The 269,030-nt window shown below is 37.8% G+C and overlaps 1 protein-coding gene across 1 annotated transcript; it reads right to left on the bottom strand.

Annotated features, from left to right (window-relative positions):
• Window positions 1-26,165: 26,165 nt before the first annotated feature.
• ATP11B (ATPase phospholipid transporting 11B (putative)) lies at window positions 26,166-152,997 on the bottom strand. The gene is given in 32 exon segments (XM_032630197.1): window positions 26,166-29,756; window positions 33,917-34,050; window positions 47,945-48,110; window positions 49,393-49,496; window positions 50,033-50,098; window positions 62,524-62,662; window positions 63,846-63,973; window positions 65,519-65,578; window positions 66,773-66,918; window positions 69,529-69,631; window positions 71,437-71,590; window positions 79,331-79,534; window positions 81,022-81,203; window positions 84,027-84,130; window positions 84,204-84,277; window positions 85,603-85,671; window positions 86,151-86,326; window positions 87,359-87,601; window positions 96,430-96,627; window positions 97,722-97,872; window positions 99,815-99,896; window positions 102,348-102,369; window positions 102,371-102,413; window positions 104,552-104,599; window positions 113,343-113,446; window positions 114,075-114,167; window positions 114,169-114,204; window positions 114,389-114,496; window positions 121,932-122,012; window positions 123,660-123,749; window positions 129,465-129,581; window positions 152,700-152,997. Coding segments are annotated over 32 exon segments (3,534 nt in total). The 5' UTR covers window positions 152,727-152,997; the 3' UTR covers window positions 26,166-29,674.
• Between the last annotated feature and the right edge of the window lie 116,033 nt (window positions 152,998-269,030).

The raw sequence follows: 269,030 nt of genomic DNA, 5'->3' as shown, positions 1-269,030 counted from the left end.
GTCTGATGTTTAAGTCTTTGATCCATTTCGAGTTTATTATTATTATTATTTTGCCCACATGGCATGTGGGTTCTTAGTTCCCTGACCAGGGATCAAACACCTGCCACCTGCAGTGGAAGCACGGAGTCTTTTTTTTTTTTTTTTAAATATTTATTTAGGCTGTTCTGGGTCTTAGCTGTGGCACATGGGATCTTCGTTGCGCCATGTGGGATGTTTAGTTGCAGCATGTGGGATCTTTTAGTTGCAGCATGCGGACTTCATAGTTGTGGCATGTGGACTCTTAGTTGCAGCATGCATTTGGGATCTAGCTCCCTGACCAGGGGAAAAACCCAGGCCCCCTGCATTGGGAGCATGAAGTCTTACCCACTGGACCACCAGGGAAGTCCCAGAAGTGCGGAGTCTTAACCATTCGACTGCCAGGGAAGTCCCTCAAATTTGTTTGTTTTTGAGTGATGTGAGATGGGGGACTAATTTCATTGCTCTACATGTGTTTCTCGTTTTCTCAGCACCATTTGTTGAAAAGACTATCCTTTCCACATTTGGTGTTCTTGTCTCCTTTGTGGAATACTACTTGACCATATATGCTGAGGTTTAATTCTGGGCTCTCTATTCTGTTCCATTGGTTGATGTGTTTTTTTGTGCCAGTATATATATAGCATACTGCTTTTATTACTATGGCTTTGTAATATAGTTTGAAACCTGGAAGCATGATACCTCTGGCTTTTTTCTTTTTTCATTATTGCTTGGCTATTTAGGGTCTTTTGTGTTCTTACATAAATTCTAGGATGATTTCTTCTATTTCTGTAAAGAATATCATTGATATTTTGATGGGGATTGCATTAAATCTGTAGATGTATTTGGGTGTTATGGCCATTTTAACAATATTCTTCCAATCCATGAACATGGGATGTCTTTCTATTTGTTTCTTTTTGCAAAGTTTTGTAGTTTTTCATTGTACAGATCTTCCTTGGTTAACTTTATTCCTAAGTGTTTTATTTTTTTCGATGTTATTGTAAATGAGACAGTTTTCTTTCTTTTTTAGATGTTTCATCATAAGTGTAAAGGAATCCAACTGATTTTTGTATGTTAATTTTATATTGTCACTTTACTGAAATTGTTAATATCAACAATTTTTTGACTCTTTGGGATTTTCTATATGTAAATTCATATCATCAGCAAATGATGACAATTTTACTTCTTCCTTTCTGATTTGGATGCCTTTCATTACTTTTTTTTTTTTCGGTATGCAGTCCTCTCACTGTTGTGGCCTCTCCCGTTGCGGAGTACAGGCTCCAGACGCGCAGGCTTAGTGGCCATGGCTCACAGGCCTAGCTGCTCCATGGCATGTGGGATCCTCCTGGACTGGGGCACGAACCCATGTCCCCTGCATCAGCAGGCGGGACTCCCAACCACTGCACCACCAGGGAAGCCCCATTACTTTGTTTTGCTTAATTGCTCTAGTTAGTATAGTAATTCCATTATGATATTAAATAGAAGTGGTGAGAATGGGCATCCTTGTCTTGTTCCTGATCTTAGAGGAAACGCTTTCAATTTTTCTCCATTGGGTATAATAATATTAGCTGTGCGTTTGTCATATATGGCCTTAATTAAGTTCCTTCTATACCCAATCTGTTAAGGGCTTTTTTTCTTTTCAATCAGAATTATTGATCTTTTGTTATCCTTATCTGGTTTTGCTATCAAGGTTATGCTGATTTTGTAGAATGAGTTTGGAAGTGTTTCTATTCCTTGATATTTTCGAATTTTGAGGAAGATTGGTGTTAATTCTTCTTTAAATGTTTGGTAGCAATCTCCAGAAGCCATTTGGTCCTGGAGTTTTCTGTGTTAGGAGTTTGTTGATTACTGATTCGATCTCTTTACTTATTATTGGTCTGTTCAGATTTTCTGTTTCTTCCTGCTTCAGTCTTGGTAGGTTTGTGTTTCTAGAAATATATCTATTTTGTCTAGGTTATGTAATTTGTAGCACATAATTGTTCATAATAGTGTCTTGTGATCCTCTGTATCTCTGCAATATCAGCTGTCACATCTCCTTTCATTTCTAATTTTATTTGTCTTTTTTTTCTTAGTCTAGCTAAAGTTTCGTTAATTTTTGTTATCTTTTCAGAGAACCAGCCCTTAGTTTTGCTTATTCTTTCTATTGTATTTCTGGTCTCTATTTTGTTTTCTTTCACTCTAATCTGTATTATTTCCTTCTGCTAACTTTGGGCTTGATTTGTTCTTTTTCTGGTACGTTTAAGTTAGGTTATTTATTTGATATCTCTAATTTCTTTTTTTTAACATAAATTTATTATTTTATTTTAGTTTTAAAATTTTTGGCTGTGTTGGGTCTTCGTTGCTGTGTGCAGGCTTTCTCTAGTTGTGGCAAGTTGGGGCTACTTTTCATTGTGGTGTGCAGGCTTCTCATTGCAGTGGCTTCTCTTGTTGCAGTGCATGGGCTCTAGGCACATGGGTTTCAGTAGGTGTGGCGTGTGGGCTCAGTAGTTGTGGCTCACGGGCTCTAGAGCACAGGTCAGTAGTTGTGGCACACGGGCTTAGTTGCTCTGCAGCATGTGGGATCTTCCTGGACCAGGGCTTGAAACCATGTGCCCTGCGTTGGCAGGTGGGTTCTTAACCACTGTGCCACCAGGGAAGCCCTCTAATTTCTTAATATGTATTTATTGCTATAAACTTTCCTCTCTGTTTTTGCTGTATCCCACCATATTTGATAGGTTGTATTTTCCATTTTCATTTGTTTTGAGTTTTCTGTTTTTTGTTTTTTTTGGCTGCTCCACATGTTTTGTGGGATCTTAGTTCCCCCACCAGGGATTGAACCTGCACCCTTGGCAGTGAAAGTGCGAAGTCCTAACCACTGGACCACCAGGGAATTCCCAGAGATAATTTTATATTTCCCCTTTGATTTCTTCTTTGACCCATTGTGCTGTTTAGTTTCCACATATTTGTAGGTCTTCTTTCTTTCTTTTTGTTGATTTTTAGTTTCATACCCTTTTGGTCAGAAAAGGTAGCTGGTATGATTTCAATTTTCTTAAATTTGCTAAGATTTGTGTTCTATTATATGATCTATTCTGGAGAATGTTCCACATGCACCTGAAAAGAATGTGTATTCTGTTGCTGCTGCATAGAGTGTTATGTATATGACTGTTAAGTCAATTTATTCTAATGTGTGGTTCAATTCCAACATTTTCTTATTGATTTTCTGCCTGGACAATTTATTCATTGCTGACAGTGGGATATTGACCTTCCCTACTATTATTGTCTTGTTGTCTACTTCTCCCTTAAAGTGTTAGTATTTGCTTAATATGTTTGGTTACTTGGGTGTTGAGAGCATATATATTTATGATTGCTATATATTCTTGACGTATGGACTCTTTTACCGTTATATAATAACCTTCTTTGACTTTTGATACCACATTTGGCTTGAAGTCTATTTTGTTTCATATAAGTATAGTTTCACCATCTTTTGGTTTCCATTTGCTTAGAATATATTTTTCCATCCTTTTACCTTAAGGCTATGAGTGTCTTTAGAGCTGAAATAAGTCTCCTGTAAGCAGTATACAGTTGAGTCTTTTTTTTCAATCCATACAGTCTGTGCCTCATGATTGGTGAATTCAATCCATTTACACTTAGGGAGATTATTGATATGTAAGTATGTACTACTGCCATTTTATCTTTTGCCTTCTGGTTATTTTGTCTCTTCATTGTTTCTTTTTCCTTCTGTTTCTACTTTTGTAAGTTGGCAATTTTCCATGGTGATTTGCTCACTCTTTTATATGTTTGTGTCTCTGCTCTAGCTTTTTGCTTTGTGGTTACCATGAGGTTTACATAAAACATCTCATAGATACAATAGTCCTTTTCCTGCTGATAGCACTTTATTTCCATTTGTCTAAATATGTTCCATCCTTTTACTCTTCCCCTTTTGTATTTTTGATTTCACAAATTATCTTTTTATGCTGTGATTTTTGTTACCGAGTTTTAGTAGCTATAGTTATTTTAAATGTTCTTCCTCTTTTAACCTTTATGCTTTTAACCTTTAATATACTATTCTAAAAAATTTACAGTTTTCCAATTCTGACTATCACCTTAATCACTTTTGTGTACTTTTGTCTTTTCATTTTACCTTGAAGAGCTCTGATCAACGTTTCTTTTAAGGCAGGTATAGTGGTGGTAAACTCCCTCAGGTTTTGTTTGTCTGGGAAAGCTCTTATTTCTCCTTTCTATCTGAAGGATAACTTTGCTGGATAGGGTATTTTTTTTTTATTGAAGTATAGTTGATTTACAATGTTGTGATAGTTTCTGCTATACAGCAAGGTGAATCAGTTATACATATATCCACTCTTTTTTAGATTCTTTTCCCATATAGGTTATTACAGAGAATTAAGTAGAGTTCCCTGTGCTATACAGTAGGTCCTTATTAGCTATCTGTTTTATGTATAGTAGTGTGTATGTGTCAATCTGGGTAGGGTATTCTTGACTGACAATTTTTATCTTTCAATACTTTGAATATGTCATCCCACTCTCTCCTGGTGTGTAGAATTCCTGTTGAGAAATCTGCTGATTGCATAATAGGGGTTCCTTTGTAGGTTGCTGTCCTTTTCACTGGATGCTTTTAAAATTCTTTATCACTGACTTTTGACAGTTTTAATGTGTCTTGGAGAAGGTCTTTTTCATTGAGATAAAGTGTTCTGTTAGCTTCGTGGACCTGTATATCCAGTTCCTTCCCCAGGTTAGGAAGGTCTCAGCTATTATTTCCTTAAATATGCTCTCAGCTCCTTTCTCTCTCTCTTTTCCTTATGGTATACCCATAAATCTTATGTTGGCTCTTCTAATGGAGTCTGAAAATTCTCATGGGGTTTCTTCACTTTTAAAAAATCTTAGTTCTCTCTCCTTTTCCACCTGAAACTTCTATATTGCTATCCTTGAGCTCACTTATTCTTTCTTCCATCTGACCTGCTCTATTTCCAATGCTTTTTAATGCATTCTTCATCTCATTTATTGAGTTCTTGAGCCCCAGAATTTGTTTTGTTCTTTTTTAGAATTTCAGTCCCTTTGGTAGATCATTGTATTACCTTTCTGAGTTATCTTGTAGCTTGTTGAATTTCTTCATAACAACTATTTTGAATTCTTTATCAGTTAGATCACAATATTCCACATCTTTGGGTTCAGTTCCTGTAAAACTGTCATTTTCTTTTTGTGCTACTGTAATACCATGATTTTTTCAATAGTATTTGATGAAAAGTGCCTTTGCCACTGCATCTGAAGTAGAGAACACCTTTCTTATCAAAACGTTGTCTACTTTGATTCTAACAGTTCAACAGGTTGGTAATTAGGAAACTTCCTTTTGTTTTTTTTTTCAGAATGTGGCACTATAGCACAAGTTTTTGATTTCTCTTCCCAAAGCTGACTCACCACTAAGGAGGTTGGGAATGTGCACATTAAAAAAAAAAAAAAAAAAAAAAAAAAAAAAACGCTGGCAGAAATAAAAGGGTGGAAAATGGCAATGGCAGAGCTGGGGGAGGTATATGCTTGGCACCTGGGGCTTTGGGGTGCCTACAGCCTGGTACGGGGAATCCTTGAATGTGTGTGGGGAGTGTCTCAGGTTTGTGGGCAGTCCTCTTGCCAGAATCCTGGGCAGACAGCAGGAAATGCATCCTTTCAGTTCTCTTTGCTGTCTTTTTATTTTATTATTTTAATTTTATTGGAGTATAGTTGGTTTACAATGTTGTTACTTTCAGGTGTATAGCAAAGTGATTCAGTTACACATATGTTCGTTCTTTTTCAGATTCTTTTCTCATATGGGTTATCACAGAATATTGACTAGAGTTCCCTGTGCTATATGGTAGGTCCTCATTGTTATCTATCTTATATATAGTAGTGTGTGTATATTCATCCCAAGCTCCTGATTTATCCCTCCCCCCGCCATCTCCCCTTTGGTAACCATAAGTTTGTTTTTGAAATCTGTGAGTCTGTTTCTATTTTGTAAATAAGTTCATTTATATCATTTTAAAATTAGATTCTACATGAGTGATATCATATGATATTTGTCTTTGTCTGACTTACTTCACTTAGTATGATAATCTCTAGGTCCATCCATGTTGCTGCAAATGGCATTATTATTATTATTTTTTTATGGCTGAGTAATATCCCATTGTATATATGTATCACATCTTCTTTATCCATTCCTCTGTAGCTGGGCATTTAGGTTCTCTTTGCCTTCTTCTTTTTCCTTTCTGTCCTCTCAGTCACTGCAACCTCTCCTCAGAGAGAGCAATGGGTCCTTCCAGCTCCAGCATGCATGGCCAGCGAGACCCCCACTCACTACTTTTACCCTCCATCTCCATTGCCCAAATGGCATGCTGGCCCACTGCTGCTCCTGCTGCCACCAATGTACTGGGTCCTCAGCTTCCTCTGAGGTTCCAGTCCACCCACATTCCGGTGCAAGGTGGATGGATCTCTCAGGTAGCCTGGTGTGCTGTGTAGAGGTACTTTTTCTGGATTATGGATGTCCAGTTAGATGTAAATCAAAGGGGAGAGGAGATGCTGCCATGAGGCTGACATCACCCCTCCTGATTTGCTAAAACTTCATTGAGGATTTTACATCTATGTTCATGAGAGATATTGGTCTGTAGTTTTCTTTTTTCTATAATGTGTATAATGTCTTTATCTGGCATTGGTATTAGGGTAATGCTGGGCTCAAAGAATGTGTTAGGACGTATTTCCCCTGCTTCTATTTTCTAAAGTAGATTGCAGAGAATTGGTGTAATTTCCTCCTTAAATGTTTGGTAGAATTTACAGGTGAAACCGTCTGACCTTGCTGCTGTTTTAGAAGCTTATTAATGTTTGATTCACTTTCTTTAGTAGATATGGGCCTATTCAGATTGTTTATCTCTTCTTATGTGAGTATTGGGCAATTGTGTCTTTTTTTTTCTTTTAACATCTTCATTGGAGTATAATTGCTTTAAAATGTTGTGTTAGTTTCTGCTGTATAACAAAGTGAATCAGCGATATGTATACATATATCCCCATATCCTCTCCCTCTGCGTCTCCCTCCCTTTACCACCCTTCCAGGTGGTCACAAAGCACCAAGCTGATCTCCCTGCGCTATGAAGCTCCTTCCCACTAGCTATCTATTTTACATTTGGTAGTGTATATATGTCAATGCTACACTCTCACTTCATCCCAGCTTCCCCCCCTCACCCGTGACCTCAAATCCGTTCTCTATGTCTGCGTCTTTATTCCTGTCCTGCCCCTAGGTTCATCAGAACCATTTTTTTTTTGAAGATTCCATATATATGTGTTAGCATACAGTATTTGTTTTCCTCTTTCTGACTTACTTCACTCTGTATGACAGACACTAGGTCTATCCACCTCATTACAAATAACTCAATTTGGTTTCTTTTTCTGGCTGAGTAATATTCCATTGTATATACGTGTCACATCTTCTATATCCATTCACCTGTCAGTGGACGCTTAGGTTGCTTCCATGTCATGGCTATTGTAAATAGAGCTGCAATGAACATTGTCTCTTTTTGAATTATGGTTTTAACAGGGTATATGCCCAGTAGTGGGATTGCAGGGTCATATGGTAGTTCTATTTTTAGTTTTTAACCTCCATACTGTTCTCCATAGTGGCTGTATCAATTTACATTTCCACTAACAGTGAAAGACGGTTCCCTTTTCTCCATAACCTCTCCAGCATTTATTGTTTGTAGATGTTTTGATGATGGCCATTCTGACCAGTGTGAGGTGATTGATACTTCACTGTAGTTTTGAATTGCATTTCTCTAATGATTAGTGGTGTTGAGCACCCTTTCATGTGTTTGTTGGCAATCTGTATATCTTCTTTGGAGAAACGTCTATTTAGGTCTTCTGCCCATTTTCGGATTGGGTTGTTTGGTTTTTTTGATATTGAGCCGCATGAGCTGCTTGTATATTTTGGTGACAAATCCTTTGTCAGTTGCTTCATTTACAAATATTTTCTCCCATTCTGAGGGTTGTCTTTTCATCTTATTTATAGTTTCCTTTGCTGTGCAAAAGCTTTTAAGTGTCATTAGGTCCCATTTGTTTATTTTTATTTCCATTTCTCTAGGAGGTGGGTCAAAAAGGATCTTGCTGTGATTTATGTTGTAGAGTGTTCTGCCTATGCTTTCCTCTAAGAGTTTTATAGTGTCTGGCCTTACATTTAGGTCTTTAATCCATTTTGAATTTATTTTTGTGTATGGTGTTAGGGAGTGTTCTAATTTCGTACTTTTACATGTAGCTGTCTAGTGTCCCCAGCACCACTTATTGAAGAGGCTGTTTTTTCTCCATTGTATATTCTTGTCTCCTTTATCAACAATAAGGTGACCATATGTGTGTGGGTTTATCTCTGTGCTTTCTATCCTGTTCCATTGATCTCTATTTTTGTTTTTGTGCCAGGACCATACTGTCTTGATTACTGTAGCTTTGTAGTAGAGTCTGAAGTCAGGTTGCGTAATTCCTCCAGCTCCGTTTTTGTTTCTCAAGATTGCCTTGGCTATTCGGGGTCTTTTGTGTTTCCATACAAATTGTGCAAGTTTTTGTTCTAGTTCTGTGAAAAACGCCATTGGTAGTTTGATAGGGATTGCATTGAATCTGTAGATTGCTTTGGGTAGTAGAGTCATTTTCACAATGTTGATTCTTCCAATCCAAGAACATGGTATATCTCTCCATCTGTTTCTATCATCTTTAATTTCTTTCATCAGTGTCTTATAGTTTTCTGCATACAGGTCTTTTGACTCCTTAGGAAGGTTTATTGCTAGGTATTTTATCCTTTTTGTTGCAATGGTGAATGACATTGTTTCCTTAATTTCTCTTTCAGATTTTTCGTTGTTAGTGTATAGGAATGCAAGAGATTTCTGTGCATTAATTTTGTATCCTGCTACTTTACCAAATTCATTGATTAGCTCTAGTAGTTTTCTGGTAGCATCTTTAGGATTCTCTATGTATAGTATCATGTCATCTGCAAACAGTGACAGTTTTACTTCTTTTCCAATTTGGATTCCTTTCATTTCTTTTTTGTCTCTGATTGCTGTGGCTAAAACATCCAAAACTATGTTGAATAATAGTGGTGAGAGTGGGCAAACTTGTCCTGTTCCTGATCTTAGTGGAAATGATTTCATTTTTTTCACCACTGAGAACGATGTTGGCTGTGGGTTTGTCATATATGGCCTTTATTATGTTGAGGTAGGTTCCTTCTGTGTCTACTTTCTGGAGAGTTTTTATCATAAATGGGTATTGAATTTTGTCGAAAGCTTTTTCTGCATCGATTGAAATTATCATATAGTTTTTATCTTTCAATTTGTTAATATGGAGTATCATGTTGATTGATTTGTGTATATTGAACAATCCTTGCATCCCTGGGATAAATCCCACTTGATCATGGTGTATGATCCTGTTAATTTGCTGTTGGATTCTGTTTGGTAGTATTTTGTTGAGTATTTTTGCATCTATGTTCATCAGTGATATTGGCCTTTAGTTTTCTTTTTTTGTGACATCTTTGGTTTTGGTATCAGGGTGATGGTGGCCTCGTAGAACAAGTTTGGGAGTGTTCCTCTGCTACATTTTGGAAGAGTTTGGGAATGATAGATGTTAGCTCTTCTCTAAATGTTTGGTAGAATTCGCCTGTGAATCCATCTGGTCCTGGGCTTTTGTTTGTTGGAAGATTTTTAATCACAGTTTCAAATTCAGTGCTTGTGATTGGTCTGTTCATATTTTCTATTTCTTCCTGGTTCAGTCTTGGAAGATTGTGCTTTTCTAAGAATTTGTTTCTTCCAGGTTGTCCATTTTACTGGCATATAGTTGCTTGTAGTAATCTCTCATGGTCCTTTGTATTTCTGCAGTGTCAGTTGTTATTTCTCCTTTTACATTTCTAATTCTGTTGATTTGAGTGTTCTACCTTTTTTTCCTGATGAGTTTGGCTAATTGTTTATCAATTTTGTTTATCTTCTCAAAGAATCAGGTTTTAGTTTTTTGATCTTTGCTATCGTTTTCTTCATTTCTTTTTCATTTATTTCTGATCTGATCTTTATTTCTTTCCTTCTGTTTTTTTTTTTTTTTTTTTTTTTGTGGTACACAGGCCTCTCACTGCTGTGGCCTCTCCCGTTGCGGAGCACAGGCTCCGGACGCACAGGCTCAGTGGCATGTGGGAGCTTCCCAGACCGGGGCACGAACCCGTGTTCCCTGCATCGGCAGGCGTACTCTCAACCACTGCGCTGCCAGGGAAGCCCTCCTTCTGCTAACTTTTTGTTGTTCTTCTTTCTCTAATTGCTTTAGCTGTAAATTTAGGTTGCTTACTTGAGATTTTTCTTGTTTACTGAGGTAGGATTGGAGGTAGGATTGTATTGCTATAAACTTCCCTCTTAGAACTGCTTTTGCTGCATTCCATCGAATTTGGGTCATTGTGTTTTCATTGTCAACTTTTTCTAGGTATTTTTTTATTTCCTCTTTGGTTTCTTTAGTGTGATCTCTTGGTTATTTAGTAGTGTACTGTTTAGCCTCCATGTGTTTGTATATTTTACAGTTTTTTTTCCTGTAATGGATATCTAGTCTCATAGCGTTTTGGTCTGAAAAGATACTTGATACGATTTCAATTTTCTTAAATTTACTGAGGCTTGATTTGTGACACGAGATATTATCTATTTTGGAGAATGTTCCATGAGCACTTGAGAAGAAAGTGTATTCTGTTGTTTTTGGATGGAAATGTCCTATAAATATCCATTAAGTCCATCTTGTCTAATGTGTCATTTAAAGCTTGTGTTTCCTTATTTATTTTCATTTTGGATGATCTGTCCATTGGTGAAAGTGGGGTGTTAAAGTCCCTTACTCTAACTGTGTTACTGTCGATTTCCCCTTTAATGGCTGTTAGCATTTGTCTTATGTATTGAGGTGCTCCTATGTTGGGTGCATAAATATTTACAGTTGTTATATTTTGATCATTATGTAGTATCCTTCTTTGTCTCTTGTAATAGTCTTTATTTTAAAGTCTATTATTTCTAATATGAGAATTGCTACTCCAGCTTTCTTTTGATTTCCATTTGCATGGAATATATTTTTCTATCCCCTCATTTTCAGTCCGTATGTGTCCCTAGGTCTGAAGTGGGTCTCTTGTAGACAGCATATATACAGGTCTCGTTTCTGTATCCATTCAGCCAGTCTATGTCTTTTGGTTGGAACATTTAATCCATTTACATTTAAGGTAATTATCAGTATGTATGTTCCTATTGCCACTTTCTTAATTGTTTTGGGTTTGTTATTGTAGGTCTTTTCCTTCTCTTGTGCTTCCTGCCTAGAGAAGTCCCTTTAGCATTTGTTGTAAAGCTGGTTTGGTGGTGCTGAATTCTCGTAACTTTTGCTTGTCTGTAAAGGTTTTAATTTCTCCATTGAATCTGAATTAGATCCTTGCTGGGTAGAATAATATTGGTTGCAAGTGTTTTCCTTTCATCTCTTTAAATATGTACTGCTACTCCCTTCTGGCTTGCAGAGTGTTTGCTGGAAGATTAGCTGTTAACCTTATGGGGATTCCCTTGTATGTTATTTGTTGCTTTTTCCTGCTGCTTTTAATAGTTTTTCTTTGTATTTAATTTTTGATAGCTTGATGAATATGTGTCTTGGTGTGTTTCTCTTTGGGTTCATCCTGTATGGGACTCTCTGTGCTTCCTGGACTTGATTGACTATTTTCTTTCCATATTAGGGAAGTTTTCAATTATAATCTCTTCAAATATTTTCTCAGACACTTTTTTTCTTCTTCTTCTGGGACCCCCATAATTTGAATGTTGGTGTGTTTAATAATGTCCCAGAGGTCTCTGAGACTGTCTTCAATTCTTTTCATTCTTTTTTCTTTATTCAGTTCTGTGGTAGTCATTTCCACTATTTTATCTTCCAGGTCACTTATCCGTTCTTCTATTGATTCCTTCTAGAGAATTTTAAATTTCATTTATTGTGTTGTTCATCATTGGTTTTTTTTTTGCTCTTTAGTTCTTCTAGGTCCTTGTTAAACGTTTCTTGTATTTTCTCCACTCTATTTCCAAGATTTTGGATCATATTTACTATCATTACTCTGAATTCTTTTTCAGGTAGACTGCCTATTTCTTCTTCATTTGTTTGGTCTGGTGTGATTTTACCTTGCTCCTTCATCTGCTGCATATTTCTTTCTTCTCATTTTGTTTAACTTACTGTTTGGGGTCTCCTTTTCACAGGCTGCTGGTTCATAGTTCCCTTGTTTTTGCTGTCTGCCCCCAGTGGATGTGGTTGGTTCAGTGGCTTGTGTAGGCTTCCTGGTGGAGGGGACTGGTGCCTGTGTTCTGGTGGGTGGGGCTGGATCTTGTCTTTCTGGTGGGCAGGGCAGGTCTGTGAACTTAGTATGATTTTAGGCAGCCTCTCTGATAATGGGTGGGGTTGTGTTCCTGTCTTTCTAATTGTTTGGCATGGGGTATCCAGCACTGGAGCTCGCTGGCCATTGGGTGGAGCTGGGTCTTACTGCTGAGATGGAGATCTCTGGGAGAGCTCTCAACGATTGATATTACGTGGGGCTGGGAGGTCTCTGGTGGTCCAATGTCCTGAACTCGGCTTTCCCACCTCAGAGGCTCAGGCCTGACACCAGTCTGGAGCACTAAGACCCTGTCAGCCACATGGCCAGGTACGTGGGGATTTTCTTGCCTTTTGGGAAGTCTGAGGTCTTCTGCCAGCATTCAGTAGGTGTTCTGTAGGAGTTGTTTCACATGTAGATGTACTTTTGATGTATCTGTGGGGAGGAAGGTGATCTCCATGTCTTACTCCTCTGCCATCTTGTAGGTTCCCTGACAATTGTGTATTTAAAGGAATTGGTCTGTTTATTCTAGGTAATCACATTTGTGGCCACAGAGTTGTTCAGAATCCTCCTTTATTATCCTTTTAATGTCTTTGGGATCTGTAGTGATGTCTCCTCTTTCAGTTCTGATATTAGTATTTGTTTCCCTTCCTTTTCTCCTCAGCCTGGCTAGAGATTTATCAATTTTATTGCTTCAAAGAACCAGATTTTGGTTTCACTCATTTTCTCTATTGATATCCTGTTTTCAATTTAATTTCTGCTGTAGTTCTTACTATGTCTTTTCTTCTGCTGACTTTGGATATAATTTGCCCTTCTCTTTCTGGTTTCCTAAAGTGGATATTTAATTATTAATTTTGTATCTTTTCTAATATATACATTTAATGTTATAAATTTCCTTCTAAACACTGCTTTTGCTGCATCCCACAAATTTTGGTAAGTTGTGTTTTCATTTAGTTCAAAATATTTAAAAAATTTCTCTTTGAGATTTCTTCTTTGATTGACCCTTGTGTTTTTTAGAAGTATTGTTTAATCTCCATGTATTTTAGAATTTTCCAGTTACTTCTTGTTACTTATTTCTAGTTTAATTGTACTGTGGTCTGAGAGCAGATATTGCATAATTTCTATTCTTTTAAAGGTGTGTTTTATGTCCCAGATGTGGTCTATCTTGGTGAATGTTTAATGTGAGCTTGAGAAGAATTTGTATTCTGTTGTTGGATAAAGCAGTCTGTCTATAGATGTCCATTTTATCCAGTTGATTGATGACGTTGTTTTAGTCCAACTATATCCTGATTTTTGGCTTGGATCTGTCCACTTCTGATCAGGGTTGTTGAAATCTCCAAGTCTGACAGTGAATTTATGTATTTCTATTAGTTTTTGCTTCACATAGTTTGATGCTGTTTTGAGGCACACACACATTAAATTTGTTATATCTTCTTTTATATCTTCATAAAGTCGTTGTATCTTCCCTTTGTCATTATCTAGTGCCCTTATTACTGATAATGTTCCTTGCTTTGAAATCTGCTCTTCTTGAAAATTATATAGCTGCTCTTGCTTTCTTTCGATTAGCATTAGTGTGGTGTATTTCTCCCTATCCATTTATTTATTTTTTTTAAAGATTTTTCAGTGTGGATCAGGACCATTTTTAAAATCTTTATTGAATTTGTTACAATATTGCTTTTATGTTTTGTTTTTTTGGCCCCAAGGCATATGGGATCTTAGCTCCATGACCAGGGATCAAACCTGCACCCCCTGCATTGGAAGGCAAAGTCTTAACCGCTGGACCACTGGGAAGTCCCTCCATCCATTTATATTTAATCTATATGTCTTTATATTTAAAATGGGTTTCTTGTAGATAACATAGTTTGTTTGGTCATGTTTTTAGATCCACTCTAATAATCTCTATTTTTAAATAGGTACATTTAAATAACATTCTGATTAAATAACATTACTGATACATTTCTATTACTATCTATCAATCATATGCATTACTGTTTCTATTTGTTGCCCTTGTTCTATTTTTGTCTTTTTCTGGCTTTTGTAGTTTTAATAGCATTTTCTATGATTCCATTTCTCTCCTTTCTTAGCATATTAGTTATACTTTATTTCCCACCTTGTTTTTAGTGGGTGCCCTAGAATTCGTATATACAATTATAGCTAATCCAATTCTGTCAAATAACACATCACAGGTAGTGTACCTTATAGTAATAAAATAATCCTAAATCCTTCTTCCCATTCTTTGTATCACTGCTGTTATTCATTTCACATATATAAGCATATTACGTTAGCATACATATTCATAACACAAATATCTAAGCATACATAATCGAATACATTGTTGGCATTTGGAAGAAACTGTTATCTGTTTGTTAGATCAACTAAAAATAAAAGCTTTTACCTTCAGTTATTTCTTCTTCATTGCTCTTCCTTATTTTATATAGATCTGCGTTTTTGACCTATATTACATTCATTCTCTTTAAAGAACTTTTTAAACATTTCTTGTATGGTGAGTGTACTGGCAACAAATTCCATCAGTTTTTGTTTGAGAAAGTGTTTATTTCTTTAGTTTTGAAAGAACAGTTTTGCAGAGTACAGATATCTACGTTGGTGATATTTTTTTCTCAAAAATTTAAATAGTTCACTCCATTTTTTTCTTGCTCACATGGCTTCTGAGAAGTTAGATGTGATACTTATCTTTGTTCCTCTGTAGATAAAATGTTTCTTACCTCTGGCTTCCTTCAGATTAGCTTGATCTCTGAGTTTCCTGGATCTGTGGTTTGGTGTCTGACATTAACTTGGGGGAAATCTGTTGTTGTTTGAAATATTTCATCTTTTCCTTTATTTCTTTTATTGATATTACCATTGTACATATGTTATACCGTTTGTAATTGTAGCAAAGTACTTGCATAATATATTGGGTTTTGTTGTTTTTTTCCCAGTCTTTGTATTTGCCTGCCTTTCCAATATGGGGCAGCAGTTTGCCGTCTGTCCTCCAGTCTGTTATGAATTCAAGAAGTTTTAAAATACCTGTTCAACTTCTTACTTGCTGCTAGGATGGAGTGGTGACTTCCAGCTCTTTAAATGCAGAACCAGAAACAAAGTCTTGATGTGCACTTGGAACATTCACCAAGATATCTCAAATGCTGGGTTTTAATATATTCCCGAGGTCTGAAATCATTCAGGGTATGTTTTCTGACTATAACAGAATTATAAATAATTAAAAATAGTGTATCCCCCCAAATACTTGGAAATTAAATAGAAACTTACTTAAAATTTTTAATTAAAATCATTAAACACTTAGAAAACTTAGATTAAAGCTTAATTCTTATAAAGATTAATCACTTATAAAACTAATATGGAGGTTAAAAGACAAAAGTAGTAAAAATAACTATAATAGTTAAGTGATACACAATATAAAAATATGAAAAGTGTGACATCAAAACCCTGAAACGTAAGTGGGAGAGAGTGAAAACATAGAGCTTTAGAATGTGTTCATACTTACTTAAGTTGTTATCAACTTCAAGGACTGTTTTGTTATATGTAAACCTCATGGTAACCACAAAGGAAAACCTATAATAGATGCACAAAAGATAGAGAAAGGAATCTAAGCATACCACAAAAGAAAATCATCAAATCACACAGGAAGAGAGCAAAAGAAGAAAGGGCCAGAGAAACTATAATACAGCCAGAAAACAAGGCACAAATGGCCATGAGTATATACCTATCAATAATTAAAGTAAATGGACTACATTTCCCAAAGATAGACTAGGTGAATGGATAAAAAACCAACCAACCAACCCAAGATCAATCTAGCTGTCTACAGGTAACTCACTTCAGATGTAAGGACACACACTGACCGAAAGTGAAGGGACTGAAAAAGACAATCCATGTAAATAGAAACCAAATGTAAGTTGCAGTGGCTACATTTATATCAGACAAAATAGGCTTTAAAACAAAGACTGTAATAAATGACAAGGGCATTACGTAATGATAAAGGGGTCAATCCAACAAAAGGATATAATATTTGTAAACATTTAGGAGCCCAACACAGAAGCACTTAAATATATAAAGCAAATATTAACAGACTTTAAGGGAGAAATAGATAGCAATACAGTAATAGGGGACTTTAATACTCCACTGTCAATAGATCATCCAGATGGAAAATCAATTAAGAAAACATTGGCTTTAAATGATATGCTAAACCAGATGGACTTAACAGAATATAGAGAAAATTTCATCCTAAAGCAACAAAATACACATTCTTCTCAACTGCACAGGAACATTCTCCAGGACAGATTTTAGGCCACAAATCAAGTATTAATAAATTTAAGAAGATTGAAATCATATCAAGCTTCCTTTTTTGAGCACATGGTATGAAACTACAAATCAATTACAAAACAAAGAAACAAACAAAAAACTGGAAAATTCACAAATATGTAGATTAAACAACATGGTACTGGGCAACCAAAGGGTCAAAGAAGAAATCAAGAGAAATAAAAAATACCTTGAGACAAATGGAAATACAACATACGAAAACTTATGGGAATACAATTCTTAGAGGGAAGATAAGTGCCTAGAAAGAAACAAGAAACAAGAAAAATCTCAAATAACCTAACTTTACACCTTAAGGAACTAGAAAAAGAAGAATAAACAGCCCTAATTAGTAAAAGGAAGGAAATAACAAAGATCAGACTGGAAATAGATTAAAAAGACAATAGAAAAAGATCAATAAAACTAATAGCTGGATCTTTGAAAAGTAAACAAAATTGACAAACCTTTATCTAGACCCATCAAGAAAAAGAGAGGATTCAAAAAAATGAAAGATGTTACAAGTGATACCACAAATTCAAAGGATCATGAAACCATTATGAACGATTATATGCTAACAAATTGAATAGCCTAGAAGAAATGGATAAATTCCTAGAAACATACAGAAAATCTGAGTAGATCAATTACTAGTAGGGAGAGTGAATCAGTAATCCAAAACCTCCCAACAAACAAAAACTCCAGGACTAGATGGCTTCACTGGTGAATTCTACCAAAATTTAAAGAATTAATACCAAACTTTCTCAGACTCTTCTAAAAAAAGAGAAAAAGAAGGAATCCTTCCAATGTCATTTTACGAGGTCAGCATTACCCTGGTTCCAAAATCAGACAGGGACACCGCAAGAAGAAAAGTTACAGGACAATATCCCTGATGAACACAGATACAAAAACCCTCAACAAAATATTAGCAAACTGAATTCAAGAGTACATTAAAGGGATCAGACACCATGATCAAGTAGGATTTATTCCAGGGATCCAAGGATGGTTCAACATCTGCAAATCAATAAATGTAATATACTACCTTGTCATATGATTTTTATCCTTTATTTTGTCAGTCTCAATAGATGGAGAAAAAGCTTTTGACAAAATTCAACCCTCATTTATGATAAAAATTCTCAACAAAGTGGGTATAGAGAAGATTCACATCAACATAATAAAGGCCATTTGACAAGCCCACAGATAACATGCTCAATGCTAAAAAGCTAAAAGCTTTTCCTTTAACATCAGGAACAAGACAAGAATGTCCCCTTTTGCCACTTTTATTCAACATAGTATTGGAAGTCCTAAGCAGAGCAATTACTTAGGCAAGAAAGAGAAATAAAAGGCATCCAAATCAGAAATAAGTAAAACTATTTACAGATGACATGATATTATATATAGAAAACCCTAAAAACTCCACCAAAAACTATTAAAACTAATAAATTCGGTAAAGTTGCAGGATACAAAATCAATATACAGAAATCTGTGGTGTTTCGATACACAAATAACCAATTGTCAAAAAGGAAAATTAAGAAAACAATCCCATGTACAATTGCATCAAAAAGAATAAGATACTGGGGAATAAGTTTAACCAAGGTAGCAAAAGACCTGTACACTGAAAACTATATGACACTGAAGAAACTGAAGAAGACAAAGGCAGGCAAAGACAAATAAATGGAAAACTAGTCCATGCTCATGGCTTAGAAGATTATTGCTAAAATGTCCATACTCTCCAAAGCAAATTACAGATCCAGTGCAATCCTCATCAAAATTCCAATGGCATTTTTCACAGAAATAGAACAATCGTAACATTTGTATAGAAGCACAGGAGACCATGAACAGCCAAAGCCACCTTGAGAAAAAAGAACAAAGCTGGAGGTATCATGCTTCCTGACTTCCAAATATATCACAGAACTCTAATAGAACAGTATGGTATTGGCATAAAAACATATATAGATCAATGGAACAGAATAGAGAAACCAGAAAGAAACCCATACACGTATGGTCAATTAATTTACAACAAAGGGGCCAAAAACCTACAATAGGTAAAGGAGTCTCTTAATAAATGGTGTTGGGAAAACCGGACCACTATCTTCCACCATACACACACACACACACACACACACACACACACACACACACACACACACGCTCAAAATGGGGGGCTTCCCTGGTGGTGCAGTGGTTGAGGGTCCGCCTGCTGATGCAGGGGATGTGGGTTTGTGCCTCGGTCCGGGAAGATCCCACGTTCTGCGGAGCGGCTGGGCCCGTGAGCCATGGCCGCTGTGCCTGCACATCCGGAGCCTGTGCTCCACAACGGGAGAGGCCACAACAGTGAGAGGCCCTCGTATCGCACACACACACACAAAAGCTCAAAATGGGTTAAAGATTTAAATGTAAGACCTGAAACCATAAAAGTCCTAGAAAAAAATAGGTGGTAAACTCCTTGACATCAGTGTTGGCATTGATTTTTTCCATTCAATATCAAAAGTAAAGGCAACAAAGTCAAAAATAAAAAAGTGGGACTATATCAAACTTAAAAACTTCTGCACAGCAAAGGAAGCCATCAACAAAATGAAAAGGCAACCTACTGAATGGGAGAAAATACTTGCAAATCATATATCTGACAAAGGGTTAATATCCAAAATGTACAAGGAACTCATACAATTCAATAGCAAGAAAATAAACTATCCAATTAAGAAATGGGCAGAGGATCTGAATAGACATTTTCCCAAAGAAGCCATACAAATGGTACATGAAAAGGTGCTCAACATCACTCATCAGGGAAATGCAAATCAAAACCGCAATGTCACATCGCACCTGTTAGAAAGGCTACTATCAAAAAAAGAAATAAGTATTGGTGAGGATGTGGAGAAAAGGAACCCTTCTACACTGTTGGCAGGAATGTAAATTAGTGTAGCTACTATGGAAAACGGTATAGAAATTATACCTATGACCCAGTGATTCTACTTCTGGGGATTTATCCAAAAAGAAAAAACATTAACTCGAAAAGATATGTGCACACCCATGTTCACTGAAGCATTATTTATAATACCTAAGATACGGAAACAACCTAAGTGTCCAACAATGAAGAAATGGATAAAGAAAATGTACATACATACATGAAGGAATATTCAGCCATAAAAAAGAAGGAAATCCTGCCATTTGGGACAACATGGATGGACTTTGAGGGCATTATGCTAAGTGAAATAAATCTGATAGAGAAAGACAAATACCGTATGAGCCAACTTATATGCAGAATCTAAAAAACAAAAACAAGAAAACTGAGCTCATGAATTAGAGAACAGATTGGTGGCTGCTAGAGGTGGGGGCTTAGGGTTGGGTGAAATGGGTGAAGGGGGTCAAAGGTACAAACTTCCAGTTACAGAATAAGTAAGTCATGAGGATGTAATGTACAGTATGGTGACTACAGTTAATACTGTACTGCAAATTTGAAAGTGCTGAGAGATCTTAAAAGTTCTCATCACAAGAAAAAATTTTGTAACTACGGTGAGGGATGTTAACTAGGCCTATTAACCATTTCACAGTATATACAAATATCATTATGTTGTATACCTGAAAGTAATGTTATCTGTCAATTATACCTCGATTAAAAAAAAAAAGTGTGGAAAGAGAGGAGAAATTATTTCAGACATATGGAGATAAAAGTCTTATGAACTAAATTTAAATATTTAAATAAAATGGATAAACTCCTAGAAACATATATATAGGAATAACTTGAATAGATTAATAACTGTAAAAAGTATATTAGAGATAGTAGTCAAGGACCTGTCCTCTGAAAAAACTTCACTTCCAAATGTTTTTATTCTATGAAACTCTACCAAACTTTCAAAATAGCTAATTCTATTTTATGCAAGTTGTTCCAGAAACCAGAAAACGGGGAAGTGGGAGGTCTTCCCAGCTCATTCCTTGAGATTAGTGTAATACTGACTCAAAAACCAGAAACAAAAAACCCAAACCAAGAGAATAAAAAGGAAAATTATAGGCCCATTTTGTTTATGTATGCTGATTCAAAATCCTACATAAAGCAATAGTTAAATGAATCCAACAGAGCACTAAAAATAACATATCATGAACAAGCAGGATTTCTGCCAGTAATGCAAGGATTGTTCAGTATCAGAAAAATCCATCAATATACTTCTCTATATTAATAAAATAATGGAGTAAAACATTTCATGATAACTTTAGTTGAACCAGAACAATCATTTTGCAAAGTTCAACACCTATCTATAATTGTTAGTAAACTAGGAATAGAAGGAAATATTCTTAATGAGGGAAAAGCTATGTATACTCAAACCCTACAATATATATCACACTAAATGGGTAAACCTTAGATGCATTCCCTTTAAGATAAGAAACAAGATTAGGATATCCTTATCACCACAAATGTTTAACACAGTATTGGAAATCCTGACTAACACTATTAAGAAAAAAGTGAAGGGACTGGAAGGGAAAAAAAGTATATATCCCCCAAATATTTAGAAGTCAAAAAACCTCTAAATAATCCAGGGGTCAAAAAAGAAATCATAAAGGAAATAAAATATTCTGATTTGAATAACAATGAAAAAATAAAATCTGTGGGAATCACCTAAAGCAGTACATGGAGGGAAATGTGTAGTTTTAATGTCTTTATTAAAAAGGGTTAAAAATCAATTTATCTAAGCTTCAAAAAAGCCATAAAAGAAGAGCAAATTAAAACCAAAATAGAGGGACTTCCCTGGTGGTCCAGCAGTTAAGAATCCTTGCTCCCAATACAGGGAGCATGGGTTCGATCCCTGGTTAGATCCCGCATGCTGCAACTAAAGATCCCACACGCTGCAAAAAGCCTGTGTGCTGCAACTAAGGCCCAGTGCAGCCAAATAAATAAATGAATAAATGTTAGAAAACAAAATCAAAATAGAAAGGAATAATACAGATGAGAGCATAGGGCAATAAAAATAAATGGGTAAAATTAACAAAGCCGAAAGTTGATTCTTTGAAAAAATTAATAGACTTGATTAAACCCCTAGCAAGATTGGTCAGTTAAAAAGTCTAGAAAAAAAGCTACAAATAAGCAAAAACAACACATATCCTATAGTCACTATAAGGATAATCAAAGAATATTCTGGACTTTATGTCAAAAATATTGGAAATTACATGAAACGGACAAATTCCTTAAAAGATACAACTTACCAAATTTCATAAAAGAAACAGAAAATGTGAATAATCCTGTGTCTGTTTCAGAAGTTGAATTTGTGATCCACAATATTCCCCCCCCTGCAAAAAAAAACACCCCCCAAACCCCTCTAACTAGGTCCAGATGACATGAATTCTTCAAAACATTAAAACAAAAAATAATAACCTCATAAACTCTTCCAAAAAAGGGGAGGAGGGAACACTTCCCAAATTGTTTTGTGAGGCCAGCATAACCCTAATACCAAAACCTGACAGAGATGGTATAAGAAAATGAAATCACAGATCTATATCCTTCATAAGCATGGATACAAAAGCCTCTAACACAATATTAGCATATCAAACAACAATATATAAATGGATAACACATCATACCCCAGTGAAATTTATTTCAGGGATATAAAGTTGGTTTAACATTTGAAAATCAACCAAAATAGTTCACCATAGTACCAAGCTAAAACATACAAAACCATATGCTCATCTTGAAAAGTGGAGGAAAAACATTTTCAAAACTCAACACCTCATGGTTCTCACCATGTCTATTTAACATTGTACAGGAAGCTCTAGCCAGTACAATAATGCAATAACAAGAGACAAAAGGCATGAAAATGGAAAAAACTGAATTCTCAGATGACAACTGTTTACATCAAAATCAAAAGCATTCTACACAAAAGTTAAAAAAAAATAGAAAAATTGAATTTAGCAAGGTTGTTAAGTTACAAAGTAAAAAGCACAAAAATTAATTGCATTTATGTATAACAGTAATGAGTAACTGGAAGATAAATTAAGAAACAATTCTATTTACCACAGCACCATAAACCTTAAAAATTTTAAGAGTTTAACAAAGATCTGCCAGATGTCTATACTGAAGACTACAAAACCTTCTTGAGAAAAGACCTAAGATAAATGGAGAGATATATCATGTTCATGGATTAGAAGAGTCAATATTAAGATGTCAGTGCTTTTAAAATTGATATATAAATTCAGAGCAATCCAAATCAAAATCATATCAGGATTTTTTTTTAAATAAATTGATCAGCTGATTCCAAAATTTATATGGAAATGCAAAGAACCTGGGATAGACAAAACAATCTTGACAACAGAGTTGAAGGGCTTAAACTACCTTATCTCAAAGCTAGGCATAAAGCTATAGTAATTAAGACAGTGTGCTACCGGTGTAAGGATAAATGAACAGAATTGGAGAGTCCAGAAATAGACCCACATTTATACATTTAACTTTATTTTATAAATTTTTTGGCCGCACTGCGTGGCTTGTGGGATCTTAGTTCCCCAGCCAGGGATCAAACCCATGCTCCCTGCAGTGGGAGCGCGGAGCCCTGATCACTGGACTGCCAGGGAATTCCCCAGTCAGCTAATTTTATGAATTAATGAATTCACCAAATGAATTCAATGGAGATAGAGAACATTTTCAACAAGTGGAGCTAAACCAAATAGATACTCTTATGGGGGTTGGGAGGAAGGAAGATCCTCAATCCTTGCCTCACATCTTACACATAAATGAATTTGAGATGGATCATGGACTTAAATGTAAGAGGCTGCTTTCAGAAGAAAACATAGGAAATTATCTTCATTAACTTGGGGTTGACAAGAATATTTTAGATAAGACACAAAAAAACACATAACCATAAAGGAAAAAAAATGGACTTCATCAAAATAAAACACTCCTGCTCCCCAAAGTCACCAGTAAGAAAATATACAGGCAGAGCACAGGCTGGGGGAAAATGCTAGTAATACATACATCTGACAAAGAACTTACTAACATCCTCATGAAAAGGATTCCAACCATTCTGTAATGAGACAAGCAACCTAATGGAAAATAAAATGGCCAGAGCCTTCAATACACATTTCAGAAAAAAAAGATAAATTGTCAGTAAGCATATAAAAAGGAGTTAAACATCATTTGTTATGCAAATTAAAATCATGAGATATAATAAAACTGGAACTCTCATTATTGTACACAAATGCACATAAAATGGCACCTACAGTCACTTGGGAAAACTTTTGGCAGTTTCTCATAAAATTAAACATAAACTTATGACCCAGAAATTCTACTCATTATTTAATAAGAGAAATGAAAACACGTCCACGAAGAATGTTCATAATAACTTTATTTGTAATCACCCCAAACTGTAAATAACTCAAATGTCCATAAACCAGAGAAAGGATAAATTGTGGGATGTTCATGAAAAGGAACACTACAGAGTAGGAAAAAACCCTCCAAACTATGGATATATGCAACAACATGTATGAACCTCACAGACATTGTAAACAAAGTCAGATGCAAAAGTGAACATGTATAATTCCATTTATATGAAATTCAAGAACAGGTGAAACTGATCTATGACAATAGATAACAGAAAAAAATGGTTGCCAAGGGCAGAAAGGGAGAGAAATACATTTCCTGGACACCTTCTGAGATGATAGAAAAGTTCTCTATCTGGACTTGGATTAGGATCACACAGATGTATACAATGTCAAAAGAAATAGAACGTAATCCTGAAATCTATGCACTTCACTGTCTACAGATTTTACTTGAATACAGACCGTTTTACCTTAAAATTAGTATTAAAAATATGACATCAGGGCTTCTCTCGTGGTGCAGTGATTAAGAATCCGCCTGCCAGGGCTGGGGACACGGGTTCAATCCCTGGTCCAGGAAGATCCCACATGCCGCAGAGCAACTAAGCCCATGAGCCACAACTACTGAGCCCGTGCTCTAGAGCCCGCGAGCCACAACTACTGAGTCTGCATGCCACAACTACTGAACCCGCATGCCTAGAGCCCGTGCTCCGCAATGAGAAGCCACTGCAATGAAAAGCCTGTGTACCGCAACGAAGAGTAGCCCCTGCTCGCTGCAACTGGAGAAAGCCTGCATGCAGCAATGAAGACCTAACACAGCCACACACACACAAAACAATCTGACATCAGATTTTTATCAGATCTGCCACTTCCAGAAACAGCTGTTCACAGAGATACGTGAACTCACCTCAATTTACAACAGCTTTGTTCTTTGAGTCAAGTTACTCTTCAAAATAAAACTTGAATTGCTTTCGAATTCACTAAATTTTCTAGTGAAATGCTGCTCATAAAATTTTACTTTCTTGCCCTAAATTTCCTATTCATTAAGAACATGATCCAGGGACTTCCCTGGTGGCGCAGTGGTTAAGAATCTGCCTGCCAACGCAGGGACACGGGTTTCAGCCCTGGTCCGGGAAGATCCCACATGCTGCAGAGCAACTAAGCCCATGAGCCACAACTACTGAGCCTGCACTCTAGAGCCTGCGAGCCACAACTCTGAGCCCGCGTGCCACAACTACTGAAGCCTGTGTGCCTAGAGCCTGTGCTCCACAACAAAGAGAAGCCACCGCAATTAGAAGCCCGAGCACCGCAACGAAGAGTAGTCCCTGCTCGCCACAACTAGAGAAAGCCTGTGTGCAGCAACGAAGACCCAACACAGCCAAAGATAAATTTATATATAAAAAAGGAACATGATTCATTATGTTGTACAATAAAAGTTAAAGACCGAAGTACCCTAAAGATAGTCCAAACCCTCAACTCCTTTTATAATAAAAACAGATGCCGAGATAAACTGACTTGTCCAGGATCATGTTCTTGTTTCATTTCAGAAATAAAAATACATATATTATATACATTGTCACCCTTTGCAAATACTAACACGCAAAAACAACAGCTTACCTTTTTAATAAACGTAGATGAAATAATTACGTGGCAACTGAAGAAGCATTAGAAACAATGACTGATCATTAGGAGGTTAGAATATTTTAGAAATAAATGTTATATATATTTTTTAAATGTTATATTTTAAAGCACATTTTTATTTTTAAAAACTTTAATTTTTTTGGCCATGCCATGCAACATGTGGGATCTTAGTTCCCCGATCAGGGATTGAACCCTGAATTGGAAGCATGGAGTCTTAACCACTGGACCACCAAGGAAGTCCCAGAAAGCACATATTTTCTATTAAACTAAGGCATTTCCAAATTTACACTGGCTGGTTTTTCATGAATGATACATTTTCTAGTTGAAGTGTGTTGGCCTTTACAGTTGGTGCATTTGAATCAGACAGCTTTTCAGGAACTGTACCGATAAGCTATAAAACTTGGGTAACAAAAGAACTTCTGGATTTTTGAAAATTGCAGTTAGTGAAAGGCATAATGGAATTTCTGTACTCTAGTGGAGGGAAAATGTAGTAAAAATTTAGCTAAAAAAACCCCAAAAAACTTGGCAGTGCTGGTTGTGATGAGCAGAGAGAGGCTTAAAATGCATTCAAATAATGGAAAAAGACTTTTACTTACATAGGAAATTTTTTATTTGATAAATATAATTTCATAAACTTTAAAAAATTACTGAGAGCTGTACAATAGGTATACTACATTTACTGACAATGCAGATAATTTAGATATTAGACAGCCACAGTGTCTGAGGTCCAAAATTTTAAACTGAGTGTTGTGACAGTATTTCCAACCACTAATTATTCATAAAAATCTAAGTCACCATTGTTACAAACATATCATTAGTTATGATCTATTTTTTTGCAGGAATATCATTCAGGTTATCTCACATAAACAGCACTTTAATAATGTTCTATTTTTATGAAAATAGATGACTCATCAGGATAGAAATAAAAATGTCTCTAAAGGGGGACCAAAATTAATAAAACACGTTTTACATAACTCTTTGGTGTGTTAGTCTTATTAATGCCTGCTTGTATCATACTCCAAGTTGATATTTACAGGAAAAACACAAACATGGATGATTTTCCCTTTCTCCCCAGTCCCCAATAACTTTTCAGAGCAGCATATGTTAAAAAGTTTTGGTATTAATTATAAATTTTTTAGTGGCCGTGACTCCTGCCTATCAGATAGGAGTCTGAAGCTTACCACAGGAGCCCAATTTCACAATCTTAACGCAGTAGAAACGACCCTGGTCTGAGCAAGGTATTCCCTAACTGGATGATTTGCCTCTGTTTAACCTCCTACTCAGGACAGTGCCAGAGTTTGGATCAGGTCTGGGAAGCCTTTGGACCTCAGAGAGATTAAGACCCAAGGAGGAGGCTAGTTAAGAGAAATTCAAACTAAATTCTCACCTTCTTTTCTTCTCAACCCCACAGAAAGGCTGGGTAGCTATAGTTCTCCTGGCCCACATTCTACTCCTTCTGGGGTGAGCCTAATGCTTGCTAAAGCTAAGGCAGGGTGCTGAGTCACATAAAGCAGCTGATAGGCAATTCTGGAAACTGACTTGGTACTTGCTGCTATCTTCAGGGCTACAGGCTTCAGGCTAGGCAAAAGCAAACAAGTGAGGCAAATAGATTTGAGACCACTAACTAGCAGTAACACATGTAGCATCGTACCCTGGTTTTGGCAGATAAAAAAGTTAATTATCAACATCATACTTTCCAAAGAATTTTAAAGAAATATGCAAGGGAGAAAATTTCTGATTACTCATTATGCAGTAATAGTTTTACAATATGAATATTTAGCACTAGAAAACTACTGCAAGTTTGTAGACAAGAGTTACTTTCTTAAATAACCAGAAGAAAACCCCTTTCTTACAAGATAATCTTCCTTTAAATGGAGCAGGTTTTTAACAACAGACTAGGAGAAGCGTGTCAGCGGATGCTATTAACTTTTTTCAGATATAAAATTCCTACATAACTTCAAATACTGAACGCAGAAAATTGCATCAATCACACCTTGAGCACCATATAGGCTAGCTGACCTCATGCCTTGCTGTAGTTGGTCAGAGACTGCTTGATAGCTTTGCAGTCCTTCCCTAGTGTTAGTAGTCAGTTAAACTGATGGCAAATAAACACTGTAAGGTAGATGTAATGCAGGGCTACTGAACGTCATTTTGTTATATGAACATTTTATAAGACATTCTAAGAAAAAGCAAATTCTGTATTATTCTCCACTAATACTCTACTGAATATTTTCTGCAATATTTCCTCTTCTGGAACACGAGCTGGTAAGGGTACACACCGTACATTTTATTATCCCTTTACTGTATTTGCAGGATAACAGTATCTTCCTAAACTCAATCTAAGTTAAAGAAGGGCTATTTATGAAAATTAATATTTAGGCTGAAATTCATAACCTAATATCCTTGCATTATTGAAAGAGACAAATGTTATATTAGCAAGAAAACAGTTTACCAGTGAACAAAGGTAAAGTCTTAATTCTACCATTCTTCCCCTACCAGCCCAATTCCAGAAGTCTTATATTCATGAAATGGGAAAGGGGTGGAGGTTGTGCAATAAACCTACAGAAAGGAATTATCATATTCTCCAGGGAAAATTTTGGCAACACCTTACTTAACCATTTCCATACAATTTTGAATGTATATGTACACAATAATATGCTTAGAGATGAGTAACAGTTCTTTAATAATCATTTCCAAGTTTTAAAACATTACTTTTTATCAAAACAAATGACAACACTGGATCTACATGATAAGCTCAGGATGAAAATCAAGTACTGAACTGCAGTGAGTTAACAGCAGTAATACATACCTGATTAATTATTTTTATCATTTAAATTTACTGCAGCCATTACCCCATATAATTTAGCATTTTAGACTTTGCTTCATTTACATTCTATAGCCACACCTTATAATGGGACACTGGGCAGATTTCACTTCACTGTAGTAGTCTGCTGTTAGATAACGTATACTAACCTAAAAATAACAGGATTCTCATCTGAAATTCTTTATTCTAAAAGCTAGCTTACTGAAAAGCAAGAGCAATTCTGAGCTAGTTACAGACAGAGGCTCTTCTCATTTTGATTTAATTATCCTAATATTTTGATTTGTATAATTAAAAGTATTTGCAATATTTAAATAGTTTTCAAACTGGTTTTTTATTGATTATAGTTGAATTTACAACAGTGTCGTAAAATACTATACACAGAGCCTTCAGATAGACAAAAAAAGCGAATTTAAATATATTAACCAGATTAAAGCATGCGAAAGATCCAATGATAAACACATTAAATAATAATATGCTAATGGTGTCTAATTTACCCACTATAGGTTCTTTACATTGTCACAAAAATAGTAAACATCAATTTGAAATTTGGTGAATGGACTTGATTCCTGATTTATAGGTAAGATATACCCTTTGCATGTATATGGTTAACTTAACTGGTTGTGTTACAGTACATTTAGAGAAGTTTTGGTACTGGTATATATTTACTACCCATACTGCAGTAATAATGGTTGGAAATGCATTCTCCTAATTTGCTCTGTGAACTTAGAAAGCACTAATGAATGAACAAACATGGGTCACTGAGGGACCAAATTCCTTACTATTCACATTAACTTTTCCCATGAAAAGTTTCAAATATAACTCTAATAAAAAAATAGAGTTTTCAAGGCAAACTTTTCAGCATAATTTATAGAGGCAGATTTAAACAGAAGACTCAATAACCAAGCCATACTAAAAAATACAATTAACTAGGAATTAGCTCCCTTTTCTACCTTGATGTTAAAATATTTAGTGGCCTTAGCAAAAGGCTGAAATGCCACTGGGAGTCCCGTAAGCACACGGGGACAACCCAGATAAAGAGATGAAAATGTCTCTTTATTCATAAATTTTAACATGTTCAGATTTAAATTAAGAGGGCGGCTGACAGGGGTGCATGGTAATGCTTTTTGTTTGTTTGCCATTATAACTCTGAGTGGGCATGAACTACTCCAGAGATTTCAGAAAGTAATTCCGCAGAGGTAGTGTGGCCATTACCAGGATGATCACACTGAATTTTAGGAAAGGAGTTGAAATGGCTCCCACAAAGTACTACTGCCCCTTTAACAAGTAGACGAGTCCATTGTGGAGAGAGTCAAGATGCTCCTGTCGTTGGTATAGAAAGGATCCGATGCACTCCATGATCTAAAGTAACAATAAGAGAAAAGTTTGGCTCACCAGGACCTATGTTTCAATTGAGAAAAAATTTTACTCTAAAACTTAGGACCAAAATGCGATTTGAGTATTAAAATAAGCACTGATTGATGCATTTTTAAATGCTAAAGATAAGTTCTTCTTACTAGCACTGAAGGACCAAACATTATACAAAAACTTGGGAAAAATAATGCTCTAGTCATCATATAAAAATATTAGCCAAAATTCATTAGCATTAAAACAATTTCTACAGGTAGCAAAGCATGAGACACTCTTAAAATCTTAATTCAATAAGAAACAAGTTTGTTATTAAGAGGTATGCACATTTGGTTTTACTGAAAAGCAACTAGGCTGTATTTTGACATCACGAAAGCAAACAAACAAAAATCCCACTTACCAAAAGCTTTGGAATGAAACAGTAGTATGTTCATATTATATTATTATTTCTTTTCAGGTATAAATTCTATTCTAAAGGTTTTAGCATTAATTAGCTTGAACAAAGTAAATGTTTTAATTCAATAGGTATCAAAGACACCTTGAACGAAGTAAATGTTTTGACTCAATAGGTATCAAAGACAGCTAGAAGTCACTAGGGTTTTCACTTAACTAAGAACAAATGATCCTCTACTGGTCTGGAAAAAGTTAACTACTGTCTGTCTGAATGATAAGGCCATAAGCAATTCATTATGTAATACTTTATTTGCAGCTGTACCAATTTCAGCTAAAATAACTTAAGACTAAAAATAGCCTGCCATGCTTAAAATGGCCTAACCTATTTCAAGGACAGTATTAGGATTACCAAGTTAAAGGTGGCCTTTCTTAGAAGACTAAAAGCACTTAATAAATACGTTTTATGTAACTTTTTCCAGGGTTCCCACTTTCCTTAAATAGAGAAGTTAGAGAAAGAGATTAGCACTTAAAATGGCCCAAATTCACTTTTATAAAAAATCTGCTGTTTCCTAGAGACTAAAGTTTGTATGTAGTTCAATTATAAACCGATTAAGTGAGCACAGTCACAATGAAGATTGGAACCTAGAAACTTTACAAAGTTGGCAAAGAGGAAGACAAAACAAGCAACAACAATACCAGTGGTTTACAGGTTCTCTAATTTTACTAGTTTCCAGAAAACTTAAACAGTATCTACCTTCGTTTAAGAAGGGCTTGCTCACTACGGTCTCTAGCACCTAGAACTGTGCTATAGTAGGTACTCAGTATTTGTAAAATACATGAATGGAGTAAGACTATGAACATTTCTTAGAGTAAGTATTTATGCAAGAAAAAGTATGCTCAGACACAGATGACAAAACATAACTATAAACAATACTCCCAAACTGCCAATATTTTAGTTTTTCCTCTTTTCCAACCATTGCTTACATAGAAGAATCTTATTAGGTAAGGTTTCCTTCATTTTTGATCTTTTCAAAGCACACATGTGCATTCATATTGTTAAATATCATATTTGACAGACCATTAAACACCTGAACTACATATTAACTATTAATTCCTTTCTACTTAAAAGACAGTTTTGATTAGGATAAAGTAACTGTTGGTAAATTACATACAGAAAAGCATTTATTGCTGAAGTACAGCCCTTTAGAGTACAACATGGCATATCCTTTATATAGCACCATGATGCTATCTTTGAAACAGAGCTTGCAATATGGCATATTCCTTTGACAACATCAATTAGTAAAATATAAATAGAATTTTTGTGCCTGGATGGTAAAACTTTATTAGTAAAGAAATCTGTCATATGAAAGCACTAATTGTATTTCTCAGGAGATGACCATTACCTCTTATGTTTAATTAATGTTAATGGAACAAATATCCAAAGGATTCTACATCTTGTAAATAGAGGTATCAGTCTTGCCCTACCTTTTAAATTAGACATGAGAGAAATGTAGAATAGACGCTATTCCAAAAGCAAAATAGAATGCCAAATATATTTCACTAAAACAATTACAAGTAAAAAACGAATGACTTTTCAAAGTTTAAATATAATGTTAATGGACCCATGGCAATATTCATATAGCCCTTAGAAAAGCACCAAGTGGTTCTGAATATTGTATAGTTTTATCCACTAAAAAAAAAAAATACAACAAATCTCAAAAGACTTTTTAGATTATTCATTTGAAGAAAACAGGGAGATAATGACAGTAGTAACCGACAGCATAACCTGAGATGCTGGACAAAATTGGAAAGGTATTTATAGTCTGTCAAATAAGATATTCATTACTGTTAAACATTTTATTAGAAAAAAAAACTCTTAAAAAAGAAAAAAGTGAGATACAATTTTAAGGGGAAAGAAGTACAGATGAGAAGAGACACCTTCAACAGAACATGCAGAAATAAATCCCATAATTCCTTGGGCAGGTTCAAAAGGGATAATGCAGCATAAAAATGGTTATGTGAAGAATAATGGGGTGCATCACCTAAATAGTTGATATCCAGAAAATGGGAATATATATAAAGCAGAAAAATATTCTGGGATCATTTAAAATTAATTCTAGTCTTTTTTTAGTAGTTAGTGAAGATGTATATTGTCATTAAAGAGAATTTCGTGTTGAAAAAGTTCTAAAAATTCTATACAAGTTCTACAGTAGTCTCTTAGTCTAATTCCCACCTTAGTTCTGTGCAGTAAAGCTGTCTTATATTATACATTAGCTCTTTCTGGAACTTCCTTTGGGACACTTGTTGGCCTGGGTACATGACAGAACTACTTTCTTATAATGCATTTCATAATACAGTTGTGTAAGTCATAACATACAAGTCCCAATAAATTTAGGTGCTCATAGTAATTCTTACATGTGGAATAAAACGCCTACAAAATAGTATCACAGCATTATGGAAATATTTTTGATCACATTATAATCAACAAATGGGGTCTGAAACCACAGACATTATGTTATTAACATAAGAATGCTCTTTATAAATGCAACTGTACCATAAAGAAATGGCCACAACTAAAGGCAAAGTGGGAACTAACAAGTTCACCAGTAAAAGTTACCTGAATTCTATGATACAAGAATGATGTCATACTCATTATTTTTAAAACATAAAGTCAACCAAATATTAAAAATTCTTATCAACAGATAAGAGTAGTGCCTCCTCTGCCCTTTATTCCCTGCTCCTGGGGTCTTTCCAACCTTTTCCCAGGCGTGGCACATGTAGAAAGTGATACTATTCATGTGGCACGCTGTGGACAATGGAAATGACCATCCATTCTTGCCCATCCGTAACCCTTCATGAACACAAGTGCACTGCTGCTCTGACTTTGAGACTTCGATATCATTCACCTAAAGAATACCAAAGTGTGAAAAAAATTATTTCTATTCCTTAATATTCCCTAAATAATAACATGTCTCTTGGGGAAATGTATAAAGAATTGAATCAATTTCACTTTTAAATAATTTAAGTGGTATATACCAAAAAATGGTATTTTTGTTATGATCCAAAAGAGCAAATCTAATTCAAGGAACACATTTGGGAGGAGACAAAAACACTAAAATTCTTCTAAACCATAATTTAAAGAGCCTGTTCTAACCTATAGACTTTTAATTAGACCATAAATACCGAGTAAAAACTTAAAAATCATAACTTATTTTAAAACCTCATTATACACATAAAAAGGTGTAGGAGAGCAGAATTTCAGCCTTTTATGTTTATAAATACCTCAAAGTCTCAAATGAGTGACTAGACAATATACATGAAGAATAAGAAAGGCAAAATCTTTTGACTTTACTATTATGTGTAGATTATTTTGTAAATACAAAAAGCAAACATACAAGCAAAATACAGGAAATAAAACAATTTAGGTATAATCAAAAAAAGAAAGTTATAAAAATAAAACGAGTACCAGATACACACTCCTATTCACCACATTTGAGAAAGACTGTAAAGCAAGATTTTTTGTTCATTAGATGAAAAGTCTCTTCAAAGGTGCTTTCCGTTCCTTTGTTAGTGAAAGAACCCTCTACACCCTAAAGCCACAAAGTGAAATACCATCAAAGAGTGCTAATAAAGAGCACACTTCCTGCTTCAGTTGGTAAAACCAGGGGCTGACTTATTAGGTATCTAGAGATGCAGGTTCATCCTGTTCCAGTTTATAGGATACTCATCTGCAGCAAAGGCTACTTAGAGAAATTTCACACCTGCTGACATGGGATGGACTACATCTTCCTATTACTCGTTCCAGCATTCTTCCAACAGATGCGCACGCTGTTTCTCCTTCTGAGAAACAGCACATGGAGTCCAAGCACTTGATACTTGAATTTGTTTCAGTAAGCTGAAGGAGTTGAAGGAGAAAAATATTAGTTATTTATAGATTTGAAATTCCAAAAAGCATTAAAAAAACTGCAACAAGCACTTTAAAACCAAAAGTAATATATACATGTTTTCTATAATATGGAAATGTATAGAAGGCTTTAATTAAGAGTAATCATACAAAAATATTTAAAAGGCACTGTGTCCTAAATTAGAGGCTGAGTAAAATCATTATATAAAACAAGTACCTGGATACTATATAAATCTGCAAAGATTTTGCATTTTAATATCTTAATATATTATGATTAAAATGATTTATTTACATCAACCACTCAGAGACTTAATGAATTCTCATTCTTCTTTGAGCTTTTGTTTAGGTGAAATGCTCCTGCAACTTCAATTAAAAATATCTAGTAACTGAGAAAAGTAGAGTTTAAATTATTTTGAAGACTGGGAAATAACCAGGCAGGACCAAATCCCAATTAACAACAACAATAGTAGCAAACACCTTATGTAGTGCCAGGTTCTAAACACCACATAGATATATATATATACACATCATAAATAATTCTTGAAAAAAGCATCATCTGCCTTAAATTGCTAAGCAACTATTAAGTGCTAACCATGCCCATAATAAGTTCATCTTGCTTTTTAAAAATTAACTGATGATACATTATTAAAATAAAGAAGTAACTAAGTAGTACTATTTAGATTTAAAACTGAATTAATTTCTGTAAGCTTGCAAGGTTTATATTGATTGAGGGATAAAAAAACCTGGCAAGAAAAACTTAAAGCCACAGTACTAATAATTTCAATCCTGTTAAAATAAGGGGTAAAAAATGGTATGACCACATAGCCCAATGACTCCCAACCCTGGTTTTGACACAGTCAAGGGTACACCTAAATTTCTCAAGGGTTATCATTTTGAACTTATTTTTCACTCATTTTCCTTTACATATATAACATATTGCATAACAAATCTTTCAAAAGCGTAGAGGAAGGAAAACAACAAAAATAGATTCATTAGAGTGCTGCAATTCACAAAGGCTGGGAATCACCAAGTGTCGAGTGTAGGCATGGCAACAGGGGACACTTGTGGAGACACTCACAATGGACAGAGGACACAAACATGATGAAACGTAAATAACCTGGCATTCCGAACCTAAGCAACTGGTGAGGTCCTGCAAAATCCCTGCTCAGAATAATGCTGCCAAATACCAAGCAGTGCGAGACAACTTGGTTCCTGTTAGGCAATGAACTGATTGCATCAATGTCCTAGGATCTGCTAAGCACTGAGAAATAGCCAAATTTTACTTATTCCTTTATTATAATACCCTTGGGTTTAGGACTGTTTACGATACTATTTCTTAAACTGTGTATTATGAGATATTTACAGACATTGCACACAAGAAAGTTCTGTGGCCAATTAAGTTTGAGAAACACTAGTTCAAGGAATGTCTAAACAGACTTTGTGAGTAAAGGACTGTCAGTAAGTCAGGTTGTACGGTCAGTCTCCAGGGAGAGAGCTAGACATGGTGCAATTCTCAAATTTGTTTTTTTCAGTAAACTCCCCTTCCTCCCCTCCCCAAATGGAACATTAATCAACACCAGGAGGAACATTAATATTCAGTGGAAGATTTTAGGAAATGCTGGTTTAGGTAACAGGATTTCACCAGTTTCCCAGTTTCCTCCTTGGGTCACTGGGCTCCAGCTTCCTCCACCCCAAAGCCAACCTCTGTAGGAAGCAGGACTTTAGAGCTCCCACATGCTCAAGGATAAAGTACTACACCTCAAAGAGGCCTGTAGGGCCCTTTATAACCTGATATCAGGCTGCCTTTGCTGCTCTACTTCTAAATGCTCCTGTTCAGTCTCTACACAGCCAACCAGGCACTGCTCCCTGCCTGTGGGTATGTGTCAGGGCCTGTCACCAACTGGGGGGCAGACTGCTGACCCCTAACACCAAGTTCAGTTTAAATACCATCATCTCTATGAAACCTCCTCCACCTCTCCAACTATCAGTACTACCTCTTTCTCTCTAGATTCTATTCCAATTCTTGTTTGAATCATTTAAACGACAGAAGCACTGAACTTCAACTTATACTTCACTGAGCAAGGCACTGTGCTGGTTCCTAAAGGGGACAGCAACCCTGCCTTCAATCTGTTGAGTAAAGGATAAAGAAAAGGGTGAGAGATAAGCCAGGAACAAGTAATAATGGCAGTTATATTAATGGAATGCTTACTATGTATGTGCCAGTTAGTATGTAAGATGCTTCTCATGGATTACCTCATTTATAACCACCTTTTTGGACAGGCACCAGACTCATACACATTTTACAGATGAGGAAACAGAGAAGTTAAAAATATGTTCATGCTCACCCAGCTGGGGCTTGAGTCTTGGTTTGATTCCAGGGCCTAAACCTCTTTACCATGCTGTTATACTGCCTTCTTATAATTATGGTATGAAGCAGAGTACAATATTGAAAAAGAGGAAGGAAAGCTCAAACCCAGCTGTTGTTGTTGGTATTACTGGGAGAGCATGAGAGATTTGATGAAAAAGATGGCATATGAAGACTGGATGGGATTTCAATAGCTGGAGATGGGAGAGTAACAGCATTCCAGGCTATAAGCAGAGAGAATGAGTAACTGCGTGGGCAGAAAAGTATGATGTGCATTTAGTGCATGTTTAGCCTAAGTGTAGAGAGAGTAGTTGTTACTCCTACCCCCTTGCAAAAAGACCAGTGTGACTCAAAGTGTGATCTATGGATCACTGTTGGTCTGAGAACACTGTTACTAGCTCATGAGAGACAAGTGCGTCTGGCCCATGAGAGTAAGAGATTAGACAATTTTATGGCAATTTGACAGAATACTTTTGTAACTGTTGAATCTAATTTAAAAAATGGGGCTTATTTTATATATCTTTCAAATTTCATTTCCTAGTAATTCATTTTTATTGATGAACTGGAAATGAACAACAACAAAACAAACAAGAAAACAAACTGGTCATTCACAACATTTATCTGGGGAGCACTGAACTAGACCAGAAACTTGAAAGAGCAAGGGGTTTGGTTCTTCTTAGCTTAACAACATGTGCTTTACTACTGCTGGTGCTCAACCAACTGACAGGGATTCACTAAAGATAACATCCATAAGGTCAGCAGCATTTGAGTGTCCACATACATGCAGAACACTGCTTAGGTTTGGATCTGCTTTGCATTCATCACCTTTTACTTTAAAACCTAAGGACAAGTATTAAACTAAGGGCAACTCAACACAGAGAGTAAACATCTTAATATGTCAAAAATATACGGGCTTCCCTTGTGGCGTAGTGGTTGGGAGTCCGCCTGCCGATGCAGGGGACACGGGTTTGTGCCCCGGTCCGGGAGGATCCCACATGCTGCGGAGCGGCTAGGCCCGTGAGCCATGGCCGCTGAGCCTGCGCTCCGCAGCGGGAGAGGCTGCGGCGCTGAGAGGCCCACGTACCGCAAAAAAAAAAAAAAAAAAAAAAAAAAAAAGAAATGACTTTTTCAGATCACCTTCTGAACTAAGCAAAATATATTTCCTTTTTATTCCCTAAGGAGAAAGAAAAAACCCAACTGTTTTGAAAATGCTGGTTAACTGTGTTACTGTAAAGCTATCTATAGAAAACACTATAGTGTTCTCTAGCAAACCTCCAAGCTCCATCACTTTTCCATATATACATATTTGATCTCATATCATAGCTTCCAGTATAACCGGGGGTGGAGCATTTAGACCTCATTTCATTCAAAGTAAGGAGAGGGAGTCATTACCTTTTTAAAAAAGAGACTATTAATAAATACTAGAAAAGAAAACAAGTAACAGGAGTGAGACCCTACCTGGTGGCACTAAACAGTAACTTTTAACTTAACAGAAATTTTGATTTATTGGTAAGACTCACTCTCCACCACATTTACTTCCCAGAAACAACCACGTAACTTAGAGCTAAAAGGGCTGCCAAGCAAAACAACTATGGAGATCCAACATGGGTATGTATGGCTAATAAAAATTTTCATCTTTATAGAACTTCCCTTTTGAAATAAATTCTGGCTCACTGCTCTTATTTCCATTATTTTCACATCAATGATGGTAAACATTTAGAAGTTTCTCCTGTTACTTCTACAAAAATCTTCCTTAAATTTTCTAAGTGTTGGAAAACTGTCATACGTTTCTAAGTTTTTTAGTCACGCCTATGACATTTTAACCCTATCAAATCAAATAAAGTTCTTTAACTTTAGATAAAAATTATTTAACTATTGACCATATTTGTTCTTTTGCCTGTAAAATTGTTTTATATACTTCATAATCAAAGAACACTTTGCTTAGCCTTAAAGGAGATATTTGGAAAGAAGCCTTAAACTATAATTATGGAGGGAAGAAAAGGCATTTAAGGAAATGATTTTCTTTTAAATGTGAGATCAAAAGTCATCAAATATTACCAATTTCCATATTTGGCTAAGAATAATAAAACCCCTACAACAAGTTAATAGCTTCAAGTTCTTATTCAGAATTGGAAGAGGTACCTGTTTAATGATGGTATTTAAATAACTGCTTCGCTTACTCAAGGCCTCTTTCTCCAAAACATGCTGTAAGCTCACATTTACTTCTCTGGACTCCCTTCCCTTTCTTTCTCACCAAGTAAAATAAACAATTTTGAAAGCCAATTTTAAGTATAAATAAAATACCTCTATACTGACTTTTAGGGATCTCCAGAATGAAGGAGATTTCCACATGTGTTGCCTTAATTTAAGTGTGAAAATAAGCATACAATATGAATTCTATTTATTAGGTAAGCTTCTTTTTTTTTTTTTTTTTTTTGCGGTACGCGGGCCTCTCACTGTTGTGGCCTCTCCCGTCGTGGAGCACAGGCTCCGGACGCGCTGGCTCAGCGGCCATGGCTCACGAGCCCAGCCGCTCCACAGCATGTGGGATCTTCCCGGACCGGGGCATGAACCCATGTCCCCTGCATCGGCAGGCGGACTCTCAACCACTGCGCCACCAGGGAAGCCCAGGGAAGCTTATTTTAATAAACTTGGCTTATTCCTTGTTTCAAAAAGACTGAGGCCCCTTTATTTTAATGATGTGATTGCCAAATAACAGTATCTGACTAGGAATTTGTAGTTTAGGTGAACAAGAGTATGAATTATCTGTGAAAAATAAAATCTCCAATTTTAATTTAATGGAGAGGGTAAATCAGAATAGCAACAATTAACTAATCAGCACAGCTGATGTTAAGAAATCAGTTTTCTAAGTATTAATCATTCACAGCATATCTCATTACCATTTGGTAGAAATAATATCAATACTAATATTTTTCTTCATTTTGACCTCCAAATGAAAAAGCTATTCAATAAGTCAGAACAGATTTGAAAATAACATTAGTTTTGTAAACTGTCACACTTATCAGATATGCATCTAGGTCCTGCCTTATTATTATTAGTCTTTTAAATGTTCGATTGTATTTGTTTACAAAATTTTACTCATTCAGAAAAGTGTAGCTTTTAGTGGCCAATAACTAAATACAGGCCATTAAGGTTTTCTGTTCCTTTTGTAGTTCACTGCTTTGTTAAGTGAAGCAATAGCTGTATGTATCTTTGTCACACAAGAAGAGGAAGGTGACTTGTAGTTGGTTGATACTGCTTAAAATGTTTTTTGTTGTTGGTGGTGGCAGGTTTCAGGTCTGGGGCTTAAGCGTCCTGGTTCACAATGAGAAAGGTCAGTAGCCGTAGCATCCTGCTGATATCTCTATGGTAGCTAGGTGCAAGCTGGAAAGAGGGCATCCAGAGTAGGGCCAGGAATCCAGAGACAAAAATGTGACAGAACAATGAAGGCCTAAGAGGCAGGGTGACACAGAGGGAGATGACTAGGAGAGTCTAGCCCATGGCAACATTTAGGGCTCAGCATAGTTCTGCCAGATTTGGCAAGGCTGACCAAATTTTGATTAGAGAAACAACTGCCATTTCAAGGCAGAAAATATAGGAGAGAGATATTATTTAATACTTACTTTTTAAAAAGTGATTTTTATCTCAAAATATATGCCCAAGACAGAAATATATGAGATGAGAAATACTCAAGATATATTTCATTCAACTAATTAAAATTCAGTGATAAGCAGAAAAAAACTGCAGATCAGGGTAAGCACCTCCAGCAATTTTACTAAAATCATATCCATGGTTTGAGGGCTTTTCTACTTTCTTGTTTATAGGAAGAGAGACCATACATCACAGGATGATAAAAGAATTCACTTATCATTCCTTTGTAAAAGTAACCATAACAAGGCCCCTATTATTTAATAGGGGTATTCTAAGAACCCAATTCTCAACTGTTCTATACATTTTAATAGACATATTAAAGTAAAGCAGCATCATATCCATGTCTTTTGAAATATCCACTTGAGCTTGAATCTTTGGGGAACTTTTATCGCAGAGGACATAATTTCACAGTATTAGCACAGTCAGTTCCCAAATGGATTATGTGCTCTGGGAATTAACCAGGACATCTTATAAATCCCAGCTAGCTTCCCCTCTTTAATCAATGAGTTATTCAGCTGAGTTTTCCTTGTAGCCAATGAGGGCATGTTCTAAAAACTAAAAATCTTTCTATATTTATCAAAGCAAAATACAAGATAAATATATTATGAAGGTAATCATATGGAATATCCCAAAACAAAATAAAAATTCAGAATTGTTTTGAATTTCTTTTCAACTAATAATAATAATGACTGGGAGTTGATTAATCTTCAACATTTTCCATTTTCGGCAATTCACTAAAGGAATCTAATTTTAAAAATATGTCTTCCAGAATAATTCACATTTTTTCAAATTACTGTACCTGTTCCACTGTCTGATTTATAATCTTCAAGTAGCTTTGTTTTAAAGTTTCACCATTGATGAGGGTTATCTCAGATGAGACAACAGCACCTTCTTGACCAGTAATTAGAATGTACAAAGTGGCAAACAGCCCAAGTAAAAATATAATTACTAGTGGTAAGAATTTTTATCTTCCATGGTTACTACCAATTAAAATATTTTGCATATCCCAATTAGGTCTAGAAGTGGTTGTTAGGGTTTAATTCTCAAGAGGGAGTGAATCAAGTCCTCAATTAATTCATACTTTTTTATTACAAAAATGTAATTATGAAAGTTTATGAAAAGTAAGAACTGAGAGTTTGGTGAATACCAGTCAACAGAAAATTATTCAGTACCAAGTCTAAGCACTCACTCATTTGACCATTCAACCCAAGAGGCAGACTTAGGTAAGTAATTCAGTGTCTAATTATGTTAACATGTATAAAATGACACATAACTACAAGTGGGAAAAGTGATTTGGGAAATAACAGAAATAGCATGACATATTTTCAAAAGAAGTGAAAAGGAATAAATTCTTGAGTATAAGACAATAGGTTAGAATTTGAAGTAAAGTAAGATTTAACACTATAAATCCAAAGGAAGATTAATGAAATACTCAGATACGGACATATAAAAAATGTAAAGATCAAAAAAAAAAAAAAGGTAAACAAAAACAATATATGAGAAACGGTGAAGGAATTAGTAAAGTAAAAACTGAAATGTCAGGCCAGTTCTCCCATAGCATGCCCCAAGCTTGAGAACTTAGCGGATATGTCCCCAGGAAGGTCCAGCGCAGTACTACCTAGTGCACGTAAGAACTGTCCTGCTGGCTGCAAGCCTCAGCTAGCAGGTGCCTACTGTCCTCCCCTCTGTGCTTGCTTTCAGCAAATTCATATGCTGAGCTGACTGAACCCTTATCTTCTTCCATCTGGAAGGACAGAAAAGCAACAAGTCTCATATTACAGAACAATACTCTCACTGTATATTAAGTTTAGTATCAAAATAGCAAGTTGGGGTCCACAATCTGTGAGGCACAAATGAAAGTTCACACAACACCACATTCATTTACTGTCACAAAAGAGAGCAAATAGTAGCTTCTTAAGGAGCATACAACAGAGCATACAAAAAAAAGCCATGATTTTCTGGTGCACAAAGTTAAATTAAAACCAGGTTTCCATCAATAAAATTAAATTTCTTCTATTAAACTAATTCCTTGCCACCAAGAGTTAGGGTTCTTATTGCAAAGGTATGTCCCATTTCGCATCTCTGATGCTCCCTCTCAGACTTCTCTACTTTAACTGGACTTCAGCAGAGTGGAAGGGTCAATCATAAGGCCTTTCAAATGTTAGACATATGAGTAAGGGGGAGCTTGACTTGATGTAGTAAACAAAATTAATTTAATCCTTAATTTGAAATATATTTTTAAAGTGAGTGTTAACTTATATAAATTTCTACTCTTTTGCTTTTCCTATTTATTTATTTATTTTTTGGCTGTGTCTTGTGGGATCTTAGTTCCCCAACCAGGGATTGAACCCAGGCCCTCGGCAGTGAAAGCGCAAAGTCCTAACCACTGGCCCACCAGGGAATTCCCTCTATATTTTAAGTATTAGAAACCTTCTAAGGAGTATGTGCCCAGAGCCAAGCTAATTTTAACCTTTCTTAAATTATAAAAAAATGTCCTCAATAAATAAAAAACAATTTTTCCCCTCATTTCTATGTGTTTTCTCAGTCTTAGGACTAATCAATAATTATTTCTATAAAAAATGCTATAGTAAATTTCTTACATACATAAAAAATAAAGTAGTAGAATTCCTTGGTTTCAAGAGTATAGTAAGTTTATGTAAAGGTAGATTATTATTATAGTTTTGCCTATAACATAAAGGAGTATAAAATACTCAAAATGAGTTTTCTTTTATTCAAAAGAAAATTATTAATAGTTTGTGTTAATGGTCCTTAAGAAGTACTAACCTGATTAAAGATTTGAAAGCTCTTAAAGATATTCGATATATGCACAATCTTCCTCTCTGTCACAACAGTAAACAATTAAGCTACCATGGATCACACCCAGGACTATCGTTCAACATAGTTCAAAAACAAGATGTATTCAAAATCCACAGCATGCATCAACAGACAGATGTTTGTGGACACTTGTTCTTCATGAAGCTATGAGCAAATGCCCATCCAGTGATCATTCACCACTCATGTAAGCAATTGTTATTTCTGCCTGGCCTTTGGTTGAGCACAGTATTTCTTTTTGTTTTTCTCTGATGCTGATAATAAGCATATAGACCACAGTAGGTAAAATAGTCATTCGATAGGTGAAGAACCTAGAGGCTCAGAAAGGTGAACTAATTTCATTAGGATGTACAGGGTGCAGGGCCAAGGGCATGCTGTGCTAGCATTCAGGCCCACCATCTCCCCAACAGGGCTCTTCTCCCTTTGTTACACCACCTGATTGGACAGTGCTTACAGGAAACACTACCTGACTCATGTACCCTGCTCTCATTGTGTTCCTTCATAGATGAATGTTAAGCTTACTACTTTATTACACTATTAAGGAGAGTGGGATCTCTTTAATTTATGATCTCCGTGTATCATTCTTTTTTAGTCTATCATTGCTCAAAAAATGTTGCTTGATTTGAGCCACCATGATATGAGAAAATATGATTTAATAAAAACATTAAGATTATTCACAATGTAAAATTTAATCCTCACAGAAGTGCTTGCTGGAGTGTTTTTTGTTTTTGTTTTTTTTAAACATCTTTATTGGGGTATAATTGCTTTACAATGGTGTGTTAGTTTCTGCTTTATAACAAAGTGAATCAGCTATACATATACATATGTTCCTATATGTCTTCCCTCTTGCGTCTCCCTCCCTCCCACTCTCCCCATCCCACCCCTAATGAGCTCTCCTATTGCCTTGGAGCTAAATAATTAGATGTTTGAAAATGTGATAAATACACACTGTTTTCAGAAGGCACATATAGATAAAATGTGATGCACATATTTGGCTCAACCAAAGGTGAAGGCAAATCTTCCAAGTTTGTTTTGATTTTAGTTCTTGTTTTATACATGAAATTTAGTTGACTACCACTTAACCACCCATTTGTATACTCATTTACAATTATTATACCTTTGTAATTCAAAGTAGAATATTTCAAAAATCCTGATGCTAATAGGAATAATAAAATCGAAAGGTTTGGTAAAATTTTCAAACAGCTCAAAATTATGAACTCATAGGATTACATAAGAAGTTATTTAAGCAGTGCTCTGTCAAAGTCATTTGTTTGATCAAGTGAACATAGATGGATTAGAAACCTTGAGAATAAAAAAGAATTAAAAAAAAAGTATGACTAAAAATCCAGGGTGAGAAGTTGAAGGGTGCCAAAACAAAACAATCAGTTATACTACTTTTCCTTTTCAAACCAGACTGGAGTTAAAATTAATATATAGCTTTGGCATCTTAATATGAAAAGTTCTAGGATTTAAACTTTCATTCTCTTCCATCAGGACATCTTCGGATTACTGATTATTTTTTGTGGAAACTGACAGAATGGATCTGTCTGTGGAGATAAAGGTGTACATATGAGATACAAAATGTATTGTTAAAATCTTACCTATTGTTTAAGCAAAAAAAAAAGGAAAAAAAATTAGGACACACTTTTGCATTATTTTAAAATAATTTGTAGTCAATAAACCTGCTTGAAATCTAGAGTGATTTTTTTTCAGGGCTGAATTATTTATACCAATAAAATAATTAAAAAGTAAAAGAAAAAAGTATTTGTTCAATTTATAGATGCACTAAACAGCAGCAAGGATATGAAATGTTTCAGCAGCCATTACAGTGTACAAAGACAAATATACACAAGTATTTGCAACACAGATTAAGGCAAGATAAAAAATGGGCAATTCTCACTTCCAAGTAACTGAAACTTAAAACCTTCAATTTCTGTAGCTTAAATTACTCAACATGCAGGAGCATTCTTACGTACCAGTACGACAAGCAGAAGCATTAGAATTGTGCTAGAAAAGGTAGTTAAGGTATAAAATATATAATAAGGTACAGATCTCTGTCCTGTTATACTGAATTTTTGTCTCAAAGAAATGGATATATTTTTTAGGTTTTAACATGCATATTGATAAAGGTCAAATTAGAGACAGAGCTGTGCTAACAAAAATGCCCCACTCTTAATTCATGCCTCTGCCCATCTTTTGAATATTTTTAAATTGACCTTTAGCATGCAGAAGAGTTAATGAGGCTCTACTCCTCCTACTCTACCTAAGTTTGCTCAGCTGATTCCTTGCCCTCGACAATGGCTGCAGTGCGATGAACTCGTCACTGAAAGCGACTGTGTTGGAGTACATCTATAAGTGGACAGAAAAGGGATGGGACATACAACAAGTCAGTGAGCTGTATTTATCACCTAAGAGACAGACACAGGACAAGCTTTGTAAAGACATTTGTCCCTACAAGAGTAGGATATATCATACATGGTACACATACATAACTGACATTTGTAGGGCCATTGGCTTTGCTATCAAAAGAATTTATTCTTAATACCACATTGTTATTCTGCAGAAAAAGCTCAAAATAAATGCTGACAACTCTTCTTTTGATATGATTTTTCTTGCTACTTTTGGTAAGCAATGAAGTAAGTAGTTGACAACTTTCTAACAACTTTCTTAACATTTGAAATCAGAGGTGAAAGTACAAGGCTGAAATAATAAAGATTACTGACTATAGCGAAAGAATAATGTCACACACGGGATATGAATGACCATATACTGTCTCGACAAAAACAAAAAAAATCCCCAGTAGGCTAGAAAATCCCTGAGTAGAAGTCGAGATTTCCTCTTTAGATTATTTTTATTTCCATGTTTATTTTTTATTGACGTATAGTTGATTTACAATGTTGGGCCAATCTCTGCTGTACAGCAAAGTGACTCAATTTTAAAAATATATATCACATTCTTTTTCTCTTTAGATTAGATCACAGTTGAACATCCAGTCAAATCATTTAAAAGGAATTTAGTAGGGTAGAAAGGGAGATTATACTGGCTTTCATACATAGAAAAATGATTGATTTTTTAAATCAACTCCATTTTTAATCAATTTAGCCTATGGTAAAATAACTAAAATATATATAAAGTACTTTTAACTTTTTCTTGTCTAAGGGTCCGCCTTAAAGTATCAAATATTTCCTGTGTAATCCTTTAAAAAGAGGTCTACAAAAATGGTAATAAGGACTAATATTCTCACCTTTTATTATCATTAAGAAATCTCTATGAAAAGATATAATGCTCTGCCTAAAGAAAATTTCTAAGGATAAATGTAAATAAATCATTATTTACTTTTATAAAGAATAAGTTTTTAAGTGATGTCATTAATATATTTTGGTGAAATATAACTTTATATAGCCAAGAGGGCAAGACAAATATGTTCTCCATAAAGGTCTAGAAAAAATATAATAGACAATGTATTAAAAGTAGTATTCTATTATCATGAATATCTCTGAAGATTAGAAAAAAGATAGGCAAACCTTTCTGACATATTTAAGTAATATATTGCAAGGTGGAAAAGTCTGCCCATACTGATATAAATATATGCATAGGCAGACACAGTAATCAGATTATGCAAAGTTTTTCAGCCCCATCTGAAGATCAGTATCAGAGCGACATCCTCATCGTTCTTATAATTATGTTCTTACTGAGGACTTACTACATACAGACCCAGGGTTAGGCACTTTATATTAATGATCTCTAACCATCAAGTAAGGTAGTTATTATTCTGATTCTACAGAGGAAGAAACTGAGGCTTAGGGAAGTGACTTGATTAAAGACATACATTTTATAAGTGGTTAAAACAGTATCTGAATTAAGTTTGTCAGGCTTTAGAGGCCTATGCTGCTTCAGTGGTGTTAAAATGTATATTGGCTAGGACTGAGTGACCAAAGCAAACAAGTGCTAAAGAAGTGTTAATATGATCAACTGAAATTAAAACCAATACACTGTTTAAGAAGCCTAACTCAAATCACTAAATACTTAAGAAGCACTTATTCTATTTGTAGCATGAACACACAACTAAATTTCCAAAATTTGCTTGGCATATAGCAAACATGCAAAAAACAAAAAAACAAAACAACCCCTCCCCACAAAACCGTCAACCTAGGCAGAACTAAATGATTAATAAACTCTGTGTTTACAAGGGCATAAAAGTTGATTAGAATGTACTCTTGAGGACATATGTTCAATGTCATGATACGGTTAATAAGACAAACCAATATTTCTAGCTTATGTACAAGTCAAATACACAAAAAAGTCAAATATACTAAATAGCTATCATTTCTTGAGGATATACTCTGTGTTTGAACATTATTTCATTTAATCCTTATTACAAATGTAATGAGATAGACATTTGTCATAATTTTACCCATGAAGAAATGGAGACTTAAAGTTACAGAGCTACTCAGTGGTAGAATGTGGGTTTTGAACCCACAACTATCAGGCCCTAAACACCATATTCTTAAACACTATGTAACATACTATTAATATCTGCTGTAGTTTAATATTATTAGTAAGTGTTTAGTGAGAGAATATATTTTATAAAAATCCATTCTGTAGAAGTTATTTAGGTTAAAGAACTTATTTCATACTTTTGTTGAAAACAATATGACCTGAAGAAGCACTACTGAAATTCTAATGGTTCTGAAGAAATGGATATATATCCCAATTATATATATTTGATAGAAGGCTGTGATAATAGTAGTTAAGACATATTTATACTATTATTTGGATATAACTTGATAGTTTTATACTTAAAGCCTAGTTCTATTAATAACACAATGTAATTTTTAAAAATTATAATTTTTCAGGAGTCATAAAATTCATAGCAACAATAACAACTTTAAAAATATCACATGTAACAATATTTATATTGCAAAATACTTGATACAGGAATAGATAATTTCCTATTTTCTAATATAAGCAAATTATAATGACAGCTATTCATCAAGACTCCTAATTAAAAAGGTATTATATATAAAAAGTGGTTACCTGTGCCTTTTCAATATTTGTAGGATGAAACTGTCGGTCAAATACTTTCTTCACAATATCAAGAAATAGGCATGTAACAACCATGAGAATTATGGCAAACCAAGCGGAACCACTTGACAGGAGCTGAATAAATACAAAGTACGTATTCTGGGAGCTCAAAAATGGCCTGCAAAGAAAGAAAGTGGGCTTATAATAAAAGAAGAAACCGACAAGACAGATTCTTAAATCAAGACATTAAGTAAACCCACTATACATGAAGGTTACAATTTTAAGAATACTCCAGGAAAATATTCAAAATGTGGAATCAGTGTAATTTAATTAATCAACTAACTAATAAAACATGGTAGATTTTAATTGTTAAAAATAAAATCCAATTTAATTCATTTGAATGACAACCATGGTTTTTATAATTAGGAAAGTGGCAAGTAATTGACTTATCCTATCTTAGTGTTAGGATAATTCAAAAGAATTATGTAGTGAATAATACAGACTTAAGAGACCAAAAAAGCAAGAAAAAGTATGTAATAAAATATTTTCTACTAAGCAACTACAAGCTTGATTACCCAAATTTTAGGTTGAAAAGCTCTACTTAGAGGATCTTCTCTACACATGGATTTTAAAATAAATGTACTCACAAATATTAGTTCTACATAGTAGTAGGTATTGTCAAGATACTCTTTTTGGGTTTGTGTATATATCACTTCAAAAGAATGAGGGGAAATACCGGAAGAAATGCAGAAATAAAGAGGATTAAAAACAAACAAACGATATTCATTAGAGTATCTTTTTATAATCCTAAATGAAAGTTAATGTTTAGCCAATACAAGTTTTTTCCCTGCCTTTTGTAATTTTGCCTGATACAGGGATCACAGGCACAGTAGGCAATGTAATATACATTCTCCAATTGAGGGATTTCAGCTGTCCATCACTTACCAAAGAATCTTAGGAAAAGCATTAATTTTTAATCTATCAGAATAGCTGAATATCTGATTTTACCAATGAATATGCAGCACACTACTTTTGAGAGAGAAGTTAACTCATTCATGAAAATTTAATGATTCTACGTGACTTTTAAAATTATATACATTAATAATAATTTAGAGGTAATATGATTAGTGTAAAGAACATTAATTTTCAAGTAAATCCTAGCTTTGCTACTTTTAACCATTGTGATCTTGGAGCTCAGTTTCCAAATAGAAAAAAATGGGGTAACAAGATGATTGTGATGAATCAATGTAATATCTTAGGTAAAACACTAGAATATAGTAGGTATTCAGTAATTGTTAGTTTCTTTTTTCTTCCATATCAGTAAGATCAACTGAAAAAACTAAATTTCTTATCAGGATAGGGTCTCAAAACTATTCTGAGTAGAATTTGTTCATAGTAAAATCTATCATAATAACTGTTTATTAGAGTTGAATCAATATAACTAAAATATAGTCACTCACCAGAGAATCCCTCCATAAAACAAAGAAAATACAAAATAGAATAAAATAGATCCCCAGGTAACAAGATGATTGATCCAGGTCCAAAAATGAGTTTCCAAAGCCATCTAAAAAAATAAATTAAAAAATCCTTAATGTAAATTAATAAATCTTTAACTTTTCAGCTAAAACTCAAGAATAAAATGTATTAATTATAAGTGACTAAGGTTGCTATGGCAAAGTCCCTCAGAAGATAAATATTAATGAAAAGATCCTAGTATGAAATTCAACAATTTCAAGTTTATAGTATTTTTCTTCTGTGAGGAAGCAGTATTAAAATTTCATGAGTACTTTGTTCAGAACTCCATGGCCTAAACCAGCTTGTGTTGTCTTGCGTTACATAGAGAGAAGCAGAATTTCGGAGATGAGTATTGAGGGGTTAACCTTTATCTGACAATAAAAATCAGCTGAGGCTTTACAAAATAATGAATTTTAAAAATGATTCATAATGAATCTTTTGACAAAAATTAAAATGAATTATTAAACTAGGCATCCATGAAATTATTCATGACTGAAAAAGGAAAATCAACAAAGAAATGAGGAAAATTAACTAAGAATTATGCAGACACAAAATGTATCCATGCTTCTTATTTCTGTACCATACCTTTACTGTGACTGTAATAACCATGACTGTGAAGACCAAGGTACCAAATGTCCAATTTCCAAACATCTAAAACAGAATGAATAAACCAGTATTGCATTATGGGTTAAAATGATGCTAAATCAGAAGTGATGCAAAGAGTAACTAGTGTACATTCTTTACTAAAAATCATTTGCATCATTTATGCCAGTTACATTTGAAATCTGTGACTAGATTAGTAAAGTTAAAGGAGAATGAGAAGAAACACCATAAAGTATTATCATGTTTATTATTATGTAAAATGATTCTTTGGATAACATTATCAGACTGGAAACTCAAAGATGGGTTTGGAATTATGTGGCACAGTTTTTAGTGATAATGATACAGCTGTTAGTGACTGCTTTACTCCTATCACAAAGTAAAAATCAAATAAAACCCTGTTCAATCACAATTATTTTCTGAAACCATTCCAACCAGATGTCACAGCAGATCACCTGCCACTGTATTTCTGGACACACTATAGAAAGAGCAGGTAAAAAGAAACTTATACACAAAACCAACACCTGAAAGGAATGATAATGGCCAGTGGACCTATTCAAGGGATTTCACGTAAAAATGCAGTTAATGCCAGTTAGATAGTTTTGCCCTGGGCTTTATAGCCAAAACTTACTAAGGCCTATTAAAAATGCAGAATCCCCAAAGAATGTCAGGATTTAATTTCCACAAATAAAAGCACAACCAGAAATTTATGTTAATTTAGTTTACAAAGTAGTCATAATCTTTACCATTGGTCTAAAAAATTATTTAAAAGATTGGTTGTTTAAAAAAAAAAGAAAAAGAAAGAAAAAAATATACGGGTTCCAATGGCAATAAAACTCATCTAAGTAATTAAAGATAAACCACAACCTCAGTGCTTATAAAATTATTGTTTATTTAAAAATACTTAGTATATTTCCTGGTATAAATAAAATACTCAACAAAATTTTTAAAAATTTGTATGGAAACACAAAAGACCCTGAATAGCCAAAACAATCTTGAGAAAGGATAATGGAGCTGGAGGAATCACACTCCCTGACTCCAGACTACACTATAAAGCTAATGCAATCAAAACAGTATGGCACCAGCACAAAAACAAACATATAGATCAATGCAACAGGATAGAAAGTCCAGAAATAAACCCATGCACCTATGGTCAATTAATCTATGACAAAGGAGGCAATAATATACAATGGAGAAAAGACAGTCTCTTCAATAAGTGGTGCTGGGAAAATTGGACAGCTACACATAAAAGAATAAAATTAGAACATTCTCTAACACCATATACAAAAATAAACTCAAAATGGATTAAAGACCTAAATGTAAAACTTCTAGAGGAAAACACAGGCAGATCACTCTTTGACATAAAATGCAGGAATATTTTTTTGGATCTGTCTCCTAGAGCAATGGAAATAAAATCAAAAATAAACATATGGGACCTAACTAAGCTTAAAAGCTTTTGCACAGCAAAGGAAACTATCCACAAAATGACAAGATAACTTATGGACTGGGAGAAAATATTTGCAAATGATGCTACTGACATGGTATTAATTTCCAAAGTATACAGTTCATGCAGCTTAATTATCAAAAAACACAAACGACCCAATCAAAAAATGGGCAGAAGACATAAAAAGACATTTCTCTAAAGAAAACATACAGATGGCCAACAGGCATACGAAAAGATGCTCAATATAACTAATTATAGGAGAAATGCAAATCGAAACTACAATGAGGTATCCCCTCACACTGGTCAGAATGGCCATTATTAAAAAGTCTACAAATAGTAAATGCTGGAGAGGGTGTGGCAAAAAAGGAACCCTCTTACACTGTTGGTGGGAATGTAAATTAGTGCAGCCATTTAGGAGAATAGTGTGGAGGTTCCTTAAAAAGCTAAAAAGAGTTACCATATGATCCTGCAATCCCAATCCTCGGCATATATCTGGAGAAAACTCTAATTTGAAAAGATACACAGACCCCAGTGTTCACAGCAGCACTATTTACAATAGCCAATACATGGAAGCAACCTAAATGTCCATTGACAGGTGAATGGACAAAGAAGATGTGGTACATATACACAATGGAGTATCAGTCAGCCATAAAAAAGAATGAAATCATGCCATTTGCAGCAACATGGATGGACCCAGAGTTTAACATATTAAGTGAAGTCAGAGAAAGACAAATAAGATATTGCTTAAATGTGGAATCTTAAAAATGATACAAATGAACTTATTTACAAAAGAGAAATAGATTCACAGACATAGAAAACAAACTTATGGTTACCAAAGGGGATAGCGGGGGGCGGTGGGGGGTGGGAGAAGATAAATTAGAAGTTTGGGATTAAAATATACACACTACTAAACATAAAATAGGTAAACAACAAAGACCTAATAGCACAGGGAACTATACTCACTATCTTGTAATAACATATAATGGAAGAGAATCTGAAAAAGAATATTTATATATATATATAACTGAATCACTATGCTGTACACTTGAAACTAACAACACTGTGAATTCACTATACTTCAGTTAAAAAAATAAATAGCTTAAAAGGCAAAAAAAACCCCAATAAATAATGGTTATTATAATCAACAATGAAACATTAATATTCCTTCATTTGAGAGTATTTTGGGGAGTTTGTCAAGAGGAAAATAATGGAAAAGTCATATTGACTTTTCCTACTTTTATCATCTCTAGAAATGACCTGGAAATACTGAAAAATCATTGGATCTCACTTAGCTCTTAAGAGAGCCAGCTCCTCTTTCAGGGATACGGAGATAGGTAATTGATGTAGTCAGGGAACCTGGGTCTGGGAGTGGTAACAACCACACATGTCTATCCCTCAGTATATGGTTTTACTGGGCCCAGACTGGGGCTAGTTACATGGTATCTTTCTTAGAAGCAGAGGAAGATTTAGGGCTCCTTCTAGCATTCAAGGCCCTAGATGGAGCTGTAGAAAACACATTCACATTCTCTCTCCTTTTTGGATAAAATTAGCACAAGTTATGTATTTCAATTGCAACAGTCAGTTAAGACTCTTTTCATTCTGTTTTCCCCTTGAATTAGTTTAGGTGGTGATGAAGTGAGTGGCAGAGGGGATTTTGGGGATCTGGCTAAAGAGAAGTTGAGCTGGGCTTATTACATTGGCTTGGGTTAAGTGGGACCTATTTATGTCACTCATAATCACTTTCACATATACTTGTGTTTGTACTTACAGTTCTTTCCGTTAAAGAGGGCCTGCCAAAACGAGTAAGGCTTAGATTACTCTACTAAACCTGGATCTGCCCCTGCTCAGAATAGACAGACCTCTTACACTATGTGTAAGCTCCTGACCTCAAGGAGCTTACACATAGTGGAGGAGGCAAAAAATAAATAAACCTAAATATATATACTTTGAGGTAAAGAGCCCATGCTCTGCAACAAGAGAAGCCACCACAGAGAAGCCCGCACACTGTAACAAAGAGTAGCCCCCGCTCGCTGCATCTAGAGAAAGCCCGTGAGCAGCAACGAAGACCCGATGCAGCCAAAAATAAATAAACAAATAAATAAAAGAAAATAAATGTAGAGTAAGGGGTCGGGAAGTGATGGAAGGTGAGGGAGATGGGATTTTACTGGAGTGGGCGAGAAAGGCCTACTCAAGCCAGTGACATTTCAGGAGACCTGAATGAATAAGGGAGACAGTCAAATGACCACGTGAGAGAAGAGCATCCAGGCAGAGAAAGAGCAAGTGCATAAGTCCTAAGGCAGGAACTAACTGGTCTGAAAGAGCAAGAAAACCACTGTGGCTGGAGTAGAGTGAATAAAAGGGAGGGTGGAAGGAAATACAGTCCAAGAGGTAGTCCAAGATCTTTTCATTTTTAAAAGATCACTTGGGCTACTGTGTGGAGAATAGATAGTAGGAAGGGGAAGAACAGAAGCAGGAGGAGGAAGAAGGCAGTTACTATGGTCTCTGAAGAGAGGGTGATGATCTGATTGGTGTGGAGGAGGAGAGAAGTAGAAACAGCCGGGATATGTGTGACATCAGAACCAATGCGATTTCATATGCGTTGTGAGAGAAGAAGTGAAATGAAGGATGATTCCTAGATTTCTGCCTGAGCAGATGGGTAAAAGGTAGTTCCATTTATTAATAAATATAAGAAGAACTGGAAGGGAAATGGGTTTGCAGAAGACATAAAAAAATTGTTTAGCAATATTAACTTTGGGATTCTTATGAGACTTACAGGTAGAGAATGTAGTTAGTTATTTGAATCTAATAAGCAACTGGCAGAGATGTAAAATTGGGAGTTCAGCATATAAGCAATGTTTCAAACATGAGAAGGATGAATTCACCCTGTGTACAGATAAAGAAAAGATGGCACAGCACTGAGTCCTAGGCCACTGCTCCACGTAGAACAGTTAGAACAGCGGTTCTCAAGTTGGGGGCATTTTGCCTCACGGTGGACAGCTGGCTGGATCTGAAGACATTTTTGGTTGTCATAACTGGGGGACGGGGTTAGGGGTGTATGCCTGTGTGCTACTGGTATCTAGTGGGTAGGCATGCTGCTAAACATCCTACAATTCATAGGGTGAACCTCCACAGCAAAAAATTATCTGGCTCAAAATGCCATTGGTGCAGAGGTTGAGAAGCCCTGATTCTGAGGGTAGGAGGTGAAGACTGAAAAGAAACAGTTGGTAAGGAAGCCAAAGTAACTTACAGAGGCTGAGAGAAGATAATGCGGCAGGTAGGAAGGCTTCAAAAATTATACCCAATGGTTGAGTTCAAAAGGGCTGAGGCACGCCCATAGATTTAGCAATGAAGTGGTGGCTGGTGACCATAAAGAACATGGTTTTGATAGGAGTGCTGGGGGTGAAAGCCCCACAGGAGAACATTCAAGGGAGAAGAGGAGGCCAGAAAGCAGAAATAGTAAAAAAATATAACTTCTTCAAATTTTGTAACAGGTGTAACTACACATTGATCTATAAAAGAATTATCTTTTAATAGAGTTAATCAGTTGTTCAGTTCTGCAGTACAAACTATCTCTTTATTATTAGGTTTAAACATTGACCAATTGTTGGGTGATACCATAAGAAGCAAGGTATATTTTTCTGTTCTCTGTATATGATGTAATTTTCTATTAATTGCTTGGAATATTATTAGTGCTTTAAATATTTGTCTCATGAATAAATGAACATACAGGGAAATTCTGTAATGAACTAGATAATCAAAGATATTTTAATCATACAAACTTTAATTAAAAGAAATCTGTATCTACTGGCAGGAATTAAATTGCATATGTGTTCTTGAATGACCTGATTGGTAATTATGGTGGTTAAATCATTTGAATGAAAGTAAAGGATACTGAATTCTCAATGGAATACAAATATAAAATAGTATATTTCTATCTTAACACAGAGCTCTTATCATTTGATGGCTAGGTTTCAACAGCTGATGACATGTATAGTGTGAAAGAGAAACTAATTAAAGATAGGAAGTTAAGGGGAGAAATCATTAACATTAAAAAAAATAGTAGTAAAAACTACAAAAAGGTTTATTTTTCTCTTTCTCTCAAAATTACAACCTGAAATTTCAACTCTTCCATTCTGTGTTGCTGATTGTTTTCCCCCAACTAGTCTGGCAAACAGTCCAGACCTAGAAGGCTTGAATAAGAGGTGAAGAATTACTTTTTCATCCTTATTCGTTCCTTTGTCATTTGATTTTTAATGTGGTGGAATAGTGAATATATAGTTTAGAACGGTGCCGAGGGTCTGACAATTCCAGCTTCTCTACTGGAGAAGTCTAACTGGAATTAGAATACTCTTAATAGTTTTTCCCTTTTTCTCCAATCCCATATTTTTTTGAATTTCAATTATTTTAGTCTTCCAAACTGGGTATAATTCCATACAGAGAGAAAAAAAGAAATTAATGGTTGACATTTTTCTTTGAGTTTCTGTATACTTCAGCAAAACAAAACCAAAACAAATTTTAAAAACCCTTATTTGGGTGGGATCTCATTTTAAACAGTAGTTATCTAGATTGTAATTTTCATATCAGACCACTGAGAATGAGTGGAATAGGTATTAGTGTTTAAGTTCCTGAGTTAACAAAGGATTCTTTTTTTCTTTATTCTCTTTTTCTTCTGAAGTCTTCGGTTGAAACCACTAGACAAGCAGAATGTCATGGAATGTTGAGATGGGAACTCAGCTACCTCTGAAACTGTTCTCCCAATATTTTTCTCCCTACATCATCTTAGTTTTCCACTCTTACCACATGACTAAAATTCCCTCTGTTCTGTTTCCTTTACTATAAATTTTTTTTTAATTCTTCTAATATACACTTACCCAAGCCACGATGCCTTTGCCATTGCATTCTATGGAAGTTTGCTTTAACTGGAGGTGAACTCCTGTAATCTAAATTGTTCCTCTCATACTTTCCTTATCTATAATCTTAAGTAACATCTTCCCTTGTCTATGACTTTATAAATATTCTTCCCTGAGAAAAGTTTCTTCGTGAGATCACAGAAAGACAACATAAGCTATTTCCAAAAATATCCTGGACAACAGCAACACTATTAGAACAAGCAATGTCCCAATATGAGAACACTTACTCTGTAGAGATAAACAAAGGAGATAAATTTTTCTTTTTTAAAAAACATAGTCATTTGCTTTTAGTACTTCTGTAATTTACAGTAACCTTAATAAACATTCTTCATTGGTGTTCACTTCCCAATTATTTAGCTTCTAAAAAAAAATGATTTCATAGGTGGTCAAATTCATAGAAGCAGAAAGAACAGTAAATTCCAGGAGCTGGTAAGAAGGGAAACGGGTAGTTCTTTAATAGGCACAGAGTTTCAGCTTTGCAAGATGAAAAAGTTCTGGAGACCTGTTGCATACCAATGTGAATTTACTTAACAGTACTGAACTGTACTCTTAAAAATGTTAACATGGGCTTCCCTGGTGGCGCAGTGGTTGAGACTCCACCTGCCGATGCAGGGTACACGGGTTCGTGCCCCGGTCCGGGAAGATCCCACATGCCGCAGAGCGGCTGGGCCCGTGAGCCACGGCTGCTGGGCCTGTGCATCTGGAGCCTGTGCTCCACAACGGGAGAGACCACAACAGTGAGAGGCCGGCATATCGCAAAAAAAAAAAAAAAAAAAAGTTAAGACGGTAAAAAATATCAAATTATAAAATTTTAAATATATGCAGCTTATTGCATACCAACTATACCTCAATTACGCTGTTTTTTAAAAACCAGTATCATGGAAGTCAGTTTTTTCTATTATTCTTGGAGGAGTTAACATTTTTTAAAAGTTACATTAAGATCTCTAACAAAATACATTATAACAATTTTACCTTTTGTCAAAATTCAATTAATAAAAAAGAAATGATTGTTCTGTTCTCTTCTACAAAGCCTGTTAAAAAACACCAACTCAGGGGCTTCCCTGGTGGCGCAGTGGTTGAGAGTCCGCCTGCCGATGCAGGGGACACGGGTTCGTGCCCCGGTCCGGGAAGATCCCACATGCCGCGGAGCGGCTGGGCCCTTGAGCCATGGCCGCTGAGCCTGAGCGTCCGGAGCCTGTGCTCCGCAATGGGAGAGGCCACAGCAGTGAGAGGCCCGCGTACCACAAAACAAAACAAAACAAAAAAAAACACCAACTCAAACAAAGTTGATCTTGTTGGATTACAGAAATAATATGAAGTTTTATGCTAAGCTCATTTTCAGCTCTGGAAAAAAAAAAAAAAAAAATGAAGGGACTTCCCTGGTGGCGCAGTGGTTAAGAATCCGCCTGCCAATGCAGGGGATATGGGTTCGAGCCCTGGTCCGGGAAGATCCCACATGCTGCAGAGTAACTAAGCCCGTGTGCCACAATTACTGAGCCTGTGCTCTAGAGCCTGCGAGCCACAACTGAGCCTGTGTGCCACAACTACTGAAGCCTGCGCACCTGGAGCCTGCGCTCCACAACGACAAGCCACCGCAATGAGAAGCCCGCGCACCGCAACGAAGAGTACCCCCGCTCACCACAACTAGAGAAAGCCCAAGCACAGCAACAACGACCCAACACAGCCATAAATAAATAAATAAATAATTAATTTATTAAAAAAAAAAAAAAAAAAAAAATTACCCAAACAAATATTCACCAAATTTCAAATCTGACTTTTTGACAAATGTTTGTGAAAAGATGATACTGAGGTATTGGAAGACAAGCCCCAGTTTTTAACTAATACTTATATTCCAAATACTTTGAGTATTTTAAGCCTGCATAAGGCTAGACAAATTTTATTTGAGTTTAACTCTTCTAATATTTAGAAGAAAAATAATTAAAAATTAGTTAGGGGCTTCCCTGGTGGCGCAGTGGTTGAGAGTCCGCCTGCTGATGCAGGGGACACGGGTTCATGCCCTGGTCCGGGAGGATCCCACATGCTGCGGAGCGGCTGGGCCCGTGAGCCATGGCTGCTGAGTCTGCGCATCCGGGGCCTGTGCTCCACAACGGGAGAGGCCACAACAGTGAGAGGCCCGCGTACCGCAAAAAAAAAAAAAAAAAAATAGTTCAGTCCTCTTAATATATTTTTTGTTCTCTGGCAATCAAGGAGTGGCAGTAAAGGAATATCTTTTTTATGGTGCTTGGAAGGTAAAGATTTGTCCATAGGAAAGCAGTTTATAGACACACACACACGAACAGGTACTCAGATGTGTCATATACATTCTTCTAGTCTTTCCAAATCTCAGAGAAAACTTATCAGGATTCTTATATTTTGCTAAGAGAAAAGACCTATTAAAAAGATCTGAGGGGAATATATGAAGAATAAATAGTTCTTTCCTAAGTAGAAGAGAAGTTAAGAATGAATGAATGGATACTTCAAAAATATTTGTTGAGGGAGTTCCCTGGTGGTCTAGTAGTTAGGATTCGGCACTTTCACTGCTGTGGCCCAGGTTCAATCCCTGGTCAGGGAACTGAGATCCTGCAAGCCACATGGCGTGGCCAAAAAAAAAAAATTGTTGAAAATTAATTAATACCTGGAATATTCATGATACTGCTAGGCCCATCACAAAAGATGGGGGTAGAATCTTAACTTCCCCTGAACTGTCTTGCCCTTCGTGGATCCCAAACTACTGCAACTCCTTCTACTCCTCCTTTCTCAGGATCATTTGTTTGCACTGACTTCATCTTCACCTCTAGCCACTTCTCTTCCCAGTACTTCCCCCTAATATTTTCTACTCTAGGTCCTCCATTGTTTGCAGATTTCTTGGGCATACAAGAATAATTACTGGAAAACAGAAAGCATTCAACCCATGTCGAAAAAGACTTTCAGTATAGGGAGGTGTAAGAGGGAGCTAGAGTGAAAGGACAGGGACCTGTGGGCTCAATCTTGAAGAATAGACAGTCATAAGACCGACTTTGGGAAAAAGAGGCAAGAGCATTCTAGAGAGAAAACATAGTAATGGCCTGGAACTAGAAATGAGCACTGCATGTTCTGAGAGAGCCAGAAGGACAGTTTAACTCACACCATTAAAGAGGAGAGTTTCTGGGAGAAGTAGATTAGAGGGGGACTGGGTAGGACAGGTCTTCAATATAATGATTTGATAGTAATAATAACAAGTAATACTGCTAAGATTTACTGAGTACTTCTATATGCTAACCACTATGCCTAATGCCCTACATGTAATATGTTGTTTATTCCTCACAGCAAACCTATAAGGTAGTAATCATGTTCCTAATTTTGCAGTGAGGTAACTGAGCCTTACAGAAGTTAAAGAACTAATCCCAAATCACTCAAATAGGAACTTCAGGTGCCAGGATGTAAATCCAATTTGACTGATTGCAATGTATGCTTCTTTTCCACTGTTTCTACAGGGAGTGGTAGATTAATTTCTAGTGGTATATATGAGTGGTAGAACCGGTAGGCTAAAAGGGGAAGTTAATGATGTACAATTTGAGTTAAAAAAAACAATAACAGGTGGTAAAAAGAAGAAAAACTTTTGTACTAAAGGGCCAACAACAATTTACACTTCATTAAGATTCTTTTCTTTTGTATAAAGCATGCTCAAGATTTAATTTAAAAAAATTATTTATTTATTTGTTTGTTTGGCTGTGCTGGGTCTTAGTTGTGGCATGCAGGATCTTTGCTGCTGCGTGCGGGATCTTGAGTTGTGGCATGTGACCTCTTAGTTGTGGCACGTGGGATCTAGTTCCCTAACCAGGGATCGAACCCGGGCCCCATGCATTGGGAGCACGGAGTCTCAGCCACTGGACCACCAGGGAAGTCCCTAAAGATTTAATTTTAAAAGTCACTAAAAACTAGAAACAAACCTAAATTATAAGTATTCTTAAATAATTTATGCCATGTAATGAATATTATGTAGCTGTGAAAAAATATTTTTGAAGCATTTTTAATAACATGAAAAATCACTTAGACTATAGTAAGGGGATAATTATAATAAGCCTATCATTGAGAAATAAGAGGATAAGTTATGACGTTAATGAAAAATAGTAAAAAATTTTTAAAAATGGAAGAAAATATGTAAAAATGACAGAAATAATTACACCTGGGTAGAAGAAGAACAGGCGGTTTATTTTCTTTGTATATTTTTCCTATAGAGTATTTCAAATTTACCATAACGGGCACGTTATGGTACGCGGGCCTCTCACTGTCGTGGCCTCTCCCGTTGCGGAGCACAGGCTCCAGACGCGCAGGCTCAGCAGCCATGGCTCACGGGCCTAGCCGCTCCGCAGCATGTGGGATCTTCCTGGACCGGGGCACGAACCCATGTCCCCTGCATCGGCAGGCGGACTCTCAACCACTGCGCCACCAGGGAAGCCCCCACATGTTACTTTTAAAATCAGAAAAAAAGTAGTAACTAGTAAGAGAGATCTCTTTAACTTCCTTTTCATCCAATGACATCTTCCTTCTTTCTTAACTCTTTTCCCCTCTTCACTCTGTCCAGTTTTAGCCCAGTATTTCAGGTGGAAATGGGCATGCTCACTCATATATCTATATGTTTGATGGTCTTTCCACAAGTGGCAATACTGCACAGAAGGGTACCAGGCTAATACTTGTTTCTCAAAGGAATTTAAGATCTTGGCTAAGCACATAGGCTTTGAAGTTATACAGATCTGAGCTTGAATTATACTCTTGTAATTTATTCACTATGTGACCCGAGGCAAGTTTCTTAACCTGAGGTTAATTTTCTAATATGAAAAAATATTTTCCTCATACAGGGTTATTACAATTTAGTAAGCTAATACATGGAATATACCTGGCAGAGAGAAAAAAATTCAATAAAAGGTAGTTATTACTTGGGGGGAGTGCTGTAACCTTCATGTTACACAAACTAGATTCATATATTTGTCCAAACCAGGCTAAATACGTCCTCAAAAGTAGAGTGGCAATAATACGTTCCATTTCTACATCCTAAAGGGATCTGCATGGTTAAAGCCTCTCTAAAATTGAAACCCATTTCCTTCACTGCACTTGAATATTTTGTTATTTTACTTGTTTATTTTGTTTCCCTCACAAGACTCTTAAGCTCCATAACTGAGTGTGTTAGTTCCTCTCATAAATCCAGACACTGGTATAGTAGTACATGGTAATGGTTGGTCCTCAATAAATGTTTGTTGAACAGATAAAACTTCATATTCTCCCAACTGCAAACCTTGTATCTCTGTTTCTGCAAATATACTGAATATTCTGGAATACTTAAGTATTGCCAGTGGAAAAGAGAAACTAAAGGTGACAAGCATTTCCAGTCCACCATAGTACCACAGCTGTCATTTACTTTCCTCTGACCCATCTAGCTAAGCTTAGAAAGAGAGGCCTAGTTTTGCAGTCTCTCAACACAAGCACTCCGATCAGGACACAGAAACAACGTACTGTGTGGTACTCCTTTCCAATTTCACATTTCAGAAAAATGGCCACTCTAAGCAGTAACTTGACACCCTTGGAATTGCTGGAGTGCACTGAAAAGTACAGTAGCACTTCCTAAGCATACCACCGTGACCCCCCCAAAAAGAAAAAAAAATCCTCCAATTAAAAGCAAAAACCTAAACATTAAGTCCTTATTTCTCATCTAAAAAAGTTGAATCATAATATCTCTCCAATAGGATTATTGTGAGGATTAATGGAAATGGGGCATGAAAAGCACTGAACACAATAGTTAAGTACTAAATAAACAGTAGCCATTGTTAAAACACAATCTTGAAGTGAACATCATGCAGGGGCATGAACATATCCTCTTGTGTGAATTAAGTTTTGAACAGCAAAACTGCTTAGGTAACTTGAGTTTCATATTAAAATTACACTGCATTGCCTTTCTGTTTTAATTCTCATTTGTATGAAATTTTATTAAGTAAAAAAAAGTTAAAAACCTTTTAATAATTGCATTTTAATTTAATTCCTGCAATTTTATAACTTAAATGGAATTTTACTTTATTTTGTATGACAGAAAGTTATCAAAAGCCGAACTAAATTATTAAAAATGTTCTTTAAAAAACTATGTATTTTACCTGGCCATTTCCAAGCAGAGATGTATCTTTCCCTATTAGAAAATAGGATCCAAAAAAGAAAATAAAGGCATGACTGAAACCCAAGATGGTCCAATAAAGAAATGTTTTCATGCTTAGTTGACAGTTTTTACTAATGTCTCTGCAAATTTAAGAAAAAGGAAGAAAAAAAGAAATGTATTAGGACTTATTATACCTACTAAATAATTATTACAGTTTGATAATTAAAAAACAAGATGGATTTTTAATTTAAAATTGCTTAAAAATTTTAGCAGAAAGAATAGAACCTAATTTACAAACCACTGCTTATAATATACATCTGTGTAACAGCTTATAATTCTCATAACATATTCAAATACATTTTCTCATTTAATAACGAAATATGATATAGGCATAATAGTTCAGTTTAATTGTGAAAAGTTGATTTTTCTTTGTTATATTCTTTTTTTTTTTTGGCTGCGCCTCATGGCTTGTGGGATCTTACTTCTCCGACCAGGGATCGAACCTGGGCCCCAGAGCAGTGAAAGCCTGGAATCCTAACCACTGGACCACCAGGGAATTCCCTCTTTATTATATTCTGTTGTAAACATTCAGTCATTCTGCCATGATTGTTTCTTTTTAGTGGAGTCATCTGAGTTAGGTTCAGCACTGAGGCTCCTAAATGAGTTCCTGTCTATCAATAGCTATTATGAGAAGAACCATCTGTGCCAATCTTGGGTCAAGTCCAGTCCTAGTTAACCTGGGAAATCAAGGTAAGTTACTGCCATTTCTGGATAACCGAATATCTCTGTAAGTGTAGAGGTCAAGTTAATGTGGGAACCGTAAGCTGGTCCTGAGCTGACTCCACATATCTAAGATTACTTGGTTCTCAGAAAGGAGTAACCCAGGGGAGCTGGGAAGATTTAACGTCCTCAACTCTGCATTTTGCATCAATTACTACTCATAAATTTGGCAGTGCTAGAACATGAACTAATTTCTTAGGAACTCCAGAGACAACTAATTACTGAATAACTTCTTTTGTGTCCATGAAACAGAGTATTACTGGTTTACAACAATAAGTGTAAATTATACAACTGCTCAATGCATTCCTAGGATGAAACTATTCATTCCTAAAAACATTGGAAAAAATCATTCAAATCTTCTCTTTAATGTTCAACAATTATAAACCATATGACAACTGAAGTACTTCCTCAGTAAAGCATTAAGCACCAAGACAGTGCCTGATATATCTGCTTATTTTTAAGATACTTTCAAAAATTGATAACTATGTAATGTACTATTTGCAGTAAGAAATGTATGGACATTTAATACTGGAAAACACTTACCGATAGAGAGTGGGCTTGTTCTGTAACACATGAGGGTCTATATGCTGTTCCAACAGACTATATATCAGAATAGGCAGGGATGTAAAACAAATATTGTATAAAGTCAGGTACACGCTGTCATACAATGTCTAGAAAGAGAAATTTGTAGGAATTTTGAGACCCTAAACTATGTATTACTATTATACTTATGCATGTAATTACAAAGAAGCATATTAAAAATAAATATAAAAATTATATTACATATTTTCTAATTTACACAAAATCCATTTTAATAATTCCAACTTGTTTCTTATATAGACATAATGTTCCTAGATTTACAATCTTTGTGGAATCTGGAACATTTTGTTATGTCAAGTGATTCTGCTATTATAGTGAATTGGATCTATATTCCAAGATACTCAAATTTGGTCACTGTGATGTAATTTTAGATAATTCTCCTACATGTATCCTGGGCTTGTTATTATTCCCTTGATATGCTACACATATAGTTTTGCTTTCATGACTTTGTCTTCCCATCTAAGTCCTACACTTCCTTTAATCCATGATCCATGAAACTTAAAAACACTGGCTCAAATTCCTGATGATAGCTGCTTCTTCTAAAGTCATATGTGCTACTGTTGGTAATTAGTTGGTACTAATTGCTGAGCACTTTGCCTATTCTTCGAATATTGCTTTTCTTAATATTGATACTGTCTCTCGAATTATACTATAAACTCCCCCAAAACCTAATCAAAATAAGTTAAGTCTCCTTGTCACATGCTCTTACAGCATTCTTTATTTCATCCAAGTAAGCAAACATTGTTACTGGCAATCAATGTCCAAGCAGGTATCTGAAATTTAGAGTTATAGGTTGTAAACAGAGGAGAAAACAGTGATTAAGCGTAGAAACAACTCATTAGAAAAACATAAGAATAATACACTTGTCATTTCAATAAACTAGAATAAATGTCTTGATCAATTAGAGATGTGGAGTGTGGTATGTGAAAAGGGTGCTCAGGTAGTCAGAAGCGGTAGGTCCAAGTATGGTTTAGCTATGTGATCTTGGGCAAGTTACTTAATCTCTACGGATTTCAATTTCCTTTTCTATGTGATATGTATACAACAAAAGACCCACCATGTGCTTATTATAGCTACTGCTAACCTATTACAGAGTTTTCCCTCTGAGCCTATAGCTTCAGAACCCTTTTCAATACAGCACTCCTGGAACCTCTATTAATTATTTACCTTCTGAGATGAAACCTGTATGTCATCCCTGGACTCAATCACTAATGTTTCTTCCAAATCTAAAAAAATTCTATGACTCAAAAAATAAATAATGAGGTAAACTTCCAATAATTATCTGGCCTGGCTTGATGTGGATTTTGCAGAAACACTACACGTAAGTTGAAAAAAGTTCACAAAATTCTCTCATAAGCTATTAAGAGTTACTATCTATTTTTTTAAAAAAGCATCCAGAGTTAAAATATATTTTGGTATTAACACTTGCTTCAAACTGAAAATCAGAATAAAGAAATATTATGGATGTTATGCTAATTAAATACACCATTAGAAAAGTTTTGTCTAGTTATCTGTAGGACTAGGAAAAATGGAAAAAGTCCGTCCAACTATCTACCAAAAACTGAACACACACACTTTACTTTAAAAGGATAAAACAAAAGATTCTATTTACTTACCTGTTGAGAAAACAAACAGTAGAACTGATATAAAAACTGGGGTGTGATAAAGCACACATTCTGAAAAACAAGATTAAATGGAAATAATTGAAATATTTAGGTCTAAAAGAGAAACAATTTCTAAAAATGGCTATTAAGAGTCCAAAAATATAGTATCAGTTGATATGGTAAGTAGATCTGCCCATAAGAACTTGTCCGTATAAAATGGGGAAATAGGATTCCCATTTAATTAAAAAATGTCTAAAAGTAGTCTAGGCAGCATTACAAATGTCAGAAAGAAAACACCTTTGACTCCTATCATTGCCAAGCAATACCGTAATTTTGAATTTATAACCTACCAACTATTATTCAATACTTCTCATTTATAGTACAATAAGAAAAGTTTACTTAAACTTTAGAGCTAAAATTGCTTTAAAATGCAAAAACATTTAAAATACAACAAATGGAACGATCAAAACATCTTTCCATTTCAATAGCCTTATGTCACAGCAAAAGTTATAATAATAAGCTAGGAAAAAACTGCCACCATCATCTGTTAGCATTATGCAATCTACCTGTGTTCTTTCACTGTGTTGCAGCTATTAATTAATTATAGAAATATACGCAAGATAGGACATTCTGATGTATTAGATGTCTTGGTACTCAGAGGCTCTTAATATGGATTCCACAGAACCCCATCTTTGCCCATAAGAGTCAAGAGATTAGGACAGTGTTTCAACGTAACTGGTTTCCTTGTAATCCTATATATTTTATTTTATGCATCTAAAATCCCTATAATTTGTAATCTCAAAAAAGATTAAGAACCTCTGCTTGAAATCATCATATTGGAGTTAAAATTAAAATTTATTACTGGTTCAGGACAACATAACAATAAAGAAATCAAACTAATTGTGTTCTAATTTGCATAGAATAAAATATTAAGTGTGAATTTTGATGTATTCTGACAAATTCACACAGCCGTGTAACCACGACCATAATCAAGTTGAACTTTTCTGTCATGCAAAGTTCTCTCATATTCCTTTCTAGTCAATTCTATCACCTGCACCCTTGGCCTCAGGCAACCACTGATTTGCTTTCTGTGAGTACACATTAGATTTATTATAATAAAATAATAAAAGGATATTCCATAAACTGTTAGTTTTACTTACAGAGAAAAAAATTTTAAGAATAATTTGTATGGTAATAGCATTCCTTAAATTGAAACCTCAAATACTCTGTTAGAAACTGATTCTAAAATATATCCATGAAACTTACCTTATAAAAAAAATACTGTACAAGGGTAGCTATTCTAATATAATAAAAATGACCATGAACAAAAAGCAATTTGGAGAGAAATTTAAATCTAGCTATTGCATAGTCACTGTTCCTTGCAGCTTGTCTTCCTTCTTTACCCATGATTCCTGTAATAAGGGGACAAAAAGGTAAGTTCATTGATAACTGATAAGTGTAATGTTTATGATATATCTGCAAATACCTTAATTAACTGTAGCAGTTGAACCTGGACTTAGGATCACTATATCCTAAAATATAGTAGACAATAGATTCCCAAAAGGTTGCTCCACTTAAATCAAATATGTAATTAACACAAAGCTGTAACTTATACCAGGCATGTAATACCAATTTTCAAAGAATCAGAATATAATAAAATTAATATAAAAATAATATTAAAAGTTCAGGATCTAAGAACATTAAAAAAAAATTCTAATGAAGAGAATGCTATAAAATAGCTTTGACTTCACTATTTCCAATTAACATGAAAAATATGCAAATTGAGTAATTCAAACCAAGCAAATATGATCATGTTTAATGGTCTTAAAACTTTCATGCGTAAGTCAAACACAGTGTGCTTTTTAAAAGGAAAATGTACACTATTATTTGAAATCAGTACATAATTTTATCTGATAAGTATGAGAACTTCTTTTTAGGTTACTATAATTCTTTAGGTTTCAAAAGTTATTGCCAAATTTGTTTATTCAATATGGAAGCAGCTTTGAAAAAATTATTTTTCAAAATTAAAATTTTTTACTCTTGTCATAAAAGTGTTCCAAAATGTATAGGTAAAGACAATCACCTATATTCACAACTCCTAGAGAAAACCACTATTTTTGGTCTATATACTTTTAGAATTTTTCCTTATGTGTATTTCATGTATGTGTATTTAACATATATAAAAATGAGTGCATAAAGATGGGATTATTTGTTTTGTAATCAGCTTTTGTCACTTACTACATTATGGACATTGTTTATAACATATGTGTTTGTTAACATATTCATTTATTTTCTTAAAAGAAATTCCTGGATGCAAAATTGCTAGGTCAATAGGCACACACTTAAAATTGTTATACATAATAATGCAGGTGTACCAATTTACATTCCCACTAACATCGTATAAGGGCATCTGTTAATCTATACCTTTGTCAATTCCAGGTTCTATCAATCTTTGTAATTTCTGCCAATCTGATAAGCAATTTTAATTTATATTCTTTTAATTATTAGGGAGACAACATTTTTTTCGTGCATTTAGTATTCTGTTTAGATTTCTCCTTTTGTGACAACTGATGGCTCACACCTTTCAACACTATAAGGAAAACTAGAATGTTTTCCTTATTCTCCTTAATTTGTTAAGACCTCACATATTAGGAAGATTAAGACTGTCATCTATTTTGCAAATATTCCTTACCAGTTTGTCTTTAAAATTTGTTTATGGGAAGTATTTACTTCTGCCACACATATTGATCTTTTTCCTTTTTAGTTCCTTGTTTTGTTTGGTTTTGTACCTAAAAGATCCTTCCATACCTCAAATAACAGGATTATTCATTAAAGTTTCCTATTATTTTTTATGGCCTTCAAAAATTATTTAAATCCTTAATCCATCTGGAATTTGTTTTGCTATAAGCAATGGAAAGGAACCCACTTTTTTTCCAAATAATTAACTAGTTATATCAGCATATTTTAATCAAATAATTTGCTTCCCTACTTATCTGAAACATCTCCTTTGTTATATACTAAATTTCCAGATGTTTGAACTGATTCTGTTCACTGGTCTGGCTGTTATCATATTAGAATCAAACTGTTATAAATACTGTAGTTTTTATGCTCTAACATATGGTATAGGAAGTTATCATCAAATTACTATGAAGATTTCTGGGAAACAACAGTATACACACTAGAAAGAAAATGAAATTTTCAAAATGAAGAGTTAATAATCCCAAAGAGGAAGGAGTTGATTTGAGAGATACACTGGAAATATTAGACCCAATAACTACTCATCACATAGGCAATTCCAGAGCGAGGAGTATCCTCTTTTCTAACTCTAAAATTTTATCCTTCAACAAAAAACCCATACTCTTCTCTTTTCCTTCCTCAATAAAATTATTGAGGAAGTTAGGTCAGAATATGGTTTAAATAGGAAATGACTGATAATTTAAACATAATAAAGTGATTTTAGTATTCTGAATCTAATAAAAATTTTAGGCAAAAATAGAAAAGAAATCAGAATGAAGGTTATTAAATTAGAAAGTTATTTGAAATTTTACAATTATACTGTAGTTTGGTGTAATTTCCTGTCTCTAAAATTATCTTTAAAATAAGTTGCAGAATCTTTGATGAATAAAGTAAATAATAATAACTTTCTGAAATGAGAATTTAAAACCATGAGGGTAACTATGTAAATTACAAATTTAGAGTTTCAAAATGATAAAATAAGTGTAGAAGTACTTTAAAAGGTACAAAATGGCAAGTAAAAGTAAAGTTACTTTATTGGGAAGGGGAACTGGCAAAGATAAAATTCACTAATGTGGTATTTATTTCCTTGAAAATTTGGAAGTAAAATATCCTAAATATTGGGCTTAGTTATAATAGCTTTCTGATGGAAATACACTGTGATATATTACCCTGCTGCATTTAGTTTTCATTCATATATTTGATATTGTGCTTTAGTCTACAAAAGGAAAATTCAAAATCACCAATTGATTAAACCAACTTTAAAAGTTCAAGAAAAAATCAGTCACCTATGCCAACATGTGCTTCTTGTATCATGCTTACATCATTAGCACCATCGCCAACAGCCAATGTTATAGGCTTCTCAGGTGAGATTTTTATCAGTCTTATTACCTGAAAGACATACAACTAATTAGTTTTGATAAAATTTAAATCTTCATGTATTTATATAAAGTCATTTATCTGAAACGATCTGTTGTAAGAAGAGTAGAGCAATGAAAAAAATGTTTATATTAGACGATAATAGGCACCGAGGTTCACTTTTTGAGGGATGTCTCCATTAAGATGTTAGGAATGTTTTTCAGAAATGACACAGCAAAACAGAGTACTATCTTTGGATTTTATGATGGTATGTTAGAATCTTTTAAACACAGTTTAAATTTGTAAAAAGCTTAATAATAATTGTGTAAAAAATAATTACAATTAATTGAACTTTGTCAGGCAACTTTTTTTCCTTCTCAAGAAATTATTCTTTTCATTTGATACAGGGGAAGGATAATTATTTTCTCTTGTAATAAAATTTAAAAAATTTTATAAAGCAGTCAAAATTAAATTCAATAAAATCAAAAGAAAGGTTTCTTCAGAATACTTGAATATACTTTTATAAAGAATCTAGGAGGACTTCCCTGGTGGCACAGTGGTTAAGAATCCGCCTTCCAATGCAGGGGATGCAGGTTCGATCCTGGTCAAGAACTAGATCCCACATGCGTGCTGCAACTAAGAGTTAGCATGCAACAGCTAAGGAGACTGCTGGCTGCAATCAAGGGGCCCACCCTCCGCAACCAAGAAAAAAAAAGAATCTAGGCATTAGCTCTGTCTGGTCTCAGGTTTTAGTCTCCATAGACTGGGGGAAATACATGGGTTATAATAATAATAAAATAGGTACTGTAAAAAAAAATCCACGAAGCCAAAAATACTGGATGTAAAATTTTTTAGATCTATATGTAAAAAAATGTGTTCAGATGTGCATTTCAAAGGGTATCCTTGTGAAGATTACAGTTGTAAAAAATATTTGTATAGGCTATCACTTGAATCATAGCTGAACTTTAAATAATTCCTGTATATAGCTTCATATCAGAATTAATTGGCTTTTCAACTTTTTACTAAAGTTCTATTTATCACTTAACAGCTAGCTTTAACAAAGAGAATTATCACTTCGTAAGAATGCAAGAATAAGCACAGATCAACAGAACCACCTGGAGGTGCAGATGAACTGAAGTCTTATAGGCTCCCTCATCAGTTAAGTAACTAACTTGTGAGACTTCAGTTTTCACAGTTCAAATTTATGTCTCAGGAAAATCACAAACTGCTACCTACCACGTGGTCATTTCTAGGTCACAATGATCTATTTCTAGGTCATTATGAATAGTTGAAACTTCAATATTCACTGTGAAATTTCCAAAGGCCTAATGTACGTGGTTAAAATTCATATTATGAGAAGTGACTGACCCCTAGTAAGATACATATACTGAATATCACCAAATGGAACTAGATGAGGCATTAACGTTAAAGAATACTTTTTTTTTTTAAATTAATTTTACTTTTGGCTGCTTTGGGTCTTTGTTGCATGCAGGCTTTCTCTAGTTGCGGCGAGTGGGGGCTACTCTTCCTCGTGGTGTGCGGGCTTCTCATTGCGGTGGCTTCTCTTGTTGCGGAGTATGGGCTCTAAGCATGCGGGCTTCATTAGTTGTGGCACATGGGCTCAGTAGTTGTGGCTCGCGGGCTCTAGAGTGCAGCCTCAGTAGTTGTGGTGCACGGGCTTAGTTGCTCCACGGCATGTGGGATCTTCCTGGACCAGGGCTCGAACCCGTGTTCCCTGCATTGGCAGGCGGATTCTTAACCACTGTGCCACCAGGGAAGTCCCAAGAATACTTTTAAATCTAAATATATTTATGGGACTTGTTATGACATAAACATACCTTTGCTTTCTGCAGTGGTGCCATACGACAGCACATTACAGCTGAACAATTTTTACAAACTTCCATAAATAGTTTTTCATGTTCCCTGAGTGCAAGAGACAGACTGGTCCCATCCACCACCAGACCATGCTGAATCACATGGTCCTCTGCAATTCTAAAAAAGAAAATAATTATATTCTCTGTAAGACACTTTAAAGCCATATTATTCAGACTCATCTAGTAAACAAAAGCTTCTTACTGAAAGATGGATCATTTACTCACAGACTTCACTGTTACAAAACTGGCATGTCAGGGAACAAACTGAGTTCTATCACTTGAAAGTTAAGATTAAGCAGAACTGAGAGTGACTGATATGATGAGTAAAACAGACGATATTCATTTTTACAATGAATTGGTATATACACGCAGTAACCATGTTTTCTAAATTCCTAATATTTTCTAAAATGTGAACTGAGGATATTCTCCCAAACTGTATGGAAAGTCTTACAAAAATAAAAAAAGTTACTAGTTACACATTTAGCAAATCCTAATTTTAAAAAATTAAATGACATCAAGAATGTTAGGGAAAATTTACAAGCTAGATTCACTGTAGGAAGGAAAGGAATGAAGGAATCATAACTGTCTCTTGATATTTAACCCTACAATGGACTGTAATGCCAGGTTTTTCAACGGTGGAACATGGATAACACCCCTCTTGTGGGCATACACTATACCGAGGACTACTCCAAAGCATGACCTAATTACTGGCAACTGGGCAAACTACTTGTGACAAGAAAGAGGTAAGAAGAAGAAGAAAAACAAAAAGAAAGATAAGAAGCTTGCATCAGTATGTAAATCAACTGTATTACTGGGCACACTTTTTGTTCAACTGCTTTACCCCGCTCCTCCTTTGGTAATAAGAGTTTCTCCCTGAAAGAAGCAGTGTATGTATATACAGATTTACATTCTGGAGCAAGCTTCTTATGCTGCTGAAGGCCAGCACTCAAAGTAGCATTGCACTAAATCCACCAAAAGGAAAATACTACAGTTCACCACTGGGTTCACAGTATAGCAAGACTGTTACTGAGAAACATCCATACATTTTCAATTTTTTTTCAGCTTTATTGAGATATTATTAACATATAACATATGTAAGTTTAAGGTGTGCAACATGATGGTTTGATACACATATATACTGCAAAAATGACTACCACAACAAGGTTAGTTAATACCTCCAACCTTTCACATATTTGTGTGTGTGTGGTGATAACATTTAAGATCTACTTTCTTTACAACTTTCAAATATATAATATAGTACTGTTAATTAGTCACCATGCTGTACATTAGATCCCCAGAACTTATTCATCTTATATATAAACTTATATATGTTTGTACCCTGTGACTATCATCTCCCCATTTCCCCCACACCCCAGCTCTTGGCAACCACCCTTCTACCACTAGTTTTTTAAATTCCACATATAAGTATTTGTTTCTCTCTGACTTATTTTACTCAGCATAAAGCCTCAAAGTCCATCCATGTTATCACAAAAAGCAAGATTTCCTTCTTTTTTATGGTTGAATAATATATTCCTTTGTGTATGTGGATACACACACACATCACATTTTCTTTATCCATACATACATCAATGGACATTTAGGTTCTTTCCATTCTTGGCTACTGTGAATAATGCTGCAATGAACATGGGAGTGTGGATATCTCTGAGATAGTGATTTCATTTCCTTTGGATAAATACCCAGGAGTGGAATTGCTGGATCATATGGTAGTTCTATTTAAAATTTTTTCCATACTGTTTTCCATAGTGGTTGTACCCTCAAATTTTAAATGACAAGTGAGAAGACTATTAAATGAGCAACAAGCTATAAAAACTAAATAAATACTGTAATTTTTTGTCTTGTAATCCTTAATTCTTTTCTGTAAGTTAAAATGATGTCTTTCATAGTATGCCTAACAACTACTGTGTTGCACTACAACTAATAAGTGGTAAACAACATTCACAACATAAAATTTTAAAAATGTATATTTCTTTTACTAATTCTCCAATATCCAAAATCAGCACCTAAACTATTCTTCCTCCCTGTTGGCTGAACTTATTTAGCAGCTCTGCTGCCTCCAATGCATTCAGCGTGAGCACTACCTGAGCACATGGCCTCATAAGAAGTAGCAGCCAAGAGTAGGATAGATCAGATCAGTTTTCCTTGGCAACCTTCCCACGGCATACTAACTTAGGTTTTCCTCTGGACAGGTGTCATAAATCAGCATACTATCTCACAATCCATGGAGTGACATTTATGCAGTATGGAAAACCAGCTCACAGTTCTGGTACACAGTAAGGTAGCATCTGCTTATTTCTGTAGTCTCATGTCTCAATACTTCCCACATTGTCTCCCATCTATTCCATTCTCTGGCCATATTTAACTACTATCAATTCCTTGAATGAATCTCTCAGCTCTGGGAATTTGCATACATTGCCCGCTTTGCTTCCTTTTTTTTTTTTTTTTTTTTTTTTTTTGGCGGTATGCGGGCCTCTCACTGCTGTGGCCTCTCCGGTTGCGGAGCACAGGCTCCGGACGCGCAGGCTCACAGGCCCAGCCGCTCTGCGGCATGTGGGATCTTCCCGGACCGGGGCATGAACCCATGTCCTCTGCACCGGCAGGCGGACTCTCAACCACTGCGCCACCAGGGAAGCCCCCGCTTTGCTTCTTGGTGTTACTCTCTGACCAGTTTACATTTCATCGCTGGAAACAACAGTCGTGAGTTCTAATGTAGAGCAAGAGCTTAGCCTAGGCTAAGCTCAGGCTAAGCTTCCCTCTTCTGTCTACCCACAGCTCTCTGTTCTTGCCTCAGTTACAATTCAGTTGTGATAAGTCTATGACAATATATTTATTTCTGTTTTTCCTACACATTGTAAGTATTCTGGGAATAAATACACCTTATGTGACTCTGTTCCAAATGCCTAGATAAGAGACAATCATTATTTGTTTGTGAAGGACTGGATATATACACTAAAGCTTTCAAAGGTATGGAATTCTTTTGCTATACCCAAGATTTTTAGAATAGATACTTCCTGAAAGTCTGTAAATCAAAATCCTATTGACTTACACGGTTAACTCAGAAAATGCACTCCAGGAACTCCCTGGCAGTCCAGTGGTTAAGACTCTGTGCTCCCACTGCTGAGGGCCCAGGTTCAACCTCTGGTCGGGGAGCTAACATCCCACAAGCCTCATGGCATGGTGCGGCGAGCCGCTTCTGACCAGCAGAATGACGAATCACCACACGCTAGATTCTTCTCGCATCACACTTTATTGGAGTACAGCTTGGTTTCGGGCGGATGGAAGGAAGACCCCGTACGCTCGAGCCTGTCTGCTTATATAAGGGCTTAAGGACTCGTGTAAGTCCCTGATTCGTCCGTATGGTTATCGCATTTCGCAAGCCGGACTTTGGATAGGCCACTGCTTCAAAACCTGATTAGCATATTAGGTGCATACGCCCTAGCGGCATACTTAGTGCATGCGTAATGGCTATCCGGCCGCGCCCTACATCTCCCCCTTTTTTCTTTTCGACCATTGCAGCGGACATTGACCTGTACCAGTGCTCATACCGGGGTATGTACACGGTGTACCGGTAGTTTCCGCTTGCATTCGCAGACACCCTCCTGCGTGCAATGCTCGCAATCGAACTGCAGGGTGCAAGGGCTGTCTTCACGTGGCATGGGCTCCTCATGGAGGTGCAATGGTAACGAGACCTCTCCGTGCAGAGGCAGCCCCTAGGGCCGATCCCCTATAGAGGTGCAATGGCGGCAAGGCCCCTCTGTGCAAGGGCGATCATATGTTTTTTAGGGTGGAGAGCCAGGCTGCGGGGGACTCGCCTTCACTGATGGCCACAAGCGCCTGAGTGAGCATTATCCTATCTCGCCGGGTTCGAATGCGAATACGACAGACCAACCAGAGACACAACACTATCCCAAACAAACAGCAGGCTGCGAACAGTCCCACACCCACCCATTCCTTAAAAAAGGAAAATGCTCTAGCTAGCCATGCGGTAAATTCTCCAAGAGTCACTGGATCCACTCTGGTTGCATTCAGCTGCAGGATATTCAACTTCTGCTTAAATATCCCCTGGCAGCCTCTGCAAGATCCTTAAGTATTTTATAATCCACCATCTCATAATATCTTTGACGCGTGGCTGGGTCTTCAAACACCGGAAAAGCTGTGGGTACCTGAGACCAGACTTCTCTGGGTATGAATGTACACTTTGGCGGTTCCCGAACCGCAGCGCCAGGGGGGGCGCTAGCAATAAAAGCGGAAGTCTGAGTACATGTTAAAGCTTTTGATTTAGCAGAAGCACAAAATGGCGGACGAGCACCCGCAGAGGCACAAAATGGCGGACGAGCACATGGGGAACTGCCATATCGTCCTCTTTCATATTCGGCAGTTGCTTCTTCCAGATCCGCCTCCTCCTTGGGATTCAACTCATCTTGAGACAAATAAAGCGCTTTAAATTCATCTAAAAGTGGATACAATCCTGGCGTTGCATCCGATTTTTCTATTTGTTTTTCTCTCTTTTTCCTAGGATTCTTAGGCCTATCTACCGTAGTCCCTATATTTTCACTTTCTGACGCACTATCTTGATGTATGCTAAGAGCTTTACGGCCCATCTGTACAATATCTTCGCATTTCCCTTCTCTTAAGCACGAATGTATCATTCTCCATAACGGAAACGTGCCTCGAGAGAGCTCCCCCATTTTGTGACGATCAGCCAAGTCCTTCCCCAGTTTTTCCCAAGATGGAACAGTCAGGCTTCCAGACACCGCAAACCATGGGGCGGCACCATCAATATCCTGCAACAGTTTACTAATAGTTTTATGTGAAATCTTAAGTCCTCGATCGTTCAGAAGGGCTTGGATGGGCTCATGGAATCCAACGGTTGGTTCCGCGGATGAACTATTCCCCATAGTTCACTCTCATATATGAACAACTTGCTAAAGCGGGAAGATCTCTGACCTATCTAATGGCCAGGGGAGACACACTCGGTCGGGCTGATGGCACCGTAGCCACACGCAGACAAAAAGTGCGACAGCTACGAAGAGAACGAAAGCGAAAATAAAAATCTCGGGCTCTATTGCAGCAAAAACATACCTAAACTGGACTACTTAACGGCGGTTCACTCCGTGTGTCGAGTTCTGAATCGGTCCTCCATGCGGGGCGCGCAGGTTCCCGGGTTTCGGCACCACTTGCGGCGAGCCGCTTCTGACCAGCAGAATGACGAATCACCACACGCTAGATTCTTCTCGCATCACACTTTATTGGAGTACAGCTTGGTTTCGGGCGGATGGAAGGAAGACCCCGCACGCTCGAGCCTGTCTGCTTATATAAGGGCTTAAGGACTCGTGTAAGTCCCTGATTCGTCCGTATGGTTATCGCATTTCGCAAGCCGGACTTTGGATAGGCCACTGCTTCAAAACCTGATTAGCATATTAGGTGCATACGCCCTAGCGGCATACTTAGTGCATGCGTAGTGCATGCGTAATGGCTATCCGGCCGCGCCCTACAGCATGGCCAAAGGAAAAAAAGAAAAGAAAATGTACTCCACCAAAAAGATGGTATCTCTAAAACGTAAGTTTCACACAGCAAGCCTAAAATTCATTTTAAGGTATAACCTTCACTTTATAATACAGCTTTTGTACAAAAAGGTAAATGAACAATACCCATGATCTTAACAGACTCACTAAAAGTACATATACAGAAGACTTAAAAAAATTCTAAAATACAAGTAATAATTATCTTTAGATGGCTGTATTATGTTATTAACCATATCTTCTTTACCATTTTCAGTATTTTTTAAATGAACATTTACTATTTTTAAAATCAGGAGTAATATTTAAGAAGTAAATGATTCTGAGAAAATAGTTTGTATGTTTTAGGGAGTTCTTGACATTATGATACTTAAATGTTTAAGCAATCACAATAGTGTTGGCACTGCTCCAAAACTGTAGTATAATTACCTAAATTAATCACCTTTTTGAGCTCAAGCAAAGACCCTTCTGCGAGCAGTACTGTCTCTTTAAAACATTCCTTAAGTAAGTTTTTCTCTGATGAAATCCAGAGTTTAGTATCACATCAATCTCTGCATAACAAATGTAAATCAAGCACTGAATGTACATTGACAACTGTGGCACTGTCTTTTCGTATTTGTTTTTCTGCATTAATATTACAAGACTGCAAAGACAGGTACCTGTAGAATATCTTAGATGGCTACATACAAGCAACCCTGATGCTTACACTGAAGCACTCCTAATTTATTGTACAAACAACTGACTGTGTTAAATGGGGGCTCCTAAATAAAGTTGATTTACCTAAAAAGCAGATTTAGAGAAAAAGAGAACGCATTAAGAGCATAAATACCTATGAAATTATCTTTGAACAGTAAAATGCAGATTAATTTCCCTGTTTGGTCATGTGAACCTCATCAGTGGTTGGCAAATGTTTTCTGTAAAGCGTTAGAAGTAAACATTTTGATTTTAAGTTTTGTGGGCCATGAGGCTAAATTGAGGATATTATGTAGGTACTTATGCTACAAAAGAGGAAACAAATTTTGCCAAAAAAATTTTAAGTAAAAAATGTAATAATTAAGGGACTCGCTCACCTTCTGAGAGGGTCCACACTGTCTGTGGAGTGTTTCTCCCTAAATAAATCCACTTCTTATCTATCACTTTGTCTCTCACTGAATTCTTTCTGTGATGAGACATCAAGAACCCGAGCTTCATTAAGTCCGGAGGCCAGTCTTCTGAGTTCTGCGGGAACTAAGGCCCGCACCCAGGTGGAGGATGGAATGATGATGTTGACCCACATGACTTCAATCAACTAAAGCTTGGACTCTATCAATCGTGGCCCCAATTCTATGCTGAATTCTCCTCTGCTCAAGCCCCTTCATGAATATGCATGTACCCTTAACTTAAAACTTCCCCAAGTTTGCTGTTTGGGGGAGACACTATTTTAGGAAAGATCCCCAGTGTTCTCCTTACTTGCTGCAAGTAATAAATCTTTTCTTTTCCCGAAAAAAAAAAAAATTAAGTACAATTTTTAAAATAATAGAAGTCTACTAACGAGGAGAACAGAAACCTTTTTATTTTGCAGGGGGAAGAACTCCAATTAATTTTGATTAATTGGGGTTCAAAGTTCATGTTTCCTATCATCAAAATCAATTGCACATGTCCATCTGTTAATGCTGATCTGTAATGAGACTTTACATTTTATTGCAAAAGAACCATCTGTAATGAGATTTTGTATTTCATTTTTGATTATGTCTTTTCAAACAGGCAGTATATTAAAGCATATTATCACTGAATAATAAACGCAATGCTTTGCCACCTAATTTGATAATAATCAACACTCCACTATGCTTTAAGAGTGTGATATTAAAAATCCATTTTTCTTTTCATGTTTGGACATGATGGTTAAATACTGATAATAAAAATATACTAAAATGTCATATGGCAAAATGTGTGGCACGGAAAACATTAACAAGTTATAATTGTGTCACTGTGATTTGTAGTGTATCAAGCAGCAGTGAGAAATGAGAAAGGTGCTTTATAAGGTCTCTGTCTCAATTACTCAACTGTGCTGTTACAGCGCAAAAGCCTTCACTGATGATGTGTAAATGAACAAATGTGGCTCTGTTCCAATAAAACTTTATTTACAGACACCAAACTTTTAATTTCATGTAATTTTCACACCATGAAATATTACTCTTCTTTGACTTCTTTTTCATCCATTAAAAAATGTAAAAATTATTTTGAGCTCATGGGCTGTAAAAAAGGCAGTGGGCCATATTTGGGCCCATGGGCCATAGCTTGCTGGCCCCTGAACTCCATGATACAGATAATTATATTCTTACCTTCTGGCAAGCTGCCTCAACTTTTCAGCACATTCACTGTCTGACGTCTGGTTTATAAGTTCAAGGATGTTCATGGTTCTGTGAAAATGTCCACATGACAAACTCACACTAACAGCTGTTTCATGTTTATCTCCAGTAAGTACCCATACTTTGATACCAGCCATTCTCAATGCTTCAATAGTTTCTCGAACTTTATCTTGTAGTCTGAAAATAAAACAAAATTAGTAGTAGAGAACATTTTTTTGACTGTATTTAAAGTATGAACCACAAAGTAAAGTAAGGTAATTCCGAACTCCTTAACCTAGGGATGTTATAGTATAGTAATATAATTGAATTTTTTTTCCATTAGGGAAAAAATAGGAATAACCAAATTAGTGACCACCTGGCTAATATAAAATCTACAACTGTGTGCTAACACATGTTTGTCACAATGGGAATTCCAGAGTTGTGAGGCATTTTAGGTGACAGATACTAAATGATCGCTTGGGTCAATACTGCCTTAATGAGAACATTTGTGCATTCTCACAATTGTAAAGTTTCCTTCCCTTCATTTTGGTTACTGATAATACTACTATAAATGTATTTGGTCTTTTGAAGCTCACAGGGTATTGATATGTTGGAGCACTATGTAAACTTAAATGTAAAATCTACAACTTCATACTTTAAGAGTGTATCTTCAAAGCTGATTTTTATAGAACCAACTAACTATATAGTCTTCATAAACTCATTTTCTTAGAAAGTCTTAAATTTCCAATTAGAAGATTTTCTCCTTTTTCGGCAAGAAAATCTCTTACCTCATTAGTTCAAAATTCAGACTGTGGACAATAATGGTCTACATATAACCTCAGGGAGTCTCATAAATCTCATGAGGACAACTGAAAAGTAAATGAAACCCTAGATTTTAAAAAATGCAAGCACCTTTAGATCTAGGAGGTAGAGAAAAACCTAACAATAGGCTTAATTTGTAGAATTCAATTTAATTCAACTGGGAAACACACATGGAGAGAGATGCTGGGAACAAAGGCAAAGAATAAGTAGACCTCAAGGAATTCACAGGCTAACAGAGGAGAAAGTCTTCAACAAATAATATACTGCCTACAAAACTACTACAACAGAACTACCTATAAAACATGGAGGCTTTCCAAACAAGAGAATTTTTAATACATTAGGGGTTAGGAAAGGTCTTCCTGGAGTGGGGGTGATATATGAACTATGGTTTATGAATAGGTATTCACAGATGGATAAGGGAAGAATGATCCAGGCAGAAAGCACAGCCTTGCCAACGAAAAAAGGCACAAAATAGAACACTTTTAACTATAGTTGTCGTTCAGAGAACTAGACAGTTTGGTACTGTTGAAATGTAAAGTGGAAGGGGGCAGTGGTAAGAGGTGAGGCTGGAGAATTAAGCAGGAGCTTAAAATCTTTGTATGGAACACTGAGGAATAGTCTAAAAACTCCAGACTACAGGCAAAACTATACATGGCTGGATTCTTTCAACTATTTCAGATAGCTGGCTAGAACAAAAATTATATATATGGACTGGGAAAAATTAAGGCTTTAATTCTCTATTTTGATTTTAAATATATTAAGTATAAAATGTTAAAAAATAGAATTTGTCATAAATTAGAAACACTTGGCTAGAAAAATTCTTATGAGAGAAAAATGATATTGCCTATTTGTCTGATACTTACTTGTCTTCTACTGCTGTAGCTCCCAGTAATATCAGGTCTTTCTCTATGAACTGGAAGACATCTGCCAATTTCTCTTCCCGTTGCTGCAAGGCAGTCCTGGCTTCAAATAAATGTCTATCTATTTCCTCATACTCTTTAGGTGTAAACTCTCTATAGGCCATACACAGAGTTCTTAGTCCTTTCTAAAATAGGAAAATTAAAGACAAAAATTGAACAAAGATAACTAATGGGGAATTAAGAAGTCATTGAAATAAACTGAGGACCCCATTACCAAAATTCAACTATAAATAATTTAAAAAGTACTATCATCTAGTGATAGGAAATAAACTGTCACAAAACCCTAGTTATCTGAGTTATGGGACACATATTATCATAGCTCTTGCAATTTTTGATGAGTTCTTAAACAGTTGGTCAAAAAAATTAAGGTCATTGAATTGTAGAACATTATAGAGCCTAGACAGGATCATAAAGACGATCTACCTGTGATTTTAAATATGTTTTACCAGGAAAGCCAAAAAGTTCTATAATGGTACCTTTAGGATTGTCAAGAGAGAGGCAGCCCCAGGTTCTTCTCTCCTGTTTTAACCACTACAACTCCACTTTTATCTATTTATTTTTTTTAGACAATTTTTTTTAAAGTCTTTATCGAATTTGTTACAATACGGCTTCTGTTTTATGTGTTTTTTTGGCCGCAAGGCATGTGGGATCTTCCCTAGCAGGGATTGAACCTGCATTGGAAGGTGAAGTCTTAACCACTGGACTGGCAGGGAAGTCCCCACTTTTATCTACTTTAAAAGAACTTTTTAAGCAAAGGGGACTATAATTTCCTGAGGGTTCATGATATGACAAATTCACATTTCAAATAAAGAAGCCTGTAAAGTGGTCATTATCAACCAACCAATACTTTCTAGAGCCACTGAATGAATGATTTTAAATTGTATCATTATACCTTCACTGGTGAATTGGAATTTCACAAAACTTAGGAATATATATTTGATTATCTGATTCTACCAGGTGTAAACTTTTCTTATGGTGTTAATATTTGAAAGTTGGTATCTAAATCTGAAAGCTTACAAAAGTTCTTTTTCTTGCAACACATTTTCCTCAGAAAAACCCAAAATAAATGTTCTAATAGTAGGACTCAGAAAGGGAAGGTTTTAAAATACTATATGACACTACTTAGCAGATTTCTAAATGTTGTCATTCCTTGATTTACAAATGACCTACACCTATAAACACCTGCTTCTCTTAAATAACAGTTAAGAGACTATGAGAGTTACTAAATTAATTAATTCCACAACAAACATTTATTGAGTGCCAACTACGTGCCAGCATTTTTCTGGATTAAAATGACAGAAAAGTAGAATAGGACTTCCCTGATGGTGCAGTGGTTAAGAATCTGCCTGTCAATGCAGAGGACATGGGTTCGATCCCTGATCCAGGAAGATCCCACATCTTCCTAGGATGTTGCTTGCCATGGAGCAACTAAGCCCGTGTACCACAACTACTGATCTCACATTCCGCAACTACTGAGACCACATGTTGCAACTACTGAAGCCTGCATGCCTAGAGCCGGTGCTCTGCAACAAGAGAAGCCACTGCAACGAGAAGCCCATGCACCGCAATGAAGAGTAGCGTCCCCCGCTCGCCACAACTAGAGAAAGCCCACAGGCAGCAACGAGGACCCACCGCAGTCCCCGCCCCCCCCCCCCAAAAAAGTAGAGCAATGCCTTTGTTCTTATGGATATTACAGCGTGGTAGATGAACTATACCATAAACAAATAGAAAGTAATGGGAGAAAAGAAACCATAAGTAAGTAAAGGAGGCAGGTGGGCAGCATTTATAGAAATGCAGAAATGAGAGATCATGAGGTTCTAAGACTGAGACGGAGCTGCTTAATAAGTTTCCTCTTCACATGAATTGTGGCACTTTGTTTTTGTAAGATTTTCCTATTCTTTTATTAAGAGGGACATAATTCACGTACCATAATTCACTTTAAGAAGTACAATTCAGTGGTCTTTAGTGTACTCACAAAGTCGTGCAACTGTTATTACTATCTAATTCCAGAACATTTGTATCACCCCCAAAAGGAATTCCATATTCATTAGCAGACACTTCCCTTTCCCCCCTTTCTCCAGCTCCTGGCAACCACTAATATGCTTTCTGGCTCTATGAATCTGTCTTTTCTGGGTATTTCATATAAATGGAACACGTGGCCTTTTGTGACTGGCTTCTTTCACTTAGCAATCTTTTCAAAGTTCATCCAGGATGTAGCATATATCAGTATTTCATTCCTTTTAATGGCCAAATAACATTTTGTTATATGGATATGACACATATCATATATGGATATGACACATCAGTTGATGGACATTTGGGTGTTTCCATTTTTTTGGCTATTAGGAATAAAGCTGCTAAGTACAAGTTTCTGTGTAGATGTATGTTTTCAATTCTCTTGGATGTATACCTAGGAGTGAAATTACCAAGTATATAGTAACTCTATATTACTCTATGTTCTATGAGGAATTGTGAAACTATTTTTGGAAGTGGCCATATCATTTATATTCCCATCGGCAATGTATCAGGGTTCCAGTTTCTACACATACTTGGGATTTCTGTACGTCTCTTTTTTTTTTGGTGGGGGGGTCATGCTGCACAGCATGCAGGATCTTAATCCCCCGACCAGGGATGGAACCCATGCCCCCTGCAATGGAAGCACGGAGTCTTAACCACTGGACTGCCAGGGAAGTCCCTCCCTTTTTAATATAGCAATCTGAGTGGTCCTTGTAGCCATAAGTACTCTGGCTGTACTAGGTGCAAAGACATATTTTAGCAGGTTAAAAAAGGTCAAATTTTAACCAACGAATGAGGAGCCAACATATAATGTAACAGAACTGCATAGTTTCTATAATTTTTGATAAAATACTAATGCAAAAATGAAACCCCAAATCTTTCATATATATATATATTTTAGCGGTTTTTAAATTAGAGAAATTTGCACTTACCAAAGCAAATTCATCTACATGAATTCTTGTTTTTTCTATTTCTCCACCTATACATTCCGGGAGAACTGATGATTCGGCTCCTTTAACAAATAGAAGTTTCTCACCTAAAAAGAAAAATGAGTTATCAAGTTCTTAGTATTACATAACTAAAAATTCATGAACATTTAAATTGGTTACCTGAAGGTGCCTGAACAATTACACTCATTCTTCTACGATCTGAATCAAATTCCAGAATATGAAGCAGTTTGTACCTAAGGAAGAAAAAATAAGAAAGACAAAATCTGTACTTTTTTGAGTAATATTAAGTGAATATTTGGAAAGAATCCCTATAAAAGATAAAATGGTTAATTCAGAACAAGAAATTAATCTCAGTTACATTTTTCAAGATGACGGATTATGAGTCATTAATAACATAAGACAGAAAAAGAAGGAACTGACATTTATTAAGTACTTACCAAATGCCACATACTTTACATACCTTATACCATTTAATACCCATGAGAACCAAAGGAGGTAGGTCTTATCTCATTTTACAGGTGAGGACTATTAAACTCAGAAAGATACACTCATTTGCCTTAAGTCAAATAAGCATGTGAATGGCACAGCAAAGAATGGGATACATATCTGCCCAGCTTCATGTTTTTCCTCACTAAAAAAGGTGACTGATTCTCAACTCTTTTTTCTGTCTAAACACACCTGAGAAATACGAACACTCACATTAGTAACAGAGGCTCATTACAGCAGTGATTCTGAACCTACAACAGGGCATGTGTGTGCAGTCGGGGGACACAAAGGCCTCTCTAGGGAGCTGTAAAAGAATTTGTGTGGATGGGTCAGGTGTGGATTGAAAAGTCTTCTAGATGAATTTATACAATGATGTACATATGGAATGTTTTGGCACATCTCAAAGAAAAACACTGAGTAGAATGGTTTATAAGTTGATAAAATGAGCTAGACAGGCTCCCAGATAAAAGTAGCCAAAGACTGGGCACTATTTAGTTCAGAAAAGCATAGTCTGGAAAAGCACAAGTGGAGCTGAGATATGATCAGAAATGATAAAACCACAAAAGATATGAATGTGATAAGAATGGACTAATTTATCAAACAGAGGAAATACTGGAAATAATACGACAGTTCCTTAATGTTTGAAAGATAAAAATCATAGGAAAGATAAGGAAGTTTTTATTTAGTGAGTAGAAATTTACAAAACTCATTATCCTAAGAATGTGTAAAAATAAACACATAAGTAAATTCAAGAACCATTAAGCTAAAATACAGATGAAAGTTTCAGAGTATTATACTGTTACTACCATGATGAGATACAATGTAATACTGACATCATTCTAGAGCAGGTGTCAGTAAACTTTTCCTGTAAGGGTCCAGACAGTAAATACTTTAGGCTTTGAAGACCATATATGATCTCTGCTGCATATTTTTTTGCTTTGGAAAACACTTTAAAAATGTAATTTAGTTTGCAGGCTGTAGGCCAGATCTGGTTTCTGGGTCATAGTTTACCAATTCCTGTTCTATAGTAAACACTTAATATATAGAAAATTACAATATAGAAAAAGATTACCGTTCCAGTTTTCCAAGTGTTTTAACTTCCATAGTTTCTCCAGAATGGCCAATAAATACAATGCCGAATCTAGGGAATAAAAGGAGAAAGAAATATAAGATTTAAAGGATGATATTTTATAATTCACAATATAACTAACTTGAATAAAATCATTTATAAGTTTAAGATGTATTTTAAAGTTATTTCCTTTGAGTATGATTATTTTTAAGAACTTGAAGGATGAGAGTAGATCCAAAACAATACATACACAAGTATTTCTCACAAATTATATTGTTCATATTTCACAGTAACCAGACTTTTAAGAGATCTCTTCAAAATGTGACTTAATGTAAGCCTGACAACAAAATTAATGACATTTCAAATTCTCATTTAAAATACTTTTATGTATAAATATACATAAAATACCTTTATGTGTAAAAAAAAGTGTAAAAATAAAATACCTTTATGTTTCTGAATTTTGTCTGAGAATTTAAAATTATGTTCTTGTATTTTCACATTTTCATTTAAAAGGTATTTTTCTGAAGATTTGAAAATTAAACTTAAACTACCTTGCAGCAGCTTCCACGAGAGCCTTTTCATCTGGTGAAGATGCATAGTACTCCAACTGGGAGGGTGCAAGGTTGGCTTGCCAGGGACCATCACCAATTCCATCAGTCTGAACACTGCTAATCTGCACAGTGTGACAGAGACTGACTGCTTTAAAGAAGAGATCATGTTCTTTAATCTGTAGAAACATAATTAATATTCATAATAAAATATACCAATACCAAATAACATGTAGGAACATGTAGGAAACCAGAAACAAAATTCTAAAAAATGCCAATAAATACAGCTCATAATTTGATAAACTAAGATGTAGAACAAGAGTGCTACAATTCTGAATTGCATAAATAATAGTTGGTTGCTTCTGAATCCCAAGAGTAAAATGTCACATTTGCTTATGACCCTTCAACATCTGAGTATATTTTTAGGAGGCATAAACAAATTGCAAGTAAAGGTGAAAACTCTTTTGTGGAAGAACTGAGATCTCAAAAACTCTATTAAGCTCTATTCCTTAGCAAAGTCTTCTTTATTTCAAGGCAGAAAGGGCTTTCTTTAACTTAGTCCCGTTTAAATACCCAGAGAACTAAAGTAGATGCATATATATATATACATATATATATGCGTATATATATATATATTTTTTTTTCTTTTTTTTTTGTTGCAGTACGCGGACCTCTCACTGTTGTGGCCTCTCCCGTTGTGGAGCATAGGCTCCAGACGCGCAGGCTCAGCGGCCACGGCTCACGGGCCCAGCCGCTCCGCGGCATGTGGGATCTTCCCAGACCGGGGCACAAACCCACATCCCCTGCATCAGCAGGCGGACTCGCAACCACTGCGCCATCAGGGAAGCCCTATATATATTTTTTTAGTGGAACATTTTATTTATTTATTTATTTTTAATAGATCTTTATTGGAGTATAATTGCTTCACAATACTGTGTTACTTTCTGTTGCACAACAAAGCGAATCAGCCATATGTATACACATGTCCCCATATCCCCTTCCTCTTGAGCCTCCCTCCCTAAAGTAGATGCATATTAAGTGACAAACTGGCTTATGACTATAAATTTTCAGTGCTGAATCAAAGGATAAACATTTCAAATGTATATTCCTCGCCCCACTAACACTTAAACTTTTTCTCCTACAACCCACCAACTAACAAAGAATTACTATTTCAAATGAAACTCCTATTTATTAACTTAAAAATTGCTTACTAGTTCAGTTTCATTTTCAGGACTGGTTCTAAAAGAGGAACTGGTTGCAAGATGGGATAAGTTGTTAAGATGGGATAAACTACTAAGATAAGATAAGTTTCCATCTGAAGAGTCTGGTGTTGGTCCTTCAGATACAAGTCTACCATTGATTTCTTGGTATTTTATACCATTAATTGAACATTCCCGAAACTGCATCTCGTTTTCGGTCAGTGTACCAGTTTTGTCTGTAAACACATACTCGACCTAGAAATAGAAAACAAAAGAAAACAAACCTTTATGTTCAGGGCATTATGTTAAACAAAAAAACTTTGTACTCTGGCTGCTGAAGTTGTTTACCTATTAACGTTGATATACTCATGTTAAGAGTCTTATTTATAATCTGAGCACAAGCAAATAATTAAAGATGCCACAGAAACAAAACAGGGTAATACAAAATATTTAAAATCTATATACTCTTTGAAGTCTGTGGCATCTTTAGGTTCATGTTCATCTATAGAGCTGACTGATAATTTCTGCTGAACAAGCAGGAGAAATACGAACTGCAGTTATTCTCTCTGGGTAAACTGAGGAAAAGTCAATACTGATATTTGGGGATACCCCCCAAAAACAGCCGGGCTGCCAGGCTTTTCTAGGGAAAACTTTTGGACTTGTAAAGAAAACCAAAGATTAGCATTCATTTGAGGATATCCCCTTACATGAAAAGGCAAAGAGAGTCTAAAACAAATGACAGGCAGTTCCACGATAACACTGTCTTGAAAACACAAGAACTTATTACAATGAGACTGATATATAAGGGAACAATTTGAGCATAATATGAACTTTGCGTTTGATTATGAACAGTTTCATCTGTGAGAAACACTAGGTGAACACAGAAAACTGCATCCAGCATACATGAAATATACAAACCTCAAACAGCTAGCAGCTACTTCAGGTCACCATGTATGTTATGAGCCATAACCATTCACATCTGGTATCATACTTTCCTTCTGTTTTCAGATAACCTTCCTTCCAATACTTCACAATAACACACAAATTGCAATACTTCTGATGGCCACTTTCACAAGCAAACTTCAGGTCATTTTCAAGATAAAGTGCCATATTTATTGTAGTATTAATGTATTTCTTAATAATTTAGCAAGTCCTGTTGTCATTAGGTTCTTATCTTTTTTTTTGTTTTTTGCGGTAAGCAGGGCTCTCACCGCTGTGGCCTCTCCCGTTATGGAACACAGGCTCCAGACGCGCAGGCTCAGCGGCCATGGCTCACGGGCCCAACCGCTCTGCAGCATGTGGGATCCTCCCAGACCGGGGCATGAACCTGCGCCCCTGCATTGGCAGGCGGACCCCTAACCACTGCGCCACCAGGGAAGCCCTTATTTTTTTATTTTAAATGTGTTACTGATAAAGTTTTTGTTGTATCCCAATTCCATTTTCCCATAAGCCCTGTGTGGGTTTTTTTTGTTTTTTTTCTTGCGGTACGCGGGCCTCTCACCGTTGTGGCCTCTCCCGTTGCAGAGCACAGGCTTACGGACGGGCAGGCTCAGCAGCCATGGCTCACGGGCCCAGCCACTCTGCGGCATGTGGGATCTTCCCGGACCGGGGCACGAACCCATGTCCCCTGCATCAGCAGGCAGACTCCCAACCACTGCACCACCAGGGAAGCCCAGCCCTGTGGTTTTTACTAAGTAATTTTGCATAGCACAGTGATTTTAGGAATGCATATGTCACATTACAGCAGAACTGATGTACTGAGAAAGGAACTAGGAAAAAACTGAGAAAATGCAACTAGCAGAAGGCTTTAAAGAAACTGTCATTAATATCCTCAAAGAGGTGAAAGAACAGATTATATTCAAGAAACAAGAATAAGATGTAATTAAAAGACAACCATTCTGGGAATTCCCTGGCTGTGCAGTGGTTAGGACTCTGCGTTTCCACTGTGGGGACATGGGTTGGATCCCTGGTAGGGGAACTGAGATCCCGCAAGCTGTGTGGCCAAAAAAAAAAAAAAGAAAAAAAAGACCATTCAGATATACTAGGATATTAGAAATTAAAAACATTACAATAAAAGAAATCAAAAGATAGGTGGAACCAGAGGACAGACGGCAGAAGCAAGAAGAACTACAGTCCTGCAGCCTGTGGAAAAAAACCACATTCACAGAAAGACAGACAAGATGAAAAGGCAGAGGGCTATATACAAGATGAAGGAATAAGATAAAATCCCAGAAAAACAACTAAGTGAAGTGGAGATAGGCAACCTTCCAAAAAAAATTTCAGAATAATGATAGTGAAGATGATCCAGGACCTTAGAAAAAGAATGGAGGCAAAGATCGAGAAGATGCAAGAAATGTTTAACAAAGACCTAGAAGAATTAAAGAACAAACAAACAGAGATGAACAATACAATAACTGACAATGAAAACTACACCAGAAGGATTCAACAGCAGAATAACTGAGGCAGAAGAATGGATAAGTGACCTGAAGACAGAATGGTGGAATTCACTGCTGCGGAACAGAACTAAAGAAAAAAGAATGAAAAGAAATGAAGACAGCCTAAGAGATCTCTGGGACAACATTAAACGCAACAACATTCGCATCATAGGGGTCCCAGAAGGAAAAGAGAGAGAGAAAGGACCAGATAAAATATTTGAAGAGATTATAGTTGAAAACTTCCCTAACATTGGAAAGGAAATAGCCACCCGAGTCCAGGAAGCGCAGCAAGTCCCATACAGGATAAACCCAAGGAGAAACATGCCGAGACACATAGTAATCAAATTGGCAAAAATTAAGGACAAAGAAAAATTATTGAAAGCAGCTAGGGAAAAATGACAAATAACATACAAGGGAACTCCCATAAGGTTAACAGCTGATTTCTCAGCAGAAACTCTACAAGCCAGTAGGGAGTGGCATGATCTGCTTCAAATGATGAAAGGGAAGAACCTACAGCCAAGATTACTCTACCCAGCAAGGATCTCATTCAGATTCGATGGAGAAATCAAAAGCTTTACAAATAAGCAAAAGCTAAGACAATTCAGCACCACCAAACCAGCTCTACAACAAATGCTAAAGGAACTTCTCTAAGTGGGAAACAAAAGAGAAGAAAAGGACCTACAAAACCAAACCCAAAACAATGCAGAAAATGGTCAGAGGAACATACATATCGATAATTACCTTAAACGTGAATGGATTCAATGCTCCAACCAAAAGACACAGGCTTGCTGAATGGATACAAAACAAGACCCATATACATGCCTGTCTACAAGAGACGCACTTCAGACCTAGGGACATATACAGACTGAAAGTGAGGGGATGTAAAAAGATATTCCATGCAAATGGAAACCAAAAGAAAGCTGGTATAGCAATACTCATATCAGATGAAATAGACTTTAAAATAATGTTACAAGAGACAAGGAAGGACACTACGTAATGATCAAGGTATCGATCCAAGAAGAAGATATAACATTATAAATATATATGCACCCAACATAGGAGCACCTCAATATATATGGCAACTTGTAACAGCTATAAAAGAGAAAATCGACAGCAACACAATAATAGTGGGGGACTTTAACACCTCACTTACACCAATGGGCAGATGATCCAAAATGAAAATAAATAAGGAAGCAGAAGCTTTAAATGACACAAAAGACCAGATAGCATTAATTGATATTTATAGGACATTCCATCCAAAAACAGCAGATTACACTTTCTTCTCAAGTGCGCACGAACATTCTCCAGGATAGATCATACCTTGGGTCACAAATCAAGCCTCAGTAAATTTAAGAAAATTGAAATCATATCAAGCATCTTTTCTGACCACAACACTATGAGATTAGAAATGAATTACAGGAGAAAAAAACCTAAAAAACACAAACACATGGAGGCTAAACAATACGTTACTAAATAACCAAGAGATCACTGAAGAAATCAAAGAGGAAATCAAAAAATACCTACAGACAAATGACAATGAAAACACGACGATCCAAAACCTTTGGGATGCAGCAAAAGCAGTTCTAAGAAGAAAGTTTATAGCTATACAAGCCAACCTCAAGAAACAAGAAAAATCTCAAGTAAACAATCTAACCTTACACCCAAAGGAACTAGAGAAAGAAGAACAAACAAAACCCAGAGTTAGCAGAAGGAAAGAAATCATAAAAATCAGAGCAGAAATAAATGAAATAGAAACAAAGAAAACAACAGCAAAGATCCAATAAAACTAAAAGCTGGTTCTTTGAGAAGATAAACAAAATTGATAAACCATTAGCCAGACTCATCAAGAAAAAGAGGGAGAGGACTCAAATCAATAAAATTAGAAATGAAAAAGGAGAAGTTACAACAGACACCGCAGAAATACAAAGCATCCTAAGAGACTACTACAAGCAACTCTATGCCAATAAAATGGAGAACCTGGAAGAAATGGACTAATTCTTAGAAAGGTATAACCTTCCAAGACTGAACCAGGAAGAAATAGAAAATATGAACAGACCAATCACAAGTAATGAAATTGAAACTGTGATTAAAAATCTTCCAACATAGGCTTCCCTGATGGCACAGTGGTTGAGAGTCCACCTGCCGATGCAGGGGATAAGGGTTCGTGCCCCGGTCCGGGAAGATCCCATGCCACAGAGCAGCTGGGACTGTGAGCTATGGCTGCTGAGCCTGCGCTCTGCAATGGGAGAGGCCACAACAGTGAGAGGCCCACGTACCGGAAAAAAAAAAAAAAAAAATCTTCCAACAAACCAAAGTCCAGGACCAGATGGCTTCACAGGTGAATTCTATCAAACGTTTAGAGAAGAGTTAACATCCATCCTTCTCATACTTTTCCAAAAAACTGCAGAGGAAGGAGCACTCCCAAACTCATTCTACGAGGCCACCATCACCCTGATACAAAAAACCAGACAAAGATACCACAAAAAAAGAAAATTACAGACCAATATCACTGATGAATATAGATGCAAAAATCCTCAACAAAATACCAGCAAACAGAATCCAACAACACATTAAAAGGATCATACACCACGATCACGTGGGATTTATCCCAGGGATGCAAGGATCCTTCAATATATGCAAATCAATCAATGGGATACACCATATTAACAAATTGAAGAACAAAAACCATATGATCATTTCAGTAGATGCAGAAAAAGCTTTTGACAAAATTCAACACCCATTTATGATAAAAACTCTCCCGAAAGTGGGCATAGAGGGAACCTACCTCAACATAATAAAGGCCATATATGACAAACCCACAGCAAACATCATTCTCAATGGTGAAAAACCGAAAGCATTTCCTCTAAGATCAAGAACAAGACAAGGATGTCCACTCTCACCACTATTATGCAACATAGTTTTGGAAGTCCTAACCATGGCAATCAGAGAAGAAAAAGAAATAAAAGGAATACAAATTGGAAAAGAAGAAGTAAAACTGTCACTGTCTGCAGATGACATGATACTATAAATACAGAATCCTAAAAATGCCACCAGAAAAATACTAGAGCTCATCAATAAATTTGGTAAAGTTGCAGGATAGAAATTAATGCACAGAAATCTCTTGCATTCGTATACACTAATGATGAAAAATCTGAAAGAGAAATTATGGAAACACCCCCATTTACCACTGCAACAAAAAGAATAAAATACCTAGGAGTAAACCTACCTAGGGAGACAAAAGACCTGTATACAGAAAACTATAAGACACTGATGAAAGAAATTAAAGATGATACCAACAGATGGAGAGATATAGCATGTTCTTGGACTGGAAGAATCAATAGTGAAAATGACTATACTACCCAAAGCAATCTACAGATTCAATGCAATCCCTATCAAATTACCAATGGCACTTTTTACAGAACTAGAACAAATCATCTTAAAATTTGTATGGAGACACAAAAGACCCCGAATAGCCAAAGCAGTCTTGAGGGGAAAAAACGGAGCTGGAGGAATCAGACTCCCTGACCTCAGACTATACTACAAAGCTACAGTAATCAAGACAATACGTACTGGCACAAAAACAGAAATACAGATCAATGGAACACGACAGAAAGCCCAGAGATAAACCCACGCAACTATGGTCAACTAATCTATGACAAAGGAGGCAAAGATATACGATGGAGAAAAGACAGTCTCTTCAGTAAGGGGTGCTGGGAAAACTGGACAGCTACATGTAAAAGAATGAAATTAGAACATTTCCTAACACCATACACAAAAATAAACTCAAAATGGATTCGAGACGTAAATGTAAGACCCGACACTATAAAACTCTTAGAGAAAAACATAGGAAGAACACTCTTGGACATAAATCACAGCAAGATCTTTTTTGATCCACCTCCTAGAGTAATGGAAATAAAAACAAAAATAAACAAATGGGACCTAATGAAACTTCAAAGCTTCTGCACAGCAAAGGAAACTATAAATACGAAAAGACAACCCTCAGAATGGGAGAAAATATTTGCAAACAAATCAACAGACAAAGGATTAATCCCCAAAATATATAAACAGCTCATGCAGCTCAATATTAAAGAAACAAACAACCCAATCCAAAAATGGGCAGAAGACTTAAATAGACATTTCTCCAAAGAAGACATGCAGATGGCCAAGCAGCACATGAAAAGCTGCTCAACATCACTAATTATTAGAGAAATGCAAATCAAAACTTCAATGAGGTATCACTTCACACCAGTTAGAATGGGCATCATCAGAAAATCTACAAACAACAAATGCTGGAGAGGGTGTGGAGAAAATGGAACCCTCTTGCACTGTTGGTGGGAATGTAAATTGATACAGCCACTATGGAGAACAGTATGGAGGTTCCTTAAAAAAGTAAAAATAGATTTACCATATGATCCAGCAATCCCACTACTGGGTATATACCCAGAGAAAACCATAATTCAAAAAGACACATGCACCCCAATGTTCACTGCAGCACTATTTACAATAGCCAAGTCATGGAAGCAACCTAAATGCCCATCGACAGATGAATGGATAAAGAAGATGTGGTACATATATACAATGGAATATTACTGAGCCATAAGAAGGAACGAAATTGAGTCATTTGTTGAGACGTGGACAGATCTAGAGAGTGTCATACAGAGTGAAGTAAGTCAGAAAGAGAAAAACAAAGATCATATATAAATGCATGTACGTGAAACCTAGAAAAATGGTACAGATGAGCCAGTTTGCAGGGCAGAAGTTGAGACACAGATGTAGAGAACAGACATATGGACACCAAGTGAGGAAAACCGCCATGGGGGATGGTGGGGATGGTGTTGTGCTGAATTGGGCGATTGGGATTGACATGTATACACTGATGTGTATAAAACTGATGACTAATAAGAACCTGCAGTATAAAAAACAATGCAAAAAAAAAAGATAGGTGGAAAGATAAAGTTCATGAATTCTCCCAGAAAGATTATAAAAACAGAGAAATTAAAATTGAAAGTCAAAGAAATCAGAGTCAAGATAAATGATCTGACATCCAAAATAATAAATTTCAAAAGAAAATCCCATAAAACATAAAAAGACACTTTACCAAAGAAATAATATAAGAAAAATTCCTAAAACTGAAGGACTTGTGTTTCCAGGCAAAAAGGGCTCACAGAGTTTATTGCCCAATGAAAGAAAAAAAAAAGACTCACACCAAGGTATATCATCAGAAAATTTCAGATTCATTGAATAAAGGGAAGATCCTAAAACACTAAACACTTCCAGAGATAAAACAACAGATCACACATAAAGAACTGAGAATCAGAATGGCATTGGATTTCTCAAAAAAACACTGGAAGCTAGAAATAAATGAAGAAATGCTTTTGAAATTTTGAGGAAAAATAATTTCCATCCTGGGATGTGTTACCCAGATAAATTATTTTTTTTTAAGATTTGTTTATTATTTATTTATTTTATCAATATTTTATTTTATGTTTTGGTTGTGTTGGGTCTTATCTGCAGCACATGGGATCCTCGTTGAGGCACGTGGGATCTTTCATTACGGTGTGCGGGCTCCTCGTTGGAGTGCACGGGCTCCTCGCTGGAGTGTGCGAGCTCAGTAGTTGCTGCACGTGGGATCTTAGTTGCCCTGCGGCATGTGGGATCTTAGTTCCCTGACCAGGGATCAAAGCCACGTCCCCTGCACTGCAAGGCAGATCCCTTACCACTGGACCGCCAGTGAAGTCCCTACCCAGCTAAATTACTAATCAAGTGTAAGAAGGGAATAAAGATATTTTCAGACGTGCGAAGTTTCAAAGTATTTCCCTGTTATGCATCCTTTTTCAAGAAGTTATTAGGAGATGTGTTCCACCAAAATAAGAGAATAATCAACAGGTGGGAAGACATGGGATCCAGAAGACAGGAAATCCAAAACGGGTGGGAGACAAAGGAAGTTCTAGGGTGATGGAAAAGCAAGTCCACGGTGACAGCAGAGAAGCAGGCCTAGAAAGAAGTCCAAATTGAAGCAGAAAAATAAAAGGCTTCAAAACAGAAAGTGAGTGAGATAACAAGAGAAAGGAAATCCTAGATCACCTGGTGTGTTTGAACACGTGGAGAGATGGTTCATATACTTGTCAGAGATTTGTTTGTGGTAAATGAAAATTAAGCAAATAAAAAACAGAGCAATTAACTCCAGCAAAACCAAAATACATAAGAAAGAAAAATGTAAGTATAGTATTACAGAGCAAAGAGAACAAGGAATTAGTAAATAATACCAAAACAGTCCTAATAATGTAAATGAATATTTATTAAATACCAAATTGTGATTTAACAATACTGGGGTGTCATGGGGAGGCAAAGTTGGTATATGTCTGGGTATGCGTGTGGAAGGAGTAGTGTAGTATTATATGTTTAGATTCCATAGTAAATAATGTCTCAAATTTAAAAATCAAGAAAGAATACTATATAGAAATACAGTGCTAAGTAATGAAAAAAACAGCTTAAGATTTCAAAATGGGAAACAAGAAATTAGGTGTGGAGCAAAGAAAGTGGGGCTGTTTTTTGGTATAAGCCTTGTAATATTTAGTTTTATTAGTCTTTGTACACTTATTATTTTGATAAAAATAACAAATTAGAAAAAAAACGGATCATTTTTACCTGTCCAAGTTCTTCATTCAGATCAGAAGTATTGACTTGAGCTTTCTGATCTGATTCTTCATGATAGAGATCAAGATCCCAGCCAATAAAAAATGATCCAAGAAATTTCTGCATTTCAACTGTCACATATAATGAAATTGGAATGATGAAATTGTAGAGTACCAAAAAAGCAAGGAAGTCTGAAATAAATTTCAGAATCTAGGGGAAAAAAATGATTGCTTGATAAGACAAAAATATGAAGGAAATTATCGGATAGTTTCATATCTCAACAGACCATCAACTATATTCTGAAGCAGATAAGTCTCATGAAATGAAATTCATTTACTGAATTGTCTTTTTAACAGATTTCCTTTGGTTATTTTATTGCTCATTAGAATCTTGAACAAATTAAAAGAAGAAAGGTTAGAACCAAATCACTTAATTTGTTACTTTTTAGAAGCTACCAGAAAAGCCTGGTGTGACTGAAATTACTTACGACAAAATTATAATTAGAACCTCTGTAGCATACTTATCATTCTATTTCTACACATCAAAATCACAGATAACTAAAAACTGACGGTAATTTTAGAAATGTAAAATAATTGCTAGGCTAGAACTGCTAGAAATTAAAACTCTCAATTACAGATTACACAGGAATAGCCTACTTCAATGGCATAGCAGTTCCACATTTTAAAATGTGTTCTGTAAAAGATAAAATACCTAATTGTAAATGATACTGAAAATATGTTCCTGTGATTATCTGCTTTTTGGTCTCTTGACATTCAAACTTATCTTCCAATATTTGCACTCTAATCTAAAGTGAAATTTGGAGAACAATTTACCAAAACTGCACGTTAACTTCTCCTGGTAGTCCATATTTACTCAGTTTAAAACTTTTTATGACATAATTCGTATTTACCTCATACCACCAATATATTGACAGTAAGACTCCTTGAATTATTGATAGAACTGAAAATTCTATTTACATACAGTAAGTAGAATAAAATTTTCCATTTGTATTACTGAAGTGGAATGCCAATACAGATGACTTAAATGTCTGTGATCTCTTTTAATTATTCAAGTCATGCCACAGGGAATATAACTGCTTATGCTGTAAAATGTAAAAAGCATACCAGTACAAACATGCTGGCTACTCTTCACGTGCAATAACCTTTTGTCACCCTTCAACAGTGATAGTTTTAGGGATGACAGTGGTCACTCCTATCAGAAGTCACTACCAAAGCATTAAAAGAAATAAAATTTCCAAAGAATAAAATTTTCTTTGTAACATAGTCAAGAACACCATGAAGTACCTTACTACTATTTCTTTGATGTTCTGTTTTTTGGTTATACCAAGGTTCATCCCATTTTTCTTCAGCTTGCCATGTATATTTCAAGATAGTACTGATGATGGCTTCAGAAATAAGGATTATTAGATAAATTATCAAAAATGTATTCATTGACCTGAAATGAAGAAAGAGAATATAAAATGTATCAATTATATGTTATTATACTCATTTGTTTGGAAATTAACATTGGTATTAAATAAGATACTAAATATCAGTATATAAGATATAACAGTAGCTATTTAAAGGACACAGTCTTTGTTTTTAAGAAATGACCATTCAATTCAATCCATTTACTAGAAATAAAAGAACAGATACATAAGATTACAAGCATATTTACTATAGTTAACTACTGTTCAAAATGCTTACAGTGGGCTTCTCTTGTGCAGTGGTTAAGAATCCACCTGCCAACACAGGGACATGGGTTTGAGCCCTGGTCCGGGAAGATCCCACATGCTGCGGAGCAACTAAGCCCATGTGTGCCACAACTACTGAGCCTGCACTCTAGAGCCCGCGAGCCACAACTACTGAGCCCGTGTGCCACAATTACTGAAGCCTGTGCGCCTAGAACCCATGCTCCGCAACAAGAGAAGCCACTACAATGAGAAGCCTTCGCACAGCAATAAAGAGTAGCCCCCGCTCGCCACAACTAGAGAAAGCCTGCACACAGCAACGAAGACCCAATGCAGCCAAAAATAAATAAATAAATAATTTTTAAAAAAAAAAAAAGAAGAGCACATTTCTGCATTAGCGTGTCCCAGGAAGAAGAGAGACATGAGAGGCAACGTTGAGTCATCCCAGCTCCTCCCGGCAGAGCTCAGCTGACCCTCAGCCAATCCACTCATCTGTGACAATGAATGGAAGTGAATGAGTTGTAGGACAGTTTATGATGCAGCAACTTGGTGGCAGTAGCTCACTGGTACACCCTCTATGTTGGTACTTCCCCTCAGCCAATAAACCTGCCTAAGTCTCCCATTAGGCAGGGAGACTCCCCAAAGTCTTTTCTTTGGGGGGGAAAAAAACTGAAATCTTGCCATCTGTGACAACATGGATGAATCTAAAGGTTATTATGCTAAGTCAGACAGAAAAAGACAAATACCGTATGATCTCACTTATATGTGGAATCTAGAAAAACAAAACAGGGACTTCCCTGGTGGTCCAGTGGTTAAGACTCTGCTTTCCAATGCAGGGGGTGTGGGTTCGATCTCTGGTCAGGGAGCTAAGAACACACACACAGTCCCTGGTTGGGACGCTAAGATCCCACATGCCTTAAAAAATCCAAAAACATAAAACAGAAGCAACATTGTAACGAATTCAATAAAGACTTTCAAAAATGGTCCGCATCAAAAAAATAAATAAATAAAAATTAAAAAAATTAAAAAACAAAACAAAATGAAAACAGACTCATAGATACAAATAGGTGGTTGCTTGCTGGTATTGGGGGGATGGGTAAAATAGGTGAAAGGGATTAAGAGGTATAAACCTTGGGTTATAAAATAAGTAAGCCATGAGAATATAATATACAGCATAAGGAATATGGTCAATATTATTGCAATAACTTTGTATGGGGCCAGACAATTACTAGACTTACTGTGGTCAACATTTCATAATGTATGCAAATGTCAAATCACTATGTACTACACCTGAAACTAACAAAATATTTTACGTCAACTATATTTCAATAAATTAAAATTAAATAAATAAAAATGAGAAACCATCCCTATCTTCAAGGATACCATCGTTTGTTGACTTGAAATATATTTTTATATACATATTTTATACATATAGAATAATATACATAGCAATAGTCATACTGGGACTTCCATGGTGGCTCAGTGGTTAAGACTCTGCACTCCCAATGCAGGGGGCGTGGGTTTGATCCCTGGTCAGGGAACTAGATCCCACATGCATGCCACAACTAAGAGTTCACATGTTGCAACTAAGGAGCCCTCAAGCGACAACTAAGGACCTGCCTGCTTCAACTAAGACCCAGTGCAAGAAAATAAATTAATTTTAAAAAGTCCTATTTATGTGTAAATAAATGAAAATAGTTTTCTTACTTTTCTACTGCAGATCGTTTCTGTGATTTGCTCTTGTAATTTAATGCCATCTTAGTTTCCATTCCAGTATACACAGCAACACCTGCAAAACAAAACAGTCTTAAGATAATCCTCTACCATGTTTCACAAAAGAAAGGTACTCACTAGCATGAAAGAAAATCTAAGAAACTGTATCATCTGAGAGTTGTCAGAATTTGGCTTTCCTTTAAGTCTTTCTGGAGTTTTTTTTAAAAGGCTTTCCAAGTACAATTTTGGGAAATTCCAGTCATTCAACCGGTTGAATGAGGAAGGCATGTGGGTTCTGTTCCTGAATTATAACTGGGATATCTGAATGAAAGAGGTATTATTTGAGTTGGAATTGATGGAGGAAAGAATTCGGAAAGATAAAGAAGGCCGGGAAGGCCATTATAGACAGAGCAAACAGTGTTAAGAAAGACAGAGATAGAAAAGTGCTTTCTGTTAGGCTGTAACAATGGACTGGCGTCAGTTTGAAAGACCTTGAATGCCAGAATCTGGAGTCTAGACATAATCTCATAAGCACTGGAAAGATAATATGGAATGTCAGAGTAAATGAAATAAACACAAGGAAAGTGCTATTTTAAAAATATGTGCCTACGTGAATGACTGAGATGAGAATGACAGTAATAAGGGGACTAAAACTGGGGTAAGACCAGTCTTATTAAAAAACTTTGGAGTTAGAGCTTGGTTTGAAGGCTAGCTCTGCCACTTATTAGTTCTGTGACCTTGAGTAAGTTATCTAATCTTTCTGAGTCTCAATTTCCCCATCTTTAAATGGGAAAAATACCTAATAAAACTGGTATGAGAGTTGTGTGACAGATTAGCAAAATGCCTAGAAACAGAAAGACGATCAATAACTGGAATTTTCACTATTGGAATTATCCTTCCAAGGCAGGGATTACAACTCAAATGATAAAGGGCACCAAAATTATAGAAATGTGAGAAATGAGACAAAATGGTACAACACAGAGAGGTGGTGCTGAGGAAAACAATAGCAGACCCATTTAAAGGCATTCAAATACACGTTTCCTAAATTTTAAGAGTGTGAAAGGTGTTACTGCTAGAGAGGTGTTAAAATACAGCATTACACGAGAGGGCCTAAAAGCCCTGGAGGTTTTCTCTGGCTTCTGCCATTAAAACTTTACTATGGTCCCCTTTTTAAAATTGTGGTAAAATACACATAACATACAGTTTGCCTTTTTAATACAATTCAGTGGCACTTAGTTACATTCACAATGCTGTGCAACCATCCTATCCAAGTTGAGAATATTTCATCACCCGCCCCCCCCCGCCAAAAAAACCCTGTACCCATTAAACAATCATTCCCAATTCCCCTCCACTCCCCAGATGCTGGGAACCACTAATCTACTTTCTGTCTCTATGAATCTGCCTGTTTTGGGTATTTTAAGTATAAATGAAATCATACAATATGTGGCCTTTTGTGTTTGACTTCGTTCACTCAGCATAATGTTTTCAAAGTTTATGTACGTTGTAGCATGTATCAGTACTTCATTTCTTATGGATGAATAATATTCCATTACTTGGATATCCTATACTTGTTTATCCATTCATTAGTTGGTAGACATTTGGGCAGTTTCTACCCTTTGGCTATTGTGAACAGTGCTGCTATGAACATTCTCATACAAGCCTTTGTTTGAGCACCTGTCTTCTTCAATTCTTTAGGGTATATAGCTAGAAGCAGAATTGCTGAGTGATACAGTAACTCTATGTTTAACTTATTGAGGAATTGCCAAACTATTTTCCACAGCAGCTGCAACATTCTACACTCCCACCAGCAGTGTATGAGGGTTCCAGTTTCTCCACATTTTTGCCATACTAGTTATATTCCTTTTTAAAAAATATATGGAATTCTTTATCAGAGAGCCAAATACTGAGAGATAAGATACAGTACAGTTAACAGGAAAGAAGAGACTGAGGAAGAAGAGCTCAAAAGCTGTAAATATTCAGTGAATAAAACAAGCTGGCCAGAATATGACGGGCCATTCCTGAAAGGCGAGTAGCCAGTTGACAGCTACAGGTTATCACTGACTTCACAATTTACCTAGAGTTGACTCAGAGCATAATGAATTAGTTTAGCTCGACAATGCAAGAGCACTGTTTATTCATCCTTTTGATCCAGTCAGTGTATGTTCCAACAGTATCTGTTATATAGTCACAGATCAGTAAGAATTCACTGAATGAATAAACGGATGAACAAATGAGTCAGCAGTTTTAACAATCCAATCTAAGAATAATCATAATGGAATTTTATACAAGTGGTTTACTGCACCAAGGTGTCAGAGTATATAGTTCTCAACACCATTAGTTCTATATTACTCAAAAATAGGAATTAACAAAAAATATAACACAAAATTATATTAATACAATCTTTGAAAGAAAATTATCATAGACAATACATTATCTAACCAAAAGACCACAAATACTGGGCTTTTAAAAATACTTCATATAAAGCATCAAAACGAATCTATAATTTAAAATTTCAATATATACAAACCAAAAATTTCTTTTGTGTTTTTTTAATCTGGCTCCGCGAAGCAAGAGACTCTCTGGCCCCAGAGGTCTAGGGAAAAAATAACCAAAATCATTGAATATATTAAAATTTCAATTAAATTTTAAAATGGCATCTTTAGCAGACAGAAGGTACTTCAGCTATACTTATAACAATGCTTTCATATAAAACCAAAATCTCTGCTACTGTAAAGCTGTCGAGGTCAATCATGCTGCTAGTTACCATAACAACAAATATCTGCCTTAGCATTTCAGTCATTTTAAGATCAATGGCTCAGAAATAAGACTATGCCTGTAGATAAAATCACAAAGCCACTTGTTTCCGAAGTTTAAACATAAAACTCAACAAAACCAAAAATTAAGCAATGATTTTAAAATGTTTTACAGAAGATAAAATTTTGAGCAAAATCAATTAACATTTTTCAAAGGGAAAATACAGAATTAAAATGCAGTGTAAACAGGTTGTGTGAAGAATGCAAAATAAACATAAATTGTAGTATGATTTGTATATAACTGCATGAGTTCTGCACAATTAAAATTATACTAGGTTATAGAAGATAACATAGTAAGTGAGTTAGTACTTTTTCTAGGCAAGATCAACACTACAACTTGACTACTTGCATTGCATACTTCTTGGAGCACAGGTCTTCTTGCTGTTTGAATTTCTCTCCATAAAGGAGATATAAAACGAGAAGAAATAACTAGAAAGGAAAATTGTATTTTCTTAGTGATAGCAAATGATAAGACTCTGGTATGGATAAGTAAAAAAGCCTTGATTTTGTTGATATTCCTTATCATAAGGCTTTTCTGAAATATACATACACAGTTATCCAAATCAAACAGAATCTGAACCAATTCTAAAGAGGTCTGCAAACCTAAACACTAAAAATAATAATCCAATGAACACAGTGGAGCGGGGGCCAGGTGTTTGGGCTATGGTTAACAAGTATGGTTTTATTATATAGTCGTATCTGGAGCACCCTGAATGGATATTCCAAAATCAATTATTCAGGAGCCATATTATAGCTCTTTTCTACTTGGTTTTGGTTCCAGCAATGAATAGAAAAACTTTGAGCTCATGTTGGCATATAAAATTGGGATATAATGATAGAAAGCTTCAAATTAAAAGATAATTCATCAGTTCACTCTGGTTGCTTTAGCAAAGAACATGGCTCTCTTTTTTTTTTAAAACCATTCTACCTGCTAAGGTAACATAATTGATCTTTTCCTTTACCAGCCACAATATCTTAATGCAATCCATACCACGTATCCACACATGCATCCCAATATGTCACTGTAGAAATCAAAATAAAACCCAGTCACTGTTATTCAGCAGGGGTCCTACACTTAAAAAGACCTTGTTACAGTTTATTGAACGTGCTCCTGTGTTGACTTTTATTAAAAGTGTGAATCCATGCTGATGCATATTTTTGGTAGCTTGTCTTGAGGATTTCATTTTTAAAAATTCTCAACTCTTTATGTCAGTGACTTATTTCATGCAGTCAGTATAAACTGAACGTCTCCAGAAAAGAGGTGGAGTGCTAAGTTAACTAGAAGTTCAAGGGCTGATTCCAAGGTTTTTTCTAAATTCAGCTTTGTGGTCATGAGTAACAATGTAATCTCACCCTATCAGAAAATCTTTGAAATGACCCAAAGCCTTTCATGTAGGTACCAGAAATTAACCTGAATATTGAGGGAAAACAAATCAAAACAACCAACCAACCAAATAACCAATCAGAAGAGTATATAAGAAGTTACTGGCCAATAAATACGCTAGTTTGTAAGGAATGATCTTGAAGTGAAGAAGACCATAATATTTTTATTTGTTAAACATTACATAAGACATTTTTTGTATTAGAGACTTATGTGGTGGTACGTTTAGATGTGTAAGGATCTGGATAGGGACCACTATGATTCCTTTATGTTACTACCCAATATATCAGACAAACAAATACGAGTACACAAATAATCTTACTAAATGTTTTTGATGTCATTTCCTGGCATTTGCTTCATCCTCATCTCATCTGCTGCTGCTAGAAATTACTAGAAGATGAAATGCTAAATGTTTTTAAATTAAACCTTTCCCATGATATGCTGCTTACTTATCTAATCTCCCTTTAACTTGATTTTAGTCCCTCCCCCAAACAATTCTCACTTAAAAGCGATTGGATAATACAAATTTATTCTTACCTTACAATTTCTTCCATTTGTTGAGTTATTATCATTCGTCCCATGAATCTATCAAAGAATTCACTATGTTACAAAAAAACTAATGAATGATACATTACTTATGACATCAATGAGTGGAAAATTTTAAGACAGTTCTGGCACTATTCTTAGATATGAAACAAAACCAACCTTTTGCATATATGAATGGTCCAATATTCATGTTAGAAATTACAAAGGTAAATCAGTCATTAAGCTTTAAAAAATTAATATTCTTAGAGTCCCAGGGAGCGATCAGTGGTGCTGTTTGCCTTATCATCCTCTTCTGCTTCACCCTTTTCCCGTTCCTGAACTGTTTTGTGGAGGAGCAGTGTAAAGCTTTCCCTCACTATGCAGTGTGCTCCTTGCCATCTGCTGCATAATCTTCCTGGGCTTCGCAGATGATGTACTGAATCTGCACCGGTGCTATAAGCTGCTGCTGCTGCCCACAGCTGCCTCACACTACTTCTCCTCATGGTCTATTTCACCAACTTTGGCAACACGACCTTTTTGGTACCCAAGCCTTCTGCCCAATTCTTGGCCTGCATCTAGACTTGGGGATCCTGTACTATGTCTACATGGGGCTGCTGGCAGCGTTCTGTACATGACCCACGTCAACTTGCTACTTAAAGTCTTTGGGCCCATGCATTAGAGAAACCTCACTCTGTTCCTGCTGCTGCTACATGTCATGGGCAGTGCTGTCACCTTCTCCAATGGGTACCAGCTTGTCCAACTCTTCTGTGATGTCTGAATCCCCTAATCCACTGCCCTTTGCTTCACAGCCTCCAGGGTTCCTGACTCAGGCTGACCTCTTCTGGATCAAGACTGCCTCTGGGCTCAGGCCTCTCCCACCCTTCATTCTCCTTCAGATTTTGTACTCAACATTTCCTTTCCCCTGTGATTATTGACATCCTGGGCTTTTCTTGCCCTCTAATGACTACTGATTGGACTTTGCCTATGGCTTTCTTCAACTTGCCACTCTCCCCTCTCCGTCCCATCTCTGCGCCCTTCTAAGGTGGGATACTGTAGCTTTTATGCAGTTACCCACAACTCTGACACTCAAGGAATATGTTGGGCCTGGGGATAGAGGACACAGGCTCCTGGCTGGGGATAAGGACACAGGCTCAAAGATGACTTGACATTTGACTATAAATTAAGTATTCTGATGATTAAGAGCAGACTGGGGGCACCAGGTGTTCCAAATAGTGACAAGAAAGTATTGTCTTTAAAATATATATATATATATATATATATTCTTGCCATCTCTACTCCAGCTATAAGCAAACTAATGAATGAAAAAATTTTTTCAAAATGGCAATGCAAATGTAATATATTATTATGATTATCAGTTTGGTCATGATGAGACTTTATAATTGCTACACAGAGATGCATATATTATTTAGCCAACAATGAATGCTCATACATTTTTATCAGTTTACTAAATAAAGACTCCGGTAACCAGAATCATTCATTCATTCACTCATTCACATACTTATTCATGCACTCATTTATCCAACAAATATTCACTGAGCAACTACTATGTGTGAATTACGTGCGGAGGGTAGAGTAGTAAGTAAAAAAACTATTAGTGATCTCCAGAGCTTCTTTAACTTTTGGTTTCCTGAAATTTAGAGTAAGTGGCCTGTTGTTATAATGAATTTTCATAGCCTGGCCTTTTAGTTCCAATTTCCACTACCAAAACGGCTCCATAGCACAAAGTCAACTCAAGTGAAAAATTACCTTCTATAATAGTGAGAGGTAAATTCTGAGTTGAAGCAAATTCTGGGCAGAGCCTCATGTTACTCATTTAACTACGCAAAGAAGTATTAAGCATGACTTTCCAAATGTCCCCTGTTATCCCTCCTGTTTCCAGGTTACAGATGCTTTACCCCTTGTAGACTTTGGATTCATTGTTTCTTGCTAATCTCTTACTTCTTCTTCCTTCAGCCTCCTGTATCAGGGAGAAGCACTGCTTTTTTTTTTTTTTTTTTTTTTTTGGCGGTATGCAGGCCTCTCACTGTTGTGGCCTCTCCCGTTGCAGAGCACAGGCTCCGGACACGCAGGCTCAGCGGCCATGGCTCACGGGCCTAGCCACTCCACAGCATGTGGGATCTTCCCAGACCGGGGCACGAACCTGTGTCCCCTGCATCGGCAGGCGGACTCTCAACCACTGCGCCACCAGGGAAGCCCTGCTTTTTTTTTTTTTTTTTTTTTTTTTTTTGCTGTGCCGCATGGCATGCGGGATCTTAGTTCCCCAACCAGGGATCGAACCCATGCCCCCTGCAGTGAAAGCATGGAGTCTTAACCACTGGACCGCCAGGGAAGTCCTGCTTTTTAATTATCTCCACTTAACGGAATTTTATGTAGCTCTGGTTTGAGCCTCAAACTTTGGATTTAGATTCAAAGAGCCAATTCAGCTGGTGACTCCTAGGCCCTGTTCAGAGATAATGTGTGGTCAGTCTTTCGATTTTCCTGAGCCAAATGGCAACAAGAGACCTGTTCTCCTTCATTTTATCTGTCCCGTTATCCTTGATTCTAAAGCACTTATTGTATTTGTTCATGCCAGTACCATGCTGGATTAACTCATTCTGCACTTTCCATAGCCCTCTCTCCAAACCCACACTATGATTTGTTTCAAAATGGAAAAGAGCTTTATTATTCTTTACTGATTATAAAGACTGAATACACTCAAATACACATACTTTATAAAATGATTCAGACGATGTAAAAAGACGACAAAAAGGGAACAATCATCAGTAACCCCACTACTCAAATAAAACATTATTATTTTGAGGTATGTTTTCCAGGCCTTTTTTCCATGTACATATAAATATGTATGTATCTTAAAAACAAAAATGGGATCATATCATAAATACTGTTGGTAATATTTTCTCCCCACTTAACATGTCCTGTGAAAAATACAGATCCAGGGCTTCCCTGGTGGCGCAGTGGTTGAGAGTCCGCCTGCCGATGCAGGGGACACGGGTTCGTGCCCCGGTCTGGGAGGATCCCACGTGCCGCGGAGCGGCTGGGCCCGTGAGCCATGGCTACTGAGCCTGCGCTCCGCAACGGGAGAGGCCACAACAGTGAGAGGCCCGTGTACTGCAAAAAAAAAAAAAACACAAAAAAACAGATCCACATCATTACTTTTAATGGCCACACACAGCATTGTATTTTGGGGTCACTGCATAATTTATTTAAGTAATTCACTACTGACAGAAGCTTAGGTTTTTTCCCAACTTATGGATAGTCTAAACAATACAGCCCCAAACAAGCCAGTGTACATATCTTTTCACATTTGCATTAAGATATATTTCTTTTTTGCAGTATGTGGGCCTCTCACTGTTGTGGCCTCTCCCGCTGCGGAGCACAGGATCTGGACACGCAGGCTCAGCGGCCATGGCTCACAGGCCTAGCTGCTCTGCGGCATGTGGGATCTTCCCAGACTGGGGCACGAACCCGTGTCCCCTGCATCAGCAGGCGGACTCTCAACCATTGTGCAACCAGGGAAGCCCAAGATATATTTCTAAAAGCAGAATATCATTATTTTGTTAGGAAAAATTCCTAGAAGTAGAACTGATGAGTTGGAGTCTACAAAAAATAAAGAGAATAGAAAGAATTAAAAAAAAAGAACAAAAAGAGCAAAGGAGCCAAGGAAAGAGACTATGGAGAATACTGTGAAATAGGCACCTGCTAGAGGCTGTACCTAAACAGAAGACTCTCCTAGTTTTTATTTCTTCCAGTGGTTGGGCAGAGATAATTTCTTAACCGTACTCTAGCCCCTCCTCAATAAGCTGTTAGAGTTTTCTAAAAGGAAATAATGTGGACTTCCCTGGTGGCGCAGTCGTTAAGAATCCACTTGCCAGTGCAGGGGACAAGGGTTTGAGCCCTGGTCCGGGAAGATTCCACATGCGGCAGAGCAACTAAGCCCGTACACCACAACTACCCGTGCACCACAACTACTGAGCCTACGCTCTAGAGCCTGTGGGCCACAACTACTGAGCCTGCGCTCTAGAGCCCGCCAGCCACAACTACTGAAGCCCGTGCACCTAGAGCCCGTGCTCTGCAACAAGAGAAGCCACCGCAATGAGAAGCCCGTACACCACAACGAAGGATAGCCCTCGCTCGCCGCAACTAGAGAAAAGCCCGTGTGCAACAACAAAGACCCAATACAGCCAAAATTAAGTAAGTAAATAAATAAATTTATTTAAAGAAAAATAAAAAGGGAAATAATGTAACCACTGTTAACTAATAGGTAACTGGAAGGAACTGACAATATTCAAAGGAGAAAAATTAATAAACACAGAAAAATGTTCAGCCTTTCTTTTCTTTCCTTCCTTTTTTTTCTTGGCCGTGCTGCATGGCTTGCAGGATCTTAGTTCCCCAACCAGCGACTGAACTCAGACCCCGGGAGTGAAAGCGCCGAGTCCTAACTGCTGGACTGCCAGGGAACTCCCTGCTCAGCCTTTTTAGTGAAACAATAAATTAAAACTAGTTTTAAAACTATAAAACTATTATCTACAAAATCAGCGAAAATTTTAAAACTATAATACTTAATACTAGGGACTTCCCTGGTGGCACAGTGGTTAAGAATCTGCCTGCCAATGCAGGGGACACAGGTTTGAGCCCTGGTCCTGGAAGATCCCACATGCTACAGAGCAACTAAGCCTGTGCGCCACAACTACTGAGCCTGTGTGCCACAACTACTGAAGCCTGTGCATCTAGGGCCTGTGCTTTGCAACAAGAGAAGCCATCGTAATGAGAAGCCCACACACTGCAACGAAGAGCAGCCCGCACTCACTGCAACTAGAGAAAGCCCGTGCACAGCAACAAAGCCCCAACGCAGCCAAAAATAAATAAATAAATTTTAAAAAACACGAAAAACAAAACTTAATACTTGTAACATTTTGAAACAATAATAAGCCTCATAAACTTATACTTAGCTCATAGCAATAAAAATTAATCCAATGTTTTTGGAAAGTAACGTGTCAGTAGGTTTAATAAAGGCCAAACTCGATTAGGGTTTTAATCTAATAATTCCACTTTTGCAGCTCTGTCTGTTCTTAGGGAATAATCTAGTATTAGATTATTAACTCTAGGAGTCAGGAGCTATCACTGTTTCCTTACTGCTGCATTCCCAGTATCTAGCACTATGCCTCAGTTATTAGAGGCACTCAATATATGATGAATAAATGGGCAATAAAAATGTTCTCAAATCCTTTGATTAAGTAATACTGTGGAACTCTTATCATTCATTTACTCATTCAACAGATATTTATTGAGTGTCTATTCTGTTCTAGGTATTTCAATTCAATAGTTAAGTGAATTGTAACACACACAAATCTTAGTTGCATATATCACAGAATTCAATAAAAGGAAAAACTTAAGTGCATAAAATTAAGTCCATAAAGATATTTATTCTTTTCAACTGTCAACAAACATGTAGTAAGGCCTCCTATATGCCAGATCTGTTCTAGGTACTTGGGATACATCAGTGAACAAAACACACAAAGATGTCTGTCCTTGAGTTTACAATTTAGTTGGAGAAGGAGATAATAAGCAACAAACATAATAAATAAGTACATTACATAGTATACTAGAAGGTATTATGTGCTATTAAAAAAAAGCAGGAGAGGGTAAGAAGGATTAAGTCACAGTATTAAATAGTCAAAGTAGGCCTCACTGAAGAGGTGATTTTAAGCGAAGACTAGAAGGTGGTAAAGGAGTTAGATAAAGAACAGCTAGTGAAAAGGTAGAAGTGGATATGGCATTTTCAAGGGAAAATAAGGAGGCCAGTGTAGCTGGAAGGTGAGGCAACAGGGAGAAGGGTCAAAAATTAGATCAGAGATCAGCTGGGGATGGAGGCAATCAGTAAGATCATTATAAAGATATGAGTGAGACAGAAAAGCCATTGTAAAGTTTGGGCAGAGGAATGCCATGATCTGACTTACATTTAAAAAGGATGACTCTGGCTGCTTTTGTGAGAACAGACTGACTGCAAGGGAAAGAAGAGTAAAAGCAGAAAAACCAGTAAGGAAGCCTTTGATAGCAGTAATCCAAGCAGAAGATAATGCTGGTTTGGATCAATTTAGTAGCAGAGAAGGGGGTGAAAGATGGTCTGGTTTTGGATGTGTTTTGAAGGTAAACCAATAAGATATTCTGATGGATTGGGATGAGATGTGGCAGAGGAGGTGAGAAGAGGTGAGCAGAGAGGGGATGAAGGAGTCATAGCTGACTCCAAGGTTTCTGGCCAGAACAACTGAAAAGATGGACTGTCATCAGCTGAAATGGGAAAGGCCGTTAGCATAAAAACTTCTGGAGGAAAGATCAGGAATTCAGTTTTCAACGTGATTAATTTGATATTTTTTACTAAATATCCAAGTGGAATTGTGGAACAGGAAGTTGGATATAAGAATCTGAAGACTAGGGAAGAAATCTGGGATTAAGATATAAATTTGGAGTCATCAGCATATAGATGGTTTTGAAAGCCATCAGCCAGGATGAGATCACAAAGAGTGAGTTCAGATAGTGAAAGGTATAGGTAGAGGAGGGAAGAGGACTGAGGATAGTCCTGGGGCACTCTAACATCAAGAAGTCATAAAGAGGAGAAATCAGCCAAAGAGATTGAGAAGGAGGGACTACTGAAGTAAGAGGAAAATCAAGAGAGGGAGATGTCTTGAAAGCCAAGTGAACAAGTTGTATCAAAGAGGAGGGAATGATGAACTATCTAACTACTGGATTCTGAGTTGGTGAACTTATATGTAATAAGGTGTCATGCAATATTTCTAATAGCAAAACAATGGAAGAGTTAAGTATGGGAAGACTGGGGAACCGTTAGGTTCTAGTACGTTTACTTAAGACTATTATGCAGCCATTAAAAAAGATCATTACGAATACTGTGTAGTAAGATAGAAAATACTTTAAAAAAACCACAAAGGCAATCCATATTCTTTCAAGAAATATTAGAAAATATCGAGAACAAAAAAGGTGATTAAAAAGCAGCTGAAATCGTACCACCAAGAAATAAGTACTAACATTCTGACATGTAATTCCTCTAGGTTTTTCTTTCTCTCTATACCTATTTATTTTTTCTATCTAACTACTTAACTACCTATCAAATACACATACATACATATTTCTTTTTATATAATTGGGATCATATAAGACTACAGCTCTATAACATTTTATTCAACATTGTATTTCAGTATGTTGCTATGTCATTAAATTCTTTGAAAGCATCATTTTTATTACCTACCTAATTCATCTTACATCTATACCATAAAGCCATTTAAGCATTCCTCCTACCTGGACATTAAAAATTTTAAACATCAATATTTCCCTTATAAATAGCATATAGTATAGTACAGTAAACTGAAAAAATACAGTTAGAGATATATAAAAAAATATCTTTACAGCTGTGAGTTCCTCAAGGATGGAAACTGTGCTTATTAATCTTATTTATCACTTATCATAATGAGCACAAAGGTGCTCAACAATAATTTGTTGAATGAATGAATAAAAACAGCAATAAGAATTTTAAAGTAGTGGCATAATTAATTATGAGTTATTTTTCTATTACAAAAGTCTTCTGTAGTAATTACATTTGTATTTTAAAAAACCCATATACTTTCAGTAAGGAAGAGGAAAAGAGAAAATAAAGAGGAATACCTTATATTCAACAGTGAATTATTTCTTATTTTAAAAAAATATTTTTAAACTTTCTCCCCATTTTCCAAATAACGTAAAACCACCCACCAAAGCATTAGTTACATTTGATCTCATATTAATCTTATGCTTTCTTAATGCTGCATCATTTTCTAGTTTTTAATACTAATCGTTTAATAATTCACCCTTGTCTGAGACTTGGAAATAACAGCAATAGAGAACTCTTAAAGTACTAAATTCTTCACAGTTAAATCTATCTTATAATTTAAATGCTCTTAAAGCATAGAACTCCAAATTTTTACAGTTAATTGGAAAACTCCATATTGTATCCATATTTGACTTTGATGAAAATGCAAGATTTTTATAATATCACATAGAGAAAACTCCATTATAAATATATGGATCCAGAATAAAGATATGTAAGACATCTGAAAAATCCAATGACTAGTGATAAGATTTTAAAACATTTCAACCAACAAATGGAGATGGAGAATATGACAAGAAGCTGAGGGTAATTTTTGCAATGTGGCTATAATTTATATTCTATCACCAGTTATTGAGTAAAAATAAGTAGTTTCTCATGGAAGTCTTTAATAATAAAAAGTTGTTTCCATTCCATAGATCACAATAATTAGCACAGCACTCACTGAAAGATGACTTACACTGTATTAATATTTAGTAAATTGTAATGTTAAAAGGAGTTAGCTCCTATTGAACATAAAGACATGGCCCTTGCCTTCATGGAGCACATATATACACACGCACGCACACACGCACACCATTAGATTATTTTCTTCTAAGGAAATAATCTTATTTCTGTTGTAACTACTATTATAGTTATAAAGTTTATTGCTATTGTTATAAAGCCAATTCATACCAAAGTAGAAGGTAACAGGAAAGAACATGTGAATAAAAGCATGGCTTTTGAATTAATACTTTGGCTTAGAATTCTGGCAAATTCTGCTTTTAGCTTTTTTCCCCTTTAACTGATCTCCCACCTTGCTCCCCCCAATAATGTCAATTAGCTAACTATCTCGGTGCACATTTATCATTGTAAAAATGAAATCTGTAAACAGAACTTAAAATGAGCATGGTGATTATCACACCATACCTGTACAAGTCTGCTTCTGGTTTCTGACATTCTATCACAGCTATAAGAGTGTCCAAATTGGCAACTGTCTGTAATACTGCTGTTTCTGGAACTGCCACATGGGTCTGAAAAAAAGAAAAATTAAATCGCAGTTTCGAGATCTACATGGGACTTTAGATAACATTTATTTCAAACCTCTTTTACATATGAAATCACAGCATTCTGTAGCTGAGATCACTTAGCTAGATGGCAGAAGAGAAAGAAGAATGTAAAATAACAAGTAGTAAAAGGAGCTACTGTGATTACCTGTCTACAGAGGACATTTGCATACCAGGAAATTAAGTCTGTGTTAACAATCATTACTGCTCTGAGTTTATTATAAAAAATTTAATAGGGGGAAAAAAGTGTATCAAATAAAATCCTTGATTGTATTAATACTTTGAAAATTGAGAAAAATGTAAATGTGTCCCGTATCTAAAAAAGCACCAATGTATTAGAAGATTATTTTTTTCCTAAAAACACTTTTTCGCTTTTCTTAAACTTGACTAAATTATGTGAGGCTCCCCTTGAGTAAATGTATAATAACATTATTTCTTTAAAAAAAACCTTAACTTTTAAAAAGTTTCAGTAATTTAAAAACATTTCTCCTTTATCAGGTCAAACTTTATTACCCTTAACCAAAGGAAAATATTACTATAATCCAAAGACATTTTGTTCACCAAGAGCGACACTCAAACATAAGCATGTACAAACCTTCAGGTTAGTTTCTCCATCCAAGCTAGCAGTTGTAACGTGACAAGAACCATCAAGTCGATCTGAGGACAGAAGCACCAAATCTGCAGGGAAAAATTTCATCTTTGGCTACTCGAACAATATCACCCACCTATGAAGAATTTTGGGGAAAAGTGGATATACAGATTTTAAAGGCAAAGACTTAATTTTAGTGAGTTCTGAACAAGTGGTCTATCATAATATTTTAATGTAGGAAAGCAGACTTTTAACTAAAACAATCAGAGAATTTGTGATTTCAAAATATTATTGATTTCTATTATTTACTAAGTGCATACCCGAATGTTTTTTGATCTAGTCTTCACAAGGCCACCACTTCGAACAACATAAACAGGAGCTCCATTTACTTCATTATCTGAGTTATGTCTTAACCAATCTTCATATCCCTGTGAACATCAAAAGAATAAAAAATGCCCCTCTTAGTATTAGAAGATACTTTTTATCAAATGAGGAAAAGAAACATAAAAATTTCCCCCAAACATTTCATTCATTAGAATTATGTTAGGCTACCTGACACAGGTATTTGACATTCATCACTACTAGAAACACTCTTTTCTCTTGGTTTGCATCACATACATGTTCCTGGTTTTCATACTATCTCTCTAATTACTCCTCCTCAGTTTCCTTACAGGAGGCTCCTTCTATGTCACCTTAATGGGCCTTTTTTTCACCGTTCACTTTCTCATTACCATATTTCTTCTATCCCTGTGTCTTCAAAAAGTTCTGAAATTTAGGGACTTCCCTGGTGGTGCAAGTGGTTAGAATCTGCCTGCCAATGCAGGGGACACGGGTTCAGTGCCCTGGTCTGGGAAGATCCCACATGCCACGGAGCAACTAAGCCATGTGCCACAACTACTGAGCCTGCGCTCTAGAGCCTGTGAGCCACAACTACTGAGCCCACGAGCCACAACTGCTGAAGCCTGTGCACCTAGAGCCTGTGCTCTGCAACAAGAGAAGTCACCTCAATGAGAAACCCATGCACTGCAACGAAGAGTAGCCCCCGCTCGCCGCAACTAGAGAAAGCCTGCGCACAGCACGAAGACCCAATGCAGCTAAAAATAAATAAATAAATAAATATAAAAAAGAGGAAACATAAGCATTTCACAAAGAATCCTTTGATTAAATGTTAAAGAGTGGTAATTTTTAAAAAATATTTATTTTTTATTTGCTTGCACTGAGTCTTAGTTGTGGCAGGAAGGCTCCTTAGTTGTGGCTCACTAGCTCCTTAGTTGCGGCATGCATGTGGGATCTAGTTTCCTGACCAGGGATCAAACCCAGGGCCCCTGCATTGGGAGCGTGAAGCCTTATCCACTGGAGAAGACTTATGCTATTTTAGAGAAAATTCAAGCACTCAGAGGTATAGCACAAGTATAGATAGTAGAATGATATCTAAGAAGTAACACTAAGTGATAAAAGTAAGGTACAGAATGTATTGTAGTCTATGCTATCATTTGTGAAAAATATATGCTTACTAATGTGAACACTTTGTATAGATGCCTGGACTAATGTACAAATAATGGCTCCCTCAGAGGAGGAGAACTAGGAGACTAAGGGATAGGAGCATAAGAGACTTTTACTATATGTTATTTAATTAATTTATTTATTTGGTTTACTGTAGGGCGCGGCCGGATAGCCATTACGCATGCACTAAGTATGCCGCTAGGGCGTATGCACCTAATATGCTAATCAGGTTTTGAAGCAGTGGCCTATCCAAAGTCCGGCTTGCGAAATGCGATAACCATACGGACGAATCAGGGACTTACACGAGTCCTTAAGCCCTTATATAAGCAGACAGGCTCGAGCGTGCGGGGTCTTCCTTCCATCCGCCCGAAACCAAGCTGTACTCCAATAAAGTGTGATGCGAGAAGAATCTAGCGTGTGGTGATTCGTCATTCTGCTGGTCAGAAGCGGCTCGCCGCAAGTGGTGCCGAAACCCGGGAACCTGCGCGCCCCGCATGGAGGACCGATTCAGAACTCGACACACGGAGTGAACCGCCGTTAAGTAGTCCAGTTTAGGTATGTTTTTGCTGCAATAGAGCCCGAGATTTTTATTTTCGCTTTCGTTCTCTTCGTAGCTGTCGCACTTTTTGTCTGCGTGTGGCTACGGTGCCATCAGCCCGACCGAGTGTGTCTCCCCTGGCCATTAGATAGGTCAGAGATCTTCCCGCTTTAGCAAGTTGTTCATATATGAGAGTGAACTATGGGGAATAGTTCATCCGCGGAACCAACCGTTGGATTCCATGAGCCCATCCAAGCCCTTCTGAACGATCGAGGACTTAAGATTTCACATAAAACTATTAGTAAACTGTTGCAGGATATTGATGGTGCCGCCCCATGGTTTGCGGTGTCTGGAAGCCTGACTGTTCCATCTTGGGAAAAACTGGGGAAGGACTTGGCTGATCGTCACAAAATGGGGGAGCTCTCTCGAGGCACGTTTCCGTATGGAGAATGATACATTCGTGCTTAAGAGAAGGGAAATGCGAAGATATTGTACAGATGGGCCGTAAAGCTCTTAGCATACATCAAGATAGTGCGTCAGAAAGTGAAAATATAGGAACTACGGTAGATAGGCCTAAGAATCCTAGGAAAAAGAGAGAAAAACAAATAGAAAAATCGGATGCAACGCCAGGATTGTATCCACTTTTAGATGAATTTAAAGCGCTTATTTGTCTCAAGATGAGTTGAATCCCAAGGAGGAGGCGGATCTGGAAGAAGCAGCTGCCGAATATGAAAGAGGACGATATGGCAGTTCCCCATGTGCTCGTCCGCCATTTTGTGCCTCTGCGGGTGCTCGTCCGCCATTTTGTGCTTCTGCTAAATCAAAAGCTTTAACATGTACTCAGACTTCCGCTTTTATTGCTAGCGCCCCCCCCTGGCGCTGCGGTTCGGGAACCGCCAAAGTGTACATTCATACCCAGAGAAGTCTGGTCTCAGGGACCCACAGCTTTTCCGGTGTTTGAAGACCCAGCCACGCGTCAAAGATATTATGAGATGGTGGATTATAAAATACTTAAGGATCTTGCAGAGGCTGCCAGGGGATATTTAAGCAGAAGTTGAATATCCTGCAGCTGAATGCAACCAGAGTGGATCCAGTGACTCTTGGAGAATTTACCGCATGGCTAGCTAGAGCATTTTCCTTTTTTAAGGAATGGGTGGGTGTGGGACTGTTTGCAGCCTGCTGTTTGTTTGGGATAGTGTTGTGTCTCTGGTTGGTCTGTCGTATTCGCATTCGAACCCGGCGAGATAGGATAATGCTCACTCAGGCGCTTGTGGCCATCAGTGAAGGCGAGTCCCCCGCAGCCTGGCTCTCCACCCTAAAAAACATATGATCGCCCTTGCACAGAGGGGCCTTGCCGCCATTGCACCTCTATAGGGGATCGGCCCTAGGGGCTGCCTCTGCACGGAGAGGTCTCGTTACCATTGCACCTCCATGAGGAGCCCATGCCACGTGAAGACAGCCCTTGCACCCTGCAGTTCGATTGCGAGCATTGCACGCAGGAGGGTGTCTGCGAATGCAAGCGGAAACTACCGGTACACCGTGTACATACCCCGGTATGAGCACTGGTTACAGGTCAATGTCCCGCTGCAATGGTCGAAAAGAAAATGGGGGAGATGTAGGGCGCGGCCGGATAGCCATTACGCATGCACTAAGTATGCCGCTAGGGCGTATGCACCTAATATGCTAATCAGGTTTTGAAGCAGTGGCCTATCCAAAGTCTGGCTTGCGAAATGCGATAACCATACGGACGAATCAGGGACTTACACGAGTCCTTAAGCCCTTATATAAGCAGACAGGCTCGAGCGTACGGGGTCTTCCTTCCATCCGCCCGAAACCAAGCTGTACTCCAATAAAGTGTGATGCGAGAAGAATCTAGCGTGTGGTGATTCGTCATTCTGCTGGTCAGAGCGGCTCGCCGCAGTTTACAATAGCCAGGAGATGGAAGCAACCTAAGTGTCCATTGATGGATGAATGGATAAAGAAGATGTGGCACATATATACAATGGAATATTACTCAACCATAAAAAAATGAAATTGAGTTATTGGTAGTGAGGTGGATGGACCTAGAGTCTGCCATACAGAGTGAAGTAAGTCAGGAAGAAAAAAACAAATACCGTATGCTACATACACATGGAATCTAAAAAAAAAGAAATTAAAAAAAAAAGGTTCTGAAGAACCTAGGGGGAGGACAGGAATAAAGACGCAGACATAGAGAATGGACTTGAGGACACAGGGAGGGGGAAGAGTAAGCTGGGACGAAGTGAGAGAGTGGCATGGACATATATACACTACCAAAGTAAAAAGCAGCTCGGTGCTTTGTGACCACCTAGAGTAGAGGGTGGGATAGGGAGGGTGGGAGGGAGGGAGACACAAGGAGGAGGAGATATGGGGATATATGTATATGTATAGCTGATTCACTTCGTTATAAAGCAGAAACGAACACACCATTGTAAAGCAATTATACTCCAATACAGATGTTAAAAAAAAAATTATTTGGCTGTGCTGGGTCTTAGTTGCGGCATGCGGGATCTTCGTTGCAGCATGCAGGATCTTTAGTTGTGGCATGTGGGATCTAGTCCCCTGACCAGGGCCTGAACCCAGGCCCCCTGCATTGGGTGCACACAGTCTAAACTGCTGGACCACCAGGGAAGTCCCTATATGTTATTTTATACTGTTTCCATTTTTAAAAAATATGTGCATCTATTACCTAAAACTATTACAACATTATAAAATATAAAACAAATACTAAAGATTGCTCTGAAGGTCTGTTTTTCAGGGAGAATCCTTTTGGGAAAGCATTTTTAAGACACAAATTATGCTGGCTCAATTTAAGATGTGGTATGTCAATTTTAGAGAAATTTAATTGAGAGTCAAAATACCGTTCCTGAAACTGTCAAAAAGCATACTTTTATAGTCAGATGACATCAATAAAGCAATAACTTTAAAATTATCTTTTTCTGAAGTTATCATTCCATTTACTTCCATTGACAAATTTAAACTAGAACAAAATGTATTAGAAATCTTTGGCTTACGAGTACAAATGAAAAAGTATCATTACATACAATCTATGATACAAAATAGACTGCTTTTTCACAAGAGCAGTCATAAGCAGATTTACTTAGGGTTTTATTTTGATTTTTTAAAAATTTGTTTTGTTTTGCTTTGTTTTTAGCAGTTACTCAGCGATTTTATAGTGCAGGGATTTCAAGTGCTAACATAATTTCTGATTTTTCCATTGAAAACTCTAGAGACCATTTCTTGATGTTTCCTACCCTGGAAAATGTTGTTTCCCTTGATTCTTCAGACTCTGTTGTTCTTACATTCCTAATTACCTTTCATATCTTGCTTACTATTATTCTTTTGTGTAGATACACTTGTCTCCCAAAATCCAAATATATATCAGCAACAACTCTCAACAGTTGGGGAGGCATACAGTTAAAATCTTTTTAAACACAAGTTCACAAACTATAATTCATCCTACATGTCACTGCCAGATTAAGCTTTCCAAAACACTGTTTTAATTCACTATCCTGTTCAAACCCCTCTTGACAACTCTCAAAGAGTCTTCCAGCCTCTTTAATTTAGTACCAACATCCATTTCCAGTATGTTATCTTTTAGCACATTCCTACACAGGGTCAAACATTAGTCAGATATGTCATTCCCTAAAATAAGTCTTGCCTTTTCTTCCATTTAAGCCTTTGCTCAAGTTGTTTGTTTCTATCTCACCTTCTTTACCAACTATCATTTTATCCATATTCCAAAGTTTCATCTCTAATAATATTTCTTCCATGAAGCCTTCCTTGATTATCCAGATGAAGTGTTCCACCCTTTCTCTGAATACCTACAGCTCACTGGCTCTTTCTATGATCTTATTAAACTATAATTATTTTTGTATTTGGTCTTACCTTCTCTACTTCATACGTTTTAAGCTCATACAGGACAAAGATTATGGTATTTACCAGAGCACTATATCTTGCATTACACAACTAAAGAGAAAACAATTTGCAAATATAGTTGGAAGAAGTTAAAAAAAAAAAAATCTAACAACTTCATTCATATTAAAGTATAAACCAGGGCAAGAAGTATTACAACATTTAACATTGCCTTAAAAATATTCAAGAGATTCATTCATTCATTTATTCACCTATCAAACAAATATTTATTGAAGGCCAAATATGTGCACAGCCTTGTTCTGGTCACTGGTAATAAACTAGTAATATAAAACAAAGTCTCTGCCCTCATAGAACGAAACATTCAAATGAAGACGACAGACAAACTAATAAACAAGCATTTATTCAATAGAACCATAGGTAGGCAAAAATGATATGAAGCAAAAAGACCAGAGCAGGAAAGGAGAGAGTGACACAGAGGTCAGGAAAAGCCTAAGATATCCAAGTGGAAACAGTTGTATTTCCAAGCACAAAGAGTTGTATATGTGTGTCTGGAGTTCAGAGCATAGTTTCAGGATACATGTAAATTTGAGACCCATCAACATATAAATGGTACCTTAAGCCACTAGATTGGAAGAAATCACCAAAAAGGAAACTATATATAGAAAAGAGGTCCAAGGGACAAATGTGTGTTACTTTGATAAAATAAATGACATCTACAAAGCCAAGTAAATATGTAACTGCATTAAGTGATGTGGATGCTTACTGACTTACACGAATTCTCATCTCCAACAGAACACTGAATATAGGGAAATCAAACTTAGAACGGTAGCATGATATTCTGACACACTAGATAAATAATGCAACTGTTAATCTACAGACTCCCCTTACCCATATCATGTAAGTAATAAATATACTACATCTCAGAATTATAAAATGTTTTCCAATTTTGTTTCCATGTCAATTTCCACATTATCCCTAAATCTTATATAATGAATATTTATCATACTGACACAAGAAAATTCAAATTAACTCCCTTTCAGGAGGAAGGGTTCAGTTCTGTATAATTGAGCCTCTGGCCCAATATCTTCTCAAAGATATTTTGAGAAGTGGTAGTATATAAACATGACATTTCTAGGAATTTTTAAACTTCTTGTCATGTTTATCCAATAATACTGTTCTTCTATATCTACATTTTTTTTTTTTTTTTTTTAGCGGTACGCGGGCCTCTCACTGTTGTGGCCTCTCCCGTTGCAGAGCACAGGCTCCAGACGCGCAGGCTCAGCGGCCATGGCTCACGGGCCCAGCCACTCTGTGGCACATGGGATCTTCCCGGACCGGGGCACGAACCCGCATTCCCTGCATCGGCAGGCAGACTCCCAACCACTGCGCCGCCAGGGAAGCCCAATATACCTACATTTTAATATCAATTCAAGATCTGGTTGAAGCTATTTCCCCTAGAATACTATTTTACATAAAAATCGACCTCACCAGAGGAAGTTGTAAAAAGTAGGAAAGCACTGTATAATTCTTATTCAGAAATGTTCGTGCCAGAAGTACACGTTCCGCTCCTTATAAACATATCCCCTTTGAACTGTATTTCCTTTAAATACGACCAAACTCTGCAAAGATGATTATAATAATTAATCTGTTTCATATATGAATTGGTTTGTACATATAAAACGCTTGTTTTTGGATGCTCCCTAGGTGTATCAAAGGAACGACATATTTTAACAATTGTAATCATCCCATCAGTCACCAGGTACCTGATAACGATGGCTTAATTCAGTTTAATTTTACCATAGGCAGAATCAAATAAATTTCTTCTTATGAAAATTATTTTCACAACAATAAATCTTACTTTGGAGTGGAAATATTAAGCAACTTCTGAATGACTTGGGAGAAAAATAACAATACAAAGTATTTCATACCTGCTTTATGGCAGTTACTGTTATCACAAAGAATAACGGGAGTCCACTGGTAATTGGACTGGTAGGTGTATCAATCATAAGCTGGATTAAAAAACAGAGAAGGCAGAGTATATTTTATATTGTACACATCACACTATTAACATCTAGAATCTCAATTATTGGGAAATCTGAAAACATTATACAAAACATGTATCATGGTCCAGATGAAAAAATAACATGAGAGAAAGACTACGCAGTGAGTGTAGTTTAGTTCACCGTTTCACAAGTTCACTTTGATGGCTTTTATATGGGGTTAGTAGAATACCTAAATCTATTGCATACCCACAAATACTGCTAGGGTGGACTCAGTCTCTGCTTTCTTAACACAGAGTACTTAAGGTCTTCCTCGGTATTTGCCTTGGAGGGGATCTATAGCTGCTCAGAATCTCAGTTCACATTTCTTTCCCCATCCTGAGAAACGCTGTAAAGTCTGTCAGTTTTTACCCTGGGATCTAGCACAAACTCACCACTTAGGGAGAGAGAACAAGAAATGGGACTAGGGAAAGGGTTTCTTTCTACAAGTGATTTTGTTACACCTAGCGGAGCCAGACGGGTACAATTTGCAAGATGCTGCTGCAATTATTTAAATCATACAACTGAGGTTTCAATAAACTGCTGGAAAAGAAGTATTTGTAGTAATTATATTTGGTTATTTAGAACATGGGTCTAACGATTTATTAATATTCCTTTACTCTGGGTAGGCCAATTAAATTTGTTCTACTCCACACACAAGCTGAATTCCTTATCTTAGCTAGTAATTTCACAAATGCGTGTTACATGGACATAGTAAGTATAAATTTCTCATTTTTCCAACTAAACCAAGCTGAAGTTCTATTGATGAAAAAAAATCAGAAGTTCCTTTTCTGTTCATGAAGCAAAGCAATTTAAAAAAAAGTTTCCTCAAGCTTTACAGTGACTACTTCACAAGTTTTTTTCTTTTGAAAGCCCAGGTTCTATGGAGAGAAAAGTTCAGAGTTTATACAAAAATTCAATGCCACACTGGAAGACACTGCCAAGGTGTTATCAGAAAAGAATAACCTCTTTAAAACAAAATGACACTTATTTTAAATCCTGATTTATACTCAAGTTTCATAAGCTGTTCTCTTGATATTTTGACATTAGGAAAAAAAGCACAATGTGAAAATCAAGAAACTGTCAAACAGCTTATAATGAACATAGATTTAGTTTAAGAAAATAGTCTCCTGGAGAAAAATCAATAGTCATGGGGATTCTTAAAAATTATAATTAAAAAATTTTTTAAATAAAAGTAAAATTTAAATTAAAAAAAAAGAAAAGCCAAAGAAAAATTTACTTTGTACAAAGATGGTTCCATAGGCAGAAATGTGCCAAAAACATGTGCTGTATAATAAAAGCCAAAATATTTATGTCCGAGGCAGAACATCTGAAAGGAGGATGTTATTTTCTTGGCTTTGATTATGATTATCAGCACCACAGCAATCAGTGATAAAACAAAATACAATTAATCTTAAAATTCACTGGCTATTTTTCAGACATCTTGATGCGGTTTAAATCATTGTATTCAGTGAATACAATGGGGAAGCTCTGCAAAAAAAAAAAAAAATGGTCCCACAGTCAAATGATTTAGAATGCAATATAACTTTTCCCTGAAGATATATTTTTAGAAACCATGTCTATAAACTTAACAATTTATGAAGTGATAAAGCTTACCTGAACCAAAAATATAATAAGAAAATAAAAGTTTGCCACTCTTCTGAATTGTTCAAATAAATTTTTTGGAACAAAATTCCACACAGTATACTAAAAAAAAAAAAAGGAAAAAAAAAAGAAAAAAAAAGATCAATAAGTTAATATTTTAAAATAATATATACTATATACATATAATAACAAGAAAAGTAGTATCAGATTTACTAAGCCCTTAGTCAAATTCACGTAACTCTCAATGCTACAAAAACTATCTGGTTTTTAGAGTTTCAGGGCTTTTATTCTATTTTTTTTCTGTCTTTTACTATTTATTGGCAATTTTAGTATAATTTTTAAAAATGAGATAAACTGGAATCCATCAATTTTGCTATTAAATTCTTAGTTTTTTAGAAGTTGGAGATGGCAGATCTAAAATATTATTTTAATAACTTAATTTGATTTTTGGTTACACAAGACTGAACCTAATGCTGAAGATGAATTAAGAGTTGATAGAAATGCTAACACTGGATTCAATTTATTTTAAATTTTATTAAATTTATATTATATTTTATTTATTTTATATTTTATTTATTCAGAAACAGAGGAAATGGTATAATTATTCAGTTATTCCATTAAGCATGGGATATGGAAAAATAAACTAGAATGTGAAAAAGATTAAAAATTACTTTAGGTAAGTGATCACTGGTATAACCATCAAGAAAATCTCATAAAGGATATGAAAATCTGTCACAATGTCAATTTTTAAAGACAGCAGAGTATAATGGTTACGAACATAGATGGTAAAGGGTTAAACTGCTGTGGCCTAAATCCTAATCCAAGGTCACTTAGTGACCTTGGACCTAATCTCTTTGTACTTCACTTTGTGCCTCTATAAAATGAGGACAATAATAACAATCATACTGTATAGGGTTGTTATAAAAATTAAATGAGCTAATATATTTATGAAGCACTTACAACAGACCCTGGCTCATATTAACTGCTGTGTGTCTGTTGTATTATTCATCCGTTTATAAGCCTATAATGCTATATTATGGGGGCACGGTAATATCGTACAAATTTTACTTGTGCCACTCACTATTCACAACACAACTTTATGCATGAAACAGGGAAACACTTCACAGCACTGTTACTTTACCCTATGTCCATTCTCTCAGTAGAATCTAAGATCCCTAGAGACATTGTTTTATTTACTGCTCTATCGCAGTTACACTAGAGCACACAGCTAGAGATCAAAACTTTAGCAGAATAGATAAATAAATAAATATGGTTGGAAAAAGAATTTTTTTCCAGATAACTCTCCTGATGTCAGGCAATAACCATTGGTCAATTTAACTACTGACCAATAACCATTGGTCAATTCAACTATTGACCAATAACCATTGGTCAATTCAACTACTGACCAATTCAAGATTTTCTCTGGTGCAATGAAAGACGGTTCTAATTTCTGAATTTTGGTACGTCAGAAATTTGCTTCTTAATCAGTTTTTTCCTTTTCTTTCTTTTTTTTTGGGGGGGCTGCGCTGTGCGGCTTGCAGGATCTTAGTTCCCTGACTAGGATTGAACCTGCGCCCTCGGCAGTAAGAGAGGAATCCTAACCACTGGACCGCCAGGGAATTCCCTTAATCAGTTTTTTAAGACCTCAAACATCCTTTCACATATGAACAATTTTATAAATACGGTTAGGTTCCCAGAAAAGCCCACAAAAGCCTATTTGACCAAAGGGTATATAAAGAATAGTACAATGCCTAACACCTTCCTTTCTTAGGTGAAATTATATTTTCAGTTCTAATCTGGGATACCTGAAGCATATTTACCTGTGGTAGTGGTAGCACCAGTGGCTCTAGAATCTGGGATTGGGAACTATGTTCAAGGCTCTAGAGAGAAGAGAGGTAGAGACTTCCTGGAACCAGAAGAAGTCAGTGCTCAATGTGTGCATATGAGGTGGTAATTCTGGGTCAAACCATTGCCAGTTGATCTTCACTGGGGTAAAAAGGCAGTTGTCCCTACAGGGGTCATAGTATTTCCATGCAACTTCCTCAGCACCAGATCAAATGTATAAAACTTTATAGGAATTAACTTGACGATGTTCTATGTTTACATCAATCTATATAATAGTGACAATATATTTTATCTTTCAGAATCTTGAAAAGAGCAACTATATAAGTTGGTAATAAAGTAAATTAATTGGTTTCAGGATGCTCTCTTTGGCTACCTCAATAATACAATGGAAAAAGTGAGAATAAATAAAAATTTCTTAAGAAAGCTAGCTTACAAATGTTAGGAATTATTGTTTTCGGGTTTTCTGAAATACAAACATTAATAGATTGAATGAGTCTAAATTCTGCATTTGTCCTGTCACACATAGAGGAGGCACTCTAGTAGAATAATATTAAGACACATGAAAAAACTTCTAAGAAAAATAATTCATTATGCTTTAAAATTATTTTAATTATTATGTAATAACAGTCAAGAAAAATGAACTAGAAGTATACCTTCTCTATCTATAGCTATGTATACAACTTTATCATTGACTTTTTTTCCTCCTAAGGTCTGACATTAGTTAAGAAAACAAAAACATGGTTATAAAATTAAACCTTCTGCAAGGAAATTTTTTTTTAACGTCTTTACTGGAGTATAATTGCTTTACAATAGTGTGTTAGTTTCTGCTGTATAACAAAGCGAATCAGCTATACATATACATGTATCCCCATATCCCTTCCCTCTTGTGTCTCCCTCCCAGCCTCCCTATCCCACCCCTCTAGATGGACTCAAAGCATAGAGCTGATCTCCATGTGCTATGCGGCTCCTTCCCATTAGCTATCTATTTTACATTTGGTAGAGTATATATGTCCATGCCACTCTCTCACTTCGTCCCAGCTTACCCTTCCCCCTCCCCGTGTCCACAAGTCCATTCTCTACGTCTGCGTCTTTATTCCTGTCCTGTCCCTAGGTTCTTCAGAACCACTTTTTTTTTTAAAGATTCCGTATATATGTGTTAGCATACGGTATTTGTTTTTCTCTTTCTGACTTACTTCACTCTGTATGACAGACTCCAGGTCCATCCATCTCACTACAAATAACTCAATTTCATTTCCTTTTATGACTGAGTAATATTCCACTGTATATATGTGCCACATCTTCTTTACCCATTCATCTGTCAGTGGACACTTAGGTTGCTTCCATGTCCTGGCTAGTGTAAACAGAGCTGCAATGAACACTGTGGTACAAGACTCTTTTTGAATTATGGTTTTCTCAGGGTATATTGCAAGGAAATTTAAATTTAAGATAAGGAAGTTACTATAGCAAATTAAATTAAAGACATATCATGCATCTACAATGTGTAAGACACACTATAAGAGGAACAAAGATAGGGGGCAAACATTTCAGGAAGGAAAGACAGAATGAACAAAGGCAGCGAGGAGGGAAGTTGATCGTGGCTTTGTGGTATAGAAGATATACAGTCTGAAAGGAGTTTAGGGAAATAATAGGGGAGTAGAAAGGTAGTAAAAAGGGAACAGTGAGAAGCCAGCCTCATTTGTGGTCAGGAAAAAAAAAGACACTGTCTATATAAATATCTACATTCTTGAAATTGTGGTCAAAAACATGAAATATACATTCTCTGCAAAAACATATAATCTACTTTTTAAAAACTGCAGTTATCAATAAATAATCATAGCAAAGGCACAGTGGTAGGGAAGTTCAACATGAATTCATGGAATAGCAGGTAATCTGGTTTGGAAGTTTAAAAAAGTGGTAGTGGAATAATAAGGAAGTAATAAGGGAATAATGAGAAAGTCTCCAAGTGTGTGAAAAAAGGGCAATGTTTATTTAAATATCTACATTTTTGAAACTGTGGTCAAAAACATTAAACTTCATACTGCTGCAAATGAAAAGTCATAAAGATAGTTAATCTCAGAAGTTCTCCAGGACACTCAGCTTCCAGTATTGGCAGACTGTGAACTCCTAGCAGATAAGAATTATGAAAACTAGATTAAAACAAACTATTTAAAATTCTGGAACATGTCCAAAATATAGACAGAAACTGGAAGAGAGTTTAATTTCAAAAAAATTACAAATGGAAGGAATATGAATGATAAACCATGGCTTCTTAGTCTGGAGATAATATCCAACTCTCACAGCTATAGCAGCCAAACAGTGGGGGAAAACTACCCCCTTATCAACAAAATATCACAGAGATCTAGAGTTCAGGGCTAGAAAAGTGGCTGGAAATTGATGGGAAAATACTGATCGCGAAACCATGCAAGGAAAATTACCCAAATTCAGGACATAAACTATCCAAACCTAGGCTGACAGTTAAACTATGCACTAAAAAGGAAATGAACTAATGAAACTGATACTTGCAACAACAAGGATGAATCTCAAGAGTACTGTGTTAAGTGAAAAGAAGTCAGACACAAAAGACTCCTACTGTATGATTGTATTTATATGACATTCTGGAAAAGACAAAACTAGTTAAAGAAAGCAGATCAGCTGCTAGTGCTAAAGGTGAGGAGGAGGGGGACTGGTTACTAACTTTCTGGAGTGACAAATATATTCTGTATCTTGATGACAGCCGTCACATGTTACACATTTGTCAAAACTTATCAAATTATACACTTAAAATTAGTGAATTTTATTGTATATAAATTATACCCAGTATTTAAAAAATTTTTTTCAAGAAGGACTTTTATTTCTTGCATCACTTACTAAGAACTGTATCATTAATCTAAAGCTCCTCTATTACCCTAGATTCTGATATTTCCCCTTCCTGCCCTCTGCTTTAGAACCACTGTCCAAAATGAGATGTCAGTAATGCGTGTGTTGCATATGTAAATAATGTAAAGCCTGGAAAAAAGGAACAGGGAAAAGGAACCATTGGCCTAAAACAACATCTTCAAGAAAAATGAGATCAGGATTAGAGAGAAAATATTAGTTGCCCTGGAAGAGCGGGAAGGAGCAATACAAAGATGCTTCTTAAGGTGGTCTATTAAGCAATAGCTATGCTCAGAGAGAACCTTACCCTCAGTTTCTGACTCACATCCTCTATAACTGCACTGTCCAATAAGGTAGCCACTAGTCACATGTGGCTACTGACAATTAAAAAAAAATTAAAAGTAAATTAAAAGTTAAGTTCCTCAGTTACATTACCACATTTCAAGGCCTAAACAGCCCTATGTGGCTAATGGCTATCATATTAGACAGCATGGAAAACATTTCCATCATGAGAGAAGAGTCTATCAGATAGTCTATTTTGAAATTGAAGATTATAGAATAATGCTAAGACATCTTAAAAATGCCATAGGAAAAAATGAACCAAGGAAAAATATGTAAAAGTGAAGTGGTTCCTTGGTACTATAAAATGTTTATAGAAGAATGATAAAACTGGAGGAAGTCAGGCTTTAAAGTCACACAGAACTGAGTTCAAACTCCGATCTCATCCCTGGGTAAATTACTTCCCTGCACTTCAATTGAAAAAACTGATATAAAATGAGTATAACAACACTTTGTTAAAGCTATCTTAAAGTTGTTTTAAGAATTAAATAATATGAGAAGTACCTAATACAGTGTCTGGCACATGGTATAAATATTAGCGCCTTAGTTTTAATTGCAACTAAGGGTAATTTTGGGCATACTGGCCACCTGATATTAGCAACCAGAAACTTTTTATTTTACAGTTCACAATTTTTGTTAAGATAAATCTACCAACCACCATTTCCTTGAATTTTTAAGGCTATAAATACAAACAAATCACCTTTTAAAACATAACAGTACATAACCCACAGTTTTAGTAATAAAAGTGTTAATTCTTACCTTAGATGAAATGATCCGGTTATCTATAAATTTCTGAGGTGTGTAAAGGCCATACTGAGGAAACCTGTTGGCTATGTAAATAGTTCTTGTGTCACTTTGATGTGGTGGGTCAAAACCCTAAGGCCAAGCAAAAGAAAAATAATGGACAACAAGGTTAGTTGTTATGATTCTTTACTGCTGGTTCTATTTAACTGACCATATTACACATAGTATTACTGGCCTTGAACTGCATATAGGCTCAATCTATTTAATTATCAGAAGAGTTAAGCCATATATTTTTTTCTTTCAAAGTAAACAGGTACATTTTCTTCAGATATAAACTAACTAGGTAATAACCTCTGGTAATGAAAAATAGTCCATACTCTGTCAGAAATGCTACCACAAGAAGACCTACAGAAGCACTTGAAGACAAGGCTTCTTTCCTTCCCTTTCATTCCTGGGGTTCCTTGCTTTTCTCTTAGGATAGATTCCTAGCCAGTGATAATGGAAGTCCTGTGTAGCTAAGGCCTAGTCAGCACCTACCATATGTAAGGACAAAGGCTTACATTTTATTTTACATGCAGATCAACTCGGTTTCAAAGGGCTTTGTTCCCAGAGGACATAAAATGTATTGGATAGCCCAGATTCATTCCATACAAGCATTTCTTTGTGCTAGTTACATTATCAATCTACCCCCTAAAATATGGATATATGCTATAATTCTGGCCTCAAATTTAGAAGACCCTCAATTAAGGTACATTTAGGAATGATCTCTAGTGGAAAAGTTTGCCCTGGTGACAAGAATACTGATACTTTATTCCTACAGCATTGTACTCTTTTCCAGAGTGGCAAGTGAATCTTTAAGACTCCTTTGATAGATACCAGTATCCCTGTAAAATTTCCACTAAGCATAGACACACACAAATAGTGGAAATTCCCATATTACCTAGAGGGATGTTTTGTTTAGCACATCAGAGTATTAGAAGTGCTATATATGGGTTTCAACTGCTGTTATTCGTGGTTTTAAACAATTTATTTTGTGATCTTAGAAACAGCTAGTACAGAACTGTGCAAATTAAATATATTTGTATACTCCATTAAAAAATGAAGTTTTATTTTATTTGTTTATGCTACTTAAAGTGATGACCACATTTTGTTGATGTGCCATTATGTATCCGATTTCAAAATCAGTTTAAGGATAAAATGTGGCACACGTTTATTTTCCTCATAAATTTTCTCTTAAATATTTCACAACTGTGCCCTGTCATAACTCATGGGAGAAAGAGGGCGGGTTCCAAAATCAGAGTCAGAACTCACTGCTCTATCTGGAATATCATAATCATTTAAAAGATAGATACCATTTATTCCATCAATAACTATTTACTGAGTTTAAGCACTATGTTAAGCCATGAAGGATTATGTGATTTGTTACATACTCGAGCATATAATAACATGCTCCAACTCAATAAATAAATGAATGAACAGTTTGAATGCTACTGCTGTAGTCTATGGATGTGTTTTTCAAAGATGGTCCACAGAAGTTTGCCTGTAACATTCATAAAATAACAAAAGGGACACACAGGTAACGGAAGCATTAGACTCCATGAAGCATATTTATTCTGTATCCACTCTGTAACCATGTTAACATAACACTAAGTCATACCCCATGCATATAAACTTCTGAGACAAAGAAAAATAAAGTAAACTTGAGGGTTTGAAAGAGTATACAAATCTTTAAGAAGATGTCAAGACAACTGAGACTGAGAACCACTGATATAAAATTTTATTTTATTTTTTGCTAAATCCCACCAAGATTATTACTATGTACATCTAAAGTTAAGAAACAAAAAACAGGGACTTCCCTGGTAGTCCAGAGGTAAAGAATCCGCCTTACAATCCAAGGGACATGGGTTCACTCCCTGGTCAGGGAACTAACATCCCTCATGTTGCAGGGCAACTAAGCCCATGTGCCACAACTACTGAGCTTGCGTGCCTCAACTAGAGAGCCTGTGTGCCGCAAACTACAGAGCCCACGCGCGCTGGAACCCGCGTGCCACAACTACAGAGCCCACATACCTTGGAGCCTGTGCACCACAACCAGAGAAGAAAAAACTCTGCATGGCACAACTAAAGAGAAGCCCGCGCTGCAACGAAGGGGCAGAGCCTGTGTGCCACAATGAAAGATCCAACGCAGCCAAAAATAAATAAAATAATAAATCTCTAAAACAAAAAGAAACAAAACAATTGCCCTCCCCAAAAATATACTGATGTTTACATTCTAACCTCTCATTCATTACTAGAATTAATATACTATATACATAAATGCGTGCACTTTACAGGAAGCAAATGCTCATCATTCTCCATCCCTCTCTCCTGGATGAACCAGTGACCACATACTAAAGTTTTGGAACTCCTGAGATTTCTACAATTATTTCAAGGAGATATTTTGAAATGTTCCAAGAATAAAATCAGTTTTAAATTAAATTGAATTTTAAATTCAGCATCGCCATATTCCAAGAAATCATAATTTAAAATAAGATGACAATACCAAAAGGAGAATAATGATAGTATGTTTTACCTTATTCCCAAAGATGCTATAACATCCACTTAAGCATTTTGAGTTGTTTTTCCAGTGATTAATTAAAATGACCTTATCCAATCATGTTATAATCAATGGCATGTATATACACGTGGGTGTGTGTATTTTTTTACACACAAAAAATAGTTAAATTTTATATTTGTGACTGCGGTATAAGTACAGCTAAGTGTCTCTCATGGAAATTAAAGCTATAACTTCAGTTCATTAGCATCAACTTCTTTGCCACAAATTCAAGTAGCCATGAACTAAAAAGAACAAAACTGTCCAAAAATGAGAAAAGTGACTTAGGGCAGGTCTGTGAATCTCTGAAATTGTACGCAAATTTGCATATCTGTGCATTAAAAATTTTTTTTTAAAATTTTGGCCATGCCACACGGCTTGTGGGATTCTCAGTTCCCTGACCAGGGACCGGACCTGGGTCACAGCAGTGAAAGCGCCAAATCCTAACCACTAGACCACCAGGGAACTCCCATACATGCATTTTGCTGATGACAGAATAGTTTTCCTCAGATTTTGATGACATAAAGAAAGTTAGAACCACTTATCTAAGGTCTTGCTTTTATAATCAGTTCCCCACCTCAATATTCCATGTTTTAAAAATGACACAGAGAATTGTTGCTTCAATAACACCTCTACTTTGTTTAACAGGAATCAAAACAAACAGAGTTTATCAAAATTAATTGTATAACTATACCATAAATGTGAAGTTCAAGTATAGTTTCATGCTATTTCTAACAAGCATTATCAGCAATTCTATGCTACTGTACAATCTGAACTCCCTAATCACTAGGCTACGGCTACACATCAGGGTTCAGAAACCTCTGGTATGTATTACACTTTCAGCCCAGACTACCCATTCACACCCTGAACCCCTGGATGGCTTGCTCCTTTCTTCTATGGTTTCATCTTGTCCTGGATAAAGGAACTGAGATACATTAATGCTATTCTAGCCACCCTGGTTTTATTTTTATTTTTTAACATTTATTTATTTGGCTGTACCAGGTCTTAGCTGCAGCACGCAAGGATCTTTAGTTGCGGCATGCAAACTCTTAGCTGCGGCATGTGGGATCTAGTTATCTGACTGAGATTAAACCTGGACCCCCTGCATTGGGAGCATAGAGTCTTAGCCACTGGACCACCAGGGAAGTCCCCACCCTGATTTTATTTTAATGCCTGCTAAAAAGTACAGCTGACCCTTGAACAACTCCAGGGTTAGAGAAGTCGACCCTCCACACAGTCAAAAATCTGAGTATAACTTCAGAGTTGGCCCTCTGCATCCTCAGATTCAGCCCTATAGTACTGTTGTATTTACTATTGAGAAATCCACATATAGGGGGACCTGCACAGTTCAACCCAATGTTGTTCAAGGGTCAACTGTATAGGCTTTTGGAAGCACACAAATTTAAAAATAACAACTCTCATTAACTCTAAAAAAGTATGAAGTTAAAAACCTCTTTTCTGTCTGGATTTATGAGCATATGTAAAAACCACAGGTACTTTTAAAAAAAGTGGATCAGGGCTTCCCTGGCGGCGCAGTGGTTGGGAGTCTGCCGGCCAATGCGGGGGACACGGGTTCTGCCCTGGTCTGGGAGGATCTCACATGCTGCGAAGCAACTAGGCCCATGCAGGACAGCTGCTGTGCGTGTGCTCTGGAGCCCACAAGCCACAATTACTGAAGCCCGCGTGCCTGGAGCTCATGCCCCGCAGCAAGAGAAGTCACTGCAATGAGAGGACTGCGCGCCATGGTGGGGAATTGGCCCCCCGCTCACTGCAACTAGAGAAAGCCCAAGCGCAGCAACGAACACCCAATGCAGCCAAAAATAAATAAATAAAATAAATTAAAAAAAAAAAGTGGATGAGCATTTAAGGTGGGAAAAAAGTCCCATGATGGCATTCAAGGAAAGAATTGAAAACACATGGGACTGATTCGAAAAAGACTCCTTTTGTAACAGTAAGCTGATGAAACCTAGGGAAGCCAAACCAGAAAACAGCTTATAATTTTTAGATGTTGGTCTCTGGCACAAAGCAGTACTTAGAAATGACTCATAACATTTTATATTTTCATACCAAATATACCAGCCTCTGTACTATTCTTAAAATCCCAAAGATTTTATGAAAAATACGAGCATTACAAATAAGAGCTAAGAAGAAACTAAAACTACAGTCCTATAATTAAATATTGTCACACTTCTTTAACATAACTAAGAAAACATTTTTAGAGTTCAGTGATTAAATTTGTACATTTAATCATTCCTATGTGTGATCTACTTCCTCCATAATAGAAAGAAAAAAGCTACAAAACAAACCAAAAACCATGAAAAACAACATAAAAAGAAGCATTCAAAACTGTAATGGCACTGTTATTAAAATAAATGAACAGAAGCTTTATTTCAGTCACACACTTTCTATGACACAAAGTGATTTTTGTTGGCTACGTGTTCCAATGTACACAGTACTTCTGGGGAAGAATGATTTAACGTATTTTACCAAATCTACAAACTTAATTGTGAATTACTGTTTCCTAGATATAGACTTTGAATAAAATACATCTATACGAAGGTATTATAAGGACAAGATAATTTTACACTGTTAAGAGACCAAAGCAAGGTGAGAGGGAATAACTTAAAATGTCCATGATCGAAACACAATTTAATTTTAACTTTTTGTATCATGTTACATAATTTTCATTTTAGGATTTAAGGTAGTTTGCCATCTATCAGACCAGTCTGGGCTTCCAAGAACTCTGGCTTACTGCAGAGGTGGGTTGGAACTGGCTTTCCAGTTACGGGCTTCAAAATTTAGAGTGATCTTTGACTCCAAACATCTTAAATCATCTGCAAATACTTTACTACAGGATGTTCATCTCTTATAGGAAGCTCATCTCTTATATTACCTCCCAAACTTGATTTCCCACTCCAACATACACCTCTAGCAGCCCCTGTGGAAATAATATGGTGACCCCTCAAAAAAGTAAGCACAGAATAACTGTATGATCCAACAATTCCACTTGTGTATAAACTCAAAAGAAATGAAGAGACTTGAACAGATATTTGTAAACCCATGTGCATGGCAGCATTATTCACAATAGCCAAAAGGTGGAAGCAACCCAAGTGTCCATTGACAGATGAATGGATAAACAAAATGTGGTGTGTACAATGGGATATTATTCAGCCTTAAAAAGGAAGGAGATTTTGACACATGCTATAACATGGATGAACACTAAAGACATTATGCTAAGTGAAATGTAGCCTGTGACAAAAGGACGAGGTTTTAAATTTATTCCTCTTATATAAGGAATAAGAGTTGACAAATTCGTACTTTGCCAGGCATTTATTCAAGGGGGGCTGGGGAGGGGAGAGGAACAGGGCATTAGTGTTTAATGGGTATAAAGTTTCAGTCTGGAAAGATCAAACAGTTCAGGAGACAGATGGTGGTGATTGATGGCTGCATAACAGTGTGACTGTACTTAATACCACTGAACTGTATATTTAGAAATGGTTAAAATGGCATATTTTATCTTAAGTATATCTTACTAGAATTAAAAATATGTCAATTTCACCCATTTGGGACTTTACCATGGATTTTCTGGATTACAAGAATCCTATTTGGCCATAATTCAACTGTGACAGTAAATGTCTCGTATTTGCTAGACTGGTGATTTGAAATCACAGAGACATTTACGATAAAAATAAATGTGTGAGGTAGTTTTAGTTTAGATCAAATTTAAAATCATAGATTTCACTAAGGGAGAATTTAAGGTTTCTGTAACCAAGAACCCTAAATTGATTTTTTTGGTTTACCTATCCAGTTGAACACCGGCTGGATAAGGAATGAAACTAGTAACTCTTCTACCTGTTACGGTATCCAGACTGGAGACAGAAGAGTAAAATGGAATTTCTACTAAGGTTTCCCAAACATTTTTAAGCCTTCTCCCTCTCCACTCACAATCATAAACAACAACGGCAACGAAGATGGCTTCCTACGTCCTCCTCAGTATATCAGAAGCAATGGGGTTACAGTTCTGAGGCCAGAGACAAATATCCTTTACACAGAAAACACATCCCTTACAAAATATCTTCAAAGTGTAATATTTTAAAATATATATCAATCACAAAGACACACCCACAAAATTCTAAATAACATTAAAAAGTATATTGAAATCAACTATACTTCAATTAAAAATAAATAAAAATTTAAAAAATAATAAACTGGCGAACAGTATATTGAAGACAAAGAATAGAGACAAAAATTGACACAAAAGGTAGAAAGAAGTAGGGTGGAAGGAAGATACACAATTGTCCTGTTAATTTTATATATAGGAAACTTGTTTTCAGGAATGCCTGAACCAACAAACTGGAACCAAATAAATAGCAGCAGCGGCAATAACAAAACCCAACAATCTTGTACCTACTACCAGTCTCACTTTCCACAACCTAGACATCCTACCTTTCATCCTGCCATAATTATGAACATTTTAAATGTTTCTCAAAATTGGTAACACTCTTGCTCTTATGTTGAATGAAATTGTATGCTGTTCCTGTTACCAGATAGCTACAATTGAATACCAAGCATTAATATTTAGCAAATCAACCAAAATAACACTATCACTGAAATACTATTTCTGAATGACCATATAGTTTGCTTTACAGGCTTTTCTACTCACCTATGTTTTCTGATCAGTTGCTTAACTGTGTTTCCCTATTCTCATTGAGAGAAATTATATGTAATGGTTCTCAATTAGAGCTAAGAGATTACATGCCTCAAAGTTAAAACTCCTTTTGGGGAATGAGCCTAAGGAAAGGAAGGAAGACTTCTGGAAACCATTTTCAGAAATGAGGTTGGTACTGATTTTCACAATGATTTGAGGGGTGGGGATGTCTAGTGGCATTTAGTAGGTGGGTGAATGGGTGGGGCAGAGATATTAGACATTCTTCAATGAACATCAGAGTCCTGACAACAAGGAAATGTCCTGTGAACCAGACAACTTTCAAATGCCCTGCCTGATATTCACATTTGTAAAAATCTCTTTAGAAAAATATGAACCTCCTCTTTAAAAACAAACACAAAATGCTTTGCATGGATTTGTGAATTTTTCAGCAATGCAACTACCATGTAAAATGAAGGAAGATAACATTTTGTCAGAACTTCCCAGAGTGTTCACTGTTTCAGAAAACTGCATCACCAATGGAAATGTCACTTGTATATGAGTCACCAATACACTACACTTTCAGCAGTCTGCACTAGTAGCCATGAAGTCACACTGATTACAGCATTTTATTATTCACTACCTTTAGTGTAGTTACGGTTGAGTACTTACATACTGAAACAGATATTATTTAATATAAATGTATTTATTTTTCCTTCATACTAGTTTCCTCCATAACTAGGGTTATAATGTTGATTTTTTGTTAAAAATCAAGTTATATATGTAGCAGGTTATATATTTAAATTTTATTTCAAGATAAAAATGGAAAGAACATTTATGAAATATCTGTTAGAAATAGGGGGCACTGGGCCCAACAGGATTGAAAACTATGTACTTTTATGGCCAAAATCTAACCAATATTACAAGTACTATCTTGGGTTTATAATAGAATCCCCTCAAGTTAGAAGCTGCTGCTTATACCATGAGCAGAATATCAGTATTCAAACTAGGAAACTACAACAAATATTTCCAAGTACATATTTAAACAGGCTTAAGTGTTACGGAGAAAAATTCTAAACAATAACAACATAAAAATATATTGAAGTCAGAGAATAGAGACAATGAGTGAATCCTATTTAGTTAAGAAAAGAACTAAAACAAAAGGTAGAAAAAAGTAAGGTGGAAGGAAGATACACAATTGTTTTACTAATTTTATATGCTGGGAACCTGAGAAACATGCTTCAGAAGAAAGTAAAACATGTCTATATAAGATTAAAAAAAAAAAGAACTTAGCAAATCCTCAACTATTGCTATGAAAATTTGATAAATTTTAAGCATGGAAATGATTATTCAGCAACACTGGGTCAAACTGACATAATTCTGAAAATGTATTTTTTAAAAAACACAAAAGAATATGTTCGCATATTTTCAGTTCTTTTGGCAAACAATTCATTTACCCTGTATAATGACTATTAAAATTCTACTGCTGGGCTTCCCTGGTGGCGCAGTGGTTGAGAGTCCGCCTGCCGATGCAGGGGACGCGGGTTCGCGCCCCGGTCCGGGAAGATCCCACATGCCGCGGAGCGGCTGGGCCCGTGAGCCATGGCCACTGAGCCTGCGGGTCCAGAGCCTGTGCTCCGCAACGGGAGACGCCACAACAGTGAGAGGCCCAAGTACCGCAAAAAAAAAAAAAAAAAAAAAAAAAAAATTCTACTGCTGATCTGCAAATTCTTGCCTTTTGGTATTTTCCGGCACGTAATGAAAAAAATTTACTTTAACAACCAATCAAAGAGTATTTACTGAGTACTTAACTAGGTGCTTTTCAATGCACTAAGGACCACTGATGATAAAAAGGAATACGTGACTTAGTCCTTGCCCACATGGAGCTGATGAAACCTTAGTATTTTAGGCCCTACAATTTATTACTTAGATATCACCTAATTTCCTATTTCCTCTCACATATTTAAGATCAAACTAGAATTATTTTCTGGTTTGAATATGGTACACCCAGCATGGATATCTACTAAGCAACTTTATGTAGAGTTTAGGAGAGAGGGTTGGACTTGAGATTGGAAGCCAGCAAGCATAATGATGGTGGTTAACGTCAAAGATATGTATGAGACTGCCTGTTAAGAGAGTACAGAGGAAGAGAATAAGGGTAGGAGATGGAATTCCGAGGGCTATCATTTAAGATACATGTGGGAAAAAAGGAATAAGCAAAAAGGAAAAAAGATCATCAGAGCAGAAGAAAAACAAGAAGAGTAGTATGGCAGAAACCTGGGAAGAAGTTGCAAAAAGGAATTATTTCATATGCTGCAAAGGAAGTAAGAACTGAAAAAAAGACAACTGAATTTAACAATTCGTAAATCATCAGTGGCTTCTGCCAACGCAGTTTGAGTACAGTTAAAAGGGCTACAGTGGATTAATGACTGGGGATGGAGAGGAGGGTGGGGAAGTGGGGATAGCGGTTAACAACTGAAAAGCTGGATCAAGCGAAACATTTTTCGTAAAAGCAAATCATAAGCCTATTTTTATGTTTGAAATGAAGAATCTGGTAAAGAGGAAGAAAAAGTTATGGGAAGGAAAAATCACTGAAGGATCAAGGAAAAAGAAGAGAAAACAATCAAGAGCCAAGGTATAAAGCATTAACTGTGGAAATGGACAGGATCTCTAATTCGAAATGGAATTTAAAAATTTGAACATGAAAAATGAAGAAAGCTGAAATCATATACTATTAAATTTTCTATTTTGGTAATTTTAAGAAATACCTTTATGATGAGTTGATAGTCATCAACTGAGTAACTAAGTTCAGTTACTCAGTGTTTACAGACTTCCTATCTTCCTATGGCTTTTTGTATACACTCACATCTAATGGAAACTGACTGCTGCCACAAATCAGATCACCAATTCTTCCCTATAAGATTCAATTAACTCTAAACTTCACATTCACTTTTTAAAAAACTTACTAATAGGTATTTCTTTTATAACAAAAAAAACATAATTAGGAAACTTGGAGACACTAATTATTAATGGTCATCACACTGATTTCTGATAACCAAAGGCAATGGTTCACAGAGTTTTGGATTTCACAGAACAGTAAAAAAAATTTTAACTGGAAAACTAACATAAATTTGCCAACTTCTAATTCTTCTAAGCAGGAATATTAATAAAAAAGAAAGGAAAACAACCTAAGACTTAGTTCTTCTCATAAGTCTGAGAAACTATCACAGCCCAGTGGAGCCTAAGAACACATGAAGACTAAATGTAACGTGTTAACCCAGATGAGATTTTTTTTTTGCAATACGCGGGTCTCTCACTGTTGTGGCCTCTCCCGTTGTGGAGCACAGGCTCCGGACGCGCAGGCTCAGCGGCCATGGGCTCCGCGGCATGTGGGATCTTCCCGGACCGGGGCACGAACCCACGTCCCCTGTCTCGGCAGGCGGACTCTCAACCACTGCGCCACCAGGGAAGCCCCATCCCAGATGAGATTTTGAACCAGAAAAAGAATACTAGTGAAAACCACAATGAGATATTACCTCACACACATTAGAATGGCTATTATCAAAAAGACAAGAAATAACAAGTGTTGGTGAGGATGTAAACTGGTACAACCACTATGGAAAACAGTACAGAGGTTCCTCAAAAAATTAAAAATAGAACTACCATATGATCCAGCAATTCCACTTCTGGGTATTTATCTGAAGAAAATGAAAAACACTAATCTGAAAGATATATGCACTCCATGTTCACTGTGGCATTATTTACAATAGCCAAGGTATGGGAAAAAACTGAATGTCTATCAACAAATGAGTGGATAAAGAAAATGTGGTGTGTGTATATATATATATATATATATATATATATATATATATATATATATATAAAAAATAAAATATTATTCATCCATCAAAAAGAATGAAATCTTGCCATCTGCTGCATCATGGATGGGCTTTGAGGGCGTTATGCTAAGTGAAATAAGTCAGAAAGAGAAAAGACAAATACTGTATGATCTCACTTATATGTGGAATCTAAAAAAAACTCCAAGTTCGTAGATACAGAAATAATGGAGAACAGACTGGTGGTTGCCAGAGGTGGGGTTGGGGAGTGGGTGAACTGGGTGAAGGGAGTCAAAAGGTACAAACTTCTAGTTATAAAAGAAATAAGTTATAGGATATAATGTACAGCCTGGTAATTATAGTTAATAATACTGTATTGTATATGTGAAAATTGCTAAGAGTGTAGATCTTAAAAAGTTCTCATCACAGGGAAACAAATTCTGTAACACTGGGTGGTGATGGATATTAACAAGACTTACTGTGGTGATCATTTTGCAATATATACAAATATGAAATAAAGTACAGGGTTTAATAATAACGTATTAATATTGGTTTATTAGTGTAACAAATGTAGCACAGTAATATGTTAACAATAAGAGAAAGTGGGTGAGAAGAATGTATAGGAATTCTCTATTATTTTTGCAAACTTTCTGAAAATCTAAAACTATTTTTAAAAAAAAGTTAAAATGACAGTCCTCAAAAACAAGGACATATATAAGTTTAAGCAAAGACAAAGACACACACACACACACACACACACACACACAGACGTGTGTGTTACACTGACCTTGCTTTTCCCATTTTGCCATAGACCACTGAAAACTTTATCTCCATCTACAGGAAACATCATTTATTAGGGAACTCATGGTCTAAGAGACTATATAAAGATTGATAAAAGCATCTCTGATTATTTAAGAATTTTGACTTTTCCTGTCTCATAATAAATTCCTAAGTTTCTTTCTTTTTTTTAAATTCTGCAAATATACAATGGAAAAAAGGATGATCAACACTCACAGGTAAGCACTGCATCAATTCCCTTTAATGTTGCATAGGAGTTGGACACACAAAGTCTGAAGGTCTGCACATCTAAGTTAGAGGCCAGTTCTTCCACAGTATTTAAATTTCAATAAGAGGGACTTCCCTGGAGGCGCAGTGATTGAGAGTCTGCCTGCCAATGCAGGGGACAGGGGTTCCAGCCCTGGTCCGGGAAGATACCACATGCAGCAGAGCAGCTAAGCCCGTGCACCACAACTACTGAGCCTGAGCTCTAGAGCCTGCGAGCCAGAAAGACTGAGCCTGTGAACGACAACTGCTGAAGTCCATGCTCCTAGAGCCTGTGCTCTGCAACGAGAGGCCACCTCAATGAGAAGCCTGCGCACCTCAACGAAGAGTGTCCCCCGCTCGCCGCAACTAGAGAAAGCCTGTGTGAAGCAACAAAGACCCAACACAGCCAAAAATAAATAATAAAAGAAATTAAAAGAAACTTTCAATAGGAAAAGACAAGGTTAAGAACTACTTCCCTGCCTTTCAGTAGTAAAAAAAAAAAAAAAAAAAAATCAAGCCCATCCTCACATCTTTGTTAGTTTTCTGAACTAATATATTAAAGAGCATAGTGGAGAAGTGAGGTAAGGAAGGATATCTATATTCGTTTTGTAGCTCATGAAATGCAGTAGTGAAGAAACAATTCCCTAGGTAAAATGTGATTAAGACTTGAACTGACTTATATACTACTCAAGCTTTATCTATCAATTGCACTCATTGCAAAAGACTCTTCAAAGCCCAATATGTAACACAAGTATTTACTGAGGAGAATGTGCTTGATACTATGCTAGGCACTGCACCAATTTAAGTAAAAATATTAGACCATTATGAAATATCAAGCCACTTACTATTTCATTTGTTAAATTACCCTATTGTTAAATTACCCTATAATTTATGATTTGTATGATTTCAAAAATAATTACAAATACTGTGAGCACTGGCGTGCTAGGTAATACGCTCGGTACTGTGGAAATACCAAAATGAGAAGGGCCTGAATAAAACTTCATTAAAAAAAAAAAAAGGCCTTTTAATAAGCACAAAAAGTGAAACAAATATCAAGTAAAATGAGTAAAATTTTGACTGAAATAGCAGTAAGTCATTAGATGACTCGCTTTTTTTCTATAGAAAATTATCAAGTACATTCTTCTGAATAGTTAAATAACATAATTTTCAAATATAAAAAATAAAGTATGGCATAATTTCATTACAGATGTAATAAAAGTTATTAATAAAAATGGACAACTAGGAACTTCCCTGGTGGCTCAGTGGTTGAGAATCTGCCCGCCAATGCAGGGGACATGGGTTCGAGCCCTGGTCCAAGAGCAGCTAAACCCGTGCACCACAACTACTGAGCCTGCGCTCTACAGCCCGCAAGCCACAACTACTCAGCCCGCACACCACAACTACTGAAGCCTGTGTGCCCTAATGTCTGCGTGCCACAACTACTGAAGCCTGCACGCCTAGAGCCTGTGCTCCGCAACGAGAGAAGCCACCACAATGAGAAGCCCGCGCACCACAACAAAGAGTAGCCCCGGCTCGCTGCAACTAGAGAAAGCCCCTGCTTTAAATTTAAAAATTAAAAAAAAAATTAAATTAAAAAAAAAAAGACAACTATCTTAACTCTTCAGCATTTCCAATTTCTATTTCAACATCACAAACTTCTCAAACTTCAAAATAGTTTGTGGTTCCTAAAGTTTAAGATGAAAAAGGAAATTTTTTTTTTTTTTTTTTTTTTGCGGTACACAGGCCTCTCACCGCTGTGGCTTCGCCCGTTGCGGAGCACAGGCTCCGGACGCGCAGGCTCAGCGGCCATGGCTCACGGGCCCAGCCACTCCGCGGCACGTGGGATCTTCCCGTACCGGGGCACGAACCCGTGTCCCCTGCATCGGCAGGCGGACTCTCAACCACTGCGCCACCAGGGAAGCCCGAAAAAGGAAATTTAAAACTGAAAATCTTTCAAAAAATTTGCCATGCTGTTCAAAATCAATTTAAATGTATTGCATTTGATATTAGATAACACATTCAAGAGGAGATATATATTAAGGTACAAGCAAGGCCTAGCTTCTTCTGGTACCTAAAATATTATGTCAACTTGAAAATGGCCATAGCTAACTAACTACAGGAACTCTTGATCACTTCTCTCCTTTTCCTCTACAAACCTGTCACCCCCATCTCCAGAGTACCACTGCTGCCTAAATTTCTTTCCCTAACTCATTCTTCTTGCCTCACTCTTGGATAGATTTAAAATGGCAGGATTAGGAAAGAGATATATAGGGAAAACTGCTGCTACTGCTAATTCTCTTCCACACTGCTAAATTCTCTGGAAAAACTCTCTGGGTTAAGTCCTGCCTCTGGCACTAATTAGTTACTGACCTTGGAAAAGTACATACTTTGAACTCCTCCTTTTACTTCACAAAAGCAAAGACGGACAAAAAAAATTTTTTTTTTAATTAAGACGACTTAGCTAGGCTTAAAGCAAGATAATCATTTCGGTAATCAGGGGCTGAGCCTTTGGGACTCTGGGTCTGGAAATAGGCAGTCTGAAGTTCAATCCCCTTTTGTACCAGGGTCCTAGAGTCAGGTTCAACTGAAAGGAGGCTGAAAAAAGCTGTGTACTTTTAAACATGTTTAAAACCTCCAAAGAGGTAACAGAATAATATATTAAAAAAAAAAAAACAAAATATTACAAGACAAATCGGCCAATATGCATCAAGAACAGACAGAAACGCAAGAGGTCCAATAATAAATTCTGGAAAAAAAAGTCATTTAAATTAAAAATTCAGAAGACAAGGATGAACTCTAGATTGGATATGGAGAGAACTGATGACTAGAAGCTAGAACTAAGGAATTCACACTGAAAGCAGCACAGAGAAAATAGATGAGAGATATGAACAAGAAGTTAAGAGCCAGAGCACAGATTAATATCAAGCAAGAGTTTGAGAATGAGAAAATTAAAGCCTGAGAAGCAATATTTAAAGGGAAAAAAAGATTATAAACTTTTCTGAACTGTAGAAATGACAGCTTTCAGATTGAAAATACACACAAGTGTAGAGCAGGAAAAACAAAAATCATATGAAACAACATGATGAATACAGGAGAGTAAAAACTGCAAAATATCGAGGACAAAGAGACAATCTTAAAAACAACGTTTAAGAGAGTATCAGCAAAGTAATGACAATTAGATTAAAAGCATATTTTACACCAGCAACAAATGTCCGAAAGCAACAGAATAAGTAGTGTCTTCAATATGTTGAGTGAAAGTAACTGTTAATCTAGAAATCTGAATCTACTTAAATTAGTATTCAATAATAATTATGAAATAGACATTTTAAGACATAAAAACTAAGAAAGTTTACCACACATGAAGCCTTGCTTAAAAATAACTAAAGGATGTATATTTCAGCAAGAATAAAAGTAAATACAGAGGGAAGAGATGGTATTCAAGAAATAATGGTGAGTAAAAAAATCACTGTAATCAATCAAAATGAGTAACAGATAAAAAGTTAAGAGAACGTTTTGAGTTTAAAAAGAAGTAGAACTAGAACACACATTATGGAAGAAAATATTTGCAAATCACATATCTGATAAGGGTCTTGTATCCAGAACACATAAAGAACTCTTACAACTCAAAAAAAAAAAAAAGGCAACTTAAATACGGGCAAAAAGATCTGAGTAAGCATTTCACCAAAAAACAAACAAACAAACCCATAAAATACAAACAAAAAAACTGGTTAACAGGGACATGAAAAGATGTTTGAAATCATCAGTCATTAGGGAAATATAAATCACAACCATGAGTTACCATTTATACTCACAACCATGACTGCAATCAGAAAGGCAAAAACAAGTGTTGGCACACGGATATGAAGACACTGGAACCCTCATAAATTGCTGGTGGAAATGTAAAACGGTGCAGTTACTTTGGAAAACAGTTTGGCAATTCCTCAAAAAAGAGAGGTACCATATGACCCAGTAATTTCCACTCCTTAGGCATTTACCCAAGAGAAGTGAAATATACATCCACAAACTGCACATGAATGGTCAAAGAATCATTATTTCTGATAGCCAAAAGGTGGAAACAAACTAAATGTCCACTAATTGATGAATGAATACACAAAATGTGGTACATCTATACAATGGAATATTATTTGATATTAAGAAGAAATGAAGCACTGATATATGCAACAACACAAATGAACCTTGAAAACAGTAAGCTAGGTGAAAAGAAGACTGTGACAAAATACCACATAGTGTATGATGCCATTTACCTGAAATGTCTAGAGGAGGCAAGTCTACAGACACATAAAGTAGATTAGTGATTGATTACGGCTGGGGGCCAGTGGCTTGGGGGAATGGAGAATGAGAGTTAGTGGATAGGGAGTCTCCTTCAGGGCGTATGAAAATGTCCAAACATCACAGTGTGGCGGTGGCTGCACAACCCTACGCAGTACGGTATGTGAGTTATATCTCAAGAAAGCTGGTAACAGAACAAAACAGAGCTAAACTATTATGTAACAGTAATGTGGAAGGTGAGAGGGCATACTGAGGTCAACATCTTCTAAATCCCTATATTATTTGTAGGTGGATAGAGATGCTCAATATATAGGCACAGCTAGGGAAAAAAAAGGATAAAAATACAATCCATAGCTTCTACATGATCAAAGGGAAAAAATATGAATAGAAACTTAACGAATTCAATGCAAAGCAAATCAAAATCCTAGAAAGATTTCCACAGAATTAGACAAACTGATTATAAAAAATAGCATATGGAAGAGTAAAGATCCCAAGCAATTCTGGGGGAAAAAAAAGGATTGGGGGTTCTGCCTGGCCAGATATCAAGACTTCTCATAAAACACTATAACTAAGATAGTGCCTTCCTGGTGCACCAACAGATCAATACATGAATGAAACAGAATAGAGAACCTAGAAACAGAACACAAAACAAAGAGAATGATGGTATATGACAGAGAAGGCAAACAACAGTAGCTAGTGGGGAAAAGATGGCTCATTCAATGAACGGCACTGGGACAAATAACTTCTTATGTGGGAGAAAACAAATTCCCTACTTTATTCCATACACAAAAATAAATTCCAAGTATATTAAAGACCTAAATGTTGTAAAACTAAACTTTTAGACAACTTGAAGAAAACACTAGAAAAACAGCTTTATGACCCTGGTGTAGAAAAGGAATTCCTAAACAAGTAATAAAAAGTAGAAATCACTCACCTAATAAATTTACCTACAAATAAATTTACAACATCAAAAAAGACACCATCAACAAAGTTAAATACAAGGGGCAGGCTAAAAGAAGATATTTACAACATATACAACAAAGAATTGGCATCCAGACTACAGAAGAAACTAATAAGGAAAAGACACACCACCCAAGAGAAAAATGGGTAATCAGTGGAGGCTAACACAACGTTGTAAAGCAATCATACTCCAATAAAATAAAAAGAAAAGAAAAGTGGGTAATCTATTCATATGAGTGAAACACAGGACACCTGAATCTCACTAGCAATCAGCAAAATGCAAATTAGGGCAAAATGATATACCTCTCACACTCATCAGATTGGTAAGTTTTTCAAGTCTGACAGTACAAAGTGTTGACCAAGATGTAGGAAAAGGGGAACTCTCATGTTTTAGAAAATAATCTGGCAATATCTAGTAACAGTCATAACATGCACACCCCATGACCCAGCAATTCCACTTCTAGGTATTCCAATGTAAAAAACCCACACATAAACAAAAATGATCACCGCAACATTTTTTTTTAATAGGAAAAAAACTGACATCAATTCAATATCCATTAGTCCTCGAAGAATGGCTAGGGCTGGGGCTGCTTCATTTTGGTAGCTCCAGAGCCTAGCAATATGCTATCACAGGTGTATGTTCAGAAAATGTTTGGGTGAATGAATAAATAAATGAGAAAGAAACAGTGTTACCTATGAGTAGATGCAGAGTTGAGAAACAGCTTTTATTACATGGAGAACTAAAACAAAACAGACAAAAACCCTTGCTTTCATGGTATAAATGAGACAAATAAGTAGAGTACAGAGCATGTTAAATAGTGATAAGTGCTAAGAGAAATGAAAAAAGCAGTGAAGGGGATAGGGAAGTATGGGGGTGGCGATTTACAATTTTATACTGAATGGCCAGAAAAGGCCTCACTGATATGGTAACATCTGAATAAAGATTTGAAGGGAGTGAAGGAGCCAGCAGATACCTAGGAGAAGAACATTGCAGGCAGAGGTAACGGCCAAGGCAAAAATCCTAAGACTGAAGTACGCCCGGCACTTCTGATGAATAGCAAGCTCTGTGTGGATAAAGAAAAGTGAGTGAAGAATGATGGGAGGACTTCCCTGGTGGTGCAATGGTTAAGAATCCGCCTGCCAACGCAGGGAACACAAGTTCAATCCCAGGTCCGGGGAAGATCCATCCCACATGCCAAGGAGCCAACTAAGTCTATGTGCACCACAACTACTGAGCCTGCGCGCCACAACTACTGAAGCCCTCACGCCTAGAGCCCGTGCTCCGTAACACCGCAATGAGAAGCCCATGTGCAGCAACAAAGACCCAACGCAGCCAAAAATAAATAAATAAATATATAAAAATTTAAAAAAAGAATGATGAGAGATGAGAAGTGGTTTGGGGAGCGGGGTGGATACAGATCTACTAGAGACTTTGGCTTTTACTCTGAGCAAGAAGGCAAGTCCTCAGGAAGGCTTTAAACACAGGAATTACATGACCTAACCTGTGTTTTAATAAGATCACTCTGGCTGCTATGTTGAAAACAGACTGCAGGGATAAAAGGGATATTTAATGATGATACTGGCAATCACAAGGTTCTTTGGGGTATCTGGACAAGGTCCCTACTTGAGTGCTGTTAGGATAACTGATATTCCACTAATGCTTGACCTCTCTAACCAAATGAAAAATTGGGTATCTGAGAATATAAGTGTGAACATAGAGATAAAATAAGCAAATACTCTAAGCTCTCGGATCTTAAACATTTTTGAGGTTAAAATTTACTTGGTCACACCAAAAAAATACCACTGTAGGCCTGTGCTTCCCTGACCTACTCCTCCTCATTCATTCCTTGAGAGAAAGGCAAAGAACACAGGTACTTCCAAATTGATGCTGAAATAAACCTGATACTCATTCACTTAGTTAACCAACATTTGGTGGGCGAGTACCTACAATATGGGCCAGCTGCTGTCTTGAGTGCAAGGGCTATAAAGATGAACAAAATATGGCCCATCCTAAGATATTTACAGTCTAGTGTGTGAGCTACCTAGACTTACATAATGTGCCATAAAGAAACACAAGCTCACTTTTAATGTTATACAGCAGCACTAACAGAAATATAACATGAGCCACAAATACAAGCCACATATGTAATTTTAAAATTTCTAGTAACCTTTTTTAAAAAGGTAAAAAGAAACAAGCAAAATTAATTGCAATATTTGACTTTACTGAATAAATCCAGAATATTATTTCAACATGTAACAATATAAAAATTGAGATTTTTACATTTTTTTATATCATTTTTTAAATCCTAGGCATATTTTATACTTAAGCATATTTCAACTTGAACTAGCCACATTTCAAGAGTCTTGAACAGCATAATTATGCAGAATAGACCTATTTTTTAGAAAACTGAAAAGAATTTGACACAGGTACAGGGCAAAGTAAATTAGTAGAGGGAGGCTTGAACATGTTCACAGCTGAAAGAAAAAGAGTAAACATACTATAGATAACTGATATGGAGTGCGGAGAGCAGGATGAAACAGCACGAGTGGACTGGTTTGTTTGGAAAAGAGGACCGTCGCACCTTCCTCTGTGACAAGTGGAAAGGTTAGAATTAAGATATAAACAAGTCTGGTGAATGCGAATGGGTTGAGAGTTTAGGTTAAGAGCTTCCCGTTTTTCTCAGTGAATCAGAAGACAATCTTACTAGCCTCCTTCCACCACTGCGGATACAAACCTGAAGGGACTACATTTATGGAACAATTTAATAAACTGTACCCTAGTATGACAACATTAAGTTGTGTTTTTAAAAATCATAGTAATTTTCTAGCTTTCTTATGGACTGGTCAATCTTTGAATTTTGTCACTTGATCTCTAAACACAGAAGCAATACTATGGATTCATTCTTTATTTTCTCACCTATTCATTTATTCAGCAAACATGTACCCAGTGTCTACTCATGTCAAGTACTGTGTGAGACAATGAGCATACAGAGATGAATAAGGCCCTCAGTGACCTAAATTTGTGTCCCCAGTACTTAGCTTATTATGTCTGCACACAGTAAGTGCTTTAAAAACACAGCACTACATTGCCCTGTAAAGAAATATTACATGTCAACTAAAATATGAACTGACAAAGACTTTCATTTGTCTAAAGTAGCGCTGTACAATAATTTTCTGTGCTAATAAATATGTCCTACTCTGAACTGTCCAATATAGTAGCTAACAGCCACATGGATTTTTAATTAATTAGAATTTTAATAGCCAAGGTGGTTAATGGCTACCACAAAAATCTAAATATGAGAATACAGTGAGTAGCTAATGGCATTTCCACTATTATAATCATGGTGCTGTCATCTCTAATGAGTTAACACACATGTGATGCTAGAATAATACCAACTGTACCAGAAAGACATCATAAGAAAATTTTCTTAGTGTAAAATAACTTTAGCATTATGAGCCCAAAAAGAAAGAACAAAAGAGAAAGAAAAAGAAGAGGATAGTCCAATCTTTTCAGTATACTTCCCCAAAGGAAAACATCAACTTTCTGACAACCTCCTAATTTTTCTCATTGTGTCAAGAAGTGAAAATAGTCTGTGGAGATAAGGAGTCAAACTTTTTTTAATTAGAGAAGAATTAATAGAACATATGAGTTGTTTCAGTACAAAATGACAATGAACTTTTTTTTTGACAAGACAATTTAACTTGTTGAAAATCGGGATGCATATAATGAATAAAGTGTTTTTATAACTCAAAAAAACCTGTCTTTGTGGTCTGCTTATAAATTTCTCCAAATCTGTCCTAGTTATCTGAATTTTCTTAAGTGAACCAACCTATTGCTAAAAGACTCAATTCATTGAGCAACTGGAAGTATAATTTAAACTAGACTTTGAATTGAATAATTCCTGGTGTAGTAACCAGAATGGCTGTTTATGACTGGGATAGTAAAATACACTTTCATTACTCTGTGAATCCACTATCCTTAATGTATAATTTAAGTGACTGTACAAAGGTAATCAGAGAAACAAAGTCCTACATGGGCACAGGTCTGATTACATACTTCCGTACTTCCATACTGATAACTTAAAAGTAAAACCAGTGAAGTGAGCAACCAATGTCAGAGAGAGCATTTTTTGTGTACAACGAACTTGTTCAACTTGTTAACCACCCTGTAAGGCAGCTGTCTTGTCAATTAACCACACAACTCCCTGCCCTTCCTTTTAGTTGTGTTCAGCTGAAACCATTTAAAAAAAACATTACCAGACTGCCTGTCTTGAAGATGAGAATGGTTATACAATCAGGATTTTATTCAGGTTAACAAAAATACCTAACACTGAGAAGTGGTGTCTTAAATCTACTAGAAAAAACTTTAAGAGAACCACTAGCACACAAAAACACCATCAGGTAAACAAGACTTCTATACATGAAGATGGGCAAATCAAAGGCATGAGATCAGACCTGAAATAATCAACTTCTGAAGTTACCGAGCTGCCGCTTACTGCAACGAAGCCAAAGTATTACAACAATCTGGTATTATAATGACATCATTAGCTTGGTTTCCTAATAAGGCATATATCTGGGATATATGAATGCCCAATTACCTAAAAATAGAGAGCTAACATTTGTCTGAGGCAGTGGCAGGCAGTTCTAGTTTTATTTATAAGATTTTTTTTTTTTTTTGAGAATGATGCCCACTGCCAAATGAATTAACAGAAGGCTAGCTCTGAAACAGCATACTTCTTAGTCATAACAACAACAAAAAAATGTTCTTCCAGAGCAGGGAAAAAGAGGTATCCATGTTTTGGTCCCACAAAATCTTTACAGTCCCACAAAAACGGTTTTTGCTTCACGGCCTTTTGAATTCGTAAGTGAAAACACCGAGTTGTAACAGCATTTAATTACTAATGCGATTTAGAAATTAAGCCGCAAACAGTAACAGACCTCATCATGGAGGTAAGGTTAGGCTTCTTCAGCCAGGAGCAATTTCAGTCCTAACTGTCACGTTGCCTTAGTGGTGTATCTTGCGGGCTGCAGCCGCCAGCAGGCAAGAAAGTTTTCTCTGTGAATTAATTCTGAGAAAGGTGGCGCTTTTTATATGCCTTAAATCACCCTTTTCTAAGATCCTTTTTTTTCTCCAGGTGTTCCAGTAAAACTGAAAAGTTAACCATTGATTCCAAACCGGTCTCGTTCAAACTGCCTCGGGAGAGCGGAAAAAAAGGGAGGTTCGCGTTCGAAAAGTTTCACTTGGGGTTAGGGCGAGGACAAGGTAAGAAGGAAAAGTCCGCCATAACTACCGTACTTACCTTCGAAACTAGACCGGGTGTTGGAATATTCTTTCTTACCCTCACCCAGGCCTTGGGTAAAATTTCTTTCGTTGAGAGCGGTTAGACTAGGTAAGTGACCCTCCTCCTTGATAACGCAACCGCGAAAACAGCGAGGAGAGGGAGCTGGAGACAAGTCCTCACCCTCCCCTTCGCTCAAACAAGTCCCAAATTGTTAGAGGCAGGAAACACAAGCCTCTTTTCTCTCCCCAAGACCTACTCTCTTTCCGTGCCCTCGCCCGAGTTCCTCAGGAGGGACGCCGACCCGGCTCCGGACTCGCTTCTGATCGCAGCCGCCCAGGTGCGCCGAGGAGGAGGGAGTAACCGAGAAGCGCGGGCAGGAAGCGGCCGCCGACCTCGGCGGCCCGGGCTCGGCGGCGAGACGCGTGCCGGAGCTGCTCGGGGCTCTGCCGGCTCCCGGGCCCTAGCCCGCCTCCGCTGCGGCCTAGCCCGGAGCCCGCGCCCCGGCCTCGCGGCTCCGCGCCGCCGGCCCTTCCTCGCTACCTGGGCCCGAGAGACCGCGCAGGAGCAAGCGTCCGGGAGGTGAGGGGCGGAGGCACCTACCAGCTGCTGCCGGACCCAGCGCCACATGCCCCCGCCGCTGCCGTCCCGGTCCCGCGGGACGCGGGGGCCGAGGGGCTGCAGGTGGAGGCCGAAGAGCCAGAGGGGGAAGCAGGAGGGCCCCTCCGGCTGAAGTTCCGCTCGCCGTCGCGCCCGCCTCACTCCCCGCGCCAGGGCCCCATCTCGCCGCGCCGGCCCCGAGGTCCTACAGGCGCGGTCCCGGCGCCGCCCCCGCCCGGCGCAGCTGAGTCCACTGCCGCGCCGCAGCCACCTTCATTATTGACCGTTGTCACCCGCAGTACCGCCACAACCCCACCCCCGGCCCCACCCGGGCCAGCCCCCGGCGCCCCGGCCCGCCTCCGGACGTGACGAAATTGGCTGCGCGGACGGAGGGCCCAGGCTCAGCCGCGTGGGTGGAGAAGGCGGCGAGCGTGGAAGGGGGCCGGGCTTCCGAACTCGGCGTCTGGACTCTGCCCCTCCCCTCATTTCTGGGGTAGGATTTAGTCGCGTGGGTGTGTCTGTCTACCGAGTCTGCAGCTCCTGGCCGACTCCTCTATTCCTACCTCCTGTTGCGGGTCTGCTTCTGGTTCTCTGCCTTCTTTGGTTCCCCCAGCAGCCCGACACGCATACGCAAGATCAGGAGTGTAGTGACTGAAAGTTAATTCCCGGAGGTCTCCAGTTTCGGTTCAGTGAAATTGCCAAAGCCTTTGTCTCAACACTTAACGCAGCTCTCTTTAGCAAAGGACTGAGCTGGGGCTAGGGAAATCTTGATCACTTCAGTAATTTTGAAAGGGGATGCAACTCCCCTGGGCCTGGTCCGGTGCGGACTAGCGTTTCCGGGAGAATAGAAAGATACGCTGTCTTGCAGTGCTAAATTGAACAGGTTGGGGGAAAAATACTTTCTGTGGGAAGGTAGTTGTTTACTGTTAACTGCCGAACTCCTGCAATCAAAAACACCTCATCAGTAACAAGACGTAGATAAGAGAAGGGTGTGGAAAAATAGAGGTAAGAAGAAATATAACAACAACTGGAATAAAACTTTGACTTGGAAGGCTGAAATGAAGTGCCGGGTCTCGGTTTATTCAAAAGCAAGCCCGTATACATCTTGAGTGTTGTGTATGTGTATTGTGTGCAGTATTTTGCTAAATTAAAGCACATTTCACCATTCGACACACAAGAGTTAAAGAATTTTTTTTATTAAGCGAAAACAAATCTAAATGAGATTAGCAAAACTAGGCAAGTTTTTTTGCATATATAAACACACAGTCTTTTAGTTTCAATAGACATTCCTTATTATATAATGATTATCCAGCACCACAAATAGAGCCTTTCCTTAGGAGTATTTATGGTCTGTAAAACCAGAAGTGGAATTTTACATAATATATAAATCCAACTATAAAAATTAACTAGATATCTAAAGAGAAAAAGTAATCTCACTTTTGTTCTTCTAACTGAACCTTGCTTTATGACCCTAAAAGGAAGTTTGAGATACATTTACTTATCTGTAATAGGGATAAAACATTACTACCATTCATGGAGCACTTGTGTGTCCCAGGCCCTGTAATAAACTCTTTACTTGCATGGTCTAATTTAACCCCATCAATCCTTTGAAGTTGATACTACTGAAGTTGATACAATATTATTCCCATTGTGTGGATGCAGACATGGAGGCGCAGGTTAAGTAACCTTAAGCTATTGTAAAGAAAAATAAGCTATTGTAAAGAAATACAATAAGCTATTGTAAAGAAAAATATGAACATACCTATTTTTATTTGTCTGCAAGTGGTCTGAATAAAATTAGGCCAGCAAATTTTTATTTATATGCCACTAAAGTTTGTCAAGACAAGATAAGCAATAGAAATCTAGAGGACATTTTGTGCGTTGTTATTTAACTGTGTCCCAATTTTCAAAAGGTGGAAGTGGGAGGAGTTGATGCTAAACGCCATGGTGGAATATGGTAAGACGTTATCTCAAGATAGCTGTGTAAAGATAATAATTGTAGCTCAAACTGTCAGTAACAGAATGAGTACTCATGGCAGTGTTTTGGTCTAAGCATTTTTCAGGAGCAATATTCTACACCTCATATTAATCTAAGAAGCATAAAATAGAGTATTTTTATACTGTAGATTATAACTCTTTAGTGGTGATTTAATCAATTTGGTGTGTCATGAGCCGTCATGATCAGTATCTTGAAAAAACAGAACATGAAACATCGGAATATATTGCTTAGTGTGAATAATATGTACTGTTTTGTGAAACTTGTTTCAGGTGTGTATGTGTGTGTGTGTGCACGCGCGTGCACACACACATCAGATCACAATATAAAAAGAATGTCTTCCTATTGGTTGTGGTTGGAGAAGTTTGAAAACATTGAAATCAGAATATACAGGACTTAAGGCAAGCACCAGCTGTAAAGGAAAGAAAGAAAATATATTTGCAGTCAATGGTAGTTCATTCATTCCACAGCTATTTCTTCAATGTATTGAACACCAAATGTATGCATAACAACTGCCTAAAATTAGGAGGAGACACAAGTGCAACTTTTAAGGTGAGCCCTTCTCTCTGGGGAGAGTTTACAATCTTGTTGGAAAGAGAAGTTGCAGAGAGGAGTCAGTTAAATAACAGTCCAAGGCAGTATGAGATTAAGTTCTAAACTATACCAATAATAGTCATTAATTTCAGAAAACTGATGTGGGCAATAGCAGTTGAGGAGCGTTCAGAAGAAAGGAGGTGAATTTGAGCTGAACTTGAAATGGGAGGATGAAGGTGGGAGGGAAAGGCTTTCCAGCAGGAAGAAGTGCAGAAAGCTAAAGATGTTTGAGGTACAACTAATTTGGAGTAATAAGAGGTGGGGTTGGGTGAATAAGGGGAGGCGTAGTATTAGGAGAGTTTCCAGTTAGTCACGGGAGTTTACCGGAAATTGGGCAATCACTGGAATTTTCTGAACAATGAAATGACAGGTTGAAATCAGAGTGTTAGTCCATAGACATTATACGTGATAGGGTGAAGAGAGAAGAAAGCTCAGATAGGAAAGTATTGCTAGAGTGAACCATCCAGCTCAAAAGTGCTGGATTGGCAAAGAGCCAGAAGTAAAGCACGTTGTAGGAAGTTGTGCTCTGGTGACAGACAAGGAAACCTGAAACTTAAGCCATTTCAAGTGAGGTGACAGACCTTCCAAGAGAATAACAGCATCACACAACAGCCACTGATTTAATGGTAAGTATGGTTCTTTCTCTTGAGTAAACTTGTTAATATAATTCTGTGCTAAATATACCTGTGAGATGTGTTTGTTCCCAGGGGGTAAAAAATCTCCTGGTTTGCTGTAATAGAGATTCTTAGGTATAACAAAGACAAAGAGGGATATTTTTCTTGATCAGAACATCTTGGACCATCAATAGGAAGCACAGACTGTGAGCTTGTTAAGGTCACGATTCCTGGCTCATTCATTTTGGAACCCACAATGTCTAAAAGGTACTCAACAGATGTTTATTAAATGAATTAATAAATTAATTCCAATAACTGAGTAGTTAGGGAAAAAAAATTTAGTTCTGGAATATCGAAGTGATATAAAGCAAAGTATACTGAATGATTTCAGTAGATCCTAAGCTATGCAGTAAGACCACTGGTCACCATCCTTTAGACTCAGGACACTGTTGTGTGCCTCTCAGAACTCTTCAAGGTTCAGTCTGATTGGAGGACAGTAAGCCTTGCCAATCTGTTGCCTTAATTATTTCTACATTGATGGAGCCATCAGGTGGGTCCTAGAATCTGCTCTCATTTTTAAAAGGGCAGCTTTCTACTTTCTCAAAGTCATAAATCTAGTATATTGTAAATTATTATGCTTAAAAAGCAGTTTCCTTCTGGTTAACTATCATTCCAGAATTTCCAGACCAGACTTTAGGCAAAGAAAAACCAGACTTCAGGCAAGCTTTTTCCAGTGCTGACCAGGATTATATATTTTATCACCTCGTAAAGAAATTCATCAGGAACAATCTCATATTACATATTTTCAACTTTTCTTGAAAATTTCTCAAACAGATGTCAGTTGTGGACTAAGTTATATGAACACAGTTTTAATTTCTGGCTATTTATGCTTATACAGAACCGAAACTCAAAGCCACTGTGAGAGTTAGGATCCATAAAAATGATCTCTTTCTTGAAAAAGTCAAAGTATGTAAAGCATACATATGTTCTGAGCTGTACACTTAAAAATGGTTAAGATGATAAATTTTATATGTGTATTTTACCACAACAAAAAAAAAATGGGAAAGAAAGACTGCATGGGGAGGCGTTTGTTAACAGCTACTTCATAGATTTTTCTAGGCTAAACCATCACAGTTGTGTTCAATGGCAAAATCTTGGCATTTGCCCTTTTATCTATATTAGAATAGATCCAAAATTCTTTTCTGAGGAAAATCTTGACTTAGCCCACAAATATTTCCTTAGCTCCCATCTGTTTCCTTAACTTTTATGAAACCACGTTAACTCCATCCCCATTTCTGCTGAGTCCTAATGGATGTGAGTATGCCCTAACTTGCCAACACGCCTTTCCGATTTGCAGATTTATCAGAAATTCTCAATTGGGAGAAGAAATGTTAATGGAGGATTTCCTGAGGACTATGTACTGTCTTCTGGTGATGTCAATTTTATTTTTAGATTAAAGAAAAATGATCAGGAATCTGTCTTTAGATAGTCTTGTTTTGGCTCCTGCTGCGGTTACTTTTACTGAACTGCAGTTTAGGATCATATGAACAGCATAAGTCTAGATACGGTAGGAGAAGCAGCCTCAGGAACCCCGCGACTGCTTTTGCTGTGGAGGTGCAACTGGGAACACCGCTCACTCATCACACTGTGTTCTCTTGAGAGCCTGCAGAAATTCATTACCACAAATGACTCTGCTTCTCTTGAGCAACCAGTTCGTTTCATAAGCTTGTGAGCATTATGTAATTGAATGTGCTTCCTTCTGTCCTTGTGTTGGTACTTAAAAAATTCAGAGGCTTATTTATGGCAAATGCCCAGACTCTACAGTGTACACTTTGTGAATTACTCTTACCCTGACTTCTCATTTTGTCTACTTTTAGTTTCCCTTTGGCTGGTTACTCCACCTCCTTTATATCTTATTATACTTTGTGTATTTTGTTAAGCCACCTTCAATCTTTTCTGAATAGAAGGAATAAAGGAAAACATAAGACAATCATTCATTTTATAAGTCATAAAGATTAGTTTTAAGATAACGATGAGCTCCAGATAACCTAATCAGAAGATTATGTGATTTCTTTACCACTACCACAATTACATATGGTCTTCACTACTTTACAATGTGTATAGATGTTAATTTGTATGAGTAGGAGATTAAACTGGAAGGAAACAAAACAATGAGTAAAGGCTGAAGCCAGGTTAGGCAGTATGTGAAAGGAGGAAAAAAACTGTGAGCAAGAAAACACGCTGAGTCAAAGAGAGAGCTGTTTGTTAAGGTTGCAAGAAGTAGAATGGGTTGGAAGTTGAATATTGAGAAATACTAATTCAAAGAGATTCCTGTATGGGAAACAGGAAGAAAGTGGCTGCTTGTCTGAGGGGTTTTTGGTAATAGCTTTCCACTAAGGAAGGGTCTGGGAGATTCACAGTAATAACAGCAAGGGGATATCAGAGAGCAGGTGAGGGTGCAGTGGGGCAGAATCCTGGATAATCCTGGATAACAGGTATAAAGCCTGTTGCTGCTTAGTGCTCAGGGGCGCTGAGAAGAAGTTCTCTGGGATGGACTGAAGACAGTGGCTGGGTTGGTTTGGGATCAGCGGAGATAGGATGCTGGGGCAGAAACAGAATGCAGCCAGGAGGAGAAGCCACACTTCTCTAGGAGTCAGGTGAGAGAAAGATCTCACCTGAAGACATCTGAGATCTGGCAGTGGCCCTACAAGAACCCAGAGTAGGAAATCATTGGGTAGCCTAGGGCCTGGCACACAGTATGTGTTCAGAAATTTTGGGGCTGCATTGGGTCTTCGTTGCGGCGCGCGGGCTTTCTCCAGTTGCAGCAAGTGGGAGCTACTCTTCGTTGCGGTGTATGGGCTTCTCATTGTGGTGGCTTCTCCCGTTGCGGAGCACGGGCTCTAGGCGCATGGGCTTCAGTAGTTGCGGCATGCAGGCTCAGTAGCTGTGGCTCGCGGGCTCTAGAACACAGGCTCAGTAGTTTCGGTGCACGGGCTTAGTTGCTCCGCGGCATGTGGGATCTTCCCGGACCAGGGTTCAAACCCGTGTCTCCTGCATTGGCAGGCGGATTCTTAACCACTGCACCACCAGGGAAGCCCCAGAAAATTTTCTCTTACATAAATAAAGCTGTACCAAAATGAACTCTGTATCTATGTTATTGTGATTGCCCACTTGCCTGTGGTTAATATCCTGACATGGCTCTCACAGCAAGACAGCCATTTGTTGTACATATATGACAAGATCTGGATGAGTCAGCCTTCGGAAGTGACTCCCTACAGAGGAGAGGAAAGAGATGAATGAGGCTGTGGTCTCAGCCGCTTGTGGGTCATTTCACATGCAGCATGTACCTCTGTTTGGAAATCTCTTCTGATATCCTCTACCGTCTTACTTGACTAATTCTGTTACCGAGTCCAAGCTGCCAGTGAATCAGAGACGAGGTGCTGAGGCAAGGAATACGACTTTATTCAGAAAGCCCGCAGACCGAGAAGATGGCAGACTAAAGTCTCAAAATAACCATCTTATCGGAGTTTGGATGCCAGTTTCTTTTATAGCACAGAGAATGGGAGGAGATGAGGAAGTAAAGTAAAAAGGCCATAAGTTTTGCAAATATCACCTGGAATGGCCAGCCTCGGGGAGGGGATGTGTTCATTTCTTCTTTCTTGTAGCCAGCCACAGGTGGAGAGGGTCCGGATGTTTGAACCAAGGCACTTTGGTTTAACATTCAGGCAGAGGGGCAGGGTTCCCCGAGGCAGGCCATTATGTATAGACAGTATCCTTTTAGTGAACAAAAGCAGAGGAAAGCAAAGGTTAAGGTAAAAGAAACAGATCCAACATGTAGTCAGGTTTGGCTCTTCCCTGTTACAATTCTTCTTCATCATTTAAGTCTCAGCTTAAAAGTTACCCTTCAGAGAAGGTCAGGTCCCCTTGTAGAGCTGTGTTAAGACATTTATAAATCCTACGCACTTAAAAGATCTCAGTGGCTGCCAGCCCCCAACTAAATATGAATTCAAACACACACAAAAAAGTGTGAAACATTTACCATTTTTTTTGAAATAATATACAGCAAAATGTGTACATATCCTGAATAGCTTCTTTTTAGATTTTCTTCTGATTCAAATTATCCCCCTCTGTCTCTGTCTCATACATGCTGCCCTACTCTCTCTCTCTCTCTTATTTTTTTTTTTCTTGAGCCTCTGCTGGTGCCCCAAACAAGTGCTGAGTCAGCCGTCCAGGTAATTTTGCACTCTCCCCATTAAGCATTCCCAGTGTCCCATACCTCTCCAAGTACTGTGCACACTGGTAGTCATGTAATTGCTTGCAGAAATCTCTTTAATGTCTGTCTTCCCTATGACACTGTATTCTTCTGTAGGTCAGGGTCTCAGTTTGTGTAGCTCAAGAGCTCAAGTATTTGTTTGACCAGCTATTTTGTAAAATGTAAACAACTTTTAAGTGACTAATGAAGAAATCAGGGAATCTCCTAGAGTGGTGAATTGGACTTTTATGAGTCAAAAAGGGATAAAAGAAGATGATGACTTACTAGGTGAGAAAGACAAATGAAATAAGAGGTATTGTCTTCTACAGTATTGATTTCCTCAAAGACTTTATAGACTAATGTTACTATTCTGGTAAATTCATTTCCTCTAGATAATTCCTAGTCAAATACATCATAAATCTGTCATTACAGTCAATATATCATTGATAGTTTTATAAGACCCATTCATAAAATCTTACTAAGGACTTTCCTGTTCTGGCCCAGATGCTACATTCTACCTCTTTCCTTCCACCCTCACCTCTTCTGCCACCATTCAGTTATTTAACAAATGTTTTCTGAACATTAAGCAAATGCTAGTCATTGTGCTAGGTGCCTGGGCTAACATTCCCACACACCTTGCACTCAGGGAGTTCATAGTTTAAGGCCTGGGCACCATCTTAGAATGAAGTTATTAAAGTAACACAATTTTATGTCTGTCATCTTAAATATAATAAAAGTATTATATGTGAAAGTATTCAGAAATTACTGGTACATAGAGTAAAGAAGGTCTGTAAGAAGATAAAATTTAAAAATTTCATAGTTCTGTCACCTCCAACTTCAGACCTGCTTGTTCACTGACCAGATCCTCAAAGTTTCAGCTGGGACGTGGTAACGTTTTTAGATGGAGCAATGCTTCTTGCCAATCATCATATACATATTCAGTGACCTTGCATGAAGAAACATCCTGTCTGCAGAAAAGGAGACTGCACCTCATCTACACAAGGCAGGGCTGATAAGGTTTGTCAGTGTGTATGTGTATTTATGCATGTATGTGTGTATCTATGTGCCAAGAGGGGAGGAGATGGGGAGGTGATGGGTACATGTTTTATTACTTAGCTCATTCGATTTTTATCCAGTTACTGATGAGTGTAAAGTCATAGCCTCAACCTTCAGAGGTGGTTGTTAGCTTTACACAGAAGAAAACTTTATCCCATGACCATAGCTTGCATTTCCAGCCCCAAAACAGGACAGAACAGGTAATTCAGTGAATTCACCAGCATGACCAGAAATTCAATTCAGTCATATAATGGCAGATCAATATTATCATTGTAAACAAAGGGGAGATTACTGTTCGATGCATCACTCTGTGGCTTTCCACTGTCCTGTGGAAAAAAAGAGGAAAAAATCCCCTCACAATCTCAATAGGAAAGGTAAACAACTTTTCAAACACGCACATATGTGTATGTTTTCCTCTGTATTATTATATGTTGTTTTTATTAATGTATTTTTACAGAAAGATGTAAATCTAATTTAACCTTGAATAATATAATACTGCATGTGAATTCTTATGAGTAGGCCTTAGTCCAACTCAGTAATTAATGACAGCTTTAAAGAATATAAGTGCTCCACAAGGTTGCATTAGAATTCTGAATGGCATCTTGTTTTTACTTTACTGAATTGTTTTGATATGCCAGACAAGAAAATACAACTTTTCTCCTGTGTTAATTAATTAAATAGTATATTGGGAGAGATACCAGGTTTTAGGTTGCATCCATCGGTTTTAGGTCCATCTGTTGCGTTTTATCAAGTTGCTATTTAAACTCTGATACAGTACTTCATTTGTAGTTTCGATATTGTCCCCATTATCTTCCCTAAAATGAAAACTCCACTACTGACCCCTAAACATGCTCTCATGCTCCTCAGCATCAGGGTGGGTGTGCTGGTCCAGTACCAGAAAGAACCTCTTCTTCTTTGAGGCTGGATCATGGACACATGAATGTCTCAGAGTCTTAATAGTTCTCATAGGGGCTCTTTGTAGAACATACAGGTGGAATTTGTCTCCAGTTGGAACCTGGGAGTCTCTTTTTCCTGGATTTCCCTTCTTCCTCTTGCCCTGTCTGCCCTTTCCCAGAATCCCAGTTCTGGGCCTCTCCCTGCCCCTTGGGTCAGAGTCCAAGAAGATGCATCACTGAATCCAACTTGAGAGAATGACAGAAAGTACTTGTGTTCTTCAAAGTGGGGCACTTGCTGCTATTGATCACCAGTTTTAATATAACTTTGATGCTTTATTAATTTTACTATTTATATTTATTTAATATTATTGATAATTAATAATAATTACCAGAAGTGAGCAAATACAGCCTGCTCTTTAATTCCTCTTTATTCACCTGTCTCGAATTTCTAAATATGCTTAATTAGATTAAATGTGGCTACTTATAGAAAGATGCAGTTTAACTGTGATGAAATAATCACACTATTTAACACTATACATTCTTGTAACTAATAGAGAAGCTTTCTTATAACAAATTTAATTATTAATTAATGGGGACATCTCCTCAATACGATGCTCAGAGAAAATAATTGTGGAGTAAAAGACATCTTTTGTGAATATACAGTGCCGAGGGGCTCAAAGTCTGTTACTCCTTTGTACATATTTTTTCTCCAACAATATCATCTCTGTGGATAAGAGAAGATCTTCAACATCTTGCTCTCACTTATCTTTCTTCTCTGTAACCCCAATTAGTTTCAGCTTCCTTCTCTGCAAGCAATTACCTTTATTTCCTTATTCAGAGAGTGAGGTCTCTGAAAGCCAGTGAATCAACAGAAGCCAGAAAATTATGTATCACACTGTATATTTAATAATGGTGTACAATCTGATTACTGTGAGTACAGTTTTCAACGGTTTTCTGTTTTAAAAGAATTTTATGTGATAGCAACCTTTGTTCTCTCAGGATTACTTGAGTGGAAAAATCCCTTTAAGGCTAAAACAGAACTCATGGTATAATATTGATTCATCAGTAATGCAAATTAGCTTTGAGCTTACCATCAAAACGTGGGGGAAAAAGTGAATCAAAACTGAAAGTAAGACCCTCAGTTCTGGCCCTGGGCTTCCTTAGGTGGTTGATGCCCTTGGACATACTTCCCTCATAGCAATGGTGAGGACCGCTACCTTACGGGGTAAAAAAAATAATCTGCTGACTTTTACTATTGTACCTGAAACAAAGCTAAGAGGAAAATAATGTTGATTTTACATGTAGGTAAGTTCAATAGAATTTCACTTCATCTCACCTACATTCCAAACCACTAGAGCACTAACTGTTCACTGGAGACTTTAAGGTCATTGTAGAATGAGATGGCAGTTTGGTAATTAACCGATTTAAGGTTGAGTGCCAAGACACAGCTGAGGCTCAAAACCCACAAACCTCGAATCCACTAAATTATCCTGTTTTGAATGTCTACTTCAGGAAAAATAAGCAGATGATTTTAAGATAGCTATTTCATTTTGTATGACCACAGTCTGAGGAAATGTTAAACTGTATAGTCTAAGAAAGCTTTCAGAAGACTCAAGATGTGAGCTGATGTATTTCATTAAGGAAAGATCATTACCTCCTTGCTAATTTAGCCAAAAATATGATTTATCTTTAATATAAACTCCCAGATATGAAAAAATACACCATTGGATTTTAAATTATCAATAACAGTTAATCAATATTCAGGTTGCTTCAAGGATGCTAGAATTGATTCGATTATTTTATCACTTCCTTTATATTGTGCCTTCTCTGGATTTACAGTCAGGAATTTGTCAGATACAATTAATATTTATAAATTTAATTTTCTTTTGCACTATTTGACAAACTAGGTGTATTCCCAGATTATAAAAAATTTCTTTGGATTTATTCTTTGTTTTTCTTAAAATCGTTCACTAGTTTTCATGTTATTTCCCACAATCTACAACATGAGTACAGTAATCATTTAGTAGCTAGAAAAGCTGTGATTATACACTATTTGCTTGGCCCTGATTGATTTTTTAATCCACTGCATCCAATTTAATTCACACACTTTGGTATTCAGCCCAAACAAGAATCTTAAGTTACAAAAGTAACATTTTATATACTTTTAAACTGTGTTTACTTTTATATAATTTTAATGCCCAAAATCCAAATACCAAATGTTGAAAACTTTTGGCATTATATTTTGCTTCTCTACTTTTGTGTCTCATCTATTATGTCTTTCTCTCCACTTCTGATAAAAAGCTAGCCTCCAGTTTAGCAACCTAAATGTCTAGGTCATTACCCAGCACCATCCTTAATAGTAAAGGAAATGCAAATGCTAATATTACAGTGCTATGTATCTTTTAAAGGCTGTTGCTTAGCACCCACGTGTGAATCAACAAATCTGCCAACTACAAAGTTCACTTTTATTTAACAAAATGCAGTAGGCCTCCCAGGATTGGATATCCCTCACCCCTGTGCCAAAGCAGGGAAATTTGATTAGGGGAAAAGCAGAAATTCCCTGGATGTGGTGAGAGAAGCAGTACATGTTATCCATATGTAGCATTAGGAAGACCTTTGGAAGATATATATGTGTGGCATCCGGGTCAGGGCCAGGAAATTTTCTTAGCTGAGGTCCTAGTCTGGCTCTTTTTTTGGGACAGCAGAAATGTTCATGCATTTCTGCTTCCTGGTCCATTCAAGTTTGCAGTGGGACTTTTGGCTCTATGTGAACCCCGTGGGACCAGTGGAGGTGTCAGCCTGCAGCAGCCCTAAGCAACCTCATCCCAAAGCAGCAGCAGGGATGAGATACCTGCCTGTTCTCTCTCCTGGGTTCTGAGCAACACCTGTGGCCCTAAGGCTGTGTGGGGCCACACAGCTCTCTGGTGATAGTTAATCCTGGGACTTACATTAGCATTTAGGAAGGGATGCAGCCTGCCCCACGGTCACCTTTTCACAGGTTCAAGGTGGCTGCAGGCAAGGATCTGAGCTCAGAGAGTTGTAGGAACACACCTGAAGCTGGAGCTATTCCTCACCATTCCATGCAGGGAGATCAGAATTAGTGGGGGGCAGCCAAATTAGGAGCTATTGTGGTTGCTGAGGCCTGGAGCAAGCGGGCTGGGAATCCCCTGGGACCCTGATGGAAGGCAGAAGGGACTTGGAAGGGGAGGACTGAATCACTGGCAAGTACCCCAGAGAGGCCCAGAGCTGGTGATGATTGTATGATCCTCATTTCTTTGCATTGTTTTTTTCCCCTGGGAACCTGAGAAGTATCTATTAAAAAAAAAAAAAAAAAAAAAAAGAAGTCACCCAAGTTGTGGGAAGTTCTGCTGTCTTTAGGGCCATACTCTTAAGACTAAATTGTCCAGTCATACATAGTCACGAAAATACTCCCAGATGGTGAGTTGCCTCCTTGTCCTTTGTGAGAGACCATCAAACATGCACAAGAGCAGCCATCATTTCAACATATATTAAGTGAGGGCCTACTATGTGCTAGGAGCTGTATTTGCTACCACACAGATCAGGGGATGTGGGGCAAGTGAGGCCTGTTTCACCTGAAGACAGAAAAGGAAGTTAACTTCTGGATGTCATCCCTGTGCATCCACCATTCTGTTTACATTCTGTAACTGACCTGGAGTGCACTGTGCTCACTAGTAAGGGTGTAGATAATTTAGAACAGAAAAGTGTTTGACACTTATAAATGCAGAGGAGATTACCTGGGGAAGACTTGGAGAATTTAACTGTTCCGTAGAGTCTTCTCCAAATGTTCCGGATTAGAAAACATTTCATCAATATTTTGAAGTTGATCAGACTGGGGATGTTCAATTTAGCAAACCTCCCAAAAGACTGATATATGAGATCAGAAAGGTACTTTATTAATTTACAATGAGAAGTAAAACCTTCAGGGATTGGGGAGACCACTGTTTAATTTTTCTTCCTCTCATTCTCTGAATGGAAACCCCATAAGAAACCAAACAATCAGAATATACCTTGAAGAGTAGGTATATAGGAAAGACATATTTAATGGCATTATGTTCAGACAGTCCAATGCATGCATTTCTGCTCTAAGAAAATACCTACCAGGCAGACCAGATACTAAGTAGAAGCTGGCTGGGTTTTCTTTCCTCAAGACACAAATTGACTGGACTCTGTCAATGTTTACACCGTGAATCTCATTTTCCTATATTTTGGGGGCAGACCAAGTCTCACTACCATTCTTACCTTTACTCTATTAATTAGGTAGCAGGCTATTTTGTTTCTTTAAGGTGCATCTCAGTGTTGATCTTTGTTTTAAAACCCAGAGGGCAATCTTATTTCTCATTCTTCAAGAGTATCTCCTTATGGCATGTACTACTGCTTGTGAGTGATTACTAAACTTTTAGCTATTAATTATTTTGACTTCATTTCCAGTTTTACGTTAGTTTCAGAAATGGAAGAAATAGCATGGAGAGTGCATCATTAACAAGCTAGGTTTAAAATTAGGGTTTCCTAATGCCTAATCTTTTGATAAGTTCACTAGTTTTTGAAAGATAATTCCATGTTATTATTACTTTTTTAATTAGCAGGCTTATTATTTAATTGGGCACTAAGGTGCCGATTAAAGAAAGAAAACTCTATTGTATACTAAGGAAAACAACTGATTAAATTTCCTAGAAGTCATTGTGTATTCTGTTTGGAGATTAAGTAGAAGTAAAATCAGTTAAAAACATTTTTAAAAATTTCCTATAAGTAAAATCCATGGGAGATATAAAATCATTGTCAACTGGGCATTCTCTCATTGTGTCTGTGTCTCTATGGGTTAAGAAAATTGCCAAGGCCAGCACACTGTTCAAAATGGATAAGCAAAAATCCTTGTCAGTTTTAAATCAGCTCAAGTCAGTTTGGTTGCTTGACACTGAGAACCCTGACTAGTACACCTGGTCTAGCCTACAGCTCGGCCTAGGTAGCTACTCTGTAAATGCTTTCTCCTGCGCCATGGCCTCTTCTTGCTTGCTTCTGTGGATTAGGCCAGAGCCACTGTTTGGCTTGGAAAGTCATCTTCCCAGGGGAGCAGTCAGTACATTGACTTGTAACTGGACGGCCAAAGGACTGGTTGTTAAATCCACTGGGTTTTCCAACAGAAAAAAAATGGGAGGAAATGTTATCATATATTCAAACCCTCTGGGAATCTTCCTTCCTAAGACAGTACCCTCTGCTCCCATCACAGAAAAGGAAATTAAAAACAGAAACATTTATATCCACTCCTAGTAAGCCAATTTATGAAAACTGAGACTTCACCAGATTCTGAAATTCTATGCTCCCATTATATAGTTATGTTGTCCAGACATGCCTTTTAATAGTTCAAGAAAAATCTCTCTTCTACCCAAGGAACATAGTATACAAATTCATGGGCAAAAAAATGTTCATCCTTGATAGTAATCCATCCAAAGAATGCAAGTGAAAGCAACTTTAAAATAACATTTTATATCTACTGAAATAGCAAAGTATATCTTTTTATTATAACAATTGTCAGTGTTGAAGTGAAATTATGTACTCATTCTTGATGGCACTGTAAATTAATACTATTCTTTTGGAAAGGAATATGGCAACAAAGAACAAGAGATGTAGGGCTTCCCTGGTGGCGCAGTGGTTGAGAGTCCGCCTGCCGATGCAGGGGACACGGGTTCGTGCCCTGGTCCGGGAGGATCCCGCATGCCGCGGAGCGGCTGGGCCCGTGAGCCGTGGCCGCTGAGCCTGCGCATCCGGAGCCTGTGCTCCGCAACGGGAGAGGCCACAGCAGTGAGAGGCCCGTGTACCGCAGGAGAAAAAAAAAAAAAAAAAAAAATTATAAGAACAAGAGATGTAAATATAATCGAGTCCTTTGTTCCATGAGGAATTTATCACAAATAATTCAAAAGGAATAAAAAGGTATGTACATGAATACATTCATTACCTCTTTATCCATAATAATAAGACACTGGTACAGAGTAAAAAATCAACATTGGGGTATAAATTAAAATTTTGGTTGATCATTTTTGCAAACTAGGTACCACATTCCTTCATCAATCATAACTGAAAAATGAGCATCTATTTTATGATATAAATGTGTAGTACAGAGACTACTGACACAATCCAGCAGTGGACACTGGTGAGAAATGATTGATCCTGCAATATAATGTCAAACATAAAATATAATTACTAAAATCTTAATGAAAGCACAATTTCAATAGTCAAGGATACTATTATGACCTGTACCTCAGAATAACCTAATAGTTATGAGGGAAGTTTCTCTTTTATACTATTATAGCCAATAAATTAGGAAGAAATCATAGAGTATCACTATATAGGTATTGCTCAACAAAGGCTACTTGCATCCCAAGAAGACAACCAGACATGTACCTTCTGATGGAAGTTTATAAACATCTATGAGGTGGTTTTGTCCTCCACCAAAAAACAAAAAACAAGCTAAACATGATCAAGTCTCAGATACACTGCTGGAAGAATATGTTTAATGAGTCCATGGATATTCAATCAGCAAAATCTAGACAGTGAGGTCTTCTGCAGGACTACAACCTTTTTCTTCAACAATAAAATTCCAAGTTTTTTAAAAAGAGAGAGATCCAGGGGAAACTTATAGATTAAAGAAAAAAGCCCTCAAAATATATATCAATCAATAACAACATATGGACCTTGTTGGTACCTAGATTTGAACAAACTGTTTTAAGAAAAAGTCTTTACAATTACAGTAAGGAAAATGTGAACACTGGGTATTAGTAGTATTAAGGAATTTTTCCTGACTTTGGAGAGAATGATAGTATTGTAGCTTTTTAAAAAGGGAAGTCCTTAAAAAAATGATGCAATATTGAAATATATATAGAATGAATGTTATGATATCTTGAATTTGCTTCAGAACAATCTGGAGTTTCTTCAAATAGAATTCACATCAATTTTGTTATGCAACTGAAGCCCGCAGAATGTTGCACATGTGCTCCAGACCTTTCTATTTACAAATTTATTTATTCCTTTGAAGGAACTTATCTTTTTTCACCAGAGCCTATTTAGAGCTTATTTCTGCTTCACGGATTTTGTCTAGCTTCTCCCACTACTTCAATACCATAGGAACTATTTGCCACATTTGTTCTCTAAAAAAACACAAACAGAAATTCTGCTATTAAGTTTTTTTTTTTTAAGGCTGCGATGGGTCTTAGTTGCAGCATGCAGGATCTTTCATTGTGGTGTGCAGGCTTCTCTCTAGTTTTGGTGCATGGGCTCCAGAGCACATGGGCTCTGTAGTTGTGGCACGCAGGCTCTCTAGTTGTGGCACGTGGGCTTAGTTGTGCCGTGGAATGTGGGATCTTAGTTCCCCTGACCAGGGATCGAACTGGCGTCTCCTGCATTGCAAGATGGATTCTTAACCACTGGACCACCAGAGAAATCCCCAAATTCTGCTATTAAAATGTATTCTTGCCCCTGGCATTCTCATCATAAAAGGAAAGTCATAGAATCTGAGACCAATTAAACCCACAAGTACTTATCAGAGGCACATGATGGATTATGCATAGAGGGTGATTGAGACAGGTTAAAAATAAATTCTTTGTCTTGAGAAATTGACCAGCTAAATGGGGAGAAAATCATGTGGAAATAATTATAACAATCATTAACATTTATTGACTTCTTACTGTGTGCCCAGTACTAGCTAAGTGCTTTACGTGCATTTAATTTTAACCCTCACAATGACTCCATGAAGTAGATATTATTATTATTCCTAAAATACAAATTAACTGAAATGTGCAAACTTTATATAACTTGCTCAGTATCATATGGGTAGTAGAAGGGCCTGGAACCCAGGTCTCTGTGAAGCAAAAGCCCACACCAAGGGGTTCTCTGGTGGTGCAGTGGTTGAGAGTCCACCTGCCGATGCAGGGGACACGGGTTCGTGCCCTGGTCCGGGAAGATCCCACATGCCGCGGAGCGGCTGGGCCCGTGGGCCATGGCCACTGAGCCTGTGCATCCGGAGCCTGTGCTCCGTAACAGGAGAGGCCACAGAAATGACAGGCCCGCGTTCCGCAAAAAAAAAAAGTCCACACCAAGCACAGTCACACAAAACTAGCTGTAGTCTACTCAATCGAGATTTACTGCAAACTTTCATTGTGCAGAGAGATATACAGTGAACAGGCCTATATAGACACTGCCATCTGCCACATGAATGTTATGATAGTTAATTTTATATATTAACTTGATTGGGTCATAGGATGACCAGATATCTGGTCAAATATTGTTCTGGGTATTTTTGCAAAGGTGTTTTTGGATGAGATTAACATTTTAATTGGTAATCGGATTGCCCTCCATAATGTGTGTGGGCCTCATCCAACCAGTTGAAGGCCTGAATAGAGCAAAAAGACTGACCTTCCCCCAGATCCGATGTAGTTCTCCAGCAGACTGTCTTTGGATTTTATCTGCACAGTCAGCTCTCCTGGGTCTCTGCCTGTAGGCCCACACTGTAGATTTGGACGTGCCAGTATCCATAATCACATGAGCCAATTCCTTATAACAAATCTTTCTTTCTCTCTATGTATATACTTAGTTCTGTTTCTCTGGAGAAGCCTCACTAATGCAAATGTATTTCAAAGAAGCAGTGTTTAAATTACCACTAAATTTTGCACACTGACACAGTAATTTTATATGAAAGTGGCCTTTCTTTCCCATGAATCATATTCCTGAAAAAATGTGCTTCTAAAAGTCATAAACAGATGATCCTACCTGCTATATTTGATCCCATCTTAGAGAAAAGACCAAAGGAAACAAGTTTTAGTTGTCATCACTAAATCTATTTCTAAATCATTCTACTGATAGAAATGTTGACTTTATATTGGTATTATACTACTACTTTATGGAATAAAATTATTAATGAATTCAATACATATTGGCAGACCCCATGCTAGGCACTGAAAAACCACAGAAAAAATAGTCCCTGACTCTAAGTAGCTGACAATCTTAGTTTCAGCCAGATAAACTAAAGCCATTATAATATCATGATACCTGCTGTATGGGAGGCATGTCCCAACTGCAATGGGTACAAAGAAGTAGTGTCTAATCTCCAGGAGAGTCAGGAAGACATCCAGAATAATAGTTTTTTTTTTTACATCTGTATTGGAGTATAATTGTTTTACAATGTTGTGTTAGTTTCTGCTTTATAACAAAGTGAAATAGCTCTATGCATACGTATATCCCCATATCCCCACCCTCGTGTCTCCCTCCCACCCTCCTTATCCCACCCCTGTAAGTGGTCGCAAAGCACTGAGCTGATCTCCATGTGCTATGCAGCTGCTTCCCACTAGCTATCTATTTTACATTTGGTAGGGTATATATGTCCATGCCACTCTCTCACTTTGTCACAGCTTACCCTTCCCCCTCCCCGTGTCCTCAAGTCCATTCTCTACATCTGCGTCTTTATACCTGTCCTGCCCCTAGTTTCTTCAGAACCATTTTTTTTTTAGATTCCATATATATGTGTTAGCATACAGTGTTTGTTTTCCTCTTTCTGACTTACTTCATTCTGTATGACAGACTCCAGGTCCAACCACCTCACTACAAATAACTTAATTTCCTTTCTTTTTATGGCTGACTAATATTCCATTGTATATATGTGCCACATCTTCTTCATCCATTCATCTGTCGATGGACACTTAGGTTGTCCATCGTCCTGGCTATTGTAAATAGAGCTGCAATGAACATTGTGGTACATGACTCTTTTTGAATTATGGTTTTCACAGGGTATATGCCCAGTAGCGGGATTGCTGGGTCACATGGTAGTTCTACTTTTAGTTTTTTAAGGAACTTCCATACTGTTCTCCATAGTGGCTGTATCAATTTATATTCCCACCAACAGTGCAAGAGGGTTCCCTTTTCTCCACACCCTCTCCAGCATTTATTGTTTGTGGATTTTTTGATGATGGCCATTTTGACTGGTGTGAGGTGATACCTCATTGTAGTTTTGATTTGCATTTCTCTAATGATTAGTGATGTTGAGCATTCTTTCATGTGTTTGTTGGCAATCTGTATATCTTCTTTGGAGAAATGTCTAATTAGGTCTTCTGTCCATTTTTGGATTCGGTTGTTTGTTTTTTTGATATTGAGTTGCATGAGCTCTTGTAAATTTTGGAGGTTAATCCTTTGTCAGTCGCTTCATTTGCAAATATTTTCTCCCATTCTGAGGGTTGTCTTTTTGTCTTGTTTATGGTTTGCTTTGCTATGCAAAAGCTTTTAAGCTTCATTAGGTCCCAGTTGTTTATTTTTGTTTTATTTCCATTACTCTAGGAGGTGGGTCAAAAAGGATCTTGCTGTGATTTATGTCAAAGAGTGTTCTTCCTATGTTTTCCTCTAAGAGTTTTATAGTGTCCGGTTTTACATTTAGGTCTCTAATCCATTTTGAGTTTATTTTTGTGTATGGTGTTAGGGAGTGTTCTAATTTCATTCTTTTACATGTACCTGTCCAGTTTCCCAGCACCACTTATTGAAGAGGCTGTCCTTTCTCCACTGTACATTCCTGCCTCCTTTATCAAAGATAAGGTGACCATATGTGCGTGGGTTTATCTCTGGGCTTTCTATCCTGTTCCATTGATCTATCTTTCTGTTTTTGTGCCAGTACCATACTGTCTTGATTACTGTAGCTTTGTAGTATAATCTGAAGTCAGGGAGCCTGATTCTTCCAGCTCCATTTTTCTTTCTCAAGATTGCTTTGGCTATTCAGGGTCTTTTGTATTTGCATACAAATTGTGAAATTTTTGGTTCTAGTTCTGTGAAAAATGCAATTGGTAGTTTGATAGGGATTGCATTGAATCTGTAGATTGCTTTGGGTAGTATAGTCATTTTCACAACATTGATTCTTCCAATCCAAGAACATGGTATATCTCTCCATCTGTATCATCTTTAATTTCTTTCATCAATGTCTTATAGTTTTCTGCGTACAGGTCTTTTGTCTCCTTAGGTAGGTTTATTCCTAGGTATTTTATTCTTTTTATTGCAATGGTAAATGGGAGTGCAGAATAATAGTTTTAATAGTTAAAAAATGTATTGTGGTAGGTCATCACAGACTGATTTTCCTTTCAGACCTTCACTTAAGGCAAGCTCCACATTACATCAACACAAAAGGAATCCTGATCCTATTTTTTTTTTCTTGTTGATTGACCTTCCATACTTAGGAAAGCTACCTTAATACCTGGGAGGAACTCATGTTTTCCTAGGCAATTCCATTTTTCTTTCTGTCTTTTACAGAGTCCTGGAAGATGGGTTTCAGAGCAACATTATGCTGAGTGAAATTACGCATGTGCAAAATGCAGTCACTTCCCTTCTTCTCTTATAAACTCCAGATCAACAATGTCAGCCTCTGACTCCAGACCTACAGATGGAGAATGATTCATTTCCCTATGGGTTTTCCACACGCAAATGCAATTAAGGATTTTGAAATTGTTTAAAATAATTAACAATAAGCTCTCCTACTTTTCTCCCTTCCTTAGATTATTTTTCCTTATGAACCATCCCTGGGAACTCATGTTTTTTTTTTTTTTGGTGATACGCGGGCCTCTCACTGTTGTGGCCTCTCCCGTTGCGGAGCACAGGCTCCGGACGCGAAGACTCAGCGGCCCTGGCTCCTGGGCCCAGCTGCTCCGCGGCATGTGGGATCCTCCTGGACCGGGGCACGAACCCGTGTCCCCCGCATCAGCAGGCGGACTCTCTACCACTGCGCCACCAGGGAAGCCCCTGGGAACTCATTTTTAAGAGCCTGATCTTCCTTGACATTAACGAGACTAATGTTACCTTATAAGCAGCCCCTTTATGCCTATTTGCTCAATCAAAACCAAATTTAATCACTACATTGCACGCTGTGACTTAGACAACGCTCTCAAATTAGACCCTTTGCCAACTTGTGTCTCCTAGTAACTTTCTTGATCTAAATAGAATCTTGACATTAGAATAGATTTTCACATCTGTTGACTAGTGAGTAGAAAATAATGGTCAGATTTTAGGCATACTTCTGTGATTTAAAACTGACCTAATTTTATATATATTTTACATCAAGAGAGGTTAGGTATCTTTCATTATTATCAAAGGGTTTCTGCCCCTTGCACTCCCTCCTTCCTTTACAAAATGGCATTTTGAACGATTACACTAAGAAAGGAGGAAACATTTTGAGCAGAGGCAGACTTGTGACTTGCTGTCCAGGGATTTACTGACTGGGATGTACAGTGGCTTTTTGTTCACTGGAAGGCATAACAGCTTGCTAATAACTTGTTGAGGGTGGTGGAGTGGCATGTGATAAAGTTCAGTTTGTTTCACTGCAGGTGTCAGTGGCCACAGGGATCTGATTTGAAGGGGCAGAGCAGGTAGCACTAGCTCTGGATGTTCTGGGGCCTAAAATTGTAGAGCAAGAGGTGTGTTTATGATGTGGTGAGGCATACCATGGGCCAGCTTGCTGGGGTTCAGAGCTGAGCTCCAATCTCACAGAGGTTCAGGAGGGAGGCACAACCAGGCACAAAGGACCAGCTATGAACCCTGGTCAGTTTTAGTGAAGCTAGAAAGGAATAGTGGCTCTTGGTGCTCATGTGGCATCTGGGATTCACTTTTCATCACGGGGAGCTCAGAGTAACAGAGGAGCATCATTCTCCAGAGGAGGAGGAGGTAGGAATTGAGCTGGGACCTGGGAAGGGTAAAATTTTAATTTCAGTTATGATGGAGTTCACATTTGAAGTCTGGTCCTATTGGGAGTGGCCTGAGAACTCAGAACCAGGGACTCAGAACGGGGGGCCAATGAGGCAGGCTGACCACACACAGGAGAGATAGTTATTAATACTTCCCACACCCCTATGTTCATAGCAGCACTATTCACAATAGCCAAGACATGGAGAAAAGCTAAATACCCATTGACAGATGAATGGATAAAGATGTGGTATGTACATACAATGGAATACTACTCAGCCATAAAAAAGAATGAAATAATGCCATTTGCAGCAACATGGATGGAACTAGAGATTATCAGACTAAGTGAAGTAAGTCAGAAAGAGAAAGACAAATACCATATGGTATCATTTATATGTGGAATCTAAAATATGACACAAATGAACTTATCAACAAAACAAGAACAGATTCACAGATATAGAGAACAGACTTGTGGTCATCAAGGGGGAGGGGAAGTGGGGGAGGGTTGGAGTGGGAGTTTGGGGTTAGCAAATGCAAACATTATATATAGAATGGATAGGGCTTCCCTGGTGGCACAGTGGTTAAGAATCTGCCTGCCAATGCAGGGGACACGGGTTTGAGTCCTGGTCCGGGAAGATCCCATGTGCCACGGAGCAACTAAGCCCATGCACCACAACTACTGAGCCTGTGCTCTAGAACCCATGAGCCACAACAGCTGAAGCCACAACAACTGAAGCCACAACAACTGAAGTGCCTAGAGTCCGTGCTTCACAGCAAGAGAAGCCACTGCAATAAGAAGTCTGCACACTGCAACGAAGACCCAGTACAGCAAAAAATAAGTAAATAAATACATTTATAAAAAAATAATAATTACCCTCATTTATGTTAAGCACTTCAAATAGTAAATACATTAAATCCCTACCACCCCACAAAATACGAGCTATTAAAAAAAAAAAAATGGATAGACAACAAGGTCCTACTGTATAGCACAGGGACCTATATTCAATATCCTGTGATAAACCATAATGGAAAATAATATTTGAAAAGAATATATACATATAACTGAATCACTTTGCTATACAGCAGAAATTAACACAACATTGTAGGGACTCCCCTGTTGGCGCAGTGGTTGAGAGTCCACCTGCCAATGCAGGGGACACAGGTTCAATCTCTGGTCCGGAAAGATCCCACATGCCGCGGAGCAACTAAGCCCTTGTGTCACAACTACTGAGCCTGTGCTCTAGAGCCCGCGAGCCACAACTACTGAAGCCCATGTGCCTAGAGCCCGTGCTCCGCAACAAGAGAAGCCACCGCAGTGAGAAGCCCGTGCGCCGCAACGAAGAGTAGCCCCCGCTCGCCACAACTAGAGAAAGCCCGCGCACAGCAACGAAGACCCAACGAGCCAAAAATAAATAAAATTAAATCTTAAAAAAAACCCCAAAACCCCACAACATTGTAAATCAACTATACTACAATTAAAAAAATTTTTTTCCCAAAGTACCATTAACATCTTTACATATATCTCATTGTCTAGAATTTAGGCACACGGTCACAACTGGCTGTAAGAAAGGTTGGGGAATATAGTCTTTTATTCCAGGTGCCAGTGTGCTCAGATAAAAACTGGGATTCTGCTAAGGAAGAAGAGGGGAATTGATACAGGGAGGCAATTACCACTTTCTACCACAATCCTCACATCCTCTGTAAGAACACTGGCTTAAAAAAAAAAAATCCTGACTGTGCCACTTGCCAACAGTATGACCAAGAGCAAGTTAATTAATTCATCTGAATCTCAGTCCTAGCATCTGTAAAATGGGCATATCAGAACCTAGTCCACAGGTTTGTGAAGATTAAATAAAGTTAACGTATGTAAACAGTACTAAATACATGTTGGTTTCCCTTGCCATAAAGCTGGTTCTGCTTTTCCCTTGACCACTTTCCTGGTAGTATTTTGACTTCTTGATCAAGATTACCCTGGGAGATCATACTAACTAGATCTTATCCATGAAGACAAGGAAGGGGACTCATACAATGCAATTCTTCTCTTACCTCAAGGAAGGGAGTTGGTAGTAATAAAACACATTCAATGAATTATTGGCATTGAACCATTGTAGGTTTCATGAAAACTTTTGAAGAAATTACTGATTCGAGTCCAAACTGGTATCCTCCTGAAGGATGCCTTAAAAACAGTTAAGTGTGTCATCTTGAAACAAAATGAAGGCTAGAGTTTATTATTATTATTATTATTTTTTTAGAGTTTATTATTAAAAATAGTTTTTTTTTTTGGTGTCTGCCTTAAATGAAGTCCAGTTTATGGAGCCTAAGCATTGAAATATTTGCTGCCTTACAGTAAGACATTTATGGCACCATGTTTTTCTTGTCATATGATTGTCACCTGCTAGACCTCATTGTAATCGTGGACTCATACCTTTGGGTCCAGCTCTTGTTTCCTAAGGCAATATTAAACTTAGATAAGATATGAACTCTCTGCTAAACTCAGTGGTTGAAAAAGTCCCTTCAGAAGTGCAGTATCTGACTGTCCTCCTTTTGACCTTCTCTGTGCATTTTCTTTCTTATCTTGGTAACCATAGAAATAACTTGGAGAGGTGAAGTTGGCAGAGATCCATGCCTTCACTGCATGGAAGGTGACAGCTGCACTAGTGCTTTGCCAATGACGATTTGACAGAAAAGGTGAAGGGTTGGACCTTTAACAGTAGCTATTCTGGCTTTTGAAGGAGTGTGGGAGAAAGAGGGAGGGCGAAGGGCTTACTGTCCCTGCACTCTTATCTCTCAGTTAAATGCACCCCCATATCCCCTGAGACCCTTCACTTTTCCCTCTACAGGTCACTGATGCCCACACCTACTTGGTCCTTCTCTCCCACTTAGACTCATTTGTCCTTATCTCCTTCTACTGATCTGTCAGACCCTGTGTCCTCTCTCAAGGTATAGGGTGAATGTGAACTTTGGAATGACAAAGATCTCTGAGCTAGTGCACCTGATGCTCAATTTCCTGCTCTGTGAAATGGTAATAAAACCTACTTCTCACAATTATTTTGAAGATTAAAAAAAAGGATGTATTTATGTATACATTTCTAGGCATGCAGTATGCATCCTATAAATGTTGGTATATTTCCCTACATATTAATCTTTCTCCTTTGACCATTTCCATGTTCTTTATACCTCTAAAACTTTACTACTCAAAGTGTGGTTTGAGGACCAGCAACATCTCAGACCCAGCCTGGACAGTATGTATTTTAACAACATCTTCAGGCGCTTCAAATGCATGTTAAAGCTTGAGAAGCACTGCTGCAAGACAGAGACTCCTTCTCTCACCATCCTTTTTCTAAAGGGGAAAGAATAACAAACATCACTGATTATGTGCCTGCTCTGTGTCAGGTGCTGGTTTCTTTGCTGCCATTTCCCTCCTCCTCACTCTGTGAGGTTGGCACTCTTTCCCTTTACCTGTGAAGAAATGAAGATGAAGGAGTTAACGCCCCAGCCCAAGAGCCAGTAGAAACTCAAACTCAAGTCTTTTTGCCTGAACACTTTACACTACTTCCAAACTACATGGGTCTACTGGCTTTTACTACTGGAGAAGGAGACAAAAGTGGGGGAAAAAAAAGAAAACGAAAACAGAACAAAACAAAAAGAGAGACATGGAAGCACTAACCCCTGAGTTTCTATGAAATCAATAAAGAACCACTTTTTTTTTTTAGACTTATAAGAAACATTTTTAATATCAACTTTAAGTTAGAGAGATGCACAATTTTTGTGTTTTTTAAAAATTTATCAGAACGGGAAAGAGAAAAAATTTGAAAATCACTGTTATACAGCAAGCATTAATTTCCAATAAAATTTTACATATTTTCTTAGTAATTCATGTAAAATTTTTATCCTAATTATAATGAATCAAAAACATTGCATCTTAAATCATTCCATATACAAGATGAACCGCCTTATTGTCTTACGGGTGAGTTGCTACTGCATTATCTCTTCAGAACTGGAAACCTGGGTTGAGCTGAAGCTACCTACAGCCAGGTTCCTTCTTTTCCCTGTCTGCATATCACATAAATGTATGGATAGAAATGGCAATGGTGATTTTGTTAGTATTGTTTGTTTTTCCTACTTGCTCTCTGTGCTCAGGAGATAACCACTGAGAAGAAATGTCCAGAATTCTGTCATGGATTTGGTACAGATTTTTCCAACTACAGTTGGAGAAATTTTCCATGAATTCATCTTGTATACCTTATGGTAGACTGAAAGGACCTCTCTTCCATTGGCAGTGAGGTTTAAATAATTTAATGTATGTAACAGCACATCTCAACTCCAATCTACTTTCCTCACAACATCTCCATTTCTTGCCTGTTCAAACTTTTGCTGCATTTTGCTGTTCAGCCAAAAGCTTCTGTGACTTCAAATCTGATGACCTCTCTATGTTGTCTTATAATAAAACCCTACATTCAGACTTTAAGCTTCAACTTCTATATTAATTGAATACAGCTATTGTTACAATAATGCTACATAACAAATCACTCATAAACTTAGTGGCATAGGGGCTTCCCTGGTGGCGCAGTCGTTAAGAATCCACCTGCCAATGCAGGGGACACGGGTTCGTGCCCTGTTTTGGGAATATCCTACATGCCGCGGAGCAATTAAGCCCCCGCGCCACAACTACTGAGCCTGCGCTCCAGAGCCCGTGTGCCACAGCTACTGAAGCCCGCATGCCTAGAGCCTGTGCTCCGCAACTAGAAGCCACCACGATGAGAAGCCCGCGCACCGCAACGAAGAGTAGCCCCCGCTCAACGCAACTAGAGAAAGCCCACACACAGCAACAAAGACCCAATGCAGCCAAAAATAATAAATAAATAAATAAATTTAAAAAATAAATAGAAAGCAAACGTTATAAAAAAAAAAACAGTGGCATAAAGCATTAACTCACTTGTCTGTGGGGTCCCTGGATACTTCTGATTCTGGTTATAGGTGTGAAGATCAACTAGGGCAACTGTACTTCATATATCTTATTCTGGACCCCAGTTTACAGGGGGTGAGGCTGCCTTGAAGCTACCAGGAAAATACTATCTAGAGCATTTTGTTCTCATGTTGGAGGCTGGAAGCTCATAGGAATTTTAGGATTTAGAAACTTATCTCTCAAGAAAATGTGGCCTTCCTACCATATATACAATATTTCTCTTATTTAAAAAAATTATATGTATAATTTTTATTTTATATTGGAGTATAGTTGATTAACAATGTTGTGTTAGTTTCAGGTGTACAGCAAAGTGATCCAGTTATACATATATATGTATTAATTCTTTTTCAAATTCTTTTCCCATTAAGGTTATTACAGAATATTGAACAGAGTTTCCTGTGCTATACAGTAGGTCCTTGTTGGTTACCTATTTTAAATATAGCAGTGTGGGGGACTTCCCTGGTGGTCCAGTGGTTAAGAATCTGCCTTCCAATGCAGGGGACGTGGGTTTGATCCCTGGTTGGGGAACTAAGATCCCACATGCCATTGGGCAAATAAGCCCGGGTGCCTACACTCTGGAGCCTTCAGGCCACAACTAGAGAAGCCCGCACGCTGCAACGAAGACACACGCAGCCAAAATAAATAAAAATAAATAAATATAGCAGTGTGTACATGTCAATCCCAAACTATCAATCTATGCCTCTCCCCCCAACCCCTTCCCCTCTTGTAACCATAATCTCATTCTCTAAGTCTGTGAGTCTGTTTCTGTTTTGTAAATAAGAACCACTTTCTTGATGCCTGATTCCAGCTGTCCTCAATTCTTTTCCAGGTTCCTTGACCTTTATTTGATATTGACATACATTTTGGAAGCGAGTAAATGGTGATAAAATATTCCACAAACATGAAGTGATTGTTTAGTTTTCAGCCTGTTCAGTGAAATGAAGTATCAGCTGATTTGGCACCCAACCCAGCATGTGATTGTGTTGCTTCCTTCGTGAGTTTTTTTCAGAGGTATTTTTTCTCTTGACTAGATTGTACGATTGTAACTATCAAAGTTAATAAACTGTTCCAATTTACCAATTTCTTGTTTGTTACCTATTTTTCCATACTTTTTTTTTTGTGTGTGTGATACACGGGCCTCTCACTGTTGTGGCCTCTCCCGTTGTGGAGCACAGGCTCTGGACGCACAGGCTCAGCGGCCACGGCTCACGGGCCCAGCCGCTCCACGGCACGTGGGATCCTCCTGGACCGGGGCACGAACCCGTGTCCCCTGCATCGGCAGGCAGACTCTCTACCACTGCGCCACCAGGGAAGCCCTATTTTTCCATACTTTGAAGCTTAATTCACTAGACAACATTCCATAACCTGCCAGAAATGGGATGATAACTGCTCCCAATAAGTAATTATTTAAAACCTCCCCACCCCACTTACTCATGTAAACTTGTTAAGACACCATTATGTAAGAGGGGATGATTATCTGAATTCATCCCCTACGGACACCAAACTTGGGAGTCAGGTGGTGGTAGTCATCCATTCCAGATACCTATCTGTTGTGGGAATGAATTTCAGTTCACAAACAGCTGTGCAGGAAATATCACATTTCTCCATTTTCCCTAAGTCAACTGAAATCTGACTCTGAGCCCCCATCCTGCAGAACAGGCAGAGAATTCACTCACTGCCTTGACTGGCTCTTGCCACAGAACTGTGCTGAGATTCTGGGGAGATACGAACCACTCTGGTCACTGACCAATGGCTCACCCTGGCTTCTGCTGCCAGGCCTGTGTCTCATCAGCATGGCCTGAGGGCTTAGCTGCTTCTGGACCATGCCTGGGGAAGGAGAATCCTGGGAGAGCCAGGGTCTGTCCTTAGGAGCACTACAGGCCTTCCTCTCGGAGGCCCTGCCTCATCCTGTGGCTCTGCTGTTAAGTGATGCAGCTGGTCCCTGGTGCTCCAGAGAATCCGCTGACTTCTGTCCCCTGTCCAGTCTCCCAGAATCTCGGCTCTCTCTCTTTTCTGATTTTAAAAATGCTTTCCTCTCTCCTCTTTCCCTCTTGGACACCCATGATTATGTCATTTACGGACTTAGGTTTCTCAAAAGATCAGAAGAGCCTCTGATTTCATATGTACATGCTTTCAGTTCTGTCAAAATTCCTAAGGTGAGAAATTACAAAGGACCTTCCTTCTTGCTTGAGACGGAAAGAAGAGAAAGAACAGGAAGACTGGGTAAATTAGAATTTAAAAAAATTATCCTGACACAGGTCTATACCAGTCCCTCAAAGACGTTTTTATCTTGGGATTTTTGTGAAGACAATAAAGGCATTTATGTTTGATTAAAATCTACTTTGGGGACTTCCCTGGTGACCCCGTGGTTAAGAATCCGCTTGCTAATGCAGGGGACATGGGTTCAGTCCCTGGTCCAGGAAGACCCCACATGCCTCAGGGCAACTAAGCATGTGCACCACAACTACTGAGCCTGTGCTCTAGAGTCCGCGTCCCACAACTTCTGAGCCCACACACCTAGGGCCGGTGCTCCACAACAAGAGAAGCCACTGCAATGAGAAGCTCGCACGCTGCAATGAAGAGTAGCCCCCACTCGCAGCAACTAGAGAAAGACTGCACCCAGCAACGAAGACCCAGCGCAGCCAAAAAAAAAAAAAAAAAAAAAAAAAAATCTACTTTGGGATGAAAACTCTATACGCTTTACTATAAACTACACTAAAGATAAATATATGATTCTGATATAAATTTCCAGTGCCTGCCTCCTGGAACTGGGAAGAACTTGTAGCCCAGGTTTAGGTCTGATCTGTGTTCCTTTGTGACACTTCCTCTCCTACTTTGGTTCACGGAGGCATTTCAAACTTCATACTTTACAAAGAGACATTCTCTACTAGCTGTCTAAGGGGAACACAGATTCCCAAACCATCTTCCCTGTAATATCATTAAACATTCCTCCTGTTCTACATATGCATCATGTATGATAATATAAATATTATCATCCTGTTTTTGATTCATGAATTTAACATTTTATCTTTTTTCTTTGAAGGTACTAATCATAGTTTTTTGCAATTTATTTGTGCCCTGCAGGATTCTCTAGCACATATATATATATGTTTTATATATATATATATGTATTTCCAAATTGATAATCATATTTTTAGGTTTGTGTACCTTAAGTTTGTATTTCAGGTATATTAAATAAAGATCCACGTATAGATTGATTTTAAGGCATTTAACTAGATAACTTGAAGGTGAAAATCATTTTAAAAGGAGATAATATGCTGTTTTCCCAGAGTGAACTTATTAGTTCACTAATAAAAACCAGCTTATGCAAATGATGTGCTCCTGAGATGTGTGATGCACAATTTTATAAATTATGTCATATTTTTAAAGTATTAAGATATGTTGATAAAATTCTTCTAGGAAACCCTTTTTGAAAGTGGAGAGTTGATCGATAATTTATCTCTTTTCAGCATGATGAGGTGGTGAATAACAGAGGCTCAGAAATTGGACTCTACGGTTTTGAATCCTGCCTTCACAACTTCTGTGTGATGTTGAACAAATTACTTAACCTCTCAGACTCTCCATAAAATGAGGATAATAATATCTACTTCACAGGGTTGTTGCAGGGACAGAATGAAAAAAATACATGTAAATCACTTAGAACGATGCCTGACACATACTTAGTAAATGCTAGCTACTATTTATATTTTAACAATAGAATGAGGCACCACTGTAAACTATCATGGTATGTAATCCATCCCACCAATTATTTATGGATAACTGTTACTTATTCTTTTGTTAAAAAGTATTGCATATGATGTCTATGACATATTTGCTTCTTAAAATAATGAAACTTCAGAAAATTCACTGTGTGTTATCAAATGTGAGTGTCTCGAACAATTACTGAGTATGATCTCAATCATCAGAGTGAAAAAACGTTACCATGGAATCACATGGGACTCTGAGACTCTCTGATACACATGCATCCCTTACAACACCTACACAGTGACATACATGCAAAAGGTGCTGCTTGCCTCAATGTTTGCATGCAAGAACAAACAAGAAATGTGTGTCTCTGAAATAAAATGTTAACTTTTCATGCCAATATAGGTATTTATTGTTTGTGGGAACATCATTTAATAGATAGGTATTAATACTTTTACAATTGGTTACTTAGGATACTGTATTTTAACTCAGCATCAGTCCGTTTTTCTGAAATGTGATATATTTTCTTCCTCCTTTAATATTTGTACTAATAACAATGGTACCTAACATTCATTGACCAATTACTACATGCCTGTACTTTCTTTGTATTAACTTGGAACAGCCTGATGAGCTGGATACTCATTATTTCCATTTTATAGGTAAGGCACAGAAGTTTGAATAGCTTGACTAAGTTAATAGCTAGTGTGTGGTGGAGCCTAGATTTGGACCAGTAATCTCTAGCATCAACTCAGTTTAACCATTGTACCATACTATACACTAAGTTATATATTAGTGTGTTAAATGTATAATGTTCTACAAAATGCCTGACAGGGGTTTGCATTTGCCATTGGTTGATTTTAAATCAAGTGAAAATTAGAAGTGTGACTCTGAGACTATGTTAAAGTGAACTTTATAACATTTAAAAAATAAATTTACTTATTTTATTTTTATTTTTGGCTGTATTGGGTCTTCATTGCTGCGCGTGGGCTTTCTCTAGTTGTGGCGCGTGAGGACTACTCTTCGTTGCAGTGAGCTTCTCACTGCGGTGGCTTCTCTTGTTGCGGAGCACGGGCTCTAGGCACATGGGCTTCAGTAGTTGTGGCTCACGGGCTCTAGAGCGCAGGCTCAGTAGTTGTGGTGCGTGGGCTTAGTTGCTCTGCGGCATGTGGGATCTTCCCGGACCAGGGCTCGAACCCACGTCCCCTGCATTGGCAGGCAGATTCTTAACCACTGCGCCACAAGGGAAGCCCCTATAACATTTTTGTAAAATATTTTGTATAGAAGTATACCTTATCCAGTTAACATAGATTTTGTTTTTTTAAGCTCTAAGTTGGTTCTTTAAAGTGAATTTTTTAAAAGCCCTTTTTTAAAGGAAAAAAAACAGGTATAATGAAGCTCACTTTGACAAGAAATATGTTGACTGAGACTGTGAAAATAATAAAAATGGTACCTTACATTTGTCTAATGTTTTATTTTTTTAAATGTTTATAGGTGTTGAATTCGCTATTACAGGAGGAGCAATTCTTTACTTTGCAAAAAAGATCCAGCATTTTCTGAGAATTACATTATCACATTCACTTGACTAATGAACTCCTTAAAGCTTTATAAATATTATCCACTGTCCTCTGGCAGCAGCAGCAGCAAAAAAAAAAAAAAAAAAAAAGTCACTGAGTTACTGGCCTCAGGAATGCGGGTCTGATAGGGGAACGTTTACTCTCTCATTAATTTGAAGACGCTTTTAAAAATAGTGATGTGGAAGTTACCTATTAGTTAATACAGGAATCAACCTTATCCTTTGCTTCACTCATTAGAACTCCATTTGGTGGAAAACTTTGTCCTGTGAAGCTTGAGCTCTGATGAAAAGTCTCCAAGTCACTTACTTCCATATCTCAAGTCATCTGGGTAAAGTTTGAAGTGCGGTTTGGTATTAGATTAGTGGTAAAAATATCCCTTATCTGCAAGCTTGTATGCTGTTTGCATTCCCATTATAATTGTCCTTGTCAGAGGTCTGTTCCTACCCTTTCTAGAGTAGCCCCACAGACATGTGGGAACTCAAGACAGTCCCTAAATCCTTCCTCTGTTCTTCTCTTTCTCCCTTTCCCTCTCCCTCCCTCCCTTTCTTCCTTTTCACCAGCGCTTTCCACTTATTGTTTTTTATCCTTCCTACAGGGCCACACAAAATAAATCCACTCCGTCCTCGGACTTGTCCTACAACTAACTGGAGGCAATTATTATCTTTATTCACACCCCTCCATCTAAGATTGAAGAATCACTCTATATTAAAGGGTATAGGATCCTTCAAGCTTTCTTTAGAAACTAGTATTAGCCAATGTTTATTGAGCACCTACTATGTGCCAGGCAGGATACCTACACCATTTCTAATCCTTACAACCTTGCTAGATGAATTAATGATAGCCAGTACTCACACAGTCTTTACCATCAACTCATCTAAGATATGGTAAACTAAGTAAAGCTCTTACAATAGTGGTTGACACACAGTAACATTCAATTAACTGTTTTTATATCTTCTTGTACTTCTGCAAGCATCTGGAGAATTTTTAACTCCATCACGGTATTCTACATTTATCCTTTTTTTTTAAAAATTTCAACGTGATAGAATTAACCTGAGGAAAACTTTTGGCTGCTTTCATTAGTTTACTATTTCTCCTGGCTTTGTATTAACCACTTATTTTGGTCCTTAAAGTCACTCAAACGAATGATAAAAGATCAAGGATGGAGGCCTGCAGTTTTGAAAAACTTCAGTTTATTCTGGGCCAGGCCTTCCTTGCACAGTTCTCTGAGTTCTGTTTCTTCTGTGGAAGAAACACTATCCTGCACAGGGGGAATGGCACCTGAAAGTGGAGTTTCAGCTCTAACAGGAGAACACTAAAAACATCGCTCTGGCGTGCTTTCCATGTATTAAAATTCATCTTGAAAAAAGCCCTGCCATTTTTCGCAGCTCAGTTACAGGGAAGGAGAAAGAGCAGACGGCCGCGGCGATCAGGGGTGGGGTGGCTGGGTCAGCTGCCACTCCAGCCCGGCAACAGGTACCTGTCGGCATGTGCTGTTTGGGGAACACCACTTAGGGAACGGGCATTAGAATTCTACCACTGGCCATGTCGGGTACTGCATTTTAGCTCAGCATTGCTTTCTGACCTCCACATCAGCTGGGATTTTTGACCAGTTCTCTTCGGCTGACACTTCTTTGAACTGGGAAGGACTTGTGGAACTAGTCTAGGTGGTTAGAGAAGCCTCAGCAGTGGGACAGCTGTGCCTGCTGATCTGGGATGCTCCCCCTTTGGGGAAGGAAGTGCTCTGGAGTATAGAGTGCTTGGTCTGATTAGGGAACGTGAGAAGAAGCCTGCGGGAAGGAGATCTAGGATTTTATTTTCTGTGTGCTACACCCAATCTCAAGAGGTACTGGGAGCTGTTCTTGCCCTGAAGATGACTGTATCAGCTCCCCAACTCCTTCTTTTCTATTTCTCCACATATAACTTCAGCTTGACTCAGAGAGGGTTAAGCTGCCTTCCAAAGCACACAAGGTCACTCCTATTCACAAAATGTCAAGGCCAGAAGCAGAGCTGAAAATATATTCAGTGTAGGTTTTAGTAAAATATATTTACATGGTTCACTGTCACTTCCATGGGTAATGTTGCTGCTAGCCATTCCAGTGTAAGAAATGGAATGGCTTCAAAGAACATTCCTACCAACCTCCGTGCTGACTCACAAGTCATTCTCCACCCAATAGTGCAGGGCCAACTGGGTCACTACACACCAGAAGGCTTGAGGGCTTTAAGAGGGACATCTCCAAAAGACAGGGTTTCTAGAATATTAAATAGCTTACAAACTCATGCCCACACACAAAAAAGTGATCACATTCTTATCATGAGATGTGTATGTTCCACAGAGACCAGTACCAGTGGCAGCATGTCGTGGAGGAAAAACAAGGTTTAAAATATTAGGAGCCAGAGCTAGTCTATGAAAAAATTTTCTGAATCTGATAAATCATAAATAGAAAAAAATCTGATAATAGAGCTTTTCTCAAATTTGACAGCATCCTAAATATTGACATGACATTATCAAATATGAGTTGTGAAGCTAAAATAAGTTCTGCAGGGATTTCGCTGGTGGTCCAGTGGTCAAGACTCCCAATGCAGGGGGCCCAGCTTCGATCCCTGGTCAGGAAACTAGATCCCACAGGCCGCAACGAAGATCTCACACGCGGCCAGGAAGATCCTGCTTGCCACAACTAAGACATGGTGCAGCCAAATAAATAAATAAATAAACGTTAAAAAAAAAGTTCTGCAATATATCAATAGTAAGAGCAAAAAGCTTCAAACACTGAATTATCTTTTTATTTTCTTTATGGGAAATATTACAACATAATTGTCAAATGAAGATGTGATGAAAGACTATACAGCCAAAAATGTTCTAAACAAGTAAATATTATAGAGGAGTGCCAGGCAGTTAATCAACAGAAATACTGTTGCTTTTTGGATCTTGTGATTTTGTGACATATCAACTTTTCAAAATTTGTAATTGCTTGTAATTTATTTTTTCATTCCAAATAAATATTCATTTCCATACCAGCTTTTTCTGTCTTTACCGATCTTTTGGTTACATGTCCACAATCTGACAACAGATACTGTGTCCTGCTTCCGATTTTTGAGTGATACTCTGTTTGGCCCAGATCATAGTCAATAAATGTTAATCTAGTGAATAAAAGCATAGATCATTGCAATCTGGAGGGTTAGGTGGACCCGAAAGAGAGCGGACTAATCTTGGGTTTGGAGGATGGATAGAATTTGAAGAGTTGAGCGGGGTAGTGGCATTAGCAAAGATGTAAAGATAGGAAGACCATGGAAAGATCAGAGAATAACAAATAGTTAGGATTAAGCTCAAAAAACTTGTAACTCTGTGAGGTGATGGAGATGTTAACTAACCTTATTGTGGTAATCATTTTGCAATACGTGCTTATATAAAATCACTATGTTATGCATTTTAAACCTACGCAGTGTTATTTGTCAATTATATCTCAGTAAAGCTGGGGGAAAAAAGATTGGCTCAACTGAAAGGCTTGTGTTGAATAAGGGGTGAGCAAAAAGGAAGGAAGTTTTAGGCTACATTAAGGTAGAAGGATCTAGAATGTCAGACTAAGGGAATTTAATTGTACTGTACAGTCAAGGGACAGTGTATTGGACATCTGTTGCCTCTGCTTACAGATAAGCTCATCCCCTCATCTTGTAATAGCACCTTTATTTTCTAAGGAACCACGCTTTTCCCACTCTTACTCTATGTAGGTTGGATGTGTTGACATCACCCCAGGCTCTAGGGATGGGTCCATGACCCAGGTCTTGCATATCAGAGTCTGTGTTAGGACTTCTGCTGGACTATTGAGAAAGAGTCCTCTCTTTCTGCTAATGATGCTACATTTCTTCAGTATAAGTCTGCAGGTAGTGGTAGCTGTTTTGTCACCCTTAGGAAGAGTGTGCCTGAGAGCGAAGCCAACCCATAGCCAAGAGATGAAGGGAGAGAGACTCTCAGTGATGTCACTTGATACCTAGACACTTGGGCAACCATGCTTGAAGGCAGATACCCTTGGCCTTTTCAGTAAGGTGTGAACCAATACATTTCTTTTTTAATTTGTCAGTAGGAACTGGGTTCTTTTATCTGCAACAGGAAGACTTCTGATTACTACAGGCAATAGAAGTTTGTGAGCAGGGTTTTATGAAGATTAATCTAATGGCAAACAAGGTAGAGAAATCAAGATGCTGGTAGTGGAAATAGGAAGGAAAGAAAAGTACAGAGGAAGAATTCAGAGGGCTTGTTGACTAGAACAGGAAGCGGAAGCAAAAATGACTGGAATTTGGAGACTAAGTGAAATGATGGAACCACTAAATCAGCAAGTATACCATGTTCCCCCCTACTCCCTCAGGAGTAAGTACATTTATTCTTAGGCTTTCAGTTTGAGGTGATGACAGGGAAATCAAGTGGAAATATTTAGCACTTGGTTAAAATGTAGAATTAAACCTCAGGAGAAAACTCAGGATCCAAGATATAATAAGTATATGTGTTGGCAAGATGGAACAATGTGATGATCTGAGGGGAGAGGGAAGTCTGTAATAGTAGATTGAGAAATGGGTTGATGGACAGGAATGTCAAGAAACACAAGGCTAGGAATGAATCAGGCCCTTTTCCCCTGCCAGACATCTAGTCTCCACCTGCTGCAATTCAGGGAGCAACGTCTGTGAAAATGAGGACATGCCACTCGGGTAGGCACAGTTGCTTAAAAGTGCCTTGCAAGACGAGAATTGAGTGAGTGTGGGTGAGATTTCTGGAGGAGTGGTTGTGGAGAAGAGAGTGATGAAGAGCAAAAGAAACAGAGATGGGAGGATGATTAGAAAACTCTCTTGGAATTCAAAGAAAGAGAACCTCTCAAAAAATGGATAGTCAGCTGTGGAGAGATGAGGTGAACATCACAGGTGATTGTAGATTCGCTGGGCTCTAGAGGTGGAACTAGATTAAAGTGAGTGGTTATTATAAAAGTGGAAGCAGTGGGTGGAGACCAGGAGTTTGGCAGAGAAAGGAAGGAGAGGGGCAGGGTAGTTTACTAATGAAGCGGCTTAGCCAAGGCTTTTTGTTTGCTTTGTTTTATATCTAGGACAGAGGAGGCTTGTTACAGAGGGTAGACAGAAGAAAGGGCCAGTGGATTAGTAGGGGGTGAAGAAGATAGAGAGAGAGGATTCAACTGAACAGGGAAGGAGGTAAGACAGACAGTGGTGGAAAGAGCAGATGGGAAAGGAAGCAATACATCCCCCATCTGAGACTGGTGGGGAGGCTGAGAGAAAGGGTGTAAAGAGAGATGCTTGGAGGAAGAATGGAGAGAAGACGAGGCATCTATCATGTGTGTCCAGGATCGATAAGACAGTAACATGAGGTGTCTGCTGCATTCAACAGAGTCTGTGAATCAAGTTACAGTGGGGACATCCAAATTGCTTTTCTCCCCAGGAGACTTCACAGAAGATTATATTACTGTAAACTGATGTGTGAGCTAGGGAAAAAAACAAAAAGGGATACAGAGTCTGTATCTTAGCTTTGTAGCTTCCAGTGAAAATGGGGTAATTGTCTGTCCTGTCATGACAAGAAGTAGATAATGCAACCTCATCATGACACGATACAGACAACTTGTCATCAGTTATACGAGGTAAAAGTACAGATGTAATTGGAGGAGACACAAATTTTACAACTGTGCTGTGGAATATATACTCCTTTCTCTGAGAGGATCCCAGACAAGCCAAGTAACAAGTTTGGTGGCTGTGGCTTATTGTGGTGAGTAATAAACTCATCACAAGAAGAAGAAAAACTTGCTCTGAATCAGAGGCAGAGCCATGAGGTAGTCTATCTTTGGTTCTTACTATCAGATCAAACTACCCAGTGCCAGAAGAACCTGAGAAACCTGCAGGGGAGGAGCGAGTCATCGTGTCTTGTTGAATAAAGTCTGCTGCATTCTGTCTGTCCGTCTCTCTCTCTCTGACAAAATTGGACTATTCTTCAAGGCAATGGCTTTTGCCCTGAAAAGGTAGTGTGTGCCAATGGTGTGATGGTGATGATGGCCCTTACTCAGATCTTCCTTTTTTGAACCAGTCCTGTGGCATGCAAGCCACTCTAGCCCAGCCTCTTCCTGGCACCCTCTGTGCTCCTGGGCACACCCCTCCTTGGGTCTATATAAGGAAATAAAAAGCACAAGTGGTGGCAGAACTGGGCGGGCAGGTGAGCGAAACAGGGCAGGACTCTCTTATTAAGACCTTCTTACTTAATGACAATTACTTCAGAGAAGTGTGGCCCCAAGGGACTTGGCCAAAAAGTCCAAGCAGTTGCTTGTAGGGGAAAAGAGTGTGGGAAAACATAATTATTTCTTGCAGAATAAGTAGCTAGAACCATGTCAGTATCATGGACTTGTGATGACATAGTTGCATTAGGCCATATGACTGTAATAGACAAGATTCCCTTGAGTCAAGGGGCCCTAATAAATGCACAATTCGTGGATCTCTGCTAGGGTGGGTCAATGCTCCCCAAGGGGTGTTTGGAAATGTGAGGGGGTGTTTCTGGTTGTCACAATGAGTAGGATGAGACTGGTGTTTAGTGGGGGTGGGCTGCAGTGATGCTTACCATCCTGCAGTGACTGCCCAGAGAGCGCAGCACAGGGAAGAATGGCCCCACCGAACATGCTGACATCACCCTGATGAAAAACACCAAGTTACAGGGACCAGAGAATGCTCCCTGGTGGAGCTAGACTGTATAGCTTTTGACTTAGTGAATCAAATTCTTTGAAAACAAAATCCAATGAAGTTGAATGTTTTGGACATTGATTAATTTCACTGCCATTTTCAAATATAAAGGATAAATACCAAGGGATGAAGCCCAAGTTTGTGGAGAATGAATAAAGTTGTTTGGATCTCTGTTCAAGATACAGTATAAATGGGAGAGGCAGATGGGGAATTAGTGTTTAATGGTTAGTGTCAGTTTTGCAGGACGATAAACTAGAGATCTGTTGGCACAGCGATGTGAATATACTTAACACTGCCGCACTGTGCACTTCAAAACGGTTAAGATGGCACCAGAGTCACAGAAAACAAACTACGGTTACTAAAGCGGAAAGGGGAGCGGGACGGATGAATTAGGAACTTGCGATTAATAGCCACACACGACTATATATAAAAGAAACAGGGAACTATATTCGAAATCTTATAATAAACTACAATGGAAAATAACCTAAAAAGGAATATATAGGTCTTCCTTGGTGGCGCAGTGGTTGGGAATCTGCCCGCCAATGCAGGGGACACGGGTTCGAGCCCTGGTCTGGGAAGATTCCACATGCCACGGAGCAACTAGGCCCGTGAGCCACAACTACTGAGCCTGCGCCTCTGGAGCCTGTGCTCCGCAACAAGAGAGGCCGCGATAGTGAGAGGCCCGCGCACCATGATGAAGAGTGGCCCCCGCTTGCTGCAAGTAGAGAAAGCCCTTGCACAGAAACGAAGACCCAACACAGCCAAAAAATAATTAATTTAAAAAAAGGAATATATATATAATATAGATGTATATATTATATGTATATATAAAACTATATCACTTTTCTGTACACTTGAAACTAACACAACATTGTAATTCAGCTACACTTCAATTTTAAAAAATGGTTTGTGACTCTCTCTACTCACTGTTGATAGCACAAGGCATGGACATCTCCATCTGTTCCCTTCCTTGGCCAACCTACACAACTGAAGCCAGGAGGGTCCCCTTAGGGCAGATAGGATCATACAGATAGGGGCAGGGGCTGAGGAGTCTTGGTGCTTTCTCCAAAGCCCAATTACTGACTGTGTGACTTGGGCAGTCACGTCCTTTCACTGAGTCTTAGTTCCATCCTCTACAAAATAGGGATGATAATAGTATCTCTTAGGATTGCCATAAAAATTAAATAAAACCACCCATGTAAAACTGCCTGCAACACAGGAAACAATAATAGATCTATTTCTAAACTTGTATTAAAAGTGATTTAAAAGTGCCTGTTGTGGGGACTTCCCTGGTGGTCCAGTGGTTAGGAATCCACCTTCCAATGCAGGGGACGTGGGTTCAATCCTTGGTCGGGGAACTAGGATCCCACATGTCATGGGGCAACTAAGCCCGCATGCTGCAACTACTGAGCCCATGTGCTCTAGAACCCTTGCACCACAACTAGAAAGCCCACACGCCTCAACTACGGAGCCTGCGTGCTCTGGAGTCCACACGCCACAACTAGAGAACAGCCTACGTGCTACAACGACAGATCCCGCGTGCCAGACCCAATGCAGCCAAATAAATAAATATATATATATTTTTTAAAAAGTGCTTGTTGAAGGGGGAAAATATAGTTTTGTTCATATGATGCAATATACAATATATGATAATTTTCCACTAACCTTGGAAAAATATAAAATACATCGTTCTAAAGAAATATATTGATTGCCACTGAATATTGGTGACTAGAAGAGAATAAAACATCACAAACTGACTGGTAAATTAAGACCCCTACCCTACACATCATACTGTAAAAGCAAATAATGAGGCTGTATTTTATTAAATGTTGGTACCAATAAGTGAGTTACAACATGAAATACATTAGAATAAATTTCTTCATAGTCTATACAGACAGAGTAAATGTATCAGTAAAAATGGGCACAAAGCAAGCAGCAACATAAATCTGAATGAATTTCTAAACAGGGAGTCGCAGCACATGTAGCTAAACAAACATTCCACTAAACACTAGCACAAAATACAGGAGCAGATTATCGCATTGGAAGGTATGTCAATATCACAGTTATGTGGGCAGTTAAATCAAGTAATTCACAGAAAATTAGTAAACAGAAAGCAACAAAGAAACAAACAACAGAAATCATGTGATATCCCCATAACAATGAGCAGAAACACGACAAAAAGGCATCATAGAGGTTTACTTTTTATCTTCAGAACCTACGAAGCCTTCTCCTTTAACTCCCACCAAACATCAAACCCAAACCCTCTGCCACTGCTGCATCCTGATGGGTCTCTTCATCATTAGGTGTCACTACACTAAAAGTAAAGCCAACATCCTTCAACAAATCAGTAAATCCACAGTTTTAGACTGATTTCACCATTATCTGTTGCTCTGTAACAGTGTGTTTACTATCAACCCAATGCTTCTCTCCTTGTTTTCAAGTTTTTGTAATTTTCTTGGTCGTCGCAAGATCTGAATAGCACCTGGCAACACTATTATGGTCTTTTCTCTCTAAGTCTTAAAACATTAAGCCTGACTCTAATGTTAGAGAAGAGCTTGTATTGCTTTTGAGCCATGGGTTATTTTAAAAAAGAGAGAAGTATAATGTGAAATAGAAATTATTGCAGGAATAATATAAACTCTACACCCATCAATTTGGGGACCTATGACATACTTTTTTAAGGTAACTCCTAAAGGGTGCTGCACCCCACCAGTAGGAGAGAATCATAATTGCTATTGCTTGGTCATCCATTACATTCCTTGCCTCCTAGTTTTGAACTTTTTATTGGTAGCACTTAATTCAACATGGGATGATTTTTAGATAACTCTTTCAGTGGGAAAAATACATAGCATACATTGACTAATATGATCATTTAAATCATTTATGCACATATACATCATTTAAACCTCAGAAAACTATGTTTCCAGTAGTAGCCTAGTAGCCTTAGCACTGCTATAACGTATTTCAACGCTTCTTAAAATGTGGTCCATGGACCACCTGCATCAGAATCCTTTAGGGTGTGTGTTTAAAATGCAGATTCATAGTCTCTGTCCCTTGTTTTCCCCCAAAGTCTACTGAATTAGATTCTCATTTTTAACAAGGTCCCCATGTGATCCTGGGTCCAGTAAAGTTTGCCAGCCCGGGCATTTCACCTTGGAGTTGGTCTTCTTGCCCCCATGTCTCAGTGAGCATGTAAAAGCTGGCTGAAGGGAAGAGCCCTCCTCTCAGGTATTTGCCCAGGTGGCAGTTACAGCTTTGCTGGAATTCACAGGCTCTTTAAGCTTGGGTTTGAACTGTGACTTGTGATATTTACTGCAGACCCTCTTCTTTGTTTGATTACCTCCTTGAACAGCCCTCTCTGGATAATCACCCTTTTCCTCCCCCCATTCTCATACCCTCAAGGCCACACACACAGCACCGGCTGCTTTGCCCAGTATGCTAGGTTCATTCTGACCCATCTGTGGTCCAGGAGAAAGAAATCCCTGTTAGTGGGGTCACGCTACCAGGACAGCCTCTCTCCTTGGCTCAGACAAGCCACAGAGAATGGGAAATTTACAGACATTATAGAGAGCCATCTCACTCAGGGAGGTGGGCTTTAGACATTCTACTAGACAGACAAACCCAAAGGTACTTTTTCCTGAAAGAAAACATAAATTAGACTTAATGAGGCAGAGAGTTGGGTGCACTTTGTGACTGAATGATTTCCTATAAATTCAGGGTACCCTTCCCCAAATCCAGGGCAAGTTCTTTAAAACCAAATTTTAAGTGAAAGTCTGAGTTTCTATGGTATATTCTTCAATTCAGGACCACTTATTTATTTATTTTTTTTTTTGCGGTACGCGGGCCTCTCACTGTTGTGGCCTCTCCCATTGCGGAGCACAGGCTCCGGACGCGCAGGCTCCGGACGCGCAGGCTCAGCGGCCATGGCTCATGGGCCCAGCTGCTCCGCGGCATGTGGGATCTTCCGGGACCGGGGCACGAACCAATGTCCCCTGCGTCGGTGGGTGGACTCTCAACCACTGCGCCACCAGGGAAGCCCCAGGACCACTTTTAAACACACTAGCTATGGGAATCAGAACATTTAGGGAAGAGCTAGGCAAATGTTCCCCGGGGACCAGAGTGCCACCTGGGCATGAAGGGATGTGGGATTCTGTTTGGCCATGTGGAAGACACTGTAGAGTCACCTGAATCTTTTGGCTACAGAAGCAGTAATCTTTCATTATAGGCCATTCTAATCATTGCTGGGGTTTTCTTAGATATTGATAAATGAGTCTGGGTATACAGCAGTGGGTCTGTATCATAACCGTAACTGCACATGACATTGGTCTTCCAGGTGGACTGTTCATACAGGAATGATGCAAGCTGACTCATTCAAATATGGAAAGAAAATATTAGAGCTTCTAACTGTAAAATATTGCATTATAAATGTTTACTTTTGTGTGTGTGTGTGTGTGTGTGTGATTCCGCGCCTACGCGGCTTGTAGGGTCTTAGTTCTCCGACCAGGGATTGAACCTAGGCTCTCGGTAGTGAAAGCTCGCAGTCCTAACCACTGGACCACCAGGGAATTCCCTGTGGGCTTTTTCTATGAATAGTTCCTGTATACAGTTTATAAAAATAAATATACATTTGTTGAGGGTGTGTGCTCAATAATTTTTTACTGACTAGGATGCATAATCAAAACAATTGGAGATCACTGTCCCACAGGCAACCGGTTAGGTGTACAAAGCAGAATAGTATTTGATTTTAGTTTGCTGAGCAATTTCTCAGTTGTGTGCTACTTACTTGTCATTTAGCCACTGATTTGGCAGCTAGGATTGTAACTAGGGAATAATCTGCTGCTGGTAATTAAGGAACTCCAAAACAAACCACTGAGTTGTGGCTATGGTCAGCCTCTGCTTCCCACTGTACTGTTTCCCATTGTTTTCCCACTGTACCCCTCCTCTCCTTCCCTTAGGTGGAGGAGTACAGTGGGAAAACAATGGTTTGGGCGTCAAACACACCCGTCTGACTAGTATGACTCTAAACTCTGCCTCTTATTAACTTTATGATTTTGAGAAAGTAAATTAACCTTTAAACTAGTTGAGCCCCAATTTCCTCACTTGCATGATGTGTTTGTTATAAAAACAAAATGAAATGACATAAGCTAGCAGAGTGCCTGGCACATAATAAGCACTCAACAAATGTTGGTTCCCATGCTTCTCGAATCTCTTGCTTGTAGACCAAATCTCATATACTGAGAGAATTGCCAAGTCTATAAAGTAGGGCCAAGTGAAATACGTGAACAACATGGCCTGGGAATTACATGACATAGACTTGCCAAACTAAAGGAAAAAAACCACCCTGCCAGTACTAATGACAGGGAACCATGCCAGATGGTACTATCTAAACAGGAGCTCCTTATCTACACAGAGGACCTGGTATCCCACCCCTGGCCAAGGGAGAAGAGAGTGTGTCGTCCCAAGCTTTGGTGCTAGCCTTGGCGGGCCTCCAGGTCTGTACTCCAGAGGAAAGAAACACCTCCCATGCCTCTGCTGGAGTTCTACTGCCTGCCTGCACACTTGGCATTTGCAAAGAGCCCCACCTGGGCAGGCAAGGCACAGGTGACAGAGCAACACTTGCAGAGATTCTCATGGATCAGCAGCCTTTCCCAGGCTTCATGAAGACCACAGCTATGGCAGGGTGGCCGGTGAAGCTTCCTTTCTTGGCTTGTAGTAGCCAGGATAGGGTTATCTTCCTATTCTGTTGGTTGTAACCCAGGGTGAAATAGGCTATGGGGGAGCCTGGGTGTCAGGGGCAATTTATTTTCAATAGACTTGATGATTTTAAAAGTCACTGGACTCTCCTCCTTCTCCGAAGCATAATTTGTAGATAAAACCTGTGGTAAACTGAACAATGGCGCCAAAGATAGCCTAATCTCTGGACTGTGCGAATGTTATTTTATATAGTAAGAAAGACTTTGCAGGTGTGAATAAAAGATCTTGAGATAGGAGATTATCCAGGTGAGCCCCGCATGCAATCACAGGTGTCGATCTCTCTCTCTCTCTCTATTTTTTAAATTGAAGTACAGTTGATGTACAACATTATATAAGTTACAGGTGTACAATATAGTGAGTTACAATTTTTAAAGGTTCATAGGTGTCTTTTTAAGAAAGAGGCAGAGGAAACAACAAGGTCCTACTGTATAGCACAGGGAACTACATTCAATGTCCTGTAACAAACCATAATGGGAAAGAATATGAAAAAGAATAAATGAGTCACTTTGCTGTACAGAAGAAATTAACACAACATTGTAAATCAACTATACTTCAATAAAATCTAAAAAAAAAGAAAAGAAAAAGAGGCAGAGAGAGATCTGACATAGAAGAAGAAGGCAAGTGGACACTGAATCAAAACGCCACCCTGTAGGCTTTGAGGATGAAAGAAGGGGCCATGAAATGGAACGCAGCCTCAAAGTTTGTGGCAATTTGTTACAGCAGCCAAAGGAAACTAATACAGAACCTTATATGCAATGAAGTTTTGGGTTTTTTTGGGAAGATTTTCTGTACACATAATCTCATTGGATCCTTACAATGATTCTATGGCTTATAGCCATAGTTCCGTAGATGGGGAAATTGAGGTTCAGAGAGGTTAAGTAATGAATGGCCCAAGCTCATCGAGCTAATAAGTAGGGGGGCATTGGGATTTGAACCCAGGTCTTCTCATGTTAGAGATTCTGTCCTGTTAACGACTGTGTACTTTTGCATATTTTTATGTATTTTATTGTTGAGAAACAAAGAAGTTAGCAGTTGCCTGATGACATAAGCAAATAATAGGGCTACAGGTAGAAGTTAAGTCACTGATTATTTTCTAGTGTCTTAACCAACATATGCAGAGTAAGGAGAGAACATGGGAACTAATTTCCTTTCCTCAAATTGTTCTATTTCCGAAAACCAGTCACCTCAGCCTTGTAGGTTGTTGTGGGGTGGTGGATTCCTACCTTTCTTTTTCTGTCTCCAAGTTTCAGTTTTCGTGTTTGAGTCACAGACCAAAATCAGGGGTGACTCCTTTCTCTGGGCTGCTGATAGTAAGCACAAGGTGGAAACTTCAGAGCACACAAACAGAGTGAATCAGGCCAAGGGTTATTTGCTACTCGAGGGTCCATTTAAACCAATGCCCAACAATGGTATGATACTGTGTTTTAAAGCCCCTGCTTGTGAGACCTTGTTTTTTTGTTTTTTTTTTTTCCCCTCCTCCTTCTTCTGAATGTTTGAGAAGTTTTAATCCTCAATTTTGGGGTCTGAGTGGAGAGAGAATTGCACCCAGAGGGCTGGGTACTCTCTAAGAAGCTGTTTTGGAGAAGGGAGCTCTTCCTCCTCTCACTTCCCTTTGGGAAGACATGATTGGCAATGTTGACATTCAATCCTGATCCACTCCCTCAATGCAGAGGTCCTTCTGAGTATTTTAGGAACAACATGAACATAAATGCTTCTTGCCCAGGCAGGTAGCCCCTCCTCCCGCTCCTCCCTGCCATCAACAGACACTCTGAATCACCACAATATTGGCGGGGGAGGGGTCCAATGCTCCATGTGTGGACTTTCAACCAATTCTGTTTTCAGACTTCCGTAGCATCTCCCACCTTCTGTGGCTCCTGATACCACCAAATCCTTAGCTGCCCAATGGTTCTGCAGGGCACATTGGTTTGCTCTCCACAGGAGCCCCTTCTACGGACAATTTTCATAGCTCTCTCCCCTTTTCTAATGAAACCAAGATACCCTAGAATCGACTTCCCCTGCCAAGTTTCTGATCAACCTCTCTATCCAAAACTTTATTTCCTTTCTTGTCCCGCACCTGTTCCCTTCAGGATGGAGGAGTATCAAAGAAAATGGGGGATTGAAACTGAGCAGGACCCTCCGGGGCCCTCCAGGGTAAAAAAGCCTCTCTGAGGGCTTCCCTGGTGGTGCAGTGGTTGGGAGTCGCCTGCCAATGCGGGGGACACGGGTTCATGCCCCGGTCCGGGAGGATCCCACATGCCGCGGAGCGGCTGGGCCCGTGAGCCATGCCCGCTGAGCCTGCGTGTCCGGAGCCTGTCCTCCGCAACGGGAGAGGCCACAACAGTGAGAGGCCCACGTACCGCAAAAAAAAAAAAAAAAAAGCCTCTCTGTGTCCCCCATTTCTTGTTTGTAGAAAAAGATTTTAGTCTTTTAGGCGTTCCCTAAGTTCCAAAGAGCAGGCCCAGGCAGTTACTAATTAGGGAAGTGAAGAAAATTCCTTCAGAAACAAAGAAAAAGCAGTTAAACAACAAAAGTAACGACAGTACTTCAGTGATAAAGCAGAGTCCTCGTTCCTCCTCAAGGGATACACATAACAATCCGATGTATATCTTCAAAGTTGTTCTTCAGGAAATAAAAGCCTCACTCAGGCAGAGGATGGTGATTACTGCTGAACATAAGCACTAGACCCATACTGGATGGAACCAGAAGGTTAATGATTGAGATTCCTGAAACATCACCCTGTTACCTCACCACTGACCCATCAGAAGAAAAAAGTTATGAATCCTCCAGCCCCTGCACCCAAATGTTGTCTTTTTTTTTTTTTTTTTTTTTGTGGTATGCGTGCCTCTCACTGTTGTGGCCCCTCCCGTTGCGGAGCACAGGCTCCGGACGTGCAGGCTTAGTGGCCATGGCTCACGGGCCCAGCCGCTCCGCGGCACGTGGGATCTTCCCAGACTGGGGCACGAACCCGTGTCCCCTACATCGGCAGGCGGAATCTCAACCACTGTGCCACCAGGGAAGCCCCAAATGTTGTCTTTAAAGCCACTTCCCTGAAAACCATCAAGGAGTTTAGATCTTTTGAGCATGAGCCGCCCACACTCTTTGCTGGACACGGCAATAAGCGCTGTACTTTCCTTCACCAAAACTGGTATCAGTAAATTGGCTTTTCTGTGTGGTGGGCATGTTGCAGGAAAGAAAGTGGGGCGCAAAAGGATGGTCATGTCCCAGGTCTCAGGTGAGTCCTTGGGACAGCCACCAAATGTGGGTTCTTGGCTTTGCGCAGGAAAGCAAGAGTGAGCCATACTAAAGTGAAAGAAGGTTGATTTAGGGAGATACTCCATAGACAGAGTGTGGGCCATCTCAGAAGGCAAGAGAAGCACCAGGGTACGGGGTTGTCAGTTTTTATAGGAGTGGGTAATTTCACAGGCTAATGAATGGGAGGAATATTCCAGTGATTTTGGGGAAGAGGTGGGGATTTCCAGGAATTGGGCCACCGCCCACTTTTTGACCTTTATGGTTGGCCTTGGAACTATCATGACACCTGTAGATGTGTCATTTAGCTTGCTGATGTGTTACAATGAGCATATACTGAGGCTCAAGTTCTAGTGGAAGTTGACTCTTCTGCCATCTTGGACCTATTTGGTTCTAATCAGTTTATGTCATTCTTTTAAAGGTTGTGCCCTGCCCACTTCCTGTCTCAGGCAAGCAGACCCAAGTTTGGTTTGGTAACAATAAGACAATCTACATTTTGTGTCATAAAATTTTGTTACATTTACTGATATCTCTTCTTCTATTCTCTTTGTTATGACAGAATTATACCTTCTTCTCACGGACGTTTTGGTGAGGACTTGAATTGGAAAGGATATGTGATCAGTCTATTTGTTTAACTAGAAATCAGCCTTTACATTGAGTGGTTCAATTTGTTTTCAATCGTGTCTCTTCAGGGCAACAGATGATGGAATTAAAAAATCTTTTCCAAAAAAAAAAATCCATTCTGTGATCCTTTTAATTTTAAAAGGGAAGTTTTGTAACAGGGAAGAACAAAATCTGACTCCATGTTGGATCTGTTTCTTTTACTTTGACTTTGCTTTCCATTGCTTTTATTCTGTCTATAGCTATAGGCATACATAATGGCCTGCCTTGGGGAACCCTGCCCCTCTGCCTGAATGTTAAACTAAAGTGCCTTTATTCAGCTCACAGGGAAACATCCTGACCCTGCCCACCTGTGAATGGCTGCAGAAAAGAAGAAAATAACACATCCCATTCCTGAGGCTGGCCAAAACCAGGAGATATTTTGCAAGACTTATGGCCTTTTTATTTTACTTCCTCATCTCCTCCCCCTTTCTGTTCTGTAAAAGAAACTAGCATTCAGACCCTGATAAGATGGTACTCTAGGACACTAGTCCCCCATCTTCTCGGATGCCCAGCTTTCCAAATAAAGTTGCTATTCCTCGCATCGTTACCTTTTCTCCCAATTTATTGGCCTGTTGTACAGTGAGCAGAGTGAGCTTGCACTCGGTAACAGTTTAGAGCTTGGACTCAGTAACAGTTTAGTTCTTTTAATGTCTTCATTGGTACATTTATACATTGTTTTCTACTGAATCCTTTTGGTTATGCCATTTCTACAGCACATTTTAAAGTCTTCACTTAATTCCCTGTAGATGTTACCGAACACAAGTTCACGTGTCCATTGCACAGTGAGGCCAAACAAACGGAAACATCCAAGTTTGGAGCAGAGAAAGGTTTATTGCAAGGTCAAGCAAGGAGAACAGGTGGCTCATGCTCAAAAAATCCCAAACTGTCCAATGGTTTCCAGGGAGAAGTTTTTTAGGCAAAATTTGGGGTGAGGGCTGCAGAGTGTGTGACCTTCTTCTGGTTGGCTGGTGGTGAGGTAACAAGGCAGTGCTCCAGAAATCTTGTGCTCTGCCTGAAGTTACCATCCTCCACCTGGGTGGGGGCTTTAGTTCCTACAGAAGACTCAAAGATATTTTATGTATATTCCTTGAGGAGGAACCAGGACCCTGTCCCATGGCTGTACTATTGTTTCTTGACTGTTCCTCCCCTGTTTTTTCATTCCCTCCCTTCCCTGATTAACAATTGTTTGAATCTGCCTTTTGGAACTCATGGAAGGTCAAAGAGGTTGAATGAAGTCTATTTCCTACAAACAAGAAATGAGGGACATGGAAAGGATTTGTACCTGGGAGGGCCCCATAGGATCCTGCTCTGTTTAACAGATGACTATCAAATGTTCTAAATCCAGTTCTTTAGCTTTAGTCTTCTAAATGCTTTTATTCCATAACCCAGAATTTGAGTTAATTATCTTTAAGCCCTCCCTGGGGGGCTTGTCAGTAGTTTCCAGTTAGCTAAATTCAACTTTGAGGCATTTGATCCTTCCTAACAAAAACAGTGATAATATCCATCTGGAAATTTATTGTTTTAAAAATATCTTCATGCATACCATATAATTTTCTTCTCCCAATAACCTGTAAGGTAGGCAGTGAAGATATTTTCCAAATTGACAACAGAGGAATAACCAGAGGTTGGGAGGGGTGACTTAGTGACTCACCTAAGTGCCCATAGCTAGTGGAGTTGAAACAGGAGGGAAGGGGGCACGGCACAACCTTTGAAAGAATCACATAGCCCGAGTACATGACATAAACTGATTAGAACCAGATGGGTCCAAGATGGCAGACAAGCTGACTTCCACTAAACCTTGAGCCTCAGTATGTGCTCACTGTAACACATCAGAAGCTAAATGACACACCCACAGGCACCATGACAGTTCCAAGACCGACCATAAGGATCAAAAAGTGGGCGGTAGCCCAATTTCTGGAAATCCCCACTCCTTCCTGAAATAGCTGGAATATTCCTCCCACTTATTAGCCTATGAAATTACACACCCCTAGAAAAACTGACAACCCCATACCCTGGTGCCTTTCTCGCACTCTGAAATGGCCCACACTCTGTCTGTGGAGTGTGTTTCTCTCTAAATAAATCCACTTCTTACCTATCACTTTGTCTCTCACTGAATTCTTTCTGCAACGAGACGTCAAGAACCTGAGCTTCATTAAGTCCTAAGTGATCTCAGTTGGAAGACTGCAGGTTTTGGCCAGGTTCGAGTCCCAACAGCATGGGTTCAACTCCCATTCTGGGTTCTGGCTGGGTTCGAGTCCTGGCTCGTGGGTTCAAGTCCCAATCTGAGGTGCAAGGTTTCAGAGTCACAGCCAGTCCCAAGTCACCCCGCTCTTTAAGGTGCTCTTTCCAATTCTAAACCTGGTGACATTCATTTCTCATGATAACGAATTAATATCTCACATACATTATTCCCTACTGTACTACCACAAGCCAAACCCTTGAAACCTCAAGTTCAGTTTACTGAGAGTCTTTCTTCTGTCCCCCTTCCCCCACTCTACATCAACACATTGAACTTCTTTTTAAAAAATTAATTAATTAATTAATGTGGTTGCGCCAGGTCCTAGTTGCAGCTCGCTGGCTCCTTAGTTGTGGCCGGCAGGCTCCTTAGTTGTGGCATGTGAACTCTTAGTTGCAGCATGCATGTGGGATCTAGTTCCTGGGCCCCCTGCATTGGGAACTCGGGGTGTTAACCACTGAGCCACCAGGGAAGTCCCCAACACATTGAACTTCTATTGTGCTTTTGCCTTTGTCCTACCTTCCTAAGTATATCTCCTTGTTACTTAGACTGATTTTCAAAGCCTTCCAAAATCTAACAGCTACCATTATCTGGTGCTTCCTGTATGTCAAGTGCCATACTAAAAGCTTCACACATACTAATTCATTTAATTTACTTACCAATTCAGTGGGGTAAGCACTACTATTATATTACCATTCTCACTTTACAAAGGGGGATAGTGGGGGTACATAAAGATGAAGTAATTTGCAAAGCTAGCCACACACGTAGTGAGTGCTGGAGTCAGGGTTTGAAACCAGGCAGTCGACCTCTGGAGCTTCGCAGATTCCATAATATCACTTTGGTATGACTTCTAGCTGTTAAAGCCCATCATACAAAAACTCCGTCTCCACCCCAGCCTGAAATCCAGCTGGCAAAAAGCAACTAGTTCACTTTTTTTCCCCACATCTTAGACATCCAGTAATTCTTGTGGGTGCCAAAGGCTGACCCAGGATTTTCCACTTTTTGCTCACCATCTGACTTCCTAGGGAAGTGCTCAGGGTTGTTTGGACCCTGCGGCCAAGTCGTCGCAGAAGTTGAGATTGAGGTTAGAGTTCTACTCTTACCTTCTCCATCTATCTTGCCCTCTTGTTACTCACAGCACTAGGCATGTTGTGTCCCTTGGAGCACATGCTCAGTGAGTCCCAAAGTCACAGGTTTTTAATTTATTTCCTTAGCATGAGCTTGATTATTGGTCCATTTCCTACTGCCTCTCTATACTACAGACAGGACTTCTTAAATTAATTTGAAGTAAATGCATCAAAATGTTGATGGTTAAATATTTTTGTTTGTATTTTTTCTTTTTAAAAATTAAAAACAATTTAATTGTAGTAAAAAGCTCATAACATAAAATTTACCATCTTAGCTACTTTTAAGTGTATAGCTCAGTATCGCTAAGTATATTCACATTGTTGTGCAACATATCAATAGTTAAACACCTCTAAAACAATAAAATTCTAGGTGGATATTATTGTTTTTGTTAGGGAAGAATAAAATACCTCAAATATTGTGAAGGTAGCCAGCTGGAAAATAGTGGTACTTGATAGAAATAGGAAATTTGGGAGGCTGAAATTTGGGGGAGGAGTTAATGGTTATCTCTGGGTTGTGGTATTATACATGATTATTTTCTTCTTAGTATCTGAAATTTGATGGCTTTCCTACACTGTGCATGTGTTACTTTTTGTTGTTGCTGTTACTTTTTTTTTTTTCACGAATGAAACAAAAGAAACAAAGGAAAAACAGCACAGCTTCCTGGCAGGTGTCAAACATGTATGCCCCAGTTTGATATCAGTATATTGGAAGGCTACTTTTAGGCACACTTTTGTAGGGGAACTTTCCTGGTCTTACCCAAGATGAAACAATTTCAGAAGTCTGGGCATAGAAGGTTGAAGGAAGCTGCTGATAGCTGGGGCTCCTTGGGATGCCCAAGTTAAATTGGAAGTTCTTGCTGTATTCTTAGACCTTCTGATTAGATTGGAGCATTCTGTCCAGTGCATAAAACCACAGATTAAAACATCCTTTGGCGCCACCTTATGCTAAATTGAACGAATTGCACCTATTTAGACCGGTTTCGCTGTATAGTCTCAGTAGCTAGACTCTCCATGAATTGGAGAGAGAACGAATTTAGAGACATAAGGAACTTATTTTTGCAACTATACACTGTTAATTTCTTTCCTTTTTCCAAATTTACTCTTATGTGATGTGATACTTGCATTGCTTGATACTAGGATTCACGATTCAGTTAAACATCTGTTTGGACAAATATCTGTGTGGAATTTATACATGTTTGTATCAGGTTCTCCTTCTGCTTGTGTCACAAAGATGTCCTAAGACTGGCTTGGGATGATGCACCTGAGGTCACTTCATATATGATATGATTGCCAGGGGAGGACAGAGCTAGGAGTCATGGCTAAATTGAAGGAGGAAAGTGCTTTATAATTATGGCAAGATCAGTCATTAACAACAATGACAGTCAACATGCATATGGTGCTTTTGGTGCCAGGCCCTGATCTAAGCACTTTTTATGTATTAACTCACTTAATCTTCCCAACAACCCTATGAGGTAGGTCCAATCACTATCTCTCCATTTTAAAGACCAAGAAATGGGGGCACACAGAAATTTAGTAACTTACTCAAAGGTCACACAGTTAAGTAAGTAGTCAAGCCGAGATTTGAACTCTGAACTTATGCATTTTGGCTGCAGAGTCCATAGTCATTAGGCAACACTGTCTCCAACATTAAGATGCTAGAAGTTACAGCTCCCACCTTTTCAGCAACTACTGAAACTGAGCAGGACCCTGTGGGGCTCCAGGGCATAGAAGCCTTTCTGTCCCCCATTTCCAGTTTGTAGGGAATAGACTCCAGCCTCCACGACCTTCCCTGAGTCCCAAAGGGCAGATCTGAACAGTTGATAATCAGGGAAGGGAGGGCATGCAGAGAAAAGGGAGAAGCAGCCAGGAAACAATAGTGCAGCCTTCCTCCTCAAGGGATACACAGAACAATATCTTTGAGCTCTTCTGGAGAACTAAAACCCCCAACAAATGGAAGATACTAATGATTTGATGAAGCATTCTTCATTCCAGAGAGAAGGTCACAGTTTGATAACCTTGAGAACCACAGAAGCTCATCAGGAGACCACCTGAGGCCAGATTAAATAAATGCAGGCCCTGCACACTCCCTGATCCTTATCAGTAACCCCACCCTTGAACCATTGCTATGAAAATCCTCACCAAATCCCCCCTGGTATGGACACACAGTTTTGAAGGCATGAGCCTGCTATGTCCCCCTTTACCTGGCAAAGCAATAAAGCTATTTTTTTTCTACTTAACCCCAAACTCTGTCTCTGAGATTTGATTTGGCACTGGTGTACAGAGGCCGAGTTTCCAGCATCATTGGTTTATTATAAAAGGATATAACTCAGGAAGAGCCAGATGGAAGAGATGCATAGGGCAAGAAAGGCATAGGGCAAGGTATGCATATGGCAAGGTTAGGGTACAGAGCTTCCATGCCCTCTCCAAGGCCACTTTCACAGTACCTCCATATGCTCACCAACCCAGAAGCTCTCTGAACCACGTCCTTTGGGGTTTTTATGAGGCTTCATTCCATAAGCATGATTGAATTAATCGTTGGCAGTTGGCAACTGATTCAACCTCCAGCCCCCTCCCGGGAGGTCAAGGGTGGGACTGAAAGTTCTGACCCTCTAATCACTTGGTTGGTTACGTTCTTTCCAAAAGTCACCTCATTAACCTAACAAAAGACACCTTTGTTGCTCTCATCACTTAGGAAATTCCAGGAGTTTTAGGAGCTCTGTGCCAGAAATGGGCACGAGGACCAAATATATCAGCAAAGCTGATCTCCTGACACTGGCCTGTAGTGAAAGAAAGTACAGTGTTTACTGCTGGGTGCTAAGCAAGGGAGAGGAAGACAAGGCTCAGAGTCATTCCAACTTGGTCTTTGAGTTAGGATTTTTTTTTTAAGGGGAAGAACAAAGAGGCTGGAATTAATCACTGTCTTGTGACATTTCTATGACATTTCTTAATCATAGTTTTGGGAGTCAGGATGTCTCTGGTTTATGATTCTCTGGCCTGGTGGTCCATGGCTTAAGGGTCTGTTAGTTTGTCTTGCCCTGGGAAAACAACCTGAGCTTGTACGTTGGTGATGATATATACAATAGCAATTGTAGTCATCTGACTCTGGTTGAGTAGTGCTCAATTAGCACAGGATTGAGGTCACAGGGGACAAGAAAGTGAATAAAGTTTTGGATAGAGAGATTAATCATAAACTTGGTAAGGGAACTTGGTTTTAGTGGGACTCAGTTTCAATATTACTTGATCACTTTTGCTGCTGATTCAGTGAAGGCAGCCATGAGGCTGAGCTGAGCTCTCACTGAGTTAGGGGGTGTCAGAATTGGAATCCAGGCATGCAAAAGGGTGTTCATCCCGATAAATAACACCTTACCCCTACTCCTTGGACTGGGAACATGGCAATAAAAATGAACTGGAAGTAAATCAGATCTTGTACAGTCTACACCTTCCCAGTTGTATGGAAAGCCCCCCAAATCGCAAACAAGGTGATCCTGATTGCTACTGCCTCCAGGTGCCTGAATGAAGCAAATAAAAATGACATCTGGAAGATTAAAATCCTACAGTTGGTTTTCAATTATTTCTACACATATTTTTATGTCTAATCCATTTTGTAAACTGTAGGGTAATCACTAAAACAAACAAACAAACAAACAAAATAAACACCTAAAAAGAGTGTATATCTTTCAAGCTAATAGGGAAATGGCACATGCAAACAAGAATCACTACACAGAGGGCAAGAGAGGAGAGAAAAATGAAAGAGCTGGTAGACAAATAGAAAGCACGTGGTAAGATGGTAAATATAATCCCCAAACAACAATATTACGTTAACCAAAAATGGACTAAATGCCCCAGTTAAAAAGTTGTATGTGTATAATGTATAATGGGGGAATCTATCTATTTATCTATCTATCTATCTCGCTGCACCAGGCGGCTTGGGGGATCTTAGTTCCCTGACCAGGGATTTAACCCCGGGCCCTAGGCAGTGGAAGCACAGAGTCCTAACCACTGGACTGCCAGGGAATTCCCTATATATATTATTATTTTTAAAAAATTTATTTTCAAACAATATACCTAAATGAGAAAGATGATAAAGATATAGAAAAACAGTAAGGAAAATATTAACCTCCTGTCCAATTTGTTTTAACATTGGAGCAGATACGTTAATATCAGATAAAACAATTTAGGAAAGAAGCATTACTAGAGTTAAAGGGCTTTACTTCATAATGATAAAAGGTAAACTCACCAGGAAGATACGGAAATTCTATATTTGCATGCTTTTAATATGACAACAGCAACACATCTAGAGCAAACTCAGGCAGAACTACAGGAAAAACAAATTCAGCAACATAGGGAAGACATGATACACTATACTGAGCTGTAAAGAAAGTCTTAACAAGTTTAAAGAACTGAAATCATATAGACTATGTTCTCTAACAGAGTGTATTTATGCTAGGAATCAATACAGAGATAAAGAATGCCCATATGTTTACAATTTAATCAATATGCATCTAAACAACCCATAAGTTTAAGAAAAAAATCACAATGGAAATTAGAAAATATTTTTATCTGTATAACAGTGAAAATGCTACAAATTACATCTCTTAAGAGAGGGTTACCATGCTCAAGGGATCAATCCAAGAAGAAGATATAAAAATTGTAAATATTTAGGCACCCAACATAGGAGCACCTCAATACATACGACAAATGCTAACAGCCATAAAAGGGGGAATCGACAGTAACACAATCATAGAAGGGGACTTTAACACCCCACTTTCACCAATGGACACATCATCCAAAATGAAAACAAATAAGGAAACACAAGCTGTAAGTGATACATTAAACAAGATGGATTTAATTGATATTTATAGGACACTCCATCCCAAAACAAGAGAATACACTTTCTTCTCAAGTGCTCACGGAACATTCTCCAGAATAGATCATATCTTGGGTCACAAATCAAGCCTTGGTAAATTTAAGAAAACTGAAATCATATCAAGTATCTTTTCCAACCACAGTGCTATGAGACTAGATATCAATTACAGTAAAAAAATCTGTAAAAGACACAAACAAATGGAGACTAAACAATACACTACTAAATAATCAAGAGATCACTGAAGAAATCACAGAGGAAATCAAAAAATACATAGAAACAAATGACAATGAAAACACGACGACCCAAAACCTATGGGATTCAGCAAAAGCAGTTCTAAGAGGGACGTTTATAGCAATACAATCCTACCTCAAGAAACAAGAAAAATCTCCAATAAACAACCTAACTTTATACCCAAAGCAATTAGAGAAAGAAGAACAAAAAAACCCAAAGCTAGCAGAAGGAAAGAAATCATAAAGATCAGATCAGAAATAAATGAAAAAGAAATAGGGGCTTCCCTGGTGGTCCAGTGGTTAGGACTCTGTGCTTTCACTGCAGCAGCCTGGGTTCAATCCTTGGTTGGAGAGCTAAGATCTCACAAGCCATGGGGTGCGCCCCCCCACCAAAATTAGAAAAAACAGAAAAGTAAATCCACATAAGTTAGAAGGCAGGAAATAAAACAAATGATAATATGAGCTAATGAAACAGAAATCAAACATTCAATAGAAAAGATTAACGAAAACCAAAATGCAGTTATTTGAAAAGACTAATAAAATTGATTAACTTCTGGTGAATGTATCAAAAAAAGAGAGAAGGAACAAATAATAAATCATCAATATATGAAAAGATTATAAGAGGATAACATGAACAACCTTAGGTACCCAAACTGGAGATTTAGGTGAAATATTTAGATTCCAAGAAAAATAGCAAACTTACCAAAACTGACATAAGAAAACACAGAAAACCTAAATACTCTGTAACTATTAAGGAAATAAAGCCCCTTATTAAAGAGCATCCTGGGACTTCCCTGGTGGTCCCGTGGTTAAGACTCTGAGCTCCCACTGCAGAGGGCCCAGGTTCGATCCCTGGTCAGGGAGCTATATCCCGCAGGCTGCAACTAACAGCCCACATGCCACAACGAAGATCCCGCATGCCGCCACTAAGACTGGCACAGCCAAATAAGTTAAAAAAAAAAAAAAAAGCATCCTGAAAAGACAATTTATGGTCTGATTGGCTCAATTGGAGAGTTCTACAAAACAAGGGGGGAAATGCCAACAATTTTATGGTCTTTTTTTTCTTTGGTTAATTTCAGAAGGCTAGCATAATCTTGTACTAATATAATAGATACTGCACACACACAAGGAAAAATACAAATTTCATTTACGATATAGTTGCAAAAATTCTAACAAAATGTTAACAAACCAAATCCAATAATATATAAAAAAGAATACATCGTGACCAAATTGGGTTTATTCTGGGATGTAAAAATATAGCTTAACATCAAAAATTCAATAAGTGTAAATATTCATATTGACAGATTATATGAGGAAAGTCATATAATCATCTCAATTGATTCAGGAAAAACATCTGATAAAATTCAACATCTGTTTATAACTAGGAAAAAGTACTGTTGGCAAACTAGGGATTGATGATATCTTTTTAAGGATAAAGGACATCTAAAAAACAAAACAAAACAGGGAACTAATGGAACATTCGAAGCTTTCTCTTTGAGAACAGTGTATTAATCATGTTTTATGTTTTCTGTATCTTATGATGTTTTGACCTCTTAAAAATCTTAATGGTCGAGCAGAGGCTGGCCTCCCAGGGCTAACCAATTCCTAAAATTAGTAAATACTTTACTTGAGAGCATGTCTCTCACATGCAAGCCAATCACCTCCTTTATCTAACGCTTACATACTAAGTCAATATTTCCCCTGGCTAAGTCATCCCAGGGCCAGGAACCAGGTAGCTAGAGAGGACTCCATAGCCCAAAGCCCACCATTTGTTATTCAAATTAGCTAATCCTAAACTGCTTACTCTGCCCTGCCTTTTCCACAGAAAGTCTAATAAGGGCTCTGGGTTTAGGCTTTTCCCTCCCTCCTGTTCTGCCCCCTGACCACACTTGCTGCTCCTCATGTGGTCTGTATGATGTGATGTGGCCTCTTCTCTAGGAGATGTAAGCAATAAATTCTTATTTCAATGGCATTAACCTTTGTGTCATCACTTAGTCACCTCCATAAGTTAAAATCCCACAGTTGCAAATCAGACAATCAGGAAAAATACAAGGATGTCCATTATCATTATTTTCACTCAGAATTTTAGCTGAGACCCAGTCAGAGCCATTAGATAAGAAAAAGAAATAAGAATTACAAGGATTGGAAAGGAAGACACAAAACTGTCACTGTTTAAAGATGACATGATTATGACAAAATCCAAAATCACCTGTGAATACAGTATTAGTTTATAACCAAATGGAGCAGTGGATACAAAATCAATATAAAAATTAATTGTATTTCTATATATCAGCAGCCAATAGTTAGAAAAGGAAATAAAAGATAACCATTCAAAGTAGCTTAAAAAGTCATGTCCCAAGGTATTAAAAAAAAAATGTGTAAGACTTTTGTGAATAAAACTGTAAAACTTAATGGAAGAAAATAAAGGCAACTTAGGGACTTCTCTGGTGGTCCAGTGCCTAAGACTCTGCACTCCCAGTGCAGGGGGCCCAGGTTGCACCCCTGGTTAGGGAACTAGATCCCACAAGCCGCAACTAAGAGTTCTCATGCCACAACGAAGATCTCGAGTGCAGCAACTAAGACCCCGTGCAGCCAAATAAATAAATAATTAATTAAAAAAAAAGAAAATAAAGGCAACTTAAATATACCATGTTTATGGATCTGATGACCCAACAGCAACAAAAAGAAAAAGGAGGAGGAAAGGAAGAGAATGAAAAAAAGGAGAGAAATTGGACCCATAATCAACAACATGACAAATCAATTTTAGGTAGAAAATAGATCTCAATGTCAAACACAAAACTATAAAGATTTTTGAATATAATCTAGGAGAATATCCTTATGCTCATGGGCTAGAGAAAGATATTTTAAAATAAACTATAGGAAATAATGATTGCTAAATTTTGCTACATGTGTCAGACGACACATTAAGACACATTAACAGAAGGAAAAGGAAAGTCACAGGAGAAAAAACACTTGCAGTACATCTAACAAAAGGCTCACATGCAAATATAAAAAGAACTTCTACAATTCAATAAGAAAAAGACAAATAACCAGATAACTCAATAGAAAAATGGAAAAGACTTGAATTGACAATTCACAAAAGAGGATGTCTAAATGGCCAATAAACATATCTAAAGACATCCAGACTCATTGGCAATCAAGATCACGCAAATTAAAACCACAGTGAGAGGGCTTCCCTGGTGGCGCAGTGGTTGAGAGTCCGCCTGCCGATGCAGGGGACTCGGGTTTGTGCCCCAGTCCGGGAGGATCCCACATGCCGCGGAGCAGCTGGGCCCATGAGCCATGGCCGCTGAGCCTGCGCGTCCGGAGCCTGTGCTCCGCAATGGGAGAGGCCACAACAGTGAGAGGCCTGTGTACCGCAAAAAAAAAAAAAAAAAAAAAAAAAACCCACAGTGAGGTACAACTACCTATCACATTGGGTAAAATCTAAATTCTAACCATAAGAAGTGATGGCAAAGATGTGGAACAATAGGAAATTTCATATACTGTTAGTCGGTTAGCAGGTGGTAAACTGTTTCAACCTTTTCATAAAACTGTTTGACTTTATCCAATGAAGTTATTATAGATTTACATGTCCCCTGACGCAGAAATTCCTCTCCTAAGTAATAAACCCTAAAAAGTGTGTGCCTATGTTCACAAGGATACGTGTACAAGAATATTTAGAGCAGGATTAATTGAAATAGCTCCAAATTGAAAAACTATAAAGTAAAGCAGGGGGATAATTACTATAAAATTCAAGAGAGTTGTTAAGGAAGGGGTAAGTGATGGGGTCAGGGCAATCCTCGGATTTGGCCAGGGTCAAGAAGGTAGCTAGCTACAAAGTTTATTTGCATCCACACCTACATTGATGATTACAACAGTGTGACAACTCTAAGGGTTATGGAATGTAATTCTCTTTTGCAACATAGACTTAAAGTAAAACGCTGAGGCAATAAGATTCAGGGCAGGTAGGGAAAGAAGGACGAGTGGAAATAATCTGGAACAGAAAAGGATCTCTCTTGGGAGGCAAAGGGCAGCTGAAGGAGAGGCTCTGTCCAGTCAAAGGATCACATAAGGGTCTCGAAGGGATACAAAAAAGGGAGCCATGGTGTAGCCATGGCACTGGATAAAACATTATGCATCTCATAATTTCTCCTCAGACTCATCTTACACAGGAAGTAATCAGACAACCTAGATATTTTAGGATACCGTGGATTCCAAGTGTTACCTGAAACAGATATATCACTCACTGAATTGTATAGTTATTTTGTATTTCTCTTCATACAATTTACAGTCATTAAATGTACATATAAATGACATTTATTTGTATCCCTGGAATAACTTCCATGTAAATAAATTCACACTTGAGAGAAAACTCTTTGACTGATCATGGCATTCTGATTGTTGGTTCAGGGACTTTGATCGACCATCACCACAGCCCTGAGGGTCGTGGCTCTGGTCTCTTCAGGCAGAACAATTTCCTCAGCTTCAGTGAAACCGGAGCCCAGTATGACCTCTTCCTAGCCACAAGAGGACAGAAGTCATGCACATGAAAATTTTGAACCTGCACCTGTGATGTCCATAATCTGAGACTTAGGGTTAAATCAAAGCCAAGGGCGACACGTATGGAAAACGACTTGTTTGGCCACAAGGCTTACGGGATCTTATTTCCCCGACCAGGGATTGAACCTGGGCCACGGCAGTGAAAGCGCCAAGTCCTAACCACTGGACCGCCAAGGAATTCCCGGTAAACAACTATTTAAAAGAACTTTTTGGTTATAAGTTTTGAAGAAGATACCTCATCAATGTTGCTAAAATAACTGGCATTTTCTTTTCATTTTCTCTTTTATTGATTTTTCTCCTTAGTTTCCCCAAGGCCTATAATAATATCCTGGGGGCTTCAGAACAAATAGTAAGAAACAATTTGGCGCCGCTTGGGTGGGTGGGTGGGTGTGACGCTGTGGATATGAGAGGGAAGAAGAAAACGCTCACCTGGATATGGCTATTGCTGCAGCTCAACTCAGAAACGATGACAGAAATAATGAGGAAAATAATAGTGGTCTTAAAAATGATTTGGCAGCAATTTTATTTGTTGTGCAATAAAATGGTTGGCCTGTGGCTGTATATGTAGATTTAGAATAAACTTTCAAAGCATGCTCAGGAGGCACGCACGGTAATCCTATTAACTGACAACAGGATTTGTGCACATACCTCCCACATGCAGCATCAGTAACCCACCCTTTTAGTATGCTGTGAAATGCAATTTGTGTGCAGATGAAAAGTTTACAGAACATGGGCCCGTGCCATGAAGCTCAACAAGGTCAGCACACTGTGTGGCAAGGTTCCTGAACCCAACCTCTGTTGCTCCTCCTGTCTCCCTCCTTATTGATTTCTGTCCCTTGGCCAAGCAGGCTTTGTGATGGTCTGCATCGACCCAGAAACTTGCAAAATGAGCTAATCAAATAGGTGCAGCAGAAACCAATCCTGAATTTCTGGGAGGCTTTGGAGTCATGGCATACATGGGAGGTGAAGAAAAGATTGGGTCAAACAAATGGTGGCAGAATGTGTGGGGTGAGGCATGAATTTTGGTTAATCATTTTTACAGAAACATCCACAGAAATAGGTAAAGCAAAAATTAGAGGGTAATGCTTGATGGACTAAGTCTTAGTCGGCTAGAGCTGCCGTAACAAAATAGCACAGGCTGGGTGGCTTAAACAACAGGAATTTATTTTCTCACGGTTCTGGAGGCTAGAAGTCCAAGATCAAGGTATCAGCAGATTTGGTTTCTCCTGAGACCTCTCTCCCTGGCTTGCAGACAGATGCCTTCTGGCTGTGTCCTCACATAGACTTTTCTCACCAGACCCCTTGGTGTCTCTTTCTCTTCTTATGAGGACACTGGTCATATTGGATTTGCGCCCTACCCTTATGATCTCATTTAACCTTAATTACCTTTTTAAAGAACCTATCTCCAAATACAGTCACAGGGAGGGTTTCAACATATGAATTTTAGGAGAACACAATTTGGTTACCACAGAAAATGACATAAGTAGTGCTTTAAAAATAAGGTCTTGCCATACACATGGCCAATAAGCATATGAAAAGATGCTCAACATTGCTAATTATTAGAGAAATGCAAATCAAAACTACAACGAGGTATCACCTCACACTGGTCAGAATGACAATCATTAAAAAGTCTACAAACAACAAATGCTGGAGAGGGTACAGAGAAAAGGGAACCCACCCATCCTGTTGGTGGGAATGTAAATTAGTGCAGCTACTATGAAAAAAAGTATGGAGCCTCCTCAGAAAACTAAAAATAGAGTTGCCATATGATCTAGCAATCCCACTCCTGGGCATATATACAAAGAAAACTCTAATTCAAAAAGATACATGCACCCCAATGTTCATAGCAGCACTATTTACGATAGTCAACACATGGAAGCAACCTAAATGTCCACTGACAGGTGAATGGATAAAGAAACTGTGGTAGGGACTTCCCTGGAGGCACAGTGGTTAAGAATCCTCCTGCCAATGCAGGGGACATGGGTTCGATCCCTGGTCCAGGAAGATCCCACATGCTGCAGAGCAACTAAGCCCATGAGCCACAACTACGGAGCCTATGCTGTACAGCCCGTGAGCCACAACTAAAAGGCCTGCGTGCTGCAACTGCTGAGCCCACATGCTGCAACTACTGAAGCCCGTGCACCTAGAGCCCGTCCTTCACAAGAGAAGCCAACACAAATGAGAAGCCCACACACAGTAATGGAGAGTAGCCCCCACTTGTTGCAACTAGAGAAAGCCTGCACACAGCAATGAAGACTCAATGCAGCCAAAAAAAAAAAAGATGTGGTACATATATACAATGGAATATTAGCCATAAAAAAATAAATAACGCCATTTACAGCAACATGGATGGACCTAGAAATTATCATACTAAGTGAAGTTAAGTCAGAAAAAGACAAATACCATATGATATCACTTATATGTGGAATCTAAACTATGACACAAATGAACTTATTTACAAAACAGAAACAGACTCACAGACATAGAAAACAAACTTATGGTTGCCAAAGGGGAAGGGGGAGGGATAAATTAGGAGATTGGGTTTAGCAGATACAAACTACTACATACAAAATACATAAACAACAAGGTCCTACTATATAGCTCAGAGAAATATATTCAGTATCCTGTAAAAACCATAATGGAAAAGAAAAAAAAAGGTCTTGCTAGTCATATTTTAAGGTTTTTGTTCAACATGTTCTACCTATCTTCCTGATGAAGCTTATAATAACTGGTGTATATTTTCATGTGAACATCATATAAAGAGCAGCAGATGTTAGTAACAGAAGTTGCTGTGAAAAATATGGAAAAGAATAGACTCATTACTTCCACTGCTTATGAATGAGAAAATACAGATTCACACTTTTATTTTCTTAACAAATGATTATACAGTAAATTCACATATTGGTATATGAATTTCTTGATTCTTCCCAACAAGCTAATTGAGAAGGGAAAGTTATTTTAATAAAATGTATTTATGTTAACCATTGCTCTTAATATACTGTGACTGTATATGGTTTAAAGAATGTATAATCATTCAATGTACAATAGATTAAACAATGAGTACAAATAGGACAAATAGATTTAGTTGGGGGAAAGTTCTAAACCATGAGATAGTATGAAATTTGGATATAGGGACTCTGTTGGTGGCTGGTGAGGAAATAGGTTATTCTAGGTCTTTTCTTTTCCATATAAAATTGGAATCAGCTAATCTATTTCTACAAAAAAGCCTGCTGGGATATTGATTGGGAATGTGTTGAATCTATAGATCCATTTGGCAAGAATTGATATCATAATAATACTGAATATTCTGGCCTGTGAGCTCAGTACATTTCTTTAATTTTTCTTAGCACTGTTTTATACTTTTCAGAGTTTACGGCTTTTGCACTATTTTGTTAGATTTATTCCTAAGCATTTCAAGTTTTTGATGCTATTGTAAATAATTCTGCATTTAAATTTAAATTTCCAATTGTTTTCTACTAGTATATAGAGTTACAATTGACATTTTTTAGATTGATTTTATATCTTTCAATCTTACAAAACCCATAGTTCCATCTCTTTTTTTTTTTTGGTATATTCTCTAGAATTTACTACATAGAAAATTATGTCTTCTGCAAATAAGGGAAGGCTTATTTCCAATATGTATGCCTTTTATTTCTTTTTCTTGCTTTATTCCATTGCATTTCCATTATGATGTAGAATAGCGAAAGGAGAGTGGACATCCTTGTCTCATTTCTGATCTTGGGGGAAAGCATTCAGTCCTTTATCACTATGGATGATATTAAATGTAAGTTTTTTTGTGGATGTCCTTTATCAGCTCCTTCCTTAAGAAACCAGAAAAAGAGGCAAAAATCAAGCCCAAAGTAAGGAGAATAAGGGGGAGAAAATAAACAGCAGAAATCAGTGAAATACGAAACAGAAAACAATAGAGAAAAATCAATTAAGTCAAAACTGGTTATTTGAGGAGATCAGTAAAATTGATAAACCTCCAGTTAGACTGAGAAAAGCAGAGAGAAGATACAAATTAACAATGTATGGTGTGAAAAAGTGGCATAAATACCAACCTTAGGTGGTTACTCAAGAGATAAGTTACTTGAAACATTAAATTTCTATGTAACTTAGTAGTTCTCAAACTTATGCATGCATTCAAACTTGAGAGTATGGATTCAGAATTGCCTTGAGCGTTTATTAAAACACAGATTGCTAGGTCCTGGGTTTCTGATTTAGCAGGTCTGGGGTGAGGCCTGATAATCTGCATTTCTAATAATTTACTAAGATGTTAATGATGCTGACCTAAGAGGTACACTTTGAGAGCCACTGTCTTAGATACAAAGGTTTTAGAACACTTTGACTCTGTTTTTCTCTTGACTTCTGCGCTATTTCTGCAGTGTATCAATTTAACACCCATAAGGCAATGTTCTTCTTGTTTACATAGAAAATATTCATTTATATTTATCCACACATTATCCTCTCTGTTGTTCTTCATTTTTTTTTTCTTGCATCTTTGAGCATCCATCTGGGATTATTTGCTTTTCTGCCTGAAGAACAGCCATTGGCATTTCCTTTAATGCAGGTCGGCTATGGATGAATTCACCCAATTTTGGTATGTCTGAATCTAAATTTATTTTGCTTTCATCTCTGAAGGATGTTTTTGGTGAATATAAAACTCTAAGTTATTGTTATTCTCTTTTAGCACATTATCTTCTGACTTTTATAGTTTCTGTTAAGAAGATGGTTGTTCATCTTACTGTTGCTCCTTTGCAGAGAATGCCTTTTCTTTCTGCCTGCTTTTATTTTATTAATTTATTTAGTGTTTGTGAACCTACTGTTTGTCTTTTTTTCTATTTTATTTGTTTTTGTTTTCTTTGCGGTATGCGGGCCTCTCACTGTTGTGGCCTCTCCCATTGCAGAGCACAGGCTCTGGATGCACAGGCTCAGCGGCCACGGCTCACGGGCCCAGCTGCTCCGCAGCATGTGGGATCTTCCCGGACCAGGGCATGAACTTATGTCCCCAGCATCGGCAGGCGGACTCTCAACCACTGCGCCACCAGGGAAGTCCTCTATTTTATTTTTTAACTAAGGTATAATTGACATTCAACATTATTTTAATTTTAGTTGTACAACATAATGTTTTGACATTTATGCATATTTTTAACATCTTTATTGGAGTATAATTGCTTTACAATGGTTAGTTTCTGCTTTATAACAAAGTGAATCAGCTATACATATACATATATCTCCATATCTCCTCCCTCTTGCATCTCCCTCCCATCCCCCCTCCCTATACCACGCCTCTAGGTGGACACAAAGCACCAAGCTGATCTCCCTGTGCTATGTGGATGCTTCCCACTAGCTATCTATTTTACATTTGGTAGTGTATATACGTCCATGCCACTCTCTCACTTCGTCCCAGCCTACACTTCCCCATCCCCGTGCCCTCAAGTCCATTCTCTATGTCTGTGTCTTTATTCCTGACCTGCCCCTATGGTTCTTCAGAACCAGTTTTTTTTTGTTTTTTTTTTAGATTCCATATATATGTGTTAGCACATGGTATTTGTTTTTCTCTTTCTGACTTACTTCACTCTGTATGACAGTCTCTAGATCCATCCACCTCACTACAAAAAATTCAATTTCATTTCTTTTTACGGCTGAGTAATATTCCATTGTATATATGTGCCACATCTTCTTTATCCATTCATTTGTCGATGGACACTTAGGTTGCTTCCGTGTCCTGGCTATTGTAAATAGTGCTGCAATGAACATTGTGGTACATGACTCTTTTTGAATTATGGTTTTCTCAGGGTATATGCCCAGTAGTGGGATTGCTGGGTCGTATGGTAGTTCTATTTTTAGTTTTTTAAGGAACCTCTATACTGTTCTCCACAGTGGCTGTAATCAATTTACATTCCCACCAACAGTGCAAGAGGGTTCCCTTTTCGCCACACCTTCTCCAGCATTTATTGTTTGTGGATTTTCTGATGATGGCCATTCTGATTGGTGTGAGGTGATAACTCATTGTAGTTTTGATTTGCATTTCTCTAATGATTAGTGATGTTGAGCCTCCTTTCCTGTGTTTGTTGGCAATCTGTATATCTTCTTTGGAGAAATGTCTATTTAGGTCCTCTGCCCATTTTTGGATTGGGTTGTTTTTTTGGTATTGAGCTGCATGAGCTGCTCGTAAATTTTGCAGATTAATCCTTTGTTAGTTGCTTCATTTGCAAATATTTTCTCCCATTCTGAGGGTTGTCTTTTCATCTTGTTTATGCTTTCCTTTGCTGTGCAAAAGCTTTTAAGCTTCATTAGGTCCCACTTGTTTATATTTGTTTTTATTTCCATTTCTCTAGGAGGTGGGTCAAAAAGGATCTTGCTGTGATTTACGCCATAAGAGTGTTCTGCCAATGTTTTCCTCTAAGAGTTTTACAGTGTCTGGCCTCACATTTAGGCCTTTAATCAGGTTTGAGTTTATTTTTGTGTACGGTGTTAGGAAGTGTTCTAATTTCATTCTTTTAAATGTAGCTGTCCTGTTTTCCCAGCACCACTTATTGAGGAGGCTATTTTTTCTCCATTGTATATTCTTGCCTCCTTTATCAAAGATAAGGTGAACATAAGTGCATGGGTATGTCTCTGGGCTTTCTATCCTGTTCCATTGACATATATTTCTTTGTTTTCTGAATTTTTGAACTTTATTTTTTATACCACAGGTTCTTATTAGTTACCTATTTTATGCATATTAGTGTATATATGTCAATCCAAATCTCCCAATTCATCCCACCACCCCCTTCCCCGCTTTCCCCTCTTGGTGTCCATACGTTTGTTCTCTACGTCTGTGTCTCTATCTCTGCCCTGAAAACATGTTCATCTTTACCATTTTTCTAGGTTCCACATATATGCGTTAATATATATGTTTTTCTCTTTCTAACTTACTTCACTCTGTATGACAGTCTCTAGATCCACCCATGTCTCTACAAATGACCGAATTTCGTTCCTTTTTATGGCTGAGTAATATTCCATTAAATATATGTAGCACATCTTCTTTATCTATTCGTCTGTTGATGGGCATTTAGGGTGCTTCCATGACCTGGCAATGAACATCGGGGTGCATGCGTCTTTTAGAATTATGGTTTTCTCTGGGTATATGCCCAGTAGTGGGATTGCTGCGTCATATGGTAATTCTATTTTTAGGTTTGTGTGTGTGTGTGTGCGGTACATGGGCCTCTCACTGTTGTGGCCTCTCCCATTGTGGAGCACAGGGTCCAGACACACAGGCTCAGCGGCCATGGCTCACGGGCCTAGCCGCTCCACGGCACGTGGGACCCTCCCAGTCTGGGGCATGAACCCATGTCCCCTGCACTGGCAGGCGGACTTTCAACCACTCGCCACCAGGGAAGCCCCCTCATTGTAGTTTTGATTTGCATTTCTCTAATAATTAGTGGTGTTGAGCAGCTTTTCATGTGCTTCTTGGCCATCTGTATGTCTTCTTTGGAGAAATGTCTATTTAGGTCTTCTGCCCATTTTTGATTTGGTTGTTTGTTTTTTTAATATTGAGCTGTTTATGTATTTTGGAGATTAATCCTTTTTTCATTGATTCATTTGCAAATATTTTTTCCCATTCTGAGGGTTGTCTTTTCATCTTGTTTGTTGTTTCCTTTGCTTTGCAAAAGCTTTTAATGTTTCATTAGGTCCCATTTGTTTATTTTTGTTTTTATTTCCATTACTCTAGGAAGTGGATCAAAAAAGATCTTGCTGTGATTTATGCCAAAGAGTGTTCTTCCTATGTTTTCCTCTAAGAGTTTTATTTTGCCCGGTTTTACATTTAGCTCTCTAATCCATTTTGAGTTTATTTTTCTGTATGGTGTTGGAGTGTTCTAATTTCATTCTTTTACATGTAGCTGTCCAGTTTTCCCAGCACCGCTTATTGAAGAGACTGTCTTTTCTCCATTGTATATCCTTGCCTCCTTTGTCATAGATTAGTTGACCATAGTTGCGTGGGTTCATCTCTGGGCTTTCTATCCTGTTCCATTGATGTATATTTCTGTTTTTGTGCCAGTATCATATTGTCTTGATTCCTATAGCTTTGTAGTATAGTCTCAAGTCAGGGAGTCTGATTCTTCCAGCTCAGTTTTTTTCCCTCAAGACTGCTTTGGCTATTCGGGGTCTTTTGTGTCTCCATATTCATTTTAAGATTTTTTGTTCTAGTTCTGTAAAAAATGCCACTGGTAATTTGATAGGGATTGTATTGAATGTGCACATTGCTTTGGGTAGTATAGTCATTTTCAAAATAGATTCTTCCAATCCAAGAACATGGTATGGCTCTCCATCTGTTTGTGTCATCTTTGATTTCTTTAATCAGTGCCTTATAGTTTTCTGAGTAGGGTCTTTTACCTCCTTAGGTAGGTTTATTCCAAGTATTTTATTCTTTTTGTTGCAATGGTGAATGGGATTGTTTCCTTCATTTCTCTTTCTGATCTTTCATTGTTAGCGTATAGGAATGCAAGAGGTTTCTCTGCATTAATTTTGTATCCTGCAACTTTACCAAATTCATTGATTAGCTCTAGTAGTTTCCTGGTGGCATTTTTTGGATACTCTATGTATAGTATCATGTCATCTGCAAACAGTGACAGTTTTACTTCTTCTTTTCTGATTTGGATTCCTTTTATTTCTTTTTCTTCTCTGATTGCCTTGGCTGAAACTTCCATAACTATGTTGAATAATAGTGGTGAGAGTGGACATCCTTGTCTTGTTCCTGATCTTAGAGGAAATGCTTTCAGTTTTTCACCATTGAGAATGATGTTTGCTGTGGGTTTGTCGTATATGGCCTTTATTATGTTGAGGTAGGTTCCCTCTATGCCCACTTTCTGGAGAGTTTTTATCATAAATGGGTGTTAAATTGTGTCAAAAGCTTTCTCTGCATCTATTGAGATGATCACATGGCTTTTCTTCGTTAATTTGTTAAAATGGTGTATCACATTGACTGATTTGAGTATATTGAAGAATCCTTGCATCAGTGGGATAAATCCCACTTGATTATGGTGTATGATCTGTTTAATATGTTGTTGGATTCTGTTTGCCAGTATTTTGTTGAGGATTTTTGCATCTATATTCATCAGTGATACATTGGTCTGTAATTTTCTTTTTTTGTAGTATTTTATTCTGGTTTTGGTCAGGGTGATGGTGGCCTCATAGAGCGAGTTTGGGAGTGTTCCTACCTCTGCAATTTTTTGGAAGAGTTTGAGAAGGATGGGTGTTAGCTATTCTCTAAATGTTTGATAGAATTCACCTGTGAAGCCATCTGGAAGATTGTTAGTTGGAAGATTTTTAATCACAGTTTCAATTTCATTACTTGTGATTGGTCTGTTTATATTTTCTATTTATTCCTGGTTCAGTCTTGGAAGGTTGTACCTTTCTAAGAATATGTCTATTTCTTCCAGATTGTCCATTTTATTGGCATAGAGTTGCTTGTGGTAGTCTCTTAGGATGCTTTGTATTTATGCAGCATCTGTTGTAACTTCTTGTTTTTCATTTGTAATTTTATTGATTTGAGTCCTCTCCCTGATTTTCCTGATGAGTCTGGCTAAAGGTTTATCAATTTTGCTTATCTTCTCAAAGTACCAGGTTTTAGTTTTTTGATCTTTGCTATTGTTTTCTTTGTTTCTATTTCATTTATTTCTGCACTGATCTTTATGATTTCTTTCCTTCCACTAACTTTGGATTTTGTTTGTTCTTCTTTCTCTAGTTCCTTTAGGTGTAAGGTTAGATTGTTTGAGATGTTTCTTGAGGTAGGCTTGTATTGCTATAAACTTCCCTCTTAGAACTGCTTTTGCTGCATCCCATAGGTTTTGGATTGTCGTGTTTTCATTGTAATTTGTCTCTAGGTATTTTTAAATTTCCTCTTTGAGTTTTTCAGTGATCTCTTGGTTATTTAGTAATGTATTGTTTAGCTGCCATGTGTTTGCATTTTTTACATATTTTTTCCTATAATTGATATCTAGTCTCATAGCGTTGTGGTCAGAAAAGATACTTGATACAATTTCAATTTTCTTGAATTTACCAAGGCTTGATTGTGACCCAAGATGTGATCTATCCTGGAGTATGTTCCATGAGCACTTGAGAAGAAAGTGTATTCTGTTGTTTGTGGATGGAATGTCCTATAAATATTAAGTCCATCTTGTTTAATGTATCACTTAAAGCTTGTGTTTCCTTATTTATTTTCATTTTGGATTATCTGTCCATTGGTGAAAGTGGGGTGTTAAAGTCCCCCACTATTATTGTGTTACTGTCAATTTCCCCTTTTATGTGTTAGCATTTGCCTTCTGTATTGAGGTGTTCCTATGTTCGATGCATAAATATTTACAATTGTTATATCTTTTTCCTGGATTGATCCTTTGATCAATATGTAGTGTCCTTCTTTGTCTCTTGTAATAGTCTTTATTTTAAAGTCTATTTTGTCTGATAGGAGAATTTCTACCCCAGCTTTCTTTTGCTTTCCATTTGCATGGAATATCTTTTTCCATCCCCCCACTTTCAGTCTGTATGTGTCCCTAGGTCTGAAGTGGGTTTCTTGTAGACAGCATATATATGGGTCTTGTATTTTTATCCATTCAGCCAGTCTATGTCTTTTGGTGAAAGCATTTACATTTAAGCATTTACCTTTAAGGTAATTATCGATATGTATGTTCCTATGACCATTTTCTTAATTGTTTTGGGTTTGTTATTGTAGGTCTTTTCCTTCTCTTGTGTTTCCTGCCTAGAGAAGTTCCTTTAACATTTGTTGTAAAGCTGGTTTCGTGGTAGTGAATTCTCTTAGCTTTTGCTTGTCTATAAAGGTTTTAATTTCTCCATCGCATCTGAATGAGATCCTTGCTGCGTAGACTAATCATGGTTGTAGGCTTTTCCCTTGCTGCTTTTAATATTTTTCTTTGTATTCAAGTTTTGATAGTTTGATTAATATGTGTTTTGGCATGTTTCCCCTTGGATTTATGCTGTATGGGACACTCTGCACTTCCTGGACTTGATTGACTATTTCCTTTCCCATATTCGGGAATTTTTCAACTATAATGTCTTCAAATATTTTCCCAATCCCTTTTTTGTTTCTTTTTCTTCTGGGACCCCTATAAATTGAATGTTGGTGTGTTTAATGTTGTCCCAGAGGACTCTGAGATTGTCCTCAGTTCTTTTCATTCTTTTTTCTTTATTCTGCTCTGTGGTAGTTATTTCCACTATTTTATTTTCCAGGTCACTTATCCATTCTTCTGCCTCCGTTATTCTGCTTTTGATTCCTTCTAGAGAATTTTAAATTTCATTTATTGTGCTGTTCATTTTTTTTTTTTTTTTTGCTCTTTAATTCTTCTAGGTCCTTGTTAAATGTTTCTTGTATTTTCTCCTTTGTCTTTCCAAGATTTCCGATCATCTTTACTGTCATTACTCTGAATTATTTTTCAGGTAGACTGCTATTTTCTCATTTGTTTTGTCTGGTGGGTTTTAACCTTGCTCCTTCACCTGCTGTGTATTTCTCTGTCTTCTCATTTTGCTTAACTTACTGTGTTTTGGGGTCTCCTTTTCCCAGGCTGCAGGTTCGTAGTTCCCATTGTTTTTGGTGTCTGCCCCCAGTGGCTAAGGTTGGTTCAGTGGGTTGTGTAAGCTTCCTGGTGGAGGGGACTGGTGCCTGTGTTCTGGTGGATGAGACTGGATCTGTTCTTTCTGGTGGGTAGGACCACGTCTGGTGGTGTGTTTTGGGGCATCTGTGACATTATGATTTTAGGCAGCCTCTCTGCTAATGGGTGGGGTTGTGTTCCTGCCTTGCTAGTTGTTTGGCATAGGATGTCCAGCACTGTAGCTTTCTGGTCGTTGAGTGGAGCTGGGTCTTAGCATTGAGATGGAGATCTCTGGGAGAACTTTCACCATTTGATATCACGTGGAGACGGGAGGTCTCTGGTGAATCAATGTCCTGAACTTGGCTCTGCCACCTCAGAGGCTCAGCCCTGACACGTGGCCGGAGCACCAAGACCCTGTCAGCCACATGGCTCAGAAGAAAAAGGAGGGAAAAAAAAGAAAGAAAAAATAAAGTAAAATAAATTTTAAAATAAAAAAAATTATTAAAAATGAAAAATTTAAAAAAAGAAAAAAAAAGAGAGCAACCAAACCAAAAAACAAATTCACCAATGATAACAAGCACTAAAACCTATACTAAAAAAGACAAAAAAACACAAAACAAAAATGGACAGACAGAACCCTAGGCCAAATGATAAAAGCAAATCTATACAAACAAAATCACACAAAGAAGCATACACATACACACTCACAAAAAGAAAAAATATATATATTAAAAAGAAAGAGAGCAACGAAATCAATAAAAAATCTACCAATGATAATAAGCTTTAAATACTAAACTAAGATAAATATAAAACCAGAAACAAATTAGATGTAGAAAGCAAACCCCAAACCTACATTTGCTCCCAAAGTCCACCACTTCAATTTTGGGATGATTCGTTGTCTATTCAGGTATTCCACAGGTGCAGCATACATCAAGTCGATTATGGAGATTTAATTCGCTGCTTCTGAGGATGCTGGGAGAAATTTCCCTTTCTCTTCTTTGTTCGCAAAGCTCCTGGGGTTCAGCTTTGTATTTGGCCTTGCCTCTGCATGTAGGTTGCTGAGGGCATCTGTCCCCCACCCAGACATGACGGAATTAAGTAGAAGCTGATTAGGGGGCTCTGGCTCTCTCAGGCCGGAGGGAGTGTGGGGTACGGAATGCAGGGTGAGCCTGCAGTGGCAGAGGCCAGCAGGACATTGCAATAACCTGAGGTGCGCCGTGTGTTCTCCTGGGGAAGTTGTCCCTGGATCACAGGACCCTGGCAGTGTCAGGCTGCACAGGTTCCTGGAAGGGGAGATGTGGATAGTGACCTGTGCTTGCACACAGGCTTCTTGGTGGCTGCAGCAGCAGTGTTAGCATTTCATGCCCGTCTCTGATGTCCATGCAGATCGCACCTGTCTCTGGAGTTCAGTTAGGTGGTGCTCTGAATTCCCTCTCTTTGTGCACCCCGAAACAATGGTCTCTTGCCTCTTCGGCAGGTCCAGAGTTTTTCCCAGACTCCCTCTCGGCTAACAGTGGCACACTAGCTCCCTTCAGGCTGTGTTCACTCAGCCAACCCCAGTCCTCTCCTTGGGATCTGAGCTCCAAAGCCTGAGCCTCAGCTTCCAGCCACCACCCGCCCTGGTGGGTGAGCAGACAAGCCTCTCAGGCTGGTGAGGCTGAGATCGGTCAGCACCGATCTTCTGTGTGGGAATCTCTCCGCTTTGCCCTCTGCACCCCTGTTGCTGCGCTCTCCTCTGTGGCTCCTAAGTTTTCCCCCCACCCAACCCCTGTCTCCACCAGTGAAGGGGCTTCCTAGTGTGTGGAAACTTTTCCTCCTTCACAGCTCCCTCCCAGAGGTGCAGGTCCTGTCCCTATTCTTTTGTCTCTCTCTTTTCTGTTTTCTTTTGCCCTACCCAGGTACGTGGGGATTTTCTTGCCTTTTGGGAAGTCTGAGGTCTTCTGCCAGCGTTCAGTAGGTGTTCTGTAGGAGCTGTTCCTCACGTAGTTGTAGTGATATATCTGTGGGGAGGAAGGGGATCTCCACGTCTTACTCCTCGACCATCTTGAAGGTCTCTCTCTGCCTGGTTTTAAAATTTGCTCCTTGTCTTTTGTTTTTAGATCTTTTGCTCTGATATGCTGGTTATGCTTTTCTTTGTAGTTATTCTGATTAGGATTCATAGGACTTCTTGAATGTGTGATTTGAAGTCTTCCATCAAGTTTGTATTATGGTCCCATATCTTTTCAACTGTATTGTTGCCAGAGAATATGGTCTTTATGATACTGATTCTTTGAGATGTGTTGAAACTTGTGTTATGGCTGAGTGTGGATTTTTAGAAATACTGCTTGTGAGCTTAGAAGAATGTGTATTCTCTACTTGTTAGATGTGTAATTTTAAATGTTAATTATAGAATTTTTATTATATTTGTTCTTTATTCTTTATCCAAATTAATTTGTTGTCTTCTAGACCACCAATAATTACTAGAGGTGTGCTAACATATGCTATGATGATTTTGAGGCAATTTTATTCTGTGCATCCAAGTTTAAAGTTGTTATAATCATATAGTGAATTGAAACCTTTTATTATTATATAGTAATATTCTCTATTCCCAATAATGCTCTTTGTCTTATATTTTATTTTATCTAATATTAGTATAGTGATCTCTGCATTGTTTTGGTATTTTTCTGGTATTTCTTTTTTAATCTTTGTTCTTTTAAACTTTCTACATTTTAATATTTTAGATGTGACTATTATAAATGGTTTAGCTAGATTAAAAAAATGGACTTTTTCTTTTAACCTGTATTTAATTCATTTATATTTATTGTCATTATTGTTATACTTGGACTTGCTTCTATCAATGTAAATTTTCCTGTTTCATTTGCTTCTTTCCTTCCTTTGCCTTTTTTTTTTTTTTTTAAATTTTTTTTTTTTTTTTTCCTGTATGCGGGCCTCTCACTGCTGTGGTCCCCCCCATTGTGGAGCACAGGCTCCGGACGCGCAGGCTCAGCGGCCATGGCTCACGGGCCCAGCCGCTCCGTGGCATGTGGGATCTTCCCAGACCGGGGCACGAACCCGTGTTCCCTGCATCGGCAGGCGGACTCTCAACCACTGCGCCACCAGGGAAGCCCCCTTCCTTTGCCTTTTTAAGATTAATTCAGTTTTTTAGTTTAAATTTTTTCTTAACCATTTCCCCCCTCAACCAGTTAAAAATAATACATCATATTCTTTTAGTAATTAATATTGAAATTTTATCATACATACGAAATTTAAGTTTAAAGTAAGTCAATATGTTAAATGAACTCCTGAACAATGCAAGGATCTTAGAACACTTTCCATAAGCTACTCACTTCTGATTAGTGAATTAAAACCAAAATTTGGAGACTGATGAATCTCCAAATGCTACTGAAGGCAAGAACTTTAGTTCTATACTTCATTGTTTAAACACTGTAAATTAGAATACCTCCTCCCCTTCCTCCTTTCTTTCTAATCTTCTTCCTCCTTGCCCCTTTCTTTCTCTTTTTTATGCCTATGATGTCATTTAAAGTTATCTACATCTTTACCAATTTGTTCACTATTAATTTGCCTTTCAGGCTTTCCTTTAGCAGTAATTTTCTTTCTTACTGAAGCACATTCTTTAGAAGTTCCTATAGTGAATATCTGTTGATGGCAAACTCTCTAGGTTTTTGTTCAGCTGAAAATGTCTTCATTTTATCATTATTTCTGAAAAGATAGTTTTGCTGAATACATAATTTAAAGTTGACAGTTCATTTTTCTCAATTAGGAAGTTATTATTTCCTGTCTTTTTGCTTTCTATTGTTACTGTTGAGAATCTAAACATCATTGCTTTTCTTTCAGATTGCTTTCAAAATCTTTTTGTTTTTTGTGATCTGCAATTTCATTACAATGTATCTTTGTGGGTTTCTTTTTATTTATCTTGCATGTTATATATTGACTTTCTTTACTTAGGAGCTTATGTATCTCATCAGTTTTGGAAAATTCTTGATCATTTTCTCTTCAAATATTGCAGGTCCTCCATTCTATTTTTTTCTTTAGGATTCTGACTGGATGTATTTTAAAGTTTTTCATTTTATCCTCCGCAACTTTCAATCTCTATCTTAACTTTTATCTCCTTTTTTCTCTAAACTGGATCCTGGATATTCTTTCAGATGTATCTTCCAGTTCACCAATTCTCTCTTCATTCACGTCTAATCTGCAATCTAAACCATCCATTAAGTTTTTTTTTATTATTAATTAATTTTATTTATTTTTGGCTGCGTTGGGTCTTCGTTGCTGCATGCGGGCTTTCTCTAGTTGCGGTGAGTGGGGGCTACTCTTCATTGTGGTGCACAGGCTTCTCATTGAGGTGGCTTCTCATTGTGGTGGCTTCTCTTGTTGCAGAGCACAGGCTCTAGGGCACGCAGGCTTCAGTAGTTGTGGCACACAGGCTCAGTAGTTGTGGCGCACGGGCTCTAGAGCGCAGGCTCAGTAGTTGTGGCGAATGGGCTTAGCTGCTCTGTGGCATGTGGGATCTTCCTGGACCAGGGCTCGAACCCGTGTCCCCTGCATTGGCAGGCAAGATTCTTAACCACTGCACCACCAGGGAAGCCCTCCATTATTAAGTTTTCTTTTTCAACAATTACATTTTTTATTTCCAAAAGTTCCTTTTGTTTTCATTTTTTCAAATCTGCGGAATATTTTTGATAGTCCCTTAACAATTACTTGTTCTGTGAAAACATCTTTAATTATTTGAACAGATTATATACAGAAATATTATATTCTGTATCTGACATTGCCAAAATATGAATTCCTTGGGGACTTGAATCTGTTTGTAGTTACTCATGACTTGCAATAATAGTGTCTTCTTTCCACATGTACTTTCTGATTTTGATTTTGAGCTCATAACTGCTTGCTCTTAATCTGTGGGAATCTTTTGGTAATACAGTGGGGTGGTTTTCTTCAGAAAACATTTATTTGTACTTTTGCTAGGAAACAGGGAGAGTACTGACCTGGAACATTTTATCTTCCTTTAAGAAATGTCAGCTTAATGTGGGACTCTCAAGTTCAACTTTTGTACTTACTTCTAGCCCAAGACTTAGTTCAGCTACCTCAGCTCTAATATTGGCTTGTGCCTTTAGGCCACTCTACCTTTCCCTTATTATTACTGCTCATCATTCTGCATTTTTGAAATTTATTTTTGGAGAGAGTATCCTGAAAAATTACCCTTTTTCTTATGCTTTCAGACATGCAATAAAGAATGTTTTATCAGGATCTATCTGTTTTTGTGGTGGGAGGACTTTTTAGAATATTTAGTTCCTCTTACTTCCAGAAAAGGAAATCTGATACCTTTTTTTCTAGTGTCTCTTTAATAAGGTTTAAAATATTTACAACTAGATCTTCAGCTGAGTTTAAAAAAAGTAATTCAGACATCAAAACCTATCTTATTCACCATGATCAAGCAATGTTCCTCACAGCTCCAGTTTTATGATCTTCCTATTCACTTTATCTTGCATGTGGAATGTAAACTTGCCATGGAAGGTTTGATTTAGAATGTTCAAATGAGCAATTATCTTTTAACACCAACACAAGTCATGCATATAATTTGGCAGAGTGAAGATTACATACAGAAAAGACTTGGCATTTCTTACAAAACAAATAGAAGAGTGAGAACATTTCTGAATGAAGGCCAGTGAGCTCCATCTCTCTAAAAAGATAGATAAAACAGCAAAGAGATCGATGGCTTGACATTAATGAGACTGACAGTCTTTAAAATTTTATAAAATTTTTCTCTTAAATCTTCATACATATCCAGAGCAGTCACTGTTTTTCTGTGAATGCAGCAGTGTGTAAATTTGACTATGTAGAAGTTTCACAGGTATCTCTGAATCATATACTTAAAGTTAAAAATGTGCTGTTTAAGGTGGACTACCACTGATAAATCAACTATAGTCTTATTCTGAACAATAATCTTGGTGAAATCATGAGCTTGATATACCAGTTATATTTTTCTACAATATACAATGTATCCTTTGATGTATGTGTATCTCAATTCAGAAAACACCATTTTAAGGCAAGAAGAAGCTGTGAGTAGCAGATTGAAGTGAGCTTACTTTCTGAAATTGCACCACAGAGTCTTCATGGGCAGGGTAGGGAGGGGCAAGTTGGTCTGGAGTGGTGGAAGCTCTGGGTAAGACTCTGATTTTCAGGTGCTATTTGTTGACAAATAAACAAGTGTGGGCATGCATAGGCTTGATCCTCCTTCACATTTTAAAGTGTCTCTTCAACTCTCATAAAATGAAATTTGTGTTCACTCCCCATCTCTGGGTCTTAGTTAGTTCCCCAGTACACTAAAGAGGCAAGACCAAGTGTTCTCTAAGGTTTCTCCTAGCACTATCAGTCTGGTGTAATATGTGAAGGTGGGGTACATGTTAGTATTCACCACAACCTCCTCTCACTACCACACTAAATAGTGTGCAGTAGAAAAAGGGAGGACATTAGCCACAGCAATTAGACAAGAAAAATAAATAAAGGTATCCAAACTGGAAGGGAAGAGGTAAAACTGTCACTATTTGCAGATGACATGATACTCTATATAGAGAACCCTAAAGACTCCACACAAAAACTATTAGAACTAATAAATGCATTCAACAAGGTATTAAAATACAAGATTAATATACAGAAATCTGTTGCATTCCTTTACACTAACAATGAAATGCCAGAAAATATAACCCATTAAAAATAACATCAGAAAAACAACAACAACAAAAAACAGCCTAGGAATAAACTTAACCAAGGAGGTGAAAGACCTATACAGTGAAAACTACAAAACACTGATACAGAAATGGAAAGACACCCCATGCTATTGTATTGGAATAAATAATACTTTTAAAATGGCCATACTGCCCAAAGCAATCTACAGATGTAATGTGCTCCCTATCAAAATACCCATGACATTTTTCATAGAACTAGTACAAATAATCCTAAAATTTATATGGAACCACAAAAGACCCAGAATTGCCAAAGTAATACTGAGGAAAAAGAACAAAGCTGGAGGCATAACTCTTCTAGACTTCAGACAATACTGAAAAGTGACAGTAATCAAAACAGCATGGTATTACCACAAAACAGGCATATAGATCAATGAAACAGAATACAGAGCTCAGAAATAAACCCACACACCTACAGTCAATTAATCTTCAATAAAGGAGGCAAGAATATACAATGGAGAAAAGACAGTCTCTTCAACACATGGTGTTGGTAAAGTTGGACAGCTATATGTAAATCAATGAAATCAGAACAGTCTCTCACACTATGTACAAAAATAAACTCAAAATGGTTTAAAGACCAAAATATACAAAATGACACCATAAAATTCCTAGAAGAGAACACAGACAAAACATCCTCAGACATAAATTATATCAGTATATTCTTAGGTTAGTCTCCCAAGGCAAAAGAAATAAAAGCAAAAATAAAACAAATGGGACCTAATAAAACTTAAAAGCTTCTGCACATTCAAAGGAAACCATCAACAAAACGAAAAGATGATCTACAGAGTGGGAGAAAATGTCTGTAAGTGATGTGACTGACAAGGGGTTAATATCCAAAATATAAAAACAGCTCATACAATTCAATATCAAAAAAAAAAACCCAATCCAATACAAAAATGGGCAGAAGACCTAAACAGACATTTCTCTAAAGAAAACATACAGATGGACAACATGAAAACATGCTTGACATCACTAATTATCAGAGAAATGCAAATCACAATCACAATGAGGTATCACCTCACACCGGTCAAAATAGCTATCATCAAAAAGTCTACAGATAATAAATGCTGGAGAGGGTATGGAGAAAAAGGAACTCTCCTACACTGTTGTTGGAAATGTAAATTGGTGCAGCCAGTATGGAAAACAGTATGGAGTTTCCATAAAAAACTACAACTAGAGCTACCATATGATCCTGCAATCCCACTCCTGGGCATATACACAGAAAAGACAAAAGCTCTAATTTGAAAAGATAATGCACCCCAATGTTCATAGCAGCATTATTACAATAGCCAAGACATGGAAACAACACAAATGCCCAACAACTGATGATTGGTTTAAGAAGATGTTGTATATATATACAATGGGATATTACTCAGCCATAAAAAAGAATGAAATAATGCCATTTGCAACAACATGGATGGACCTAGAGATTATCATACTAAGAGAAGTCAGACAGAGAAAGAGAAATATTACATGATATCACTTATATGTGGAATCAAAAAATAATACAAATTAATCTATATATAAAACAGAAACAAACTCACAGACATAGAAAACTTACAGTTACCAGAGGGGAAGTGTTGGGGGGGGGAGGATAAATTAGGAGTATGGGATTAACAGATACAAACTACTATACAAAAAGTAGATAAGCAGTAATGATTTACTTTACTGTATAGCACAGGGAACTATATTCAGTATCTTGTAATAACTTATAATGGAAAATAATCTGAAAATAATGTAACTCAATTACTTTACTGTACACCTGAAGCTAACACAATATTGCAAATCAACTGTATTTCAATAAAAAAAAAGAAAAGAAAAAGAAAAAGGGAGGACAGTTTCCTCCATCATGGACCTAAACAGGCTCTCAACAAAGCTGTTTTCCTTAAACACTGTTTAATCTGTAGATTACTTCATGAAAAAATATCTTGTTTCAAACAACTTTGTTACTTTATCTCTTATTCCTTCTTAGAGAACATTGAGTTACCTCCTTCACATAGCTATGATAATGTTGGTGATTTCATTAATTCACTTCACTGTCCTTAACATGAAGACAGTACCTGTCAAGATAAAGCAGAAAAATGGAAAGAAACTAACAGAGCCGCTGGATTAACCCTTGCTTAAAGCTTGAACTGGAATTTTCAGTTATATGAACCAATGCATCATCTTCACTGTATAAGACAGATGTGGGTTTTGGTTACTTGCAGTTAAAAGCGTCCTAATGAAAATATCTCCATTTAGAGTATAACTTGAAAATATGACTCAGATAAAGGTTCGTTACCTCTGAGGGAAACCAAAGTTCTAGGTCACACTTTCTGCTTTAAGAAAACCAACTCTACCAAAATCCAGATTTATAAAACAGTAAATTATTTGCATTTTAAAAGGAGTTTAAAAATTCTTATAGGAGGCTCACTACAAGGTTTCATTATTTAGCCATTCTCTCCAGTGAATTTAAAATGTGATTTCCCTGATGTATCACCTAATGTATACTTTTTCAGGGACATATAGACTGTGTAAAGTAGAAGCATGCTGGTTCCAGGGTTCTGGGTAATTAAGTGTCATCTCTGTACTCAACCTCTGAGGGTACAGTAGTAGGCAATCTTCTGGGCAGATATCTCAGTTTCCTCCAGGAGTTAGTTGGAAGCTTGCAAAGAGTCTGGGATTTGTCATTAAACATTTCTGCTGTCAAGCAAATAAGAGTGATGACCAGGCAGCACATACAGTTTCTGAAGATTTACTGAGGGGAATTCATGGAGCTGTGAGCTTAGCAGGTGTGTGGTTACCCAGTTGCTCACCACATTCTAGGAGTACACAGTGACCCTGGCCCTTGAACTTTAGGGTTTACAAGTAGGGTGACTACACGTCCTGATTTGCCCAGGACAGCCCCAGTTTATGCCACCATGATTATTAATACCCGCCTCTACCAGTTCCTACTTATAAGATGCATGACTAGGGGAACACCAGCACAGAGAGGCACATAGATCAAAGTAGTCTGAGGAATAGAACATCACAAGAAGGACTGAACAGGTCAGCATCTGGAAAACCAGGGTAGAGGCTACAGCAATAATTATGTAGGGAGAGCTTTTTAATTATTATCACATAAATAAAAATGGGGTTTATTGTTTGGCAGGGTAAACAGTAAATATACTGTTTTGTTTCTGAGATGAAAACAAAGACTGACATAGGCGAAATAAACTCAGTGACCATTAGCCAATGGCTAGCAGTGTTATAGATCAGTTACACAGGTTTCAGCCCCCAGCGCACAGAGTGATTCACTTCCTTTTTGCATCATGCTCACGCATCACATCACCCTTCCTTTGGAGCCAGCACCTGGCCTCAGACTCCCTCTGTGGCAGCCACTGCCAATTGTTGAGAGCTGCGACACGAGATCACACCTATTTGTGCTCCTTGTCATTTCATTCTACCTGCTCCTAAATGTCATAATGGGTACTAACACAGCTATGGGTTTTGCAAGAAAATAAATGCAAAGCTTTTGGAAGAGAGACCAAAGGATTCATTCGTCCATTCATTCCTTTTTTTAAAGATTTTTTGACGTGCACCATTTTTAAAGTCTTTATTGAACTTGTTACAATATTGCTTCTGTTTTATGTTTTGGTTTTTTGGCCGGGAGGCATGTGGGATCTTAGCTCCCCTGACCAGGGATCAAACCCGCACCCCCTGCATTGGAAGGGGAAGTCTTAACCACTGGACTGCCAGGGAAGTCCCCGTCCATTCATTCTTTTCAACAAATATTTATGTTTCATGGAAGAAAAGGAGTGAGACTGAATTCACAGATGTTAACAGTAAAGTAACATCCGACCTCACGGTGGGCAGAGGTGAAGAACTATAAGGTTTCCAAATCAGCAGCCAACTATAAAAACTCACCTGTAAGAAAGAAATTGTAGTGCACATCTCCTTCCACAGCGGGGCACTCCAAGCTCATCACTGAAAACGCCCGCAGTGTTGCTTCAGCGAGCGGTTGGAGAACAAGTGCTTCCCGTCTTTTCTCCATACCTAGGGATTATTAAGTGGGTAAAATTAAAAGTACATTGGCAGGGCTCTGTGTGAATGAGGCGAAACCATTTTAACATCAATCCCTATGGTTCCAGCAACTTATTCTAAATTAATTCATGTTTAAAAATCTGACAGAAATGTGTTAAATTTGAGAACAAATTGGACTTCAGATCTGTTTGGGTCTCCATTATACAAAGATGAAATAATTATATAAAAGATGGAAAAATTTGGGGGCAAAATAATTTTCATTCAAGGCTTTATTATGGTTTATCAGAAAACTACAGTCAGCTTCACCTCAAACGCTCATGCCTTCATCAGAATGGTCAATATAGAACTCAAATTACATTTGGATAAGCAGAATTTTAGATAAATATGAGTCAGTTCTCAACACTTATTCAATATCTTTATCCCTGTGTCTGGGACAAAAATCTTTCAATATTTCCAAAGGCCCGATAGCATTTCCAAATCAGCAGTGGATGAAGCTGGGACCGCGCGGCTCTGATGATGCAAATACAAGTGTATGGGGTGGCCCTTATAACTTGTTTTTCGCATTACAAAATGAAACCATTAAAGGGGCGACCCTTACCTTTTCTAGTAAATAAAAGATTTTGAGGACCAAATCCTGGAAGGCTGGCATCAATGCCGCCGGGCGTGCTGACCCTTCTGAGCAGAGAGCGCGGCGCCCGGGAGACCACGAGTTTCCGCCAGAGAGGGGCGCGCTGAGCGCTCCCCACCGCTCGTCCGGGCAAACGGAAAGGGCTAATTGGTTTGCAACTGAGCAGCGTATTTAAAAGGCAGCATTAAAAGCCCAAGGGAGCAGAAGCCCAGACTGTGGAGCCGGCAAAGCGGCGGGCTTTGAGGGTCCCCGGGGCGAAAGAGGAACGGACGGCGCGCCCGGACGCGGGCAGATGGATCCCGGGCTCCCCCGGCCCGCGCCCGGGGGTCGGCGGCCGCATCAACATCTTCCCACTTGGTTTAAGTTTATTCTGGGCCGCCGCGAGCTGGAACAGGAAATGTTCAGTATTTCATGTCCGTTGGCGGGTCGCACTTCTGCACCTCCCGGCGAGTACTGATTAGTCAGTTGAGTTCTACCGCGTTTGAAGTTCACCATTTATTATTAAAGAGAAGTGGCAGTGATTAGTTCTGAGTCCTCGGAGAGCTAAATAAGTATTTACCAAATAACGAGATTCAGCCCTACAAAACCAGCTCGAACAGGTTTCTGAAATCCCGGCGAGGGCCCGAAGTTCCTCCCCCAGGCAGGAAGTGGAGCTGCGGCCTTCCGGGCGGAGGCAGCCGTCTGCAGAAGTGCAAGTCGCTGGGGACCTTTGAGAGTCCTGGCAAAACGGAGAAAATCCCAGTCCTAAGTCCAACTCGGTGGTCTGAGGTTTTAAATGATTTTAGGGACGACCCTCCCTGGTGGCGCAGTGGTTAAAAATCCGCCTGCCAATGCAGGGGACAGAGGTTGGAGCCCTGGTCGCGGAAAATCCCACATGTCGGCGGAGCAAGTAAGCCCGTGCGCCGAAACTACCGAGCCTGCGCTCTAGAGCCCACGAGCCACAAGTACTGAAGCCGGGGCGCCTAGAGCCTGTGCTCCGCAACAAGAGAAGCCACTGCAATGAGAAGCCTGCGCACCGCAAGGAAGAGTAGCCCCCGCTACTAGAGAAAGCTGGTGCACAGCAACGGAGACCCAATGCAGCCAAAAATAAATAAACAAATAAAAACGTGCATATAAATGATTTTATAGGCTGTGTTTCTCTTATAAAGGCGGAGGTGAATGTCAAGCTAAACTCTGAACTTTCCTTTTAAAACAATTTAAACAATAAAGTAGCATTTTATTGCTCAGTTAAGAGGGTTGATTTGTATTGCTTCCAACATTAGGATTTTCTTAGCCCCAGTGAGACAGGCTGGGAACTGGGCCCCTTTGCTGGGACCTGGGCCCCTTTGCTGCAATGCTTGCCCTGGACACACTGCTCTTCCAGCCACAAAATACAAAGAAACTGTATGGGACTAAAAATAACTGCATGCATGCCCAATTAGGGCAAATTCTGGACCCAAAATATTTCGAAAGAGAGCAAAAAACCCAACTGCCACTTATGAAGAGCCTGGAGCAAAAGCAGGGTGTTGGGAGCAAAAGCAGGGTACTGAGCATAACTCCTGCACACACCACCACCAGAAGGTGGGCAAAACATCTAAGCCACCCCTCCAGCAGGACCCCTGGACACACCCCTATCCTCACCCCATATAAAGAACAAGCTTGCGCCCCTCCAGGAGCAACCAAGCAAGGGCACCTGCTGTTTGTTCTCACTCCCCGCTGCTGCAGCAGGGGCCCCAATAAAGCCTTGCCTGAATTTCTTGTCTGGCCTCTAGTCAATTTGTATTGATTCCGAAGGGCCAAGTGCCCTGGTCGGTAACACCAGTATGCTCCAAAATATACTCATATTGTGAACATTGGAAAGAGCGTATTTAGACGGCTTATTTGGCAAACAACTTACAAGATGGCATCGATGTCAAAAGCATTCATGGTGGTTATCTTTAAAACCTTTTTTTCCCTTAGTATTAGACGAATACTTTAGAGCATGTAGAATATGCATGTATTCACGCATCAATATCATGCTATCGGTGTCTCCAGTTTTGTATCATGATTTTTTCAGCCACACTTTTTTCGTAAGAATTTTCTATTGACACTAAAAATTTCTAGAAAACATTACTAATTGTTGAACATTAAGGTGGTTCCCAGATTCCACTATTATAAACAGCACAATTAGCATAGTTATACATATATCTGTTTGCATCTTTCTGATTAGTCCATTAGGAAAAATGCTCAGGTATGGAATTACCAAGACAAGCATATGAAAAAAATTAAGCTTCTTAGTGTATCTTGCCGAATTTATAGAATGTAAATTGAAGGCATTTAATAGATAAAAAACCATTTTAATTTGAATTTCTTTGGTTATGAGTTGGGTTTAATGTACTATGAGTTCTTTCAGAACAGGGCTTTTTGCTCATCACTGTATAGCTGGTGTCTTGTGTAATACCAGGTACATACTTGGTACTCAATAAATATTTGTTGATTGAATAAGTAAAAATGAATAAATGTTAGCAGGATATTTGAGTTTCTTTTTTTGTCAATTTCTTTTTCATATTGTTCAGTTATTGATTATTGTGACAGTTGTCTTTTTCTTATTAATTTAAACTGTGTTTTACATAATTAGGATTTAATCTTTTGTCACATATGTGGCAAATCATGTGCCCTCCCCAAAGCATAAATATGTGTGTTTGTGTGGGTTTGAGTACTTTTCGATTTCCAGAAGTTAAAAAAAAAAAATTTCATAAGTATTTGTGACACCCGCTTTTTAAAATAATTAATTAATTAATTAATTTAAAAATTTTGGCTGTGTTGGGTCTTCATTGCAGTGCGCGGACTTCTTATTGTCGTGGCTTCTCTTGTTGCGGAGCACAGGCTCTAGGCGTGCAGGCTTCAGTAGTTGTGGCACGTGAGCTCAGTAGTTTTGGCTTGCGGGCTCTAGATCTCAGGCTCGGTAGCTGTGGCTCATGGGCTTAGTTGCTCCGTGGCATGTGGGATCTTTCCGGACCAGGGCTCGAACCTGTGTCCCTTGCACTGGCAGGCAGATTCTTTTTTTTTTTTTTTTTTGCGGTACGCGGGCCTCTCACTGCTGTGGCCTCTCCCGTTGCAGAGCACAGGCTCCGGACGCGCAGGCCCAGCGGCCATGGCTCACGGGCCCAGCCGCTCCGCGGCACGTGGGATCCTCCCGGACCGGGGCACGAACCCACGTCCCCTGCATTGGCAGGCGGACTCTCAACCACTGCGCCACCAGGGAAGCCCTGGCAGGCAGATTCTTAACCACTGTGCCACCAGGGAAGCCCGACACCCTTTTTTTAAAAAAAAATATTTATTTATTTGGCTGTGCTGGGTCTTAGTCGCGGCATGTGGGATCTAGTTCCCTGACCAGGGATCGAACCCGGGACCCTTGCATTGGAAACGAGGAGTCTCAGTCACTGGACCACCAGGGAAGTCCCTGTGACACTCTTTATCACATACACAAATTAATTTGCTATAGCTGTGCAATCTAAGATTTGAGGCAGTTTTATATATTTTAGGCAGCACATTCTCCTTGTTTACCAAGGTTTTCCTTGGCCTTGAAGTTTTTTCCAGGACATAATGCGTCAAGTAAAAGGGCATTGCAATTTTAGTCTTAGTCTGACAAACGCTAGGCTCAAGACCTGTTGTCATACCAGGGAAAGATCTGTCAACTCCTTAGTTCCCAAACAACTATCTAATAAATGCTTCTTGCTGCTCTTCCATTTGCCCTTTTGTTTTCTTGTTCATTATTATTAAAGACATGAATAGAAAAAGGATCTTTGCTTCTTAAGGGGTTTTCTGCACATATCTCATTCCAGATGAACATGTAATCCCCTTTGTTATTCCACCTGGTTGTGGTTGAAATGACATAGTGTTAGGGACCATGGGATGGAAACGGGTTGCAATTATTCCAAGTAGTAATGATTTAAAACTTTGGGAGTATGGATATTTAATGGAGAGAGACATTAAGCCTTAGATTTCTTTTCTTTGCTAAGCATTCCCAGAAATAAAAGCATGATATAGGAGCCAAAAACTTGTCTAAGGCAAACACTACAGTATTTAAGTCACAAAAGCTGACAAGATTGCATATTCTATGTACTTTTGTAAGGTTAGGCTTGAGGCTTAGAAAGGAGCTCACTTGGAGTAGATTTTTTTCTTCTTCTTCTTACATCAGCACCAGTTTGGGTTACCTGAAGCTCTGTTTCATTTTGTCTTTACTCTAGACATAGAGCAGTTTCTACCTGAGACACTGCTGGCCTGAACTAGAAAGACTTCTGTGAACCCAACACTTGTCTTCTGTTCAAGGGATACACACCATGTGGGATTGTTTAAAAATAGTTATTCAATAAGCATTTAGCATGTGCTTTCTGGGTTGCTTGTTTGACTTTTTCAGATGCTGAAGGATGTAGGCTTTAGTGGGAAAGACAGTGAAGGAGAATTAACCTGATCAGATTCTGAGTGGTTTACCGCACTCCGTCCTTCGAGGCCCCTTGAGTTCCTGGAGTCTTCTTGGATTCTATAGTCAACACTGACATGTTCCTTTCTGTCTACCTTTCATTCAAAAATATTGAAGCCAAGTATGTATAGTGAACAACAACACAGGCATGGTTTTTATTTTCATACAGTTGACTTTCCAGCAGGAGGAAACAGGCAGTAAATAAGGACACAAGAAAATACGGCAATTTCAGATGGTGAAAAGCGCTGTGAAGAAAACGCATGCCAGAGAATGTGGCAGGTGGGGTGAGCGGCTGGCTGATGCTGGATGGTCACGGAAGGCTTTTTCAATGGGCAACACAGGACCCAAGAGCCTACTGAAAACAAGCAGCCAGCTGTATCAGGGGAGGGACTGGCCACTACAGAGGACAGAAGGCAGGTAAGAGCTTGGATGATTGAGGAATAGAAAAGAAGACCAGTGTGTCTGAGCCTAGTGAAAGTGAAGATGTGCGGTAGGAGATGGGGTCTCAGAAGTCGGCAGGCCTCAGGACATCTAAGCCTTTGTGGTACTTTGGTGAAGAGTGTACTTTTTCTTTTTTTCCTGCTAAGTGAAATAGGAAGCTATGAGAAGATTTTCAGTTTCACAGTACAAGCTCTGATTTGGGTTTTCAAGCGATGGTTCAGATTGCTGTATGGCAAATTGACAGAGAACGTGAGAAGTGGAGGCAGAGGGACCAGTTGAGAGTCTGGTACTTCCTCATTTTCAAACTAATGCTCTGAGGGGGTCCCTAGTAGTGGGTTACAAGCTCCTTTAGGACGAGAACATGCTACTTCTCCTCTTTCGATTCCTTTTTCTCTTCCTTCTTTCTTTTTTTGTTTATTACTCCTAGAGGCTCGAACAGTGTTAGCAACATAATGGGCTCAATCAAAACTTGCAATGATCTGGATGACTTTTCTGCAAATTACTGCCATGACTTTTTGGATGTAGAAATGGCCCGGTGTATTTGCCATTTGCTTTGAATGTGTGGAATCAAGTGCTTTCAGCTCCTTGGAAGAAGGTAACTGCATAATGAAGAGGTGATGTTTTCTTTTTTCTTTTTTTTTCTCAGTTCTATTGAGGTATAATTGACAAAAAAATTATAATTTATTTAAAGTGTACAGCATGATGAACTGATGGAGGTATACATTGCGAAAGGATTCCCACCTCATATATTTATTTTTTTTCCTTTTTGGTGGGAACACTTAAATTCTACTCTCTTCACAAATTTCAATTATACAATATAGTGTTATCAACTATAGTCACCATGTTATACATTAGATCCTCAGACTTTAATCATCTTAAAACAGAAATCTTGTACACTTTTATCAGCCTCTCCCTATTTCCCCAATGCCCCATATCCTGGAAATCATTATTCTACTCTATATTTCTATGAATTTGACTTAATGACCCTTTCAATGTACTATTGAATTTGGCTTGCTAATATTTTGTTGAGGATTTTTGCATCTATGTTCATAAGGGCCATTGGCCTATAATTTTCTTTTCTTGTAGTGCCTTTCTCTGGCTTTTGAAAGCAAACTAATGCTGACCTTGTAAAATGAGACTGGGAAATGTTCCCTTCTCTTCTGTTTTCTTGGAAGAGCTGGGAAGTGTTGGTATTAATTCTTCTTTAAATGTTTGGGAGAATTCACCATGGCAGCCATCTGTTTTTTCCTGTGTTGGGAGGGTTTTAAACACTGATTCAATCTCCTTACTAGTAATTGATCATTTCAGATTTTCTATTTCTTTTTTTATAAAAATATTTATTTATTTACTTATTATTTATTTGGCCGTGCCGGGTCTTATTTGCGGCATGCGGGAACTTCACTGTGGCATGTGGAATCTGGTTCCCTGACTAGGGATCAAACCCGGGCCCCCTGCATTGGGAGTGCAGAGCCTTAGCCACTGGACCAACAGGGAAGTCTCTGGATTTTCTATTTCTTTATGAGTCAGTTTTGATAGGTTATATGCATTTAGGAATTTATTCATTTTCTAGGTTATCTAGTTGTTGGCATGTAATTGTTCATAGTAGTTTCTTATGATCCTTACTATTTCTGTGTTATCAGTTGTAATGCCTTCTGTCTCATTTCTGATTTTTATCTATTTGAGTATTTTTTCTGTTTTTCTTAGTTAGTCTAGCTAAACTTTGTCAATTTTGTTTATCTTTTCAAAGAACCAGCTCTTAGTTTCATGGATTTTTTTTCTCTAGTCTTTCTAGTCTCTTTTTCATTTATTTACACCCTGCTTTGCTGTTTCCTTTCCTCTGCTAACTTTGGATTAGTTTGTTCTTTTTCTAGTTCTTCGAGGTGTAAAGTTAAGTTGTTTATTTGAGATCTTTATTTTTTCTTAGCATAGGAATTTATTGCTGTAAACTTCCCTCTTAAAACTGCTTTAGGGCTTCCCTGGTGGCACAGTGGTTGAGAATCTGCCTGCCAATGCAGGGGACACGGGTTCGAGCCCTGGTCTGGGAGGATCCCACATGCCGTGGAGCAACTAGGCCCGTGAGCCACAATTACTGAGCCTGCGCATCTGGAGCCTGTGCTCCACAACAAGAGATACCGCGATAGTGAGAGGCCCACGCACCGCGATGAAGAGTGGCCCCTGCTTGCCACAACTAGAGAAAGCCCTCGCACAGAAACGAAGACCCAACACGGCCAAAAAAATAAATAAATAAATAAAGCAAAACTGTCAACAAGTAAAAATAAATAAACACTATTATATAAAAAAAACTGCTTTAAGTTTTGGTATGTTATCTATTTCTATATTCATTTGTCTTAATTTTCCTTTTGATTTCTTCTTTGTCCTATTGGTTGCTCAGGAGCATGTTGTTTAATCTGCACATATTTGTGAATTTTTCAGCTTTTTTCTTTTAATTCATTTCTAGTTTTGTACCATTGTGGTTGGAAAAGATGCTTGATATGATTTCAGTCTTCTTAAATATATTAACACTTATTTTGTGGCCTAACACATGATCTATCCTGGAAAATGTTCCATGTACACTTGAGAAGAATGTGTATTCTGCTGCTGTTGGATGAAATGTTCTGTATATGACTGTTAGTTTAGTGTGTAGTTTAAGTCCAGTGTTTCCTTATTGATTTTCTGTCTGGATAATCTATCCATTGACAAAAGTGGGATACTGAAGTTCCCTATATTATTGTATTGTTAACTATTTCTCCTTTCAGATCTGTTAATATTTGCTTTATACATTTAGGTGCTTTGATGTGGGTGCATAAATATTTATAATTGTTATATCCTCTTGATGACTTGACCCCTTTATAACTGTATAGTGATCTTATTTGCCTCTTGTTACAGTTTTAGCTTAAAGTCTATTTTGTCAGATGTAAGTGTAGCTACCTCTCCTCTTTATTTTTATTTACATGGAATATATTTTTCCATCACTTCACTTTCAGTCTATGTGTGTCTGTAAAGCTGAAGTGAATCTTTTGTAGGAATCATATGGTTGAATTTTTTTTTAAAATTCGTTCAGCCACTCTATGTCTTTTTTTTTTTGCGGTACATAGGCCTCTCACTGTTATGCCCTCTCCCTTTGCGGAGCACAGGCTCTGGATGTTCAGGCTCAGCGGCCATGGCTCACGGGCCCAGCCGCTCCGCGGCATGTGGGATCTTCCCGGACCGGGGCACGAACCTGTGTCCCCTGCATCGTCAGGTGGACTCTCAACCACTGCGCCACCAGGGAAGCCCTCTTTTTTTTTTTAAATTTTTATTTAATTTATTTTTTTATACAGCAGGTTCTTATTAGTCATCAATCTTATACACATCAGTGTATACATGTCAATCCCAATCGCCCAATTCATCACACCAACCCCCCCACCCCCCCTGCGGCTTTCCCCCCTTGGTGTCCATACGTTTGTTCTCTACATCTGTGTCTCTATTTCTGCCCTGCAAACTGGTTCATCTGTACCATTTTTCTAAGTTCCACGTATATGCGTTAATATACAATATTTGTTTTTCTCTTTCTGACTTACTTCACTCTGTATGACAGTCTCTAGATGCATGCACGTCTCTACAAATGACCCAGTTTTGTTCCTTTTTATGGCTGAGTAATATTCCATTGCATATATGTACCACATCTTCTTTATACATTCATCTGTCAATGGGCATTTAGGTTGCTTCCATGACCTGGCTATTGTAAATAGTGCTGCAAAGAACATTGGGGTGCATGTGTCTTTTTGAATTATGCTTTTCTCTGGGTATATGCCCAGTTGTGGGATTGCTGGATCATATGGTAATTCTATTTTTAGTTTTTTAAGGAACCTCCATACTGTTCTCCATAGTGGCCGTATCAATTTACAATCCCACCAACAGGGCAAGAGGGTTCCCTTTTCTCCACACCCTCTCCAGCATTTGTTGTTTGTAGATTTTCTGATGATGTCCATTTTAACTGGTGTGAGTTGATACCTCATTATAGTTTTGATTTGCATTTCTCTAATAATCAGTGATGTTGAGCAGCTATTCATGTGCTTCTTGGCCATATGTATGTCTTCTTTGGAGAAATGTCTGTATAGGTCTTCTGCCCATTTTTGGACTGGGTTGTTTGTTTTCTTAATATTGAGCTGTATGAGCTGTTTATATATTTTGGAGATTAATCCTTTGTCTGTTGATTCATTGGCAAATATTTTCTCCCATTCTGAGGGTTGTCTTTTCGTCTTGTTTATGGTTTCCTTTGCTGTGCAAAAGCTTTGAAGTTTCATTAGGTCCCATTTGTTTATTTTTGTTTCTATTTCCATTACTCTAGGAAGTGGATCAAAAAAGATCTTGCTGGGTTTCCCTGGTGGCGCAGGGGTTGGGGGTCCGCCTGCCGATGCAGGGGATGCGCGTTCGTGCCCCGGTCCGGGAGGATCCCTCATGCAGCGGAGCGGCTGTGCCCGTGAGCCATGGCCGCTGGGCCTGCGTGTCTGGAGCCTGTTGCTCCACAGCGGGAGAGGCCGCAGTGGTGAGAGGCCCGCATACCACAAAAGAAAAAAAAAAAGATCTTGCTGTGATTTATGTCATAGAGTGTTCTGCCTATGTTTTCCTCTAAGAGTTTTATAATGTCCTGTCTTACATTTAGGTCTCTAATCCATTTTGACTTTATTTTTGTGTATGGTGTTAGGGAGTGTTCTAATTTCATCCTTTTACATGTAGCTGTCCAGTTTTCCCAGCACCACTTATTGAAGAGACTGTCTTTTCTCCATTGTATATCCTTGCCTCCTTTGTCATAGATTAGTTGACGATAGGTGCGTGGGTTTAGTTCTGGGCTTTCTATCCTGTTCCATTGATCTATATTTCTCTTTTTGTGCCAGTACCATATTGTCTTGATTACTGTAGCTTTGTAGTATAGTCTGAAGTAAGGGAGTTTGATTCCTCCAGCTCCGTTTTCTTCCTCAAGACTGCTTTGACTATTTGGGATCTTTTGTGTCTCCATACAAATTTCGAGATTTTTTGTTCTAGTTCTGTAAAAAATGCCATTGGTAATTTGATAGGGATTGCACTGAATCTGTAGATTGCTTTGGGTAGCATAGTCATTTTCACAATATTGATTCTTCCAATCCAGGAACATGATATATCTCTACATCTGTTGGTGTCATCTTTAATTTCTTTCATCAGTGTCTTATAGTTTTCTGCAAACAGGTCTTTTGTCTCCCTAGGTAGGTTTATTCCTAGGTATTTTATTCTTTTTTTTTCCAACGGTAAATGGGAGTGTTTCCTTAATTTCTCTTTCAGATTTTTCATCATTAGTGTATAGGAATGCAAGAGATTTCTGTGCATTAATTTTGTATGCTGCAACTTTACCAAATTCATTGATTAGCTCTAGTACTCTTCTGGTGGCATCTTTAGGATTCTCTATGCATAGTATCATGTCATCTGCAAACAGGGACAGTTTTACTTCTTCTTTTCCAATTTGTATTCCTTTTATTTTTTTTTTCTTCTCTGATTGCTGTGGCTAGGACTTCCAAAACTATGTTGAATAATAGTGGTGAGAGTGGACATCCTTGTCTTGTTTCTGATCTTCGAGGAAATGCTTTCAGTTTTTCACCATTGAGAATGATGTTTGCTGTGGGTTTGTCATATATGGCCTTTATTATGTTGAGGTAGGTTCCCTCTATGCCCACTTTCTGGAGAGTTTTTATCATAAATGGGTGTTGAATTTTGTCAAAAGCTTTTCCTGCATCTATTGGGATGATCATATGGTTTTTATTCTTCTATTTGTTAATATGGTGTATCACATTGATTGATTTGCATATATTGAAGAATCCTTGCATCCCTGGGATAAATCCCACTTGATCATGGTGTATGATCCTTTTAATGTGTTGTTGGATTCTGTTTGATAGTATTTTGTTGAGGATTTTTGCATCTACATTCATCAGAGATATTGGTGTGTAATTTTCTTTTTTTGTAGTATTTTTGTCTGGTTTTGGTATCAGGGTGATTGTGGCCTCCTAGGATGAGTTTGGGAGTGTTCCTTCCTCTGCAATTTTTTGGAAGAGTTTGAGAAGGATGGGTGTTAGCTCTTCTCTAAATGTTTGATAGAAATCACCTGTGAAGCCATCTGGTCCTGGACTTTTTTTTGTTGGAAGATTTTTAATCACAGTTTCAATTTTATTACTTGTGATTGTTGTGTTCACGTTTTCTATTTATTCCTGGTTCAGTCTTGGAAGGTTATACCTTTCTAAGAATTTGTCCATTTCTTCCAGGTTGTCCATTTTATTGGCATAGAGTTGCTTGTAGTAGTCTCTTAGGATGCTTTGTATTTCTGCAATGTCTGTTGTAACTTCTCCATTTTTATTTCTAATTTTATTGATTTGAGGCCTCTCCCTCTTTTCTGTGATGGGTCTGGCTAATGGTTTATCAATTTTGTTTATCTTCTCAAAGAACCAACTTTTAGTTTTACTGATCTTTGCTGTTGCTTTCTTAGTTTCTATTTCATTTATTTCTGCCCTGATCTTTATGATTTCTTTCCTTCTGATAACTTTGGGTTTTGTTTGTTCTTCTTTCTCTAGTTTCTTTAAGTGTAAGGTTAGACTGTTTATTTGAGATTTTTCTTATTTCTTGAGGTAGACTTGTATAGCTATAAACTTGACTCTTAGAACTGCTTTTGCTGCTCCCCATAGGTTTTAGATTGTCGTGCTTTCATTGTCATTTGTCTGTAGCTATTTTTTGATTTCCTCTTTGATTTCTCCTGTGATCTCTTGGTTATTTAGTAACGTATTGTTTAGCCTCCATGTGTTTGTGTTTTTTAAGTTTTTCTCCCTGTAATGATTTCTAATCTCATGGCATTTTGGTCAGAAAAGATGCTTGATATGATTTCAATTTTCTTAAGTTTACTGAGGCTTGATTTGTGACTGAAGATGTCATCTATCCTGGAGCATGTTCCGTGTGCACTTGAGAAGAAAGTGTAATCTGCTGTTTGGGGATGGAGTGTCCTCTAAATATCAATTAAATCTATCTGGTCTATTGTGTCATTTAAAGCTTCTGTTTCCTTATTAATTTTCATTTTGGATGATCTATTGGTGTAAGTGAGGTGTTAAAGTCCCCCACTATTATTGTGTTACTGTCGATTTCCTCTTTTACAGCTGTTAGCAGTTGCCTTATGTATTGAGGTGCTCCTATGTTGGGTGCATATATATTTATAATTGTTATATCTTCTTCTTGGATTGATCCCTTAATCATTATGTAGTGTCCTTCCTTGTCTCTTGTAACATTCTTTATTTTAAAGTCTATTTTATCTGATATGAGTATTGCTACTCCAGCTTTCTTTTGATTTCCATTTGCATGGAATATCTTTTTCCATTCCCTCACTTTCAGTCTGAATGTGTGCCTAGGTCTGAAGTGCATCTCTTGTAGACAACATATATTTGGGTTTTGTTTTTGTATCCCTTCAGCAAGCCTGTGTCTTTTGGTTGGAGCTTTGAATCCATTCACGTTTAAGGTGATTATCGATATGTATGTTCCTATGACCATTTTCTTAATTGTTTTGTGTTTGTTTTTGTAAGTCCTTTTCTTCTCTTGTGTTTTCCACTTAGAGAAGTTCCTTTAGCATTTGTTGCAGAGCTGGTTTGGTGGTGCTGAATTGTCTTAGCTTTTGTTTGTCTGTAAAGCTTTTGATTTGTCCATCGAAGCTGAATGAGATCCTTGCTGGGTAGAGTAATCTTGGTTGTAGGTTCTTCCCTTTCATCACCTTAAGTATATCATGCCACTCCCTTCTGGCTTGTAGAGTTTCTGCTGAGAAATCATCTGTTAACCTTATAGGAGTTCCCTTGTATGTTATTTGTCATTTTTCCCTTGTTGCTTTCAATAATTTTTCTTTGTCTTTAATTTTTGCCAAATTGATTACTATGTGTCTCGGCATGTTTCTCCTTGGGTTTATCCTGTATGGGACTCTCTGTGCTTCCTGGACCTGGGTGGCTATTTACTTTCCCATGTTAGGGAAGTTTTCGACTATAATCTCTTCTAATATTTTATCTGGTCCTTTCTCTCTCTCTTTTCCTTCTGGGACCCCTATAATGCAAATATTGTTGCATTTAATGTTGTCCCAGAGGTCTCTCAGGCTGTCTTCATTTCTTTTCATTCTTTTTTCTTTATTCTGTTTTGCAGCAGTGAATTCCACCATTCTGTCTTCCGGGTCACTAATCCATTCTTCTGCCTCAGTTATTCTGCTATTGAATCCTTCTAGTGTAGTTTTCATTCCAGTTATTGTATTGTTCACCGCTGTTTGTTTGTTCTTTAATTCTTCTAGGTCTTTGTTAAACATTTCTTGAATCTTCTCGATCTTTGCCCCCATTCTTTTTCCGAGGTCCTGGATCATCTTCATTATCATTATTCTGAATTCTTTTTCTGGAAGGTTGCCTATCTCCACTTCATTTAGTTGTTTTGCTGGGGATTTATCTTGTTCCTTCATCTGGTACATAGCCCTCTGCCTTTTCATCTTGTCTATCTTTCTGTGCATGTGGTTTTTGTTCCAGAGGCTGCAGGATTGTAGTTTTTCTTGCTTCTGCTGTCTGCCCTCCGCAGCAAGATCTTTTTTTGATTCACCAACGTCTCATTGTGGCTTCTCCTTTGTCTTTGGATGTTGGGTATCTTTTTTGGTGAGTTCCAGTGTCTTCCTGTCAATGATTGTTCAGCAGCTAGTTGTGATTCTGGTGTTCTCACAAGAGGGAGTGAGAGCACGTCCTTCTACTCTCCCATCTTGGTTCCTCCATGAGTCTTTTATCTAGTCCCACATTTGCTATCTTACTCAGTGATGATAAAGTTCTCAAAAAAAGTGAACCTTTAGTTGATACACTAAAAATACTTTTCACTTTTTCATATTCTATTTATATGGTTGTAATTCTGGAGTCTCCTAATTCGTTCGCCCTAACCATAGAAGTGCTTATGTAGGTCCTGAGATGTTTATGGTAATCTTTTGTGATATTCTGTCCCAGATTACACTAAGTGAAGACTAAGGGGTGATGTTGAAATCACATCACTCCAAATTCATATGTTGAATTAAACCCTAATATGATAGTATTTGGAGGTGGGGCCTTTGGGAGGTGATGAACTCATGAAGGTGAAGCCCTCATGAATGGGATTCATGTCCTTATAACAGAGACCCCAGAGAGCTCCTCCTCACCTTCAGCCATGTGAGAACACAGTGAGATGTTGATGAAACACTAAGCAGGCTCTCATTAGACACCAGATTTGTGCCTTATTCTTGGACTTCCCAGACTCCAGAATTGTGAAAAACAAATTTCTATTGTTTATAAGCTATCCAGTCTATGCTATTTTTGTTATAGCAGCCCAAAATGACTAAGACAATACCTCAAAATGTCTCTTTGAGAATTAAATGAGATGGTATATATAAAGTATTTGCCATATTGTTAATGCTCAGTAAATGTTGACTATTGTCACTAGGTCATTTTCTTATTATAGTAGTGATACCTATTCATTACAGCCAGTTAAGAAAATACAGAAAAACAAATCCTCCTACACTGTTGGTGGGAATGTAAATTGGTGCAGCCACTATGGAAAACAGCATGGAGGTTCCTCAAAAAACTAAAAATAGAGTTGCCATATGATCCAGCAATCCCACTCCTGGTCATATATATTTGGAGAAAACTCTAATTCAAAAAGATAACAATCTCCAATGTTCACAGCAGCACTATTTAAAATAGCCAAGACATGGAAGCAACCTAAATGTCCATCAACAGATGAATGGATAAAGAAGATGTGGTATATATACACAATGGAATATTACTCAGCCATAAAAAAGAATGAAATAATGCCATTTGCAGCAACATGGATGGACCTAGAGACTATCATATTAAGTGAAGTAAGTCAGAAAGAGAAAGACAAATACCATATGATATCACTTATATGTGGAATCTAAACCATGACACAAATGAACTTATTTACGAAACAGAAACAGACTCACAGACATAGAAAACAAACTTATGGTTACCAAGGGGGAAAGGCAGTGTGAGAAGGATAAATAAGGAGCTTGAGATTAGCAGATACAAACTACTATGTATAAAATAGTAAACAGCAAGGTCTCACTGTACTGTACAGGGAACTATATTCAATATCCTATAATAAACCATAATGGAAAAGAATATGAAAAAGATACATATATATATGTGCATGTATATATATATATCTGAATCACTGTGCTGTATACCAGAAACTTATACAACGTTGTAAAGCAACTATACCTCAATAAAAAAGAGAAAGAAAATATAGACAAACAAAAGGAAATAAAATTATGCATAATTCCATAATCCAGAGATAAACAGAGATATCTACTCTCAATCATTTTCTCTGTATATATTTTTATTTCACAAAATTTGATTTTATCATATTGTACCTATTGTTAACAGCTTTGTACATCATTATATAATCTTCTAAAAGCTAATCAAGACTAGATGAAAAAAATTCTATTGTATAAGTGTACTGTACTGTAGTTTATCCTACCAAATCTCTTCTGTTTGATCTTTATGATTGTCTCCAATTTTTTTGCTGTTGCAGAGAGTCCTGCAATAAGCATTCTTATACAAACTTTCCCCCCAGATATCTGTGAGAATTTTGTTAGTTCAATCATAAAAGTATAGCTGCTCAGTTGAATAGTATCTATGTTTTTAGGATTTTGGATCCTTACTGACTAATTGGCCACCAGAAAGTTGTTAAAATTTATATTTCAATCAGCAGAATATGAGAGTAGGTGTTGCCCTGTACCTTCATCAACACTAGGCATTTAGCTTTTAAAACAAACTTTCACTCATTTCCTTAATACTTTTTGAGGCATTATTCTAGGCATGAGGGTATAGTAGTGAAAAAAACAGACAAAAATCTCCCTGTTCTCATGAAGCTAACATTGAGTATGTTAGATGATGTAGTTGCTGTAGAGGAAAATAAAGCAGAGCAGGAAGAAACAGAATGTCTGTTTTGTGGGGTTGGGGGAAGTGCAATTTCATGCAGGGAACCAGTGAAGTTCTCACTGAGAGGTGAATTTGGGCAAAGACCTGAAGGAGGTGAGAAAGTGGGTCTTGAGGATATTTAGAGGGTGAATTTTCCATGCAGAGGGAAGAGCAAGTGCAAAGATCCTGAGGCAGAAGCATTCTTGGCATGTTTATGAAATACTAGGAGACCAGTATAGTTGGAGTGAGATGCATAAAGAGGAGAATAAAAGGTGATGAGGTCAGAGAGGTAGCTGAAGCTTAGGTCATGTAGGGAACATTACACCATTATAAGGACTCTGAATGTCACTCTTCATGAGATGGGGAGTCATTGCAGATTTTTGAGGAGAGGAGAGGCATCATCTACCTTACATTTAAAGGATTACTCTGCCTGCTGTGTTGAGAATAGATTGAAGGGTGACAGGATGAAAGTAGTAAGGAGGCTGATTAGAAGGCTATGGTAGTAATTTAGAAAATAGAGGCTGGTAGCTTAGATCAGGGTAGTAGCAGTACAGTTGATGAAAAGAAGTCCAGAAGTAGGTGCAGTGAAATGGCGAGAGATTTGCTGATGAGACAAAGAGAGGAGGCAAGATTTTTGATTTGAGCAGCTGGAAGGATGGAGTTACCATTCACTGAGATGAGGAAGACTGCAAAAAGAATAGGTATGGGGGTAGATTAGGAGCTCAGTTTGGGTATGTTACCTTTGAGATGCCTTTTAGACGTCCGTGTGGCAGTGTTACATGGAGAGTTGCACACACGAATCTAAAGTTCAGGGGAGAAGTTCGATGTGGAGGGAGTAGTGGTTTAGGGAGGTGCGTGGGTAAGGTTTAGGGATAATTTTTTTATGGTGTGATAGATTATACTGTTTGTTTGTTGATGGAAATGATCCAATAGAGAAGGAAAAACTGATGATACTGGAGAGGAGAGAATAATTGGTGCAATGTCATCAAGTAGGTAAGAAGGAATGGGATCTAGAAGACAAGTGGAAGGGTTGTCTTTAGATAGCAACAGAAACAATTCATCTGGAGTAACGGGAAGGAAGGCAGAATGGTTGAGTGTGTACACAGGTTTATGGCTAGACATGGTGGCAAAACCCTGTGGAATTTCTGTTTAATTTGCCATTTTCTTGGTGAAATAAGTAGTAAAATGGTCAACTGAGAATGAAGGAGCTTGGACCAACCCACTGAGATCTATTGAAAACACATCACTCTTGCAGCAGTGTGGGGGATGGGCTGCATGGGGCAATGCTGACCTGAAGAGACCACTGCAGTCATTCTCAGCGGGAGATGATGAGGACTTGGATAGGGAGGTGGTGCTAGACATGGAGAGAATGCATACATTCTAGGTATGTTTTGGAGATAGGACACTCAGAACTTACTGATGGATTGGGAGTGGGTGCGAGGGAAAGGATATCAAGCATAATACTGTTTTGAAAAGCATTCTAAAAAGCCAATAAATTACAATGGCTTCTGTTATATGGAAATGAAGACCTGGGAGCTCTTAGTATTTTGAGTCAACTGGAGCACACTACAGATCTTTTCTTTTCTAAAAACCCTCCTAACATTCTGATAATCTTTGATTTTTAACATAGTATGGTTAAAAAAAACAGCACACATGATTTAGAGAAGTTGTTGGTAATCATTGGGCTCGGTGAGTGGGTAGTATATCCTTGTTTTGCAGGTGAGGAGACTGAGGCCCAGAAAGGTCAATGAAGCTAATTACAAATGTTGGGGGGGGGGAATTAAACAAAAAGTTCTTATTAATTTAGAATAATAAAAAGTAATTTACATCTTGAATTGCAGATATTAACTACATGCTTATTTTGTTTTGTATAATGCCTAGGACAGAATCCCATGCAAACAGGTGCTTAAGAAATATATTTGACAATGATTCTGCATGATGTATTAATTGCCATTAATTGTTTAAAAACAATAAAAATATGTATAACAGATCTCACAATATTAGCAGCCTCTTACATTAAGGTTATACGATTCTCTAGCTCTTCCTGGAAGCAAGAGAGATGGGAACTTAGGTGTCCCATAGGTAAGATACTCTTTCTTAGATAAAAATGTGAAACTGAAACTGAGCAGACCTATGTAGAGGCCTTCCTCATGACAGAACCCCAGTGCGTGTCCTGCTTATTAGTGATGAAGAAAAAGACTGTGGAAATATACTGTGGCCTTCTAGGCCCTCCATGAGTAGAGAGAGAAAGAAACAGGCCTTAGCAGTTGATGACTGGAAAAGCTAAGGAATATAGAAATAAAGATAGGTCAGTCAGGCAGAGAAATAACCGTAACTTAAACAATAAATCAGCCTCAAGGACTCTCAGTTCCATTTTAAAGGTGATAAAGTCTAATGCACATTCCTCAGTTGTTTTACAGAAACCAGACCCCAACCAGACAGAGAATGATGAGCATGTAGCCCCCAGACTGGCTGGAGCCTGAAGACTGATAACGTGATCAATCTCTGTGACCTCACCTGGTTACCTCACCACACACCAATCAGAAGATTGCATGAACTGATCACATTCCCCATGATCCTCATCCTCACTTTGTCTTTAAAAACCCATCCCTGAAAACCATTAGGAAGTTCAGGTCTTTTGAGCATTAGCTGCCCCTTCTCCTTGCTTGTCACCTTGCAATAAATGCTACACTTTGCTTCACCACGACCTGGTGTCAGTAGATTGGCTTTGCTGTGCATTGGGCAAGTGGACCAAAGTTTGGTTTGGTAACAAAATTGATTGTTATGTCCTGAATCTCTGCTTTCAGCAGAAAAGTAAAAAGTAGACAGTAACTTTAAAACACTGATTTGGGCTTCCCTGGTGGCTCAGTGGTTGGGAATCCACCTGCCAATGCATGGGACATGGGTTTGAGCCCTGGTCCGGGAAGATCCCACATGCCGCAGAGCAACTAAGCCCATGCGCCACAACTGCTGAGCCTGTGCTCTGGAGCCCACGAGCCACAGCTGCTGAGCCTGTGTGTCACAGCTGCTGAAGCCCACGCGCCTAGAGCCCGTGCTCTGTGGTGGGAGAAGCCGCTGCAATGAGAAGCCCGCGCAGTGCAACGAGGAGTAGCCCCCACTCGCCTCAACTAGAGAGGGCTGGCACACAGCAACGAGACCCAACACAGCCAAAAATAAATAAATAAAATAAATTTAAAACACTGATTTATTGAAGTTTCACATAGGATCCTAATTTTTTTGGTTTATACCTAACTCAAAATTTGAGTGTTTGACAAAAAAACAAACAACCCAATCCAAAAATGGGCAGGAGACCTAAATAGACATTTCTCCAAAGAAGATATACAGAATGCCAACAAACACATGAAAGAATGCTCAACATCATTAATCATTAGAGAAATGCAAATCAAAACTACAATGAGATATCATCTCACACCAGTCAGAATGGCCATCATCAAAAAATCTAGAAACAATAAATACTGGAGAGGCTATGGAGAAAAGGGGACACTCTTGCACTGCTGGTGGGAATGTGAATTGGTTCAGCCACTATGGAGAACAGTATGGAGGTTCCTTAAAAAACTACAAATAGAATTACCATATGACCCAGCAATCCCACTACTGGGCATATCCCCTGAGAAAACCAAAATTCAAAAAGAGTCATGTACCAAAATGTTCATTGCAGCTCTATTTACAATAGCCCAGAGATGGAAACAACCTAAGCGCCCATCATCGGATGAATGGATAAAGAAGATGTGGCACATATACACAATGGAATATTACTCAGCCTTAAAAAGAAATGAAATTGAGCTATTTGTAATGAGATGGATAGACCTAGAGTCTGTCATACAGAGTGAAGTAAGTCAGAAAGAAAAAGACAAATACCGTATGCTAACACATATATATGGAATTTAAGGAAAAAAAAAATGTCATGAAGAACCTAGGGGTAAGACAGGAATAAAGACGCAGACCTACTGGAGAATGGACTTGAGGATATGGGGAGGGGGAAGGGCGAGCGTTGACAGGGCGAGAGAGAGTCATGGACATATACATACTAACAAACGTAGTAAGGTAGATAGCTAGGGGGAAGCAGCCGCAAGGCACAGGGATATTAGCTCCATGCTTTGTGACAGCCTGGAGGGGTGGGATAGGGAGAATGGGAGGGAGGGAGACGCAAGAGGGAAGACATATGGGAACATATGTATATGTATAACTGATTCACTTTGTTATAAAGCAGAAACTAACACACCATTGTAAAGCAATTATACCCCAATAAAGATGTTTAAAAAAAAAATTTGAGTGTTTGATACTGGAGTTTCAATTCTATGTTTTAAAAGAACTATTGCTGTGCCAGTTACCCTTGTTTCTGGAATATGGTAACTTCCCCTAAAAAAGCAAACATTGGCAAAGTACTATGGTATAATATAGTTCATATATTTTTATTTGTTGCCTTAGACCTTTTTCCTTCACTAACTTAAAAATTTTTTTAGTAAGCACTCTCTAAATGTCCAGTTTCTTGGGGCAAGGCTTTGTGTTTCCAACTTGAATATCAGCCCTTTGAGGGTAAGAAAGATTCTCTATTTCTGAGCATGCTTCACATAACACAATAACTAGTAGCTATTATGAATGTTACTTCAATAAAAAAATAATTGAAATCCTTAAACTTTAGTTTTTCATTTAGTAGATATGCTTTAAATGGTCACTTTTCCCTCTGTGTACAAACATGCATGTAAAGAACCACATTGTCTTTGGATTCATCTACCTCTGACAATTAATTATCTAATTAATTAATCATCTGATAATTAAAATGACCTCCTTTTGGCTGATACTGGATCCCAAGAAAGGTTCAAAAGAAACTTGACACATCATGTTGTGTCATGTTCCATTGTGAAACACCCCTGCTGTTTCTTATATTATGTCATATCTGATCACATGGTGGTAGCATTAAGTTGAACAAAACATGGTGACATATCAGAAAACAACCCAGTACATTCGTTTTATGTGAAGTCACTCATTCTTCACTCTTTCAAAATGGTATAGTCACTAGGCAAAGTCGGCAAATTTAGCATGTTTTAACCATCAACAAATCTAGGACTGCTATTTGTCAAGCAATTCATATACTGGACTTAGCCTTTTTCTCAATTTCGAATTCAGGATTTTGATTATTTTCGAATTCAGGATTTTGATCATGGCACTTTGGACAACATACGGGTTTATGTGGCTTACCGTTCTTGCATGATCTTGTATTTCTGTCCACAGAATTCTTAAGTTAGCATTAGTTCTCACAGTGGAAGAAGTAGAGCTTTTTAGTGGATTTGGGACATACCATTTTTCTCCCTCTGTCTCCAAAAAAAAGTGATTAACAAGAATTATTAGACTTGAAATGGAAACTCTGCAGGAAAATTCTAATTTCATAGTTTTCATTTGGTATTCTATATTCACGGCAGCCTCAGTTATGGCAGTATTATTGCCTTTATATTTATGGAAACATTTTTGGTTAAAGGTGGTGTACTGATTTCCAAAATGAAACTAGGATTCCATGGCCTGTGGAATACATTGAGCCCATGGAGGTATAATACATCTTTAGCATTGTATGTTAAACATTTTAACATACAGTACTCACAAGCCTTAGCTCAAAACTCCAATTTTCACCTACTGTGATTAATGTATTGTTATTATGGAGTAATATGGAATTTAGGGAGGACCTACACAGTAAAAGTGACCTATGACTGACACACTATAACAAGCTACAGATGACATGGGTCTCTTCTCAAAGGGGATATTGGCTTTCTGTATATAATTAATAACAAGAAAACTGTATCCTGACTTTACGCTCTGCAGTAGCATCCTGGAACAAAAAGGGCCATAAATTAACATCAATTATGCATTAAAGTTCCAATTAACCTGGCTGACACTGATATACTTTAACAAGGCACATTTAGATAAAAGAAGAAACTCTCTAATTACTTGGAACAGGACCTTATGACCCATTCTGCTCTTTTATCCCAATTCCATCCTAATGAAGAATGAAGAGAGAGGGAGAAAGTTCTGCAGAAGGTGACAATGCAGCACCAGAACGTATCCTCTGGGATACCATTTGACCATCAAAAACGTTCCACCATGAATATTCTATTGTATTTGTATTCTTAAAAACAAATACCCTCATCGAAGAAGAAGGGTATTATAAGGTTGAAAATGGTGTCATCCTTTGAGATTTCCCAGCAGAACCCATTGAGCATATTATAAACTTGAAACGGAAGCTCCCCATTCTGCCTGGACCTGCTTTAGATTCATTCTCTAGGAGAGGAGTTCACTGGTTACTATTCCCTCTGCATTGCTCACTCTCCCTGTCCCTCAAATCTTTGGACAGCCTTCCTGTTTCCATTTCATTTGGGGAGAGCATTCTGGCCCCTGTTCCCCATCTGTTCTCCAGGTGGCTCTTTGGATTTTGTTCATTTTCGTCTTCTGTCCACTCCCTGGGCATCTTGCCCACTTACTTCTCTAGGTTTCCGTGTCCCTCCTGGTGTCCCTTGGTCAGTTAGCTTCATCCAGAATTGCATATGCACCATCTAGGCTGCACATTACATGCATTGAAGTATTTCTTCACCTGAAAACACAGAAATAGCAGATGAAGATGTGTTTAGAATGGATGGGAAAGAAAATGTGGTGACTGGGCTACAGGGGAAGTATGGGAGCAGGATGTATCCCAGTAACCTGAGGAGCCAGAGGAGGGAAGGACACGCAGAATAAATTAAGAACTTATTTGTCTTTGTTGCACATTTATCTTTTTGTGGATCATTATCAAATGTTATCCTTTGCTTTCCTGCAGTGATCTCCTATTACATACCTGCTCATTTCTTCTTACAGTTCTTTTTTTTTTTTTTTTGCGGTACGCGGGTCTCTCACTGTTGTGGCCTCTCCCGTTGCGGAGCACAGGCTCCGGACGCGCAGGCTCAGCGACCATGGCTCACAGGGACCCGTGTCCCCTGCATCGGCAGGCAGACTCTCAACCGCTGCGCCACCAGGGAAGCCCCCCCCCCCCCCCGCTCATTTCTTGATTTTTCCTGGAGCCTCTGCTCTAACACACCCTCCACAGTAGATGGAGGAGCCTTGTCTCACTTACCCTGTATTCAATCAGGCTTCCCTGCTCATCCCCTTTCCTCCTCCCACCAAATAGCCCAAGGCATAAATACTTTCTTCAAGGCTCTTCCCTGCCTACATCCAAAATGAGACTAACTTTTTATAGATATGAACTCAGCTTTTAGCCAAATAGGAAATTTAAAAAATCAAGAAATGCATCTAAATAAAGCAGAATTTCTACTTATACATTTGAATAAATATATCCAAGTTCTTTCAGGGCCACAGATATACGTGAATAGATGCGTAGATCTATCTAAGTGTGAAGTAAGTATCTAGAACAGATGCTTATGAATAGAGATGAAAGTAGGCATATAGAAATTAAATGTTGACAACATATGTGGCCAATGAAATTGTCTCCAAATATAATTCTGACCACATTTTTGTGTTTTCTGTTTTGTTGGCAAAGGAAAGTGATAGTAAAAACATAGGACCAAGGATGTTAGTCCAGCTTGGAGGCTGGGATCTAGGGTTAATTGATTTGAGCTGAGGCTGGTGGGGGAAGGGCAGCCACCCTGCAGCAGGTAAAGCAGGCCCCAGGAATGACTTCATTTGAAAGCTGACTTTCTACCCCTAACCCATTTGCCTATGTGCTCAGGTCCAGGGCTTCCAATAGTTTTCCTGTCCCCAGCTTTGGGTTCTTCTGAACCTGATTTGACAATCCAGCTCTGTCCTCTGGCACCCCCGCTGAGTATGTCTTTAGCCTGCTTCACTGGAAATCTTAGTTCAAGGATAATCAGGAAAGTCTTACAATCTTCCAAACAGAAAGAACAAGTTATGTAAAAAAGTAAAAAGAGTCAGACTGGCCATGTTCTTTTCCTTTGAAACATGAAATCCAGAAGACAGTGAAATATAGCATCTACAGAAGACTGATAAAATTATTGAAATCCAAGTCATATGAGAGGAAAAAAGAAACCAACCTGTGAACCTCTGTCTCAAACTGGTCCAGGCCACCCAGACCTTTCACCTGGATTACTGCAGTAGCCTACTCACGAGTCTGCTCTCCACACAACTGCTGGGAGGATTCTAAGACTGCTCAGATCACACCACTTCTATGCGCAGACTCCTTAAGTGGCTCCGATCTCAGCAGCCTTCCCCTTTTTCTCTTACTTCATCTATGACCCGCCCCCCTGTTCACACCTCTTCAGTCACAACGGCCTCCTTGCTGTCAGCCTGGGACTCACTTTACCGGATTCTCACGTGGTTCCCTCCCTTCCTTCAGGTCTTCCTTCAATTACTGTTCGATTAAGGAAACCTTCTCTAACTCCATGTATTTTAATAAAATGGCAACCCCCTACCCCAACTCCCAGTCATTCTCTATCTTCCTTATTCTTCTTTATTTCCTACCTAGCACCTATCATCTGCTTTCCTGTGTATGTTTATTGTAGGTTTCCTCCTACTAGAATATGAGCAACATGAGGACAGGGGATTTCTGTGTTCATTGTTACCACATAGAACAGGGCCTTAGAAGCTTCCACCATTTGTGTAATGAGGGAAAAGGTGCAAGATACTGTTCATGGAGGGAAAAAAAAGACATTTTTTAATATGTAGGGTCTCAGAGACTAGATTACCCCAAAACACCAGTTCTTGAGAGAGATCTTGGAATTACCCAGAAGGCCTGTTAAAAAAGAATATATTTTAAGGCCCCAACCCATATCATCAGAATCAGACTCTTCTGAAGAAAAACCTAGAATCTGAGTATTGAAGCTACTAATTGAATATTTCCAAAGGGCCTTATGTAATTGATAATAAAGAATATAGCCCAAGTTTGGAAAACTCTGTGAGTCTATCTTAAAACAAATGAATCTGCGTAGACTTCAGTAGCAGTAAACTTTGCAGTGTGTGTCTGAGTGTATATAATATAGAATTCTTTATCTATCCTCTATCTATCTATCTAGAGTTTAACTAGAAATTTGCAGTATAAATCCTATATGAGGATTCTTGAAATAGAACAGATTTTTATCTGACCCATTCTTTATATTGCTCATTTTTCAATATCTTTTCAATTAGTTAGCCTAGCTGTAGTGCTTCAGTCCTAAGTTCCTTTTAGTAACAGACAGATACAGCTGGAAATGCATACACATGATACTTGTACTTGTAAAAATGAGCTCATCTGTCCATCTTAATGGGGGGGGAGGAGGGAAAAAGAATCAGACACATGAGTCTCCCTGTTAATACTTAATTTAAGACACACTAGGATTCTGTGGCTGATGTTTGAGATAAGGGAAAATTCTTCTATACCCCAATAATCTCTGAGAGCATCACTATGTTATAGCACTGTATCATAACTGATACTCATACTGGTAACACATGTTAGAAAAAAAGTTAATTATATTCACAATACACAATTTAAGATGGCAGGGAATTGTTAAAATGGCTAAACGTGATTAACACAAAATACCGTTTGATATTTAAAGCAAACAATTGTTTGGAATGTACAATTATGGAAAAAACTGGATACCAGATAAGTAAGGTAGTATTGCATAAAATAAGATCCTTGAACACAAAATGCTCATAATCTTGGTGGAGAGACAAAGCATGTAAAGACAAGAAATAATTAAAGAGTAAAGAAACAGTGCTATTGTACAAGCTACCTGATCACTCTGGATCACACAGTAGCCTCATCAATGAAATGGATATAATAATGTAAGTCTCCTAGGGAGGTTTGAGGATTAAAGGAGATAATTCATGCCCTTGATAAGTGGCATATAATGCCACTAAGTGAGCAATGACAAAGGTCCAGAGAAAAAAGTGATGGCTGAAGATCAACATAGACAGGGGAGCCTTTATAGAGATGGAGAGACTGAAACTTGCTCTTGAAGAAAAAGGATTCTAGGTAGGAGGATCAATGTAAGCAAAGGTGTGGAGAAGGGAAAGATCATGGTATTTTGGAGGGATGATGAGGAGACCATCTGACTGAAGGTGTGGGTCATAAAAGACAAGGTTAACAAGGTAGATGTACTTCTTCAAAGTGGAAAATAAACATAAACAAAGAGAAAAGAACAATGTACCATGATTCTACCCCCCAGAGATAACTACTTTGCTGTATATACTTCCTTCTAGTTTTGTCCCTATGCAAATACTTTTATAATTAAAACATACAATACTATATGTACAGTTTTATAACTTACTTTTAACATTAAATCCTCAGCATTTTTCCATGCCATTACATAACTCTTGGAAACATGTTTTCTATGGCCACGTAGTACCAAATTTTGTGGTCTTGCTGTAAGTTAATCAGCCTATTTTTTTCTTTTAACTTTTAGGTTGCTGTATTTTTTTCTCTTCTAATATATAACGCTACCATGAGAATAACTTTTTAAAAAGCTGATTTTTTTTCCATAAAATGAATTACTAGAAAGGACACATCTTGGTCCAAAATATATGAATATTTTAAAAGTTACTGATATATTTTGTTTAATCTTTTGAAAGCTTGTGCCAGTATACATTTCCACTACCAGAATATGCGAGTGTGAATTTCATTCCACTCTTGGCAGAGAAATTTGGAATCCGTAGAATTCTTCATCAGAGGAAGAGCAGCCTGGCAGCAGTACATGGAGGGATCAGGGGAAGAGATGCTGGAGCCATACAGCAATGCAGAGGTGCCATGATCAGATACTGAGTTTTAGTGGTCCAAGTAAGAATAGAGAGGAAGGAGTAAATTGATGAGATTCTCCCTGCTTTCTCTTGTCCCTTTCTCCATCCCTGTCTTTCCTATTCCCTGCCTTCCTAATAACTTGTTTTTTCCCTTTATTAAAAAATATATACCATAGTAGAAAATTGATAAAATACAGAAATGTAAAAAGTTAATATTTTATTATATGTCTTTTCAGTCTTTTTCAATATATCAATCAATATATTTAAGAAGGATTTTCACAAACATTCTTTGCAAAAATGAAAGCATTTCCTTTCATGGATATAACTATTTATTCATTTGCCATTGATGGATATATGTGCCAGAGGTTTTCTATCTTTGCTCAAATTGTCTTTATTTCTGATTTTACTCTGGCAGAAAGGAATTGCTGAGTAAATGGTATAGATAGATTTTAGATTTAAGAAGTAGTTTAAAGCATCATTAACAGGTTTCATTACACGCACACACACACACACAAAACTAGGACAAATACAAAATGGGCTCTCTGTTTCTAAACTTGGAGAATGAACAACAACATAGAAATTCCAAGTAAGAACTGGTTTTGCAGGGAAGTTGACAAGCTCAGTTTTGAACCTAAGCTGAACAAATAAACATATATAAACGAAGGTAAAAATGAGGATGGAAGTTGTTTAAAAAAGTGAAGAGTTCATGTAGTCAATAAATCCTATTTCCAATACTGACATTTTGTATCTTATAGTATATTAACCAAAATCATAAGAAAAATATAGAGATAGCCACACACTATTTTATATCTTCCACGCTGAAACATTGTATCTGTAAATAGCTCCCAGTAGAAAAGCTGAAGAAGAATATGTGAGATTTCATCCTCCTTAAAATTTTATGCTCACTCTATCTTTTTGCCCTTCCTATATGTAAATGTTACTTAATCGTTACTTTAGCATATATCCTTTTGTTTGTGAATGGAAGAATAACTATCTTTTTCTATATAAAGTATACAGTTAGGAAGATTTTCCCAACCAAGAATAGCACGTGAAACTGATCTATCTGTTCCAAAGCTTTCCGAGTGAGTTGGTGTAAAATTCAGTTTACTTTGTCTCATGTAACTTGGTTGAACCTATCTTATTTAAGGCTGTCTTGACTCTCCTTTTCTTTCTTTTTCTCTCCCTATATTTTTAATAAAAAATAAATACTTCCTCCAGAAGTAAGAAAGAATAACAATTTAAAATTTTCTTTGTATTATCTTAGATTATAGAGTCACCTTACCAAATTACAGTTGTATTGTCACTGTGATTGTTTGGCTGCCACGACAAAGCTTATAAATAGATTGGCCTACTCACTAAGACCTGTTTCTTTTTGAAGGACTGAGTTTGAGTCAAAGAATGGATTAGAGCTTTGCTAAAATACGATATGTCTATCCTCTCCAGTGCTTTCTCTTGCTGTGGCAGTTGAAGGTGTCTCAATATTTTTATTCTAATGTGCTTTAAATAATCTGGCAGAGAATTTTAATCTGGCAGAGAATTTTAAAAAATGAGAAATGTTTTTTCCTTTGTCCATTACTGAATTAATGGTGCAGTCATTTTTTTTCACGGTTTTGAAACAAGAGTTGATGATCATTTTCTGGTGCAGTGTAAACCTTTAGTTAGCTGGTAGGAGCTAAACTTCTTTATCTCTCACTTGCTCTGAACGCTATGAATATATTCATTAAGAAACATTTATTGGATGCCTTCCACGTGCCAGACATGTGTATTAAGTATCTGCTAGGTATGTGATATTGAAAAAAACCAGACTTGGTCCTAGACCTCATGGAACTTACAGTTTATAGGAGAGAATAAAGTATTGAGCACAGAAATCAACACACAATTATAAATAGTGTTATGAAAGAAAGCAGGATGCTTTCTGAAGTCCTGAATGATAGATTAAGAGTGAGAGACATGAGGAATACAGTTAGGATGCTATGGCAGTATTCCAGGTTAGTAATTTAAACTGCTATTGAAAATTACCTTTCAGGACTTCCCTGGTGGCACAGTGGTTAAGAATCCACCTGCCAATGCAGGGGACATGGGTTTGAGCCCTGGTCCGGGAAGATCCCACATGCTGCGGAGCAACTAAACCCGTGCGCCACAACTACTGACTCTGAGCTCTAGAGCCTGCAAGCCACAAATACTGAGTCTGTATCCCACAACTACTGAAGTCCGCACACCTACAGCCCGTGCTCCGCAACAAAAAGCCACCGCAATGAGAAGCCCGCGCACTGCAACGAAGAGTAGCCCCCGCACACCGTAACTAGAGAAAGCCTGCGTGCAGCAACGAAGACCCAACGCTGTCAAAAATAAATAAAATTTTTAAAAAAATTACCTTTCATCCAAGATACTTATCTACAAGATGGAGTAGATTATTAATATTTTAAAATTTTATCCCATTTTTGGATATGTTTTACATTCTGTATCCGGCTTCTCTGACATACTATACCACTATATGGTAGTGAGCCAGTATAGGTTTATCTTCTCCAGAGCAACTAGTTGCATAGGGCAGTTTTGGTTTTTTTTTAAACAGAATCTCTTGAATTGGCAATAACTTCTGAATATACCATAATTTGCTAATTTCTCCATGTAGTTTTATCAGTATTTGCTTATGTATTTTGAGGCTATTTAATTGGGTGCACATAAATGTAAAATTGTTATATAATTCTGAACAATTGAGTATTTTTTTTTTTTTTTTTTTTTTTTTTTTTTTTTTTGGTGGTACGCGGGCCTCTCACTGTTGTGGCCTCTCCCGTTGCGGAGCACAGGCTCCGGACGCGCAGGCTCAGCGGCCATGGCTCACGGGCCTAGCTGCTCCGCGGCATGTGGGATCTTCCCGGACCGGGGCACGAACCCGCGTCCCCTGCATCGGCAGGCGGACTCTCAACCACTGCGCCACCAGGGAAGCCCGAGTATTTTATTATTATGTAGTAAACTCCGATTTCTAATTGTGCTTGTCAAATTCTATTTTGGCTGATAATATAGCAACTCCAGATTTTCGTTTTCCAGGAATAATTGATTTCTACTTTATTTTTAGTGTGTCTCTTGTACACAGCATATATCTGGATCTTTGTATTTCAACCAATATGTCACATTCTGTTTTTTTGTCTTTAAATTGATAAGTTTAGTCTACTGAAGGTTTTATTTGAAAGTTGTTGATATATTTGGGCTTTTCCCCATCTTTCTTTTGCTTTTTTCCCCTGCTTTGTTCCCTTATACTATGCTAAACATGTAACATTGTTATTTTATCCCAGTGATTTTCAATCCTCTATCAATCAGAATCATCTGGGAGATTTTTAAAAATATTAATATTCAGGCTCCACCACTAGGGATTTTATGTGAGGTCTGGAGTGGGGCCTGGACATTGGTATTTTTGAAAATTTCCCTAGGTGATATATATTTATATTACAGCTACTTTTGGATATTCAAAATTTTCTATCCCCTTCCAACATCACATCATAACCACCTATACAATATGTGGAGAAGCTACCTTTCTTTAATTATTCTAATGAAATTCTAGAAATAATCTGGCTTGGGTTGGTATTCACACTATTTCCACCCTGTTCTCATGGAGCTGTCTCCGTGACTTGATTCCCATTCCCCACTGCTTCATAGCTCCTGGCCTCCCACCCTCAACTCATGACAGAGTCAGGTATTTTCAGGTATTCAGAGTTAGGTATTGTTTAGATCTGGTCTTTTGGCTGTTAGATCCTCTAATGGAGTTCAGAGTTGGGGTCAGTTTAAGTTATAGTGTCGACTTGACCCTGTTAGTTTCTGTTAGATTCCTTCTTCTACTCAATTGGAATTACTCCCTAATCCCTCAGCAGATTCACCTTTTGCTTGGCTCTGGCCTACCAACCTGTTTTTGAAGACGCTAATAACAACATCATTGAAATATTTACTGGAAAACCATAGATCCTGATAGTTCTGGGATATGGAGTTCCTTCCATCTGTTAAAGCTAATAGTGAACAATAATGTTCTCTAGTTCTCAAAGTGTCATCCCTGGCCCAGCAGCATCAGTATCAACTGAGAACCTGTTAGAAGTACAAATTCTCTGGTCCTCTCCCAGAACAACTGAATCAGAAATACTGGAGGGTGGGGTCCAGCAATCTGTGTTTTAATAAATCTGATAGCTGATTTGATGCTCAGTCAAATCTGAGAGCCCTTCTGTCATCCAGGAGGTTTTCAACGTTCAATTTAATTAAGAACACAGGAAACTTCTCTTTACAGTGGTAACTGGTTAATTAAATAGGAAATCAAGAATAGTATGACCAAGACCCAAAAAGGGAATAAAACTATTCAGTGGGTAGTACTGTATTTTCTAATTTGGTATTTTAACTTACTTTGAACATTACCCCAGTATTTAGGCTAAACTTCATGTTAATCCGCTTTTCTTGAAATTGAAAGTATATGTATTTAGTCAAGTGAGAGGGTCAAAGCATGAATTGTGAACAAACCGTGTAAGTGGAATGTGGACTTGGACCAAATTATTCATCCAACCCTCCTGTACAGAAACAATTATCATGATCTTTTAAAATTTACAGCACAAAAAATGTAGCCAACATTTTATAATATCTTTATATGGAATATAATCTATATAAAATATTGAATCGTTTTCATCCCTTTGCTGTGTGCATTGCTTCTCTTCAAGGGTGGGTCATCGACGAGCTTTGGATTGAGGCAAGGAGGTATTTTTGCTACGATTACTAGTAATACTGAGTGCTTTTAAAATGCGTACTCTGACCGCTAAGTGTACACACTCACCCGATTTTCGCAGCCGCCTTATAGGGCGGTCCATACTAGTGCTTTTACCGTACAGATGGGGAACGTGAGTCTCAGAGAGGCTCAGTAAATTGCTCAAGGTCACACAGGTAGCAAATGGCGGGGACTCACAGCCAGGGGGTCTGCATCCCACCCCGCCCCCTGCCTAGACCACTCCGTCTTCAGGTCAGCGCAGGTAGCTAGGACCATCCCAGGGGAGAGGCGGGG

This window comes from Phocoena sinus, chromosome 4 (assembly GCF_008692025.1).
Source record: "Phocoena sinus isolate mPhoSin1 chromosome 4, mPhoSin1.pri, whole genome shotgun sequence".
Lineage (NCBI taxonomy): Eukaryota > Metazoa > Chordata > Mammalia > Artiodactyla > Phocoenidae > Phocoena > Phocoena sinus.
Note: the sequence above shows the minus strand (reverse complement) of the source record. Positions and strands in the feature narration are given on the sequence as shown.